General features: G+C 47.4%; 4 protein-coding genes and 2 pseudogenes across 20 annotated transcripts; 4 read left to right on the top strand and 2 right to left on the bottom strand.

Annotated features, from left to right (window-relative positions):
* The first annotated feature begins 22,239 nt into the window (after positions 1-22,239).
* Positions 22,240-49,179, top strand: LOC309332304 (sphingosine 1-phosphate receptor 1 pseudogene; annotated as a pseudogene). 2 transcript variants are annotated; one of them, XR_014161627.1, is made up of 2 exons: positions 22,240-22,439; positions 47,429-49,179. The product of XR_014161627.1 is annotated as a sphingosine 1-phosphate receptor 1 pseudogene (transcript). The 2 variants fall into 2 exon arrangements; XR_014161628.1 differs by lacking the exon at positions 22,240-22,439 and adding an exon at positions 28,882-29,497.
* A 2,652-nt stretch (positions 49,180-51,831) lies between these two features.
* Positions 51,832-70,185, top strand: ILVBL (ilvB acetolactate synthase like). 4 transcript variants are annotated; one of them, XM_081845152.1, is made up of 16 exons: positions 51,832-51,932; positions 58,548-58,708; positions 59,573-59,774; positions 59,857-59,984; positions 60,216-60,354; positions 61,270-61,381; positions 61,779-61,878; positions 62,505-62,602; positions 62,943-63,079; positions 63,235-63,369; positions 63,567-63,681; positions 63,799-63,968; positions 64,781-64,851; positions 65,978-66,049; positions 66,863-66,968; positions 68,934-70,185. In XM_081845152.1, exons 2-16 carry the CDS (start codon positions 58,571-58,573, stop codon positions 69,110-69,112), a joined length of 1,902 nt encoding a protein of 633 aa, XP_081701278.1. In that variant the 5' UTR covers positions 51,832-51,932; positions 58,548-58,570; the 3' UTR covers positions 69,113-70,185. The 4 variants fall into 4 exon arrangements, with proteins under 4 accessions (XP_081701278.1, XP_081701277.1, XP_081701279.1 ...); XM_081845151.1 differs by lacking the exon at positions 51,832-51,932 and adding an exon at positions 52,394-52,484; XM_081845153.1 differs by lacking the exon at positions 51,832-51,932 and adding an exon at positions 53,509-53,573.
* LOC309332518 (phosphoglycerate kinase-like) lies at positions 54,712-57,059 on the top strand (annotated as a pseudogene). Its single transcript has 2 exons — positions 54,712-56,245; positions 56,564-57,059. The product of its transcript is annotated as a phosphoglycerate kinase-like (transcript).
* Positions 70,186-76,431: 6,246 nt separating the features above from the next.
* On the top strand, positions 76,432-95,849 carry SYDE1 (synapse defective Rho GTPase homolog 1). Its single transcript, XM_081844853.1, has 8 exons — positions 76,432-76,897; positions 81,646-82,359; positions 85,920-86,633; positions 88,218-88,435; positions 89,462-89,588; positions 91,130-91,287; positions 93,564-93,792; positions 94,852-95,849. The coding sequence occupies exons 1-8, from the start codon at positions 76,807-76,809 to the stop codon at positions 95,286-95,288; spliced, it is 2,688 nt and encodes an 895-aa protein (XP_081700979.1). The 5' UTR covers positions 76,432-76,806; the 3' UTR covers positions 95,289-95,849.
* Positions 95,850-100,838: 4,989 nt separating this feature from the next.
* On the bottom strand, positions 100,839-115,340 carry LOC309332384 (uncharacterized protein). Of its 5 annotated transcripts, none has more exons than XM_081845558.1 (7): positions 113,552-115,337; positions 110,835-110,939; positions 109,005-109,154; positions 107,355-107,417; positions 103,681-104,070; positions 102,182-102,279; positions 100,839-101,167 (listed from the first exon to the last, which is right to left on the bottom strand). In XM_081845558.1, the coding sequence occupies exons 1-6, from the start codon at positions 113,631-113,633 to the stop codon at positions 102,194-102,196; spliced, it is 876 nt and encodes a 291-aa protein (XP_081701684.1). In that variant the 5' UTR covers positions 113,634-115,337; the 3' UTR covers positions 100,839-101,167; positions 102,182-102,193. The 5 variants fall into 5 exon arrangements, with proteins under 5 accessions (XP_081701684.1, XP_081701685.1, XP_081701686.1 ...); XM_081845559.1 differs by having other exon boundaries at positions 109,047-109,154; XM_081845560.1 differs by lacking the exon at positions 102,182-102,279 and having other exon boundaries at positions 113,552-115,340.
* A 1,789-nt stretch (positions 115,341-117,129) lies between these two features.
* Positions 117,130-203,284, bottom strand: PNPLA6 (patatin like domain 6, lysophospholipase). Of its 7 annotated transcripts, none has more exons than XM_081844796.1 (37): positions 203,220-203,284; positions 184,236-184,318; positions 183,083-183,151; positions 181,518-181,605; positions 181,305-181,387; positions 179,989-180,083; positions 178,605-178,745; positions 176,947-177,106; positions 175,898-175,978; positions 174,383-174,511; positions 171,924-172,004; positions 170,387-170,537; positions 167,574-167,657; positions 167,353-167,459; positions 165,519-165,710; positions 162,283-162,360; positions 159,967-160,172; positions 156,840-156,971; positions 155,670-155,793; positions 154,167-154,280; positions 152,568-152,643; positions 152,348-152,488; positions 152,172-152,235; positions 151,026-151,194; positions 150,091-150,273; positions 147,684-147,802; positions 145,958-146,114; positions 143,638-143,754; positions 135,438-135,507; positions 131,453-131,569; positions 129,943-130,059; positions 125,278-125,426; positions 123,325-123,477; positions 122,093-122,209; positions 120,035-120,131; positions 119,337-119,452; positions 117,130-118,038 (listed from the first exon to the last, which is right to left on the bottom strand). In XM_081844796.1, the coding sequence occupies exons 2-37, from the start codon at positions 184,272-184,274 to the stop codon at positions 117,961-117,963; spliced, it is 4,194 nt and encodes a 1,397-aa protein (XP_081700922.1). In that variant the 5' UTR covers positions 184,275-184,318; positions 203,220-203,284; the 3' UTR covers positions 117,130-117,960. The 7 variants fall into 7 exon arrangements, with proteins under 7 accessions (XP_081700922.1, XP_081700928.1, XP_081700924.1 ...); XM_081844802.1 differs by having other exon boundaries at positions 203,217-203,276; XM_081844798.1 differs by lacking the exon at positions 203,220-203,284 and adding an exon at positions 195,652-195,672 and having other exon boundaries at positions 184,236-184,317.
* Between the last annotated feature and the right edge of the window lie 5,344 nt (positions 203,285-208,628).

Here is a 208,628-nt window from a genome sequence, read left to right as displayed (position 1 = left end):
TCGAGGTACCACTGTACAGTCAAAATTGTGGAACTGAGGCACAAGTCCCCAGTAAGAATACCACAGCCATCGTGTTGCTGAAATACTGTGTTCTTATCTCAGAGAGAAGATGGGAATTTGAGAGTTGATTAACAATTCAGATTTAGAAGTGGGACCTGCAACAACAGGTTGCAGTATAGGATGCTCCTTGTCAGGGTTCTAGTAAGCCAACTATGCCTTTTTGGTAGCCAACCCACCCCATGGCTTATTTCATTCTTCCTTGTGTTTCTTTCTTCTTTGGCAATCACTTATAGCTGAGTAAGATTGTCTTCCATAAACACAGTTTTAACAATGAGTCCGTAAGTGACTGTGGAGGCCAATTCTGGATCCACACGCCCTTCCACAGTGAGGCATTGGTTTCCGGGCAGGAGCTGATCACAGTGTGGATTTGCCAAGCGTGCCTTCCTCCTAGCACATTTCTCCCTTGCGTCCTGAGTTTGAGTGTCTTCAAAGCCCATGACACCTTTGGTAACAGCTGTTCTCCAATTGGAGCACTCGCAGGCCAGTGTTTCCCAGTTGTCAGTGTTTATACTACATTTTTTTAGATTTGCCTTGAGACAGTCTTTAAACCTCTTTTGTTGACCACCAGCATTATGATTTCCATTTTTAAGTTTGGAATAGAGTAGTTGCTTTGGAAGACGATCATCAGGCATCCACACAACATAACCAGTCCATCGAAGTTGATGTTGAAGAATCATTGCTTCAAAACTGGTGATCTTTGCTTCTTCCAGTACACTGATATTAGTTTGCCTGTCTTCCCAAGTGATGTGTAAAATTTTCCGGAGACACCATTGATGGAATCTTTCGAGGAGTTGGAGATGGCGTTTATAAGTGGTCCATGTTTCACAAGCATACAGTAAGGTTGGTAGTACAATAGCTTTGTAAACAAGCATTTTGGTTTCCCTGCAAATTTCCCGGTCCTCAAACACTCTGCACTTCAATCAGGAAAAAGCTGCACTTGCAGAGCTCAGGCAATGCTGGATTTTGGCATCAATGTTGGCCCTTGTGGAGAGATACTTCCTAGGTAGGAGAAGTGATCAACATTTTCCAATGCTACACCATTGAGTTGGATTTGTGGCGCTGCAGAGGGGTTATTTTGTACTTGTTGGTGCAGCACTTTGGTTTTTTGGATGTTGAGTGATAGGCCAAGCTTTTTGTAAGCTTCTGCAAAGATATTTAGGATGGTTTGGAGGTCATCCTCTGAGCATGTGCACACTACGTTGTCATCAGCATACTGAAGCTCTAAGATGGAAGTTACGGCAACCTTACTCTTTGCTTTCAGCCTGCTCAGATTGAAGCGCTTTCCATCTGTTCGATATATGATTTCTACTCCAGTGGGGAGTTTCCCTTTGACAAAGTGTAGGATCATGGCAATGAAAATAATTAATAGAGCTGGGGCATACACATACTATAGGCTGTATAAAATAGGATAATTCTTGGTGCTTGAACAGGGGTAAACGGTAGTCATTTTAATAGTATAGTCCCATTGAGTTCGGTAGGATTTATCCTCGAGTAAATATGCATAGGATTGCTATAGCAGCCATTACCTTTTTTGCCCTCTTAGTGGTACACTGCTTGGGTTTTGCTTGCTAAGCCTGGGAAAGCTCTGCGTCACAGAAGGGTAGTGAACTCTCCTGAACAGGTTAGCCTGGAAGAGCTAACTATTAGTGCTGGATAAACAATTAAAACAGAGATATATATCAGTGGGGGGAAAGATCAAAGACATGTTATTTGTGTCCTAAATAGCTGTATATGGCTTGGTCCCAATTAGATAGCTTTATATAGATGTAATCTGCATCCTTAGCTGGTAGAGAGGAATTGAACACTACCCTGTTATCAGGATAACTTCCTGATAGCATCTGAGGGCAGCACAGACTTGTTCTCTGCTAAGCCCTTCCTTTGCTTCCTCCTCGACAGGCGGTTGTCATTACCTTTTCTAAATATCTGCTTGTTTTTCTTACTTGCACTTTCTTTGTATCAACACGTCTTAGAGACAGAAAAAGCTCTAAGGGCTTTCTAGTTAGACATCCGCTGACTTCAACATCAGCCAATAGCAACCCAAGTCAGTCCTTCCTGGTAAGGCACTTGGGTCCTGTTTCAAGGAATTTCAGCTTATTTCATTTCTGAGCGGGTCTGACAGTGTTCTTTCCGCCTGTGACCCTCTTTGTTTTTGTTAAGTTGTGAGTGAACATATCAGACGACACAGCGATTCTTCAAACAGCTCTTGTTTATTCACAGGCCAGAACAGAACTGGGCTGAAGGGTTCGGCCAACCTGCTTATATAGAGCTCAACTACAAAGCAACAGTAACAACTTTCTGTAACTATCCAATCACTGAATGTCACTTTCAATTCCTTATTTGCATATGTGGACCTGAGTGAAAACTATCTACAGTATCCCCCTGCTGGCCCAGGCTGAGAACTTCAGCACATAACAGTTTTCTCTCATCTTCATGCATGTAGCAGTCACTGCAAAGGACTGTCCTTCAGCTAAAGTCTGAATTGAGCCACAGCAGGGGCGCCAACTATAGGGGGCAGAAAGGGCTTCAGCTCCTTCAATATTTGTGGGTGGGGGGGTGAGCCCCCCCATTATTGAAGGGGCTGCCATCCCCCACAGCCCGCTGCCACTGGGCAGGGGTGGAACATGCAGAGGGGCGCATGACTTGTATGTGATGTCATGTGACCTCAGGTCCCCTCAGTGTGGGGGACTCGTTGTCGTCCCTGACCCAGAGACTTCCCACCCAGTATCCATTCTTTGAGGGTCCCAAAGTCCTAAAATGTCTGCGGTTATCTCTCAGGTTCTGAGTCATATGCAGTTGAAAGTGAGCCTCTCTGGAGGACTGAAATGATTCATTCCAAAACAAACCGGGTCATCTCATTCCAGCCAGGATTCAGAAATTGTTTTTCTATTGCTTTTAGAAATTGTTTGTTCCTTGTACTCTTATAGATATTATGCAGGCTATATTATTATGCTACATGCCTCTCTGAGTGCTTTTAGTAAAAGAGCACAATAATATATTGTTACTATTATTAGTAGTAGGAGGAGGAGGAGGGGTATTGTTAGTATTATTTCTTAGAGCAGTAAAACATGTTGCAACTCTAAATCAGTCCTGTTACCTAACGATCTGCTGAGGTCCTCTGATATTTTTCCTTCCCCATCCCTTGCTCTGGAAATGTTTATCTCCACAATCGTGTGGATCAAGTTTTGCCATAAAATTCTTTTTCTGCCCAGCATGTGGTTTGGTAGGGTAGAAGAGATGAAAAATGAGAGGGCTGAAATGCTTTCATACCATCATGGCTACAGCCAGATATTGAGCCCAGCAAAACAAACAGGATGACATCTGCCAGAAAGTAGGAGACTATAATTAAGCCCAGAGTTCTAGAAACAGCAAAGGCCCCAGGAATCTATCTGAGAATTTTTCGGAGCGAATGAACGAGAGAGGGACTCTGAAGCTGTGTTTCATGGAAGTCTGGGGGAATCTGCTTTTGTGAATGTGTATCATGTGTGTAGAATTTCTGCCTCTTAAAAGTACAGGAGAGTCAAGATCCATTCCTAGTTAAAGGGAATATGAAGGGATCTCAAAAGGAAGCAGGCTGGGATGCTTGAGGTCCACTTACACAGTTTGTACACTCTCTGATTTTGAGTCCCCAGGACTCAGCTAGACTGTCAATTATATTTTTAACAAAATTTTTAAAATCCTTCCAGTAGCACCTTAGAGACCAACCAAGTTAGTTATTGGTATGAGCTTTCGTGTGCATGCACACTTCTTCAGATATAGCAAACCAACATGGCTGTTGTTGTTGTTTAGTCGTTTAGTCATGTCCGACTCTTGGTGACCCCATGGACCAGAGCACGCCAGAGCACACCCATGGACCAGTAGCAAGAAGACCAACCAGACTGCTCCATTGCCTCCTGCAGTTTGGTCAAACTCATGTTGGTAGCTTCGAGAACACTATCCAACCATCTTGTCCTCTGTCGTCCCCTTCTCCTTGTGCCCTCCATCTTTCCCAACATCAGGGTCTTTTCAGGGAGTCTTCTCTTCTCATGAGGTGGCCAAAGTATTGGAGACTCAGCTTCAGGATCTGTCCTTCCAGTGAGCACTCAGGGCTGATTTCCTTAAGAATGGATAGGTTTGATCTTCTTACAGTCCATGGGACTCTCAAGAGTCTCCTCCAGCACCATAATTCAAAAGCATCAATTCTTCGGCGATCAGCCTTCTTTATGGTCCAGCTCTCACTCCCATACATCACTACTGGGAAAACCATAGCTTTTACTATACGGACCTTTGTTGGCAAGGTGATATCTCTGCTTTTTAAGATGCTGTCTAGGCCTGTCATTGCCCTTCTCCCAAGAAGCAGGCGTCTTTTAATTTTGTGGCTGCTGTCACCATCTGCAGTGATCATGGAGCCCAAGAAAGTAAAATCTCTCACTGCCTCCATTTCTTCCCCTTCTATTTGCCAGGAGGTGATGGGCCCAGTGGCCATGATCTTAGTTTTTTTGATGTTGAGCTTCAGACCATATTTTGCGCTCTTCTCTTTCACCCTCATTAAATGGTTCTTTAATTCCTCCTCACTTTCTGCCATCAAGGTTGTGTCATCTGCATATCTGAGGTTGTTGATATTTCTTCCGGCAATCTTAATTCCGAAAGAAATATCAACAACCAGCTACCTACCTGCAATTATATTTTTATAACTGTGTTATAAACATGTGGCAACAGGTGGCACCATAGAGCAGCCCAAATTGCCTCTGGGATTTTACATTATGAGCTTTGGAACGCATTTTCCTGTAATTTATTTTTTAATGTGCCTAGGGCTAGATCTAGGAAAGGATCTGCAAGTCTTGAAATGTGGGTTCATGAAGCAAAACATTTTGGGGGTGCCTTTGGTAGGGCTGCCATACGTCTGGGAATCAGCGTGCGAAACGGCTTCCGGGCGGATTTTTGCTGAATTGGCAAAATGTCCGAGGAGAAGCTCAACAACTTTGTCCAGATTTCCACATTTGGCAGCTCTTGTCTTTGGAGTCTTGTTCCTTGTTGTTTGAGGCCATTGCAGCAGTCCTGCATAAGTAGTGTTATCCACTTCTAGGTTTTTGGGAAGGCAGATACAAGAAAGAGGAGAGAGGGAATCCTTTCAACCACTGTAAAGGAAGAAAACTATAAGGCAATTGAATGGCCGGCCCTTCCAGTTCCCCTTTGCCTTCCATAATCCCTTTTTTTGCTTGCTATTTTTTGCTTTTCTAATTGGAATAGAAAGCGGTTTCTCTGTCCCCATCTTTCTGGTGGCAGCAGCTGTCGGGCTTCTGCCCTCCAAGTTGTGTCACAAGCCACCAGGTGTCTGTATAACACTGCTGCCTCCCATTCCCTTCAGACTTCCGGGCGGAGTGAAGTGGGATTGTCGGCTGAGGCTGATTCTCTTGCACCGAGGAAAAGCCTTTGTTCCCATTGCCCAGTCCAGAGCTTTTGGTTCTGTTCCATAAGCTTCATCCTGCTGGCTCACAGCCCTGTTTATTTTGGCACATCATGCAGTCTTGGAAAGGTCTTGTTGCACTAGCCTCTCTTAACTGTTCTGCCAAATAAGTAAAACTTGGGGAAAGAAATTAAGCAAAAACAAAAACAAACCCAAACCCTGAGAAATACTTTGGCTTCCAAATCCATCATTGAATACTGTAATTTAAGGAAGGGAGAGGGCAGTCATCTGAGATAGTTACAAAGGAAGCTGTCTTCTGCCAAAGGAGACCGCTGGGTTCCTCTCCCTCAATAGACTCTACACTGACTGTCCAGCGTTTCAGACAGGGAGTCTTTTCCAGGGGTATCTGGAGATACCAGGGATCAAACCAGGACCTTCTACAGCCAAACCAGATGTTCTGCCACTTGTTGTTGTTTAGTCGTTTAGTCGTGTCCGACTCTTCGTGACCCCATGGACCAGAGCACACCAGGCACTTCTGTCTTTCACTGCCTCCCACAGTTTGGTCAAACTCATGCTGGTAGCTTCGAGAACACTATCCAACCATCTCGTTCTCTGTCGTCCCCTTCTCTTTGTGCCCTCCATCTTTCCCAACATCAGGGTCTTTTCCGGGCAGTCTTCTTTTCTCATGAGGTGGCCAAAGTATTGGAGCCTCAGCTTCACGATCTGTCCTTCCAGTGAGCACTCAGGGATGATTTTCTTAAGAATGGATAGGTTTGATCTTCTTGCAGTCCATGGGACTCTCAAGAGTCTCCTCCAGCACCATAATTCAAAAGCATCAATTCTTTGGCGATCAGCCTTCTTTATGGTCCAGCTCCCACTTCCATACATCACTACTGGGAAAACCATAGCTTTTACTATACAGACCTTTGTTGGCAAGTTGATGTTTCTACTTTTTAAGATGCTGTCTAGGTTTGTCATTGCTTTTCTCCCAAGAAGCAGGAGTCTTTTAATTTCATGGCTGCTGTCACCATCTGCACTGAGTTAGGTCTATTCCCCATCTGGATCAGCTATGGGAGGTTCTCCAACTGTCCCTGCCTGTTCTGTTATTTCCCCTTGCTATCAATAGCATCTTCTTACCAATTCAAGCTATATGATGCATTTGGAGAGGGAGGTGCATGACAGCATATCCGCTTTATGTGCATCAACAGAAGGTTGAATTTCTGTAGAGAAATACCTTGGAGGAACAAGCAATCACACCGAGACTTTTAGTGGGAAAATAAGAAAGATGGTTTCGTTACTGGACATAGATATTTTGAATAGAGAAGATCCCTAGCCTAGCTAACTAACTTAGTTGGAGAAACAAAGGCACCCACACTTCCCCCTTTGTTCTCAGGAGAGCTAGATCCCAGATGACCTTGTGTTGAGGTCCAAAGAGAGGAGGGAGAGCGGAAGTGGGGGTGATGCAACCTGAGATTTCCATTCTGCACAGCACAAGATCAAATATACTGAGACAGTCTAGGAAGCTGGAGGTCTCCTACTCCAGGCTTCCTCAATCTCGGCCCTCCAGATGTTTTTGGCCTACAATTCCCATGATCCCTAGCTAGCAGGATCAGTGGTCAGGGATGATGGGAATTGTAGCCTCAAAACATCTGGAGGACCAAGGTTGAGGAAGCCTGTCCTATGCAGTCTGTCTTAACCTCTTACAAACCCTATATCTCAGCAAACTGAGCTGCACCCCACTTTCAACAGTTCATAGACAGAGAGATGTTCTTTGTGGCACCTCTTACTTGCCAAACATGACTCTGAGCCTTGTTTGGAAGTGTTGCAACAACTTCTTTTAAAGCTGAATCAGGAAAGCTAGGGATTAGTATGTTATCATTTTTGGGGGGGGGTTTAATGTGTCTTTAATGAGATATTTTGGAGCCATAGTTTAATAATTGCCTTCAGGTTTATCAAAAGGACAGATTACTATAAGCAATTAAGATTAGGTACCTCAAGAAGAGATCACAGAAAAACAAAGGAAATTATGAGAGCTGCTGGTTCTCATCACTATCACATCAGTTGAGGATACAAACATAGCAATTCAATGATTGGCAATCCATCCTTAAATGGGAGACTGGCAGGTCATCACTTGGCATCCAAAACTGAACCACCCAGTTACTGAAAATGGCACAAAGACTGAAAAAGGCACAGGTTCCCAATCAGCATTAGTCAAAATTCAGTTGTCACGTTCAGAATTTGAAATAGTTTGCTTCCATCTCAGGGCATTTTACTGCTTGACAGAAGCAGAACTCAAACAATAGTTCCACTGGGCATTATATTCCCCATAACAATCCTGCAAAGCCTAAGGGCAAGATCCACACACGCGTTTACTCAGAAGTCATGTTCAGCAAAAGTCTCAGTTCACTTAGCTTTGAGCCCTTTAATTAGTTGCTTGGTCTTTGTTCATTTGTTTTATTGTGATAATACAATTGCGATGATGATATTGTAGCTCCGGCTACAAAGAGAAAAGTACATACAGTGGTACCTCGGGTTACATACGCTTCAAGTTACATTCACTTCAGGTTACCCAGAAATAGTACCTCGGGTTAAGAACTTTGCTTCAGGATGAGAACAGAAATCGTGCTTCAGCGGCGCGGCAGCAGCAGGAGGCCCCATTAGCTAAAGTGGTGCTTCAGGTTAAGAACAGTTTCAGGTTAAGAACAGACCTCCAGAATGAATTAAGTTCTTAACCCGAGGTACCACTGTAATTAAAAAGCCCACCAGCAATGACAAGCCAAACCAGGAATCTCCAGGCCAAGACTGAATGGAAGCAACTAATCTGAGAATTAAGATGTGTACACTTTTAAACTAGCATCGTCCTTCCCTCAAATAATTTTGGGCACTGCAGTTTACCTCTTACAGAGTTGCAATTCCCAACAACCCTTAACAAACCATTGCATGAAGCAGCTGAGAAACAGATGCTGATTTTAGAAAGGGCAAGGATGGAATGCTGCATCAAAGGGCTTAAAAGCAGAGAGAAGCCTCCGTAGTGCTTTGCCAGTTCACACCAGTGATCCCGCTGAACCCTGTAATTGCTTAATCCAAAATACAAATATGACACATTTGTAAACTGCCCCAGTGTTATGAACTGGGCCTTCACCCTCAATGGAAGTTCTCTGGCACAGCTCACAATAGCAATCTTCCAAGAATGGGGGTTGGCAAGAGAGTGTGTGTGCTTTGTGACAAGAAAGTAGGTGAAAGGCGAAGGCAGATGATGAAAAGAGGAAGGAGCAAAGGGTTAGGGAAAGAACCTTCCTTCCTTCCTTCTCTCCCTGCCTGCCATTCCCATTACAGTGGTACCTCTAGTTACGAACTTAATTCGTTCCGGAAGTCCGTTCTTAACCTGAAACTGTTCTTAACTAGAGGCATGCTTTCGCTAATGGGGCCTCTTGCTGCCGCTGCACCACTGGCACATGATTTCCGTTCTCATCCTGAGGCAAAGTTCTCAACTCGAGGTAACTCTTCAAGGTTAGCAGAGTTTGTAACCTGAAGCATTTGTAACCTGAGGCGGTTGTAACTCAAGGTACCACTGTACTTGCAATGGAGGAGGAGCCAATGCCACAAAAGCAGCAGGCAAAGGGGATTGGTGCCTTACTTTGGGGTAGGAATTCAGAACCTGAAACACCACTGATGATGTCACCAGGGGCATAATAGGGTCTGAATTGTGCTGTTTCCTGATCGTTCAAGGGGCGCACAGTGTCTCCGATGTAGTGATGTGACAGGGCAAGAAGCAAACCTGGGCAGTCCCGAGAGAGGTCTGGAATGCCAGAATATGAGAGGAAGTATTCTTCCCATTTTTAGGGTTGCTATACGTCCAGATTTTCCCGGACATTACCAGGATTTCAAAGGCAGAATTGACGTCTGGGTGGAATTTCTGAAAGGCGGCACTTTGTCCTGGATTTTAGGCAAGTCAGTTGAAAAATCGCTTCTTCTTCTTTTGGGGGGCATTCTTGTAAAAAAAAGGGGGGGAAACACAACTGCTTTGAGGGTGTCCTGGTTTTTACTTATTGAAATACAACAACCCTAACCATTATCTCTATCCGGAATCCCAGAGAGAAACCATGGGAAGCACATATTCCCTCCTTTTCTGTAAAGGAGCGGTGCTTTGAGAAATGGGAAAGGACTCCTGGGTTTGACACCTATTTGCGTGGCACTGTGGGTTAAACCACAGAGCCTAGGACTTGCCAATCAGAAGGTCAGCGGTTCGAATCCCTGTGATGGGGTGAGCTCCCGTTGCTCTGTCCCAGCTCCTGCCAACCTAGCAGTTCGAAAGCACGTCAAAGTGCAAGTAGATAAATAGGTACTGCTCCGGTGGGAAGGTAAACAGCGTTTCCGTGCACTGCTCTGGTTCGCCAGAAGCGGCTTTGTCATGCTGGCCACATGACCCGGAAGCTGTACGTTGGCTCCCTCAGCCAATAAAGCAAGATGAGCGCCACAACCCCAGAGTTGCTCACGATGGACCTAATGGTTAGGGGTCCCTTTACCTTTTACTGCTTCTGCCTGTGAAGCATTCTGGGACTGCATCTGTGAGGCAATCTGGGATTTCATCTCGCACCATTATTTAATTTCTTCCACATGGGGCCAGAGATCCTCTAAGATGCCCCTAAAAGGACAACAACTGAGTGGGCAGCCAAAAATATGGTCTGTTACATCCACAGTAGGAGACTCTCTGTTTCCTGACCCAAGACCCACATGATGGCCTTCAATGTAGCACAGATGCAGCCTGGGAAGATTTCTCTCCCCGGTCCCAATAAATCCTGTTTCTCTGGATTTGATGTGAACTGATGGGGGTTTAGCGTGTCAGTTGCTCAAGCACTCATTTTTAGCCCTGTCGGCAGCAGTGATAAAAAGGCACGCAAAGTCCTGCTGTCGTCATCCTGAGTGCCGCAAACTATGTGCTATGGCATGCTCTCCCTTCTCCAAAATCACTCAAATAAAAAATAGAACACAAAGCAGACGCTCTCACTCCCCTCTGATACAAGTATGCAATAAATCTCTTTCTCAAACGCAAGCACACCTAGGAGTTGGCAACCCACCACACAAACCCCTGCCCTTAATGTACACAAAGGCAGCTCCGTAATGAAAATGCAGGCTGTTTGCTGACTGCTGCTGGACCTCTCTGCTGAACCAAGCTGTGCAATGGTCCCTCGAAAATATGAGGTCCACAGCAGTTATAGGGAGCTGTTGTCTCAGGTTCCAGGAAGGTAGCGGTGTCTTTTCTAGAAAACCCCCCAGCAAAGAATAATTCCTCACAGGAAAGTCCTTCAGTGGTTTGGGTAAACTGGTCAAAAGAATCCCAGCCTTTTCTCGTGCCTTTTAACATTAGCCAACCACAGACTGCGAAACTTTTGAAAATAAACGTGATCACCTACTAATGCCGGCACACATTTTGGCACCTGAGGTGAACCACAAAATGGCGCCCCCTCCCCACTAGGGAAGAAGGGGTGAGCGAAGATCCACACCAGGAGCAAGGATGGAATAAAGATCTTCATTGGGGTCTGCTACCCCTATGGATCCTGTCACAGCCTGAGGTGGTCACCTCACCTCTCTGTCTAATAATAATAATAATAATAATAATAATAATAATAATAGTAGTAGTAGTAGTAGTAGTATTTATACCCCATCTGTCTTGCTGAGTTTACCCAGCCACTCTGGGCGGCTTACAGCATATCTAGAAACATAATAAAAACATCAAGCATTAAAAACCTCCTGATACAGGGCTGCCTTCAGATGTCTTCTAAAAGTTGTGTACAGTGGTACCTCAGGTTACATATGCTTCAGGTTACATATGCTTCAGGTTACAGACTCCGCTAACCCAGAAATAGTGCTTCAGGTTAAGAACTTTGCTTCAGGATGAGAACAGAAATTGTGCTCTGGCGGCGCGGCGGCAGCAGGAGGCCCCATTAGCTAAAGTGGTGCTTCAGGTTAAGAACAGTTTCAGGTTAAGAACAGACCACTGGAACGAATTAAGTACTTAACCCGAGGTACCACTGTAATTCTTTATCTCCTTGACAACTGCTGGGAGGGCGTTCTACAGGGCGGGTGCCACTACCGAGAAGGCCCTCTGCCTGGTTCCCTGTAACTTTGCTTCTCACCAGCAGAAGACCCTCGGAGGGTGGGCCGGCCCTGTCCGCACATACTGCTAAAGGTGGTTGACTGAAAAAAATTGGCAAGCCTGTCCTTCAGGAAACTCACTGCTTGTGTGAAGTTTCAGAGAGTCAGACAGTGCTGAATTTAAACCTGATAATCCTGAGTTCAGACCTCAGAGAGCTCAAATAGGAAATATCTCAGAGCTGTTGCAAAGATGAAACGAGCTAAGAAAATATAGTTTCTCACTCTGGGACTCTAAGATGAGGTAGCGTCTAAGCAAAGAAAGTGATAAGATGTGGAGGTTACTCCTGAAGCTGCTTGCTGAGATTAACAAAACTGGACTAAGATGGTGTAACCACAAGGTGAGGCAATGCTGGAATGGGGAAATGCTGACACTCAGAATGCAGGCCACAAAATGTGTGGTGTCATTTAGGGACCTGAGAACTTTCAACTTTAAAAAAAAAATTAAAAATGGAGAGAGAGGGAATTAGAAACAAAAAGAGACACTGAAGAGTACCTTCTATCTGCTGTGCTGTAGCTGCCAAACTTGTCGAAATCTGGACGGACAAGAAAATCTTCATTCATAACCTGCATTCAGTTTCTGAAATTCAGCACCGAAAATTCATTACTGGCACCAAACGGTGACTCTCAATCCTTTCCCTGTTTCCTTCTTTTTTAAAAAAAAAGAAAAGAAAACTATTCCAGCCATTATGGTGCTGAAATGCACCTATGTGTCAAAAAAGAAAGAAAGAAAAAGTCTAAAGTTTTTGTTTTCTTTTTTAAATAGGTTGATATCACAAAATCTTGTGGCAGTGAGTTCCATAAGCTGATGTTGTGTTTGGGGAAAATTTTACCACTAGACAGTTTTACTATTCTCTCTTCCTACCATTTATGCTGCCTGGTATTGTGGAGGTTTAGACCTCATGAAGGTCATTCTGAGTCATGTACTTTTTATTCCAATGACCCCCAACAACAAGGAGTCATCCCCTTGGGGTCATTCCAAAGAATAAAGGGTCTCCGAGTTGTTAATCACTGTCCCCACTTATTTTGTGGGGACACCTTTCTAAAAATGTCAGTGATGGATTTGAGTTGCTGTTCTTTCAGACCTAAAATGTCTCGAAACTTTTAGCTGGTTTTGCTGCATGTTTCAAACTGCTCCCGTTTTAAACAAAGAGTTGTGGTTTTGTCATTGTCCTATACAAGAAAAAGAAGAATTTGCTTAAACACTGCTAGACTACAATGCAGATGTAGGACAATCAGAACTCTTACAATAAAGAAAACAATGAATCAGCCTGTTTGCTTTTCAATACTTTCAATAAATTTATTTTCCCCTTTCCTTATTCTTTAGTTATCTTTACCTATTTCTGCAATCTGATAGATCTTTCCCAGGCATCAGTTCAAAGATGGATGGTTCAGAATTGCTACTGTACACATTCTCCTGGCACCTAAAATGTTTTTAACAAGTTTCATATCCCACAAATGAAGCCAACACTACAAATATTTTAAATTCATCACTATTGGGTATCTTGGGAATTCATAACACCCTTTTTAAGACTGTAATCTTGCAGAATCACCATATATGCATGAAATCGGATGGATTCCTTTTTCATCTCTAAAAATTTGCAAGGTGCAAATTGCACATTTGCTGGTTTTGAATACACTGAAATTATATACATTCCTCTTTGGGGTTGTGAATACTTTCAGAGGGGATATTATGCCAAACTTGATCTGTACTGCACATCTTGTGGGAAAGGGAGATTTAGGTTCTTCACTCATTTAGGCTGCAGTCATAACATAATAGGAGTAACCTGCTCCATGCCCGCTAAACATTGTGGCACTTTACTTCTGAGTAAACATTGGAGGAAGTTAATGGTTGGATGTTTCCCATTCCTTCTCCCTCTGTACCAGTGGCATAGCGTGGGGGGTGCAGGGGGGCCCGGCTGCACCGGGTGCAACATCTGGGGTTAGGGTTAGGGGGCGCAAATCCATGGGTTAGGGGGCACAAATCCACGGGTTAGGGGGTACAAATTACTTGCCTTGCCCCGGGTGCTGACAACCCACGCTACGCCACTGCTCTGTACCCCCCTGAAAATCTTCTCCAGATGCTCTCTTCCCCCAAAGTCCCTGGCAACTCATCCCACATTGTTGAGGACACAGCAACTCTTCAGAGACACTTAGCTGGGTGCTCCAATTCATGGCAAAGTTGTAGAAAGCATGGATCCATTTACTCAGGGTAGGACTGCATCTCTCCTCCACTCATCACCCACAGGCAGATGGGCAGGTGGAGTGCATTCAGCAGAATCAGGAGCAGTACATAACTATCTCTTGCCCACTTTGCACCTCGCACTTATTTTAGTCTGTGTTTCTGGTTATTACATCCCATTTTCAACCATACTCCTTTATTGATTCTTGCTGACATGCAGATGCACCAGCCATGGAGCAAATTTTAGGAGAATTGCATGCAGTGCAAACAGAGCTCAGGGAATTGCTATGCTAAGCCAAGAAATCTTGTAAGGTTTCTTGGAAAGATAGCAAGAGGGTCTTGAATCATTAGCCTGACCCAGAGGCAAATGCTTGGGGAGAGAGAGAGAGAGAGAGAGAGAGAGAGAGAGAGAGAGAGAGAGAAAGAAAGAACTGTACATATTTTGCAAAATGCTAAGTGGCACTGCCTGTGTTTGTGTTTCTCAAAAAAACCCATAAAACCCCGAGCTTAGTGCAAATTCACACGTGGTTAGGAAATTGCCACCTAACATGCACTGTCACACCCAGAAGGTCCACAGCATTGATTGCTCTATCTGTAACCGGATGTGGGCTAATTTGCAAGCGCCTCGAAAGCAGAATATATTGGAGATGTAACAAAGGTGGGAAATGATTTCTCACGCTGCAGCAATCTATAAATGGAGGCTGGGACTTTACACGTGTTAACCTCAAACACTTTGCAATTTGCTATGACAGCATCAACTGTAGAGGGAATGGCATTGTGGCATGATTCTGTTGCGAGACTCCCAGCATTGATCAGAAGATACACAGAAGCCAAAAAACAAGTGAACCGCTGACCCTAGTGAGGTTCATGAATGGTCAATATTTGAAGGCAGGGGGGCGGGGGCGGTGAACTATTGAAGTGTTAGTTCTCTGTATAAAGAGAAGCAAGAGAGTTTGAACCAGTAGGCTGACCCAGGAGCAGTGCGTGGGGAAGAGAGAAACAAGATTACAATTCCTACACAGTGGCATAGCGTGGGGGGTGCAGGGGGGGCCGGCCGCACCGGGCGCAACATCTGGGGGTTAGGGGTAGGGGTAGGGTTAGGGGGCGCAAATCCACGGGTTAGGGGGCGCAAATTACTTGCCTTGCCCCGGGTGCTGACAACCCACGCTACGCCACTGCTCCTACATACATACATTTGATATATTATAATACTGGCTTACTTTACAGATTTGTTGTAAAGATTACAGAAATATTTATCACAGTAATCTTTACAAGGAATCTGTAAAGTAGGCCAGTATTATCATCCCCTTATTGCACATGACCTGGCCAATGTGTGCATGACACAATTGTCCAAGGCTCCTGAGATTGCAAAAGGGCACACAATAGGGTTGCCACCCTTGGTTGGGCAAAATATGGCGAACTAATACCAGTGTACTGGAAGAAGCAAAGATCACCAGTGTCGAAGCAATGATTCTTCAACATCAACCTTGTTGGACTGGTCATGTTCTGAGGGTCCCTGATTATCGTCTTCCAAAGCAACTACTCTATTCCGAACTTAAAAATGGAAAGCATAATGCTAGTGGTCAACAAAAGAGGTTCAAAGACTGTCTCAAGGCAAATTTTTAAAAATATAGTATAAACCCCCACAACTGGGAAACACTTGCCTGCGAGTGCTCCAGTTGGAGAACAGCCTTTACCAAAGGTGTCATGGGCTTTGAAGACACTCAAACTCAGGACGAAAGGGAGCAACGTGCTAAGAGGAAGGCACACTTGGCAAATCCACCCTGTGATCAACTCCTGCCCGGAAACCTATGTCCCCACTGTGGAAGGATGTGTGGATCCAGAATTGGCCTCCACAGTCATTTACAGACTCATTGTTAAAACCGTGTTTATGGAAGACAATCTTACTCGGTTACGAGTGATCGCCAAAGAAAGTCATTTGATGTATTATAATACTGGCTTAGCTTACAGTTTTGTTGTAGAGCAGGCATAGGCAAACTTGGCCCTCCAGATGTTTTGGGACTACAACTCCCATCATCCCTGACCACTGGTCCTGTTAGCTAGGGATGGTGGGAGTTGTAGTCCCAAAACATCTGGAGGGCCGAGTTTGCCTATGCCTGTTGTAGAGATTACAGAGATATTTATCTCAGTAATCTCTACACGGACTCTGTAAAGTAGGCCAGTATTATTATGCCCGTATTGCACATGACTTGGCCAATGTGTACATGGGACAATTGCCCAAACATTGCAAAAGGGCATCCAATAGGGTTGCCACCTTTGGTAGGGCAAAATATGGAACAAGTGGGGGGGGAGGACAGGTTGGGGTGGGTGGGGATGGGGGGCACACGCACTCTCATGACAACAAAACCTCCCCCGCCCATTTGTGGAGGGGGGCTCCCACATTCAGCCTTCTACCTCCCTCGCCACCCTGGCCCTGCTTTTCCCCTTGACTCACATAGGTGGGCAGGGGCTAGGGGTAGATGGCCAGCTCCCTTGGGAGACTTGAGCCATAGCGCCAGCCTCTCACCCATTTGGCATTGGAAGAGACTTGAGTGTATAGAAGGAGGAGAGAGGAGGGGGGAGGAGAGGTCAGATCAGGGTGGCAGAGGAGAATATTATTATTATTATTTATTATTTATGCCCCACCCATCTGGCTGGGCTTCCCCAGCCACTCTGGGCGGCTTTCAACAAAATATTAAAATACAATAATGCATCAAACATTAAAAGCTTCTCTAAACAGGGCTGCTTTCAGATGTCTTCTAAAAGTCTGGTAGTTGTTGTTCTCTTTGACATCTGGTGGGAGGGCGTTCCACAGGGCGGGTGCCACTACCAAGAAGGCCCTCTGCCTGGTTCCCTGAGGTGGAGCACTAGCGAGAGGGAAGGAAGGAGGGGATAAGGGAGAGAGAGGAGAAGATCGTTCTTGCCCCCTTCTCTCTATTGTTGCTCAGGCTAGGCCAGGCTCCATCTCAGCCGCACCAACAGTGACCATTTGGGGCTGGTTGAGCTTGAATATGGAAAAAAGGCATCCTGTCTGAAGTCCAAATGGGATAGGGGACACTTATGTTAAAAAACGGGGTGATCCTGTTTTCCTGGGGACGGGTGGCCAACCTAGCCCCCAATGATTTCCCGCGAAAACAAAGATTTGAATCAGGAACTTCAAGCAGTACAGTCTTAGAAAGCTTTACTCAGAAGCAATTGGCACCAAATTTAAAAGGGGCTTACTCCCCGGCAAACATGCTGAGTAATACCAGCTGATGATACAAATATCAGCCCATCTTCCTTCAGGTGCGAATTAAAATTGTGCATTCTCGTGCCTTCCAAACTTTGTGAAAGGCATAGTTATGTACCACAGAGGTGTGTTTGTGTGTCGGAACCTGCTTTTACAGTTTTCTGTGAAATCTAGGATTGCCATATTTTGAAGAGCAAAAAAGAGGACACATTTGCCAACTTCTACTTTTAACTAGGGACGCAGGGGATACTGTAGCCTAAACCACAGAGACTAGGGCTTGCCAATCGGAAGGTCAGCGGTTTGAATCCCCGCAATGGTGTGAGCTCCCATTGCTCAGTCCCAGCTCCTGCCAACCTAGCAGTTCAAAAGCACGTCAAAGTGCAATTACAGTGGTACCTCAGGTTACAGATGCTTCAGGTTACAGACACTTCAGGTTACAGATGCTTCAGGTTACAGACTCCGCTAACCCAGAAATAGTACCTCAGGTTAAGAACTTTGTTTCAGGCTGAGAACAGAAATTGGGTGGCAGTGGCGCGGCAGCAGCGAGAGGCCCCATTAGCTAAAGTGGTACCTCAGGTTAAGAACAGTTTCAGGTTAAGAATGGACCTCCAGAACAAATTAAGTTCTTAACCTGAGGTACCACTGTAGATAAATAGGTATCACTCTGGCAGGAAAGGAAGGTAAATGGCGTTTCCGTGAGCTGCTCTGGTTTCGCCAGAAGCGGCTTAGTCATGCTGGCCACATGACCCGGAAAAACTGTTTGCGGACAAACGTTGGCTCCCTCAGCCAGTAAAGCGAGATGAGAGCTGAAACCCCAGAGTTGTTCGCGACTGGACTTAACTGTCAGGGGTCCTTTACCTTTACCTTTTACTTTTATCTACTGATCGCTATGACAACTCTCATTTTAAATGCCCCTACTATATGTAGGCTAGAAAAGCTGTGTTATATTGCTAGTAGTAATGTTCTTAACTTTCAACAACAAAATAACAATAATAGATATTGCTCCCTGACTTGCCACATGAAAGTATTTGGGCTCATGGTCACATCTTTGTGAACATAATTGTGCACAGAACAATTTATTAAACTGTTTAACATGTACATATGGACTCTCCTTAAGGGCTGGGGCATGTTAACTCTTGCCCTCGCAGACTCCTTATCCAAGATATTGTAGCTGAGCCAGCATCCTTTTAGTTCAGCCACAAGAGAAGGGATTTATACAATATGTAGCTGGTTTAAGATGCTGCTTTGTTGTGATTCTATGCTGCAGACTAGCTTAGTCAGGTGCCTTAGATCTGTGTCTAATGCACCAGAAAAAAATTATTGGGTTACTGTAAACAAACAGAAACCCTGGACATTTTGCCAAATTTTAAAAATCTACCTGGACAGAAATTTTAATCCTGAAAAAGAGGGTGTAGCTGGGGAAAAATAGGACATATAGCAACCAGACCTGAAAAAGAGGATGTGTCCTGGAAAAAGAGGACATATGGCAAGCCTACCTTAGACCAGCCTTCACCAAGCTGGTGCCCTCCAGATTTTTTTGACTATAACTCTCATCAGCCCCAGGCAGCACGGTGAGGGATTATAGGAGTTGCACCAAGGGATTATGGGAGGTCACCATGTTGGGGAAAGCTGCCTTAAGCCTTCTGAGAGTGTTTTCATACAAAGAAAAACATTTTGACTAATAAGAGGGTGGAGAAACCTGCCTGCTGTATCCTGGGGCTCTGGACCTGCTCCCAAACACACCACCAAGCCTTCTCCAATGGGATGCACCACAGGAGCCAAGGCCGCTTCAGGGTGGGAACATCCCATTCCCAGGACATAATCAGTGCCAGACTGCATTCCCAGGAGAGAACAAAGCTCTTAGCCATTCTCCTTCTACTGTGATAAAATCGTCAGCATTCAAGGTAGCTGCAAATAAGCATTAATAAAATTACCAGATGACTTCATCAGGGCACTGGGAAGTCCTTTGTTCCTTGAAGTTGTCTCCCTGTGCTTTTTTGTTGTTGCCTTTTTCAGGGGTTGAAAATCTCTCTCTCTCTCTCTCTCTCTCTCTCTCTCTCTCTCTAACACACACACGTTCAAAATAGGAACAGGAAAGTAAGTCATGCCTCTCTCCCAGGGGTCAGCAAACTTTTTCAGCAAGGGGCCGGTCCACTGTCCCTCAGACCTTGTGGGGGGTGTCGGACTATATTTTGGAAAATAAATGAACGAATTCCTATGCCCCACAAATAACCCAGAGAGGCATTTTAAATAAAAGGACACATTCTACTCATGTAAAAACACGCTGATTCCTGGACCATCCGTGGGCCGGATTGAGAAGGCAATTGGGCTGGATCCGGCCCCCGGGCCTTAATTTACGGTACCTACCCATGCTCTCTCCATAGAGAGACTCAGTTGTAATTTTAGGAATAGAGCTTGAATCTGCAAGTGTAATTATCCCAGCTTTCAAAGCAGGTGGGAAGAAGGAAACATGTCTAGAGGAATCTGAAGCAGCCAAACATACTCACTTGGTGTACTGATAGAAAGCTCTCAGCCAAGCAGCCAGCCAACTACATTCATCATCCTTTAAAATCATATAATATGCTCTCCTCTTTGAGAGCTACATGACCTATGGGGGTCACCCTCATCGTCTTTTTTTCTCCTTTCCTTCTTCCTTCTCTTCCTCTTTTTGCCACTGTGTCAGCAACAATGAAGCCCTTCTACTTAACACTGAGGCAACTTTTATTTATACAGCCAAGCAGCTCAGCCCTTTGTTGAAGGGGTTGCCAATCTGTTGGCATCTACAAACACATGTGGTGGAGCTGCCCTCAAGTTGCAGACTTTAGGATTTAAGGAAATCACCTTAATAATGATACAGACAGTCATGGCTTCTCCATATTTAGCTCTTCTAGGTCTATTTTTGGAGTCACATGGACAGTGGCGGACCTTGGGGGTCTCAAATTTCAGCAGTGCCCTGTGTGGTGCCAAAATCAATGCCTTCCACCTCTTGGCTTCCCTTCTCTCTCATAGCTGCAGCACTCCCTGAGGCGCCCCCGAGACTCTGTGCCCAGTTGCGCTCCCATAAATCCACCTCTGAGTTAGAGAATTGGAAAAAGTAAGGAACTCACCTCGCCTTTTTTTGGGGGGGGGGGACAGCGTCAAGAGCATCTGTGGCAAAATTTCTGAAACCTTTGATCTGAATAATTTACATTATTAGTATTTGAAAGTCTGGCAGACAGCCTTGCTTGAGAAGAATTCCCATAAACTTAAGGGGGATATAGTAAGGAGGATACATTTATTGCAATGTGGGGCAATTTCATTTCAAATGTGAATGTGGAGGCTGATGATGGGAAGGTTCCTTCAGCATACACTATGGTGTGGAATGCATGAAAACAGAAAAGTTTTTGTTTTTTTAAATCCTCTTTCTTGGATAAAACGGAATCTTGTATATAAAACACAGGAGGCCTTTTTCTATTACTTTCCCCCCTTTTTTAATAGTAATTTGAGTAATCTGCCAAAAAGTATATTGTTATATATTTTTGCTCAGAAGGTTCTTCATCCAGTCTTTTCTTCTCTTTTCACTACAACTCCCATGGTGCCCTGATTTATTTCACACTGACAAAAGAAGCACACACAGAATACTGTAACAGTTAAGAGGTAGAACTAATCACCAGAAGCTTTTCTTTTGGGAATTGTAGGGGCAGAACTATACAGAAATTTATTCATGTATGCAACTACAGTGGCAAGAATGCTATTTGCCCAAAAATGGAAAGAAGAAGGAGTTCCGACGAAAGAAGAATGGATACAAAAACTTATGGAATATGCAGAAATGGCGAAACTTACCAGAAAAAATAAGAAATCAAGATAACAAACTTTTTATATAAAAAAGAATGGAAATAGTTTCTTGAAAATTTACAGAAACTGTAAACAGATAAGAACATGGGAAGAATTATTGTAATAACCTGCAGTTTTATTAAGAGCTACATTGAAAGAGTTACATTTAATGGAGATGAATAAATGGTTTAGTTAATTTGGAATATGCAGAAAATATAAAAAAATTAATTTAAGGAACCGTAGAAAGAGGGGGAAGGAAGTCGAGTTTCGAAATGTTAAAATGATTGCAAAATTAATGAAATGTATAAAATTGAAAACCATAAATAAAAATTTAAAAAGAAGAGGTATAACTGATCTGTGCTTGGTGTTCCTGAGGGCACACTATTGCTCAAAAACACAGCAATGTGTTTTGCCTGGTCCAAGTGTCACCTTGTCTCACATTCTTGCCATGGGTCCTAACAGCCAGCAGCTCCCTGAGACCATCCAGTGGTCCACCGACCTCCCTTCTCCTCATCCCAGTGCTAGACAGCAGTTTGAGCATCACCTGCTCCAGGAATCGTGTCTTCTAGCAGGCAAAGGGAAGGGGGTGGGGAATTGCTACGGGCCTGGACAGCTCACCTCTGCTGTGAATAGTGTGGGAACCTTCACCATCTCCTCTTGAAGTCTTCAATTGTTTAGGGAGGGCCCAGCTAATTAACGGAGCAATTTAAGTTCATTTTGTGGCCATTTCATTAAGAGGAAACTAGTTTGGTTGGACAGCCACATGTGATGTCCTTTTTAAATGGAGGCTGAGAAACTTCCCCTCTCCAGAGAGCAACAGCAGCAGCAGCAACAGCACCCAAAGATCCATTCCCCTTCTGTCTTCTCCTCCTCTCAACAGCCCATCGGGTGGTCCCTCAGTCCTGCTCTTCCTGGCATCTCCATCTGAGGTCCGTAACATGTCTACCCAGCAAGAAATTCCCAAAGCATCCCTATACGCCTCCAGTGGGCTGCAGAAGCACTGATACACTGAGAGATACACCATCAGAACAGGAGAAGGTGGGAAGCAAGCTCCATCGCAGACAAAGGTAATGCTAACACACATCCTTTCCTTAAGCTTGGCTAATTGTCTTGCAGGCTGCCAGCAGCCTTCTAGTTTGGCAGGCCCAGGAAGCCCAAATTTGCTGAAGCTAACATGACCTACCATGGAGTTAGGAGGCTCCCTCGGTGTGGGTGCTGCAAAGAGGGAGAGCAGAGGTAAGCTTAGGGGCAATGCCAAGCAAGGGTGTGGCTGGACCAAAGAGCTGGTCTGAACTTGCAGGCTAGGCTTGCATGAGAAAGCGGGTGAGGACCGAGCTGAGGAAGCTGCCCTGGGGATTGGGACAAGCAGAACCAGTTCAGCAACAGGCCAATCACAGCGTTTGGAGACTGTGGATAAGGAGCAGGGTCCTTGGCAGCGCCTGTAGGATGCAGAAAGCGGCAGCATTGCTCCTGACAGAAAGACCATTTTGAATCAGCAGCACCGCTTAGCCTTGTGGAATTCTGTCAGGGGCAAATCAAATGTCAAGGAAGGCAACTGCAACCCGGAAGCTGAAAACGGAAGCATGTATGCAAATGTCGGCAACATTCGCTCTGCAGCAGTGAGTAGACTGGTGAAGAGATGGAAATCCCATTCAGTATTATGGCTACTCTCCGTTGCAGACATTAAGCTGTGCAGCAGAAACCAGCAGCTTCCACAGCAAGCACTGGGGTGGTTTGGGGGATGATGATGATGATGATGATAATATTTTATACCCCACCCATCTGGGCAGCTCCCAACAGAATAATAATAATAATAATAATAATAATAATAATAATAACTGATAAAACATCAAACATTAAATCTTCCCTAAACAGAGCTGCCTTCAGATGTGTTCTAAAAGTCAGATAGCTGTTTATTTCCTTGACCTCTGATGGAAGGGCGGTCCACAGGGTGGGCACCACTACCAACAAGGCCCTGTGCCTGGTTCCCTGTAACATCACTTTTCACAGTGAGGGAACTGCCAGAAGCCCCTCAGAGGTGGACCTCGGTGTCCGAGCTGAACGATGGGGGTAGAGACGCTCCTTCAGGTATACTGAAGAGTCTGCTTTTCCTCGCCACACCCCGTCTTCTAGTGTCCCAATTGTGAGGACGACCAACAGGGTAGTCCATGAGGCAGAGTGAGGCAGCAGCCACAGGTGGCAAATTCTGTGGGGCAGAAGGTGGCTGGAAATGTGTACCAGGGCAGTTCCTAAGCTGGCTTGCTGCCCTAGGGTCTGGTGGAGGCCTCTGCTCCATCAACAACGCTGAAGTAAGATCCACCAGATTTTGTGCGCAGAGAATGGGAAACACGCCATCCTGTGCTTTGCCTCAGGCAGCAAAATGGCTTGGGCCTCTCCTGACTACCCAAGCCATACATCTTGGCTGGACCACCTCTGTTCTGGGTGTCTTGCAGTTCCCCTGTTGCTCTTATTAATCTGTCTGCAGTCAGTCAAGGGATTCATTTCTAAGAGCCATTCCAGGGAGTGATTATAACTGCATCATAAATGGACAATTATTGTGCCATTATTGCTGGGATCTAGAAAACCTTTCCTTTTCCCGCAAGGGAACACTGTTGATGCCTGAAGAAGAGGGGTGGAGGTTTGTTTTTCCAAGACTCACAGCATTTTAAGTACACACTCAGCAAGTGCCTTCTTGCAGAATCTGACTGCATGAGCGTTAAAACAGAAGTTTTGTGGAGCTGCTAGCCTTCCTTCGGCTGCAGGTTTTACAGTCTATTATGCTTACTGAATAAGGGACGTGGGTGGCGCTTTGGGTTAAACCACAAAGCCTAGGACTTGCTGATCAGAAGGTTGGTGGTTCGATTCCCCTTGACGGGGTGAGCTCCCGTTGCTCGGTCCCTGCTCCTGCTCCTGCCAATCCTGCCAATCTAGCAGTTCAAAAGCATGTCAAAGTGCAAGTAGATAAATAGGTACCACTCCGGCGGGAAGGTAAATGGCGTTTCCGTGCGCTGCTCTGGTTTGCCACATGACCTGAAGCTGTACACTGGCTCCCTCGGCCAGTAAAGCGAGATGAGCGCCACAACCCCAGAGTCGGCCACGACTGGACCTAATGGTCAGGGGTCCCTTTACCTTTATGGTTACTGAAGCACTTGCAAGCACTGAAGTCTTGCCAATGTAAAAGGGATTGCGAAAGAGAGACGGAATCTACGGCACCAGTTATTAGCCACTGGCAGATCGTCTCTGCCTTAAGGGCACTGGCTTTCTGGCTCTGAAATATTTGAAGTGTGAACAATTTGGCAGATGGTAAGAGGCTGTATCTGGAATCCCAGAGGGCCCTATACACTTCGTATAGTTGGTGCCTGCAAAAGGACTCAGAGCATCCTGGTGCTGCCAGGGTTTAGTCAAACCTCCTTCATGACTTTAGTCACACATCACCCCAAACATAGCCAGAGCTCTCTTCCTACCAAGATGCCCCGAATTCTGCAAAACCCCAAAGTATTGTTCAAAATAAACCATGAATATCGAGTGAGTTTTTCCAACACATCCTTGTATAACTGCATTGGTTGGCATAATTTGTGGGATGGTTTTTTGGGGGATCCAAACTATTTGACTTATAGGGTATGGAATGAAGTCCATGAGAGTTGATGTCATAATATGTGTTGTAGACTGTGCACACACTGTAGCACATTTGAAGCACATTTGAAGTATGTTCCTTCCTTCAAAGGACTCTGGGCACTGCTGTTTACTCCTCACAGATTCACAATTCCCAGCAACATTTAACAAACTCCAGTGTCCAGAATTTTTCAAGGGAAAGAATGTTCTTCAAATGCGCTCCAAAGGCACCCTGCGCTACAAAACACTATTTTGTTTTTGCCACAACGGGCTAACATGGCTGCTTGGAATTGATGAATATGTCGATTTTGGTTTCTCGTTTTCCCACTCTTAAGCACACTTTGTCACATTTCTGCAGCCATCTGCAAATTTTGCTATAAACAGTCATCAGAATAGTGGTGCCCATTTCTCCTGCGACACATGTTTATATGCTGTTCCCCCTGATATCCACATTCTTTGCAAGCCATTTCTCCTAATACAATGCACCTTTAAGGTGGTTTCACCAAGATATGCATTTTCACACGTTCTCCTAATGTACATTCAGTAGTACCTCGGGTTAAGAACTTAATTCGTTCTGGAGGTCTGTTCTTAACCTAGTTCCAGTTACAGATAGGTAGCCGTGTTGGTCTGCCATAGTCAAAACAAAATAAAAGAAAAAAATTTATTTCCAGTAGCACCTTAAAGACCAACTAAGTTAGTTCTAGGTATGAGCTTTCGTGTGCATGCACACTTCTTCAAATACACTTCTTCAGATGTGTATCTGAAGAAGTGTGCATGCACATGAAAGCTCATACCTAGAACTAACTTAGTTGGTCTTTAAGGTGCTACTGGAAAGAATTTTTTTTCTTTTCTTTTGTTTTGTTCTTAACCTGAAACTGTTCTTAACCTGAGGTACCACTTTAGCTAATGGGGCCTCCCACTGCCACCATGCGATTTCTGTTCTCATCCTGAAGCAAAGTTCTTAAACCGAGATTCTATTCCTGGGTTAGCGCAGTCTGTAACCTGAAGCGTCTGTAATCTGAAGCATCTGTAACCTGAGGTACCACTGTATTTTGTGCACATTTTGTGATTGGCGAGCTGCACTGCAAAGTTTGGACAGGTGTGAATTTCAAAGGATAACTGCTTTTTTTGTTTGTGTATTGCTTTGAGAAGTGCAAATTAGGTCAAACTGAATTTCTCTGCCCTGCCCCCAGTATCTCCCCTCTGGCAGATGCAGACTGTGGACAGAGACAACCAACACAGGGCAAATCTGTATATGTCTTAGGGGTGCCTCTAGCAAGCACCCAGCACATTGTTAGGCCTCTGGCTCAAGTCTTCTGCCTTCTCAAAGCCGCTAAGGAGCTGGGCCACAGGAGGAGCCCAGGGTGGCTCTCAGCCACGTCCTGCCATGTCCTCCAGCCCATGTTGCTTGTGGGTCCCAGCATTGGAGCTGGCCTTTTATTGTCTCCGCATTAGGCATGGCTGCTGGTCCCTCTGCCTGCCTCAATGGGGCATTGTTCGCCATGCCCAAGGGAAGCCAAGGGAATGCCTGTGTGGAAGCAGCAGACCATCCCTAAGCGCTGAGCTGGGAATGGGGACTGAAAGTCACCGACAAAACTGAGGACTGGCACAACTGCAGGGAACAAACCAAAAGCCCATCCAACCCCGGCTGAAACTGGGTTTAAGCAGAAGGGGGTTGCCAGGTGGGGCAGAGCTGATATGCGCTTGGAAACATAGGGACAGCACCTGAGGTTCACCTGCCATGCAGAGCAAATACCAGCTATCCAGTCGCTTATGATGCTTCCTTCCTAGAGAGGCTTGTCCAATAGCCTTTTTCAGTTTGACCCTGAAAATGATGAGGGTTATGTTGAATCATTATGAACATCCCAATGTAAATATGTTGCATTGTTTTTATGATGCTGTAAGCTGCCTTGGGTGGGCTATACTACCAAAAGGTGGCATATAATTATTTTTATATAGGTAAAGGTAAAGGGACCCCTGACCATTAGGTCCAGTCGTGACCGACTCTGGGGTTGTGGCGCTCATCTCGCTTTATGGGCCGAGGGAGCCAGCGTACAGCTTCCGGGTCATGTGGCCAGCATGACTAAGCCGCTTCTGGCGAACCACAGCAGCGCACGGAAACGCCGTTTACCTTCCCACCGGAGCGGTACCTATTTATCTACTTGCACTTTGACGTGCTTTCGAACTGCTAGGTTGGCAGGAGCAGGGACCAAGAAATGGGAGCTCACCCTGTCGCAGGGATTTGAATCGCCGACCTTCTAATCGGCAAGTCCTAGGCTCTGTGGTTTAACCCACAGATAAATAAATAAAGGGTCCTTCCCAGTGTTCGTTCTACTCAAAGCAGATCCACTGAAATTAATGGAAATTAAGCAGATCTGCTTCGAGGAGAAGTTGGTTGGATGCAACCTGAAACTAAACGAATAAACAGATCCAAGTCAGGGGTGTCCCTGCTTCCCTGTGTTCTCACATAAGTCAAAACGGGCCCGGGAGAGAACTTACAACTCCATGGTGAGGATCATAGAATCATAGAATCACAGAGTTGGAAGAGACCACAAGGGCCATCGAGTCCAACCCCCTGCCAAGCAGGAAACACCATCAGAGCACTCCTGACATATGGTTGTCAAGCCTCTGCTTAAAGACTTCCAAAGAAGGAGACTCCACCACACGCCTTGGCAGCAAATTCCACTGTCAAACAGCTCTTACTGTCAGGAAGTTCTTCCTAATGTTTAGGTGGAATCTTCTTTCTTGTAGGATGATAAATGGCAACAGGCATAATACGCTTCTTGCACAAAGTAATTGCTCCCTCGGATGGTATAATATTCCCAGTGCCTGTTAGTGTGAAGGCCATCAGCTTGGATGGCAAACCTGCTTTTGTTACCTGGATCAAAGAATTCTAAGCCCAGGTTCTCTTTAAAGGTTTCACATTTAACCAGAAGGAGTAAAACCCCTTGAAGTCAGCAGGGCTTACTTCTGAGTACATATGCATAGGTTTGCACTACATGTTTTTTTAAAAAAAGGATTTGAGGATGAACACCAAAAAGTCTCCTGCCCAGATCTGTTCTGTTGCATTAACATGATATCACAAAGTCAATCTCCCGTTCCAAATAATATTGCAGATCCTGCAGCAACTCAGCTCTGCTTTTACAACTAGTTCTTTCCTACGCTGAACAACATTTTGGAAATAGCATCATCCATGAGGCTTTTGACTAGTAATTCAGAGAGTGCCTCTAGCCAGGCACCACACCCTGAAGCTGAAGAGATCCTTGGATATCTGCCATAAATACTCACACGTGAAGGAATTAACATTTCATCAGCCTCTTGTGCTGCAAGGGTTTTTGCCTTTCTTCCCAACTTTCCATGTTTTTCCTTCTCTAGCGGTGGCCTTTTCTTCCCTTAACCGCTGAGTTGAGCAAGGCTTCCTCCAGACATATCATCAGCCTCCTGGGACTGATGACCCTCCTTGCTAGCCTATTAATAATTATTCCCAGCTCTTTAGGGGGAAGGGAGAGGACTTCTGCATTCCCCCATTGGCAGTTCCGGGAAAGGAGTGGGCTTTAGTGATTCAACCACAGGCAGCTGCCCACCAGGAATTCTGAATTCATTTGCTAAGCTGCCCTGAATTACACAAAACCACCTGGAGAAGCCAAGTTTCCAACCAGGGAAGCTACCATGTGCCTGCCCACGAAGCATTGCACCCCAAGAGATCTCTTGCACGGTGATGCAGGAAACCACCCACTGCAACAGTGCAAATGATCTCTTGACTCATACTGTACCCCTGAGAAGGAGGTGCAGGGTGAAGTGTCCTGGCCAGCACAGCTACTTCTGGGAAGAAGAGGGACTGAGCTTGGCGTCTGGCAGGGTAGAGGGGATTTGAGTGGGGAGTGGAGGCCCGGAGACCCAGAAAATGTGCGCCCTGCCTGAAACATTTAAGCTTTGCAGCGCAGGGATTTAATCCCAAAACATAAGAGCTAACTTCTAGGGGCCAATGTCCCTCCCTAAAATATTTGAGGGGGCCAGCTCCCCCCCCCCCAGTTGATGGGCATTGCCATTCAAATTATGTGCATGCACCGCGTCCTGTGATCGATTATGCAGGGCGGGGGTTACCTGCAACTCCCCCAATATTTTATCCAAGTTGGCACCCCTGTCCCAGAAGAGACAGACCCTTAAGCTGGCTCAGGCCAGAGCTCAGCCGTCTGTCTCTCAGAAACCAGCCCGCGAGCTGGGGTATAGCAAGAGCGCCCCTGAGAGCGCGCAGAGTGCCTGTCCCTCTCTGCAGCCGGTGGCATCAGGGGCCGGGATATCCGGGCGGCCTTGAACATGCCCCCCCCCCCAGCCCGGTCAGACCAAGCCCTCGAACCAGATCCTTGTCCCCGGCCTGCCCATTCCTGCGCGGCATCAGACGTGTCCCGGCTGGCCCCGGCCCGGCCCGCTGGGCTGGCAGCGGCTTCCCTCCCTGCAAGGGAGCGCCTCTCTCGAGCGCTAAGCCCGGGACAGACGACCCGACGGAGTGGGAGCGCTCGGCGGCTCACAGCCGGCTCTCTCTTCCCCACCCCGGATCGCGGAGGGTCTCGGCTCCACCCGCAGCTTGCTGGCTGCCCCGAGCTGTCGGTGCTCGGCTCCACGCCTAGACTTCGTGGGAGCGGGAGGTGCTGCCAGCGGCCGCCGCCCCCTCGAATCTCAGCAGGGACGGGGAACTCTTGCTGCGACCCGAAGTTTTCCGCAGCTCTTCTGGGTTGGGGGAGAAAACGCAAGGGAGCCCAGCCGGGGCCGCCTCTCCGGGGCGCGGTCAGGAGCCAAGACCCAGGGGGCGCGCCGACGGACAAGAGCAAGCTGCTGCTTCTACTCCCGAGGCTCCCCGTCCCGCCTCAAGAGCAACTCGGGTAGTAGCCGGCCATTTCTGGCGGTCACAGACCAGCAAGAAGAGCAACTCAAGTAGGACTTAGACGGGGCGGACGCGTTGCGCTCCCCGTGGGCAGGATCGCCAGCTAGAACTTGCACGGCGGTTCTGAGGGGCACAACCCAGGATTCGCATGCCTCCTTCTTGCGCTTCCCACAACCCCGCCAGGTAGGTCACGGAAAACCTTTCACAATCCAGGACTTGGGCTGGTTAGCATTCCGTGTTCTTCTAGATCCGTATGTGGGAGGGAAGGTTATTGGTTTTGATTTGCTCTTTCTTCATTAGGTACCCTGTATTCTTCAGATGAAAGGCTGTAACCAAATTTAATAAATAGCAGCGATAGCAAGAACATCGAAAGCCTTATCCGCCTTCATGCATTTGCCTAAACCTTTTCAAGCCACCCAAGCTTGCCTCCTCTTGTGGGAGTGAGTTCCACAGTTTAATTGAAAAGTATTTTCTTTTCTCTCTCCTGAACTTCACAACATTCTGCTTCAGGGTGGGGGGCTTATTATTTTTCTTTCTTACTAGGTTATGTTATGGTTACCAGATTTTTTTCAATGAATCCAGGGACACCTTTTTAAATTTTATATTTTTAAGCTGAGTAGCAACGGGAGTCAGTAGTAGGGATGGTGAGGCAAAAGACCCTGGACCCAAGCATATAGTGGTACCTCGGGTTAAGAACTTAGTTCATTCTGGAGGTCCGCTCTTAACCTGAAACTGTTCTTAACCTGAAGCACCACTTTAGCTAGTGGGGCCTCCTGCTGCCGTCATGCCGCCGCCACACAATTTCTGTTCTCATCCTGAAGCAAAGTTCTTAACCCGAGGTACTATTTCTGGGTTAGCAGAGTCTGTAACCCGAGGTACCACCGTACATGCACATTGTATAAGGTGCAAAGGCCTTCTTTTGCACCTTGTGAAACATAAATGCGCAGAGTTTTTTAAAAAATGGGCAATGGCTGTCCGTCCGCGACTCCCAAGCCTCCCCCATCAGTCAAAACAAAGGGGAGAAGGGGGTAGGAGATCCCACAAGACACATCATATGGGGACTTCTAGTGAGGAAAAATGTTGGGCACCATGGCAGCGAGCAGCTCCTGAAGCCAGCCAGAGCCAACTGTGCTACCAGGCTGGCTCCGGGCTGCTGAGGCTGCCGCTGCCACGTTTCCTGGGGACAGATTTGAAAATATGGGGACATTCTGGGGACGGAATTTGTCCGGGGACAGATTTGCAAATCTGGGGAGTGTCCCCAGGAACCGGGGACGTCTGGTAACCCTAGGTTATGTATTTTTCTGCTTTTATGTTTTAGAAACTGCTCTGTGATCCTCAGATGAAGGGTAGTATAGAAATATAATAATAATAATAATAATAATAATAATAATAATAATAATAATATCCCCTATTTTCTGGAAAACCAACAGAGAGCAATGGAGGCGTCTTCTCCACGGGTTGGGCACTTTAAATAATAATAATAATAATAATAATTTATTATTTATACCCCGCCCATCTGGCTGGGCCTCCCCAGCCACTCTGGGCGGCTTCCAAAAGAATATTAAAATACTATGATACATCAAACATTAAAAGCATCCCTAAACAGGGCTGCCTTCAGATGTCTTCTAAAAGTCTGGTAGTTGTTGTTCTCTTTGACATCTGGTGGGAGGGCATTCCACAGGGAGGGCGCCACTACCGAGAAGGCCCTCTGCCTGGTTCCCTGTAACTTAACTTCTCGCAGTGAGGGAACCGCCAGAAGGCCCTCGGTGCTGGACCTCAGTGTCCGGGTAGAACGATGGGGGTGGAGACGCTCCTTCAGGTATACTGGACCGAGGCCGTTTAGGGCTTTAAAGGTCAGCACCAACACTTTGAATTGTGCTCGGAAACGTACTGGGAGCCAATGTAGGTCTTTCAAGACCGGTGTTATATGGTCTCGGCGGCCGCTCCCTGTCACCAGTCTGGCTGCTGCGTTCTGGATTAGTTGTAGTTTCCGGGTCACCTTCAAAGGTAGCCCCACGTAGAGTGCATTGCAGTAGTCCAAGCGGGAGATAACCAGAGCATGCACCACTCTGGCGAGGCAGTCCACAGGCAGATAGGGTCTCAGCCTGCGTACCAGATGGAGCTGGTACACAGCTGCCCTGGACACGGATTTAACTTGTGCCTCCATGGACAGCTGTGAGTCCAAAATGACTCCCAGGCTGCACACCTGGTCCTTCAGGGGCACAGGTACCGCATTCAGGACCAGGGAGTCCTCCACACCTGCCCGCCTCCTGTCCCCCAGAAACAGTACTTCTGTCTTGTCAGGATTCAATCTCAATCTGTTAGCCGCCATCCATCCTCCAACCGCCTCCAGACACTCACACAGGACTGTCACCGCCTTCACTGGTTCTGATTTGAAAGAGAGGTAGAGCTGGGTATCATCCGCATACTGATGAACACCCAGCCCAAACCCCCTGATGATCTCTCCCAGCGGCTGCATGTAGATGTTGAAAAGCATGGGGGAGAGGACAGAACCCTGAGGCACCCCACAAGTGAGAGCCCAGGGGTCTGAACACTCATCCCCCACCACCACTTTCTGAACACGGCCCAGGAGGAAGGAGCGGAACCACTGTATGACAGTGCCCCCAGCTCCCAGCCCCTCAAGACGGTCCAGAAGGATGTTATGGTCGATGGTATCAAACGCCGCTGAGAGATCCAGCAGAACCAGGAAACAGCTCTCACCTTTGTCCCTGGCCCGCCGGAGATCATCAACCAGTGCGACCAAGGCAGTTTCAGTCCCATGATGAGGCCTGAATCCCGACTGGAAGGGATCCAAATGGTCCGCTTCTTCCAGGCGTGCCTGGAGTTGTTCAGCAACCACTCGCTCAATCACCTTGCCCAAGAATGGAAGATTTGAGACTGGGCGATAGTTGGCCATCGTGGCCGCATCTAAAGATGGTTTTTTAAGAAGCGGTTTGATAACCGCCTCTTTCAGTGGGTCTGGGAAGGCTCCCTCACGGAGGGAAGCATTCACCACCCCACGAAGCCCATCACCCAGTCCTTCCCGGCTAGCTTTTATAAGCCAGGATGGGCAAGGATCAAGGAGACAGGTGGTTGGTTTCACTCGTCCAAGCAGCCTGTCCACATCCTCGGTGGTAACAGATTGGAATTGATCCCATGCAATTTGACTAGACAGGACTCTAGCACTCTCCCGCCCCGGCCCTGCTCCCACGGTGGCGTCTACCTCTTCCCGAATCTGAGCGACTTTATCTGCAAAAAACTTTGCAAAATCATTGCAGGAGATCATGTGGCCCGTACTGGGCCCCGATGTAGCAGGTGGTTCCGCTAAATTGCGGACCACCTGAAAAAGTCTCCTGCTGCTGTTTTCTGCAGATGCAATAGAGGCGGCGAAGAAAGTTTTCTTCGCCGTCGCTACCGCCACTTGGTAGGCTCGACATTGAGCTCTAACCTGTGTCCGGTCAGCTTCAGAATGAGTTATCCGCCACCGGCGCTCTAGCCGTCTCAACGATTGTTTCATTGCCCTCAGATCCGTGGAAAACCACGGGGCTCTCCGGGCTCCATGCAATCGGAGAGGGCGCTTCGGAGCCAAACAGTCAATAGCCCTGGTTAACTCCACATTCCAGCGGGCCACTAGGGAATCAACTGAAAGGCCATCAACATGGGATAAAGCATCCCCTACCACTCTCTGGAAACCATTTGGATCCATTAAGTGGCGGGGGCGGACCATCCGAATCGGTCCCACCTCCCTGCAGAGGGGAAGGGTTGCGGAGAAGTCCAGTTGCACCAGGAAGTGATCTGACCATGGCACTTCTTTTGTTTCACTTTTAGTTAGTGTCAGATCACCAACATCCGTAGAGGTAAACACCAGGTCCAAGGCATGTCCGCGGCTATGGGTTGGGCCAAACTTATTCAGGGACAGCCCCATGGAGGCCATGCTTTCCACGAAGTCCCGAGCGGCCCCTTGTAAGGTCGTGTCGGCATGGATATTAAAATCCCCTAGGACAACCAAACTAGGCGTCTCCAGGAGAACATCCGCCACGACCTGAAGCAGCTCGGGCAGGGAATCCTTGGTGCAGCGGGGAGGTCGGTACACCAAAAGGAATCCTGTACTGCCCCTATTGCCCAACTTCCAGAACATGCACTCAGAAAACTGGGTCTTCCCAATAGGACGCCTGGTGCAAACTAATGACTTCCTAAAAATCACTGCAACCCCCCCTCCCCGCCCACAAGGCCTGGGTTGCTGTGCGTAAGAGAAACCTGGTGGACAAGCAGCGGCAAGAACAGGCCCATCTGCTTCATTCAACCAAGTCTCTGTTACACATGCCAGGTCAAATCCTCCATCCATGATCAGGTCATGGATGGCAGTGGTCTTATGAATCATTGACCTGGCATTGCACAGCAGCACCTTCAGGTCATGTGGGTATCCCTTGCTGATTCTAGTATCCATCTGGTCAGGACGTATCCATCCAGATGGATAGTATCCATCTTTAGTCGTTGTCCTCAGACAACGACTAAACCTGCCTTCTCTGTAATGACATGGTCTGGTCTTAGCGTAACTCCTCCTCCTACCCGAGATCACTGAGATCGGTTGTCCCAACGCATCCCCCCCTGTGGAACATGCCGCAGCCATTTTGTTGGCTGGGACCCACTCCCCGGCAGCCCTGACCCCTCCCCTTAAAAACAAAATAAGGCATTAAAACAATGAAAACAAAACAAAAAAGAAACCCCAAAAAACAATACAAATAAAAAACTGTAAAAATTACAATCCATCAAAATCAAACAAATTCCCAACTAAACATCCATCCCACCCCCACCCCACCCCTGCATATACAATAATAATAATCACAATAATAATAATAATAAAGAAATAAAAAGGAAAATTTTAAAACATTTTAAAAAGAACTCTGCACCCCTCCGGATCCCCCTGGGCCGCAGCAGCAGTGACAGCAATCGTCCCTGTGAGGCCTGTCAGGCCCCGCCCCGGGCCAGATGGTGAGTGGCAGGAGGAGCAGGGCCCTCAGACACCCAGCAGGAGAGTCCTCCTGGGCAGCAGAGCACAGCAGTCCTTATGGGCCTGTCAGGCCCCGCCCCGGGCCAGATGGTGAGTGGCAGGAGGAGCAGGGCCCTCAGACACCCAGCAGGAGAGTCCTCCTGGGCAGCAGAGCACAGCAGTCCTTATGGGCCTGTCAGGCCCCGCCCCGGGCCAGATGGTGAGTGGCAGGAGGAGCAGGGCCCTCAGACACCCAGCAGGAGAGTCCTCCTGGGCAGCAGAGTCCAGCAGTCCTTATGGGCCTTCAGGCCCCGCCCCGGGCCAGATGGTGAGTGGCAGGAGGAGCAGGGCCCTCAGACACCCAGCAGGAGAGTCCTCCTGGGCAGCAGAGTCCAGCAGTCCTTATGGGCCTTCAGGCCCCGCCCCGGGCCAGATGGTGAGTGGCAGGAGGAGCAGGGCCCTCAGACACCCAGCAGGAGAGTCCTCCTGGGCAGCAGAGTCCAGCAGTCCTTATGGGCCTGTCAGGCCCCGCCCCGGGCCAGATGGTGAGTGGCAGGAGGAGCAGGGCCCTCAGACACCCAGCAGGAGAGTCCTCCTGGGCAGCAGAGCACAGCAGTCCTTATGGGCCTTCAGGCCCCGCCCCGGGCCAGATGGTGAGTGGCAGGAGGAGCAGGGCCCTCAGACACCCAGCAGGAGAGTCCTCCTGGGCAGCAGAGCACAGCAGTCCTTATGGGCCTGTCAGGCCCCGCCCCGGGCCAGATGGTGAGTGGCAGGAGGAGCAGGGCCCTCAGACACCCAGCAGGAGAGTCCTCCTGGGCAGCAGAGCACAGCAGTCCTTATGGGCCTGTCAGGCCCCGCCCCGGGCCAGATGGTGAGTGGCAGGAGGAGCAGGGCCCTCAGACACCCAGCAGGAGAGTCCTCCTGGGCAGCAGAGTCCAGCAGTCCTTATGGGCCTTCAGGCCCCGCCCCGGGCCAGATGGTGAGTGGCAGGAGGAGCAGGGCCCTCAGACACCCAGCAGGAGAGTCCTCCTGGGCAGCAGAGTCCAGCAGTCCTTATGGGCCTGTCAGGCCCCGCCCCGGGCCAGATGGTGAGTGGCAGGAGGAGCAGGGCCCTCAGACACCCAGCAGGAGAGTCCTCCTGGGCAGCAGAGTCCAGCAGTCCTTATGGGCCTGTCAGGCCCCGCCCCGGGCCAGATGGTGAGTGGCAGGAGGAGCAGGGCCCTCAGACACCCAGCAGGAGAGTCCTCCTGGGCAGCAGAGTCCAGCAGTCCTTATGGGCCTGTCAGGCCCCGCCCCGGGCCAGATGGTGAGTGGCAGGAGGAGCAGGGCCCTCAGACACCCAGCAGGAGAGTCCTCCTGGGCAGCAGAGCACAGCAGTCCTTATGGGCCTTCAGGCCCCGCCCCGGGCCAGATGGTGAGTGGCAGGAGGAGCAGGGCCCTCAGACACCCAGCAGGAGAGTCCTCCTGGGCAGCAGAGCACAGCAGTCCTTATGGGCCTGTCAGGCCCCGCCCCGGGCCAGATGGTGAGTGGCAGGAGGAGCAGGGCCCTCAGACACCCAGCAGGAGAGTCCTCCTGGGCAGCAGAGCACAGCAGTCCTTATGGGCCTGTCAGGCCCCGCCCCGGGCCAGATGGTGAGTGGCAGGAGGAGCAGGGCCCTCAGACACCCAGCAGGAGAGTCCTCCTGGGCAGCAGAGTCCAGCAGTCCTTATGGGCCTTCAGGCCCCGCCCCGGGCCAGATGGTGAGTGGCAGGAGGAGCAGGGCCCTCAGACACCCAGCAGGAGAGTCCTCCTGGGCAGCAGAGTCCAGCAGTCCTTATGGGCCTTCAGGCCCCGCCCCGGGCCAGATGGTGAGTGGCAGGAGGAGCAGGGCCCTCAGACACCCAGCAGGAGAGTCCTCCTGGGCAGCAGAGTCCAGCAGTCCTTATGGGCCTGTCAGGCCCCGCCCCGGGCCAGATGGTGAGTGGCAGGAGGAGCAGGGCCCTCAGACACCCAGCAGGAGAGTCCTCCTGGGCAGCAGAGTCCAGCAGTCCTTATGGGCCTGTCAGGCCCCGCCCCGGGCCAGATGGTGAGTGGCAGGAGGAGCAGGGCCCTCAGACACCCAGCAGGAGAGTCCTCCTGGGCAGCAGAGCACAGCAGTCCTTATGGGCCTGTCAGGCCCCGCCCCGGGCCAGATGGTGAGTGGCAGGAGGAGCAGGGCCCTCAGACACCCAGCAGGAGAGTCCTCCTGGGCAGCAGAGTCCAGCAGTCCTTATGGGCCTGTCAGGCCCCGCCCCGGGCCAGATGGTGAGTGGCAGGAGGAGCAGGGCCCTCAGACACCCAGCAGGAGAGTCCTCCTGGGCAGCAGAGTCCAGCAGTCCTTATGGGCCTGTCAGGCCCCGCCCCGGGCCAGATGGTGAGTGGCAGGAGGAGCAGGGCCCTCAGACACCCAGCAGGAGAGTCCTCCTGGGCAGCAGAGTCCAGCAGTCCTTATGGGCCTGTCAGGCCCCGCCCCGGGCCAGATGGTGAGTGGCAGGAGGAGCAGGGCCCTCAGACACCCAGCAGGAGAGTCCTCCTGGGCAGCAGAGCACAGCAGTCCTTATGGGCCTGTCAGGCCCCGCCCCGGGCCAGATGGTGAGTGGCAGGAAGGAGCAGGGCCCTCAGACACCCAGCAGGAGAGTGGTCATCAGTGTAATAATATTACCTGCCTCCAAGGTAGCAATGCAGAATCTAGAATCATGAGTTCTGAACGGAAGTGCTCCATTTCTGTTCCAGGATGGCTTCTTTTAGAGTAGCCTCATCTTAAACACATCATAGGAAAAGTGTTTCTTTAAACTTCCCTGGTTATCTGGGAAAGGGTCCTCTGCAGTCTGGCAGTAAGACTGCAGTCCTATAAACGCTTATCTGGAAGTTAAAGCCAAAGGAACTCAATGCGGCTTTGTTTCCGTATAGATATACATAAGTCTGAGCAATAAATCTCCTGGTTGGGAGTGTGGGGCAATGGGTGGGGGTCAACCTTGAGGCACAGCTCATTTAACAGTTTGGAAAAAATGATAGTGGGGTGTCCTCTCCACACACACACCATTTCCCCCTCTTATAGGTTTAACGTTTGCTGGTAACTGATCACAACCCCCTGCAGCTATGCTTTACACAGCACAAGTGAAAGAAAAAGAAAAGGAGGGAGAAAGGAGGGAGATATTGGTCTCTGCTGCGTTGAGCTTACAGGCTATAAAGTTGGACAGTGTCAGGAATAAGCGGTTAGCTGGGGAAAGAAAGAATGTGTAGCATGGGAAGAATGGAAACAGATGCCGTTGGGAAGGGACTGGGAAATTCAGCAAATGGACTTCGTGGGAGAGGAGAGCTTTGAAGAGAGATTTGCAGGAATTGAGATCGAGAGGGAGTTGCAGCCAGCGGATGGGAAAGCAAAAGAAGTCGGTCCCCTTCTGCCTTCTCTCCTCCTAGCATACCTGCTTTCCTGCAGGGGCTCTTTTTTTTTTTCATTCTCTAAGAGAAAAGCAGCTTCAGGAGGGGGACAATGGAGAGCAGAGAGAAGAGGGTGAGGAGCAAGGGCCTTTAACCCTTCCCAATGCCTGCCTGCCTTTCCTGCTAAGCAGCCCTGCAAGCTCAGGAAATTCAGCCTTCTCTTTGCCCTGCCTTTGCATGTCCCATCCAGTTCAGGCTCCATTGTGGGCATGGCAACGTTGGCAACCAATGTTCAATGTATGTAGGGACAAATCGGAGAAGTTTGCCAAGCCAGGTGAATCAATCTGCCCGGGATTATGTCCCTGATTGCGAGGCTGGCATCGGCTTCTCTTGAATATCTTGGCCTTCATTGTACATGATTGACAATCCTCTGTGTGTGTGTGTGCATATCATATAGTGCAGGGGTCAGCCAACTTTTTCAGCAGGGGGCCGGTCCACTGTTCCTCAGACTTTGTGGGGGACCGGACTATATTTTGAAAAATAATAATAATAATGAACGAATTCCTATGCCCCACAAATAACCCAGAGGTGCATTTGAAAGAAAAGGGCACATTCTACTCATGTAAAAACATGCTGATTCCCGGACCGTCCGCAGGCTGGATTGAGAAGGCGATTGGGCCGGATCCGGCCCCCGGGCCTTAGTTTGCCTACCCATGATATAGTGTGATGCCCTGCTTCTGTTCTGCCAGGATCTGGGTCAGTTGTTCCTCACTGACCTTTGGGTGGAAAAGCTGTTGCACCTCCCTCTGATGGTGTGAAAAGGCTCAGCTAGCCTGGATCCCAGTTTTGAGCATGTTTCTTGGAAGTCAGTCCCACTTGGGCTTACATTATGAGTGCAGAAGAGTAGCAGCCATAGGTTGAATTTCCATGTCCAGCGTCTAAGGATATCAGGACATAGAGATATCCCCTTCTACTAGCCCAATGTAAGCTATGACTCTCCAAGGTTTTGCACAAAAGGCATTCCTGGCTATTTCCTGAGAGCCCAATGGGAGATGAACCTAGGATCCTAGACATGCAAAAGGGGTACTATGCTGCCGAATTAAGCTGCACACACTGTACAATTGATTTTTTTGGGGGGGGATCAATGGTAGGTCTGTGCCTCCCCATTTCAACTTTCAGTTTGTGATCACTAGTGGCACTTGGTGAGAGTCTGCCATAGTTCCATGCATTTAACTGCTGGGTGGTAGTTTTGTGTACCGATTGCGTTCCCTCCACCTCCCTCCCTCCCCCATTCAGCCGTTGTATATCAAATTGTGCAAAGTCAAGGGCAATTCCTCAAGGGCTTTTTTCCATAAGTCACTGCAAATGTTGATACTCTGTGGGGTATCTTCCCCGTAATTTTGAGCAGAGAGCTCCTGTTGATCTGTTTGAAGCCATCAGGCTTTGCAGGTTACAGTTCCCAGCCTGGGAATCTCTTCTTGTCGCTCCTCTCACACCCCTCTCTGAAACTTCTTTGTCTCTCATCCCTCAGAAATGACCCTATCCTGAACCCAGTTTCTGGGCTTATGAACAGGAGGATCACCCTCAGATTGATTACATTGCTGCCTCACCCCCTCCCTTCCATGAGGCCAATGTGGGGAGAGTTATTTCACAAACTCTGCTTCCTCTACATGGAGGAAGAAAGTCCCAGACCCTCACAATGCCCAATGATCACACACCCATGTCTGCTTTGCCTAGCATTGGGAAGCTGTGAGTGGCAAGCCACAATGTGTGTGTGTGTTTGGATAACCAGATAAAATGAAAGAAAGAATGCTTCATCTCCACGACCAACTTCCAAGATGTCTCTGATCATTCTGAAAACAAGTGGTTGATAGATTGGGGGTCAAAAAAAGCACATTGCAAATGTTGCATGGAACTTGTGGACTGCACTAGGAAAAGCCTTCTGACCTAGACCCACAATGACAGGGGCCCCTTGGGGAGGGAAAGCAGAGAGCAGAGGTGGATTTAGGGGGGAGCAACCAGTTTGGTCGTACTGGGTGCAGAGCCTTGGAGGCACCACAGTCCTTGGGGACGTGGGTGGCACTGTGGTCTAAACGACTGAGACTCTTGGGCTTGCCAATCAGAAGGTCGGCGGTTCAAATCCCCACAACGGGTGAGCTCCCGTTGCTCTGTCCCAGCTCCTGCCAACCTAGCAGTTTGAAAGCACACCAGTGCAAGTAGATAAATAGGTACCACTGCAAAAATGAATGGCAAGATCTTGTGTCGCTCTGGCAGAAGAGAATTGCCTTCTAGGTGAGAAACAGCACATTCTGTGCTGCTTTTGGCTTCGCCAGCACCATTCCTTGAGAAAGTTTTGCTGGAGAAGTGGTGTTGAGAAACAGCCTGCAATTCATAATCTATCGAGGATCAAAGACTTTGTCCGGTTAATCCAACTCCTTTCCCTGTCCAACCAGTATTATCTTGATCGTTGCTTTGTAGAAGCAGCCAAGAATGAGCTATTGGGAAGCACCATATGCATGCACAAACCCCTTCTTCTTCTTCTTCTTCTTCTTCCTCTTCTAATATATTTTGATTACAGATTTTTTAGAAAAATATGTGCATTGTCTCTTTTTTCAAGTTGTGTTTTCTACTGATCAGTTTCATTTGTTGTGAGACATTAGTGTTGCATGCAGTGTTAGGTTAGGAAGAAAAGAGGGGGAAAGAGGGGGGATAATGAGTGGGGTGGGGTGGCAATGCGTCTATTCTTATACTTAGTATATGTGTGGGGTTTTGTGTCAGTGTCACTCATGTGGGTTCTCTTACTATTCACTTGTTGTAATTCCTTGGTGGTGAAAGAGGTTGGGGGTGGCCTAGGGTGTGGTTGTCTGTCTTTGGTAGTCTGTAGTGAGATTTTGTTTTTGTGTCTGAGTAGGGGGTGTGTGTGTGTGTGTGTGTGTGTGTTTGGATTATGTTAGCCAGATTGATTCGTATGCTGTCAGTGGATTCTTATTATTGTTTTGTTGAGCTGTGTATGCGATAAAGGGGAACCATACCAGGGTGAAGGTGTCTTCTTCTATTTGTCCCTGTATCCGGTGGCGTAGCGTGGGGGGGTGCAGGGGGGGCCGGCCGCACCGGGCGCAACATCTGGGGGGGGCGCGCTCGCCGCTCCGGAGTCGTCGAAGAGCCTCGGGTGCAGGTTGTAGCAGAGCCCCATGTCTCGCGGAACTGACGAGCTGTGCGCGCGTCTGGGCTGAAGGCGTCCGGCAGGCAGCAGCTCTCAGCGCTCGTCGCGGTCCCCGCGCGTCAGGGCCACGGAGGGCGCGCCAGGCAGCCCCTCCTCACAGCCCCGCCGCTGCTGCTGCAGCTGCTGGACCATGTTGCATTTTCCTCGCCTCTCTGCCCTCCTCCTCCTCCGGGCAAGCGGCGTCGTTTGGGCGCCAGCGGCAACTCGCCTCAGATCACCTGACACGGACCCGCCGTCGCCGCCGTGGCTACCTTACCGTAAATACCCCAGCCCAGGCAGCAGCAAGAAGAAGCTGGCAGCGGCGGCAGGTTAGGGGTTAGGGGCGCAAATTACTTGCCTTGCCCTGGGTTAGGGGGCGCAAATTACTTGCCTTGCCCAGGGTGCTGACAACCCACGCTACACCGCTGCCTGTATCAGTTTCAGTTTATTGGTTAGTTTTGCTAATAAGGATGTTTTCCCATGCTATTTGATACCATCAGTCCATGCTCATTCCTGACACGTCTCTCCAGTGTCTGGCTAAGATGTTCCTGGCTGCTGAAAGTAGGTGGGTTATGAGCTCTTTATGCAGTGAGTGGGCATTATTATCACGAAAGATTGCACGAACCCCTTCTGAGTAGATTTTGCACCTCTTCTTCACATGTTGCTTTTGAAGCAGCCCACCTCCTCCCAGAGTGATGTGGGGAGCAGCTCTCGCCGGCTGAAAATCACTGTGCCTTGCTGCTTTCCCCCTCACCTGCAGTGAACCTTTTTCAAGGGAGAAATGTAGGAATTCAGAAGTCATTGCAATGGCCAGATCTATCACCAGTTCATGGTTTGATTGGGTGAGAAGCAGCTCGCAAGCTCCTTCAGTCTGGTGGGGGGTGATGATGCCATTATCTGAGGTTCTGCCCCCATAGCAGCTTGCAGAGGGAGGAAATCTAGACCCTCAGTGTTAAAACGTTGGCCGTCCCTGCACAAGACAACTGAGTCTACGGAGTAGATTCGCTATTCAAATTTGGAAGGCAGGGAAAGGGGTTGAGTATAGCTTTTCTGAATTGCTTTGAATCAGTTGCTTACTTTTGAGAGTCATGCTGTAGAGAGCTCTGCCGAGGCAGAGTGGAAACAAAAGCTTGCATGCTGCTGGGGGGTTTTTTTTTGGGGGGGGAGGGTTGCTGCACACAGCCTGGGAACTTATCTGCCTTTTATGTGGCAGGGAGGGGCAAAAGAAGTCTCTGCCAGCGGACTTTTTTTGCTCATTAGTGTAACAGTTGTGGAAGCTGTTGTGCCAATTAAGTTTCTTCCAGCTGAAATTCAAAGTGAGACGATTTCTGGCTGTGTGGGTGTAGGAATCCCCAGGACACCAGGGGTAGATGTTCCACTGATGGCATCAGAGCGAGCACTGTGAGAAACTAGCTGAGATAGTGTGCATGTGAGGCTTGCAAGAACTTGTCAAAAGGGAGGGTGAACTTTCCCCGATGCAGAACAATGTGTGCGAGCATGAAGGGTTCCGGATTTCAGAAACTAAGTACGGAGACAACAGCAGTTTGAAAGAAAAGGGCACCTTTCAACCCTGTCCTAACTGATACTGCTAATGGCGGGGCATTTGTGTGAGATTGTTGGTTCAGACAAGGCGGACAGATTTTTATTTTTGTTATTGAGACTGCTCCATGGCTTAGTGCCTAATTTCCAAAATGAGAAACCCTGGGGCTTGTTTTTTAGCTGACAGGCTCTCGCCAGAGGTATGCTAGAGCTACTTCTAAAAGGAACTCTACACATGCGCAAAGGTGCTCTAGCCATATGCTTCAGGGTCAAGTCCTGACAACTGATAAGATGTTCTGAGGCTGGATAATGGTGGGCTGTCTCTTTAATGAAGTCTTGGCTCAGGTTCAGATGATAGAGGTTCGGGTGTGACAGAGAGAGTGTGTGAATGCTTTGGGGATGATGCATCTTTTCTCTACAAAAGTTCTTCCAGGGCTGTTGTCCTTCATGGTCCCAGACAGCCCTGCTTTCCCTGCTTTTCTCCACCAGCTCGCTTTTAAACACCCCAGTCCTACCAGCAGGGCAGAGTTTCTTTTAGATACTGCCTGGTAGGCAACAAAGTCCCCTAAGTCCATGATCGGTCAGAGAAGGATGGATGGAGGCAGGATCCAGTGGAAAGCAAGGCAGATATTTATTTTTCTGTTGCAAAAGAGTTCCCTCCCCTCATTCTAAGGAGAAAGAGACCCTGAACAAAAGCGTGCAAGAACCTTTCAAGACTTTTGACATTGCCCAACCCCCTTAGCCAAAGACCACCCCCAAACCATCATAAATACATCATAGGAGGTGGTCTCCCGGGATACCTGATAATGGTCACTGATTACATTACTTAGGCTGCCTGGCCATTCTTTTGTGATGGTTGTTCCTGAATCCAGGTCACAGGCTCACCCTATTCTTGCACAAACATGCCCTTAAGAGAGGATTTATAAGCGGAAAGACATGGGAAGGCTTTCGCCATTTGCCTCTCTTACCACAGAGGAATATTTGAGGCCATCGGGGAGTCAAAATGACTTCAGGATTGCTCTTCTGTACTGTTTCAGACACATGGATTATATATTTAGATATGTGTGCATTTACGAATATTTATTCTGTATTTGAGACCTTAAAATTCTTATAACACTACGTTAAAGGCAATGAAGTGTCTGTGTGCGTATGTGTGCATGCAATACATTCTCCGGAGTGTGAGAGGTCATTTGGGGGCCTGTCTGGAATGTTTTGTGTGCTCAGCAGAAGACTATTGTTGTATGTGTGAGAGAGAGGCGGGGAGCGGGGGGCAAGATATTGAACAGAGCAGAGCAGAATTCTTAGGAATGCAGGGGAAGGGGGGGGGGAAATTGGGCAGATGGACAGGACTTTATTACAAAAAGTTTCTTGATTGCAATTATTTTATCTCATTGCTGTACTCTTGACTTTCAGAGGTCTTTTAAGTTGCAAAAGCAGCAGCAACAAACCTTTCCAAACTGGCTCTATATGACCCTTTCATCAGAGTGCTCTCCCAGTTCTTTTCGCTTTACAGACTGGTGATGTCTGTAGCTGTATTGGGAGGGTGGAGTGTGAATTGCGTCCACATAACATTTTCAAGATTCTTTCCCACCTCCATTCCGCAGGGATTAAACTGGGAACACCTTGGAACTGGATGCTCGGGTTCTGAGTATCCTGCACTGCATCGGTATAAAATGGCAAGTCCCGTAAATGGCAGGATATCTTGACGATATGACTGATATTGTGCTAAGTGGTTCCCTGGTCATGTCTCACCCCTCTGCTAAATTGGTGAGACCCTCATTCAGCCTTTAAAAGGGACATCTGTAACTTGCATACAAGACGGATGCTCACGTTTGTGTCAAATTAATGTATTAATTTAAACCATTTCCAGTTTGAAAAGGCTCCCGGATCAATTAAAAAGAAGACAATTCCTGCTCTCAGGCTTACAATATAAAGAACATAATACAAAAGGCAGCTGGCCTTTCACCAGAGCTGCTTCCCTTCTCTTGCTCTTTTTCTCTCCTACAACCTAGTTCTACAATCTTGGCTCCCCAAATTGTCCCTGGTCTTGTAAACAGCCACCTGCCGATTGCCTGTGGTGAATAAGGATATCCTCTATGCAGGGAAACACTGGGATACCAGTGTTTTTAGACCATTGACATGCTACAAATGACAAATTTCTTTAGGTGTGAGCAGGTGGGCTAGTAACTCGTGGGCCAATAACGGCAGCCTTGCTTGAGACATTTGGAGCTCTGTTGTATTTGCAAAGATGTACTGCTCTCCTAGGACTGCGCATAAGAGTGTGAGAATGTAAGAAAAGCTTGCTGGATCAGAGCAGTGGCTCATGTAGTCTGACATCCTATTCTGTGTGGCCAACTAGCTGCTTATGGGGAAACCAGCAAGCAGGATTCTTGCAAAACACCAACGTTCTGATAGCCATCAGGGAAACAGCAGTAGCAAAGACAGCCTTCCCTACCTCCAAACTGAGAAGGGAAATGTAAACTCAGGTCACCAGGACAATGGGGCAAAATGAGATGTGCCTTCGAGGCAGGAGGAGCGAGTGACTCAGTCATTCCTAAAACAAAAAGATACTGACTACCAAAGTGAATGTCAAAGGGCACATTCGTAAAAAGAGAGCTGAAAAGCCTGTGGTTAGGGAGATGCAATGGTTAGAAGAGGGCAAGTTAGAGTTTTAATAGGATTAAAGTGTGAAGAAAGGAATTGGCGGGGGCAGCGGAATAAGCCAAAGGTGTTTGGACACAGATGATAGGAGCTGGGACATTATTTGTACCCCGCCCATCCGACTGGGTTGCCTCAGCCACTCTGGGTGCCTTCCAACAAATATAAAAGCATAATAAAATATCAAACATTGAAACCTCCTTTATATGGGGCCAGTAGTGGAGCAAGCCGTTTGGGTGCCTGGGGCAGCGCCCAGGGCCAGGTGCCCACGGGGGGTGGAACCAGCTGCCCATGGGGTGGGGTGAACTGGGGCAGGATGCTGTGGGGGGCCTCTGAGGAGTCTGACTGCTTCCTCCCACTCAGCCGCCCTACAACTGAAGGGTAGGCGGTGGGTGGAATGTTTGGGGCAGCGTGGAGCCTGTGGGCACCCAAGCCACCACGTCACTCCCAGGAGAGATGCATGGCTCGGGCACACTGCAGCCCCCGCGGTGAGTGCTGCCTGCCATTTTGTCACCCCCCCTCAGTAGTGACACCTGAGGCGTATCGCCCCCACCACACACCCCTTCCTCCGCCCCTGTACAGGGCTGCCTTCAGATGTCTGCTAAAGGTTGTTTAGTTACTTATCTCCTTGACATCTGATGGGAGGGCATTCCACAGGATGGGGGCCACTAGCAAGAAGGCCCTCCGCCTGTTTCCTTATAACTTTGCTTCTTGCAGTGAGGGAACTGCCAGAAGGCCCTTGGCACTGGATTTCAGTGTCCAGGCTGACCAATGGTATACTGGGTCGAGGTCGTATAGGACTTTCAATGCCAGCAACAACACTTTGAATTGTGCTCGGAAATGTACCGGGAGATAGGAAGATTGGCAAGCAATAGCTAATGTGAGACAGAGTGAGAGCTGAGATAAGGATTTTTAGTAGGTTTAATAGATTTTAAAAGCTGAACTTAAGAAACATTGTAGGGAGAGAACCAACAAACCTTAGCTGGAGCAGTAACATAAGCCAAGAAGGAAAGAAATGGTTAGCTTGCGGAAGAGTTTCCATATGAAGGAGAAGGCAAAAGTAGACTGAAATATACTTTGCTTTGCTAGCTTTTGGAGGCAGGAATCGCTTGGAGGAATTTGCTTCAGCTGGGCAAGAGCAGGAACCTCTTAATGGAGGAAGAGCCTCCTTGACCAGACCATAGGCTTCTCATGGCTTGTGCTTCCTTCCTACATCAGGCAAAGGACTACGAGAATGAGTCACGTCTTCAGTGGTCCTCAAACATTTTCCTCTACTTGAAAATTGCTGAGGATCTTGGCAGGCCACATAATGATTTTTCTGCCTGCTGTAGCAACTGTTGTGCTAGAATGGGTTTTTTATGGTGCTTTTACAGAAATGTCATGGGCCACCTAAATGAAGTTTGCGGATCAGTGGTGGCCCATAGGCTACAGTTCTGGAACCCCCCAGGGGCGGAGGAAGGGTGTGTGTGGTGGATGCGGGTTGTCCCAGGTGTCACCACTAAGGGGAGAGGTTACAAAATGCTGTGCAGCACTCCCCACGGGGCCTGCAGCGCACCCGAGCCACGTGTCTCTCCTGGGAGTGACGTGGTGGCTTAAGCGTGCGTAGGCTCCATGCTGCCCAAACTGTCCACCTGCTGCCTCCCCCCCCCCCCAGCTGTAGGGCGGCCGAGTGGGAGGAGGCAGGCAGACTCCTCAGAGACTCCGCGGAGTGTCTTGCCCCGGCTCGCCCTGCCCCATGCGCCCGAGCGGCTTCCTTCACTGCTGGAACCCCTGATATAGCTCATAAACCTTGTGCTGTGTGTACAAAAGGCTCTGGCAGAAAATCCTGGAGATCTGTGATCAGTAGGGGGGCAAGATGGACTTTGATTAAGAAAACTCCTATTGCCCAGCTTCTGTTATGATAGACTCTTTTCAATTCACTGGGCATCAACTGGAAACAGTGGCGCGGCATCATCCGCTGGTGCTCAGGCTGTGCATGTGCATACACACGTGTATCAGGCAGGACAAGGAGCTGGGCATGGAGGGTAAACGAAACCTGCCATGCCAGCCCAACCCTTGCCACTGCTGCCTCTGGGTAGGCATGGGGCACAGAGGGTTCATGGGGCTACACAGGGAGGAGCCTGGCTAGACGTGGCCCATGGCGGGTGCATCCCCCAACTGTGACATTCAGCAAGGGGGCCAGGGGCATGGCCGCAAGGTCCCTAGTGGCAGGTAGGATGGGGATCCCTGCCTGGTCCCCCCCACACTATGCTTCTACCTGGAAAGCTGGGTTGGTTTCATGCTTTTCAAGCATTCCACTCACAAGTCTTTCTCTTGAATTTCTAGGCTCCCACTTGGTTGGTCAGAATGGAAAGAGTCTGCTAATGCTGTGATGGCTTCTCCAAAATGGCCACCGGTGGACGTGTTAACTACTGACGAAAATTAATCTCATTTGTGAAATGCCAACTTCTCCGGCGTGGGACATGCGCAAGACTGGCACAGCATGATGGAAAGGACTATGCCGTGCTATGCGAACCAATGAAACTGAAGGTGGAGTGGTGTCCGTGGGATGGAATTTGCCAGCATGGAGATCCCACGCTCTCTGGGCCAGATCTACCGAGAGTACCACAACAACAATGTGATTTCTTTGCACTACAACTACACAGGCAAGCTCCATGGCAGCAAATACAAGGGCAGTCTCAAGGCGGACGCCATTCTGTTCCTGGTGGTGTGCGCCTTCATTGTGGTGGAGAACCTCGTGGTCCTGCTGGCTATCTGGAGGAACAAGAAGTTTCACTTGCCCATGTACTACCTGATTGGGAACTTGACCCTGTCGGACCTGCTTGCTGGCGTGGCCTACACTGCCAATATTGTCATGTCCGGGCCCAACACACTTAAGCTCACCCCTGTGCAGTGGTTTCTGCGGGAAGGCGGGGTCTTTGTCACGCTGGCTGCCTCTGTCCTCAGCCTCCTTGCAATTGCCATCGAGCGCCATGTCACGATGGTCCGCATGAGACTCTACCACGGGGACAAGAAAGGGCGGATGTTCCTTCTCGTGGGGGCCAGCTGGCTGGCCTCCATCTTGCTCGGGGTGCTGCCGATCCTGGGCTGGAACTGCATCGAAAACCTCCCCGAGTGTTCCACAGTGTTGCCCCTCTATTCTAAGCATTATGTCCTCTTCTGCATCACCGTTTTCCTGGCCATCCTGGTCTCCATTGTGGTGCTCTATGCCCGCATCTACCGCATGGTCAAGTTCAACGGGCAGCGGCTGGGCAGCCTCCGCAAAGGCATGCTCAAGAAGTCCCAGAAGTATATGGCCCTGCTGAAGACGGTGACCATTGTGGTGGGCACTTTCATCGCCTGCTGGCTACCCCTCTTCCTCCTCCTGTTGTTGGACGTTGCCTGCCAGGCCCAGGCCTGCAGCGTGCTCTACAAAGCAGACTATTTCCTGGGCCTGGCGATGATTAACTCCCTCCTGAATCCCATCATTTACACCCTGACCAGTAAGGACATGAGACGGGCCATTCTCAAGTTGCTATGCTGCCTGCTGGTGGTCACTCCTGGCACGGAAGAGAGCCGTGCCAAGCGCTTTGGTCTGCCCATACTGGAGGGCAGCACCAGCAAATCGGAGCGCTCATCGCACCAGCACGAGGGGCCTAATGTTAGCATGTCACTTGGGAACAGCACCCCCAAAGCCATCAAGGCAATGGTGCTGAAGGCCGTCTACTGAAGACCTTTGGTTATCTTGCCCCAGGGGCCAGTAGTGCGGTATGAGCAGCCAGGGGTCAAGAAGGGGGCTGAGGGGCCAAGTCCCAGCAGAGTGGGACTAGGTCCTGAAGGAAAATGCTGTGGCAGATCTTGGGAGGAAACCTAGGCAGGGCTAGCAGGTAAACCAGGAGACTTGAGGAGCAGACAAGGAAGGAGGGGGGGCCTAGTACTTGGCACCCGAGCCGAATCTGGTTCTTGCCCAGGCAAAGACTGATTTGGAAACCTGGTGGCTAGGCCAAGCTGCCTGAGTGGCTGGATCTTCTTGAGCACCTAGAATGATAACAAAGTCCAGTTACTTCTACCCTGTAGCCTAAAGTAGTTCATCACAAGATCAGGAGGCCCACCCTTCTAGTCCTTGTTGCTCCTGTGCAAAACCAAGGGCCCCAAACCCATAGAAACAACCCTTCCCTCCACCAAGGTCTTGCTAGAACTAGACTGAGTGCCCTGGAGAGATATGAAGATAGAGATAGGCAAGAGCTCTTTTGGAGAACGTCAGTGGCTTCTTTTTGAAGGAAAACACCACCTTTGTGCTGTTTTATCTCTCTGCAGTGCTCACTCCAACCTGCCCATTTCTATGTCCCAGCCTCCACCCCCAGGGGCTGGTCCTCCTAATACCTTCATACTGACCACTTAGTCCTTCATGATGCTGATAAAAAGTGGTGGAAAGACAGATCTAATTCATTATAGTGCTATTGAGGGCAGAGACTAACCTAGCCTGGAATCCAGCCCCCATGAAATGGAGGTCTACATGTACATGTATAAAGTTCAGTGTCTTTAGATAGACGTACAAGTGCACTGTATATCCTTGTATGTGAGCTTATGTTGATGATGCCATTAAATTATGTCTCTTTGGGCCAAAAACCGATCCCCCCCCCCCTCAAAATAAAGCTGTTTAATAAAAAAAGTTGTCTTGCTGGTTTGGGCCACGTTAAGTGACTATGGAATGGTTGTAAGTTGCCCTGTTGTTGTCTTGGCTGTTCTATCTCCTACCCCAAAGAACTAAGGAAGAAATAGCCCATTCTTCTTCCACCTCCATTTGCTTAAGGGGCACACAGAATGCAGCAAAAAGGAAGGAAGGAAACCTCCAAGTCTGGTATCCTAACCTTGTATATAAAACTACAACCCACTATTAAAGAGATAAATGTCAGAAAGCATTCGCTGGACTCTCTGAAATATGCAAAAAAAAAGCAGCACTTCTCTTTTGCCTAAATCCTTAGTGATGCTAAGGTACTCTGCCAGGATGGCAAGTTTGTTTGTTTGTAACAGAAATCACCTAGCCACCCCCACTCCCACCCCAGCACTCTGTTACTGCTTGCAAAATGGCACCTGCCATTATGCAGCTGTACGGCTGTTGCACAAAATCTAGCTACCGTAGATTCCGGCGTATTAGGCGATTGGGCATATTAGACGACCCCCCCAAATCGGCAGCTGCAATTTGGGGGTTCATCTTATAAGCCCCCAGTTGCCTAATATGCTGGGCAGCTCTGCGCCGGGAGAAAGCCTCCCAACGCGGAGTGGAGCCCGCCGCCCCTGATGCTGCTTCTGAAGCAGCGCGAGGGGCAGGCTCCGCACCAGGCGGCTTTCTTCCGGCATGGAGTGGAGCTAGCCGCCCAGCTGCTTCCGAAGCAGCAGCGGGAGGGGGGGCCTCTGCACTGGGAGAAAGCCACCTGGAGTGGAGCGGAGCCTGCCGCCACCTCTGCTGCTTCCGAGCCACCAGGTGCTGCAGCAGGGAGCGGATACCCGGAGTATAAGACGACCCCCGACTTTTTAACCTCTTTTCCCGGGTTAAAAAGTTGTCTTATACGCCGGAATTTACGGTACATTTCTAGTGACATACGAATTCTAGTCGGACAAGAGGTGATTTAAATAGTATTCCTCCGTCCTCCCTGGCACTTTTTGTACAAGCTGGGTTATGGGAGAGGCTCTGGAATAAAATAAGCAAGACTCTCCTGGCTTCAGTGAAAGGAACCCAAAGCCTTTGGAGCGCAGCACGAGTTCCCGCTGCACTCCAAAGGCTTCAGGTGGCTATCCCTGAAGCCTTTGGAGCGCAGCGGGACCTCGCGTTGCGCTCCAAAGGCTTCGGGTTTCTTTTGCTGAAGCCGGGAGAGCAAGACTCTCCTGGCTTCAGCAGAGAGGGAGAGCTGCGCAGCGCCCCTTCAGCGAAGCAGGAGGAGAAATGGAAGGGGCTCCGTTTCTCCTGCCACTTCCCTGAAGGGGCGCTGAGCAGAGAGGGGGAGAATTCCCCCCCCCTTGTTCTCCCCCTCCTATGGTTCGATACGTCCTATGGTCCGGTGCGTCCTATAGAGCGAAAAATACAGTATATTTGCAAACAGTATGCATAATAACATAACTCTGGAATTAGGCATCATAAAACTTCAAACGGCAAACTTGGACAACAGCCCAGACTGGAAGATAACAGTAAAAGAAAAGCTGCGCTAGCAAACAGACAAGGGAACATACACACACACACACACACACACACAAAGCTGTGCTCATCAGATGAAAGGATACATGATTGAGAACTGATTAGGATCGGAATGTGGAAATTATGAGATCAACAAGGAGGCAGAAATATAATTATGTGAGATGATTCTTCAGAGGTCTAGAATATGGAAAGTCCGTTTGAAATTTAATAATAATTTGGATTGTAATTTGGGGTTTTTTTCTTGAATTATGATTTGCTTTGATATTATTTGGATGTTCTTAATGAAAAATTGTTTTTTTTTAAAAAAAAAAGATGAATACATGAATAGATGAATATACAATAACTTGAATATAACAGTAAATGCTTGTGCAACCAGTTAAGCAATAAAGAAGCTCATATAAATATATATAATACAAATACATCTCACTTCTTCAGAGGGAATTAAAAAAATGCGAACCCGGAAGATCTCTACCAAAACATTACTCTATTTCCCTCCCTTTCAACCTCCGTGGATTACCAGACTGCGTTTTGCTACGAGTCGCGACTTGGGACAAGCAACCTGGCGGCTTTCGCCACCCGCTGCCCTCTCGAGGAATCGTTCGCTCGCCGCGTGACGTCACGCCGTCGCGCCCCCAGTGACACGGCGCGGGTTGCTAGGTAACAGCCGGCGGGGCCTGTATGTGTATATGTGTGTGGGGGGGGGGAAGGGAGTGGGGGAATTTTTTTGGGGGGGGGGAGCGCTCGTCTGCACGCGCAGTCCCGTGTCTGTGCGGAAGAGCCAGCCCGTTTTCTGCTTCCTCGAAGCAAGGCTTCGAGCCCGTGAGGAGGGGTGGGGGGATGCGCGCGCACAGAGCCCTCTTCTTCCCCCTCCCTCTCTGGCGGCCTTCACCGGCCCGGGGGGCGCCTGAGGCGGGTTGCGTGTTACGTGTTCGTGTGAATGCGGCCTCTGCCCCAGTGCCCCGCCCTGGACCTGAGGCAGAATTTGCCGGAGCCACTCCGTCCCGTCGCCTGCAGAGAGAAGCGGCTGGCGCTCCCTCAGCAGCCCTTCCCTGGCGGGAGGCGGGCCCGACGGCGGAGGCGGGGCCGCTTCCAGCCAGCCAGCCAGCCAGCCAGCCTGCCTGCCTGCCTGCCTTGCCTCTCCCCCTTCCATCCTGGCCCTACTCTCATCCTGGCTTCCCGACGGTGGCGGTGACGTTTCGCTCTGGTTTTGTAAGTTTGGGGGGTCGCTTTGGCAAACTTTGGTGGCGGCCAGGGATGGGAAGCGGTGGTGCGGCGCAGTGGTTAGAGATCTGGGCTAGGACCAGGGTTCGAATCCTCACCGCTCAGGAGCCGCAGGGAAGCTTGCTGGGCGCGTGAGCTCGTGCAACGGGGGGTGGGTGGGGGTGGGATCGAGCAGTCGTCGCCTCTCTCAGCCCTGCCTACCCACCACCTTCTTCTTTGGCGATCACTCTTAGCCGGGGAAGATTGTCTTCTGTGAACACGGTCTCAATAGTGAGTCCGTAAATGGCTGTGGAGGCCAATTCTGGAGCCACACGTCCTTCCATAGTGGGGACATAGGTATCCGGGTGGAAGTTGATCACGATGAGGGTTTGCCAGACGTGCCTTCCTCTTTGCACGTTAAGAGGAGGAGTAAAGGTGGATTGGAGACAAAGAAGGGGGGGTTGGGGGTAGGGAGGGGGAGGATCTTCCTCTCCAGGGAAAGAAAGTGAGATAAAAGGTTAATATTTGTATATTAATAACAATCTATAAATGGGGACTAGAAGGACAGGGAATGCCATTTCCATAGTCATATGTATTAGACAGGGGTTTCATTCATCCATTTAGTGTGTTGTGATAAAATGAAGCTATGGTCTGTAGCTGATGCTGAGACAGCTCATAGGGGACTCTCTCGTGGTAAGTGGAGTGCAGAATTTGGGTTGCCCAAAGCTTTTTTTAGGGTGCAAAGGTGTACATGGAAAACAGAGGTCTGTGGGCGTATATTGAGAGTGAAGTAAGAATCTGTTTGGAATGATACTAATTTAAATTCGTTCCAAGGTTAAACCACATTAAGCAATAATCGATTGAGTATTGCCGCTAGGATTTGTTCCAGATCCTTTCAGGGAGAAAGTTCCCTGAGTGTACTCTGGACTCACCATTATGATTACAGATACAACTGCTTTGGTTATGTTGCTTCACCTTCTGGTAAGATCCTCCTAGTTCTTTTCTTTGCCTTATTCTTTAGAAACTGAATCACGAATTTTTGGCACCAACATTTTGGACAAGTATGAGGATGCTGTAGGGTTCTAATGTGGTAGAAAGGTAAATCTGTATAAAACCAGCTTACCTAGTACGTAATACAGAATTTCAGGAATAAAAGTGCAAAACTCAATTAAGACAAAAATAGGGTGGAAAAACGGGGGCTCTTATACCACTTGTGTGGTAGACATATTGAGCAAATGGCACTGCTGAAGTAACAGAAGGACTCTCTCTTCCACAGCAGTACAATTCTATGCAAGTCTACTTAAGCACATTTTAGTTCAACAGGACTTACTCCCCATTTAGTATATGATTCAGCCTCCATGTTTTTAACAAATCTACAATATTTAATATATCTGATGCGGGGATTTCATTATTTCTGGTTTCTTCCGACACAGTTCCACAATTGAGCAGCAGTGTGCATATGTGGTGATGGAGTGAAAATGGGATGGGATAAACCTGCTGCTCAACAGGTGGGGAGGAAGGATCAAGGAAGGGGATGGTGGAGTGGATGCTGTCTATCAGCAATGACTTATAATTTTCATTTATAGCAAAGGTGTAGGCATGCCCAGTAGGGCTGGGCGATATCTGGTTTTCAGTATCACAATATATCATCAGCTAAACATTGATATATACAGTACTGATATATCATGATATCTGAAATAAGATGGAGCTACGTAGAGGCGAACATGGTAATGTCTTGGCAATTGCTACTAAGTTGCGGGTCTGAATCACCACACACTGATGAAATCATCACTTTCATCAGCAGGCAAGCCAAAATGCATCCAAACAGGACTTTGGTTTGGGGCTTGGATACCAAATGGTGGTATTCAGGTCCAGGACAATCCAAAATACAGTGGTGCCCCGCAAGACGAATGCCTTGCAAGACGGAAAACTCGCTAGACGAAAGAGTTTTCCGTTTTGGAGGTGCTTCACAAAACGAATTTCCTATGGGCTTGCTTCGCAAGACGAAAATGTCTTGCGAGTTCCTGCAGGTTTTTTCCCCCTCCCCCCCTTTTTCTAAGCCGCTTATCCGCTAGAAGCCGCTAAACCGCTAATAGCGCTAATCCGCTAAAACATCAATGGGCTTGCTTCGCAAGACGAAAAAACCGCTAGACGAAGAGACTCGCGGAATGGATTCTTTTCGTCTTGCGAGGCACCACTGTACAGTAATGAGTCATAGTGAACACAAATAATCTGGGAAAATACTGGGGCGGGGGGGGGATTCTAAACTTGATGCATATAATTACATGAAAATTAACTCAATGATAGCATGCTTCAACTAAACCATTAAATATTTCTGGAGAATATATTAATATTCTATGCAGTTTTGGGGGCAAATTTACAAAAGTAGTAGATTTAGTAAAAATATTAATTAAACTTGCATATGATTAATAATTTATTCTGTTTTCTTCTAATTTACGAGTAGTTTATGTAATTTGCTAGTGTCAAGTGCATCTCCTTCCCCACTCAGAGGGCCAGCTCCCATTCTATGCATGAGTAAGCCCCACTCAGTTCAACTAAACTTACTTATGCTCTTGCTGCCGGTGAACAAGGAAGAGGTTGCAGTCCATTTGCTCTTGCTGTGAAATGTCTGTCTCCACCAAGCTTACTCTGTCCAGATGTGAAGTGGATGTGAAGGGCAAGCGCGTGGTCATGCGGGTTGACTTCAACGTTTCAATGAAGGACAACAAAATAACCAGCAACCAAAGAATCAAGGCAGCTGTCCTAAGCATTAAGCATTGCTTGGACGATGGAGCCAAGTCTGTGGTGCTGATGAGCCACCTGGATCGGCCTGGTGGGGTTCCTATGCCTGACAAATACTCCCTGAAACCAGTAGCAGCAGAGCTCAGAGCTTTGCTAAGCAGGGATGTCACATTCCTGAATGAGTGTGTGGGTATAGATGTGGAAGCTGCTTGCGCAACTGGCTCAGTCTTTCTTCTGGAAAACTTCCGATTCCACATGGAAGAGGAAGGCAAGGGAAAGGGAAAGGACGCTTCAAGAACAAGATCAAGGCCAATTCTGCAAAGGTGGATGCTTTCAGAGTGTTGCTTTCTAAACTTGGAGATGTTTATATCTATGATGCATTTGAAACTGCACACAGAGCTCACAGTGTCAATCTGCCTCACAAAGCTGCTGGTTTCCTCGTGAAGAAAAAACTGGAGTATTTTGCAAAAGCTCTAGAGAACCCAGAGCAGCCCTTCCCAACAATCCTGGGAGGCGCTAAAGTTCAGGATAAGATTCAGCTGTTCAAAAACGTGCTGGATCAAGTCAATGAGATGGATATCTATTGTGGGACGGCTTTTACCTTCCTTAAAGTGCTCAAAAACATGAAAATTGGCAACTCTTTGTATGATGAGGAAGGATAAAAAATAGTCAAGGACCTGATGGCAAAAGCAGAGAATAATTGTGTACGCATCACTTTGCCTGTTGACCTCATCACTGCAGGTAAATTTTATGAGAATGCTAACACTGGAGAAGCCACTGTGGACTCTGGGGTCCCTGATAGATTGGACGGGTTTGGATTGTGGTTCTGAAAGCATTAAGCTGTTGGTGAAAGCTGTGGGCTGATTGTGTGGAACGACCCAGTCAGTGTCTTTGAGTGGGACAAGTTTTCCAAAGGAACCAAAGTTTTGATGGATAAAGCTGTGGAAGTTACATCCAAAGGTACCATCATTGGAGGTGAAGACACTGCTACATGCTGTGCCAAATGGGGCACCGAGGAGAAAGTTACAGTGGTGCCTCGCAAGACGAAATTAATCCGTTCCGTGAGGCTCTTCGTATAGCGGTTTTTTCGTCTTGCAAAGCAAGCCCATTGACAGCTTAGCGGATTAGCGTTATTAGCGGTTTATCAGCGGATCAGCTGATAAGCGTCTTAGGGCTTAGGAAAAGGGGGGGGGGGAGGAAAAAAACCCCGCAGGAACTCGCAAGACATTTTCGAAGCAAGCCCATAGGGAAATTCGTTTTGCGAAGCGCCCCCAATACAGAAAACCCTTTCGTCTAGCGGGTTTTCCGTCTTGCGAGGCGTTCGTCTTGCGGGGCACCACTGTAGTCATGTTAGTACTGGAGGTTGGTGCCAGCTTGGAATTCCTGGAAGGTAAAGTTCTTCCTGGTGTGGCTGCTCTGAGCAATGTTTAACAGTAGATCATGGGATGAATAAGAGCGCCTCCCAGACATGTTCCTGTGCACAGCCTTTAAAGTAACCACTTCTATATTTGTACTGGCAGCAGGGTCAGATAAAGTAACCTGCAAGATTTACAGCAATGTTAAAATGGCTTTTGTCTTATAGAGTCTGCAGTTTATCTGATGTTGACTGGTCCCCTGTTGCCCCACCTGAGCTACTGTAGTGTTAAATGGTTTTTGTGATATTTAGAGTGGATATATTTATATTTTTTTGCCTTTTGACCGAGGCCAAGTTCCCCTACTCGTAGTCAGTACCTCAAAGCAAATTCCTTCATTCAATCTCAACAGCGTGTTTAGCTACTGCTACTTCTCACCTTTGCACAGTACCACAAGGTGGAGCGAAAATTCAGGTGTCAACTGCAATGTTAGCTTCTAAATAAATGTTTTCAGCAGGGCTTATTTCTGACTTGACACGCATTTGCTTGCTCTGCTTAACAACAAGCACTCACCCTCCCCATCATTCTCACCTCACAACAACCACCCAATCTCCCATTTAATCATAAAGCAGCAACAGTTAAATCTCCCCCCTTCATTTCCTCATATTGTGACACAGAGGGGCCCCCCAAAGCCCCTATCCTACCAATCTCTCCCTTTTTATCAAAGGAAAGGAGGAAGGGGAGACGGGAATAAACGGAGCCATCAGGGCAACTTGTTTTTTTTTGTTCTTATTTTAAAAGGGGAATGGTGCTCCCCGTTCCACCCTCAGATGGGTAGTAAAGACACCAGAGAGGTTAAAGAAAGGCTTCTTGCATGTGCACACAAACACAGGCAGAAGAGGAGGTGGGAGTAAAGAAAAAGAGTTTAAAAACAGGGCAACGTTTTTTGTTCTTACTCTGAAGAAAACAACCTGTTTCTTTTTTCATGGCGGTAAGGAAGGGGAAATAGGGCTCCCAGCAAGAAGCCCTGAGCCAGGCCAGACCAGCACCTACCAACTTGTTCCACCAGCTAGTAGACTGCTGAACCGGGGCTTTCTGCAAAATCAAAAGAAGTATAAGGGCTGATAAGCTGGCTGGCTGCTGCTTTCCCAGCTTTTTTCATAATCGTCACTTGTGTTTGTAGAGGCAGTTGCACAATCAAAAGAATCGTAGTGACTTCGGCTATGCCTGCTCTTGTGTGTCAGTCTCTCACTGCTCCTGCAGGAGGCAGCGGAAGCCCTAAGAAGTACATACTAGCCGGCTACACAGTTTTCTCAAAATCGCGATGCTTGACGGACAACATTTTATGAAACTCATATTGTGCTGTGGACTTCATAACCAGTTTTGAACGATATGTTGAAAAATTGTCCAGGTCTAGTGCCCAGTAAGACATCAGTAAATAGAAGTACACATCTCGTTTCTGGGCTTTGGCTAGATAGCAAGGAAGCTCCCTGCACACTAATCATGCTGCAAAGTTACAGAACTGATGGCTGCGGTCAAAGATTGGGTAGGTTATTCAAAGCAACATGTGAACGTGTTTCTCTTATCTCTGAAGCTCCTGGCTTTCTATATTTTCTCTTCCAATTTTCATTTTTATTAAAAACAACTCCACCTGGCTTTCTCTTTCTGTGGACACTAAGCCGCTGCCTCCTGGCCTAGGCCATTTCCTTCATCCGTCTCTGCTGCCTTGCCAGAGACTGAACTGCTACAAATTCTTGGTGCATAACTATGTATGTTAGATAAAACTGAATCACAGTTTGAGAGAATTTGCCCTGCATTTTTTAGATTTAAAAAATCCCTTGTCTGTCACCTCAAGAAAACTAGAAATAAACTAAGTATTTGTGTTACAGAATAGAACTGCTACAGCATTGCTGGCGTGCAGCTGAGGCAAACAAGTTACAGAATGGTACTTCTGTGTTTTGTCTTCCTTTCGGGACAGGAGTGCATCTGTAGCTGACACAAATGAATCCTGACGTGCCTGCTGCCGCCTCGGCTCTAGAAGGCTCCTCGACATGGCTGTTGGTGCTGCTGGGAAGCCTTACAGTGACTCTTCTTGGGGTAGCTCACAAACTGGGGCTCATCTATCACCTGTGGCATCAGGTAAAACATAAATCAGTGACTGCCTTTAGATGTGGCTTCTTTATCTGTAGGGCAGTGATGGGAAACCCACAACCCTCTGGATGCTGCTGGATTACAAATTCCATCCTTCAATATTCACCGTGCTGGCTGGGGCTGGTGGGGGTTGGAGTCCAACAACATTTGAAGGGCTACAGGTTCTCCATCTCTGTTATAGGGGAGCCAAAGGCCTTAAGAGAGAGTAGGCAGGGTATGAACAGCTTAGGTCCAACCCTCCCCTTGCAGGGATGTATACTGTATTGCTTTTGGGGCCCAGTATTAATCGGATTTCTGTTCAGACGATCTTGGTGGTGAAACGTTCGTTGCAGGTGTATTTCACCAGACATCTGGATGTTAAACAACAGTTAGTCCTGTCGATGCCCTTTGCTTTCCTGCGCCTCAGTCCCATTGGCTCTGTATCAAAGGCACAGTAAGAAGTAGTAGAGGAAGGACTGTAGTTAACCAGTAGAGCGTATGCTTTGCATGGAAAAAAGTCGCAGGTTCAAACCCTGGCATTTTCAGGGAGGGTTGAGGCAAAAACCCTATCAAAAATCCTGGACTAGCGGTCTGACTCTGCATCAAGCAGTTTCCTGTGCACAAAACTTAGGATGAGAGTGGATTTTGCATTTGAGCACCTCAGCTTCTCATCTTGAAAAGAGTATTGTTTCTGGGAGAAGAATTCATTGGTTGTGGACACCGAATGCTAAATATTTATGCATCAGAAGCAGTTTCAGTAGGACTGGGTACTGGGAGCTGAGGGCCTAGCATCATCCTTGTTTCTAAGCCCCTGACCTTTTATTGCATTGTTCATGGGAAGCCAGGACCAAAAGACAGGCTTGTCTGTTCCAGGTGGACACCAAGAGCACTCGGCATGGCGGAGAAACTGTGGCAGAAGTGCTGAAAGCCCATGGTGTGCGCTTTGTGTTCACGCTGCCGGGTGGACATATCTCTCCCATTTTGGTGGCTTGCGAGAAGCTGGGCATTCGTGTTGTGGACACGAGGCATGAGGCAACGGCTGTATTTGCAGCAGATGCAGTGGCCAGGCTATCAGGTACCACATTTCTCCCCGTTTGTTGCTTGCTGAAGAGGGAGGAGCACAAAGTGACACTTGCCTCTGCATTTTTCTGTTGCAGGAACAGTGGGAGTTGCTGTAACGACAGCAGGACCAGGAGTGACTAACACTGTGACAGCTATGAAAAATGCCCAGATGGCAGAGTCTCCCGTGTTGTTGATTGGAGGGTCAGCAGCCAGGCTGCAGAAGGTAGGCTGCTCAGTCCGATGGCCCTAGAATCAAAGGACAGTGACAGAGTAGCTAGAACTTGATGCTGCTCCTGTTTGATTTAAGTAGGGCTTTGGCCTTTATGTGTTCACGGACACTGACTCTCTCTAGCAGCAGCTTAGCAGGCAATTTTTCTGCATGTGTATTTTTGAGGGCAATTGAGCTGCAGCTGTCTGGGATTGTGAACGAGCTTTCTCCTTTCTCCATCCCCAGGGCAGAGGAGCTCTCCAAGACATTGATCAGTTGTCCCTCTTTAAACCACTCTGCAAATTCTGTGCTTCCGTGACGTCTGTCCGAGAGATTGCCCCTGTGTTGCGAAAGGCCATTGCCATTGCCCAGTGTGACACTCCAGGTATGCTGCCGTGCCATTGGCTTGCAACAAGTATCTTCCACCCACACAGGATTGTGGCTGTTAGGTTCTGGCTGTTTTTGTACTTAAGCCAAGGAAGTAATAAAAGTTCAAGGGCTCAGTGTGGGCTATAGATATATTTCTTTTATTGTCCAATAAGCCTTGAAAGGTTGTTTAGGTTTGAGTAAAAAATGTCAGGCTTTTCTTTCTTTTTTTACTATTTACAGTATTTTTTACTGTGAATGGAAGACTAAAAAGTTCTCTCTGAATTTTCTCAACACCCAGTAGGCTATTTGCCTGCAACAAAATGCTTTCACCACAGTAGAACAGTATTTTGTCATGGAGGCATCTCTTCCAGCCTCACCCCCTGAAGTCAAATGCCCATGTGCAAGATCTCAGGGCTCGGAGTGTGGGAATAACAGCTTATTCTTCGAATATCTTATTGGCTCTTACCTGTCCACCTGGCTCTGATGCTGGACTTGTAGAACTTGTCAACCTATCTCCTCACATGTAGCCAATTTTGACCCATTGGAGCTCACTGATAGGCCACTATCAGCTTCGGCAGCCGTATGTCTGAGTTTCAAAGGCTCCTAGGCTGACTTTAGAGAAGCACTGTGGCTCTCTTCTGAGCATGCTAGGACACTTATTTTTTGATGGATGAGGAATGGTGGATACAGGAATCCAGGGCCCACACTTCTGATATGGGAGATCCTTCTAATTGGGTGCTGCCACGTGGGAGGTAGAGCTCAAGATGTTCGCGGTTTTGTGCCAAAAACGGTTGCAAGGTCCATGAGTGAGCAAGTGGGTTGGTCTCGGTGCATGCTTCTAACTAGATTTTTTTTCTTTGGACAGTTCCTTGCCAACAGGGATTTTCTTTACAGAGTGAGGTGGTTATGGAACTTCCTGTTTGTCTTGTAGGGCCTGTGTTTGTAGAGTTCCCCTTGGATATCCTGTATCCCTATCATCTAGTAGAGAGAGAGATTTTCAAGAACTTCACTTCTAAAAGCCTTTTGGGAAAGATTGTTAACTGGTGAGTGAGCTGCCTTCCACCCTCCCATATCAGCAAAGGTATTAACTGGTGAGTGGTTCTGTGGAGGGCCTAGTGATGGAGCCCTGGAGAATTTTATAGGTCTCTCTCTTACCCTCCCCCCTCTTTTTAAACTGATTCACCTGCTCCTTAATTACAAGATGCCCCAATTCTTCGATCTAGTCCTCTATATCAGGGAGGAAGATTTCTCTTGCTCTTCTGCTGTATTTGACAGGTTGCCACCATGAAGACCTTGAGCTTATTGGTAGCTGGTTGGTGCTCATATTTTGGGTAGCAAACTGACACCTTGCCTTCTGTGGTATAGGCTACAGCCGCCTCCTCATCACTACCATGGCAAGATCTTGGCCTTCAAGACCACATTCTTTTTGTTGTCACCCAGGTATCTGCGCTGCTACATAGGGAACCTCTTTGCCGGGGCATGGAAGATGCAGGACCTTTCACCTCTGCCAGTGAACTTGCCAAAGGCTTCAAGGGCACAGGTGAGAATCCATAGAGTCCCAGCTCCAACTGAACTAGCAAAATTAATGTGTGGAGCTGGGAGCATCTTACTTCTCAATTATAATTAAGTACTACATTTCAGACAAATATTACCTTCCTTTTATGGCCAAATTCTGTGCGATTGCCATAAAACATAGGGAACAAGCTTTGATATCATCATGATTAAGGTTTTAAATGACAACTTCAGGTTATATTTTAGTGAGTAAGATCTAATTTAAATATTTTAATTGCTGCTATATCTGTACTGTCCCTGTTATACTGAACTGCAAATTTAGATGTATCCCTATTGTGTTTCATGACTTCCTATACCTTCTGACTTCCTCTGGCCTTTACTGTCTTCTGTAAAGAGGGCAACTCACTATTCCTCTGGAAAGGGGGGGCAAATTGAGACTGAATGACGTAGCTTTCATCCTCTTACCTGTAAAGTCCTAGATTTACTGCCTTTTCACAGTCACCGTCCCCCCCCCCACCCCAATGAGGAGCTGCCGTTTTCCTCCTTTGAAGCTATTCTCTCTCCTCGCCCCCCCCCAGTAATAGCTGTGTTGTTGCTTTGAAAACTTGGTCATTTTTCTCAGACTGACCCTCACCTGGGCATGCCTCTGTGCAGGTGCAACAGTGTGTGGAGCTCATCAGCCGAGCTAAGAAGCCAGTCATCATCCTTGGGAGTCAGGTGACCCTACCACCAACACCAGTAAAGATACTCAGGTGAGGGGTGGTACCTTGCAATTTTGACTCCCCTCAGATCCCATTTACATTTGTCTGTGGCACACTAATCAGTATCGGTCATTAGCGAGGCTACCCCTAAAGCTGAGGAGTGCCATCGTTTCTTAGGTGAAGTAGTCTGGGATGGGGTAGCCAAACCAGTAAGAACATGAGAACTGGGGTTGGGGTTGGGGTTGGGCAGGAGTCTGGTGTAATGGGTAAAGCTGGGGCTCTGGAGGGGACTGAGGCTATGGGCCACAGCGGGATAAAGCTGTGCTGTTGCTGGCCGATAATGGAACATTGTTGCTGAAGTCTCTGCAGTGAGATTCTCCTATCCTTTCAGAGATACCTTAGAAGAACTGGGGATCCCGTGTTTTCTTGGAGGCATGGCTCGCGGCATGCTGGGGAAAAATAGCCCACTGCACATCCGTCAAAACCGGCGTGACGCACTCAAGGAGGCAGATGTGGTCATTCTAGCAGGTAGATATGCTCATTGTAGTTGCCAGTGCTAACCTGTTGCTAAAGGGGGGCTGCCTGGAAGTAGGTGGCCTATTTGGGTGTGTGATGGGTGCAAGCAAGCAAGCAAGCAAGCAAGCAGTTTGTCTCATTCCCATAATTTCTGTTCCGCTCTCTAGGCACAGTCTGTGATTTTCGTCTGTCATTCGGGGGGATCCTAAGTAAACACAGCAAAATCATTGCTGTCAACAGGAACCGGGAGCAGCTGCTGAAGAACGCACATGTGTTGTGGAAACCCACCGTGGCCATTCAGGGTGAGGGGCCTGCCAGGATCTGCAATATGGGGGTTGTGAGGGGGTGGCCCTATTGCTGGAGGGAGAGAGGATGTGCTTCGTGGCGTGGCTTGGTGAAGTCAGTGACCCTGAGGAAGGGGATACATTGGCTGCATTGTGCATCCCTTCCTGGTCAGAGCCTTGCGCTTTTCAGGCCTCCTGCAACTCCTTTCCTACAGGGGATGCTGCCTGCTTCCTGGTGTCCTTGTGCCAAGCGTTGAAGGGCTATTCGTGTCCCCAGGACTGGGTAACAGGCCTGAAGGAGGTTGATCGCATAAAGGAGAAGGCAAACAGGTGAGAAACACATATGTGCGCTGTTCCTTTTTCTCGTCCTTGTATAACTGATATTCAGAGAGTAATGCTGGCTTTGGGCGTGTCTTGAATTAGTCTGTGGGCCATGTTCCTCCCCAGGGAGAAGGCAGAAAAACCGACAGAGCAGCACCTCAACCCACTGAAGCTGCTGCACCATTTGGATACTTTGCTTCCTGAAGACAGCTTGTTGATTGCTGACGGGGGTGACTTTGTTGCAAGTGCCGCCTACATTGTAAAGCCCAGGGGGCCACTGACCTGGTTGGATCCAGGTAACATGACATTAGCGAGATGTTGGGAAGTGTAATGTATTCTGGGGGTAGGGGGGGTTGATTTTGCTGATTCTGGTATCTACTTGTCTTATACAGCTTCTGAACTGCTGTTCTGCTGCGATATGAAGCAGCAAAAATGTCTCCTTCCTTTGAGCAGATACCTGTCGTTTTGCTAAACACACATCCAATTTCACAATTCCATAGAAATGAGCCTTGTGGAATAGACACTCCACCCCATTTTCATAGAGGCTGTGGGATGGATACGTCTAAGGAAGGCTGTGCTGTTTTGCTTTCCTGTATTAACCATGGTAGAAGGCACCATCTGGAGAACATAATTTTAAAAAGGTTTTGGAAAGAGCAATTTCCTCCAGAAATTAAAATTGAGGAAAATACCAGAAGGAGTTTCCTAACTTCAAGAATTGTTTTGCATTGACCTAAGATGCCTTTAAGAGTTCTGCTTGCCTCCTTTAGGAGGCTCTCCCTTTTTAAAAAAAAAAAAAAAAGCTGGAACAAGTTCTTATCATCAGGACTGCTTGGATTTTGTGTTTCTTTTCTTGGCACACAGCTCCTTGTCTTTGTTTATGAAAAATATTAACGTTCAGCCTTTCTGTCTCATGTCTGAGATGCCCAAGGTGACTAATCCCAGCAAAGTTTAATAACAACCATATAATAAAAAACGAACCAACAAATTCTGCTTTTGAAAAAGCTAGAGGATATCAATGCAGGAACGGGTCAGACTGTGGGCTGCTGGGATAGCAAGGCAACCTACTGGCTTCCTTCAATCACTGTTCTTCTACTTCTTCTCGTTTTAGGAGCCTTTGGGACCTTAGGGGTTGGTGGAGGCTTCGCGCTGGGAGCCAAGCTCTGCAGGCCAGACTCAGAGGTTAGTGCACAGTATTGGGAAGCCAAGGATAGAAGCTGTGGTTAAACAACTCCTGTTGCCCCAAAGAGGTCGTTGGGCTGATTGCCTGAGTCCCCATTGGGTTATTGCAAAGTGGGTTTTGTTCCTTTTATTACTGCCCCAATCGATTTAAATTTTTTCAACTGCTTTTTTATTTGTGTGTTTTTAAATTTGGGTTGTTGTTGTTTTTAATTGAAAGGTGTGCCTGGGAAGAGAGGAACTGGGGAGAACAAGGGGAGCCCAAATCACAGTGGTTCAGGGGAGGGGGGCAGGCCAGGTAAGGGTCACACGACACAGGCAGTTAGTGACTGTGCCGTGTGCCAGCCCCTCCTCCAACTTGGGGAATTGCGGTTGTCCTATCAGCCAGCCCTCAAGGACTGCCTCTCATATAAACCGATATGGATCCTATGATCATCATCTGAGGCCCTTCAGTGTGTGCTTCCTCCATGAGAGGTCCAGAGGGAGGCAACACAAGAATGGGCCTTTCTGCTGTGGCACCCCATTTGCAGAATGCTCTCCCTAGGGGGGCTCGTCTGGCGCCTTCATTACATATATTTAGGCGCCAGGTGAAAACGTTTCTCTGTAGCCAAGCCTTTAAAATGTGGCCTTTTAAATGTGTTTGTGGAAGGGGTTTTTGGTTTGCTTTTGTTTTAATATGTATTTTGTGTTCTCATTTTGTATTTTTATGTTGTGAGCTGCTGTAAGGTCTTCATTTGAAGGGTGGTATGCAAATGTAATAAATAACCATAATTAATAATTTTTGCTTATATGACCCTCCTTCAGATTGATAAGCCCTCCTTCTCTTTTTTAAAAAAATCATTTTTATTAAATTTTCCACTTTAACAATCCAATCAAATCACATTAAATATTCCAAATTATACATATACATATCAAATAATCTGAATATTCTGCCAAATTATAAGTTTTTTTAATAGGAATTCCTATGCTTCAAATTCGGAGGGTTCTGATCGATAAGCCCTCCTTCTCAGTGATGGTTGCTTACTTGTAGGAAAATCAATAGGGTGATGAGAACATGTGATGTTGCATTTGACCTCACTGGCTGCTGCATCTACCCTCATTCACTCTTTAATAAAAAAATCCTTGGCAGGTCTGGATCATATATGGAGATGGCTCCCTTGGGTTCAGCATCATGGAATTTGACACCTTCGTGCGACACAAGGTAACCCTAGCTCTGTCCAATTTGTGTTCTCTCTGCATCTGTGGGTGGGGTTATTGAAAGCAGCTGGAGATGGTCAGGGTTGGAAAGCTGTGGCTGCTGGCAGCTTTCCCAAGAGATCACTTCACTGGTCAGAATCACCTTGTTTAACTAGATTTTGTCTGGCAGCCAGTTTTGGGGGTGAGCTGCTTTGAGAGGCAACAGTAGAGTCAAAGCGTCTTCTTCCGTTACCTATCGTAGCCTGCCAGCAAATCCAGCCAGGCACATTTTCTACCCAACTTCCCCCTCCCAAGTCACAGGAGAGGTTAACCTGTGCATTTCCTAAAACCTGTCTGGGAGGCTGCTGGAGCAAGACTGAGTGATAAGTGACTGCCTCCTTGCTTTTTGGCAGAGATATTTCCCCCCTTCTGTCCTCCCACCCCACCCCCAATATGTCTCAGGAATAGGATAGATAGACAGGTCTTCCTTTCCTCTTGCTTCTGTTTCTTCATCCTTCTCAGCTCTCCTGTTTTAGGTAGTGTGGAGAGATGAGGATAACAGGCTGAATAGGGCCTGTGAGCCACATGGCAGAGAATTCCCTCTCTTTACATATTTGGGCAACAGGTGGAGAGGGCTTAGTTCTGACATCCAAGATTGCAGTATAGTCTCTCTTCCTTCTCTCTCATAGTAGGGGCTCTCGATAATGGCCTCATCCATAATTTCTTACTGTCCTTTTGTCACTGTTCATCCTAATATATAAAAAGGTAGGGTAGAAGACTGTGAGTACCCTTTCTTAATTCCTGTTTAGGTCTATAACATTTTGTTCTGCTCTGTCAGACACCTGTCATCGCCCTGGTGGGGAACGATGCTTGCTGGAGCCAGATTTCCCGGGAGCAAGTTCCCATGCTTGGCAGCAATGTAGCCTGCGGCCTGGATTATCTAGGTGAGTTAACAGCCTTATTAGTGCCGGATATGGCAGCCTATACACAAATTCATAAGTGGATCTTGGCAAAGTTGAAGCAAAGAAGCTTGGCTTGGCTGTTCTTTAAAGCAGGGTCAGGAAGATAGTGTCTTGCCTGGCCTCTGGACAGAGCAAATTCTGCTTGTAGGGCAATTCCCCCTCATGCTCTGTGTCAGAGAGATGCAATTGCTCCGCTCTTGTGAGCACACCCAATTGGAATTTAAACAGATCATAATCCGATTAGACTTTCACACTTGCACCTCAGATCCACAGGCTGCCCCCACTATCTCCCTTTTCAAAACTGGGTTGAAGCTCCTCCAAACAAGTGACAAACATGGCTCATTTGAACAGAACACAGTATAATGTGGTTCATTGTACTTAAAGTGCATGTATGTGCTTTTCTGCTGAACAGCTGCGTATTGCAAGTGTAAATTAGTTTGCAAATCATCCATGTGATACACTTTCTCATAGCCTACATTAGGGTTGTCATTAGGGTTACTTGTGAGTAAATTTGCACAGGTGCATCCTTAGGGTAAAAGATCAATCATACAGGGGGAATATTAATCAAACATATCTGTTCCTAAACCTCTTTGCTGTGCAAGCTAGACAGAACACATCATTGTTTGTTTACAATGGCATATGAGATGTCTATGAAGACATCACCTTCAAATGTCAGCATAACTGGTTTCATCTGTCAACAATTCTTATGCTGCAAATTGATTATTTTTTTAATACTGTATTTTCCATTTCTGTATGTGAGCTGCCCAGAGAACATTTTATATAAAATGCCATAAATAAATAGTTAACCTCTAGACGAACTTTATTCCTATACTGTACTGAAAGTCAGAATGCATGCATTGGTCCAAAAATATGCATATTTGAACCATTGCGTATTTGGACCAGTAGAAAGTATTGACACATGCATTAGTTTTAACTTGGTATATCCCTTTCCCAGAAGCTGAATTTGGAGACATCCACATCAACAGTTAGCCTTTTAATATAAAACTCACTAAATTTACTCACAAGTAATTTTACTGATTTCTGGCTTAGCTGCTTCATCTGTGTCCAGCAGATGATTTATTGGGATGCGGGTGTCGCTGTAGTGTAAACCACGAGTCTCGGTGGTAAAGTTTGAATGCCCATGATGGGGTGAGCTCCCGTTGCTTTGTTCCAGCTCTTGCCAACCTAGCAGTTCGAAAGCATACCATTGCAAGTTGATAAATAGGTACGCTGTGGCAGGAAGGTAAATGGCATTTCCATGCGCACTGGCTTCCATCACGGTGTCCCGTTGTGGTTTAGTCATGCTGGCCGCATGACCTGGAAAAGCTGTCTGTGGTCAAACGCCGGCTCCTTTGGCCTGAAAGCAAAGATGAGCACTGCATCCCATAGTCAAATTTGACTGGACTTAACCGTCCTGGGGTCCTTTACCTTTACTTTTTTTACCCGCATGATTTGCAAACTATTTACACCTGTAATACGCATTTGCTAGCCTGCATAACGCAGTTACTACAATAAAAAGGGGATGTATGAAAAGCGAAAGCCTTTAGAAAACCAGTGGAAAATATCACAGGCCTAATTTATATTTTCTGTAATGATAAGAGATAAGAAAAGGAGACACACATTTTGTTAGCATTCAGGAATTTTGAGTCCAACTGAAGGAGCAGGCAAGGAGGTCAGCTGCCACAAGCCCATGAAGCTCAGGGTAGGTAACTTAGCTTATTAATTTGAGTGAACCATTGCCTGACCTTGGAAGTGTTCTGTCACATACTCTGGAATATAAAAAGTAGAAGAGAGCTTTTGTATACTCCTTGTTGAAGGGTAAATCCGAAGGGTTTCTAGGGACAGCAGCAGCAGCCTTGAGCTCCAGCCCCTTTCATTTTAGGAAGAAAGTCCATCTCCCCTTCCGTATGTTTTTCCTCCTTGCTCATGTGCTGCTTTTCTTTGCAGATTACCATGTGGTGGCAAAAGGCTTAGGAGGGAAAGGCTTCCTGCTCAACCGCGAGAATGAGGATCAAACGGAGGAACTTATCAGGACAGCACAGTCTGAATGCAGGCAAGGGCACCCTGTCCTTCTCAACGTCCTCATTGGGAAAACAGACTTCCGTGAAGGCTCCATCGCCGTGTAGGGGTTAGCTTGCAGATACAAGTATGTGGGATTTGGCTGGACAGCAAAGTGACTGCTTTGTATGGAAGATATGGTTCATCTGAATTGATCTCAAGCAAAGGGGTGGGGCCTTGGCATTCCTGAGGTCTCATGCCCTCCCTCATTGGGCTTCCTTGGGGTAGTTCTTCAGATAGCTGGTTTCCTCCACTTTTCAACTCTTGTTTTGCTGCTGAAGCACTAGCTCGTGTTCCACCTCCACCCATCACACCATGGCTGTTGTCTGAAGTGGGAGCAGCACAGCAGTTCTTCGTGAATCACTTTGACTTGTTCCTTTTGGTTATTATGTCTAACAGGTTGGCTTCACTAATTGACACAGCTAATACATTAATAACCATAGTTGGGACGAAAGAACACACGCCTCTCTAGTTTGCCATTCCTTCATCTGAGGATTTAGGTGCACCCTTTTTCTTTTCTTTTTTAAATAATTTTTATTAAGTTTTGCATTTAACAATCCAATCATATTACATTAATTAATCAGTGCACCCTTTTTCAAGGGTAGATACTTACCATTCCCAAAGGAAGTGCAAAAGTGAATCTATACTATTTGGTTTGAAACAGAAACTATACCTTTCTGTCGTCCCCCTACCCCACCACAGATGAGGACCTCGATTTCCACCTTGGACTTCAGAAGGGTCCTTTTCCTCATGCATCTTTGGTGCATGTGACCATCTAGCCATGCTAATTCATCTGATAATACAGGTTTCTAAGTCCCAACCTTACATTCCACAGGGCCGTATAGGCCTGTAATCTGAGTCCCATCCTCACAACTACTTTAATGCCTCAGCAGTTGCTCATGTTCTGTTATAGGGCAGTGTTAGTCCTGTGGTCAATTTTCTCTTAGACTGTACCCCCAAATCTATTTAAGTCTAATTTTCCCTGCCACTTTGGCAAACATTCTCAGGGGAGGGGGCAGCAGGCAACACATGAGTGAGTGTCCAGTAATACTTTGTGGACTGCTATATTTGCCTCTGTCCCTGCAGAAGCTACAATGCAGCGTTTTGCAGTGCATACAATAAAGGGATATAATTCTTGCTACCTTTGGAGTGTTGTCTGTTCCAGCTTTGCATCAACGCTAGGGAGCTGTTCTTCCATCAGTGAATTCACAAGTGCTCACCATCTCTCTGGAACATGTGGCAGGCCTGATGCCTGCATGTCCTTGGGAAAGGACTGAAACTGCCTTGGTCGCACTGGTCAATGATCTCTGGTGGGCTAGGGACAAAGGTGAGAGCTGTTTCCTAGTTCTGCTGGATCTCTCAGCGGCTTTTGACACCATCGACCATAACATCCTTCTGGACCGTGTAGAGGGGCTGGGGGCACTGTTATACAGTGGTTCCGCTCCTTCCTCCTGGGCAGTGTTCAGAAAGTGTTCAGACCCCTGATCTCTCACTTGTGGGGTGCCTCAGGGTTCTGTCCTCTCCCCCATGCAACATCTACATGCAGCCCCTGGGAGAGATCATCAGGGAGTTTGGGCTGGGTGTTCATCAGTATGCAGATGATACCCAGCTCTACCTCTCTTTCAGATCAGAACCAGTGAAGGCGGTGAAGGTCCTGTGTGAGTGTCTGGAGGTGGGTTGGAGGATGGATGGTGGCTAACAGATTGAGGTTGAATCCTGACAAGATAGAAGTACTGTTTTGGGGGGACAGGAGGTGGGCAGGTGTGGAGGACTCCCTAGTCCTGAATGGGGTAACTGTGCCCCTAAAGGACCTGGTGCACAGCCTGGGAGTCATTTTGGACTCCCAGCTGTCCATGGAGGCGCAGGTCAATTCTGTGTCCAGGGCAGCTGTTTATCAGCTCCATCTGGTACGCAGGTTGAGACCCTACCTGCCCATAGACTGTCTCACAAGAGTGGTGCATGCTCTAGTTATCTCTCGCTTGGACTACTGCAATGCGATCTACGTGGGGCTACCTTTGCAGGTGACCTGGAAACTACAACTAATCCAGAATGCGGCTGCTAGACTGGTGACTGGGAGTGGCCGCCAAGACCACATAGCACCGGTCCTGAAAGACCTACACTGGCTCCTAGTATGTTTCCGAGCACAATTCACAGTGTTGGTGCTGACATTTAAAGCCCTAAACGGCCTCGGTCCAGTATACCTGAAAGAGCGTCTCCACCCCCATCGTTCTGCCCAGACATTGATGTTGAGTGCCGAGGGCCTTCTGGTGGTTCCCTCACTGCGAGAAGCCAAGTTACAGGGAACCAGGCAGAGGGCCTTCTCATTACTGGCACCCACCCTGTGGAATGCCCTCCCATTAGAGGTCAATAAACTATAGACTATTGTATTTTAATATTTTGTTGGAAGCCACCCAGAGTGGCTGGGGAAACCCAGCCAGATGGGCGGGGTATAAATAATAAATAATAAATAATAATTATTATTATTAAGGATTTGTCTTACAGCAATGATCTTGTGTATGCTTACTCAGAAGCAAACCGTGTCAAACTCAGTAGAACTTAATTCCAAATAGGTCCTCTTACTGGGATAAGGAGAGAGCAAGAACAACCTATAACAACCCTAGATTCTTCCCGCCAATGACTTAGTTGCAGGGGAATTGAATCCTGTAACTTGCTTAGTGTTCTTCCAAATCAATGGAATAAATATGAAAATATGATGCTGGGGTTTCTGATCTAGTATTTACTGAGGCAGAGTGCTGGGGCTTAGTGTATTTGTCTCCTCTCTCCCCCCACCCCCTGCTTCCTTCCCCCTGAACAGCTGTTTGGTACAATTGTTGAATTTTTTTACAGCGCTAATGCACATGCAGCAGCTGGGTAGAGGCCAAAACGTACTATTAAAATACCTCTCTGAGGCAGTCACAAACCAGACACACTGAAGCCAGGAGAATGTAATGGAAATGTGCCAGGAGAGTCTATAATCCTCTGAATGCTATGAGGTTGGTTTCCATGCAAATACAGTCTTTGAGGAGGATGAAGAGGCAATTCTCAGCTGCTGCTATACCAGCTAGTTCTCCGTGGAGAGCATTTGGTTGAAATGTAGGAAGCACTTATGTTTTCTTCTGGCCTCTGGCTGGTTTCTCATAATTGTGAGATTACAGCATGCACAAACAGCTACTTACCTTTTAATGTCCAGAGAGGGAGATTCCGTTGAAATGTGAAAAGCAAATGTAAACTGTCTCAGAGGCTCGAATTCAGGGAAATGCATGAAAGATCATGCCCTACTAATGGGCAGGGAAGCTTGCCACAGGGGTGTTTATGTGATTAAAAAACACACTGAGAGTTCAGGAGATAGTGTTTTCTGAAAAACATCTATCCCATATGAAAAGTAAAATGTGTCAGTCGCAAGTGTCTTCCCAGCAAAGAGCAAAACATTTTTTCAGCGGTAGGCAACTTAGCCCACAAGCAACATGAGCTAAGGTTCATCTGGTGGCTAGTCTATACAGGTTCAAATATATTTATTGTGGCACAATCCTAGCCTTGTTAGCATTTGGCTCTCTGTGTATGCATGTACAACTGCATAGCTATAAGATGTGGGAGACATAGCTTGGCAGTCATACGTGTGAAGAGGATATCTAGATTGTAGTTGATGAAAAGTCGAACAGAAGCCAGCAGTGTGATGCAGCTGCAAATATGCTAATGTGTATTAATAGTACAAATCGTGGAAAGGAATTCTTCTGCTTAATTCTTGCAGTCTGTCAGCTTCACCTTGTGGAGTGGGTGCAGAAAGGCTGGCAGGAGGCGAGGTGGGCTTTATCCAATTCCTACCATCGGTCCCAAACAACCTGTCTAGCCCTGCATTCTGTTTCCTTTAGTCGTTAAGCCGATGCTTCCAAGAGAGCGTGTAGGAACACAACTTGTCCTGCAACTGGGAGTAGCTTGCTGCCTTTGATATTGGAGGTAATATATAAGCATCATGACTAGTAGCCATTTATCAGATCTCTCCTACATGTATTTATCCAGTTCCCCTTTAATTTAAACTAGTGACAGTCACCATCTCGTAGCTGTGAATTTCATTACAGGCGTACCAAAATGAAGGTCTAGCAGGCTTGCATGCTGAACATGCTGCTTTCCTGTAGCGAGACATGCACAACCTATCTCTCACTTGGACTACTGCAATGCGCTCTATGTGGGGCTACCTTTGAAGGTGACCTGGAAACTACAACTAATCCAGAATGTGGCAGCTAGACTGGTGATTGGGAGTGGCCACCGAGACCACATAACACCGGTCTTGAAAGACCTACACTGGCTCCTAGTACATTTCTGAGCACAGTTCACAGTGTTGGTGCTGACCTTAAAAACCCTAAACGGCCTCGGTCCAGTATACCTGAAGGAGCGTCTCCACCCCCATCATTCTGCCCGGACACTGAGGTCCAGTGCCGAGGGCCTTCTGGTGGTTTCCTCACTGCGAGAAGCCAAGTTACAGGGAACCAGGCAGAGGGCCTTCTCGGTAGTGGCACCCGCCCTGTGGAATGCCCTTCCACCAGATGTCAAAGAGCAAAACAACTACCAGACTTTTAGAAGACCTCTGAAGGCAGCCCTGTTTAGGGAAGCTTTTAATGTTTAATACATTATTGTATTTTAATATTCTCTTGGAAGCCGCCCAGAGTGGCTGGGGAAACCCAGCCAGATGGGCAGGGTATAAATAAATTTATTATTATTATTATTATTATTATTATTATTATTATTATTATTATCTGCCAGGAGTGATGCCACGTGCACTGCGTCAGGAAGATTTTGGGCATCACATGCAAGCCAGAGTCTCAAAGTTGTGCTCGCCCAAGCCCACATTCCCGCCTTGTTTGCACTCCTTAGTAGCGTCAAGGTTGGCTTGGGTCATGTCCACAGTATGGAAGATGTCAGGACCCCCAAGGATGTGCTCTATGGGGACCAGACCTGTTGGCAGACCAACTCTGCATTACAAAGATGTCTGCAGATGTGACACGAAGGCTGGCAACATTAACCCTGCCAGCTGGGGATCCCTTGCAGATGAACACAGCACCTGGTTGTGTATCTGCAGCAGTGAGCAGTGGAAGAATGGCCACTGGGAGGAGTGCAGAGAGAATGCATCTGCATCAGCACAACCAGATACCTTCAACTGCCTCTTCTGCAACAAAACATGTCTCTCCCATATCGGTCTCTACAGCCACAGCAGGCGCTGTAACTCTGCAAAGGTCTGACTTCAGCCCTGAAGGCACACTCTTCCATTGTCTCCTGAGACAGATGCCAGCCAGAAGCCTATCATTTTGACTCTCCTGCCTGTCAGCAGTCCTTGGAGGACGCTCTGCTTGAAAACTGAGAGGGAGAACAACTTTCTACAGTATCTCCTTTCTCCACACTGTGCATAATTTTTTTTATAAACTTCCATTATGTCCCCCAAACACAGCCTCATCAGTTGCTGCATGCCAAATCTGGGCATCATTCCTGCAAAAATTCTCATGACTGCTGAGTGGAGTGCTGATAATATGGCTGTGGTGTGTGCAATGTTTGGCCACATCCCAGAGCAGCTAAGTGGGCCAGAGTGCATATCAGTGGGTCTTTGTGTAGGTTCGTTTACTTGCTTTTTATTACAGAAGGAACCATGTGGCCCAGTTCACGTTTACCAGAACAGTGGTGGTGGTCGCTTTCCTATGACTGGATCCCAGTTAGTATCGATGCCATCTGAATTATGTGTAATGGGTTCACTTTTCATATCAGCCGAGCTTTTTTGGGGGAGCATCAGTGGAAAGCATGGACTTTCCATAACGTCCATCCCAGGAAAGAAGTTTGTGTGCTGTAGGGTTTTGCCATGGAAAAGAGTTAACTCTGTCACACCAGTGGTATGACTGAAGCTTGTGCAATGGCACGGAGATACAGAGTTTTCTCCATGCTGCCACAAATTGCCCATTTGTGTGCCCCGGGTGGCGCTGTGGGTTAAACCACAGAGCCTAGGACTTGCCGATCAGAAGGTCGGCAGTTTGAATCCCCGCGACGGGGGTGAGCTCCTGTTGCTTGGTCCCTGCTCCTGCCAACCTAGCAGTTTGAAAGCACGTCAAAGTGCAAGTAGATAAATAGGTATCGCTGCAGCGGGAGGGTAAACAGTGTTTCCGTGTGCTGCTCTGGTTCGCCAGAAGCGGCTTAGTCATGCTGGCCACATGACCCGGAAGCTGTACGCCGGCTCCCTCGGCCAATAAAGCGAGATGAGCGCCGCAACCCCAGAGTCGGTCACGACTGGACCTAATGGTAAGGGGTCCCTTTACCTTTACCTGGAGGCAAAAAAAGCTTGGGTACATAGGCGGAGTCCATAACATGAATTTCCTACACCAGAATTGTGCCTCTGAACAACCGGCAGAGAAAGACACCACATTGTGGGCTCCTTCAATGCTGATGTGTTCATCCATTGCACTTTGGGTAATGTTTGTGGTAGGTAAGTCCCCACACCACCCAGGTGTTCTGCGAGGGGTGTTGCTGGCATGAAAATGATCCACTAAGTATATATGAACTGAGACAAGTGTGGATTTGCCCTGCAGATTTTCTGTGGCCGAGTGGAAATTATACAGTCGCACTTGGAGATACCTGGGGTCGCTTGCAAAAGTAAAGGAAAAAGTGTTGTGCCTGTTTGAACAAGTCCTCTTATTTTTAATAATAATAATAATAATAATAATAATAATAATAATAATAATAATATCAACAACTAATTAATTATATGCCACCTTTTTAGGTGGCAGGGCTCAGAGCCAGTTACAGATTAAAATATGAACTAAAAATATAGGGGGGAAACGTAAAATAAGTAAACATTGATAGTTTTATTTCTATCTGTTGATCTATTAAAACCATACAAATTACTTCTCCGCCCAGTTGCTTCTGTGTGTCTCCTTCCAGTCTGCAGGGTGGGTTTTCTCCGCTTCCCCGTCTGCCCCCCCCCCAGCATTGCCCCCTCCCCACACTTTTCTCTGCGGATTCCCTGCCCCACCCGGATCTAGCCTGCAGATCTACCCTTGCGGGCGGCCGCATCGCACCAGCCCCTCGGGAAGAAACCCACAAGCGCCAGCCCAAGCAGCAAGCGGACGGGGAGGCCGGGGGTGAGCCCGCGGATGGGCCGCCGGCGCGACAGCCCCTTCGAGCTGCACGGTCGGAGGTGATGCCAGCTGGGCACGCTTTGCCCCGGGCGGGCCCGTCCGTCCCGCTTGGGCTCCGGGCATGCGGTGCGACTGCGATCGCCGCCGTTCTCCGAGGGCAGCTTGGATCCGCCCACTGGGCGCTGCTGCCTCTGCAACTGTGGGTGGGCTGCAGCGGGGCTGGCGGAGGGATGGTCCTGAGTCCTGCGACCGCCCTCCTCTCCTCCTCCTCCTCCTCCTCCCCGGCCCAGGACGGCGGGCCACCCTCCCGCCTCGCATGGAGCCTGGGAAGGAACCGGGCGCCCCTCGGGACGCCAGCGGAAGTGGCTTCCCCTCGCCCGCTCCTCGGGGCGGCTAGAAGCCCGAAAAAGAGGCCTGGCCGACCCTCCAGGCTGGGCGGGCTCCGGGCTGAGTCCGACGGGGCGGGCGGGCGGGCGGCCCTCCTCCCTCCTCTCCGCCTCCCCCGAGTCGCGGCCGCCGGAGCAGCTCAGGGCTCGGCAGGCATCCGAGGAATTCGCTCCCGCCGAGCGCGGCGCGGGGTCCGGGCGAGGCGGGGCGACGGGGCCGGAGGAAGAGGGGGGAGGACGCCGCCGCCGCCGCCCCGTCGAGTGATGGCCCAGCCTCTGCTGCGGAAAACTTTCTCCCGCCTGCGGGGCAAGGAGCGCCTGGGGCGCAAAAAGGCGGCGCAGCGCAAAGAGCCAGGTAACGGCGCCCCGGGGGGACGGGGGTGGGGTGGGGTGGGGTGGGTGCGCCCCCCGCCAGGGAGCCCACCCCACCCCACCCTGCGCCAGCGAGCGAGAGGCGGGGGGTCCGCTGGAGGGCTGGGGCCAAAAGGCATCTCCGGCATTTCCTCTGCCGTTGCTGCTAAAATAGGCAAAAGGAAGCGAGGGGAAGGAGCTGCCAAGGATGGATGGGCGGCGGGTGCCGTCTTTCCTTGTCGGGGGGCTCTTTCCTCTCCAGGTGGAGGGGCACTTCTGCCGGGATATCCCCCACCTACCCAAAAAACAGGTCACAGATCCCTCCAGATCCCACCTTGACAGGCCCTGGTCAGAGTCCCCCCCCCCATGTCACAAACTCGCCCGCCAACTTCTCAGTCGCCTGGCAGTGCCAGAGCCAGCCCAAGGCATTTTGCAGCCTGAGGCTAAGGGCAAGAGGGTCCCCAGGAGAGGGTGCGGGGAAACCAGGAATTATGTTCACATGTGGTGGGGATGTAAATATATATATATTGGCAAAGGGTGTTTAACGAGGTAACAGAAATCGCTGGGTTAAAGCTGACCAAAAGTCCAGAGGTAGCATTATTCTCAATTTATGATGGGGTGGACCTCGGAAATTTATTGACAGCTGCAGGAGTTCTTTTAGCTAGGAAGTGGAAGGGGCAAGGTGAATATAAAATGGATTAATGCTATAAAGAGGTGTGAGATATAGCTGTTAATGATAAATTAAGCTGCGCTATTAAGGTAAGACAGGGAATATGCCGGAGAAATGATTTTGAGGAAGGTGTTTGTTGTAGAATTTGTACCGTTAAAATGGAAAGGGGCCAAACCATCCCAAGAGGAGTTGAAACAGTGGCGTAGCGTGGGGGGTGCAGGGGGGGCCAGCCGCACCAGGCGCAACATCTGGGGGTTAGGGTTAGGGGGCGCAAATCCACGGGTTAGGGGGCGCAAATCCACGGGTTAGGGGCGCAAATTACTTGCCTTGCCCCGGGTGCTGACAACCCACGCTACGCCACTGAGTTGAAATTTTGGGAGGTTGGATAGTTACCATGGAATGGTCTTGGGAGTGGGGTGCACATTCATATTTATTTATGATTATTACTTTGTCAAAATAAAAATGAAATTATATGGGGGAAAAGATGGTCCCCTCCTTGGTTCCATGTTCTGAAGGTGACTGGGCTGAGAGATGATTCCATCTTCAGCACAGGCATTAGGATGGCAGCAGTACCCCTGGCACACCCCGAGGGCTGCTGGCTGGTTTAGTGAGTGCAGGACAGGCCGCCTGGCACACCCGCTGGTGTGCCCTCCAGCAGAAGAGGCAGAGCTGCCCCTCAGCAACTGCTGCCTGAGGTGCTTGGCTCCCTCTACCCAGTGGTCCTGCTGGCCTTGTGTAGCACATTCCATGAGCAAAGTGGAGGGGCTGGCCCAAGGTGGCAGCTTAGAGGGCAGGGGCTGGGGAGGCAGAAAATGGGCAGGCGGGCGAGTCAGGCAAGGGCCAGGCAGCCTGGGGGATACAACAAGTGCTTTGTCCCTGAACTATCGTGTCTTTAGCCCAAGGACAGAGTTGTGCAGCCCCAATCCAGGTGAGCATCTGGCAGACAGGGAGCAGATGGTGCATGCAACTGCTGGTCACCTGATGGACACAAAAGCACCACATGATGCCAATCTAGCTGGGCCATGGTGTAGTTTTGTCACCACAAATGCATTTTTTTCCACACACTCACTTTTTTTGTGGCTGCCTGGCAGAAGCAGAATCCTGCACATGGCAGTTGATGTGCCCACGGCTGTATGAAATGTACCATTCAGGTATTCAAGCCCCGGAGATGTCAGCTGCTGTTTCCTTTAATTGGCTTTCTAGGCAAACAATTGAGAACAACCTTCATTCGGTATCCCTGCAACATTCAGTCCCACGGGCTCAAAATTCTGGGAGATCTGAGTTCATCTCGTTTCTTTCTGGAAAAGCCCGTGGGGGAAGCCGCACTTTCTCAGCCTCAGTACTCCTCCTGTAAAATGAGAACAACAATCAAACTTGCAGGGCTGAGATGCAAAGGCATTTTCAGCGGTGGCACTCTCCTTGCAGAACTCTGCTTGGTCCTGGGTCTGCTAGCCTTTCAGTGCCAGGCAAAGATCTGACCCAGGCACTGGGAATCTCTTTCTGAAGTAATAGAATAAGTAATTTTCTTGTAATAGTTGCCGATTTCTCCCTTCCCCTTTAAGTAAATTGCTGTTTCTAACTTTGTACTGTAGTTTTATGTTTTTATTTTTTTATTTTATGACTGTAAACCTCCCTGAAAATTCTAATGGAACTGAGGGGCTGAATAATAACTGTTTTTTTTTTAAAAAAAAAAAAACACCAACACCCTATAATAATCATTTTTAATTTTTTTTTATTAAAAAAGTAGGTTTCCTGGAATCTTTCCCTTGGGTTGTTGATTATGTGGCATAATATAGCGCCTCCTTCTTACTCCCAGTTGTGCATCTGAGTTTGTCTTTCAGTGGCAGGTAAAAACTCTGGGGGGGAATAAGTATTCAGATATAAGGTTATATGAAATGAAATAAGGTTCTCTAATGCATCTCCTGGGAGCAACGCATCCCAAAACAGCACCAGGGTAGCTCATTTGGTCAGAGCACGATGCTAATAATGCCAGGGTTGCAGGTTCGATCCCCGTGTGGGTCAGCTTCATATCCCTGGATTGCAGGGGTTGGACGAGGTGAGCCTCAGAGTCCCTTCTAACTCTATGAGTCTTGTGTTCTGTGATCGTTTGCTGCTCCTTCCACGTCCCCTTTTGCTCCTCAGCTGCCTTCTCTGTGGCTTGTATGTTGGTTCTTGGGCTGCTCCCTGATCAATGGAGCTCTTCGTGTGCCGAGTTACTCGTGGACCTACAAAGGGAGCTCTGTGTCTTGGCCGGGGAGGGGACTGCGCAGTAAACAACAGGAAATCCAACTTGGCACTGGGTCTGAGCAGCTGGGAGATGGGAGGGACCTCCTGGCCTCAGCTGCATTGCAGGCCTTAGCTGCATGTCTTCAGGCCAAGCCTGGGTAGGAGTGGGCTTGAACCCCTCCAGGACCCTTTCCCCCACCACCTTTCCTCTGCCCCCCTCCCCAATTGGTCCTCACCCAAGGTTTCTGTGAATTGCTTCTATCCAGAGCATGGATGCAGTACTCCGAAATCTGCTTGTGCCTGCTGCTTTCTTCTGCTGGGGGTTCCTTTGCTGTCTGGATGGTTTCAGAAGTTTCCTCCAGAGTTTAAACAGAAGCACTCAAGTCTCAGTGAGCTCATCCCTAGGAACATTCATGCATATTAGCCAGGTCGCCTCAGCAGCCCTGAATCCCTTAACAGTATCAGTCTGTGGAGAAAGGCTGAGTGCTGGAAGGGAGCAGAGTACAGTCGTACCTTGGTTCTCAATCCGTTCCGGAAGTGCGTTCCAAAACCAAAGTGTTCCAAAACCAAGGCACGCTTTCCCATAGAAAGTCATGCAAAACGGATTAATCCGTTCCAGACTTTTAAAAACTACCCCCAAAACAGCAATTTAACAATAATTTTACTATCTAACGAGACCATGGATCCATAAAATGAAAGCAATAATCAATGGACTGTACTATAAAATAAATAAGGCAGTATTGTAGATGTTTAATTAAAAAAATCTTCCCTGCATTAATGATAGTCATTGTTTGGATGGAGGGCTTTAACACATTTCTGCAGTCACTCAGTAGCTGAACTGGTTTCCACACAGTCACAAAAACAAATTAACTGAAAAACCCTCAAAAACAAAAATGCAGAATAAATAGCAAAAGCAAAGGAGCCAAACTTAATCTGTTCCGGAAGTCCATTTGACTTCCGAAATGTTTGAAAACCAAGGCACAGATTCTGATTGGTGCAGGCACCCTGGAAACAATAGCTGACAGCCACATCGGACGTTCGGCTTCTGAAAAATGTTCAAAAACCAAGTTTGGGAACCAAGGCGTTTGAGTACCAAGACACTTGAGAACCAAGGTACCACTATAGTGGACTTTGAAGAGAGACCCAGAGTTCAGTTGGCACAACCCTTTCTTGTTGGGTAGCTCCAATGTGAGGCTGTTTTCAAGCCTAATTCCTATGTGTCTGTGTATGCAGAGGGGGTCACAGTGCATGGGGACATCTGTTTCAGCGCCCTGAAAATGCCCCCATGTGGCAGATAGGCTTCAAAACAGTCAGCCCTGTGTCTGCGTGGGGGGTAGCCTGAAAAGGGGAGATGAGGAGACCCCATCTGTTGCACCTGGTCCACGGGCCAGCTGTTCTGCTCCATCCCAAACAGGATAGCTGGCACCTAGAGCTTCCCTAAGAGCTTCCTGTGCCAAGTCTCTGCTCCTTTCCAGTTGCAAACCACCGTATTGTTCAACAAGGCCTTGCCTAATGTTTAGCCAGTGTGGTGTAGTGGTTAAGAGCGGTGGACTCGTAATCTAGTGAACCGGGTTTGCTTCCCCGCTCCTCCACATGCAGCTGCTGGGTGACCTTGGGCCAGTCACACTTCTCTCTGAAGTCTCTCAGCCCCACTCACCTCACAGAGTGTTTGTTGTGGGGGAGGAAGGGAAAGGAGAATGTTAGCCGCTTTGAGACTCCTTCGGGTAGTGATAAAGCGGGATATCAAATCCAAACTCTTCTCTTCTCCTAATGCAACAAATTCAGTGTGTTCTGAACTTGGGTGGTACAACCAGACACACACACAAACACAGCATGCTTATTTCTGTTCCCCACAGATTCTCCTTCCGAGGCTCCATCAGCTTTGGAGTCCCCCACGGAGTGTGGGCTTCTCCCACCGGGTGATGGACATGCCAAAGGGCCCACCGTCACCGTGTCGAGGAAGCATACCTGGGCCAAGTTTGCTTGGAGCAGCCAGGAAGACCCTCGCAGCAGGAAGCTGAGCTCTCCAAATGCTGCACAGATACCTGCTGACCTCGGCGAAACGCTGTCCCCAGAGAGCCATCCCCACATTGGCTCAGCGGCAACTGGACCCAAGGACGCCGCTGAACCATTGGTCGGCCCAGCAGAGACCCGCACCTCTGGCATTGGTGCCAAGTGCAGCAGCCAGGGGGCCTACCTGCAGAGCCTGGAGAGGAGCAGTCGCCACTGGGTGCTCTCGGGGAAGACCCAGGGGGCAGAAGAACCTGCGGCCAGCTCCAGTACGGAGCAGGAGCCCAGCACGCTCTGCAGCAGCGAAGGGGATATCTGGTACAATCCCATCCCGGAGGATGAAGATCTTCAGCTCCCTAACCTTGACAAGAGGTGGGGCAGTGGTGCTGAGAACAGCAGCAGGAAGGGGAAGCCAAGGGAGGCCAAGGCTACAGGTGAAGGTCTCCACCTGGCTGACTCGCAGCAGGCAGGTGGCGATGGTGTGCGGACTTCGCCGAGCCATGCAAGGCCAGCGAAGCAAGTGGAGGAGCCGAGCAGCAGCCACCAGTCCCGGGCCTTTGGTGAGAGATCATTTTTCTAAAACGATCCCCACGTTTTTACCATGGGGGTGGGAGAGCTGTGGCCAGATGTTGTCAGATTCCAGCCCCCGTCGGAGCCTGCAAGCATTGGCCAATGGTCAGGGATGATGGGAGTTCTAGTCTAGCAACCTGTGGAAGGGGACGCGGGTGGTGCTGTGGGTTAAACCACAGAGCCTAGGACTTGCCGATCAGAAGGTCGGGGGTTCGAATGCCCGCGACGGGGTGAGCTCCCGTTGCTCGGTCCCTGCTCCTGCCAACCTAGCAGTTCGAAAGCACATCAAAGTACAAGTAGATAAATAGGTACCGCTCCGGCGGGAAGGTAAACGGCGTTTCTGTGCGCTGCTCTGGTTCGCCAGAAGTGGCTTAGTTATGCTGGCCACAACCCGGAAGCTGTACACTGGCTCCCTCGGCCAATAAAGCGAGATGAGTGCCTCAACCCCAGAGTCGGCCATGACTGGACCTAATGGTCAGGGATCCCTTTACTTTTACCTTTAACCTGTGGAAGACCACAAGTTCCCCCTCCTTGGTTTATAGCATCACTTCTCCATATTTCCCCCTTTCCCCTGCCTCCTTACAGGTGCTCCACCAGGATGGATTTGGTTTAAATCCAATTGATTTAAATCACGAGTCAGTAAAGACTTGATTGATTTTTTTTTTATTATTTTTTTACAGAAAGTCTTATTCTTGCTGGTATAATCTTAATATTTACAACCAGATGAAGGTTTCATTTTTGGAATAATAAATTTTCAGAGTAGTTTTTACAGTTACATCAAAAACTACTGATTTGGTTATACTATTAGAAATACATAGAGAGATCATTATGAAATTATTGTGAGGTTTAATAAGCTAACTGTTTATATTTAGACAACTGCACTTTATTGGAAGGAGGAAAACAATCATTTGGCGCTGTGGTTTAAACCACTGAGCCTCTTGCCGATCAGAAGGTTGGCGGTTTGAATCCACACAACGGGGTGAGCTCTCGTTGCTCTGTCCCAGCTCCTGCCAACCTAGCAGTTTGAAAGCACGCCTGCGCAAATAGATAAATAGGTACCGCTGTGGCGGGAAGGTAAATGGTGTTTCCATGCGCTCTGATTTCGGTCACGGTGTGCCATTGCACCAGAAGTGGTTTAGTCATGCTGGCCACATGATCTGGAAAGCTGTCTGTGGACAAACGCTGGCTCCCTCGGCCTGCAAGCCGCAACCCCATAGTCGCCTTTGACTGGACTTAACCATCCAGGGGTCCTATACCTTTTACCTTTTTCGTTAACTGATGTGGTTAAACAATTATTTAAAAAAGAAACTCAGACTGAGTTTTAGCACACATGGAAAACTTAAATCCTTGTTTCCTGATGGAATATAATGTAACTTAAATAGAAAACTATCTTTAGAAATATTTTTTCCTCCAAAAGCATTTCATTTTAAAAATCCTATTTAAATAAAAAAAACATTTAAAAAATAAATAAATCATTGATTTTTATCCACCCTGGGCTTCACCCATCGCCTCTCCCCCCCATCCCCTCTCCTGGCTCCATGGCCTCCCAGCCCCATTCTTATGGCATTTCTCCTTTCTCATCATCAGGACCAAGTTAATGACACAAAACCCCACATATCTTATCTATATCTATAATAGAAACATTGCCACCCAACCCCCCCATCTCCCCCCTTTCCCCCTTCTTCTTTCTAATGTCTCAACAAATGACACTGATCTGTAAAAAATAAGAGAGAGAGAGGGAGGGAGACATTGCATGTACTTTTGTAAACGAATCTTTAATAAAAATACATTAAAATAATAATAATAATATCAGGGCCAAATTAACTGCCCCTCTGGCACAGGTGTCCCAGGGCAGCAAGCCAGGTTGCCTTGGGGCGTCATGTGAGTTTTATTCCTCTGACGTTGCGCGTATCCACATCAGGGTTTTGACGTGGAACTGCTCTTGGATGAACCACTTGCCCTGGTTTAACAGGGAGGCTTTGCTGCTCAGCCCCTCTGGCCCTTCCCCAGCCTTCCTTTCGGCTTGATGTCTCATTGCCCTTCTGCCCTCGTCTTCCCCACAGTCCCAGCCTGGCAGCTGCCCGTTCGCATCTTACAGCACCCATTGCACTACAGGCCAACTCAGTCTAAAGCAGATTTTAATAGGCTGCTTTATTGCCCATTTAGATCAGTGGCTCATTGAGTGACTGGCACTGCCTCCTGCGGGGAGGGGGGGGGTTAATTGGGGGGGCACTAAGAAGCAAGGGGATTGCTGGGGGGCACTGGAGGTGTAAATGACTATCAGACTTCGAAAAGCTGGTACCACTGGGTCAGGTTCCTTCAGTTCTGCTGAATTAATTTGTTTTGATCGTATTTTGAACAAATGTGCAATTTGTTGTTGCTGTTGTATTGCGTTGCTTTATTCCATAGTGGATTGTGCATGCAGACCTCTTTTCTGAATAATGTTTCTTGTGGGTAGCAGAGGTGGCCCTGGGGATGAGTTTATGGAACCAAGGGGGCGGTGGCTCAAAAAGTTTTGGGAGTCTCTGGTTTGGATTACAGTGGTACCTTGGTTTGCAAACTTAATCCGTTCCGGAAGTCCGTTCCAAAACCAAAGCGTTCCAAAACCAAGGCGCGCTTTTCCATAGAAAGTCATGCAAAATGGATTAATCCATTCCAGACTTTTAAAAACAACCCCTAAAATAGCAATTTAACATGAATATTATTATCTAATGAGACCATTGATCCATAAAATGAAAGCAATAAGCAATGTACTGTACTGTAGAAGAAATAAGACTGTATTGTAGATGATAAAAATTAAAATTATTATTTTTCCCTTACCTGCACTGATGATAGTCATTGTTTGGATGGGGGGCTTCTATCTATCTATCTATCTATCTATCTATCTATCTATCATCTATCTATCTATCTATCTATCTATCTATCTATCTGTAGCTGAACTGGGTTCCACACAGTCACAAAAACAAATTAACTGAAAAAGCCTCAAAAGCAAAAATGCAAAATAAATAGCAAAAACAAAAGTGCCAAACTTAATCCATTTCGGAAGTCCGTTTGACTTCCGAAATGTTTGAAAACCAAGGCGCAGCTTCTGGTTGGTGCAGGTGCCCCGGAAACAATAGCCGACAGCCGCACTGGACATTCAGCTTCCGAAAAACATTCAAAAACCGGAACACTTCTGGGTTTTTGGCGTTTGGGAACCAAGGCGTTTGAGTACCAAGGCACCACTGCAGCTGATACACCTGTCAATAATAACCAGCTGATACACCTGTCAATAATAACCATTGCCCGTGAAAATGGTCTTGCGATGCTGAATTGTGGGTTCTCTAGTGTGCGTTTTGTTTGGCTTTGGCGTATTCTTCTTTGCAGTGTCGTTGTAACGGAGACTTGGCCCGCGTTGTGCCCTCCAGGGGTCTTGGTCTACGGCTTCCACCAGCCCCAGTCGGAACAGAACCCCAGAGCCCAGCTGCCACTCTTTCCCCCGCCGCGGGGGTGATACCCACTGGGTGAGTGGCACTTGGCTTGACCTATCTTATACAGTTTCTCTCTGCAGGGAAAGCGGCAGTCGCTAGTGTGGAGCCTGAGGAGAGGGCTGCGGGCGCCGTGTCAGCGGCCCAGAGCCCCAGTGCCCCCAAGAAGGGCCACTCCAAGGCCAAGTCCCCGGGCCCTGTGCGCAGCCTCTCGATGAAGATGAAGAAGCTTCCGGAATTGAGGCGGAAGCTGAGCCTGCGCAGCTCCCGGACCAGAGAGCCGGACGGAGGCTCCTCTCCCAAGGAGTCGGGCAACGTCATCAGCCGCTACCACCTCGACAGCAGCGTGGCTTCCCGGCAGACCCTGGCGCGGGCCAAGGCCACCAGCAAAGGGGGCTACCTGAGCGATGGCGACTCCCCAGACCTCCTGGCGAAGCCTGAGGCCTGCCTGGGTCTCGAAGGGGGGTCCTTCCGACCGTACAGCTTTGCCGAGCAGCCCGGCTGCCTGCAGCACCTGTCCGGCCTGGTCAGCATCCACCTTCTGGGGGTGCAGGACTTCAGGCCCCCCAAGGCTGAAGCGAAGGAGGTCTTTTGTGTCCTACAGGTGGACTCGGTCAACAAGGCCCGCACGGCCCTGCTGCCTTGCCAAGCAGCCTTCCTCAGTCTCAACCATTCCTTCCAGCTGGAGCTTGAGGACGCCCAGCTCCTCAAAGTCGTGGTCTTCTCGTGTGACCCTGCGGTGGGCAAGAACCGAGTCTGCTGCCATGGCTCCATCCTTCTGCCCCATATTTTCCAAGGTGATTTATTATCTTCTCCCACCCCTCACCATTGAAAACCCAGCCTTTTTTCTCCAAGGAGCTCAAAGTGGCTTGTGTGGTTCTTCCGTCTCCTTATTTAACTCCCACAACTGTGAGGTAGGTCAGGCAGAGAGGCAGCAACTGGTCCAGGTTCACCCAGTGAGTTTCACGGCTGAGTGGGGGTCCAACCCTCCCTGGTCTTCCATGTCTAGCATTTTAACCACCACATCACAATGGTTCTTTCTGTTTAGGGAAATCTTTAATGTTTGATGTTTTATCATGTTTTTAATATTCTGTTGGGAGCAGCCCAGAGTGGCTGAGGAAACCTGGCCTGATGGGCGGGTATAAATAAATAAATTATTATTATTATTATTAAGTAGCAGGTGGATAAGTCTGTTTCTAGGGGGGGCAAGCAGAGAGGTTTGAGTGGTGGTGGTGCTTCAGGTTAAGAACAGTTTCAGGTTAAGAACAGACCTCTGGAACGAATTAAGTACTTAACCCGAGGTACCACTGTTTTATTACTTGCACCTCCCTGGGCATTGATATACTGCAGAGCAGAATCCTCAACAAAGGCCAGCGAAATAATTCCTGCAAATAACTATCCATTGTATTTTCAACAGTGACAGCATACCTCCCCCCCCCCAAAAAAGGACAATAAGAAAATAACAAAACAGAAAAAGAAAATTCAGGGCTAGATTGAAGAGGAATGGTGGGGACTGCATCCCTTTCTCCTGAACCTTCCTGAGAACAGGAGGACAGTATAGATTGGGAACCGTGGTTTGCAGAAGGGCATAGTTCAAAGGCTGCAGAGGGGAGAAGCTGGGAAATATTGGAAGAGGAACAGCAGGAAGAAGAAGCACCACCAGGGGAGAGACAGCTGACAGACTCTGTCTTTGGAAAGCCTTCCTGACCCCTCTTCTCCCAGGACCTGGCGCGCATTGAGAGTGGTAGAACAGAAAGCTCAGAGGCTGAAAGCACAGATCAGCCGGAGCAGGGATGACATAGGATAAGGGAGACTGAGGGGGTGAGACTTACTCAGAGCAACACATTATCTAAGAGAGACTGCATTCCTTCGCCTCTCTCTGTGAATATTGAATAATGTACTTGGTAAGAACTCTTCTTGTTTATCTGCTTCTTGGCTGCCACCGTGGGAGGGATAGGATTCCCCGAAGCCTGACATCTTGGCTCTGGGGCTTGGGGAAGAGTGGATTTGAACTGGTGAAGCCAGACCAGGTAATGTGTTGCCCCTGTATGTGGGCTGAGATCCCCTTGCTGGCCGGAGGGAATGAATAGCTTGGGTCACAGAAGCTCCACGTTTGGGCCGAACATGACCAGGTGGGGAGTGGTGGAAGATTCTGTGGCAGGAGGGGGGGTGAAGACAGATCCAGATGTGAGCACAGACCCTGTTTTCTGTCCAAGGTGCTGAAGTACCCGGACAGGCCTCTTCCATGGTTGTCACTTGACAAAGACAGATGTCACCGGAGCTGACCTGATAGTGTGGCTTTGCCAAGGGGAAGGGTGTGGGGTGGAGTTGAGGGACCAGGCCATCCTCACAGCATCTCTCTCGGCTGCCCCTCCTTCCAGGTTGCAGGAGCCAACAGCTTGCCATGCAGCTGGAGCCACAGGGCCTCCTCTACATCAAACTCACCTTGGTAGACCAGTGGGATCCAGCCAGCAGCCAACAGGAGCCCCAAGTCTTTGGAGTGAAGCTGAGCCAGCTGGTGGAGAGGGAAGGGGCTGCCATCAAAGTGCCATTGCTGATCCAGAAGTGTGTTGCCCAGATTGAGAAGCGGGGATTAAAGGTAAATGCACTCTCTCTATCTCTCTTTCTCTCCATCCACCCATCTCCACTCGACCTAGGCTCTTCCCAGAAGGCATGGCATGGCTATTAAGGGGGTGAAACCTAATCTTTGCAATTTTTTGTCAGTGAGGAGTCTTAAAAATACATTTTTGGGTGTAAGGAAATCAAATCTGCTATTATTTTTGTGATTGGACAACATTTAGCTTGGTAGGTCTACATTTGATTAAGAAGCAGATAAATTGCTCTTGGAAAACCGAAGGATTTTGATTTTACCTTCTGAAAGTGCCAGGTAATGTAAAATACAGTATGATTTATAAATAATATTAATACTAATATAAAATATAACTCCAAGTATTGGGCAATTTTAATGATTTCTGTGTACAGTTGTACCTTGGGAGTGGGGGTGTATAAGATTGTGCTTAGAGAAAATGGACAGGGAGGGTTTTTTTCTCCCTCTTTTGTAACACAGTCATACCTTGGAAGTCAAACGGAATCCATTTCAGAAGTCCGTTCAACTTCCAAAACGTTCGGAAACCAAAGCGTGGTTTTTGACTGGCTGCAGGAGCTTCCTGTAGCCATTCGGAAGCTGCGGAAGCCCTGTCTGACGTTCGGCTTCCAAAAATAATTTGCAAACCAGAACAGTCACTTCCGGGTTTGCAGCGTTCAGGAGCCAAAACATTTGGGAACTAAGCTTTTCAAAATCCAAGGTACGATTGTACTTCGATACACATTTTTTTGACCAAATGAAACTAAATTGATTTAACCAAAATATCTTTTGGATTCCCAAGTCACGTTACAACTTTTTAGCACCGCTCACATTTGGAATTTGAAAGATGAAAAACTGAGCATGCCCTAATGCACTACTGAACCTACCAGGGAAATGCCTTAAGCCAATGGGCCTCAGGTTTCGGGCCAGACCTCCTCCCTCTCTCCCAGGTTTTCCTGCAGCCAGGTCACCTGGCCTATGGAACAGCCCTCTGGAGAGGGGGCCCTTTTGCCCAAGTGACTGGCTGTGTCCTGCTTGTAGGTTGTGGGCCTGTATCGCTTGTGCGGCTCGGCGGCGGTGAAAAAGGAGTTGCGCGATGCTTTTGAGCGGGACAGCACTGCCGTGGTTCTCTCTGAGGACCTCTATCCAGACATCAATGTTGTTACAGGTCAGTGTCCTTGACCCCCAGCTTCGTATTCTTCCCTGTGGGCCCTCCAGAAACCAAACCCTGGCTGCTTTGCGGAGTCTTTGGGGACAAGTAGAGACACATCTATGCAGCTGTGCTTCCTGCCTGCTCTTGGCTGGAAATGCTGGCAGGCACTCCTGGTTTTATACTGCTTCCAAAGTCAATAGTGGTCCTTTAGGAATTGCCTTGCCCCCTATTTGCATGCATTTTGACTTCTGAGGGGCAGGTGTTTTTGAAGGGACAATGAGGGAGTCCTCCAGGGTATCGCAGTCCTCTGCAGCCCTTAATACTTCTGACCGAACCTCAAGTGCTGAGGGCTGTGCACATGTGATGTCAGAGAAGTGGCCTGTTGGCAGGCCTGGAGTATGGCGGGGCTTTTCTGAGAAGGCAGAATCTGCCAATTGTTCGGATCATGGGAAGGGGAAGGGGGAGGCAAGCTCCAAATCATAGCCATTGGAAAGGAACTCAGAGGTCATCCAGCCCAGCCCCGAAGTGCAGGATGCAACTACGTCATCCCTGACCGGTGGCCATCCAGGCTTTACTTAAATGCCTCAAGCAAAGGGGAGCCCATCCACCTCCTGCGGCCGTCTGCCCCCCTGTGTCAAGCAACCCTGCCCGTTTTGGACGGTTTCTATGTTTCTCCGACAGTTTTGCTACCTTGCCATTTCCACCCGCTGGTTCTCCTTCCACTCTCTGGAGCTCCAGAGATGGTGAGGTGAGAGGTGGGGCAAAAATCTCCCCAGCACAGGGGGAGAGGGAGAGATTGAGAGATTATGAGCAGAGGGCCAGGAACTTTAAAGATGAATGGGAACCCTTTACAAAGTATTTGAAGACACAACAAAGTGAACTGGACTCCTTGGCAGGTTTTGAATAAACATTCACAAACTTTTTATTGATAATAATCAGCTAAATAGTTTGAGGATCTATACAACTTTGTAACATGCAGAAAACAGCAGTCTCAGAGAAACCAAGACTGGAACTGAGGGAAGTCAGGGGGTGGGTGGGGGGGGGTGTTTGTGTGGGAGGGTGGGGGGAGGGAGGAAAAATGGGGGGAAAACAAGGATGATATGTTTTTGGATAATGTGTCTTGTTTTAATTTTGAATAAAAAACTTTTTTAAAAAAGAAACTCAGTGAAATGCATATATAAAAATAGTTTTAATAAAAATAAATCAAAACCATATCGTCCATCTGTTTCCGTCTGGAAGAGCAGCTGTGTAGGCCTGTAGCAATAAAGGGGTCTGGCCTGGCCCCTTTCCAGCCCTCCTGCCTCCCCCCACCTGGCCCTGTGCCTCAGTCTTTGCATCCGGCACCCTCACAGTCCTCCCTCTGTGAAGGAAGCTTTTGCCTGAAAATGTCCCTTATGATGGGATAGGGCAGCTTAAGGTGTGGCAAGAACTACTCAGTACCATGATGACAGGAGCCCTCTCTAGTAAGGACTGAGTATGGGAGGGGACCCGTGGTGATGGTTAAATGGACTGAGGTATTTTCTCCTTTCCTCCTCCCCACTTGTCCCCCCCCCCAGGAATCCTGAAAGATTACTTGCGTGAGCTCCCCACACCTCTCATCACTGACCCACTGTACCAAGTGGTCCTGGAAGCCATGTCCAATCGGGCGGCTGGGCAGGAGGCGAAAGAGGCGACCACGACAGCTCTCCTGGATTGCCTGCCAGAGGCCGAGAAGGTGAGGACCCCCCAGAATGGCAGCTCTTCTGAGCCCAGGCCTCTCTGTTTATGCCAAGGGTGACACACCCAGTACTAAAAAAAAAAAAAAGTGAAGGTAAAGGAGCCCTGGATGTTTAAGTCCAGTCAAAGGCGACTGTGGGGTTGTGGCGCTCATCTCGTTTTCAGGCCGAGGGAGCTGGTGTTTGTCCACAGACAGCTTTCCGGGTCATGTGGCCAGCAGGACTAAACCGCTTCTGGCGCAACGGGACACTGTGACAGAAACCAGAGTGCATAGAAACGCTGTTTACCTTCCCGCCACAGCGGTACCTATTTATCTACTTGCACTTTTGAGGTGCTTTCAAACTGCTAGGTTGGCAGGAGCTGGGACCGAGCAACGGGAGCTCACCCTGTTGCGGGGATTCAAACCGCCGACCTTCCGATCGGCAAGCCCAAGAGGCTCAGTGGTTTAGACCACAGCGCCACCTGCATCCCATTATACCCAGTAGTGTAGTAGCCTCAACAGGCTGACCACAATGTGGCCCTTGAAGGAGTTTTGGACCCCCCATTGGAGGAAACGGACTTTCCTTCCCATCAGAACCAGGCCCATCAAATTCCCCCCAGGTTGTTGTCACTGTTGTTGTTTTGAAAAAAGCATCATCATCATCATCATTATTGTCATCGTCATTTTTTATACAGAATAGTTATTGACATAAGTACATGCAAAATGTAGTAAGAGTAATGAATGTAAAAGAATGCAAATAGAAAAATAAAATGAGAATACAGAGGGGAGGGGAAAACATGGAGACCACTGAGAGTGCAGTGCTGCATAGGCTTGTCACATATAAGAAGGAAAAGGTGAGCCAAATTAGTTCTCACTAAAGCCTCGCCACATATTTATTGTGGAGCAGGGGGTTTAGTGGGCTATGCAGATAAGTTAACACTGTAGAAAAATGTATACCTAGTCAAATAAAAGTGGTCTATTAAGGACTCTCCGTTTTTGTGTCAAGTGTCCTGACAGTGCCACATGCCCTACTTTTGGGAAGGAGGTGAGTTGGAATTGCAGTAGGAAGCCACTGGCATTCTGGCTAAGCAAGTAGCATGAACTCAAAAGATTTGTGCATGATGGGCAAATGGGTACCAGGCTCCGAGGGTCGGAGTGCCAGGACTGGGTCCTTGTTGTTCGTTTAATAAATGCACGAACCATTCCATTCAAAACAGTTATCTTCCTGCAGCAGCTAGTGCCATTTTGACGAACATCAAATATTGGAGGTCTTTCTATATATAGTGGTACCTTGTTTCGCAAACTTAATCCATTCCCGAAGTCCGTTCCAAAACCAAAGTGTTCCAAAACCAAGGCATGCTTTCCCATAGAAAGTCATGCAAAACAGATTAATCTGTTCCAGACTTTTAAAAAACAACCCTTAAAACAACAATTTAACATGAATTCTACTATCTAACGACACCATGGATCCATAAAATGAAAGCCATAATCAATGTACTGTACTATAAAATAGGTAAGACAGTATTGTAGGTGATAAAATTTAAAATTACATTTTTTTCTTACCTGCACTGATGATAGTCATTGTTTGGATGCGGGGCTTTTATCCATTTCTGCAGTCATACAATGAGAAATTCATAAAACCAAATCTCACCCCCCCCTTGACTTCCCCCAACCTCCTCTTCTGGTTCTTTAAATATTTGCTACTTCTGCTAATTTTGTTTACCTTGATTTTAAAATCTTTCTACTAATTGTTCTTATAGTCTTATCATTTTTATACCATATCTTTCCCAATTGCATCTTACGATTTGTTGTTTTCCCAACTATTGCTCCTTATACACTTTTTTCCTTAATTGTAAATGTTTACTCAAAGCCTGCTAGTGAGTCATAAATGGTTCCCATTCTTTTTTAAAGTCTTTATTGTCCTTGCCTCTGAGTTTTCCCGTAAGCTTCGCCATTTCAGCGTAGTCTATAAGTTTTGCTTGCCATTCTTCTTTCCTATCATCCTTTCATTTTTTGGCTAGTGAAATCCTAGCCGCTGTTCTGGCATACATGAATAGCTTATTCCGTTCTTTTGGCAAGGCCGGTCCTGTAATGCCTAACAAAAAAGCTTCTGGTTTTTTTTAAACAAATGTTATTTTAAACATCTTTTTCATTTTGTTGCAAACCATTTCCCAGTAGTTCTTGATTACTTTACAGTTCCACCACATATGGTAAAACTTTCTCTTTGCACTTCCAGCACTTATTAGAACTTTTTTCTATACATTTTGGCAATTTTCTCTTCTTCCATTTTCTAGGCCACCCTGACAATGCTGTTGGATCACCTCAGCCAGGTTGCTGCTTTCCATGCCTTCAACCGCATGAACGCCCAGAATCTGGCTGTGTGTTTTGGTCCTGTGTTGCTGAGCCAGGGAGCAGCAGGGCCGGGCCCCTGTGGCCCCGGCCACCACCACCGCACCATTGCCAGCACCATGGACTTCAAGCACCACATCGAAGTGTTGCATTACCTGCTGCAGGCCTGGCCAGGTGAGTGCCAAGTGGGGAGGCCAGTGGGCAAGAGAGGGCAGGTGCCCAGGAAGGGGTTGGCTGGAGGCATGCGGTGCTCTGGGTTTCAGTGACATGGGGGGGCCGGCACCTGCCAGCGTTCACGCTGCAGTAATAATAATTTGATAATAACAGTACAGTCGTACCTCGGATCTCAAACACCTTGGCTCCCGAACAAATCGGCTCCTGAACAAATCGGTTCCCGAACAATCGAAACCCAGAAGTGAGTGTTCCGGTTTTCGAACAAATTTCAGAAGCCGAACGTCCAGCACGGCTTCCGTGGCTTCCAATTGGCTGCAGGAGCTTCCGAATGTTTTGGAAGTTGAACAGACTTCCCAAACGGGTTCCGTTTGACTTCCAAGGTATGACTGTAATGTTATTGTTTATGTGTCGCCCATCTGACTGGGTTGCCCCAGCCACTCTGAAACATTAGCAGGATTTTAATCTCCCTTGTAATGTAACCAGAACTATGGACAATATGGATAGATACAAAATATAGATTACTAAATAATATGCAGTTGAAAATGTTGACAATAGGACCCATGGGGGGGGGTGGGGGGTCTTGAGATTCAGAGTAATCTCTTTATATGGATGTGTATTTGGTATGGTTATAAATTTATATTTGTGAAATCAAAGAGAAATGATTAATAATAATAATAAGGGTTTGGATTTGATATCCCACTTTATCACTACCCTAAGGAGTCTCAAAGCGGCTAACAATCTCCTTTCCCTTCTTGCCCCACAACAAACACTCTGTGAGGTGAGTGAGGCTGAGAGACTTCAGAGAAGTGTGACTAGCCCAAGGTCACCCACCAGCTGCATGTGGAGGAGCGGAGACGCAAACCCGCTTCCCCAGATTACGAGACTACCACTCTTAACCACTACACCACTGCTGGCTCTCCGAAAATAAAATAAACTGTAATGGCTTCTATAAATCCAAGACTGTCCCTGGAAAACAGGGACACTTGGAGGGTCTGTGCCTCAGGCCTTAGTGAACCAGGTGCATTTGGTTTTCATAACTTGCTTTCCCTTCCCCTTCAGCCCCACGCAGGGTAACCGAAGAAGAAGGCGAGTGCCCCCTGCCCATCAAGCCACCCCAGCGCCACTGCCGCCCTCCCTTGGACCTGCCGCTGTTGCAGACCACCGTCGTGGCTCGGAGCCGCCCTCGAGGCCTGGAAAGCCCTCCCAGCAACCGCTACGCTGGGGACTGGAGTGTGTGTGAACAGCAGTTTTCGGCGGGGCCCAGGCCGGGTGGCGACACAGACTACGACGAGGTGGCTGGCAGCGAGAGTGAGAACGAAGAGGACAATAGAGAGGTGACTCTGCCGCACCACAACGGAGCCGTCTTCGTAGGGGACTTCGCCTTGGTGGAAGATTCCGAGGCTCCCTTCAGCACGAGGCTCAACCTGAAGGACTTTGACGCCCTCATCTTGGACCTGGAGCGAGAGATTTCCAAGCAAATCAATGTCTGCCTGTGAGCCGTTCTCTCGGGGCAGAACATTGCGAGGCCTAAGGAAGGGCCGAGTGCGCCTCTGCCGGGCCCTTCGGACAGCCAGGCTGTGACCAAGCCAAGCTCAGGCGGTTGATCCTGCCTTCTTATCAGTATTCTTTCGGATCACGGTACTTCGAACCAAGTGGTCCGTCTTTCGTTGTTTTCGTATGTCTTTTCCCAAAGGGAGGTGCTTTCGCTGTGACTCTGGCTACCAGAGTGCAGTTTGTAGAGCACTTTCAACCTCCTAAATTCCCACCGTGAAATTTATTGTGCGGGGACAGGAAGGAAGCGTTTCTTGTTCCTGCGTGTCGGCGGTTTCGAGGAAGAGAGGAGCTGACCAAGATTTTGTTTTCTTTGCTTGATAATGTTGAACCGGTAGTATTTAAGTAGCACGTTTCTCCTCATCACCCAGAGCACTTCCAACAAACCCTCGAAAGTGGGTCAGTATTATTACCCTCCCTTTATTATAGATGGGAGCCAAGTTTGTGAAGCTGTCGCTTGCCAAAGGCAAACTCCTCTGCGAGTTTGTGCCTGAGCTCAGGTTTGAGGGATGTGTTGGTTTGCAAGCCCCCTCCATGAAGGCTGGCCCCTCTCACTGTCCTCGGAGCTTGCTTACCGGTAACCTCCTCTGGCTGATATCCAGACAGACCAGGGAGATTTTGATAGGCGACATTTGTCCCAAGCGTGGGTAAAATGCACAACCCCTCTCTCCTGCTTCCGCAGGGGAAAGAAAAATAAGAAAAATAAGTCAGAAATCTATTTACATGATGTTTATTTCTGACATTACAACACTAGAGAAAAACACGTCCTTTCAGTTCAGTTCTTCCAGCAAGTCTTATTGTAGCAACCATTGGGCTCTGCTACCATTGTTTATAGTCAAGTTCAGGCTTTCTAGATACACAGTTCTGATCCCGGTCGCTTCCATTTCCTGACCATTGACCAGTTTCACAGTGAAGCATTGCTTCTCAAACGTTGAAAACAGTTCCCAACGTGATGTCATGTGTTGGGTCGCTCCCGTGTCTACAATAAATGAGTTCTCCATGGATGATGTGGCTTTTAGGGACATCAAAGCCATATCTGGTTTTGTCTGGATATCAGCCAGAGGAGGTTACCGGTAAGCAAGCTCCGAGGACAGTGAGAGGGGCCAGCCTCTATGGAGGGGGCTTACAAACCAACAGGATGCCCTTGGCAAAGTGTCCTCCAGGCCCTCTCTGGGTGGGCTTATCTGTCAGAGGCAGTGGTCTGGGCAGCCAAGAACTTCCATTTCAATTTCCCACAATGCCCCTGAAGGAGCATCAAACTGGAGCTTTCTGGGAAATTAAAACAAGAACTCCAAGTCACCTGGTGCTGATTGGAGCATGGAAAATATGTTTGGGGTGGGGGGCAAAGGCAGACATCAATGCAGGGGAGAACAGGGGCATAGTATGGAAGGGGGGGCTGCCAGGGCGATGGCCCTGGGTGCATTTTTTAAGAGGGTGATGCACATTTGGCTTGTCATAGCCCCCTGGAGGTCCCAAGATGGCCCCAGGGCTGCGTTGGCTGGCCAGGCTCCCCACTGCGCAGGAGGGCAGGCAGGGGGGCACTCTGGCAGTGTTGGTGGCAAGGGCTAGGCTGGCGCAGCAGGCTCCATTCACCCTCCATGCCTCACCCCCCCCCGGTGCACCCCAGCCTGCTTCAGGTACCAGCAAACCACGCTATGCTGCTGGGTGAGAAGGCTGACCAGTTGGTTCAAGGGGTCTGCATGCTGAGGCCAGGCCTAGCCATGTTCCCCTAATTCTAATTTACGGTTTTTAAAATGGTGCAGCTTTTGTTTTGACTGTGGAACTGGGTGAGCAGTTCATTTTCACTTTCTTCCTGCCTGAAAGTGGGGTTGCCATATTTCAAAAAGTGAAAATCCAGACAAAAAAAAGTTATTGAGCTTTTTTCTTTGCAAAATTGGACGCTTTTGAGCTATTTCTGAGCAAAAACGACACTGCCGACATCAGCTGATGTACATCCAGATTTTCCAAGACATTTAGCCGATTTTCACCCGGACATTGCTTTGCGGCTACAGTATTCCGGGTAATTCTGTATTTATGGCAACCCTACCTGAAAGTGAAAGGCTAAACTCTATGAAATGCCCAAGTCTTGGGGGGAGGGGCAAGGCAGGAAACCCCAAACCCAGTTTGTTCCTCTGCCCTGGAAGACACTAAAAGTGCAAGGGCTGGGATCCCAGTTCCTTCTCTGAAAATTCTCGCAGCCCCGTCTGTGACAGGGGCTTCAGTGTGATCCTCCCTCTCGTTCTGCATTGCTGTGCTGCTGAGATTCCCCCTCTGGTGCCAAAGGCCAGGGCCCAGACCTTTCTACGGCACTATTAGCGGCCCCTGACTCTGCTAAATTTCTGCTAAAATGCAGAAATAGCCTACTGCTAAGTGGGATGGGAGAAAAGGAGAATGGTGCCACCTTGCCAGAAAAACAAATAACCTTGCTCCCATTTGCATCAGAACATGCCCTTGCAGGATCAGCCCACTATCCCATTTAGGTCAGCATCCTGCCCTCACAGTGACCAAAGAGGACCTGAGTTACAACATCTCTCTCCCTGGCTGTGATTCCCAGCGACTGGCCTGTTGCCTCTGGCGATGGAGCCAGAATGTAGCCATGGATATAGAAGCCATTGATAGCCTCATGTTGCATTAATTTGTCTAATATCCTTTGAAAGCCACCAAGGTGGGTGGGCATCACTACCTCCTATGGCAACAAGCTCCACACGATTAGCTGTTCACTAGACTTACTTTGGTCTGTCCCGAATCTTTCAACAGTCAGCTTCGTTGGGTAGCCCCAGCTCCTAGTGCAGTCGTACCTTGGATCCCAAACGCCTTGCAAGTCGAACATTTTGGCTCCCGAACGCCACAAACCCAGAAGTGATTGTTCCAGTTGGCGAACGTTCTTTTGGAACCCGAACATCTGACGGGGCTTCCGTGGCTTCTGATTGGCTGCAGGTGCTTCCTGCAGCCAATCAGAAACCGCGCTTCGATTTCCGAAAGTTTTGGAAGGCGAACGGACTTCTGGAACAGATTCCGTTTGACTTCCAAGGTACGACTGTCTTACAGGAGAGGGAGAAAAACCCCTCCCTGTCCATTTTCTGCATGCATAATCCTATGCACCCCCCTCCCAAGTTGCAGCCTCGTGGAGGCTTTGCTCATTCTGGTTGCCCTTTTCCTGAACTTTCCCCCAGCTCTACAATATCTTTTCTGAAGCACAGCAACCAGGACTTTTTACACAGTGTTTCAAGTGTGGCTGCACCTTAGGCCTTCTGTAATGGCACGGCGATATTGGCAGTATTATATTCAAGTCCTTTTCCAATACAGTGGTGCTGCGCAAGACGAACGCCTCGCAAGACGGAAAACCTGCTAGACGAAAGGGTTTTCTGTTTTGGAGGCGCTTCGTAAAACGAATTTCCCTACGGGCTTGCTTCGCAAGACAAAACTGTCTTGCGAGTTCCTGTGGTTTTTTCCCGCCTTTTCCCCCCTTTTCCTAAGTCGCTTATCAGCTGATCTGCTGATAAGCCGCTTAACAGCTGCTCGCTAAAAGCCGCTAAACTGCTAATAGCGCTAATCCGCTAAGCTATCAATGGGCTTGCTTCGCAAGACGAAAAAACCGCTATACGAAGAGCCTCACGGAACGGATTAATTTCGTCTTGCGAGGCACCACTGTAATTCTGCCCCCTCAACATGGGATGTGCCCCTGTGTGACAGGAAGTGTGAGTCTGACTCTACCTGAGCACACCTTTTTCGGAAGCATCTCACCTTCCGGCGGTCCTTTGCGGCACCGGCTGGTTGGCCAACTCCTCCCTTTCATAGCAGGAAGAAGTTCTCCAGTGGAGATTGGCCGCCACTCGCTTCATCTTAGTCCGCCATATTGGGCTAGGCCAAGATGCTCTCCCCATAGGCCTGGTTAAACCTTTTATCATTCAAGTGGGGCAAGCATGCCATGGGGCAAGGTGTGTCTCAGAGGGCCTAACTACATGTGACTGAGGCAGCCCCAGCCTGTGCCTGCCTCCCCACTTGCTGGGATGCCAATACACTTGGCACCTCCCTTGCCAGCAGCTGCCACAGAATTGCAGAGGGGTGTGAGAGCAGCTCATGTGCTCCTTTGACCAAATAACACCAGAAGATATGTGCCAGCAGTATATGTCCCCTGCAATAGATTTTTAGACCCTTAGGGTGCCAGGCCATAATCGAGCTGAGAAATCTGAACTCCATTTCAAAATCCCCAGAATGCTGAGTGCGTGTGTTGGTTATTTGCACATCCTTTTCGGTTTCCATCATTTCCCCTTAATGCTGCCTTTGCGATGCAGTTTTCAGCTGATAAGAGACCACTCGGGAGCGCAAAGCCATAGCCAGCCTAATGAAGAAATGCGGTACGGAAGATGTGGGCGTTTTAAAAAAAATATTTGTATGTCCTTATGGACAATTAAATATCTGTGAATGTACGAGTCTGGCTGTTTTTGTTTACGTCCGTGTGGGAGAAGGCATATGGTATTCATGTGCGTATGACGTGTCTTGGGGCCTCGATCCTGTTTGGCGCAACAGTCGTTTTCCACCATTCCAGCACTTGGCTGAACTAAATATAAAACCACCCAACCTCCACAAAACCCTTAATTCTCTAATAGGGAAGTCCAGTGTTCTTTCTTAACCCAATTAAAAAGTAAACACACACACAAAAAAACATACACCGTGATGTTGTAGAATACACATCGCTACCACTTCATTGTGCGGATGGTCAAAACATGAAAAAAAACTGTACTTGCCTTCACAAAATAATGACTTATCCTTTATATTAGATGTCATGGAAGTGGAATTTACACGCATATAAAAAACGCTGTGAAAATGCTTTTACAAAAAAACATTTTGAAAAATACATTGAATTTTGCATAGCTCACCATCGCCATCTAGTGTCACATTTGTAAATTGCCCTTTACAGCACATTTAAAACGATTTATTTGCAGCTGTGTAGCTGAGTCGGGGGACAGGATCTTTCCTAAAGCACAATTTCCACAGATGATGGTGACATGCAAATAAGCAAAATGAAACATTTTACAAATCCCTAGATTCAGAAATTTCTGAAGCATCATATCAATAAAATAAAGCTGTGCTATGTGCAGATTGTAGAAGAAGAACAAACAGGACAATAACAGCACACCGAGCATGTTTCAATGAAATAAGCAAGTTCACATTCATTTCCCAGACTGCTTCAGAACTTGTTTTGCCTGAAAACTTTCGTTTTCTTTGCATTCCGTTTTGACTGAGAGAATAGGGTGTGTCATTTTTTTTGGGGGGGGGTGAAATTTAATTTTAGCAGATTTCTTCATTGAGGAATCCTAAAAATATGTTCTTGGGTGTAAGGAATTCCAATCTTATTTTTGTGACTGGACAACATTTAGCTTGGTAAAGTCTACAGCTGGCGAAGAAGCACATAAACTGTTTTGGAAAACCAAAGAATTTACCTTCTGAAAGTGTCCTGTAATGCTAAATAAGAAGAAACAATAAAAACAATATATAATATATAGAAATAATATTAATTTAATTGCAAGTACTGGGCAATCGTTTTCAAAGATTTCTATGCAATTTTACGCACAATAAAAAATATTAATTTTACCCAAATATATTTTGAATTCCCAAGTCATGTTACAACTTTTTAGCACCCCCCATTCAGGAGATGGAAGTGAGCCGGGAAGTGCTTTTGGTGGTGCCGAAAAAGCTGAGGGCAGGATGGCAATGTTGGCGACTGCACCTCATTGAACAGAAGCTGTCACAGATCCAGATGTTTCCCATCAGGCCACAATTCTTCATATCTCCATGACTGGACTTGTTTTGTTGCCAAGAGCTACAAAAACCCAAGCAAAACAGCATCACATACCAGATACCCCAACGATTCCTCAAAACTATTAAGGTTTCAGTAAAGCAACAAGTCAAATAGTTTAATCAAGTGAAATCATTGTGTGTGGGTTTTTTTGGGGGGGGGGGATAGCCTGAGAACTCGTTTTTCTGCCCATGACCAAGCACCATATCACTTTGCCCATGTAGGGAGTACACCAGGCCACTTAAAGTCCCAAACGTTACAGGACTGTTTGCTTAAGGAGCCAGAAATATCTACTTGGTGGCAGGACCAGGGCTGGATTTAGGTTTGATGAGGCCCTAAGCTACTGAAGGTAATGGGGCCCTTTATATGTCCAGCTGCCCTTTGTCAACAACAAATGGTCGCTGTTTTTTGTGTTGAATATATGCTATATGGTCATTTAGGGAGCTAATAGGTATCTAAAGCCATTTGCACATAACAAAATATGTATTTTATCAAAGTAGGTAATTTTTGAACTGAAATACAATTAAGAAATATATTAATAGTGAAATACAATTAAGAAGAAGTATATTAATAGTGAAATAATGATTAAGCTCTAACTTAAAATGATTTTGGCAATAACAAAAGTCCCTTTAGAAACACAGTTTACAAAGACTCATAATCTAGTCTCTAGAAACTTACTATAACATGAACTAATAATAGGTGTAAATATATGGTGCAAACTATATTATAAATAGCAGAATGTAGGCACCCTATATATAGAAATGAGCAAACCACTGATGTTTTAGGGAGCAGGCGGGGCCCATGACTTACATCATAGGAGCCTACACAACACAAAACACTGTTGCTGTATATAGGTTTTATTTATTTGTTTCTTATCTTATATTTTGGAAATGTACGTCCAGTTTTTTTCCTTTAAATTTTTTTTGGGTCCCAATAGAGTGGGGCCCTAAGCTAGAGCTTGTTTAGCTTATATGTACCGGTAAATCCGGCACTGGGAAGCTGGGAAGAAGAAAGACTCGGTTTGACTAGGTTGCCTACCTTTCTTCCCTCTCATGCTACAGGGTGCCCTCCATGCCCAGTGGTGCTTACGGCTCTTTGGACTGGTGGGGCAGAAGGCAGGGAAACCAAGGGTGGATCTACACACAGGGGAAAAAACAAGTCATAAATTAAATTGTTATAATAAAGGGGGGAAATACTATGTAAAATCGCATAGAAAAGTTTTGTGCTCTACAGCGCCATCTGGTGGTGCATGTTTATAACACATTCATAACACAGACCCAGTTCTACCTCTCTTTTAAATCAGAACCAGTGAAGACGGCGAATGTCTGGAGGCGGTTGGAGGATGGATGGCGGCTAACAGACTGAGATTGAATTCTGAAAAGATAGAAGTACTGTTTTGGGGGGACAGGGGGCAGGCAGGTGTGGGGAACTCTCTGGTCCTGAATGGGGTAACTGTGCCCCTAAAGGACCAGGTGCGCAGCCTGGGAGTCATTTTGGACTCATAGCTGTCCATGGAGGTGCAGGTCAGTTCTGTGTCCAGGGCAGCTGTTTATCTGAGCCGTGCCAACCCCAAAACAGATGCTGATGAGTTTTAGCATCCTTCTTTGCTGAGCTTTTTGAGAGCCAGAGTGTCTGCAGACAGAAATGGTTGCAGTACAACAGGAACATGTCTCGGGATGGGAAGGACACAAATAGCATGTTTAGCTGTCGGTTCTTAGCATCCCATAGCCATCCCTTTGACACGGGCTTTCACCCCCAACACACCCACCCCAGACTCTCCCAGTGTCCCTATTTTCCAGGGACGGTCCCGGAATTACAGATGCTACCCCAGTTTCTGATTTGATCCCGGAAAGTCCCGCTTTCCCTTCGGATGTCCCAATTTTCATCAGAGAAATATTGGAGGGTATAGAGTTATGCGACCACCGAGCCAAAGAGATAAGTAACTACATGGCCTTCAGAAGACATCTGAAGGCAGCCCAGTATTGGGAAGTTTTTTTTCATGTTTCATGTTTTATTGTGCTTTTATATATGTTGGAAGCCACCCAGAGTGGCTGGGGCAACCCAGGTAGAAGGGTTATTATTATTATTAATTATTATTATTATTATTATTATTATTGAATAAAAAGGTAAAGGACCCCTGACAGTTAGGTCCAGTCGAGACCGACTCTGGGGTTGCGGCGCTCATCTCGCTTTATTGGCCGAGGGAGCCGGCGTACAGCTTCCGGGTCATGTGGCCAGCATGACTAAGCCGCTTCTGGCAAACCAGAGCAGCGCACGGAAACGCCGTTTACCTTCCCGCCTGAGTGGTACCTATTTATCTACTTGCACTTTGACGTGCTTTCAAACTGCTAGGTGGGCAGGAGCAGGGACCGAGCAACAGGAGCTCACCCCGTCGCAGGGATTCGAACCGCCGACCTTCTGATCGGCAAGTCCTAGGCTCTGTAGTTTAACCACCACTTATTTTCATTGGAGAAATGTTGGAGGGCATGCCGTCCTCCTTGGGTGCTGAAAGGGGGAAGTACCCTGTCAGGACTCACTGCTGCAGATGTTTTGGCGGGTGCCGTAGGTGACCCAGCGACTCCAGGGCCCGTTGCCGTCAAACAGCATCACCACCCGGTCAAGACTGTTGCCGTAGTTGAAATACAGATCCTTGCCCTCCAGGGCCAGCAGATCGTGATCGCGGCATTCCCACCGCTGGAGCGGGTTCGTCCCATTGCAGGGTTCCAGACGGACGGTCTCCCTTCTTTTGGCCCTGGGTGCTGCCACGCAGAGCAGTGAATCCATGTGAAGGAGGACGCCTCTGGAGAACCAGCGAAAATGCTGCAGCCAATTCGTAGGGTCACAGGGCGCTTGTGTGAGAGAGCTGGGCTCCTTCTTCGTCACACAGTGACTGCGGTTCTCATTGTACAGCAAGAAGGAGCTGGGGACTGGCAAGGGGAACAGAGTTAGCATGGAGGAACAATGGCAGCCAGAGGCAGGCAGGGAGTGAATGGACAAGAGGAGGAAAGGGACTGAGAACGAGAGAACAAATGGAGTCAGGTCTCTGCAGCTTCTTACCAGAGAACAGGACTGAGACAGTAAAGTACAGTCATACCTCAGGTCACAGCCGCTTCAGGTTGAGTTTTTCGGGTTGCAGACTGCCGAAACCCAGAAGTACCGGAACAGGTTACTTCTGGGTTTTGGCGGTCGTGCGTACACAGAAGCGCTAAATCAAGCTTTGCACATGCGCAGAAGCGCCAAGTCACAACCCACGCATGCGCAGACACGGGTTGCGAACATGCATCCCGCACGGATCACGTTCGCAACCTGAGCGTCCACTGCATATCAAGTGCAAGACAAAGCAACAGTCCAGGCTAGGCATTGATAGCCAGTAAAAAGGTAAAGGTAAAAAGGACCCCCGGATGGTTGAGTCCAGTCCAAGGCAACTATGGGATTGCGGCGCTCATCTCGCTTTCAGGCCGAGGGAGCAGGCATTTGTCCACAAACAGCTTTCCAGGTCATGTGGCCAGCAGGACTAAACTGCTTCTGGCACAACAGGACACATTGACGGAAGCCAGAGCGCACGGAAAAGCCGTTTACTTTCCCGCCACAGCAGTACCTATTTATCTACTTGCACTGGCGTGCTTTCGAACTGCTAGGTTGGCAGGAGCTGGGACAGCAACGGGAGCTCACCCCGTCATGGGGATTCGAACTGCTGACCTTCTTATCGGCAGGCCCAAGAGGCTCAGTGGTTTAGACCACAGCACCACCCACGTCCCTGTAGCCAGTGAAGACTATTTAGAACAGCATCTGCCAATGTTCAGAATTCACTCAACATTTCAATTTCAATATAGCCATTTTAAATTAGCATTAAACATATGTTTTTTAAGTACGGCAAGGCTTAAAATATAGACATTTTGACAAAAATAATGACTGGCCCTGACAATATATTATAATATTTTTAGTAGGCAGAGAGTAACGATGAGAAACAAATACGGGGCTTAATTTTATCTTCAAAATGTGTTCCAAAAATGGATTAAGGGAGCCCCTTTTCCCGTATATGTATTGGTTTGAGGAGGGCATGACAAAATGTGTTAATTTTGTGGGAAGCTATCTTCCAGACTATTCAAACCCAGTCTATGATTCTTGGAGATTTTGTGGATTTCCAGTGAGATGTTACTGGCGCTATTAATCTTGCACCTAACTAATAAGTTTGGGACTAATTTCCAGCTCAGATGTTGCTATATTCCTTAGCAATATTCTGAGTTAGGGCTTGGGGCTGGATGATGTCTTGGGGTCCTTACCATACCTGTGATTCTGTGATTGTAAGGGTGGGTTTTGCTGAGCTGGTCGCTCCATTTTTTATAGGACTGCTGGAAATTATCCTATCCTAGCCCGGGGAAGCAGGGCATTTCAAACTTGTCAACTTTCCAATTCCAAAAAATGAGGGGTGATAAAAAGTTGTAAAATGACTCAGGAATCTAAAAGATATTTTGGTTAAACTGATATAACTTAGTTCTGTTTGGTAAATAAAATGTGTGTAAAATCACACAGAAATCATTAAAAATGATTGCCAAGTACTTGCAGTTATGTTATATATTTATATTAGTTTGATTTATATGTTATACATATTTTATATTACCTGACACTTTCAGAAGGTAAAAATTTAGATTATTTGGTTTTCTCAAAGCAGTTTATTTGCTTCTTATTCAGATGTAGACTTGGTAAGCTAAATGTTGTCCAGTCACAAAAATAATAGCAGATTTGATTTCCTCACACCCAAAAATATGTTTTTAACATCCCCTCGCTGACAAAATTTGCAAAAATTAAGTTTCACCCCCTAAAATGACATGCCCTGTTGGGATATTCTCTCTTTTGCAGGCAAATGGTCCCCAGTGACTAGGGAATGTCCAAGGTGGCTTTGCAAAGGGAGCTGCCTCTTCCCCTACTCCCAGCTGGGGAAAATGAATGGAAGCATGGAGTCCTTCGGAAGAACAATAGATCTGCAGAGTGAGAAGGATGAGATAGATGGGGAGGCTGTAAGGAAACGTACAATTCCTTGTCAACTACTCTAGCGGCGTTTGGTTCTAGCAAAATAGCCACGTGCTTGCCACTAAAACAATATTTAGTGAGTACTATTATCTTCACTGCAACTATGTGGAATAGAAACCTACTTTCATAATAGAGCTTAGACTCTTGTCCATGTTTGTACTGAGCATCTAGTGTAGAATTTGAATAAAGCAGTCCCAGATACATCTATGGATAATCTGGTCAAGCTGTCGGGGTGTTTGAACTGCTCCAAAACTGAGCTGGAGGTCATCATAGTTTGGTTTGACGGAGCTCATGAGATCTGAAGCTCTCACCAGCAGGCGGAAGGAAAAGTCCTGCTAACATCTAGAAACACGGAACAACCCCGAGAGGCGTTTTTGGAACATGGAGCTTCTGACAGAGACAGTAAAAAGCAGCTCTGTTGGACTGAAGAGACTAATTTCTGTTTAATATTAACTGAGACAACTGGTCATTTAATTGAGAAACACAATGATTTGTGATTGGGGTAAATAGGGCTGGCCCAAAACATTTTGCCGACTGAGGCAAATGACAAAATGGCACCCTTCCCTTTCCAGAAGCTGACTGGGCTGACGGATGACTCTTACTTCAGCATACAAGATGGGATAGACTTCCCCGCTGCACCTAAGAATTGCAGAGATAATTCTTTACAGAATTATTTGGTCCTCCCTGGAGTCTTTAATTTCCCACCCATTTTGACACTTTAAACATCTGCATACTTCTGGATTCTCCTCAGCAAGCCCATCTTTTCCCCTCTTGTTTATTAGTGGTCCCCTCTTGGTTCCAGTCAGGAGCAGCCTAGCCCATTTTGCCACCCAAGGTGCCTTCTGCCGGCCTGCCTGCATCACCACTTCTGCCGCCTGAGGCAGCTGCTTCACCCTGCCTCATGGGTGGGCTGGCTCTGGTTCCAGTCAGCCACCTAGGCTGGCTGTCAGCAGGTATATCGTTTTCAAACGAGAAGTAAAAGATATTTCACAGCCAAGCGCATCACTGTTCTGCAGAGCTTTCCAGAAGTACCAAGATAGAACTTTTATTCTGCTCTCCAGAAAACCTCCACTCATGCTCCTAGCCTGAAATGTGGAGCTGAGCACCACCTTCCAGCCTTGGGGCAGTGAGGGCAATGAGCTCCTCCACAAGCTCCACCACAACTCCCATAGACACTCACCTGCCTCTTGGAGCTTCCTGTTCTCAGCACGCGCTTGCTCCAAAGCAGCAGACATCTTAGAATCTGTGCAGGGAGCCAACAAGAAGAAGTTGGTGCTGACCTTTAAAGCCCTAAACGGCCTCGGCCCAGTATACCTGAAGGAGTATCTCAACCCCCTGAGGTCCAGCACTGAGGGCCTTTTGACGGTTCCCTCACTGTGAAAAGTGAGATTACAGGGAACCAGGCAGAGGGCCTTCTCGGTAGTGGCACCTGCCCTGTGGAATGCCCTCCCATCAGATGTCAAGGAAATAAACAACTATCTGACTTTTAGAAGGCATCTGAAGGCAGCCCTGTTTAGGGAAGTTTTTAATGTTTGGTGTTTTATTGTGTTTTTAACACAGTGGTACCTCGGGTTACAAACACTTCGGGTTACACCTCCGCTAACCTGGAAGTAGTACCTCAGGTTAAGAATTTTACCTCAGGATGAGAACAGAAATTGTGTGGCCGCGGCGTAGTGGCAGCAGCGGGAGGCCCCATATGCTAAAGTGGTACCTCAGGTTAAGAATGGTTTCAGGTTAAGAATGGACCTTCAGAATGAATTAAGTACGTAACCAGAGGTACCACTGTATTCTCTTGGGAGCTGCCCAGAGTGGGTGATGAAACACAGCCAGATGGGTGGAGTATTAATTAATTAATTATTATTATTATTATTATTATTATTATTATTATCATCATCATCATCATCATCATCATCATTATAGGCTGGCTGAAGGATCAGTCCCAGAGGCTACCTTCACAGTAGCAACTGGTGAAAAAGAAACTTTGAAGGGTGCATGTGTCACAGTCTTAGCATCGTTACCTAAAAGTGATATCCTACCACTGGCTTGAAAAGGGAGTGTGGTACTCACCAAGCCTCATTGACCAAGTGACCATATGGAATTAACATCTGAAAGTGTCAACCATCACTTTTTGTACCATTTTAGTGCCCCCTTTCTTGGTTGCTGGTCTTTTTTTAATCAGTGTATGCCAGGAAAATTGTTGCATAGAGTTAACTCTCCCTAAACTCTTCCTCACTCTCTCTCACACACACTGCTTCAATGCACTTCAATGTTGTACAATTGACTATAATGCACTTTGAATGAAGCTCCACCTTGGGGAGCAGAGGAACCTGCTGTATACTGAGCTTAGACCCATGGTTCCCACATGCCCCACAGGAGGGCAATTTGATTTTTAAGGGGGGCAATTTGGAAGCTGGTTTAGACCAAGTTAATGGCCTTTTCGGCTTCCTCCCATGAAAAGGAGTTCACTTTTTGAATAATAAGAATTATATGTCACGGTGGTGGGGGCATCAGGATTTTAGAGATGCTTAGGTGGGGCATGGCCAAAAAAAAAGGTTGGGAACCACTGGCTTAGACCACTGACAGCCTACCTTGGTATTATCTACACTAGCTGCCAGCAGCTTTTTGGGGTTTCAGACAGGGGTCTTTGTCAGCCCCACATGGAGGTGGTGTGAGGGGCGAAACCTGGGAGGAGCCTATGACATGCAAAGCATGCGCCCGACCACTAAACTATGCCTTTTCCCCAGCTGAGAATCCAGGCAGACACCCAGAGACCCATGCATGTCTTCTGAATGATACAGGAAAAAAGTATATCAGTCTGGCAAACCCCTACCTGGCACCCCAGCAGCCTTTAGAGACCCAGCAGACCAGTTACAGCGCATAATTCCCACCGCAAGCAGCAGCACGTTCAGGAACACCGAGGTAGCCAGCAGAGCCGCAACAGCTACTAAAACCACCTTGCGTGTCCAAGATGGCTTCCCGGCTGAGAAAAGGGGTGGGGGTGGAGAGAGAGAGAGAGGGAGGGAGAGAGAGAGTCATTCTGCCTGTTCTCCACCTCCGCTCTGCCACCACCTTCCCCTCACCTGCCGCACCAATCCCTGTGGTATCACATAATTCTTTCTTCTTCATCATCATCAACATCACTCATAGCCAAGTAAGATTGTCTTCCATAAACAAGGTTTTAACAGTGAGTCCGTAAGTGACTGTGAAGGCCAATTCTGGATCCACACAACCTTCCACATAGGTTCCCGGGCAGGAGTTGATCACAGTGAGGGTTTGCCAAGCATGCCTTCCTCTTAGCACGTTTGTCCCTTGTGTCCTGAGTTCGAGTGTCTTCAAAGGCCATGACACCTTTTGTAAAGGCTGTTCTCCAATTGGAGCGCTCGCAGGCCAGTGTTTCCCAGTTGTCGGGGTTTATACTACATTTTTAAAGATTTGCCTCGAGAGAGTATTTCAACCTGTTTTGTTGACCACCAGCATTACACTTTCCATTTTTAGGTTCGGAAGAGAGTAGTTGCTTTGGAAGACGATAATCAGGCATCTGCACAACATGACCAGTCCAACGAAGTTGATGTTGAAGAATCATCGCTTCGAAACTGGTGATCTTTGCTTCTTCCAGTATACTGGCATTAGTTCGCCTGCCTCCCAAGTGACGTGTAAAATATTTCGGAGAAACTGTTGATGGAATCTTTCGAGGAGCTGGAAATGGCTTTTACAAGTGGTCCATGTTTCACAAGCATACAGTAAGGTTAGTAGTACAATAGCTTTGTAAACAAGCATTTTGGTTTCCCTGCGAATGTCCTGGTCCTTAAACACTCTGCACTTCAATCGCGAGAAAGCTGCACTCACAGAGCTCAGGCGATGCTAGATTTCAGCATCAATGTCTTGTACAGCTTTTTGGGGTTTCAGGCAGTAGAGCTGGAATGGACTCAAAGGGTCCTTGAGCCCAACCCTCTGCAATGCAGTCTTAACTCTATAAGTTTATTGCTTTGGGGCCATTTGCTATTTATTTGTTTCATCATCATCATCATCATCATCATCATCATCATCATCATCATCAGATTTTACGACACAAAAAAGGCAGTAGTAAGCAAACTAAAAAGGAAGCAACCCCCAAAATACAATTTAACAATGGGGGGAGTCTAGAACATGGGGGTTCATTGTAAAATACAAACCACAAGACCCTTGAGCCCCTGCAAGGCGGGGTTGGGGGACAAATGGAGGGAAATGAACACCAGGTTCAAGAAATCATCTCCCTACACCAGTGATGGCCAAACTTGGTCCTCCAGCTGTTTTGGGACTACAACTCCCATCATCCCTAGCTAACAGGACCAGTGGTCAGGGATGATGGGAATTTTGTCCCAAAACAGCTGGACGGCCAAGTTTGGCCGTCACTGCCCTGCACAATATGGAAGGCTTCCCATATCCTACTTTACATAAATCACTCTCCATTTTCTTATCTTTTCTTCCCCAGGCTGGAATAAAGATGGAGGTCCTTTGCATGGCCTTCTTAGTGACAAGGCTCCAATATTCTCCACTGCCAGTGGGACTTTCCCCCCATGGTCCACTGCCTAAAGAACAGCCCCAGGGCAATACACGGTGACTTGTGGGTGAACTCCAGACCCCCCCCACAGGATCCCACTGAAGCTCAGACCAAATATACCTGGGCTCCATGGCGCAGCCACCTGTCCTGCTTGCTTGCCCTCCAAACTGGCCACAGCATCAAAGGGCTCATAGACACTCTCTTCCTCGGGGTACTCCTTGGTGCCTGCATGGAGGAAAGGACGAGCCAAGTTACGGCATTTCCAGACTGTCACTATTTTGGGGTGTCATCCGGCTACATACAGGCCAAGCCAGGTTGCGCACGTATCGTGGGTGGTGTGCTTGACAAACTCACCTCCCTGCCAGAACCAATCTTTTCGTGATAAGGAAAAGGACAAGGAAATGCATCGGTAAGTGTGGTCCCTATGACCTCCATAGCATACCCTCCAACATTTCTCCAATGAAAAATGGGACACCCTATTCCTTAATAATAATAATAATAATAATAATTTTACTATTTATACCCCACCCATCTGACTGGGTTGCCCCAGCCACTCTGGGCAGCTCCCAACATATAAAAAAAAATAATAAAACATTAAAAAACCCTTCCCTGTACAGGGCTGCCTTCAGATGGCTCTGGGGTCAGATAACTCAGTTCACCAATGAAAATACGGATGTCCTAAGGAAAAGTGGGACATTCCAGGATCAAATGAGAAACCGGGGCAGATTCTGTAAATCCGGAACTGTCCATGGAAAATAGGGATGTTTGGAGGGTCTGACAGTGAACTTTATCGTGGTCTGTACAAAAAACTAACTAACTGAAAAAAGCACTCTGCACCAAGTTAACCTAACATTTGTGTGAAGAGGGAAGCTGAAATTCCATGGGAGGGGGGACGACAAATTATGCAAACCAAGCAAAAACCGTGTATTGTTTAATCTGTTTAATTTTTTGTGCTTTTGCTACACGTTAAGTTAAAACCCCTCTCACTCCCATACCCTGCCCCGTGTCTGCTTTGCAGCTATTTCAGCCAAACAGCCTCATTCAAATGTAGAGCAGTCAAGAGACATCTCTGCCATGGAAAATGGAGTGTGGGTTCCGTGTTTCGCCAGCTGTGCTTCAGCTGCCTGTCCAACTCCTTCAAGGCTTTGGGCTTCTCTGGAAACCTGGAAACCTGGGAGCATTTTGCTTTTGGTGTGGAAGCAGACGATGCCTATTGATACCCGAATCCCAAAACTAACCCATTGGGCAAGAGTGGTTGTTGGCTTTCATGGACAAAGAAACATTTTTTAATCCAACTGGAGCCATAAACCTTTTGAGGCAAAGCTTTCCAAACTGTGTGTCGCTCGTGTAGGTGTGTTGTGCGAATGCTCCCTGCAATCCTCCCAGGGCTGGAAAGGGGTTAGATTAACTTCTTGTTTGCCAACAAGACTGAATTGCCATATTTTCCTGTGTATAACACACCCCCGTGTATAAGACTCCAAACTGAGAAAATGGGGGGAGAGTGCCCAGAGTTGTTGAGCTTTTTTGGGGGGAGGGTTTGCGGAATATCACTCACCCACAGGACCGCCACAACCACATCAACGAAACCACCAATCATCAGCACCCCCCCCAACAAAAGCAAGTGCCAATCACCCCGCCCATTTGCTGCAGCAGTCAATAGCCAGTGGACTTTGCCACACCCACCAATCACCCACAAAAACGCCGCTTACAATCTCCTGCTACCGGCAGCCACCAAACGCCAGTCTCACCTCTCCACTATCCATGTATAAGACGACCCTCCCAATTTTTAGCATAATTTTTAAATAAAATAACTTCATCTTATACACAGAAAAATACGGTCCCGTGTCATGAAACGGTGCATGTCCAGAAAGTGTGCCATCGATATGAAAAACTTTGGAAAGCTCTGCTTTAGGACTAGACCATTATCAGGGGTCTGCCACGCCTACAGAAGTTGTGTGCCATTGGGAGAAAATAAGTGGGCACAATTAGGGATGGGTGGGTGGGTGGGTGGGTAGAGAGATAAAAACACAACAGCCTTGGTTGAAGCTGCATCCTGTAGGGAGCTAGGAATGGAGGCAGGAATATGATCACCAACTCTGGAATTGCTCCACCAGGACCTTGCCATCTCCTAATAATCCTCAGCAATGGACCCTTTTCCTATGCGCCTCATTCTGTTTATTTATTAAAGATATTCTTGATTTACAAAAGTGTGTGCAATGCCTCTCTCTCTCGTATTTCCCCCCTCCCCCATGTAACATTTTTACAAATCAGTTTCATTTGTTGCGACATTAGAAAGAAAAGGGGGAAAGAGGTGGGGGGGAGATGGGGGTGGCGGCGATGTTTCTATTTTACTTTAGGGTTTGGTGTCAGCATTGCTTCTGTGGGTTCTTTGCTGTTCACTTGTGTTCCTTTGGTGGTGAGAGAGGTCAGGGTTGGCCTAGGGTTGGCTGTGGTGGTCTTTGTTTTCATGTCTGAGTAGGGTGGAAATTACCCCAGAATTGGCCTTACTAAACATCTTCCAAGACAGCAATGCCCATTTACACCACAAAGAACTCATAACCCACCTACTTTCAGCAGCCAGAAACACCATAACCAGACACTGGAGAGACCTGTCAGGAGTAAGCATGGACCAATGGTAACAAATAGTATGGGAAACAGCCCTACTAGAAAAATTACCCAATAAACTGAAACTGACACGGGGACAAATAGAAGACACCTTCATCCCGGTATGGCTCCCCTTTATCACATACACAGCTCAACAAGACAATGACCAAAATCCACCAACGGCATACAAATAAATATGGCTAACCTAATGTACCTCACTCTGTGCCACATACCTGATTGGCTCCTCTGCTCAGGGGCCTTTGGGTCTTCTAGCTCAAGGTCAACATTTCTGTAGAGTCCCTTCCACGATGCCATCACAGCAGAAGGCTCCTCGGAAAGCGCAACAGAGGATGCTTGCAGGCTGATAAACAGAGAACTGCGGGGCCAAAAGGCAAGGAGCAGGAGGGTGCCACAAAGACCATGGCTGGCTTCCAGGAAGGAAATGATGCATTCAAAGGATGGCTCTCAGGTCCTCGCTGCAAAGTGCAACCAATGAGACCTCTCCCATGGTGCCCTAAACTAGACAGTGGCTGTTTGGTGGGCAAATGCTGGGTGCCACCATCTGATGGGCGAAAGCTGAGGTCTTGAGAGAGGAAACCCAGACAGAGCTTCAAATTTAATTAAAAATTAAAGGGTGTTGTGTGTGTATGTACGCAAAGAACAAAAAACCAAAAAAACCAAACGAACACTTTTGGTAATGTATTATCAACCAGCCAATAACCACATATCATCATTTCACAGAATGGTTTTTAGCTCACACAGCAAAAGTCCATTTCTTCACATCAGCCCAGTTTATTCATGGGCCTGCCTAATCTGCATTCAACCCTGAGTGAATCTGCTTCCTTCCTCCCAAATGACTCCATCCTATGGCACTATCTCTGTTTGCAAGGGATATATTTGCATGCAGCAGCCTTGCAGTTCACTGCTGCAAACAAGGCTCTCTGGGTGAGGGTGGATGTTTTCTGTGAAATTTAAAGCTAAAGGCTTTCTCTGAAAGTGTTAAACCATCATGAACACGGGCTTGCTTTTAAGCTGGGACTGGAACTGTTAGGCGTCTTCCGGACAACGCGTTTCTTGAGCGTTCATCCCGATTTGCTTGCACAAAGTTTGCAGGGAGGGTTCACAATGTCAGATGCTTATTGAAATTATTTCCGGTTTGGTTAAAAGACGTTGTGTCAAGCAACTGTTAGACCAATGCATTTTCCAGTCACTTTTCTTACGGGTAGAAGTCTGTTGTTGTTCTTTTCCAACAGCAGCACCAGGTTCATTGCACAAGAATGCCAAACCTGAAATTGCTGGTGTGTGGATGAATCCTACCTGCATAACAGCAGCAATCTGCACAGATTTCTGCCTTTGTGAGATATATATGGCAGCTGAGTGCATTACCATTTTACGATATTCATTGCCATTTTTAAGTGCAGCTTAGGCTAGAAATGTAAACAGTTAAATGCCCAGGTGCATATAATAGTTCTAGGCAATCTCTTTTATGGGTGGAGAACCATCCTTTCCTGGTTGGAAGCCATGCAGTGCCAGCAGCTGTAGAGGTCCGGGCAGAGGATTAGTTCGGCGGTTAAGTCTTGCTATGTTTTTAACCTTCTGGCAAAGAGGAACACACTCAGGCAGCAAAACAGTTTTCTTTGGATTAAACGTTTGCCTATCAAGTTGCTGCTGTGCTGATCACATTGGACAAAGTGTTTGTGCTGACCTTTAAAGCCCTAAACCAGGGGTCAGAAAACTTTTTCAGCAGGGGGCCGGTCCACTGTCCCTCAGACCTTGTGGGGGGCCTGACTATATTTTGAAAAAAAGAAAAAAAGAACGAATTCCTATGCCCCACAAATAACCCAGAGATGCAGTTTAAATAAAAGCACACATTCTACAAATATAAAAACACGCTGATTCCCAGACCGTCCGCAGGCTCGATTTAGAAGGAGATTGGACCGGATCCAGCCCCTGGGCCTTAGTTTGCCTACCCATGCCCTAAATGGCCTCGGCCCAGTATACCCGAAGGAGCGCCTCCACCCCCATTGTTCAGCCCGGACACTGAGGTCCAGCACTGAGGGCCTTCTGGCAGTTCTCTCACTGCAAGAAGTGAGGTTACAGAGGGCCTTCTCAGTAGTGGCACCTGCCCTGTGAAACACCCAGATGAGCCCTGTAGGATATCGACAAAAAAGCTGTGCCAAGGAGAGGAGGCAAGGTGCGGCAAGATCTCACCTGCCACCCCGAGAAACCACAGACTCACCTGGGTCACTCATCTGCGTCAATACAGCACACATCCAACATGAATGGATTTTAAAAAAATCAGTCCATGTTGCTTCCTGGGTAGTGGTGGCTCATATGAGCCCCCTCGTTTCCACCCCAGGAGCCCTGGCCTGCATGGTCAATGGTCAGGGACAATGGAAATGGTAGTTCAGGGACATCTGGAAAGACAAAGGTTAGATACCCACCCCCTGCACTAGAGGTTGGGGGTCAGCAAAAGGGGGAGAGGCTGCTAAGTGTTTATTTGAGTGCCAGGCCGGAAGGGAAGATCCTGGGTGCACAAGATGGGCAGGAAAAGCACATTGCACACCCTGTCTTGGGCCTGCACAGGAAGCTGCCTCTGTCTAATCAGCAGCCTGGTTCTTGCCCGATGCCAAGAAGTCAAGCCCAGAATCAGAAGAGGTGGCGGAAACAGCCAGCTGCCCCGGTGGCCGTGTGCCTCTTATCACTTCTCCAGCCCTGTGTCCTGTCCCCCTTTCCACCCAGCTGGCTGCACTGCTGACAATCAGTCACACACAGGCATACATACACAAAGTGCCATCCAAGCACAGAATCCCAGAGGCTGGAGCCAAGCTTCGACATCCAACCTTTTCAGGCTCTATTCCTGCCACCTGGCAGCCTGATCTTTATCTCCACTGCCCACTGCTATTGCTTTTCTAGTATGCATTTCTATTTATTGCATTTCTAAGCAGCTCGGGACTGCAATATCTCAAGGACCGCCTCTTTCCATATGAACCTACCCGGACTCTGAGATCATCTTCCGAGGCCCTCCTTCATGTGCCTCCTCCTTGAGAGGTCGGCAACACGAGAACAGGGTCTTCTCTGCAGTGGCTCCCCGTCTGTGGAATGCTCTCCCCAGGGAAGTTCGCCTGGCGCCTTCATTAGACACCAGGCAAAAACGTTCCTTTTTAAGCAGGCCTTTGGTTGATCCAATTTACATCCTACGTCCTTTAAAAATGTGGTTTGGGTTGTTGTTTTTATTAGGTATTTTGTGGTTTTATATCTTGATTTTATTCTGTGAACCACCCTGAGACCCTCAGGTATAGGGCGGTATATAAATTCTAATTCTAATAATGATGATGATGATGTCAGCAGCATAAGAAATCAATTGCCCTTTCTATTGCCCTCCCTGTCAGCTGCCTACCTTGAAAGCTCCTTTTTTGCAGAATGCTTTTGCATGATCTTCGAAGGGTGGCTTTGAAGGCGATAATCGCTGTGCTTCCCCCCTCCCCCCCCCACAGAGTTTTCCTTGCAGGCATGCCAAATCTAGGGGAGCCATTCACGCTAGGCCCCCTCAATCTTGGGGGCAACTTGGCGCCTCTGTTTTCTTGTAATACTTTATGGTCCCAGGATATGTATGGTTTGAATGCAGATGAGCAGACCTGGGTCTGGCCAAGGCCTGGATGGGGGTCTGCCAGACAACCACATGGGCAGCACTTTTGCATCCCAAGGGGAAAGGGAATGAATAAATACAGTGCATGATAAACACCCCCCTCCCCGCCAAACATAAACTCTGTATTTCTTCCCTGTAAATCCAAAGCAAAGGAAAAGTGGGTTTTTCATTCATTTCTTTTTTTCCCTTTTTAAATATAAAATAAAGAACAGTCTGTGCGGCCACAGCCTGAAACCTCAGGCAGGCTAGGAACATAAATGCCAAGGAGTGTCAGGGCTCAGCTCAAAGCAGGATTAAGTTAAGTCAACATAGGAACAAGGTATGTTTCTGTACCCTATTCACGGCGGTGCTTCTTCCATAACTGTTAATGCTTTGACTAAGAACGCTCAGCATCGGAGAGAGCCTCCTTTTGTCAGGTCACTGTGCAAGATCCCTCCCTAAGCTGGTTGGCCTAAAAGGGCACTGCCTGGGGACGGGCAGGATTCGAAACCGGTCCCTTGTGGTACTAGGCCAATGCAGGAGGAATCTGCAACGTCTTTTCCCTGGCCCCTTCCTAAAAATGGAGTGTAGTGTAAGTAAAATGCTGCCCTCTCCTCCCCTTCCCCACTCTCCGGCCCACTTCAGGGCTGTTTTAAGTAGGGGAAAGCTGGAGGAGAAAGGCAGCGGTCCAGCCAAGGAACCCTGAATGCACCCGGGCGCCAGAGTGGCCGGCTCCATCCCCACACCTGGGCAGGTAACTGTGATCAACATCTGCTTGGCAGCATCCTTCGGTTTGTGCTGGGAGGTCTACAGTTCCGTCCAGCGGGTCACCTTCTGGCGTGGCGCAAGAGGATCAAGGAGCACACCAGGGCCCTGCAGGGATGCCAGTGTGGCTGCCAGCCAGGCGGCAAAAGTTACAAACGGTGTGATCTGGAGGGCTCCTTGCTGCAACTTCCAGGAGGGCAAGTGCAAGGTTTGGTCTCAGTTTCTCTAGCTCAAGTAGCAGCACCCCTCTCAGGGGGTGGGGGTAGTCGGAAGGGCAGCGGCTTCCTGATGAGTTCCACGGCGATATCGTAGGCTCTTTTCCTCATCCTGAAAGAAGGGGGAAATGCTGCTGTGAAACCAGCGTTTATGGAAGAGAACCGCAGAGAGGCATTGACTTGATGTGACATTCAGGACACGATCAGGTATCGAAGGCATGGCAACTGCGGGGCCATCTGGCAGGAGAACAGAAACCTTGCCATCATGGCAGAGGCACCAGTGGGATGCTGTCAGGCTTCAAGGGAATCTGATCCCTCCCACAGTGGGCAGCCAAGGAGTAGACAACAAGAAGAGTTCTTAAAGGGTAAATGGACCCCTGACCATTAGGTCCAGTCGTGGCCGACTCTGGGGTTGTGGTGCTCATCTCGCTTTATTGGCCAAGGGAGCCGACATACAGCTTCCGGGTCATGTGGCCAGCATGACCAAGCCGCTTCTGGCGAACCAGAGCAGCACACAGAAACGCTGTTTACCTTCCCGCCGGAGTGGTACCTATTTCTCTACTTGCACTTTGACGTGCTTTTGAACTGCTAGGTTGGCAGGAGCAGGGGCCGAGCAACGGGAGCTCACCCCGTCATGGGGATTCGAACCGCTGACCACAGAACCGCAAGTCCTAGGCTCTGTGGTTTAACCCACAGCGCCACCCACGTCCCTCTAGAAGAGTTCTTACCAAGTCCTTTATTCAATAAACACAGAGAGAGGCTTGGAAAGTGTCTCTATATTGCAGTAATGGCGTTGCTCGGAGTAAAGCCCCACCCCTCTGTCTCTCCTATTCTACGTCATCCCTGTGCCGGTTGATCTGTGCTTTCTGCCTCTGAGCTTTCTGTTCCACTATTCTCAATGCATGCTGGGTCCTTGCGGGCGGAGGGGGTCTGGCATGCTTTCTGAAGACACTGAGTCTGTCAGCTGTCTCTCCCCTGGTCTGCTTCTTCTTCCTGCTGTTCCTCTCCCAATATTTCCCAGCTTCTCCCCACTGCAGCCTCTGAACTATGCGCTTCTGCAAACCGCTGTTCTAAATCTATACTGTCCTCCTCTTCTCGGGAAGGTTCAGGAAGAGGAGGGGTCAGTCCCCACCATTCCTCCTCCATCCAGGCCCTGAAAGATGCTCTGCACCAGCAGGACAGTTTTGCTGGTGAAGATGCCCCAAGCAAGAAATGAGCAGTTGGGCAGCCTTGGATGCCCCTGACCCAGGAAAAAGAAGGCCATGTCCCCCTCTAGCATTCAAGGCTAGAATTTGGCTCCCCTGCACAGGCTGGCCCTTACAGTCGGAGGAAACCTATTTCGTTTATCTATAGCTACAGACGAACATTTTCATAGTACTTTCACATACTCAGAGTACTTTGGCAACTTACTGTTTCAAAGACAGCATTCGGCTCTGCTGGGGCAAAGAGCAGCTCCTGCCCTTCTTCTTCTCGCACGGTGTCCATTCCTTCGTCCTCGTACTCAGTCAAGTAGTCTGACTCTTCCCCTGGTTTGCAGGCACACAGAAGAAGCTTCATTGCTGTGGTTTTGGTTGCTGTACAAAAAGCAGTACCCTTCCCTCAGCCAAACCTCCCACTGCTGCCACCGCAGCTCCTAATCCCCTAGTGTGGGATTTTTGTAAATTTCCAGGTGTGCTCACACATCCTATTTGTGTGTGTGTGTGTGTGTGCTTGTGTGCACGAAAGAGCGAGATAAAACAAACACCAGCAAACCTTGCTAAGTCTTGCCACTGGTTACTTGATGTACATAGAGATAATAATAATAAATAATAATAATAATAATAATTTATTTATAGCCCGCCCATTTGGCTGGGCTTCCCCAGCCACTTTGGGCGGATTCCAACAAAATATTAAAATACAGTAATGCATCCAACATTAAAAGCTTCCCTAAACAGGGCTGCCTTCAGATGTCTTCTAAAAGATATACTTGCTAACTTGATGTACATGGGAACTGTGGTGCCAGGCATGCCACATTCTGCTCACAAATACCTCCAGCTGGAAGCATCCCGAGTCCATTGCTAAAAGCGGGACCTGAACTAAGTTGAACCTGCTAAGCGATAAGTACTCACCATCGGCATAGCTGTCTGACAGGTAGCTCTTGGCTGGCTCGATACGGGACACAATCTCAGCCAGGTCTGTGAATCCTGCGCTGGGACACATCAGTACCTGAGGAAAGGAAAGGAAGTTGCCAGAGCAGCTGAGACTGTCTTCGCACAACACAGAGGTGGTGGAGAAGTTGTGTGTGCCAGTACAGCCGTACCTTGGAAGTGGAACGGAATCCGTTCCAGAAGTCCGTTCCACTTCCAAAAATTCGGAAACCAAAGCACGGCGTCCGATTGGTTGCAGGAAGCTCCTGCAGCCAATTGGAAGCCACGGAAGTCCCGTCAGATGTTTGGCTTCCAAAATTAGTTCACAAACCGCAAGACACTTCCAGGGGTGTGGTATTCGGGAGACAAAACATTCAAGAACTAAGCTGTTTGACTTCCAAAGTACAACTGTAATTAGCAGATACAACATGAGGGTGGTTGGTGTTCTGCCTGCAAAACGTTCCCTAGTTTGGAAGCAAATCATTCCAGTAGGGAATATTTGTTTATTTACATATTTGGATTTATTTTCTGCCCTGTCACAAAAGGTCCTACGTCCAATATTTTGAGTGACACTTTCTTATTTTGCATAAAGTGGGGCCTGGAGCTAAGAACTTAAGTCTATAGGAAGAGCCTGTCGGATCAGGCCGACAGCCTATCGAGTCCAGCATCCTATACTCACAGTGGCTTGTGGGAAACCCACAGGCAGGGCCTGAGCACAAGAATACACTGAATACACTGGTATTCAGAAGCATTTATTGCCTCCAACTGTGGAGAGCAGACCATAGCCACCCTGGCAAGTAGCCACTGACAGCCCTCTCCTCCACGAATCGGCCTAATCCTCTTTTAAAGCCATCTATGTTGGGGGCCATTAGTGACTCCTGTGGGAATCATTTCCATAATTTAACTAAATGCTGCATGAAGAACTCCTTTCTTTTATCCGTCCTGGATCTTCCAACGTTTGGCTTCGTTTGACGTCCACGAGTTTGAGCATTAATTATGAGAGAAATTTTTCTCTATCTGCCTTCTCCATACAGTGGTACCTCTGGATGCGAACGGGATCCATTCCGGAGCCCTGTCCTCACCCAGAAGCGAATGCAACCCGCGTTCGCGTGGGTTGCGATTCACTGCTTCTGTGCATGCGTGTGATTAATTGTCAGATGGTTGAGTTTGAACATATAATGTTCAACTGTCCCTTACATAGCATAGCCAGGACTAAATTCCTGGGTCCTGCTTTACTGCGCTTGGTTGGCAGGCCTGTTGAGTCACATGCCGCACTGCTCTTGCAGGATACAGATCCTTCTGTAACTCTGCAGGTGGCGAGATTCCTGAATGCGGTTATCTCACACACAAAAACCACCAAAAAACAATAACAACAACAAAAACTAATCGGACAGTTATGATGAGAGTGCATGACGGATCTCGTCTCCAGTTCTCCTTTTTCTGTGAACCGTCCCTTGGATCTTTTTGGGCCCCAAGCTGTTATTTGTCACTGCTCAATGACCCACCCTTGCATCATGTTGTTCCCCTTCTGTTGTTAGATGTATTGGTTTTTATGCTTCTGTGCTTTTATGTTTGTACATATTTCATGGGCTAATAGCCGTAAATAAATTATACAATGTGCATGCATGTGACGTCATTTTGACTGTCTGCGCGTGCATGAGTGCATGCACAGCACACAACCCGAAAATACTTATCCCGAAGCTACTTCAACCCAAGGTATGACTGTACTGTGTATCATTTTGCAAACTTATATTGTGTAATCGCTGACTCGTCTTTTCCCTAAACTGAAAAATCCCAAACGCTGCAACCTTCCTTCACGGGGCTTCTGTTCCAGCTGCTCTGGGCGGCTCCCAACAGAATATTAAAAACATGATAAAACATCAAACATTAAAAACTTCTCAGCTGCCCTTTCCTGAATTTTCCAGCTCTTCCGTACCCTTTTTGAGTCGAGGCAACCAGAACTGGGCCCAGCAGAAAGGGCCCCAGGTGAGGGCTGTTTTGGCTCCTTCCGAATCCCCAATCCCCCATCCCCACACTTACATCCATGCGTTTACTCTCATAGAAGTCTGCCGAATGCCGATCCTTGACCATTTTTTCGATGATGTCGCCACGGCACCAGCCGTCAAACACCACCTTCCCATGCTGGTACCCTACGTCCTATGGGAGAAGGGCAGAGGAAAGTCAATTCAGAGTTTCCTGGGTTTATAGGGAAGTTTCAAGAGGGTTCCTTCTGGGGGTTTTGCAGCAGACCCCAAGACCTTTTGACTGGAGATTACAGTTGCCATAGAAATGACACATCACACAGAATTTGAAACAAACGTGTGGGTGGGGTGGGGGTCCCTTGTCATACAAAACAGTGAAGAAACTTTAAAGAGCATCCAAGGACTCGGAGGTTATTGGCCCAGAGGTGGAAAGAAGATAAAGTCCCAAATAGAGAAGAATGGAAGATTAAATCGATGGATTATGCCGAAATGGCTTAAATGACCGGAAGAATCAGAAACCAGGAAGACCAAAATTTTAATAAAGAATGGGAAAATTTATAACTTAACTTAGATTTTTAAATAAAGAATGGGGAAAATTTATAATTTATCTTAAAAACCATTGTAAACACTTAAATATGTTAGCAGGATTGGAACAACACTTGTAGTTTAATGGTGAATTTTGGATATAATGGAGATGTAAAAGATGTGGAGTATTATAAAAGATGCAGGAGGAAATGACTAGCAATAGGACCCACAAAGGGGAGGAGGGAAGTCCAGGAGATTCCGAGGAATCTTGTTTGGTGTATGTTGGCTATGTGATTGTAAGACTGTAATTCGAAAAACCAAATAAATAAATGAAAGGACTCCAAAAGAGTTTCAAGGAGATGAGCACAATTTCCGGGGCTGGCGATTAATTTGCACCCCACCCGGCAACTGGAGATGCTGCCAATCTTTCGTCAGCGGCCAGGAGGCCTGACATCTTTCTTTCAAGAATTTGAGCACTGTGAAAACACAGCTTACAACAGGTTTAGATTGAACCTTCCAAGGCTCAACTGCTCTCCTAAGGAGGTATGCGTGGTCTGGAGAGGTTTAGCCTTCCGAAAAGGAAGAACAGATTTCTCGCCAGGAACACTGTAACTATCCCTCTCTCCTGATCAGAGAGTTGGCCCCTTCCAGCTCTGTGGGTCAGCAGGACGAGGCTGTCCTCCTGCCCTTGGCAGCCATTATGATTGGACGACCCTCCTGATATCTAAGGATGTTTACAGGCCCAGCTGGGGTCCCAGGACTCACATAGATTTCATCAAACTTGCCGAAGTCCATGGTTTTGAAGCGATCGATGGGAGGGCGGATGTACTCACAGTACGAACTGCTCTTCACCACCTCCAGCTGCCTCACGCAAGAGACATAGGCCAGGCGAGACTGGATTTCGGCCATGTCGGGCACCTGGAAGGAAAGGGCAAAGGCACTCTGTGGCCACAAAGAGACAAGGTGCCTGTGTGTGTGTGTGTTTTCCCTCTGGCCATTTCCCAATTCCCTGTTTCCCCCAAAACCTTGTGTAGTGCAAGGAATAATAATAATAGTAACAACAATAATAATTTATTTATACCCCACCCATCTGGCTGGGTTTCCCCAGCCACTCTGGGCACAGAATATTAAAAACACAATAAAACACCAAACATTAAAAACTTCCCTAAACAGGGCTGCCTTCAGATGTTTCCTAAGTCAGGTAGTTGTTTATTTATTTGACATCTGATGGGAGGGCGTTCCACAGGGCGGGCACCACTACCGAGAAGGCCCTCTGCCTGGTTCCCTGTAACTTCACTTCTCAAAGTGAGGGAACCGCCAGAAGGCCATCAGCGCTGGACCTTAGTGTCTGGGCTGAACGATGGGGATATCCTTCAGGTATACTGGGCCGAGGCTGTTTAGAGCTTTAAAGGTCAGCACCAACACTTTGATTTGTGCTTGGAAATGTACTGGGAGCCAATGTAGGTTTTTTAGGACTGGTGTTATGTGGTCTTGAAGGAATGGGTTTCCCAAAACCCAAAAACTGACTGTGCAGGCAGTTTTAAACTGCACCAAAATCCCTATTTTTCCTTAGCTAAAATGCATAAACTTGAGCCGTTGAGCAAATCCATAACAAGAACAAAGCTCTCTCCCTTATCAGTCCGTGGCGGCAATGAGTGACCTTGCCAAGCTCCAGTACAGCAGGGATGATGTGTGTGTGCCTTATCTTATGGGCTGACCACAAAGATGCGCAGACCTAATGCCAGAGTGTGTTCTCGGAAATGGTGACCTCTGCCTCCAAGATAAGAGTAGGAACAGGAATATCCTTTTATGGTCAGGAGTTCAGGAAGGAAATCCTTTTTATGGTTAAGAGTGCCGGAGCAGGAACATCTGTGATGTCAACCTGCGTGTACAAGCTGACGTGGCTGGGGAAGGGGGAGAGGTGCCTGGAGGATATATATACTGCATGAAACTTGTCATTTCTTCGGACTTGCTGTGGACTTGATCACGCAAGTGCCTTCTGCTATCCGGAGAGCAGAATAAACTCTTTCTTTGAACCAACTTGGTGTCATTCGACTTCCTTCCTCCTGTCCCGGAGCAACGCAGACCCAATCGGTGGCCACTCCCAGTCACCAGTCTAGCTGCCACATTCTGTCACACCGTGACGGAAACCAGAGCGCACGGAAACACTGTTTACTTTCCTGTCACAGCAGTACCTATTTATCTACTTGCACTGGTGTGCTTTCGAACTGCTAGGTTGACAGGAGCTGGGACAGAGCAACGGGAGCTCACCCGTGGTGGGGATTTGAACCGCCAACCTTCTGATCCACAGGCCCAAGAGGCTCAGTGGTTTAGACCACAGCGCCACCCGCGTCCCTAATCATCTAGTTCTATATCGCCACATATAAAAGCAGTAATGTGAGTTATTAATGTTTTGCTATTTACATTGGCATTCCTGCGCAAAAAAGTCACTGGATTCCTCACAAAGAAAAGATCTATGCATTTAGAGGACCACCCCTCCAACAATATTTGAAAAGGTCCTAAAATGCATTATTAGAGTTATTATCTTGGAAGCGATGCTAAGGGGGAGGACTTCTTCTTGATTTGTGCTTTCTAGACAACAAACAAGAGATTCAACAACTTTTGAAAGCCTAGGAAGAAGAATGTTGTGACAGATTGGTAACTTATGAGCCCCACCCAGACAGGAATCTTCACCAGGAAGTTGTGGGGTGGCCTTACCTTGACCTTTTCAGCCCAGGGGTTGAGGCGCTTCCAAAGCAGCCACCAACCGGACAGGCAGTCTCCGTAGTTGCACAGGTCTGTTTCATCCTGACTACCCACATCGATGGCAATCACCGTCTTGGCTCCCATGTTGCGGGCAATGTCAGCTGCATCAAGAGGAGAAAGAGAGAGAGATGCCTCAGGGAGATGGAAGCAACCTGGATTTCGGAAGGGATGGGCCAGAGGAGATGCCTAAGGGCATCACAACAATATCAGAGAGCTGCGGTGGGAGAGGGCAGAGCGTTGCCGGTACCCCGAGTTGCAGAAGGGGAATCTCTCTCATCTCAAACCTCTCTGTGAGTGGATGGAAGAGTCGCTGGAGTCACCTGCGGAATCTCCTTTTTGCCACACAGCTATTAAAGATGCCGAAAATTTGGGCCACTAGCTAAGCAGCCTCACAAGACAGCTCCATCTCTTTTCTCCATTGGTTTTTGGAGAAGGGAAAAGCGAGCCAGAAAACAAGGCCAACGTCTCCCTCGGCTTCGCTTAGCAAGACAGCTTAAGCTTACCGGCCTGCCTGAATTGGAGGGACGGCAGCATAGCTTGCAGAGGGGCAGTTAAGGTAGCCGAGCCAAGCCAGACTCCCTTCCTATAAGCTCTAGGAAATGAAAGAACATGAAATTTAACATCCAGGGATGCTAAATCATTATTTAATCAGGTTTGCAAAATGGTTTTCAACCATTTCTTTTAAAAAAATTCCTGATTCGGATTCAACATCTTGCTCACATGTGGTTTGAAGAAAAGTCTAAACTGGCATCCACTGAGTTTAATGTCTAGTATAGAATTGGATTCAGCATTCTGAACTTTCTTTAAAATGTTTCTAGCCCATATGGTGTTGAATACATTTAGAAAAACAACCACATGGGCAGTGAATGGTGACATCTCTGAAGGTGCTGAGTGGCTAAGGAGAGGGAAATGTTTTAGAGGGGGAGATTCTTTGCAACTCCTGTGTAATCATCAGAAGCAGAATATATTGAAATAACGCATAATCTGTTCTGGTATCAGAACATGGCTTTTATTGCTCAGCCATCAGAAGAGCTCTGGTTGCAGCTGAGCACCAGTCAATCAGGCCAATCGGGTGCTGCAAGCACAGAAAACTAAGGCTGCAAGGACAGAAGCATCGGACAATACCAAGGCAGCTTGGGGGAAGCATCCGCACTGAGATGACCTCGTCCGGGAGGTTGCAACCAGAGCTCGTTATCACAAATCTGGAGGGAAGCTGAGAATGGGGGAACAGGGCAGGGGGAAGATCAGACAAAGGCTACACAGATAAAAGAAGACCCGGAACACATCAACAGCCCTTCCTGAGATACGAAAGGAAGAAAATACGAGTGTGCGTCAGCTCCACTGATCAGAGGAAGAAAAACCACGAGTCTGAATTTTACAAAGGCTGGGAAAGGATAAGTGTTAAGAGAGAGTTCAGCAATAGACCAGAAGCAGAAACACACATGTCCAGCAACATGCAGTAGCCTACGGGAAATGACTTTTGAAAGGGCTGCCTTGCGGCCCAGCCGTTGCTCCGGAGTGGGCATTGCTGCACAAGATCTTGAGAACAAAAGGACGCCCACATTTTCCTTCTACCGTGTTACATACCTGCCTCTTGCAGTGCAGGCATTGGGCTTAATAGGAAGTAACCCGTCATAAGTCCACCTGCAGTGCAAACCTGGGAGGAAATCTGGGAATTATAGTTTGGTGAATGCTCAGAGCCAAACTAAGTGCAGTGCGGAAGAGTCACCATCCCATCTTCTAGCGTCGTCTTCCTTTTGCTAAAAGTAGTCACGCTTTCGGACAGGGCTGATATGAACTGAGACTGAGGCGGAAAGGTTCTTTTAACCCTTTCCCAACTGAAAATCCTGCCCACCTGGGCTCCCATCAGTGACAGAGGGGAAAACATAAAGGCATATATATATATATATAATCTTGTGCCCTATGTTTTTTGCTCTGTGATCAACAACAGTTCCAGAGTGATTGGGGAGAATTTGCATCAGATAATTGGCACAGGGGAACGAGGGACCATAATCAGGCAGCCTCTTTGTTCTGAACTGTGTGACAGCTTTTGAGGAAGACCCATGTTTTGTTCTGGGTTTTATTCCTCCATTATTACAGCCAAGGATTGTGATTGGTTTTTTTTTTTTTTTAAGCAATGGGCAATGCCTAGCAATTCAGGATAGGGCCCTCCTGGTTGAGGTGTCCCAAATCTGAGATGTGCAAAGGCTCCAAAGGGATTTTTCTGTGGCGTGACTATTAGTTCCTAAGAGACATCCAACGCTTTTTAAAAAGAAATCCTGATTGGCGTAGGGGCATCATTTTCCTGGAACACCGAATGGGACTTGAACAGGAGATGCTCATAGGTGGATGGTGTACAAAAATGTTAGTCCTAATTAGCTGCAGAGATAAAATGAAAACATTGTATTGGAAATGTAAAATGAACAATCTGGCACAAGGCTTTCTTGGTTATGGTGCCCCAGATTTAGAATGTGCTCCCCTGGGAGACTCTGCTGGTGCCAATGCTGTTCTGCTTGGAGTTTTTTTGTGTGTGAGTGAAACCCCCTTGTATTTTCTCAGCCCTTTCAGCCCTTTTGGTTGTATGCTGGCTGGAAGTTTCTCCTGTTGTTGATGTGACATGATTTTTTAAACAAAAACAAACTGTTGTTATTCATTCAGAGAAGCAAACCACCTGAAGCAGTGGGACAAGATGAGAAAAGAGGAAACTGAGAGCTAATAGCTATCTTCAAATATCTCAAGGGCTGTCCCGTGGAAGATGGAGAAAGCTGGTTTTCTCCTGCTCCGGAGGGTAGTACTTGAGCCAATGGCTTCAGTGATGGCTCCGACCTGGTGCTCTGTCCCACGGGACTAGGGCCCTGCAGGACTTGATCTCCTTCCGCAGGGCCTGTAAGACAGAGCTATTCCGCCTGGCCTTCAATTTGAATTAGCCTGATCCTCTATTCCCTTTTCCCTTTCCTTTTCTACGAAGAAACCCTTTCTGGGATCCCACATTTAAATTCTTCCCTGGTCTCCTTGCTGGCCCTAATAGGACAAACTTGGCCAGTTAGCCCTGGTGATCATTTGATGTCTACTGACTGGGCACCCCCCCCCCTCCCCAAAAAAATCACCCCTGAATTTTTGAATTTTATTGATATTGATGCTGCATTTTATGTTGTATTTTATGCTGTTTCTAAGTCTCATTTTAATCAATGTTTTATATTTGCTGTTAGCCGCCCTGAGCCCGGTTTTTAAACTGGGCAGGGCGGGGTATAAATAAAAAATTATTATTATTATTATTATTACAGTGGTACCTCGGGTTAAGAACTTAATTCGTTCTGGAGGTCCGTTCTTAACCTGAAACTGTTCTTAACCTGAGGTACCACTTTAGCTAATGGGGCCTCCTGCTGCCGCCACGCGATTTCTGTTCTCATCCTGAAGCAAAGTTCTTAACCCAAGGTACTATTTCTGGGTTAGCGGAGTCTGTAACCTGAAGCATCTGTAACCCGAGGTACCACAGTAGTAGTAGTATTATTATTATTATTATTATTATTATTATTATTATTATTATTATTATTATTAAAGTCGCAATAAAGGAGATTCTGACTAAACTTCAGGAAGAAGTTTCTGAGGGTAAGAGCTGCTTGACAGTGGAACACTCTCCCTCCGGAGAGAGGTTTTTAAGCAGACGTTGGCTGGCCATCTGTCAAGGATGCTTTAGCAGAGATTCCTGCATTACAGGGGCTTGGATTGGATGATGCTTGAGGTCCCTTCTAACTCAACAATTCCTCTCCTCTCTCTCTCTCTCTCTCTCTGAATGAATAGAAATGAGCATGTGGGCCTTAGTCCACAGGGGCTCAAACTGGAAATCCCCCACAGGTTTCTCCCCTCACTGACACTGAGGAGCGACGGGGCAGGCAGGAGACCTGCGGGAGATGAAGTCACAAGCAGGTATGAACTGTGACCATACGATGCCTTCCTCTTCTTATGACTGCGCTATAAAAAGGGCCTCCTGGATGACCAGCTCAGTCCAGCCTCCTGCTCTCAAAATGGCCACAGGGGCCTGTTAGAAACCTGCAAGCAGGATTCAAGCGTGAGAGAACTCTGCTCGTGATTCCAAGCAAATGGAATTCAGATGTACGGCTGCCTCCGACCACAGAGGCACAGCATACCCATTATTCTGTGAACCGCCCTTTATTCTCTGAATCGCCCTGGGACTCCCCCCCACCCCCCAGGTATAGGGCAGTATTTAATTTCAATAAGTAAATAAATAACGGCAAGCAGTCCTGGGCAGCCTCATCCTGCCCTCCCTCAGCTCAGGGGATGTGGAATTCAGCGCCGAATTTTTCTGCATACTCTTCCCAACAGCAGATGTTAGTTTATTAGGGTGAATCCCTTTGTGTGAGCGGAAGCCATCATAAGGCACACAGAGAGTTCCCAGGCCATTACGGTTTGTTCACTTCCATAACTTATGGCAAGGCGAGGCTTTAGTTGGTTCCCCACTTCCAGCCCGTGTCCTCCTCGTGAGGGCTGCTAAAGGTGTGTGCCCGCTGCTGAAAATGAGATGTTTCATGGAGTCGGGAGGCAAGGCGGGGTTTCCGCAACCCTGCTCCTTTTCCTCCGTGACCGGCCGATACTTGCCTGGGAGGTTGTTGATGTAGCCGCCGTCCATCAGCAAATTGCCGTCCTTGGGGTCGCAGAGTGGCGGTAGGTACCCGGAAAGGGTCATGCTAGCTCGCACGTACCGCCACAGCGAGCCTAACCAATGTGGGAACAAATGCAATCAGTAGAAGAGAGAGAAACCCAGAGCAGCAACGAGCCCTTCGGAAGAGGGATGGAGAAAGAGGCCCACAGCACGGCTCCCAAGGCCACCTTTCCCCTGGCGGGAGAATTCTGCATGGCTATCTTAGGGCAAACTCTTCCAGCCCCAAACCTACCGTATTTTTCACTCTATAGGATGCACCAGACCATAGGAGGGGGAGAACAGGAAAAAATAATTCTCCCCCTCTCTGCTAAGCGCCCCTTCAGCGAAGCAGCAGGAGAAACAGAGCCCCTTCCATTTCTCCTCCCGCTTCGCTGAAGGGGTGCTGCGCAGAGAGGGAAAACTGTGCAGTGCCTCTCCAGCGAAGCGAAGCCTGGAGAGCAAGAGGGATCGGTGTGACCAACCCCTCTCACTCTCCAGGCGGCTATCCGCAAGCCTTCGGAGCGCAGTGGGAACTCCTGCTGCGCTCCAAAGGCTTGTAGATAGCTGCCTGAAGCCCCCCGGAGTGCAGTGGGAGTTCAGGCAGCTTCAGCGAAAGTAACACCAAGCCTCCGGAGCATGGGGGGAACTCTCCCTCTGCGCTTCGGAGGCTGCGCATTGATATCGCTGAAGCCAAGGAGCCTGCATGCGCTCCATAGGACGTACACACATTTCCCCTTCATTTTTGGAGGGGGAAAAGTGCATCCTAGGTAAAGGTAAAGGTACCCCCCCCCCCGCCCGTACAGGCCAGTCGTGTCCAACTCTAGGGTTGTGCGCCCATCTCACTTAAGAGGCCAGGGGCCAGCGCTGTCCGGAGACACTTCTGGGTCACGTGGCCAGCGTGACGAAGCTGCAGCTGGCGAGCCAGCACCAGCGCAGCACACGGAACGCCGTTTACCTTCCCGCTATAAAGCGGTACCTATTTATCTACTTGCACTTTTAAGGGTGCTTTCGAACTGCTAGGTGGGCAGGAGCTGGGACCAAAGGATGGGAGCTCACCCCGCCACAGGGATTCGAACCGCCGACCATACGATTGGCAAGTCCTAGGCACTGAGGTTTTACCCACAGCACGACCCGTGTCCCAAAGTGCGTCCTATAGAGCGAAAAATATGGTACCAATTTGCCTCCCCTTCTAAGCCCAGCAGCAGCAGTAGGGAAGAACTGTTCCCTTTCCATCTTGGCCTGTCTTCCCATATTGGGAACTGTCCTCCACGGTGCACCAGCTTCCCTTGCCATGCAGAACCGCCAGCCCGGGGAAAGGGTGCCCGTGGGCAGGAGACAGGCTTGTCGTAGCAGACGAAGGGCGGCGGCAGCGGTTCAGAAGGGTGAAAAGCGTGTCCCAAGTCAACTGACTGTCTCCATCCCCACTGCGCCCAGCAGCCAAGGTAGCGAGGCGAACGCGATGCTGACCTGGGACATTGTTAACATAGCAGCCATCCACAAGCAAGTGACTGTCCTTGGGGTCGCAGAGAGGAGGCAAATAAGGGGTGTAAGATGCACTGGCTCGGACGTAGCGCCACACGCTCCCTGCCGGATGGAAGACGGGAGATTCAATCAAAGGGAGAGAGGGGAGGGGAGGGGAAGGGAGAGGGGAAGGAGCACAGGACAGGAAATGACATCATGACAGAAGCTTCAGAAATACAACGTGCACGTGGTGGGGGAGTGAGGGTGGAGAAAAGGATTCTGGGAAGGCTTTCTTCACTGGAGGAGGACCAGGGTGTGCATCCATCAATCCATTCGATGTGAGAGGCCACGAAACAGAGCAGGCTTCTTGCTGAAATCCTGCCCTCTGGGAATGCGGCTGTGCTTCCTATCTCCTGTACAACTCTGCCACCTACCCACTGCTGTGCCATGTCACTGAATTTGTTCCCTGGCCTCTCCTCCTGTTTAAGCTCCAAGTAGCATCTGAAGGGACACGGGTGGCGCTGTGGTCTAAACCACTGAGCCTAGGGCTTGCCGATCAAAAGGTCGGCGGTCTGAATCCCTGCAACGGGGTGAGCTCCTGTTGATCGGTCCCTGCTCCTGCCAATCTAGCAGTTCAAAAGCATGTCAAAGTGGAAGTAGATGAATAGGTAAACAGCGGGAAGGTAAACAGCATTTCTGTGTGCTGCTCTGGTTTGGAACCGCCGACCTTCTGATTGGCAAGTCCTAGGCTCTGTGGTTTAACCCACAACGCCACCCACGTCCCAACCTCTACGGTACAGCAGGCCAAATTAGGCCTGAGGGCCAGAAGCTCTCCATCGCTGGAGTAAAGGATATGGCAGAGTCTTCAGGGCAGCCATCATGGCCAAGAGATGGCAGAGTTCCAAAACAGGGAGGCTGGTTCTGAATCCCAAATCACTGGGAAACCAGAGAGCCCCTGCCTATGGAGCAGCAACCATAGTTACCTGGAACTTACGTTGCATGGAATGGGGGTTGCAATGAGATTGATTTGTTTCTTGAGGTTAACAGTCAGCCCTAACCAGGGTTCTCTGGGTGACAAACCATCTAAACAGTTCAAGAAAACACAAGGCCACTAAACCAACAACACAACAACCAGAGAGAGGTGGGACATCCCCTTCAGTGGGGTGGGGTGGGGGGGTCCAGTAGGAGACTCTCCCAGGGGACTTTGCAAAGAGAAGTGTTGGAGTCCTTTGGCAGCTGACATGATGCAGACAGATTGCCACCACCATTGCTGGCAAGTCTAAGGCAGCAGCAGATAACTTGCCCTGCCTTGGTTGGCTCCCCACTCCCAGACTAGAACAAAGAGAGCAGGTTGCTACCAGGAGCAGCACTTCATAGGAAACACTGGAATTTTCAGCCCCCCAAAGAAGAGAACATAGCACACTCGAGGTTTCCTCTGCAGGGTTTCCCAAACTTGGGTCTCCTCTCCAGCTATTTTTTTTTTTACCACAATTCCCATCATCCCTGACCACTGACCCTGCTAGCTAGGGATGATGGGAGTTGTGGTCTAAAAACAGCTGGAGTTTGGGAAACGCTGCTCTATAGCCAATCTCTCGCAGATGGCAGGATCTGCAATGAAGCCCCTTCCTCCACCTTAGTTTGGAAGATCCGACTCCCTAGGTATGAAAAGATATATACAGTGGTACTTTGGGTTAAGAACTTAATTTGTTCTGGAGGTCCGTTCTTAACCTGAAACTGTTCTTAACCTGAAGCACCACTTTAGCTAATGGGGCCTCCCACTGCCGCTGCGCCATCAGAGCACGATTTCTGTTCTCATCCTGAAGCAAAGTTCTTAACCTGAGGTACTATTTCTGGGTTAGCGGAGACTGTAACCTGAAGCGTCTGTAACCTGAGAGCATGCACACACACACACACACAGCCTGACTACCTGGGGATGGGGAAGAAGGTGTTAGCTGTGTTAGGAAGGACAGAAAAGTGGGCAGAGAATGAAGAAAGCCAGGCAGTTATAGCCTCCCGGTACCCCTGCCCTGCAGACGGGCACGGCTGCTGTGACAATGTCCCAGGTGAGATCTGATGTTTGCAACAGTGGGGCCCGGAGGGGAAACGGCAACACCCCCCCCCGCCTCCCTTCTCTGCCCCAGACACGATCCATCCCCCTTCTGGAGCAGGTTACAAAGCTCATTCATTCATTGCAGTTCACGGCGTTAAGACCGCTTGCCCACCCTTCTCTGCCCCGGCAGGACGCAGCTTGCAGGCACCCACTACCTCTCCCCCCTTGGGAAGGCTGGGAGAGGAGAGCTCTAGCCCCTGCTTGCCTTCTGGGATCCCCCAAGACATGGGAATCCGGTGCAAATATGGCAACAGTTAGTGAGTTTAGTGCAGAGCAGAAGGGTTACAAGGAAAAGCAGGCCGCAAGGCTGGGCTGGAGAGTGAGGAGGCCGTGGTGAAACAGATCACAGAGTGCTCTCTTCACTCTGCCAGCGCTGCCATTGGAGATGGAGGAATGGGACCCAATGAATGCCAGGACTCAACAAACCCCTGTCTCCCCGCCCCCCAAAACACCCCCTTTTGCAATCCAAGGGAAGTAGGTGCAACCTTAGTTCTTTCTGGCCTTCTCTAGTTGCCTCCAGAGCAGCGGTTCTCAACCTGTAGGTCCCCAGATGTTGTTGGACTACAACTCCCATCATCCCTGAGCTCTGGCTTGCTAGCTAGGGGTGATGGGAGTTGTAGTTCAACAACATCTGGGGACTCTCAGGTTGAGAAAGACTGCTCTAGAGAAAGGCAGGATGCAAAGGACTCATCTCCGGCCAAGTCTTCTATATTAAGGAAAGGCTAGCCACCCTGAGGGGCCACCCCAGATTTGGGTGGCGACTTAGGTCTTCTCAGCTTCTCCTGGCCTGCCTTTCAGCAAGCTGAAGACCTAACCTCACCAGATTGTGCTGCTAGGAGAGAAAGAAACTTGGGCCTTGCTCTAATGTGGGAGCTCTTTGACCAGAGACAAGTGTGAGGCCATAAAGGCCTGGGCCAGGATCTTTGGAAAGAAGAAACTTCTCTCTAAAGCAGGAAAGTTAACTGGGGGCCTGTGGGCCACATCTGCCTCCTCCAATTTTGTGTGTGGCCCTCTCAAGGACCCTCCCCCCCAAATTATCATTGTTTTATAGATCTATTTCTCTCTCTATCTCATTCACCCCATGGGCCCTTCCTGCCATGGTGTCATGATGTCAAGATGTTTTATTGTGGCTTCGCAAGGTTTCCCTCCTCCCCAAAATGTTGTCCATTAAACGAGGCTTTGTTCTGAAGGGCGCCTTGTCTTGGCTGTTGAGTGGCGTCTCCTTCTTTGGAGGTCTTTAAGCAGAGGCTTGACAACCATATGTCAGGAGTGCTCTGATGGTGTTTCCTGCTTGGCAGGGGGTTGGACTCGATGGCCCTTGTGGTCTCTTCCAACTCTATGATTCTATGATTCTATTCTATGATTCTATGAGAACTGAAGGGAAGCATCTGCCACAGAAAATTGTGCGTATTCAGGGGCAGGGTGACACAGTCGGCTCTCGCTTGGGCAAGCAACAGGCCCTCACATCTGTACCCCCCAACCTGAGGGGCCTGGGATTTTGCAGGAGACTCTACAAGTACATCAGTAGGACCACCACACCTCTTCCTGTGCCAGGAATTGAGTGTTACGATCCTCAAATGGGGATGCGGGCAAGAACCAAAACTGAGGCCTGGAACAACAACAGCAGTGCAACAGACCTATTTTCAGCAGGAAACCAGGGTTCTCTGGAGACACCCGTTTCCCCTTCAGTCTCATTACCTCCAACACCCCAGGGGCCTCTCTCTAGGGCATTCCCGAAACCACATTTCCTTCCAATTGGGGGGTTCAAGGCCAGAAGTGTTTGGACCTCATGGACCGTCGCTGAACTTCAGGGGCCTGGTGAGTGAGTGTGTGTGTTTCGAACCCAAGCCCCCTGGGCCAGAAGAGGAAATGCACACTTACCATCTTTGTGGACTCGCATGGCGGAAGCTGTGATGTCTGTCGTCACGTTAAAATACGGGAGCCACAAATCCTGCATTGGACACAGCAGAGTGGGACAGTGATCACATACACAGGAATCCCATCTTCAAGGGCTCTGAGGAGGGGGTGGCGAGGAAAGCCGCCAAGAGGACACATCTGACCTGCACATGTGAACTCACTTGCTCTCGCCCGAGTTCTATACCAGTCAAATTCTGCAGCTGGTACAATTTAGGCATATTGCTGTCTCTACTTGATTTGCTCTGTTCCTGGTAGCCTTAAGGGAAACATGCAGAGCCTTGCAGAGAAGGGATGGCTAACCTTTCTTCAGCCAGACAGCTGCTTTGATGGTCAGCCAGCCCTACAAGGGGTGCAGCAAGGGATGCGGTCAGCATACTGATACACTCACATGCCACACATGCACTGGGTATTTTAACACACACTCACTTGCAGTGCATACCCACCAGACATAGAATATCTTGCTCTTTTACCCACACACATATGCGTACACACTCATACTCACGCTCACTGGGGAAGACACGCAAACTAATACCAGTGTACTGGAAGAAGCAAAGATCACCAGTGTCGAAGCAATGATTCTTCAACATCAACTTGGTTGGACTGGTCATGTTTTGCAGATGCCCGATTATCGTCTTGCAAAGCAACTACTCTATTTCCGAACTTAAAAATGGGAAGTGTAATGCTGGTGGTCAACAAAAGAGGTTTAAAGACTCTCTCGAGGCAAATCTAAAAAAGTGTAGTATAAACCCCAACAACTGGGAAACACTGGCCTGCGAGCGCTCCAGTTGGAGAACAGCCTTTACCAAAGGTGTTATGGGCTTTGAAGACACTTGAACTTGGACTTCCGGTCGGCGCCAGCGCTTAATGGCGGTCCTCCTTTCGATCTCCGGAGGACTGCTTCACGAGTTCGGGTCTGACCGCTACGGCGAAGCGGGGACCCCTAAAATCACAGGCACGGAAGCCTGTGAACAAGGAGACTCGGTGGGCACCATTTGCGCCCCCCCTTTACTGTAAAAGAGCCTTTTTAAAGGCTCCGGAGCGGCATCAGGGGTGCGTGCGGTGCTGAGAGTCGCTACCCAGCCCGTGAAGTGAAGCCGCGTCGCCATAGGCGGAGAGCGCCGATTCCTTCCTGAAAATCTGGACTTAAATTGAACACCCGTAAGTAAGATTGGGAAACTTACTGGGACTTTTAAAAATTGCTTGAAATTTGGCTGAAAACGGGGACGGTAAATAAAGGAAGTCTGCCTCCCCCGGACTGCATGACATTTAAAGCAACGGAACTAGAAAGCTGCAATTGGAGGAGAAGTAATTTTGAAGTGTTTGAACTGTTTAACTCTGACATTGAAATTGAACTTCCCCCCCAGCAAGCAGGAGCAAGGGGGGAAGAAAAGGGAATTTGGCTTAACCTGCATGAAAGGAAATAAAAGGAGAAAATTTTCTGCTGTCTCTGACTCTGGGAACAGACTGCCTGGGTGAAACACTTTGACGGGGACTGTCAGATAAGATTTGCTGCAAAGCTGAGACTTTATTTGATACATCGGGACTCTACTGAAACAACAAATTGACAGTCTGTTGCAGTTAGAAGACTTGAAGATTGTTGTTAAAAACTTTCTCTCTCTGGGGGATTTCTTTCTTTGTTTCTCCTGCTTACTGGATACATTGAATTGCTCCCTCTAGAGGGTTGAAAGGTAACAGTTGCAACACAGACTGTAAAAAACAAGTCACTGGATTTTTCCATTCAAAAGCTGCTCCTGTGGGAACGACCTTGGGACATGAGCGGCTCAGCAGAAGAGATAGCAACAAGGTCTAAAGCTAAAGCCGCCCAAAAGAAAAGGGGTTCAACATCAGGCATAACAGGAGCAGCTGGGCAGGAAAAAGGGATAGATATATTCATGGATTCAGTGACTCAAGCATTACTTAAAATAAATGAATCCTTAGAAAACTTGACAAAGCAGAGCACGGAAAATACCAAACAGCTGGCAGAACTTACAACAAAATTAGATTTGAACACCAAAAGCATTACATCCAACACAGAAACTATAGACAAACTGATTCAAGAAAATGCTATAATTCGAAAAATTGCTGAAGAAGCTAAATCCACTGCAGATACTACACAGGAAAAATTAGCACCAGTCTGTAAGAAGTTGGACGAGCATGAGGCCGCCTTGTCTTTGTGGGAGATGCAGAGGAAGGAGAGGAACTTAAGGCTAAGACTGGTCCCTGAAAGTGAAGGGGACAACCTAGTGGACTTTCTCACAAAAGAATTTTCAGAATTTTGGCAGGTAAACACAGAGGAAGAAGAATTTAAGATAACAGCTGCCTTCAGACTGGGTAGAAGGCAAAACAGAAAAATTCCAAGGGATTGTCTGATAACTTTGAGATCTAAAGAGGAAAGAGATAAAATATTAAATCTACATTACCAGAGAACTCTTGAGATTCTTTTGTGCAAATTTACAAGGACATCCCAAAATACATTCTGGAGGCAAGAACCCATTATAAGAACCTGGTTCACCTGCTGAAAAGGAACAGCGTACCTTTCAGGTGGGAATTTCCACAAGGTTTGTCCTTTAGTTACAAAGGAAAGAAAGTTAAAATAAGAACAGTACAAGATAAAGAGCAATTCCTGGATAGAAACGAGGAGGACCTGCAGAAAGGAGTGGTAGAATTGCCCTCTGAAACAGACCTTGGAAACCTGACATTTGGACTTAAATCACCAACGGAAGAAGAACAGCTGCTGGGAGCAGCAGGAGGCAACTAATTAAATAACAATGTCTCTGCGATTTATAAGTTGGAACTGTAATGGACTGAACCTTCCCAGAAAAAGGCGTGAGGTTTTTCACATTTTGAAAAAAGAACAATTGGACTTGATTTGTTTACAAGAGACCCACGTGACAAGGGCTCACAGAAAATTGCTTATAAATAAAAGATTAGGACAGGAATTTATTTCATCGGACAAAGTCAAGAAAAGAGGTGCGGTGATCTATGCAAAGGAGAAATTGGCCCCAAAATTGATTTTTAAAGATGAACAAGGAAGATTTTTGGCAATTGAGATACAAATCCAAGGAGAAAATTTTTTGACAGTTGGTATTTATGCACCAAATGAAGGGAAGGCAGAATTCTTCAAGAAGTTGCACGAGACATTAATGGACTATCTGGACTACAATGTAATTTTATTAGGAGATATGAACGGCGTGGTTTCCACCAATATGGACAAAGCACAAAGACAGGTGGTCTCCAAGGATGGGAGATTACCTAAGACTTTTTTTGAAATGACCGAAAATATGGACCTGATCGATATTTGGAGAACAAGAAACCCTCTTGAGAGAGAGGGAACGTTTTTCTCTGAGGCACAAATGACATGGACAAGAATAGACCAAATATGGATTACTAGTGGAATGGCTCCAAAGATAAAAAATGTGGAAATCTGCCCAAAGACATGCTCCGACCATAATGCTGTAAAGATGGAAATGAAATTAACAACAGCTGGTTCCTTCAGATGGAGAATGAATGACACCCTATTTAGAGATGATGAGATTTACAAAAAGGCCCAAAAAACTTTGAAGGACTATTTTGAGATAAATCTGAGGACAGACGTTGAAAAAAGAGTGATTTGGGACGCAAGTAAGGCCGTGATGCGAGGTTTCCTAATACAACAGAATTCTTTAAAAAGGAAGAAACAAAATGAGAAGAAAGATAAGATCCTGGAAAAAATAAAAGAAGGAGAAAAGAAATTGAGATCGAAACCAAAGTCTCATGAGATTTTGAGAGAAATTAAGTTTTATCAGATGCAGTATATGGAATGAACCAAGAGATAGAACGGAAAATCAAGCAAATGAGACAAAGGACATTTGAATCAGCAGATAAATGTGGGAAACTTCTTGCATGGCAACTGAAGAAGAGACAAAAATTGAATACAGTCACAAGTTTGGAGGTGGAAGGAAAGAACATTTCTAAACCAAATGAGATTAGCAACTGCTTTCAGAGTTATTTCAGAAGACTATATGCACAAGGGCCGGAGAACGAAGGAGATATAGAAGATTTTCTTAAGAAATATGGATTACAAAAAATTTCGCAACAAAGTATGTTGGTTTTGAATGAGAAAATAACAGATCAAGAAATAGAGGGTGCCATTCAAAATATGCAATTAGGTAAATCTCCAGGACCAGATGGATTAACCTCCAGATACTATAAAGCCTTGAAGGAATGGTTAATACAACCGTTGAAGGAGGTCTGCAATGAAATACTAGAGGGGAAAAAGGCACCTGAATCGTGGAAAGAAGCTTTTATTACACTTATACCAAAGACTGAAACTGAAAAAAATCAGATCAAGAACTACCGCCCTATATCATTACTTAATGTGGATTACAAAATATTTGCTGACATTTTAGCAAAAAGATTGAAGAGGGTGTTGGTGGAGGAGATTCATAAGGACCAGGCAGGCTTTCTCCCAGGAAGACATTTATCAGATAATGTAAGGAATATAATTGACATTATGGAACTGTTGACAGTAAATATTAATACAAAGGCAGTTTTAATATTTGTGGACGCGGAGAAAGCTTTTGACAATATTTCTTGGAATTTTATGAAGAAGAATCTCCATGGGATGGGGGTAGGCCAAAGGTTTGAAAATGGTATAGGTGCAATATATTCTGAACAAAAGGCAAAGTTAATTGTAAATAATGTGATTACTGATGAGCTTCCTATTGAAAAAGGGACACGACAGGGGTGCCCAATATCCCCATTACTTTTTATATCAGTCCTGGAGGTTTTGTTGAATATGATTAGGGGGGACCAGCTGGTAAAAGGAATTCAGGTCGGAGCCAAACAATATAAATTGAAGGCATTTGCAGATGATTTAGTATTGACTTTACAAGAGCCAGACACTAGTACAAAAAGAGTTTTAGAACTAATTCAAGTTTTTGGTCAGGTAGCAGGATTTAAGTTGAACAAACAAAAAACTAAAGTCTTGGAAAAAAATCTAACAAATGTTGAAAGAGAGAGGTTCCAAAGTGAAACTGGGTTAATGGTGGCAAAGAAAGTGAAATATTTGGGGATTAATATGACATCTAAAAATGTGAACTTATTTAAAGACAATTATGACAAATGTTGGACAGAGGTAAAGAAGGATCTAGAAATATGGTCGAATTTGAAGCTTTCCTTGTTAGGTCGAATTGCTGTCATCAAAATGAATGTACTGCCTAGAATGTTATTTTTGTTTCAGACATTACAAATTGTGGACAAACTAGACTGTTTCAAGAAGTGGCAGAAAGATATATCTAGATTTGTCTGGCAGGGCAAAAAGCCCAGAATAAAATTTAAGATATTAACTGATACAAAAGATAGAGGGGGGTTTGCCCTGCCGGACTTAAGACTGTACTATGAATCGGCAGCTTTTTGCTGGTTGAAAGACTGGCTACTTCTTGAAAACACAGATATTTTGGACTTGGAAGGATTTGACAATAGATTTGGTTGGCATGCATATATATATGGTATGACAAGGTTAAAGTTCATAAAGGTTTTAAAAACCATATTGTTAGGAAAGCATTATACAATGTTTGGATTCGATATAAGGATTTGTTGGAAAATAAAACTCCTAGGTGGTTATCACCAATGGAAGCCATGGAGGTGAAGAAACTTAATATGGAATCTAAATGGCCAAAATATTTTGAAATCTTAGAGCAGGAAAGCGGTAAATTTAAACTACAGAGTTTTGAGAAAATAAAGTCCAAGGTACGAGATTGGCTCCATTATTATCAAATAATGGAGACCTTTAAACAAGACAGGAAAATTGGTTTCCAGGTGGAGAAATCGAAATTAGAAACAGAATTGTTAGAACCCAATACTAAGAATTTATCAAGAATGTATAACTTGTTGCTGAAGTGGAATACAATAGATGAGACAGTTAAATCAGCCATGATTAAATGGGCACAGGACATTGGTCATGACATTATGTTTGCTGACTGGGAACAGTTATGGACCACCGGCATTAAATTTACGGCATGTAATGCCTTAAGAGAAAATATTATGAAAATGATTTACAGGTGGTACATGACCCCAGTCAAGCTTGCGAAGATCTATCATTTGCCCAATAATAAATGCTGGAAATGTAATGAGACTGAAGGCACTTTCTTTCACCTTTGGTGGACCTGCCCAAAGATTAAAGCCTTTTGGGAAATGATTTATAATGAAATTAAGAAGGTACTTAAATGTACTTTTCATAAGAAACCAGAGGCATTTCTTTTGGGCATGGTCGGCCAATTGGTGTCAAGAAAGGATAAGACTTTTTTATGTACGCTACTACAGCAGCAAGGATTCTTCTAGCAAAGTATTGGAAGACACAAGAATTACCTACACTGGAAGAATGGCAGACGAAAGTGATTGACTTTATGGGATTGGCAGAAATGACTGGCAGAATCCGTGACCAAGAGAAAGAGACGGTGGAGGAAGACTGGAAGAAATTTAAAGCTTATCTTAAGAACTGTTTTAAAATTGATGAGTGCTAAAATGTCAAGGGAAAGGAAGATGCAGAATTACAGCTGAAATTGTTTGATGAATTAAGATGAAATTGAGAATGAAAATAAGTTACAATTTAATTGGAGTAAAGGGTTGCTGAAAAACTGTTAAATAAGGATGCAGAAAGGGTGAGGTATGGGGAAGTCCGAGAAAGAAGGCTTATGAAAATGAGGTTATGAAATTATACTTGTTCGTATGTTTTTGTTTGTTGATGTATGTTTGTTATTTTGTTTTAAAACTGGAAAATCAATAAAAAAAATTTTTTAAAAAAATGAAGACACTTGAACTCAGGTCAAAATGTGCTAAGAGGAAGGGACACTTGGCAAACCCTCACTGTGATCAACTTCTGCCTGGAAATCTATGTCCCCACTGTGGAAGGACGTGTGGATCCAGAATTGGCCTCCATTGTCACTTACGGACTCACTGTTAAGACTGTGTTCATGGAAAACAATCTTACTCGGCTACAAGCGATCGCTAAAGAAGACAGACTCATACATACATTTTCACAGACAAACACACACACACACAAACAAACAAACAAACCATGTACTGAGCATTCCCAGTGCTCCTCCCTCCAGGACTGGGGCGGAATTGCAGGAAAACCTCGCCTTTTACTTTGCATAGAAGGATTTGTGAAAAGCAAACAGCAGCATTTCCACACATGCTGAAGTCCATTCTCGGTGCTGGCAGAAGGAAATGCTACCTTAAAGCCTCCTGCCTGCTCTTTGAGGTTAATCTCCAGACCGAGTGTTGCGGTGCTTAGTGCTAAAACCAGGGATAACAGATCCTTCTGACTGCTATTTATAGATTCTCTCGAAAAGGGCAGCCAGAGGGATTTGTAAACTCCCAATAAAGAGGGCTGATTGCCCTTTAGAAGTTGCTCTTTAAAGAACAGAAAAGCTTTATCTCCTGCTCAGATCAGCCGGGGGCTGGGGGGTTAGAGCGCTGCCAGGGTTGGTGAGCTCCTTCCTGTGGTCTGACAGGCCACATCTAGCCCACAGGTTTATCCTCACTGATGTAAACCAATGAATCTCTACTGCATGTGGCTCCAGACATTTAACACGGCAGCTTCCATACAATATCTTTATTGTCATTGTCCCATACAGAACAATGAAATTGAAAATCTACATAAAACATTCAAAAACCCCTAAAAACTCTGAAACCCCATTTTAAAATAAATATACTATAGAGACATCTTATGTTGCATCTAGAACCAGAATTCCACATGTGGTAATTAGGAGAACGAGCCACAAAGCAGGCACCACCAAAATTATGGATTCTGCAATCCCCAGATCTCAACATCCTGCATTTTGGCAGTAAAAGTGTTAGCACAGGATGTTTCGGTGCTGGGGGCAAAACACACCACACCGCAGATCCGAACCCTGCCGATATGTTTTCAAGGAAAAGCGCTTGCAGAACCTCGCCATCAGGAAAGGGTAGGCCAAGACACCAGCGGGCATTTTGTTCCTTGGAGGCCAGATCTGCTGCTTCTGTGGATGCTGCTGCCCAAGGCAGCCGCCTCACCTGGCCTCACGCACAAGCCGGCCCTGACCCAGCCCCTTTGCCAGACACAAAGCTGCCATGATACAGATCAAAATGGCAGTGGAAGAGACATGCGCAGGCATCCCTCATGGTGGCCCTGGGAGCATACCTCAATCTGCTTGTCCTGGAACACCTTGTGAATGCTGGTGTTGAAGGCAGAGCCCGAGAACATGGAAGTTATGGGATAGGTGAGGTCCAGCACTGTGGCAAACACCGAATTCATGATCTGCAGAAGCGACAGAAAAGTGTCTTGATGTTAGACAGAAACGGGTGAAAAAATTAAAAAGGATTCAGCCTCACCGAATCTAGAACAATGGGCTTACTTCCTCACTCATACTGCCTCTTATAGCTTTATCAAATTTCATTTACGTGTTCTCATTTCTCAACTTATTTCATCTTCTGCATTCATGCTAACTTTTTGGGAAGAAAGTGTTGTTGCGTATACAGATTAAAAAGCATGAGGGAGACAGAACCCACCTCATCTAAAACTCTGAATATGTCCTTCCAGTAAACATTCAAGAATTCAGTTGGCCCTCCCCCATTTTATTTACTACCTTCTAAGGCTGGGCGATACTTGGTTTTCAACATTGTGAGGTTTTCCCGGCTAACCATCGTGACACAGCGACAGATCACGATGTCTGAAATAACACTGGAAAAGGCTGGAAAAGTGGCTGGGCTGGGGAGATAGGGAACAACCAGGAGAAAGGGAAGGAGATTGCCTGCTTGCTTGGGCGAAGGAGGTCCTGCTTGCTCCCTCCCTCTCTAGCTCAGTCCTGGCCTTGGCAGAGGGAGCCTGAGAAGCTCCTCCATCTGCCTGCCTGCTGGTCTGTTGCTTTGCCTTTGCAAAGCAAGCAGGGCTGGCTCTTTCCTCCCGGTGGGTTGCAGGAGGAGTGAACATAGAAAAGATGTAGCCCACTTGCTTGGGAGAATCAAACGTGTAGGCAGATGTGCGATCAGGCAATTTAAGCTGCCAGTACATTGCAGCTCCCCGGCCGCCACCAGCACCATGCCTTTCCCTCCTGCCTGCTTGTGCTGGGGAGCCGTGATGTATCGCCAGCTCAAGAAATCTGAAGTAGGCATTGCGATCTGAACTTCGAACCTGTTTCAGACAATGCATTGCAATAGCTCTACTGCCTTCTGCCCACTTAGGGCTAAAAAAGGTTAAAGGATCCCTGGACAGTTAAGTTCAGTCAAAGGTGACTATGGGGTTGCAACGCTCATCTCGCTTTCAGGCCAAGAGAGCCGGCGTTTATCCATAGACAGCTTTCCAGGTCATGTGGCCAGCATGACTAAACCACTTCTGGCACAACGGGACACTCGGATGAGTGCCAGCGTGCACAGAAACACCGTTTACCTTCCCGCCGTTGTGGTACCTATTTATCTACTTGCACTGGCATGCTTTCGAACTGGGAGATGCCAGTGGCTCTGTGCTCTAAACCACTGAGCCTCTAGGGCTTGCTGATGAGAAGGTCGGCTGTTCGAATCCCTGCGACGGGATGAGCTCCCGTTGCTCTGTCCCAGCTCCACCTAGGAGCCCTCAGTCAAGAACCTGGGATGCAAGAGAGAAGCGGATGTACCCGGCGTGCAGGACTCCAAGTGGAAACTCCCGCAAGGCACACTGGAATGCCTCTCTTAGCTTGGGGGAGCGCCGTAGCTCTGTGGAAGTGCAGCTGCTTGCATGCAGAAGGCCAACATCAACAATGTCTAGGCAACACGATGACCATATACATACGTAATAGACAATCTTTATGGAATTCCCTCAAACCATAAAAAGTTCAAGATGAAATCTTTAGTCTCAAAGCCTCTGAAAATCTTTAAATGAAGCGAGGTGCCAAACTTTGTACGATGAAAGACAAGCTGTGAAGCTTTGTGTATTCAACAAATATGATGTCCAACACTGAACAGTGATTCTGGATATTGACTACTGTTTCGTAGAATTCTTCGTCAGCGTGGTGGGTGGATATAGAATGCTTCATAAACCCATCTTATTTCGAATGAATGCAGCGACTACATTATTACACAAGCACTGTTCCACAGCATTTGATATTTTCATTTACATACATTCATTCTTTGAGACTAAAGATTTCATTTTCAACTTTTTATGGTTTGAATGAATTCTATAAAGATTGTCTATTATGTATGTATATGCTCATGGTGTTGCCTAGACACTGCTGACGTTCTCTTGGCAACACAGGGGTTTGTTTGGATACTTACTGCATGCAGAACGCCCCAGGTCCAATCTCTGGGATCTTTGGTTCGGACTGGGAATGCCACCCGTTTGAAACCTTGGCGAGCCACGGCCAGGCAGTGAAGGCAATACTGGTCGGGACAGCCTCCTAGGTCCTTATGTTTCCCGAAATTTGGCAGGCTCAAATCAGCTGGAGTTTCCCCTCCCATTCCAAACCCTGCCGCTTCCAATACGTGCTCACTTTGGCCCACTCCCTGGCTCGCTGCTTCGTGCGCACGGCGCTCCTCTCCTCCGCGTACAAGGCGCCGATGAAGGAGCCGATCGAGGTGCCGCCAATCAGGTCGATGGGGAGACCGGCTTCCTCCATAGCCTTGATCACACCGATGTGAGAACAGCCCCTGCGGCGAAGGGAAGAGCCACACCTGAAGCAGGCCAGAGCGCAAAGACCGAGGGCAGCCGCGATGTCCCAGCCCTGGGCTGCTCCAACAGTGTCTGGGCCCCTCCTTCGCTCCTCCCTAGGCCAAGGGAACCGGGACGGCTCTCCTCTTCTTCCAGAGGCGGGGAACGGTCAAAGGAAGGTCTGCCATGCTGCTCAAAGGCATCCCACCTCCCATTTCGTGAGTGGAAGAAAGGTGGGCTCCAGAGGCTTGGTGGGGAAAAAGCTAGGCTCCTCTTCGGGGCAGGGGTGCTGGGCAAATAGCTGCCTTCCCAGGACCCAGGCAAGCTGCATTCGGGCACCCTCCGGACCTCCCTTTCAGCCCACCCCGATTATGTTTTATTAAGTTTCAATATTTTAAACTTATTCAATCAAAACACAATTTCTCCTTTTCTCTTATTTTTGTCAACTTCCTACCCTCATTTTCCATGGAGTTGTTGTTTCTCCCCTTCTGCTGTACCCTAACCATACAATTATAATCTAATTGCTTCAGTTGCTCATAGTTCAAATCCTGTGATAATATTTCTTCAAGTACAGTGGTACCTCAGGTTACAGACGCTTCAAGTTACAGACTCCGCTAACCCAGAAATAGTGCTTCAGGTTAAGAACTTTGCTTCAGGATGAGAACAGAAATTGTGCTCTGGCGGTGCTGCAGCAGCGGGAGGCCCCATTAGCTAAAGTGGTGCTTCAGGTTAAGAACAGTTTCAGGTTAAGAACGGACCTCCGGAACGAATTAAGTACTTAACCTGAGGTACCACTGTAGTCCAAAAAAAGATATCCATTCTTCTATAAAACATTCATCATTAGGTTCTCTTAATTTTGCTGTTAATTTTGCCAGTTCTGCACAGCCCACTATCTTACTTATCCATTCTTCTTTGGTGGGAAATTCTTCTGCTGACCAGAGACAAATGGCTGATGAAGATGATGGACTATGCCGAAATGGCAAAAATGACCGGGAAAATCAGAAACCAGGAAGAGAGGAACTTTAATAAGGAATGGGAAAATTTTACAGTGTACTTAAGAGAACACCGTAAACATCTAAAAACTTGGGCAGCATTTGAGTAACGTTTGTAATGTACTAAAAACTAAGGTAAAAATGGATTATTTAAGAAAAATAGAGAAAATATGTGAGGCAGTTGAAAAAGGTTGAAAATGGAAACCATGGAAGGGTGGAGGGGAGTCAAAGGATTAGGGAATCCTAAATGCTGCTGATGGTGTCTAATGTTTGAATTTAAATGTTTAGTGTAAAACTGAATAAAAAAGATTGTACAAAGGAACTTCTTCCTTCTTTCCTTTTCTGTGCATAAAGAATCCTAGCTGCTGCTGTTACATACATAAACACCTTTAACATTTTCAGGGGGATTTCTGCCCCTATAACACCTAACAAAAACGCTTCAGGCTTTTTAATATATATACTCATTTTAAACAATTAAAAAAAAACTCATCACGTATAATTTCCCAAAATACCCTCGCTACTCCTCAAATCGTATAAATTTTTCAGACCTTCCCCAAGTGCTTGAGGGCAAATTACCTGGCTCCACCGCCCCCCAGCACTAAAGCGATGGTGTTCCCCGTGAGGACTCTCGCCAGGCGGGAGAAGTCGCTGTGGCGATCAGCGTTCTTCTCAAAGACCTTCTCGTACATCTCCCTCTGCAGCGGGGGAAGCAGAAAAAGAGGGGAAGGGGGTTACTTCCACCAGCCTCCCAAGAAGCAGGAGACTGTGAAGGGGAGTCCTCGAGAGTTTGCCTGCTTCAAGGCATCAACTTTTCCCATCCAGAGAAAGGCACTCACTCAAAATACCATATTTTTCACTCTATAAGATGCACCAGACCACAAGACGCACCTAGTTTTTGGAGGAGGAAAACAAGGGGAAAAAAATTCTGAATCTCAGAAGCCAGAACAGCAAGAGGGATCGCTGCGCAGTGAAAGCAGCGATCCCTCTTGCTGTTTTGGCTTCTGGGATAGCTGTGCAGCCTGCATTCACTCCATAAGACGCACACACATTTCCCCTTACTTTTTAGGAGGGAAAAAGGGAGTCTTATAGAGCAAAAAATACAGTAGGCACCCGGTGGGGAGGGAGGTCCACTCACCTAGCAGCAGAGCCCAAACAACAAAGCACACTTTCCCATTTAAGCAGCTGAGAGGTAGGGCTGTGCATGGTTAGAGCGTCAGCCTAGGAGACTAGGGTTCAAACCTGCACTTGGCCATGAAGCTCAATGGCAGGGGTGGACTTTGGTAAACTTTGAGCAAGACTAAAATTTGGCACCCCCCCCCAAAAAATGCGTTATACGTAGGGCTGCCTCTGGAGACGGTTCGGAAACTTCAGCTAGTGCAGAATTCACTTGCTCATCAAAGCAAGACAGTTTGAGCATCTTACACCGATCCTGGTCTGACTGCCCTGGCCACCAATTAGTATCTGGGCCCAACTCGAAGTGCCGGTTTTGACCTATAAAGCTTTAAACGACTCAGGGTCACAATACCTCAAGGACTGCCTCTTTCCATATGAACCTACCCAGACCCTGATATCATCTTATGAGGCCCTTCGTCGTGCGCCTCCTCCTTGAGAGGTTTGGAGGGTGGCAACATGAGAACAGGGCCTTCTCTGCAGTGGCCTCCCTGTCTGTGGAATGCTCTCCCCAGGGAGGTTCGCCTGGTGCTTTCATTATACACCTTTAGGCGCAAGGCCAAAATTTTCCTTTTTAACCTAGCCTTTGGTTGACCCGATCAACAATCTACACTCTTTTAAAATGTGGCTCTTTTTTAGGGGGGTGTTATTAGGTTATTGTTTTTATTTTATATAGTGTGATCTTTTCTGTGAACCGCCCTGAGACCTCCAGATATAGGACAGTATATAAACTCAATAAATAAATAAATAAAATAAATAAAATAAAATAAAATAAATAAAACAAAACAAAACAAAACAAAACAAAACAAAACAAAACAAAACAAAACAAAACAAAACAAAACAAAACAAAACAAAACAAAACAAAACAAAACAAAACAAATCTCTATTATGGCTCCTCTCAGTTTTGGGCCCTTTAGCTTGGCGCCGGGTGCAGTGGAACTGCCCGCAGCATCCTAAATCTGATGTCGTCACTGCCTTGGGACAGTCACTGCCTCTCGCACCCCAACAACAGGGTTGTCGCGAGGATTAAATGGGAGAGCCACATAAGCCACCTTGAGCTCCTTGGAGGGAAGAAGACAGGGTACAAATGCGACAACCAACAAATACCGTATTTTTTCCTCTATAAGATGCACCAGACCATCAGACGCACCTAATTTTTGGAAGAGGAAAACAAGGGGGGGGGGGGGGAATTCTGAATCCCAGAAGCCAGGAGAGCAAGCAGGATCGCTGCGCAGCGATCCCGCTTGCTGTCCTGGCTTATGGGATAGCCGCGTGCAGCCTCTCCTGGGCAGAGGATGAAGGCTCCCCTTGCCCAGGAGAGGCTGCGCGCGGCTAAGCAAGAAGCCAGGACAGCCAGCGGGATCGCAGCACAGCAGTGTGTCCAGCTCTTGGGGGCTTTTCCCCGAGGAGGGAGAACCGCACACACGCTCCACGCGGCTCTTTAAAGGGAGCGCTAAGCAGAGCCTCCAGCCTGCATTCGCTCCGTAAGACGCACACACATTTCCCCTTACTTTTTAGGAGGGGAAAAGTGTGTCTTATAGAGTGAAAAATACGGTAAATAACCAGGGGAGGGGGTAGGTGTGGGAGGGAAGGAGGCTTGGAGTGAAGGGAAACACTATGCAAAGGCGACTGGGGTTCTAGCGAGGAAGGAGACATGGAGATCCAGGGTGCTAAGCTCAAACAAAATGGGTTCAGGGCAGGCAGTAGCATCTTCCTAAGAACGGGCAACTAAGCCTTGCCAGGGAGAGCAGTGGGATGGAGGGACAGGCTTTTGGGTGGGGAACACACATGGGAAAGTGGAATTGGCTGGTACCAGCTTGTTTGGGCTGCGTCTGGAGAAGACCCGACGCGGGCATTTGATGTGCAGGTGCCCCGAGCACCAGCTGCGCATGTTGAGCCACTCCACGGTGCGGGCAGGGCTGGGGCCGTCCTCCCGGTGCAAGAGGATAAGCTGCTTCAAGGCTCGGACGGCCGTGCTCTCCAGCATCTGCTCCAGCTGGGGAAAAGCAGAGAGAAGAAGGACATGGTGGGCAGGTCCTCTTTTTATCAAGTAATAATCATGAATAAATAAAAATAAAAATGTGCACCCCACCTCCCGAGGCCATTCCATTGTAACTATCCAACCTCCCAATATTTCAATGCCTCTTGCGATGGTTAGACCCCTTTCTATTTTAACAGTACAGAGTCTACAAACTCCCTCCATATCTCCTCAAAATTGTTTCTCCTGCATATTCCCCACCTTTATCATTAATAGCTATATCCCACACCTCTTTATACCACTCTTCCATTTTATATTCTGCTTGCCCCTTCCTAGCTACGGTAATCCATGCAGCCATCAATAAATTTGTGAGCAAGTCCTTCATAGCCCGCGAACCTTCCACCCCATCGTAAATTGATAACAATGCTACCTCTGGACTTTCGCTCAGCTTTAACCAAGTGATTTCTGTTATCTCCTTAAACACCCTTTGCCAAAAAAAAAAATTGTACAGATTTACAACCCCACCAGATGTGAACGTAATTCCCTGTTTCCTGGCATCCCCTCCAACATAACACTGAATATTCCTTGTTTATTTGATTTAATCTGACTGGTGTTAAATACCATCTCCAAACTAATTTATAGTAATTTTCTTTGATTCTTATAGACATTTTCAACGTACATCCTCTTGTCTCTACCAAGGGCTCCCTGATCCCTCCCTCCCGGGTCTCCGATCCCAGCAGAGCACACCTCGCTTCCCAGACCCTGCTCACCTCGCCCAGGGTGGGCTCCTGGTCCCCGAGGCCCACAATGAGGATGCAGTCGGCTTGGCGGATGCAGCGCACAGTCCACGGGGTCAGGGTGCAGTCAGTCTGGTACAGCACAATGCGATGGATGTCCTCTTGCTGGGCCAGCCAGCCAGACAGGCGGTATTCATGGATGCTGGAGGGTGTTTGGGGACATGTGAAATTTATTTTTATTTACTGCCATTTTTTATAGCCCACCTTTCAGGATGTGAACCCTACCAAGGTGGTTGACAAGCAGTATTCAACTATGTGTTTTAAAAGCTACAACGACGATATTAAAAATAAAAGGCAAGCTTTCAGACTTGCACAAACAAGACTTCTCTAACATTGAAAGCTTGAATTCTATTTCAACCAAAAGAAAAATGTTTAATTATAATTGGGGAGAAAAGGACAGCCGTTCATGTTCTCACTGTACCCTCCTCACTAGGTGGTACTCAAGGTGAGGAACGGAGGTGGGAGAGCAAATTTAGGGAAGTCAACCTTTTGCCTCTCTCCTTCCTATCCCCTCTTGACCCCGCAACGCAGCTGAAGAAGAGTTTGGATTTGATATCCCGCTTTATCACTACCCTAATGAGTCTCAAAGCGGCTAACAATCTCCTTTCCCTTCCTCTCCCACAACAAACACTCTGTGAGGTGAGTGAGGCTGAGAGACTTCAGAGAAGTGCGACTAGCCCAAGGTCACCCAGCAGCTGCATGTGGAGGAGCAGGGAATCAAACCCGGTTTACCAGATTACGAGACTACGGCTCTTACCCACTACACCACCACTGCTGAGCTTCTAGAAAACCTAATATATGGGAAATAACTGTGTACAGCTGAAAACGCTGGCAGCATTAAGATAAATTCAACAGTGTAAACAAGTTTTGATGGATGCAATAATGGAATACTGAATGGTATAGTTTTTGTAAAATATGCAGGGATTTGTGATATGCAAAATGAACCGTGGAAAGAGAAGAAGGGAAATCACTGATATCTTAAGGAAGTAAAATAAGTTTTTGAAATTGTAAAACAGGAAATGTAATAAAACCTCTAAACCCCTGGAAGAATCTGGCAATCACGACAATTCTACCTTCGGACCCTGTGCAGGGGCACACAGGAGCACACAGATAACTTACCTGTCCAGGGCGGAGGCCCCAAGACGGGCCCGGATGATGTCACTGGTGAGAAGCAAGGTTGGGCCTGAAAAAGCCAGAAGAAAAGTGGTCATGACTGGTGGAGCCAGGGCCAAGGAACGGGAGACAGAGAGAGTGAGCGTGAGAGCGAGAGAGGAGAGCGCTGTAGTTGGGCTCACCAATGGCGTTCAGGGCGTGCTTGAGTTCCAGGGTGAAAGCTGCCATGGGAACGTCGTCACACACCGGGAGGACGGCCACCGTGGAGAGGTTGCTGGCTGGATTGGTCAACTCTGAGCTGGAGGTCATGCCCAGTCCAGAACCTAGAGGACGAGACCCAGTGAGCATGTGGCTGGCCCAAGCATTCTATGAATGAAAATGGGACTCTCTACACACTCCTACCTGGGAAAGGGCCACGCAGCTGCTGCAAGTTCCCCAAGATCTTCTGGCTCAGTAGGTGTATAAGGCGAGTGACAACCTGTTTAAGGCAGAGGAAGTCAAGAAAACACAGAAACCAGCGAGTATCTCTGGCATGCTCAGCCTGGTTAAGCAGAAAGCCGGATGAGCTGTTGTTGCCAGCTCCTGAGCAACACACACATTCATCTGATGTGGGGCTCTGAGCCAGGTATTGGATATACTATGAGCAAGGGGCTGGCTGGGCCACTTCCTTGCTTGAAGCTCACAGGACAGCCCTTCCTCTAGTCTTCCCTAAACAAAAAAGGTAAAGGTAAAGGACCCCTGGACGGTTAAGTCCAGTCAAAGGCGACTATGGGTTGTGGTACTCATCTCGCTTTCAGGCTGAGGGAGCCAGCGTTTGTCCACAGAAAGCTTTCCAGGTCATGTGGCCAGCATGACTAAACCGCTTCTGACAACGGGACACTCTGACGGAAACCAGAGCGCACAGAAATGCTGTTTACCTTCCCACCACAGTGGTGCCTATTTATCTACTTGCACTGGTGTGCTTTCAAACTGCTAGGTGGCAGAAGCTGGGACAGAGCAATGGGAGCTCACACTGTTTGTGGGGATTCGAACTGCCAACCTTCTGACCCACAAGCCCAAGAGGCTCAGTGGTTTAGACCACAGCACCACCCGCATCAAGGTCCTAAATAAAACAACAATAACTTCCTGCACACATTTTTAAAAATAGCTCCCTGAATGTCATCACTTCTGGCTACAGCTTCACTCAGGCACTAAAGAGCAATTCCAAAGTGTACTCCTTGGTAGGATTCTCTCCAGCTACCCTTTATGGGGCAATGGACTCTAGCCTGATAATAATATTTGTAGGAGGCATCATGTTAAGTGTGAAGTAGCAACTTCTTGTTGCTGCTCTCACTCACCAAGGCGATGCAATATGCGTGTGTTTCAGAGGGTCTTTCTGCTACATGGCACAGCAAGTTCACGGCAGTCCAGGAGAAACTGCAATATGAGGATTTGCCTGCCTTCATCAATCAGATGTGTGGGTCTCAGCAACATCTCTGGGCATATTCAACAAACTTGGGATTAAGTTCATTTTGAAACAAGCAGAGGGCCCAGCACCCAATTAAAAACTGTCCAGAGAGTTTGCAGGCAGAAAAAGAAATTGCTAATTTGTTTTATAATCACCAGGAAAGTCAACTCTCTTTTTTCTGTGCGTTGTGCATTTATTCTCGTGGAATTTTAATACATATTTTGGGCAGTAACTGCTTACAATGGTGTGGTAGATGTTAGAAAAGTGCTTTGTTACGGCTCCAAGCTTTGCTCTCCTGCGCTTTTACCACTACTCTCTTTACTTTGAGTGTTTATAAAGCTACTTTGCCTGGGTACATCTTCTGTCCCAAACACTTATCCCATATGTTTACTATGCCAGGAGTTTCATATTACAAATGATGCTGAAATAAACCCTCAAACCAGTTGCACAAATTAAAGTATGCGAGTTCGGGACCTGTTTGTGAACCGGCATGCATAACTTACTTTGAAGGCAGAATCTGGTATTTCTTAAGCACAGAATTCCTCGCTACCCACCTGAGGATACCGTCGCTTGATGTTGTTGAGGGTCCCTTCTGGGAGCTTGGCCAGCTCTGTGTCCCTTACAGCGTGGACAGTGGTGGCTCGGACTTGGTGAGTCAGGGCTTCTACCTGAAGGGGAAAGAGGGGCAGGGGTGTCAGGAGTTCAGCCTACACTCAAGTAGGACCCTGGCAGAGACACATGCCCGACTGACATGTTCCCTCCCTCCTGGTCGATCATTTGGGAGCTTCATAAGCTTTCTTCAGCCTGAACATCACAGCGACTGATGCCAACCGACACTGGCACACTTAGGGATCCACAGAGTTTGTGCATCATGTGTGACAAACCTCAGCAACTCAGCATTTTGGCTAATCTACTTTATTTACATATAAATACACACAGAGCACTGCAACATGGCTCCCTCTCTCTCTAGCATCGGTCAGCAAAGAGAAAAAGAACAAAGGACAATAGTCCCACTTCACGGAACACAGTAACACAAACATCCTGTCTCCGTCACTTCCCACTCTGTGGAGCCAAAACATATACCGTCATGTGAAAGACAAAAATCCCATGACTGCAATCATGGAGCAGGAATTCTAACATCGGGGGTCACATTAAGCAGAATTCCTAGCATGAAACGGATGATGTCAGAGCTGTGCCTGACAAATAATATGTTGGCATTAAATGATTTATGTTCCAGCCACAGAAGGATGGATATCTAGGAGGAGCCATGACTGGGCAAAAGCAGAGGTGCCCACTGTGTGTGTTCAAGACTAGGCTAGAGCAAGGGTCTGATACTGATGCTTGTAAGTCCAGCTTAAAGGAAGAAAGGGGCCACTGTACCCCTTCTTCCAAGAACAACCTTTGGGACCAAATTGGGTGGGCAGGTCTCTTTGTCACAATTACAAGGAAATAGGCCTCTGTTCCAGGAAGACCTCCCCTGAGCAGGTCCCAAGGTTGCTGCAGATAGTTCACCAACTACACGGATCTGCTCAGAGGAGGATCTGTATCTGCAAGGAATCTAACATTAGCTGCAAGTCCCAATGTTCTGCTGGAACAGAGGTCACGCTGATAGAGAGCGCAGTTTGGTGGTGCTGTGAAATTCTCCGTCGGCAATTAATGAGGTCTCTCCAACCCTACTTGTAGAATCACTCTGTTTTCCAGTCTGTCTCCCTGAGCCTTTCACCCTTGGACAACTTCCCACCTTGAACTTGTATTTTCTGCTCACTATCTGCCCAACCAAACCACAACACTTTGCAAGGAGGGAGGAGCAAGTGGGCACAGATGGGTCTCAGTTATGGCTTGTAAACCCTAGAAGTTACCAATGCCTTTGATTTGATAGGGGAAGTTGGAGGAGAGGGAGAGGGAGGGAGAGACTGTACCCGGGAGCAGAAGCATCCATTCAGTGACTTAGAATTGCAGAGTTGGAGGGGACTTAGCCAGACACACAGAGCAGGCAAGCTGCCCAGCATTCCTCTCCAAGACCCCCTTCTGCAACCCTCCGCTTAATAGCGACTCACCACTCCAATGAGGTCTCCACGGCCATATTCCCCAACCAGCTCCTTCTTGCCGTTGCCCTTCTGGATGACGGAGCGCAGCCGGCCATTCAGCACAATGTAGGTGCAGTCGGACCTGTCGCCTTGCCTGGGAAAAATGGAAAGAGGAGGAAACCCTGGTCAAATTGCCCTCCCCCTCTCTGCAGGGCATCTCTTTTGACGGCTGGCTATAGGGGACAGCAGAGGCCATCACCAAAGAGAGAAATAATAATAATAATAATAATAATAATAATAATAATAATAATAATATAATATGATTTATACTCTGTCCATCTGGTTGGGTTTCCTCAGCCACTCTGGGCAGCTCCCAACAGAATAATAATAATAATAATAATAATAATAATAATAATGCGATAAAACTTCAAACATTAAGAAATTCCCTAAACAGGGCTGCCTTCAGATGTCTTCTAAAAGTCAGAAAGTTGTTTATTTCATTGACATCTGATGGGAGGGTGTTCCACAGGGTGGGCCCTACTACCGGGAAGGCCCTCTATCTGGTTCCCTGTAACCTCACTTCTGGCAGGGAGGGAACCGCTAGAAGGTCCTTGGAGCTGGACTTCAGTGTCCGGGCAGAACAATGGGGGTGGAGACGCTCCTTCAGGTATACTGGACCGAGGCTGTTTAGGGCTTTAAAGGTCAGCACTAATACTTTGAATTGTGCTTGGAAACTTACTGGGAGCCAATTTAGGTCTTTCAAGACCGGTGTTATGTGGTCTTGGCGGCCGCTCCCAGTCTTCAGTCTAGCTGCCGCATTCTGGATTAGCTTCTAGTTTCCAGGTCACCTTCAAAGGTAGCCCCATGTAGAGCGCCTCAGGGCTGAGCAATGGGGGTGGAGGTGCAACTTCAGGTATACTGGGCTGAGGCTGTTTGGAGAGTGGTTTGGAGAGAGGTTTGGATGGGAACATGGTGACATGGGGCGCGTGGGGAGGGGGGAGGACCCACTAGGGCTTCCTAGCAAGAGGGTCCTCCTTCAGTGATGTCCTGGAAGCTCCTGATCCACTCCCCACACTGAAGCAGCAGGAAAGGACGAGAAACTGCCCCGTGGGGAGGATAACTTCAGAGTCCTGCGCCAAGGAGAAATGGGGGGTTCTGGGCACAGGCTGGGCATGGGTGGCAACAGTGCTTGCCCCTTACCTGTAAAGCGCCCGGCCAGCCTCCACAGCCATCCAGTCAATAGCAAAGTCCATCTGGCGCACAAAGGGAGACATTCGAGCTGCTACCGTGTGAGCCACACTCAGGACCACACTGGGCTGTTCCCGCATAATCCTGGGGGTGGGGGGAAGAATCGCAGGTTAGTGGTAGAGGAAGTTGCCCCAGTTTGTTTCCCCCCACAGCCCAGCCCAGCATGTCCAGGGCCAGCCCCCAGGAAGCACTTCTGACTGAGACCCAGGAAAGACCAGCCAGTGCTCACTGTACAAGGCTAGCTGGAAAAGTGCCTGGGCTCAGTGCAAGGGCCAATTCACATACCAGCACTGAGTCACGACTAACAGCAGAACAGCCCTCCCCAAAAACGGGGAGCAGGACTCTTTTGAAGATGTGTTTTTTTCCTCAGGCTTTTAGACGTGTGTTTTTTTCTCAGGCTTTTACTGACCGCTAAAGGTGGGCCCTGCCCTTTTAAACACAAAGATCTTAATTACGATTGTAAGGATAATAATTTTATGATCGTGCTTTAAGATCTGTCCTTTTGAACTTTTATCACCTTAAAGATCATGATTTTATGATCGCACACTTTGATCTGCCCTTTTGAACTTTTATTTCCCCCCTCAATTTTTAAAAAATCGATTTTACATGTGCAAAATTCCAGTCATACCACAACACTTTCCAAAAATACAAGATTCCCACAAATCTCTGGACTTCCCTCTTCCCCCTCTGTGGGTCTCGTTATTAATCCTTTTCTCCAGCATCATTTACAATAATCCAAATTTTAATATCTCCATTGTTTCCATAATTCTTGCTACATTGCAAGTGTTATTACAATCCGGCTAACAATTTTAACTCTTTGAATGGTCTCTAAGGTAAGTTATAAATTTTCCCTTTTGAACTTCATGACGTTGTGCTCATCTTTACCTTTTGTACTTCATGATCATCAGGTCTATTTATTTATTTTTAATTAACTGGTGTGGCTTTTACTGGCTTAAGCGGATGGTTTTACTGTACGCTTGAGTTTTGCAGAACAACATTTGGTTATTTTTTTTAAAAAAATATAGTAACCAGTTTACTCCATTGCCCTAAATAAAGTAAATGAATAACAAATATTAAAATAAAAAGATGGGGACTGTCATAGTACCAGTTTCAACCATCCCAGCCAATCCTTTTGTTTTCAAAGAGATTAGCCAGCACACTGAAAAAGTGAAAGATTTCCAGTGGCTGCTTTGCTACTCAAGAAAGGAATGAATAATCCTTAGTGGTGGAGGATAGGAAAGCCCCTCTCCTCCCCCTGTCCCCGGACTGTAGCCACATTACCAGAATGAAGAAATGAATGGAATCTGGGCTTTTAATTCTGCCCACCTGACCCTCCCTGGATCACATAGCAGAGGAGGAAGGATGGCAAAGGCGAAGAGAGCGGAAGTAACTAGGCAAGACTTGAGGAACAATATCAAGAGTCCAGGAGTGAGGAATGACAGGTGGGGAAAAAACAGGTACCGCATGGCAAGGCGTGGGTGGAGATGTGTTTCTCAGTTTGCATTTCTTAGTGCAGAAAGTATTGATCGGATGTGTGTGATCTTTCCTATTCTACTTAATTCAAGAGGGTTCTGGAAGCTTCTCTGTGTGAAAGAAACAAGCAGAAGGTTCCTCATGTCTGGGTTATTCCTTCAGAGAAGCTGAGTACAGCTGGCTTAAACTGGTCCTGTTATCTCTTTCTGTCAAGGTCATGCTGACTGTAATAAGAGTTTACAACAAAGAAAATCCCCTGTGTTGCAAAACAGAAAACTCTGAACAACCACAAGCAACATGCAGCTAATAATGTATTAACAATAAATTTGTAACATTATATTGTTCCACAATTGATAAACAACAAACATGTAAACATGCATAAAGTCACAAATTATAGGAGTCGAGTTCCATCAGCTTACTACACTTTTAAGTGATTGTTGATCCATTGCTATTAGATGTACCTGAATGGACAATCTATTTGCTGATAAAGAATCATCTTTGAAACAGTTCATCTATCCAGGAAAAACTGTTCTGTTTGCTGCTGCCTTTTGCTGCGCTCGGTATACCGTATTTCTACATTTGGAGCACTTACCACCGCATATTTGCAGGATAGACTGTTGAAAGGCTTTTTGCCTCCATCTCAGTATTCTCTGATAGTCACTGACTACGCCAAATATTTCTGTTCATGGAACATTTATTGGACTCCTATCATTTGTGACTTTATGCATGTTTACATGTTTGTTGTTTATGAACTGAGAAACAATATAATGTTATAAATTTATTGTTAATACATTATTAGGTGCGCGTTGCTTGTGGTTGTTCAGACTATAATAAGAGGCCAGAAGGCGTCTGCGTTTCACTTTCTCTTTCTATCTCTTTTCCTTCTGGTGTGGTGTTCTGCAGATAGTGTTAAGGCTTAGTCTTATTATAAGTTACTGTAAGTTAAGTCTACTGCAGGTGGATTCCTTATGGACAGTGCCAACCCTGAATGTATTGGATTTGTGACCATTATGCTCATTTGCCTTCAGTAGCAGTAAAGCTCTGCTGGATGCAATACAATTGCCTCTGGTCTATTTTGGGGGGAATCTTGCAATGTGTTTAAGTTTGTACTCTGCTAACTACTGTATTTTTCGCTCTATAAGACGCACTTTTCCCCTCCTAAAAAGTAAGGGGAAATATGTGTGCATCTTATGGAGCGAATGTAGGCGGGAAGCTCTGCTCAGCGCTCCCTTTAAAGAACCGCGTGGAGCGTGTGTGTGCTTCTCCCTCCTCGGGGGAAAAGCCCCCAAGAGCCACACACACACTCCACACGCTCTTTAAAGGGAGCACGGCTCTTGGGGGAGCTTTAGCCGCGCGCAGCCTCTCCCGGACAACAGGAGCCTTCAGGAAAACAAGAAAAAAATATTCTGAATCCCATAAGCCAGGACAGCAAGCGGGATCGCTGCGCTGTGATCCCTCTTGCTGTCCTGGCTTCTGGGATTCAGAATATTTTTTTTCTTGTTTTCCTCTTCCAAAAACTAGGTGCGTCTTATGGTCTGGTGCATCTTATAGAGCGAAAAATACGGTATACACTGGAGTTCCATGACCGCATTCACGTGCCACTCACTCGTAAAAGTCGGACTTGGAGATCTTGAGGAAAGTGCAGTCGCGGTTGGCCTTGATGGTGAAGATGAGCGGCTCCCCAGTAAGCACGGCCAGCTGGCCCACCATCTCTCCGGGCTGTGTCAGGAAGAGGCACACGTCTTCGGCCTTGTCAATCATCCTCTGGTAAACGTGCAGGCAGCCCCAAAGCACAAAGTGCAGACTGACATCCTAAAAGAGAGATCAGCATGAGCAGTGTCTCCCCAGGGAACAGGCTCACTTTGGAGCATGAAACCCAACAGCAGAGCTCTAGAAAAAGCACAGTATTATTTTTTTAACAAAATATTTTATTAAAGTTTTCTTGGTTTACAAAGGTATGCACAATGTCTCTTTTTTCAAGTTACATTTTCCACAGGTCAGTTTAATTTTTGAGACATTAGGGTTACATTAGGTAGAAAAGAGGTGGAGGGGGCCTTGGTGGGTGGGAATGGGGTCGGGAGGCGATATTTCTATTTTGCTTAATGTATGTGTGGATTTTTGTGTCAGCACGTTCTCTTAGCTATTCGCTTGTGTTCCTTTGGTGGTGAGAGAAATTGTGGTTGGCCTAAGGTGCGGTTAAAAGCACAGTATTTTATACATTTTTAAAAGCCGCATTCTGCTCCTTACAATCTGAAATCACATTTGCAGTTTCTGCTGAAGATTTCAAAATTCCAGAGCAGGCATTCTGACGGTGGCAACAAATACTTCTTGGAGCCAGCCTGGCATTCCGCTCCTTTTCTCTTGCTCCAGTTCTCATGCCCTCTCCTGATAGATTTATTCCCCTCCTTTTCTAGTCCATGACAAAAAATGTAAAAAAAAAAAAAGGTCTGTGCTTTAAATTCCACAGAGCAGCAGCAAAACACAGAATTAGAAATGTAAGGCAGAGAGGAACCTCCAGCAAGATGAAAAACAAGTAACTCATGCAACTCACTATCTGTAAACACTCGTTCTATTTGCTTGTTGCTGTGTTTGGGTTTGCTGGTGCTAAGAGCCTGAGGCCATCCCCTCCTTTTCTAGTCCATGACAAAAAATGTAAAAAAAAAAAAAAGTCTGTGCTTTAAATTCCACAGAGCAGCAGCAAAACACAGAATTAGAAATTAGAAATCTCCCTAGGATCTTCCATAGCTGGTTTGCTTGTTAAGTGCTAATCATGGACCCTGAGGCTCTGGGTTCAATCCTTTCACCTCCCAATAAACTTAGACCACTATGATGTGCAAGGATTTGTTAATTTGTACACAAGTGCCCATCTCATTGTGTTAATTGCTAACTGTGAGTCAATTTAGTTCAATGGGTTGCAAATGAGTCCATCCCAGCATTAGAAAAATAATGATGATAATAATGATAATATTTATATCCACCCATCTGGGTGGCTTACAGCATACATAAAAATATAATAATAATGAGCAGTTTTATTTATACCCCGCCCTCCCCAGCCAAAGCCAGGCTCAGGGCGGCTAACAACCAATAATAAAAACTAGTTGAATGAATACAACTTAAAAACAAGATTAAAATGCAACATTAAAACATTAAAATGCAGCCTCATCACAGGAGGAGAAAGGAAAAAAGAAAGAAGGGGAGGGAATCAAACTGACTCCAAGCCTAAGGCCAGGTGGAACAACTCTGTCTTACAGGCCCTGCGGAAAGAAATCAGATCCTGCAGGGCCCTGGTCTCATGAAGCAGAGCGTTCCACCAGGCTGGAGCCAGTGTTGAAAAGGCTCTGGCTCTGGTTGAGGCTAATCTAACTTCCTTAGGGCCCGGGACCACTAGGGTGTTGCTATTTATGGACCTTGAGGCTCTCCGTGGGGCATACCGGGTGAGGTGGTCCCGTAGGTATGAGGGTCCTAGGCCGTGAAGGGCTTTAAAGGTCAAAAGCAGCACCTTAAATCTGACCCTGTACTCCACCGGGGGTCAGTGCAGCTGGAAAAGCACTGGGTGAATATGCTCCCATGGCAGAGACCCCATGAGGAGCCTCGCTGCAGCATTCTGCACCCGCTGGAGTTTCTGGGACAGCTTCAAGGGCAGCCCCGCATAGAGGGCAGACTCAGCTGGTGCCTGCATCTGAGGATCCAGCACAGGTGAGGACCCTTCGGGCTCAAGCCACAGCCCCGGCTCAGCTGGTTCTGGAGGCAGGGAATCCAGCGCAGGCTGGGATCCCTCAGGTTCAGCATCTGAGTCCGAATCCCAGGCCATCACAGTGTGTGTGTGTGTGTGTGTGTGTGTGTGTGTGTGTGTATTTAACACTGCACCCCATCCTCCCTCCTCTGGGCAGACGACTTTGCGGGTGCCACCCATAAAACTTACTTGATCTCCTTGGCGGGCGATGACTGTCCCAGCCTTGGCATGGTGCAGCAACACCCGGTTATTGAGCAAAGAGGAATCCTGTGGAAAGAGAAGAAGGGTGAGGGCATTCTGGGACGAGGTTGTGCTATCAGGGCTGTAGTCCAAGCCCTGCAAGAGGAGCCAGGGTCTCCAACACCTGGTGGAGCAAAATAATAATAATCATAATATTTTTTATTTATACACCGCCCTCCCCAGCCAAGGCCGGGCTCAGGGTGGCTAACAAGCAATAATAAAAACACGTTGAATGAATACAACATAAAAACAAGATTAAAATACAACATTAAAATATTGAAACATCAAAATATTAAAATGCAGCCTCATCACAGGAGGAGAAAGGAAAAAGAAAGAGGGGGAGGGAATCAAATTGGCTCCAAGCCAAAGGCCAGGCAGAACAACTCTGTCTTGCAGGCCCTGCGGAAAGAAATCAGACCCTGCAGGGCCCTGGTCTCATGAGGCAGAGCGTTCCACCAGGCCGGAGCCAGTGTTGAAAAGACCCTGGCTCTGGTTGAAGCCAATCTAACTTCCTTAGGACCCGGGACCACTAGGGTGTTGCTGTTTATGGACCTTAAGGTCCTCCGTGGGGCACACCAGGAGAGGCGGTCCTGTAGGTATGAGGGTCCTAGGCCGCGGAGGGCTTTAAAGGTCAAAAGCAGCACCTTAAATCTGACCCTGTACTCCATGGGAAAGTGCAGCTGGAAAAGCACTGGGTGAATATGCTCCCATGGCAGAGACCCCATGAGGAGCCTCGCTGCAGCATTCTGCACCCGCTGGAGTTTCTGGGACAGCTTCAAGGGCAGCCCAGCGTAGAGCGAATTACAGTAGTCAAGCCTGGAGGTGACCATCGCATGGATCACTGTGGCCAGGTCGGGGTGGGAAAGGTAAAAGGAGCCAGGCCAGTGACCGATCCTGCAGCAAAGAAGCCAGGTCCTCAGCATGTCAAGGCCCATGTAGAGCCCAGCTCCTGCAGCGGCAGACGTGGGGTAGCTGAGCTCCCAGAAGGGAAACAACCTGCTGGGCCAGGTGAGGAAATCAGCACTCTTGAAAATTCCCTGGCCTGATTGTGACAGGTGAACATTGCACTGGCTCTCAACCCAAGCATAGTAAAAGAAACATCAACCCAAGAAATGAAACTAATTCGGAACCGGTCTAGCTATCATGGCTCGCCTCAAAGACCCTGGGAACCGCAGTTGTCTCAAGGCACCAAAACTCACCTCCTTTCCAGGCCTCAAGAGGCTCTGAACCTTAAAGCAGTTGGATGTAAGCCCTGACCCCAATTGTTTATGTAATTTACAGGGCATTTAATTTCTGTTAATTTCAATGCAAATTGACCTGATCGGCACCTCCCAGACTAATGTGTAGATCAGAACGTGATTATTCTTTTACGCAATCAGGCTTTTATGAGTTTTGCAGTCACAGTTCTTGAGTGACTCCAGGCTGTCGGTATTTTGTGGGAGTGATTCAACCGCATGTCAGAAATTTAGGTTTCCGCAATTAAGGAGGATTAAATGGGCCTTGCCGCCAACAAATCCACGACCAAATTCTTACAGGTAGGAAGAAGACAGTGTGGGATTAACAACTGATTGATGGAAAGATGCCTAGTCTTTGAAACCTTAAGTTCTTTTTCCTAACCAGTTTTTAAAATTGATTTTTAAAAATTCCTTTTAATGTAATTTTGTATGTTGTATAACACCTTGCTGCATCCCCCCCCCAAAAAAAACCCCTCAGTCTATGAACATTGAAATATATATGAAATATATATTTAAAAGCCTCTGCACAAACAAGTAGAGAGAGCTCACTACTTGTGATCCCCAGCAACTGGAAATCAGGGACGTAACGGCACAAAACTAGCCACTGATGATCAGAAGCCTCTTATGTGGCCTTGAAAACAGAGCAATCGAGAATTTCTGAAACAACAATGAGATATTAGCTCTGCCCAAGGCGTGATGGAGTACAGCAACAACCGGGAAAAGATAGACATAATATTTTACAAGGACAGGAAGAAACATCACGGACAGAATAATAGCCACACACAGGAAAAACAAGGATACAGTTTGAGTGCCTCACCTGTAGCTTTATAAATCATTTAATGCATGGGTAGGCAAACTAAGGCCAGATCCAGCCCAAATGCCTTCTAAATCCGGCCCACAATGGTCCAGGAATCAGCATGTTTTTACATGAATAGAATGTGTCTTTTTATTTAAAACACATCTCCAGGTTATTTGTGTGGCCTGCCTGGTGTTTTTACATGAGTAGAATGTGTGCTTTTATTTAATGTGCATATCTGTGTTATTTGTGGGGCATAGGAATTTGTTCATCCCCCCCCCCTAAAAAAAAAATATAGTCCGGCCGCCCACAAGGTCTGAGTGGACTGGCCTCGTGCTGAAAAATTTGCTGCCCCCTGATTTAATTTGTCAATACAAATGTAAGTCGTTAATATTTCAGTTGTTGTATAAGGGATTGTCATTTTGACCGGAGTGTAATTGAAATTAATAAGATTTTGGAACGCAGAAATAAAGTAAATCATCCAACCATCAATTCTAGCATGCGCGGGGGGTGGGGGGGTGGGGTGGTAAATGATGTAATTTGGCATCTGAAAGATTGGTACAGTGGTGCCCTGCAAGACGAAGGCCTCGCAAGACGAAAAACTCGCTAGACGAAAGAGTTTTCCGTTTTTTGAGGTGCTTCGCAAGACGAATTTCCCTATGGGCTTGTTTCGCAAGACGAAACGTCTTGCGAGTTCTTGCGAGTTTGTTTCCTTTTTCTTAAAGCCGCTAAGCCGCTAATAGCCATGCTTCGCAAGACAAAAAAACCGCAAGACGAAGAGATTAATTTCATCTTGCGAGGCACCACTGTATTAGGAACTGTATTATAATTTGGCATTGTTAAAATGAGGCTATTATTGGTTTACAGTGGTACCTTGGGTTACAAACACCTTGGGTTACACTTAGGGTTACAGACTAACCCGTAAGTAGTACCTCAGGTTAAGAACTTTACCTCAGGATAAGAACAAAAATTGTGTGGCAGCGGCGTGGCAGGCCCCTTTAGCTAAAGTGGTACCTCAGGTTAAGAACGGTTTCAGGTTAAGAACGGACCTCCGGAACAAATTAAGTTCATAACCAGAGGTATGTATTGTATTGTACAGTGAAACAACCAATTCCCATGCAGAATGAGAGCAAGGGATCCCAGACGGCACCTACCTCAATCTTCATGAGCTTGACCAGCTCCCGCTTGGCAGCCTCAAAGATGGCGCTCGTCTGGCATCCTTGGTAGGGGCCGAAGGGGCAGTCGCCTGTTGCAGAGTCATCCTCACAGTAGTTGTAGTGGTAGATCCCAGACGGCTGCTCCTCCACCGTCACAGACTTCCGCTCCCGGGGCTCATGGGATGTCGACTGCCAAGGATGGTGACAAGGTAAGCTCGGGGTGGGGGGCAGAGGGGGCAACAGGCTTGTTGGGTTGGAATAAACGACAGACGAGTAGTGGGTGTCATCTGGGAGGCATCCTCTCAAGCATGTCTCGGGGAGTCCCTTTTATTGAATAATACAGCATTGCCACATATGTGCTTGTTGCTGATTGGTTAACACAAGTACAAAGCAAAGGTTACATATAGGTATTAATCACTGATAGATTAAAGGCTGAGAAAGGGAGCACAGAACTAGACAGGCATGAAAACCTCCTAATTAAATTATAATTAGTGATTAATAGAACAAGACCTAAAACAATTACTTAATGATTGATAATGTAAGACTTAAAAGGACATATCAATCACGTTCCATAGATGTGATCAACTATGCATTAAGAACAGGTCAGAATGCCATCTTTATGTGAACTAACTGTGAACTGAACATCCTAGGAATATTTCAGCTTGGAGCGGTTTGTGCAGAAACATGTGCTTTCCTTCAGAAGCTACTGGAGAGGAAGGCTCCCATGAGAGGGCAAGGAAAAAAACCCACCATCTCCACCAGGCACAACCCGTTTTTTTATATACTGTATAAATACACTGGAACCTTGATTTTGGTTTTTTTTTACTTTTTCAATTTAAAGTTTTACAATCAATTATCCAACAACCAAATAAAAACAAGATTACAAAGATTCTCCTGAACTTCCCTCCTCCCCTCTGTGGGTTCTTTCATTAACCATTTCCTCCTGCATCTTTTAGAATAATCCAAATCTTTTACATCTCCATTATATCCAAAAATAAACTACAAGTGTCATTCCAATCCTGCTAATGATTTTAGCTGTTTACAATGGCTTTTAAGATAATTTCCCCCCATTCCTTGTTAAAAATTTGGTCTTCCCGATTTCTCCTTTTGCCCTTCTAGGCTCTGACGCTTTCTGGTTTAAATTTCTGATTCTTTGCTTCTTTTTGTCATATGCTTGCACTTTGGTTGTTGCTATTGAATCAATAAGAAAAACAAATCAATGCAAGAGTTTCTACAAAAGCAGGGTAGCTCTAATTCCCTCTCACCTGAAGTCATCTGACTGAGAGACTACAACCACACATCACCACCTGACAGGCTCCATCTTGGGGAAACCCAGCCAGATGGGTGTGGTATGTATGTATGTATGTACAGTGGTGCCCCGCAAGACGAACGCCTCGCAAGATGGAAAACCCGCTAGACGAAAGGGTTTTCCGTTTTGGAGGCGCTTCGTAAAACGAATTTCCCTATGGGCTTGCTTCGCAAGACGAAAATGTCTTGCGAGTTCCTGCGGGGTTTTTCCCTCCCCCCCCCCTTTTCCTAAGCCCTAAGCCGCTTATCAGCTGATCCGCTGATAAGCCGCTTAACAGCTGATCGCTAAAAGCCGCTAAACCGCTAATAGCGCTAATCCGCTAAGCTGTCAATGGGCTTGCTTCGCAAGACGAAAAAACCGCTATACGAAGAGCCTGACGGAACGGATTAATTTCGTCTTGCGAGGCACCACTGTATGTATGTATGTATGAATAAATAAATTATTATTATTATTATTCCCTCCCTTGCTGTGTATCTATCTAGGGCAGCAGCAGCAGCAGCATCCCAATGGCCAGAGACTCACCCGGGCGAAGCCAGCCAGTGAGACGGAGCTGTCTTCCTGAAGGGACACTGAGATGCGGCCTCGTTCGTAGGCCATGTCGAAGTCTGAGCGGGGCCCCCTCTGGATCCCTGGGTGAGGAAAGAACACCAGAGAAATGGAGCAGACCGAGTCCAAGGCCCTTGGATGCTGCATCTCCGCAGGAAGGCAGAAGGTGGTCAAGGCAGAGAGAGAGAGACACATACCTGAGATGTCAACTGGCATGGAGATGCAGCGACTCAGCAGCGGGGCAGCAGGAGGTTCCAGCAGACCTGCTTTCAACGGGTCACCTGGCAGTATAAAAGACTGTCACTCACCAGGCCCAGGAGAAACGTGGGCACCTCATGTTGTAAGTAAATAAATAAATAAATAAATAAATAAATAAATAAACAAATAAATAAATAAAATTTATTTATTTATACCCCGCCCATCTGGCTGGCTTTCCCAAGCCACTCTGGGCGGCTCCCAACAGAACACGAAAAACAGAATAAAACTTCAAACGTTAAAAACTTCCCTAAACAGGGCTGCTTTCAGATGTCTTCTAAAAGTCAGATAGTTGTTTATTTCCTTGACATCTGATAGGAGGGCGTTCCACAGGGTGGGCAGCATTACTGAGAAGGCCCTCTGCCTGGTTCACTGTACATTTCTCGCTGTGAGTGAACGGCCAGAAGGCCCTTGGAGCTGGACATCAGTGTCCGGGCTGAACGATGGGGATATCCTTCAGGTATACTGGGCCGAGGCCATTTAGGGCTTGAAAGGTCAGCACCAATACTTTGATTTGTGCTTGGAAACGTACTGGAAGCCAATGTAGGTCTTTCAGGACCAGTTTTGTATGGTCTCAGCGACCACTCCTAGTCACCAGTCTAGCTACCGCATTCTGGATTAATTGTAGTTTCCGGGTCACCTTCAGAGAAAGCATGGCAGTAGTCCAAGCAGGATGCTCACATCCATGAGAGGGACACCCAGACCCCCCCCCAAACTCACACGTGCCACAAAATCATTCCCGGGGACATTTCTGCCCAGGGATAACCATCTCAGATACTGTCAGGGACTGGCTGGATGAAGGGAACACCCAGAGGAAGAAGGCTCAGAGCCAGGGGATTGGTGGCAGGACACTGAGAAGCAGCCAGAGGGAGAAGTTTGGTGGGAGGTGGTGTTAGAAGCCGAAGGGGCAATAGGCTTTAGTGAGCAGGAAGAACCTGTGACAGAGAGCAGTTCAGACCAGTGGCGTAGCGTGGGGGGTGCCAGGGGTGCCGGCCGCACCGGGCGCAACTTGGGCGGGGGCGCACTCGCACTAGCAGCTCTCTGCCCCTACTAAAATCCACGGGTTAGGGAGCCCGCGCTCGCTCGGCTTGGCGAGGAGGTCGCAGAAGGGGGAGAGCAAAGCCTTCTGCCACGGGCAAAAAAAGGAGAGGAAGCCGGGCTGGCTGGCTGGCTGGCTGGCTGGCTGGCTGGCTGGCGGGGGTCTGGCTGCGCCTGCTGCTGCCGTTGCCGCTGCTGCCGGGCTTTGACAGCTTGGCGAAGCGGAGGGAGAGGAGCTTTATGGTAATTGCGGCTCTCTCTCCACTGGCCTGCCTTCTGGGTAGCGAGCCGAGCCGAGCAGGGAGTCTGGCAAGGGGGCGGGAAGAGACTTTCCCCCCTTTTTTCCACCTCGCCTGGTCAAAAAGGAGAGCGGAGTCTCCTCAGGGCGCCCTCAGGCAGGGCAGGGCAAGGCAAGCAGAGCGAGGAGGAGAGAGAGGGGAAGGGGGGGGGAAGCAGCCAGGAAACGCCGCGGTGTGGAGGGGGAATCATTTAAGGAGAGAAAGCGAAAAGCCTTGGAGAAAGGGAAAAAAGGAAACAAAAGAGGCAGCTCCGGGAGAGCGCGGGGGAAAGAGAAGCCTCACTGCTGCTGCTTGGGAGAGTAAATTACTGTACTTGCCTTGCCCCGGGTTAGGGGGCGCAAATTACTTGCCTTGCCCCGGGTTAGGGGGCGCAAATTACTAGCCTTGCCCCGGGTGCTGATAACCCACGCTACGCCGCTGGTTCAGACTTCGAGGCTGAAGCAGAGGAGGGCAGTCAAGAGGCTGCTGAAGACTCCAGGGAGTCTCCCCTCTCCTGCTGCGACAAGCTCCCCTCTCCACTGGTCTCCAAGAATGCGCAGGATAATGATGGCAACGGAGCAGAGGCCAGAGGTGCGCAGAAGCATTTTGAGACTGCTTGGGAAGCACCCAGAAGAGGAGGAGCCTTAAGGTTGGCAGATACCTTCAGTCCTGGCAACTGCTCCATAGGGGCAAGAGCTACTGGGAGGTGTTGCTGAGACCACTAGGCTGAGTGTATGTTCATTTCCTTGAGAAAAGAGTTCACTGAAAACAGAGAGCTGCTTCTTTTAGCGCTGACCTTCATCTGGCTCCAGCCTTGACAGATACGTACACCTGCCAAGGCCAAGGCTATGCAGGGAAAAGAGGAAGGACAGCGAAGAGGGGAGAATCAGCCGAGACAATGTGGGGTGCTGCTCTCCCAGCTGCTATGTAACTCGGACAGAGTCCTGCAGAGGCCGCCAGTAGCATCACAGCCTCCCTCCCAGCTCCTGTGGTGCCATATTGAGGGGAAGCCACTGGAGGCAGAAGCCAAGCTTCTTTGCTGCCCCAAACATTGGTGCACCCAAGAGAAGCGGCTTAAATTTCTGCCTGCTCGGAAGGAGTCAAATACAGCTGTCTGGGGCACAGTAGACAAGAGGGCAGGCTCAGACTGCTCAGAAAACTGACAACCCACGCTTGTCTCCCCTGAGCTCCAGTTTTGATTCCAAGAACAGCCCTTATTTCCTTCCCCCGGAACGGACAGCTAAATCCACGTCTGAGGCGGCATCCTTTGTTTTTACCTCCCTCGCCTCATCTGCGTTGGAGAAGTTGAAGATCAAGCTGGGGATGAGCTAAATGTTGAGGAGCTGGGGCCTGCAGAGCACCAGGCTCTCTGGAAACAGAGGACCCACCCACAGCCTCCCCATGGATAAGTCAGATGTACGCGGGTTAAATTCCCTTACCTTGGTCCCTGGAGGAAGCTTCCCCCTGCCTTCCAGAGCTATCCTTGGCATCCTCGATGGAGGAGGCGCTAATGACACGCTTGCTGTGTCGGACGGGGCTGGTACGAGAGGTGTGGCCCGACTGGGGGAATAGCCGGAGTGGTTGCATCTCCTGGAGATGGAGAACACAGTCATGTTTGTCCGAGTACGTTTCCGAGTACAATTCAAAGTGTTGGTGTTGACCTTTGAAGCCCTAAATGGGCCTCGGTCCAGTATATCTGAAGGAGCGTCTCCACCCACATCAATCAATCAAAATGTTTATTCGGCTTTACGCCCATCATGAAACACAACACAACAAAACAAATCAAATCAAATAAAACAGCGGACTCGTACAAGCCACAAGCAATACAACACAGTTCACAACTCACAAGGACAGACATTAGCCATTTACAAGAAAAGCTCAAGATTAAGACTAAGATTCTGGCACCACACCAAAATCAACAACAACATCTGCTGTCACCACAGAAAACCCTTACAACTATCAATAATCAGCCAACATTCCATTCCGTCTCTTGTACGAGAGGACGGCTGTTAGGAATTTAGCAACCTGTAGGGTAATATAAGGATCCACATCTTGAAGAACCCAGGCAAGCTGTAGGTCTACTGGTTTGTATGCCATAGGCTGGATGATGGGGTTTAGTATACTAGCATGGGCTGAACTGTACAAAGGGCAGATAAACATAACATGATGTAGAGATTCCGATGTTTTCATTTCACACGCACACATTGAAGGGACTTGGCCCTTAGTGAATCTATGTCTCAGCACATTTGTTGGAAAGACATTGAACCTAGCTCTAATGAAGGCATATCGGTGAGACGCGGCCATAAGCGATGTTAAGTAGCACGGAGCGCGGTAGATAGGGGTTATGCCGAAATTTAACGGCGAGCAGGCTCCACCACCAGCTACGAAATTTTGGTATAGCTCCAGGCCACCCACATCGTTCTGCCTGGATGCTGAGGTCCAGCGCCGAGGGCCTTCTGGCGGTTCCCTCACTGCGAGAAGCAAAGCTACAGGGAACCAGGCAGAGGGCCTTCTCGGTAGTGGCGCCCGCCCTGTGGAACGCCCTCCCATCAGATTTCAAAGAGATAAACAATTACCTGACATTTAGAAGACATCTGAAGGCAGCCCTGTTCTGGGAATTTTTTAATGTGTGACATTTTAATGTATTTTTAATCTTTGTTGGAAGCTGCCCAGAGTGGCTGGGGAGACCCAGCCAAATGGGCGGGGTACAAATAACATATAATTATTATTGTTGTTGTTGTTGTCATTGTTACATAAGCGGGGGGGGGGAAGGGGGGTGGTAGTGGAGGAGAGATGCTGCCCGCCAAAGCCTTTTGCTTAGCTTAGAAGCCCTAACCCCTAACACAGCAGAGGGAAGGTGGGATGCGTTCTGCACATGCTCAAGGGAAAGGTAAGGTTGCTTCCCACTCTGAAAGCAGATTCCAGCCAGACAAGGGTGGGGGAGAGAAGGTGGAATGGGGTAGGACAGGAACTCACGTGGCTGAAAAGCTCATTGGTCAGGCCAAGGTAGTTGTGCAAAGCCAAGAAGGTGACTCTCTGAAGGCGCACCATGATGATCTGAAAGGGAAAGAGGCAGAAGGGCAGGTCAGTTGTACAATTTCCTTGCAAAGGGAGCTTTTCAATTCTCTCAGTCCGAGGGTTCCTTCAGTCTGATCATAGCTTGTGGGGTTCTCTATAGCAGGGACTGGCGAGGAGGTTTCAGAAACCTCTCTTCACCACCACCGCATCTTTAAAGGACTTGGAAGCTGCTTGGTTTATCAAAAAGACTGAGCCCCACAATTCTGCCTTGGATTGGCTAAATCCAAATGGCATTTGCATGCCTAGAAGACGAAACCCCTCCCAAAAAGGATAAAAGCCTCCAGCAGCTGTTAAGTTCCTGGGCATGCCTTGGCTGAACACTTTCAGAGATGCGGTGTTCTGAAGATTGTGACAAGTGGGAGATAAGCCCTCTTTTTCCATCATCATCATCATCTCGTGGCCTGCTTCTGCCAATCATGGGGAGAGTCAATGACTTACACAAACACACACAAACATCCCAGAAACCCCTGCTCAACCCTCACCCATGGCAAGTATGTGAAATATGCTCAACAACATGATCTGGAGGTCAATCGTTGTGCATGTAAGCCAGGCCAAACGCATGAACCAGTGTCAGTCTGCTGCCAGCAACTCCTGGCTGGTTGCCCAGGAACGTACAAAGACAAGGGAATGTTTCTTACCGTCCGTTTTTTATTAGTATTTACAGAGAGAAGCTATAGAACCCAGCCTCTGGGATAATGGCCTTGTCCCGAGTGAATATCCACCCCGTCTCTCCCACTTCCTCATTCATCATTCTCATAGTCTCCTCTACATTCCCTCTGTCCTTGAGCTCTTTGCTCTCCTACTTTCAAGGCTCGTCAGGTTCTGGGATCTGGAGGATCTGGAATGCTTTCTAAAGACACTGTGTCTGTTGGCTGTCACCCCCTTGGTGCCTCTTCCTCCTCCTCCTCCTCTTCCATTATTTCTCAGCTTTTCTCCTCATCTGCCTCTGAGCTGCAACCTCCCGCAAACCCGTGTTGTAAATCTAAATGGTCTTCCTTTTCCTCCTCCCTGCTCAATCTGGGGAGGTGGTCTCCACCATACCTCCTCTGCCCAGTCCCTGACAACCAGAAAATAGAGAACAGAGATGGTGGAGGCGCAGAAGTAAGGGGAGACAGAGACAGAGGGAGAGAGAGAGAGAAAGAGGGGGGGGGCGAGAGAGAGAGAGAGAGAGAGAGAGAGAAGGGAGGGAAGGACAGGGGACAGAGAGGAAAAACCAGAAAAATAAAAACCAGAAAATAGAGAACAGAGAAAAAACCAGAAAATAGAGAACAGAGATGGTGGAGGCGCAGAAGTAAGGGGAGACAGAGACAGAGAGAGAGGGAGAGAGAGAGAGAAAGAGAGGGGGGGGAGAGAGAGAGAGAGAGAGAAGGGAGGGAAGGACAGGGGACTCAAGGGCATCCTGATCAAATTTGCAGATGACACCAAACTGGGAGGGGTGGCTAACACCCCAGAGGACAGGATCACACTTCAAAACGACCTTGACAGATTAGAGAACTGGGCCAAAACAAACAAGATGAATTTTAATAGGGAGAAATGTGAAGTATTGCACTTGGGCAAAAAAAATGAGAGGCACAAATACAAGATGGGTGACACTGGCTTGAGAGCAGTACATGTGAAAAGGATCTAGGAGTCTTGGTTGACCACAAACTTGACATGAGCCAACAGTGTGACGCGGCAGCTAAAAAAAGCCAATGCAATTCTGGGCTGCATCAATAGGAGTATTGCATCTAGATCAAGGGAAGTAATAGTGCCACTGTATTCTGCTCTGGTCAGACCTCACCTGGAGTACTGTGTCCAGTTCTGGGCACCACAGTTCAAGAAGGACACGGACAAACTGGAACGTGTCCAGAGGAGGGCAACCAAAATGGTCAAAGGCCTGGAAACGATGCCGTATGAAGAACGGCTAAGGGAGCTGGGCATGTTTAGCCTGGAGAAGAGGAGGTTAAGGGGTGATATGATAGCCATGTTCAAATATATAAAAGGATGTCACATAGAGGAGGGAGAAAGGTTGTTTTCTGCTGCTCCAGAGAAGCGGACACGGAGCAATGGTTCCAAACTACAAGAAAGAAGATTCCACCTAAACATTAGGAAGAACTTCCTGACAGTAAGAGCTGTTCGACAGTGGAATTTGCTGCCAAGGAGTGTGGTGGAGTCTCCTTCTTTGGAGGTCTTTAAGCAGAGGCTTGACAACCATATGTCAGGAGTGCTCTGATGGTGTTTCCTGCTTGGCAGGGGGTTGGACTCGATGGCCCTTGTGGTCTCTTCCAACTCTATGATTCTATGATTCTATGATTCTATTCTATGATTCTAGGGAGAGACCACTCTGGAGACAGTGAAGCAATGGGCAAGGCACTCACCTGCACCACCCGGACCAGGCTCTCAGGGTACTTCTCAAAGACAGCCGAGAAGGCCTCCACTGGCAGACGCAGGACTGTGGAGTCCTCAGCTACCCGTGCAGAGACTGTCCGGTACGGGCGTTGGTGACCCTGTTGGGAAGCCAATCTTAGAACAACAGGAGGCTGGTCCCTGATTCGACCCACACCCGCCACTCCAAAGAGCCCATCTTCCTAGACAACTATGCCTTTTTTGTCAGAAGGCAGTGTCAGTACGCCTTTCAACCGATGTCAGTGACTGGGCTCAATAACAGGTTCTGCCCTGACTGGGCTAGGCGACTGGAGCACTTTCAGAGACCCTCCAATCCTGGAAAGCAGGTCTCAGTGCACTGGACTCACAACTGTGTATTGTGAGCACCAGACTCAGCAGAGTATAAATAACATGGAAGCTAGCTGTGAAGAATAACTGCTTTTATTTCTAATAGCTACTACAAATTAAAGAACTACTGGCTTGCATGAGTGTTACAGCTCCCACTCAGCCATCTAGTCACTACATAGATAACACACAGACTCCCCACAGAGTCAGGCAGGAGCAGAAGAAGAGAAGAGTAGTTTCTGCCCCCTCCTTTCTCAAAACATCAGATCAGGAGATTCTTGGAATGGGAGGGGTGAAAATATCAACAGGCAGACGCTTAAAACGGGGAAGTGGCGGGGGGGAGAGGAACCTGCGGGGCCCCACCAAGCATTGTTGGACTCCAAATCCAACCCTAGCCAGCACGGCCAATGGTCATGGATGATGGGAGGTGGAGCCTAGCAACAGCTGCAGCACCATGGGTCAGCACCCCTGGGGTTAAACGGATCTGGATCCTTCTGCTCCACCAATTCCATTACACAGAAGAGATCATGGTGCCTTGGCTGCTGCTAGCCTAGGGATCGGTCCCTACCTTTAGCTCATTCCGTGGGACAAGCCAGGGGAGGGAGTGGCATGGGTGGGAGAAGGAGCAATGAGGCTGGAGCCCACAAGAAGAATTAGAGTTTGGATTTGATATCCCGCTTTATCACTACCTGAAGGAGTCTCAAAGCGGCTAACATTCTCCTTTCCCTTCCTCCCCCACAACAAACACTCTGTGAGGTGAGTGGGGCTGAGAGACTTCAGAGAAGCGTGACTAGCCCAAGGTCACCCAGCAACTGCATGTGGAGGAGCGGAGATGCGAACCCAGTTCCCCAGATTACAAATCTACCGCTCTTAACCACTGCACCATACTGGCTCTCAACTAGAAGAATGTGGAGCCTTGAGCCACATGGTGGAAATGGCAAGGAAGCAGATTTAGGCTGACGACGAGGCGAAACTTCGTAACCACAAGAGTTGTCTGACAGGAGAACAGACTTGCCTCAGGAAGGGGTGGGCTCTCCTCCCCTGGAGGCTTAGGATGCTGTGGTTGCATCCTGCACTGCAGTCCCTGCGTGGAGGAAGGGGCCAGACTAGATGGCTTCGCAGGCCCCTTCCGTATCTAGGATTGAGGAGGACAAGGATCCTACCGTGATGACGTCCAGGATGCTGAGGAGGCTGTGCACGCTGTCGCCCGGAAAGACCTCCTTCACAAGGGTCTCTTTCCCATCCTGAATCAAACAAAGAGATTTAATTTTTTTAAAACAATTGTTTATTTGGTTCTCAAATCAAAGTTTTACAATCACATATCCAATATATAACAAGACAATATATAACAATATATATCCTGGACTTCCCTCCTCTCCTCTGTGGGTCCTATTGTTAATCATTTCCTCCTGCATCTCTTATAATAATCCAAATCTTTTACATCTCCATTCTGTCCAAAATTCAACATTAAACTACAGTCGTACCTCAGCTCCTGAATGCCTTGGGAGTCAAACATGCCGGCTCCCAAAAGATCAAAAACCAAAAGTGAGTGTTCTGGTTTTCAGATGTTTTTTGGGAAGCCGAATGTCCAGTGCGGCTTCCACTATTGTTTTCAGTGCGCCTGCGCAATTAGAAACCAAACGGAAGCCACACCTTGGTTTCTGAACATTTCGGAAGTCGAACGGACTTCTGGAACAGATTCTGTTCGACTTCCGAGGTACGACTGTACAAGTGTTATTCCAGTCACGCTAACAAATTAAAACTATTTACAAGGGTTTTTAAGATAAATTATAAATGTTCCCCATTCCTTATTGAAATGTAGGTCTTCCCGAGTTCGTGGTCATTTTTGACAATTCGGCATTTTCCATCAACTTAATGTGCCATTCTTTTCTGGCAGGGACTCTGTCTTCTTCAACCAAACAAAGAGATTTGCAATTGGCTAGCCATGCTCCGAGCCAACCAGGAGACCACTCCCCACGTCATCCTTTGCAGGAACCACAATCAAGGTTTCCTACACAACCCCCACTGAAAGAAATGAGAGCTGCATGCAACTGTGCCAATGGGTGTTGTGCAGCTCTGTTCGTTCCTTGCCGCGACGAACGCCAGGCCATGCCCAACTCTTGCCCTCTGAGCCGCATAGCCATGCACGGCTATGGAATCGTCCCCATGGAGTTTCCTGGTGTTGCCCGACTGAGCTCCCCGCTGCCCTCACCTGCTCAGACAGGAAGAGCTCCAGCTTTCCATCTTGGACCACGTAGATGCTGGTGTCAGGCTGACCTGGGCGAAAAACGTACTCGCCTTGCTGGTACTGCTGGAAGGTCATGTGCTTGCACAGCTCCAGGAACAAAGGCTTCTCAAAGTGGCCTAGCACCCTGCGAGGAAGGAAAAGGGCACCATCACCACAACACTCTCCTTGCACCATGCCATGCCCCTGAAGAGGGTTCAGAAACATCAGCTAGTTCAGAAACATCAGGATTCAGTTGCTCATCGGAGCAAGACGGTTTGAGCATATTACACGGATCCCGGTCTGACTGCCCTGGCCACCGATTAGTTTCCGGGCCCAATTCAAAGTGCCGGTTTTGACCTATAAAGCCTTAAATGGCTCAGGGTCACAATACCTCAAGGACCGCCTCTTTCCATATGAACCTACCGGGACCCTGAGATCAACTTCTGAGGCCCTTCGTCGTGCGCCTCCTTCACGAGAGGTCCAGAGGGTGGCAACACGAGAACGGGCCTTCTCTGCAGTGGCTCCCGTCTGTGGAATGCTCTCCCCAGGGAAGTTTGCCTGGCGCCTTCATTACACACCTTTAGACACCAGGCAAAAACATGCCTCTTCAACTAGGCCTCTGGCTGATTTGAAATTTGTTTTAAAATTTGTTGTGGACAAGGAGAATTATTGGGTTGTTTTTATTACATATTTTGTGTTTTTATACTGTGATTTTGCATTAAGAACCACCTTGAGATCTGCAGGTATAGGGTGATATACTACTACTACTACTAATACTAATAACAATGTTGGCTATTTGCCTTGGGCTGGCTGCAGAACCCATAAGGACAGCAGCAGCAGCAAAGCTAAGGAGCTGGGGAGAGGATTTAGCAACCTGTTCCCCAGGCACAATTTCCTCTTCACAGTGAGGCTATATGCACATCCTCTATGAGGTGTGGTGAATGTGCACAAAGGCCACTTGTTCGGAACATTAATTCTTGTTATTCCCCACGCACAGCAATCCAATTTGCTTGAATTCCCTTCCTTCCCCGACAGGCATTTCTGTGTACTGTTCTAAAAACCAGTTCGTTGGATTCTCTTGAGAGTAGCAGAAGCAGCAAGAAGAAGAATGGCAGAAGCTAGTAAACGGCCGCCCCAAATGTTGTGTGGAACCGACACTGCTCAAATCTACACCAAGGGAAACAATGCAGGGGAACGTGAAAGCTGGAGATGTAGCTGTTACTTCAGGGATAGCCAAGATGGTGGCCTCCAGATGTTTCGGACTACAACTCCCATAATCCCTTGCTGGCTGAGGCCGATGGGAGTTGTCCACAATATGAGGAGGGCACCAAGTTGCCTGTTCAGCAGCCTCAAATTGGGAAGCGTTTTGGCAAAAGCTGAAAAACGGCCTCTTTCCCGCTTGAAGCATGCATGCAAAGGCATCACCTTCCCCACCGCCATCATATTCTTATTAATTTTGTTAACTGTATCATCATCTGGCTTCCTACGTTCTGGTGAAGGGTTGTGGCCTGGCAACAGGATCCTGACTCTGTGGCAAAGCAGAGGCACGCTCTGTTCAATGGCAGTGCCAGCTGCCCAGGTACTTTCTGCGGCTTCCGCCTTGACCTCCCATCCAGGTCACAACCTGAAACCCCAGCACGTACCGCACATTCTTCAGCATGTAGAGCACTTCGGAGGGCAGGTGGGAGTTGGCCACGTCAAACTCTGTGAGATCCGCCTCCAGGACAGAGGGGGGCGGCTCCTTCAGCTGAAGGGTGGGCAGCTCCTTCTTGATACGCAGGATCCTGTGCGGAGGGAGGAAAAGGTGGAGGTTCCTCAGAGGGATGGAAGGAAGCCAACCAGCCAACCAACCAGCTTTTTGTTCTTGCAAATAAAGACAGAGACTCCCTCCTTCCCTCTACAGTGGATGCTCGGGTTGCGAATGTGATCCACGCAGGAGGCACATTTGCAACCCGCAGTGTTCGCAACCCGCAGCGCCACATCTGCGCACGTGCGGGTCGCGTTTTGGCACTTCTGCACATGCACCAAAATCCGGAAGTAACCCGTTCTGGTACTCCCGGGTTTGGCGTAAAATAAATAAATAAATAAATAAATAAATAAATAAATAAATAATTTTTTTTTTATTTATACCTTGCCCATCTGGCTGAGTTTCCCCAGCCACTCTGGGCAGCTCCAAATTGAGTGTTAAAAACAATACAACATTAAATATTAAAAACTTCCCTAAACAGGGCCGCCTTCAGATGTCTTTTAAAAATAGGATAGCTGCTTATTTCCTTGACATCTGATGGGAGGGCGTTCCACAGTTTTAAAGGCCTGAAAGAGGCACTGATTGACTCCCTCCCTCACACCGGGTCCTCTGTTTCATTTCTATATCGCTATTCTGCCCCGAGTTCACTGTGCCCACTTAGGAATAAACAACTTTGCAAGTTTCAAGGCTCATGATGCATGCTCTCTCTAGCTCTCTTCAAGTTTCTAGTCCTCACAGGAGAAGGGAGCAAAGATGCAGAACTTGAAGGGATACAGAGGCATGTCCGAAGAAGGACCCAATTTGTGCCTTTGTACAGGTTACCTACCTGCTTGCAGACTGTCTCACCAGAGTGGTGCATGCTCTAGTTATCTCCCGCTTGGACTACTGCAATGCGCTCTATGTTGGGCTACCTTTGAAGGTGACCCAGAAACTACACATAATCCAGAATGCAGCAGCTAGACCAGGCATAGGCAAACTCGGCCCTCCAGATGTTTTTGGCTGCCATGACCCCTAGCTAGCAGGGCCAGTGGTCAGGGATGGTGGGAACTGTAGTCCCAAAACATCTGGAAGGCCAGGTTTGCCTATGCCTCTTTCCCTGACATGTGCATGCTTTCTGCTCTAGCTCAGTGTTCCCCAACCTTGGGCCTCCAGCTGTTTTTGGACTACAACTCCCACCATCCCTCGCTAGCAAGACCAGTGGTCAAGGATGATGGGAATTGTAGTCCAAAAACAGCTGGAGGCCCAAGGTTGGGGAACGCTACTCTAGCTGACCGACTCACTTTTTGGCAATGTTCAACATCTTGAGCTTCTTCTTCATGCGCGGACGGGAAGCAGACATGGTGGTGTCGACCAGAGAGGAAGTGGATTGAGAAACCTAGCAAGAAAGGAAATGTGGTTAAGTGGAAGGAGGAACCCTGCAGCCACCCAGCCCTATATACCTGCTGCTGGTCTTTTGTTACGCACATTTACTAGCCAGGATCAAGGCACCTCAACAAAGGCTGCAGGTTACCCTCCCAAGAGCCATGCATTACATATCAGCTTCTCCCCTTGGGAACCACATGACAAATATCAACAGGAAGGGAATATTTTGGCCCAGCCACACAAACACCCTCAACAGTCCCTGCTTCCACACCTGCCAAAGCCTTGACTGTCCAAGATATTTTCCTGAATAAGCAGACCGAAATTCCCAGGTGTCGAAAAGGGTCATTTATATAAGCCACTACTGTGGCACGAGTTTCGTTAGCCCCAAAATGGAAAATGAGTGAGGTCACAACCAAAGAAGAGTGGCAACTTTAGTTGACAGAGTACGAGCAGCTTGCAGACTTAACATATAGAATAAGAGAACAAGAAGAACAGGCGTTTAGAGAAGATTGGAAAATGTTTATTGAATAGATGGGAAATAACCGTGTACAGCTGAAAACGCTGACAGCGGTAAGATAAATTCAGCAGTGTAAATAAGTTATGATAGATGTAATAATGGAATAATGAATTGTATCGTTTCTGTAAAATATGAAGGAATTTATGATATGTAATATCAACCATGGAAAGAGAAGAAGGGAAGTCACTGATATTTTAAGGATGTAAAAATGAGTACAGTCATAGCTCGGAAGTCAAACAGAATCCGTTCCTGAAGTCCATTCGAATTCCAAAACATTCGGAAACCAAGGCATGGCTTCTGATTGGCCGCAGGAAGCTCCTGCAGCCATATCGGAAGCCCCGTTTGATGTATGGGTTCCAAAGAACGTTTGCAAACCGGAACACTCTCTTCCAGGTTGGCAGCGTTTGAGAGCCAAAACGTTTGACTCGCAAGGTGTTCAGGATCCAAGGTGGGACTATACTTTAAATTGGAAAACAGAAAATTTAATAAAAATTATAAGCAATAGCAGAAGGGCCAGAGTCACGGTGACCGACCCAGACAGACCGACCCCAAGTGAGCTTTGGGATGCATAAAAGTCATTCGCTGAGACGCCGCATAATTCCCCATTCCCAAGTCAACCAATTCATCTCAAAGAAGTCGTTCTACCACTCCAGCACAACCATTCCATGCCACACACACACACACACACAGTGGGTCCTGTCCCTTTCCTCCAATTACCTTGCGCATTATCTTCCTCCCGTAGAACAACACTTTGTCCCGCTTGCGAAACCGATATTTGGGTTGTTCCTGGGCCTGGACCTCTGCAGGGAAGGGAGGAAGGAGGAGACCAAAGATCAGGTCAGGTCAGCAGGCCCGGCCCGGCCCCACCTTGGCAAAAAAGCTGCCCACTGGCACGGTGCGCCCACTTCCCACAGCCCCATAGGAACTTACTCTGAAGGCGGAACCGGCGGATCAGCACCAGGATCAAGGCGGCAACAAGCAGCACAGAGAGACTGACTCCTATCATGACACCCAGCACCTGTGGGGAAGGGTTAGCGCCCAATTGACGTGTGGGTTATGGCCTGCTGGAAAAGTGGCAGGCTGGCATTCTGTGCCCGGCCATTGATTCACTTTACTGTGGGAGTCACTCAGGACAGCCCCGTCCCTTTGTGCAGAAACATAGCCCAAGAGGCTCTACTGTTCTAGGTCGATGCATAGAAGATTCCAACCTTGAACAGACAGCTGTCAATTATCTGTCGTGGGCGTGGCCCCAGGGGTTTGCCCATCACTGGAATTTATAGGTAAAGTGGATTTGGGTGTGTGAGATAATTGCTTTTAACATCCACCTGCCCTGGAGAGCCAGAATGCGACTAGCCTTAGGAAGCCACATGGACCGCGAAGCTCACCAGTCCAAACCTCTTTACTGCCTTTAAAATGCAATAGCAGGATAATAATTTTGTGACTAAACGGGCATAATTTTAGCCTCCAATGAGCCGAGTCTGTTTTCTTGACGCTGCTGGTAAATGCAATGAAACAAGCCTCTGGCGCCCGTCTCGGCACACAGAATCTAGCTGCTGTGTGTATAGCAAGCCAACACTGTGGGACAAACCCCCCCCCCATTCAGAGATCTTCTTCTCTTCCTGCTTATAGGAAGGTACCCGAGACTCTACTGCTTTGACAGGCTTTGAATTCTCAGCGATAGATGTTGCTGATTGAAGTGTGTTTAAATCTGGCTTATTCCTTATCTTGGAGACCATTGTAAGCAGATGAAAACACTAGCAGGGTTGCAATAACACTTGTAATGTAGTAAGAACTATGGAGACAATTGAGTTTTACCAAAGATGGACTATTGAAAAAGATGTAGTAGAGAAGGTTTGATAATGGGATCCATGGAGGGGGAAGGTGGGAAGTCCAGAGATTCAGAGGAATCTCTCAACCGTTGATGTGTATGGTTGTATTGCTATAATTTTATATGTGTAAAATCAAATAAAAAATATTTCAATAAATAAATAAATCTGTCTTATTCCAGGGCTGTTTTCTGAGGTGCTTCAAGTGGCTTACTCTGAGATTACGGTATTTTTATTGGCTGCTTTTATATTGGACTTCGATTAGGCGTTAATGGTTGGGTCACCAACTTGCTCAGAGAAGATAAAACAAGCAAACAAAGGCATGGCACTTTGCTTTTATCGTGCAAGAGCAAATATGGTGACAGTTCCCACATCCACCTTATAAGGTGGGGAGGTGAAGCCCGGAATCTGCTTTCCGAAGGACTGAAGAAACAGATCCCTTTCCTCAGAATTACACAACCCATCCTCTAGCAGTGTGTGTCCTTCCCCACTTAGTTTGACACCCATGCAAAGAGGTGTCTGTCCCTGGCAGCAGGAAACACAGACCTAGCTTTCCTGGTGTCTCTGCTAGGAGGTGGTTTTGTACAGGTGTGCCACAGGTGGCAGCACCCATCGCATATCTCCCTGAGGCAGACCCCCAAAAGTGGTCTCTGTCCCCTTTCTACTCACCATGCTGGCCTGCAGCTGATCTGCCACAAAGAGCTTGACGTTGGAAAGTACAGCGGTCAGGGTTGCATCCTGCAGTGGGAGAGAACACAGCAGACACTGAAGGGCAGGATCAAGGATGGAGGACTCCAACGCAGAGGAGGGGGAAAGAGATTAGAGGGCTTCCTGGGGCAGTGGGTATAGGCCAGGTTGTGGCGGGTGTTTCAAGGATATAGTTAAGAGTGCCTCACTTGTAGCTTCATAAATCATTTAATGTGTGAACACAAATATGTTATTAATATTGCAGCTGCTGTATATGGAATTATTATTTTGACTGGAATGTAACAGAAATTTTCTAAGATTTTGGAACGCAGAAATAAAGAAAATCATCACACCATCAGTTCTAGCACGTGGGGGGCCATCTAAATTATATAATTTGGTATTTGAATGATTGGTATTAGTAACTGTATTATAATTTGGCATTGTTATAATGAGGCTATTATTGGACTATAATTGAAAACTAATAAAAATTATTATATAAAAAAGATTATGTTTCAAGCAGTCATGCCCAAGTTTCCATTCAGCTCACACAAGAAATGTTCCTTTGACAGCAACTAAAAGGTAAAGGGACCCCTGACGGTTAGGTCCAGATACGGACGACTCTGGGGTTGCGGCACTCATCTCGCTTTACTGGCCGAGGGAGCTGGCGTACAGCTTCTGGGTCATGTGGCCAGCATGACTAAGCCACTTCTGGTGAACGACAGCAGCGCACAGAAATGCTGTTTACCTTCCTGCCGGAGCGGTACCTATTTATCTACTTGCACTGGTGTGCTTTTGAACTGCTAGGTTGGCAGGAGCAGGGACCAAGCAACGGGAGCTCACCCTGTCGCAGGGATTCGAACCACCAACCTTCTGATCAGCAAGCCCTAGGCTCTGTGGTTTAACACACAGTGCCAACCGCATCCCATTAATTAATTAACTAGGGTCCCATTAATTCCCAAGGCCTTCAAAGAACAGAGCCAACCAACAAGCAAAAATAACGTCTCCGTCTAGAAGCAAAGCTGTTTCTCTGTACGGCAACAGAAACTTAACAGGGATAAAGGAAAGCTGCAAAAAGGATGGATGGGCTAATTGCAGGTGGGAAAGCAGAACAGCTCTAGCCCGTTCTTGGCGTTACCTCTTGCTCCTCCTGTGGCTCTGATTCACTCTGCCCCATGACGGCTATCGATGTCGCTTCCAGGCCCAGTGCATTAAGGACCCTGCATACAAGAGAGAAATTTTATATAGCACCCAGGACAATATAAAATGTGTGTTTTTCATGTAACTGGGCTTGAAGTCGTGTACGGTTAGTGGGAGAGGAATCGAGGTGGGCCTGTCAATAGTGGTGGTTCTACGGCAGACACCACTATGGTTTTCCAGGGAGTAAGAGCCTCTGTACACCCTCATTCATCCAAGACATTATTTTACAAACCTCTAGGCTGGGATCTTTCAAGAGAAGGATATGGCTTGATTTTAGGTTGCCAATATTCTGTCTAGCCTGTGGGACATGATGGGCGACACATATGTAAAAAAATTGGTTTCATGACCTCCAACTTTTCACGAGAAAAAGATGAGTCGTTTTTCTACGTTAAGAGAAGAATGGTTTCATAGGGAGCATGATGAACCTCTGAATGATCTGCAAGCATGCCTTGCCAAAGAAGTATTGAAATATCATTTACAAAAATATTTGTTCTTTATGGAACATTGGGCTGTGTTCAACATAGCACCAAGAAGCATTTGCACAAGTGGAAAAACTGCTTGTACTATGAGACTTTCCCCTGATCCTCCCATCTCCTGTGCTCCCCCAAATCTCTCTGGAGAAGATTTGAGCACATAACAGAGGGGCAGGGTTTGGAGTGAGAGTCCTGTGGCACGGGTGGAAGTTCTTCCGCTCACACATTTATATTTTTTAAAAAAGGTTTTTTATTTATATTTTTCAAATTTATACATTTCATTAGTTTTACAATCAAGTTAACATTTCAAAATTTGACTTCCTTCCCCCTCTCTTCTGCAGTTCCTTAAATTTATTTTTTCAATATCTTCTGCTTATTTATCTATTGCAAATATATACTCATATAAAACTGCAGGTTATTACATTAATCCTGCCAATGTTCTTATCTGTTTGCAATTGATCTGTAGATATTCAATAAACCATTTCCATTCTTTTACAAAAGGTTTGTTGTCTGGATTTCTTACTCTTCTGGTAAGTTTCGCCATTTCTGCATATTCCACAAGTTTTCATATCCATTCTTCCTTTGCTGGGACTTCTGCTTCTTTCCACTTTTGGGCAAGTAGCATTCTTGTCGCTGCAGTAGTATACATAAATAAATTTCTATACAGTCGTACCTCGTTTTGCGGCCAGGATCCATTCCGGAGCCCCGGCCGCTAGCTGAAAAGGATGCAGGGCAAAGCGCCATGCCTGCGCACGTGCACGTAGCGCGATTTAGCGCTTCTACACATGCGGCAAACCTGGAAGTAACCCATTCCAGTACTTCCGGGTTTGCTGCGGACGTTCGCCGGAATGGACGTTAGATAAGGCGGATGTTAGCGGAGGTAAAAGGTAAAAGGTAAAGGTACTCCTGACCATTAGGTCCAGTCGTGACCGACTCTGGAGTTGCGGCGCTCATCTCGCTTTATTGGCCGAGGGAGCCAGCGTACAGCTTCTGGGTCATGTGGCCAGCATGACTAAGCTGCTTCTGGCAAACCAGCAGCGCACGGAAATGCCGTTTACCTTCCCTCCGGAGCAGTACCTATTTATCTACTTGCACTTTGATTTGCTTTCGAACTGCTAGGTTGGCAGGAGCAGGGACCGAGCAAAGGGAGCTCACCCCGTCAAGGGGAATCGAACTGCCAACCTTCTGATCGGCAAGTCCTAGGCTCTGTGGTTTAACCCACAGCGCCACCCGCGGCCCGTTCGCGGAGGTATTACTGTACAATTTAGATAGTTCTGTCTCCATAATTCCCAAATTCTTTGGGGCACATTTATTTAATTATCACCCACTGCCTGGGATCCTCCACCCTCAAACCAGCCAGCAGGTGTGTGAGTAAAGAACAGCCAAACTTTGCCACAGGACCATTTGCAGTGCTAGCTGGGCCAGTGCTAGAGGGAGCAGGAAGAGCTCTCCAAATGACAGGGATGGAGCAGCTGGAAAGGGGAGCTCCAGATGCCTCAAAATTAATAACAAAGCAAGAGAGGTGGAGGGAGAACTGCCTGTCAGGCATTATTCAGACAGGGAAGGTCTGGCCTGGGGAGAATCAGGTCCATCGCTCAGGAGAGGAGAGGAGTGTGGGCAGCAGGTGAAGGAAGTCAGAGTGTCTGGAGGCGGTTGGAGGATGGATGGCAGCTAACAGATTGAGGTTGAATCCTGACAAGACAGAAGTACTGTTTTTGAGGGAACAGGAAGTGGGCGGGTGTGGAGGACTCCCTGGTCCTGAATGGGGTAACTGTGCCCCTGAAGGACCAGAGGCGCAGCCTGGGAGTCATTTTGGACTCACAGCTGTCCATGGAGGTGCAGGTCAGTTCTGTATCCAGGGCAGCTGTCTACCAGCTCCACCTGGTACGCAGGCTGAGACCCTACCTGCCTGAAGACTGTCTCACCGGAGTGGTGCATGCTCTGGTTATCTCCCGCTTGGACTATTGCCAAGCGCTCTACGTGGGGCTACGTTTGGCAATAAATTTTTATTGATTTTCATTAAACATACATTCATTATACAAATAAATTTCACATATATCTTTGGCTCTGCCGAGCTTCAGACTTCCCTCCACCCCTTCGGTAAGTATCATACATTTTCTTACACCGCGTATTCTGTTTGTTTATCTGGTTGACTTTTACAATTGTCTCTTATATACACCAAATATTTACTCCAACTTTCATAAAACTTCTGTTCATCCTGATCTCGTATTTTCCCTGATAATCTGACCAGTTCTGCGAAATTCATCATTTTAACCTGCCATTCCATAATACAGTGGTGCCTCGCAAGACGAAATTAATCCGTTCCGTGAGGCTCTTCGTATAGCGGTTTTTTCGTCTTGCGAAGCAAGCCCATTGACAGCTTAGCAGATTAGCGCTATTAGCGGTTTAGCGGCTTTTAGCGGATCAGCTGATAAGCGGCTTATCAGCGGATCAGCTGATAAGCGGCTTAGGGCTTAGGAAAAGGGGGGAAAAGGGAAAAAACCCCGCAGGAACTCGCAAGACATTTTCGTCTTGCGAAACAAGCCCATAGGGAAATTCGTTTTGTGAAGCGCCTCCAAAACGGAAAACCCTTTCGTCTAGCGGGTTTTCCGTCTTGCGAGGCGTTCGTCTTACGGGGCACCACTGTAGTAGGTATTACATATGTTTTCCAATTCTGGGCCGGCATAGTTCTTGCTGCCGTCGTGGCATACAGAAAAAGGTTTTTATCTTTCTTTTTGATTTCCTTCCCTATCAATTCCAATAGAAAGGCTTCGGGGGGTTATGGGAAAGTGTACTTGAAAACTTTTTTAAGTTCATTGTAAATTAATTCCAGAAGCCCTTCACTTTACCACAGGTCCACCACATGTGGTAGAGGTCTCACGCGGGGCTACGTTTGAAGGTGACCCAGAAACTACAACTAATCCAGAATGTGATGTCCAGCGCTGAGGGCCTTCTTGCGGTTCCCCCACTGCGAGAAGCTAAGTTACAGGGAACCAGGCAGAGGGCCTTCTCGGTAGTGGCGCCCGCCCTGTGGAACGCCCTCCCACCAGATGTCAAAGAGAACAACAACTACCAGACTTTAAAAAGACATCTGAAGGCAGTCCTGTTTAGGGAAGCTTTTAATGTTTGATGCATTACTGTATTTTAATATTTTGTTGGAAGCTTTCCAGAGTGGCTGGGGAAGCCCAGCCAGATGGGCGGGGTATAAATAATAAATTATTATTATATTATTATGAAAGACAGTTCCCTTCCTTCCCATTCTGAGGCTACTGAGGAGGAAGAACCGGGAAGAGAGGCCTCTCAAAGCTGAAACACCATTTCACATTTTTAAAATTTCAATTGTCACCAGCATCTCATTCCTTTCACACTAGCAACATGACCAAACAGAGTCCTTGCCACTCAATTTCCCATTTCCTGGGAAATGATATACAATGAATTGAAAAGGATAAGTTTTATTTAAACCCCCAAAAAACCCAGAAATCTTTCTTTTGGTATTTTTATGGACAAAGCTACCTAAATTGTACAGTGGTCTGTTGAATTCTGCATGCAGAATGCAATTAAAAACAGGAATAGAGAGAAAAATAAAGAGGAAATTCTAAAACAGATAATGGTAAACGAACAAAAACTATCTCAAAAACCTAATTGCCAAAAGGCAAAAGAAAGTATAAAAATGCTACAAACTCAGTTTGCTACTATAATAAACAGAGAGGTGGAGTGGAACATCAAAAAATTGAGACAAAAAAATTTTGAATTTTCAAACAAACCAGGTAAATGGCTCGCCTGGCAAATCAAAAAAAGGAAGGAACAAGGTACAATAAACAAAATAATAGTGGGGGGGGGGGGAGAAAGAACAGATCCCAAAGGAATTAGGAGTGAGTTTGTCAACTATTATAGAAGTCTGTATAAGGATAAAGAGAGAGTTGGTTTAAGGAGAATAGAAAGATTTTTGAAGGATAAAAAGGTGCAGAAAATCTCAACAGAGGATAAACAAAGATTGAATATACCAATTGTAAATGAGGAGATAGAGGAAATAATTAAAGATTTAAAGAGGGGCAAAGCACCAGGTCCTGATGGATTCACTGCTGGTTATTATAAAGAGATGAAATCTATCTTAGTGGGACCCCTGAAGGAGACTATGAATAACATCTTAAAGAAAGGAGAAATCCCTGAGACTTGGAAGGAGGCATATATTACGCTTATCCCCAAACAAGATGCAGATTCAACTCAAGTCAAAAATTATAGACCAATTTCACTGTTAAATACAGACTATAAAATATTTGCAGGAATCCTTGCAAGAAGGTTGAAGAATTTGTTATCAGAAATTATTCATAAGGACCAGGCGGGATTCCTGCCAGGTCGGCAGATGAGAGACAACACAAGAAGCATAATTAATATGTTAGAATATCTATCTGTTAGGATTGACAAACAAGTTATTATGATGTTCGTGGATGCTGAGAAGGCATTCGATAATGTGATATGGGACTTTATGCTGAAAAACCTGGAGCATATGGATGTGGGCAATGATTTCTTCAATGGGGTAAAAGCAATATACACAGAGCAGAAGGCCAAACTGATTATAAATAGTACGGTGACAGAAGAGATAAAGATACAGAAAGGCACAAGACAGGGTTGCCCACTTTCCCCGCTACTATTTATAATAGTTTTAGAAGTACTCTTGAATTCAATAAGACAAAATGGAAAAATAAATGGAGTATCATTAGGACAGAATGTGTATAAGACCAAAGCCTTTGCTGACGATGTAGTAATAATGACAGAAGAACCAACAACTGCAATAGAAGAAATATTAAAGGAAATAGAAGACTTTGGAGAAGTAGCAGGCTTTAAATTAAATAAGACAAAAACGAAAATGATACGTAAAAATGTGGACCCAAAAACAATAGAAATAATCCAACAGCAATCACAGATAGAGATAGTCAAAAAAGTCAAATATCTTGGTATTTGGCTAACACCTAAAAATATAGACTTATATAAAAACAACTATGAGCCGATGTGGAAGGAAATAAGGAAAGATTTGGAAAAATGGGGAGGGCTGAAACTGTCATTCTGGGGAAGGATTAATACAATCAAGATGAATGTTTTATCAAGACTAATGTTCCTATTCCAGACCATCCCTATAATTAAGGGGAGCCGAATCTTTAAAGATTGGCAAAGAATACTTTCAAGATACATATGGCAGGGCAAAAAACCTAGAATTCAGTTCAAATTGTTGACAGATATAAAGGAAAGGGGGGCTTTGCCCTGCCAGATTTAAAACTATATTACGAGGCTTCATGCCTCTGCTGGATAAAAGAATGGGTAAAGTTGGCGAACACGGAGCTACTCGATTTAGAGGGCTTCGACAATAGATTCGGCTGGCATGCCTATTTATGGAAGAACAAAAGGAAAGTACATAAAGGATTTGAAAATCATATTTTTAGAGGCCCGCTAATTGAAATATGGGAAAAATACAAAAATCTGTTAGAGCCGAAAACACCACATTGGCTATCACCTCTTGAAGTAATGAGCATAAAGGCTATTAATATGAGAAGCAACTGGGCAACATATAGCCAGTTGCTAACTAAGGTTGATGGGAAATGGAAGCTAAAACCGTATGAGCAAGTAAAGGAGTATGTCTATGACTGGCTACACCATCTCCAGGTGAATCAGATGTTTAGTAAAGATATTAAAGAAAGAGGTTATGCAGAAAGAGATTCCAAATTCCAGACGGAGATAATAAATAATGAAGTGAAAATTATATCTAAGATGTATAGGATGCTGCTAGACTGGAACCTAGGCGATGAGGAAGTCAAATCAGTGATGATCCGCTGGGCAAGGGATGTAGGTCATAGCATACAATTTGAAGATTGGGAAAAACTTTGGAAGGATGGGCTAAATTTTACGGCGTGTATAACGATAAAGGAAAATGTCATGAAGATGTTTTATAGGTGGTATTTAACGCCTATGAAATTATCAAAAATGTACAAGGTGGACAAAAAGTGTTGGAAATGTAAAGATGAGGAGGGCTCCTTCTACCATGTGTGGTGGGAGTGTGGAAGGGTGAAACAGTTCTGGGAGAAAATATATATTGAATTAAAGAAGATCTTAAAATATATGTTCAGAAAGAAATCAGAAATTTTCCTGTTAGGGATATTAGGGCAAGAGATAAAAAAGGAAGATCGTAGAATAGTATATTATGCAGTAACAGCAGCAAGGGTAGTATTAGCCCAAAAGTGGAAACAGCAGGAAATACCAATGGTGGAGGAGTGGAGATCTAAGCTGTTGGACTACGCAGAGCTGGACAAATTAACAGGAAAAATTAGGTATATAAGAGACCAAGTGTTCATCAAGGATTGGGGAAAGTATGTAGATTATCTGGAATGTATTAGTGAGGGACAAACAACGCTAAAGGGATTCAGAGACGCACTGTGAAAGACTATGAGTTATTGTGCAAAGCAAATAGGAGACAGGGATAGGTACAATGACAATATAAGCAGAGAAACGCGTGATCTTAATTATCGCTTCGAATGATTTATGGACAAGCTGAAGGAAGTCTCGAAAGGGATGGCTATGTAACAATATTGATGGGAAAATTATAAGTTTGTGTATCTCTTATTTTCCTTTTTTCTGTATTTCTTCTCTTTTTATTTTTTATATTTTGACTTTCTTGTATGTGTGTTAGTTTTCATTTTCCTTTATGGAATTAATCAATAAAAAGAATGATGAAAAAAATAAAAATAAATTGTACAGTGGTACCTCGCAAGACGAAAAGAATCCGTTCCGCGATTCTCTTCGTCTAGCGGCTTGTTCGTCTTGCGAAGCAAGCCCATTGACGGCTTAGCGGATTAGCGCTATTAGCGGTTTAGCGGCTTTTAGCGGCTTAGCGGATAAGCGGCTTAGAAAAAGGGGGGGAAAGGGGGGGGGAAACCCGCAGGAACTCACAAGACATTTTCGTCTTGCGAAGCAAGCCCATAGGAAATTCGTTTTGCGAAGCACCTCCAAAACGGAAAACTCTTTTGTCTAGCGAGTTTTCCGTCTTGCGAGGCATTCGTCTTGCGGGGCACCACTGTACAGAAATTTATTTACGTATGCTACTACAGCAGCAAGAATGCTACTTGCCCCAAAGTGGAAAGAAGCAGAAGTCCCAGTAAAGGAAGAATGGATACAGAAACTTAGGCAATATGTGGAAATGATGAAACTTACTGGAACAATAAGAAATCAAGATAACAAGCTTCTTATAAAAGAATGGAAATGGTTTATTGAATATTTACAGATAAATTGTAAACAGATAAGAACATTGGCAGGATTATTGTAACAACCTGCAGTTTTATAAGAGTATATATTTAAAATAGATGAATAAATGAGCAAATTAAATGAATTTGGATATGCAGAAGATATTAAAAAATAATTTAAGGAACTGCAGAAAGAGGGGGAAGGAAGTCAAACTTTGAAATGTTAAATTGATTGTAAAACTAATGAAATTGTATAAAACTGAAAAGTATAAATAAAAACTTGCCACTCAAAATGCAATGACAAAACAGGCCATGTGCAGATAATACGCAAAAAGCAGGATACTCCTGGACCGCTTGGTGGCTTTTGATCCCAATGACCTCAGGTATGGGGCTGGAGTCTACCATTTTGAAGTGGCTCCGAAGGTACCCAGTGTAGATTCCAGAAGCTGATGCCGAAAGGCTGCTGCTCTGCTCCATAGCTGTTGGGTTAGAGGGAGCCACAAGATTTCATCTCAGGTCCTGTGCTTTTCAATCCCTATGTCGGGATGAAGAACCTGCGGGCTTGAACCTCCACCATCCTTAGCCATTGACCATGCTGGCTGGGGCTGATGTCAGGTGGCAACTCATGGCATCGGGAATGCCAGTGTTCCCGGCCCCTGGTCTACGTTAAAATTCTGGGACCCAGAATGTGGCTGGAAAGGCAACTCCCATCCCCCCCAGGACGATGCGTATGACTGACACCGAGCACCGAGCACCCACCCTCTTGCTTCCAACTTCTGAACTCCAAGAGGCAGGAGAAGTTTTGAACTGGTTGGCGGTAGGCCTGGACCAGACGGAGATGAACAAGATGAAACCTAATAAAAAAATTCCTTCCAGTAGCACCTTAGAGACCAACTAAGTTTGTTATTGGTATGAGCTTTCGTATGCACGCACACTTCTTCAGATACCTAATCCCTTCCAAATGTATTAAAGCCCTTCTCAGTGAAGGTGAGGATTTGCCATTTGCAGAGTTCTCCTGCACCTGAATGCTCAGGTAACACCAGTGGCCACATATATATGTAGATCGTCTTCCAAAGCAACTACTCTATTCCGAACTTAAAAGTGGAAAGCGTAATGCTGGTGGTCAACAAAAGAGGTTTAAAGACTCTCTCTAGGCAAAGCTAAAAAACATGTAGTATAGACACCGACAACTGGCCTGCGAAACACTGGCCTGCGAGGGCTCCAACTGGAAAACAGCCTTTACCAAAGGTGTCATGGGCTTTGAAGACACTCAAACTCGGGACGAAAGGGAGAAATGTGCCACACTTGGCAAACCCTCACTGTGATCAACTCCTGCCCAGAAACCTATGTCCCCACTGTGAAAGGACATGTGGATCCAGAACTGGCCTCCACAGTCACTTATAGACTCACTGTTAAAACCGTGTTTATGGAAGACACTCTTACTAGGCTACGAGGGATCGCCAAAGAAGAAGACGACTCCACATAAGACAATGCCCAGAGCCACAAAGACAAGACAAGGTGGCGAGGGCTGCACAGTGGGAGCCAACACCATGTGTCTACTGACCCACAGGAATCTGGAGATCAATAGTCACCAAGTGTGCCTTCCTCAGCAGTCACACAGGAACCCTGCTCTCCCACTCTGGGGGAACATGATGCGCACATGCGGTGCACACACACAAAGCACTTACCTGTCCTGTGGCGTGGAGGCAAACAAACAACAAATGCTGGTATTCGACAAGGCAGCCAGCCTACAAGAGAACCTCCTCAGGCAGTTCCCCTGACCACAACTTGTGGGGAACTTGCCTCCCCCCCAGTAGATTTTGCATTAAAGCTGAGCTTTCAGGAATGGTCCATTCTTGCTCCTCTTCCCTGATCAACCGGCCAACCAGCAGAAGTCGCGCACTGTGTCTTTAGCCGGCTTCCCGGCGCAAGAGCAGGGTCATGTTCTCCTTCTGGCATGTTTCACAATAGCGAGAGCCTGAGGTGCAGTTGCTTCATGCCCAGGGATTGCAGCATCGGCAGACTGCTCCTGCTCCAAGACACACAGAAACCTCTTTTCTCCTCTGGAGCCAGCCTCAAAAAGAGACAGAGGAGGTGGACAGAAGCTCCAAGGAGTGTAGCTGCGCTAGCCTCAGGCAGCAGAAAGACACAGGAATAGCCAAGGGTTAAACCACATTGCTCAGATGAGGCAACAGGAAAACAACATCCTCAGCTGGCAGGGCTAAACAGGGGTTTCATACAGAGCCCAGCTTCTGCCGGAAGGTCAAAGCATGAATATGCAGCTTCCATAGACCACGTCACCAAGTGGGAGACAATTACTATTGTAGTGCAGGAACCACCCACAATCGTATTATAGGAAGAATAACCATTAAGGAATGGGGAATCCTCAAACTTGCCTTCAGGTGTTTGTTGGGACTTGCTCAGCGCAGGCACGGAGGGCCAGACAAGAAGCAGCAGCTCATTTTTTCAGAAATCTCGATGACGCCCCACCCACATAGTAAAAGCAACACAAATCTAACTCAGCATGGATGTGGCCACTGCTATTTAGACTGCAAGCCTATGAACGCTTGGCTAGGGGGAAGCCATACTGAAAACAGTGGGGGCTCATACAATGCAGAGGACTGAGGCTACTGCTGACTGGTAGTATAAAGTAATATTGCAGGATTAAACAGGCAATGGGCAAAAAACACAAGTGGTGTAAAACAGGATGCAATAAGTTCTTTCTGGACAGCGGACACACACCTATGCTAATGAGTGCAGAGAGGTTGTCTCCCTATTCCCATGTGTCAAAAAAGCTTGTTTATGTATGCCATTACTGTGGCCCGTGTTTCATTAGCCCAAAAATGGAAAACGAGCAAGGTCCCAACTAAAGAAAAATGGCAACTTAAACTGATGGAATATGTGCAGCTTGCGGACTTAAACATATAGAATAAGAGAACAAGAAGAACATACATTTAAAGAAGACTGGAAAATGTTTATTGAATAAATGGGGAGGGAATTGTGTACACTTGAAAATGTTGGCAGCATTAAGATAAATTCAACAGTGTAAATAAGTTTTGATGGATGTAACAATGGAATACTGAATGGTTTCGTTTATGTAAAACATGCAGGGATTTATGTTATGCAAAATGAACCATGGAAAGAAATGAAGGGAAATCATCGATATTTTAAGGTTGCTTAAATGAATATTCTAAATTGTAAAACAGAAAATTTAATTAAAAATTATATTAATAAAAGAGAAGTTGCCTCCCTAAGATCGTGGCAGACTTCCACACATGGCTTGTGGTCAGTTTAGAGACGCAGTGCATGAACTCAATTTGAAGTGAAATAAGAAAGCATTCACCCTGCCATTTGAACTCTATTTGTTCTGGCCAGGAAGCAGCAGAGTACACCCCTCCCTCCTTTTTCTCCCGATCACAGATTCAGGTGGGACAACACAAAGATATACCCGTTCCCACCCTCTCTCTAGGGGAAAGTGAAGATGTGGAGAAGGCTGGGAGAAGCAACTTGGTTCTCCAGCAGCACCCAAGTCTGACAGTTAGCAGGAGGCAAAATAAGCCCGGATAAGGTATGGGGGAACCTGGTGAGAAATAACCAGGATTAAACAAAGCCGGGGGGGGGGGGGACAGGCAACTCCACTGGCAGCGCTTACCTCTCCTTCCAGTTCAGGGGACAGTCATGCTAAGAGATAAAGAATAAACCAAAGACTCAGACAAACTGCTTCAAGGACTAGTTGGGGGGATACTAAAAGGCTGCGGAGCCTTACTGTGGCTTAGAACGTTACAAATCCTGCTCACTTCAATGGGGCAGGCACAGGACACACCCCTGGCAGAAGGACCCACATCTGGCAAGACGCTGGAAACCCATTTTGGAAAACAATGGAGCAAACACACCAGCTGCCCTGTAGCCACAAACAAGAGGAAGCCTGGAACCGACAAGAACTGATGGATTGCAGTGAGCGTGTTAATGTCTGACTTGGCAGAGGGCCAGGCAGAGAGGCAGCTAAGAGGTCCTGGGAGGAAGCCAAACACAACCATTTATCCAGTCATCCTCTTTTCATCTGGGATGGGCGAGGGTGGAGCTCGTCCAATCAGTTCTGCTAAAGGCAAAAGTTCACTGAGAGGGAGACCCAGGAACAATCGAGCTCTGCTGTTTTGTTTTCTTTGCCCGGCGATTGACTGCAGATTAGAAGCCCATAGCCTAAGACTGGAAAATGTTTATTGAATATATGGGGGGAAAATTGTGCACACTTGAAAACGTTGGCAGCATGAAGATAAACTCAACAGCGTAAATAAGTTTGGGTGGATGTCAAAATGGAGTACTGAACGGTTTGGTTTATGTACAATATGCAGGGTTTTATAGTATACAAAATGGAAAGCGAAGAGGGGAAGTCATTGATATTTTAAGGATGTTTCAATAAACCACTGAGACTAGGGCTTGCTGATCGGAAGGTCGGCGGTTCGAATCCCCGCGATGGGGTGAGCTCCCGTTGTTCGGTCCCAGCTCCTGCCAACCTAGCAGTTTGAAAGCATGTCAAAGTGCAAGTAGATAAATAGGTACTGCTCCGGCGGGAAGGTAAACGGCGTTTCCGTGCGCTGATCTGGTTTTGCAAGAAGTGGCTTAGTCATGCTGGCCACATGACCCGGAAAAACTGTCTACAGACAAACATTGGCTCCCTTGGCCAGTAAAGCAAGATGAGCGCTGCAACCCCAGAGTCATCCGCAACACACACACACACACACACACACACACACACACACACACAAATCCCATACCCAGACAGCAAAAAGCCAAAAGATGCACAGGGATCTCCATGGCCATGGCTTTGCTTTCTCAAGCATTCAGTGGCTTGCCATGCTCCTGAAGCAGGGCGGGGAGCAAGAAGGAAGATGAGGAAATGGGAGCCTCAGGGGTTGTTGACACAATTCAGGAAGTTATCCTTCCAGAGAACTCCTGGCTGCGTCAACCTGGCCTCTTCAGGGACATCGCCAACAGTGCATGTTTACTCAGAAGTCAGTCCTACAGTGTTCAGTGGCGCTTACTCTCTAGTAAGTGCGTTTGGGAGTGCAGCCAACACACACCTCTCTCTCTCTCTCCGGCGGGAACAAGCAAACCCTGCTACTGCTGGGTTGTGTGTTGGAAGATGAAAGATGGTGTGTGTTGGAAGACAAAGAACCTTGTTTGTTGACTCTGCCGCACAGCCTGCTGAATATGCAAAACAAAGCAGAGGCGAAGTGAGTTCACAAGCGCTTAGCTCGGGGTTACTCGTTCTGTAAGTTCTTGCCTGGAACAGCAGCTCTCATGTCCTAACATCCTCATGTGCACCTGCCAGAGCCTTTCACTTGGCTTCTGTGGGTCACCACGCCCTATACCTGGAACATTTTTGCCGGGCGCCTGAAGGTCTATAATGATTTGTTTGTTTGTTTGTTTGTTTATTGATTGAATTTATATACTGCCCTATACCCGGAGGTCTCAGGGTGGTTCACAGAAAAGATCACACTATATAAAATAAAAACAATAACTCAATAACACCCCCCTAAAAAAAGAGCCGCATTTTAAAAGAGTGTAGGATGTTGATCAGGTCAACCAAAGGCCTGATTAAAAAGGAATGTTTTTGCCTGGTGCCTAAAGGTGTATAATGAAGGTGCCAGGCAAACTTCACTGAGGAGAGCATTTCACAGACGGGGAGCCACTGCAGAGAAGGCCCTGTTCTCATTTTGCCACCCTCCGGACCTCTTGTGGAGGAGGCACAGAAAGGAGGGCCTCAGAAGTTGATCTCAGGGTCCGGGTAGGTTCCTAGGGAAAGAGGTGGTCCTTGAGGTATTGCAGTCCTGAGCCATTTAAGGCTTCATAGGCCAAAACCAGCACTTTGAATGTGAGGAGGCTTAGGGAAACATCTTCCGGCCTAAGGGCTGCCTTCCCTCCTGAGGCAATACTCTGGATGGAACTCTCACCAGTGAAGGAAGAGCTGCATTCTAGCCATACGAAAGTCAGAGGTTTCTCTGCTCATCACACTGGCCTCTGTCCTGCCCTTCTCCATACAGGAAACTAGAAGCACAATCACAGTTACAAGAACACACTCCAGCCAGGCAAAAGCACCCAAGCAAGGCTGGTGCTGACTGGCCTGAAAAGCCCTAACGCAGGACTGGACACAAAGCCTGAGGGTCTTGACCCCTGGGCTAGAGAAAGGAATTTCCCTTGCACAGCCATACACTGACACCGGGATGAAGTCATAAAGCTATTTTTCTCCTTTTTTTGTGCAAAAGCAGAAGGAATCCTAAATACCCTCTGGCAAAGAAATCCAATCACTGTGGACGCCAATTCCTGCTTATCAAACGGCACTTGCTGATCAGAGGAACTTGAGAACACCAACCTTGGGCTAAAGCTGGTGAGCTGGAATCAGTGCAAACTTGCCAGCTTTTAAAATCCCAAAGCACAGAGAGGATTGAGGGCCCCAGCTTTACAGATTTTGGTTTATTCTTTCGGGTCCGTCTCTTGGCTCTTGTAATGTATGAAGGGGCCTGGAAATTCTGAGCCTGCAAAAGGGCCCACTGGAAAGGGGAGAATTGGGACCAGAGGATGCACAGTCTGCAATGACCCCATCTCTCGCACTCCTTTGAGTGTCAAAGCTGTTAGGCAACAATGCACCAGCAGGAGCACGGGCAGCTAGGACAGACTTCCTGAAACTCGGCCCTCCAGATGTTTGGAGACTACAGTTCCCATCATCCCTGACCACTGGTCCTGCTAGCTAAGGATCATGGGAGTTGTAGGCCAAAAACAGCTGGAGGGACGAGTTTGAGGAAGCCTGAGCTAGAAGGTTGCCACCACATCTTAAGAGCTCCTGGGATAGGAAGGCCCCAGGAGATCCCTGCCAACAAACATCATCTCAACCCCAGGTTACTTCGTGCAGAAAGTTCACATGAGAGGAGGGAGGCCACTTTTGTAGGTGGTGGCAACCGTCTGTCTCGAGAGACAATGGAGTGTGCCTCTGGGGGTGAAGCCAAACCGCTGTGTTAAAAGCACTGAAGTGACCTCCAAGGGGTGCAAGTCTGGGCAGTGTGTTTGGAGGTCTTGGGCTGCCCAGACAAGACCGCCGCCCCCAGTCCAAAGGAAAGCAGAGCAATACATTTGGCACCAGTCTGGCTGCAGGAGTTGCCAGGAGGAGGTGTACAAGGCACTATCCAACCGTCTCCAGAATTTTTTTGTAGTAGTAGTAGTAATAATAATAATAATAATAATAATAATAATAATAATAATAATAATAATTTATTTATACTCCGCCCAACTGGCTGGGTTTCCCTAGCCACTCTGGACGGCTTCCAACAAAACACTAAAATACAATAACCTATTAAACATTAAAAGCTTCCCTAAACAGGGCTGCCTTCAGATGTCTTCTAAAAGTTTGGTAGTTATTTTTCTCTTTAACATCTGGTGGGAGGGCGTTCCACAGGGCAGGTGCCACTACTGAGAAGGCCCTCTGCCTGGTTCCCTGTAACTTGGCTTCTCGCAGCGAGGGAGCCGCCAGAAGGCCCTCGGTGCTGGACCTCTGTGTCCCGGCAGAACGATGGAGGTGGAGACGCTCCTTCAGGTATACTGGACCGAGGCCGTTTAGGAATTTACTCCTTTTCTTTTCCCGAAGATATCCCACAAAGCAGCAGAAGTTTAGAGTCAGAGTTTTCCTTCTCCTAGATGGGCTACCCTTCCCAAGCAGAAGAACTCCATTTGCCCCTCATTGAAGTATAGGCAACATTTTCTGCATTCCCTCCTGGGCAACTCCCTGCAGAGGCTGTACATACCACTAGTACAGGCATCCCCAACCTTCGGCCCTCCAGATGTTTTGGACTACAATTCCCATCACCCCTGACCACTGGTCCTGTTAGCTAGGGATCATGGGAGTTGTACGCTAAAACATCTGGAGGGCCGAAGGTTGGGGATGCCTGCACTAGTAGGTGGACCCCAAACTGGCAGTGAATGTGGCAAGGTCCAAAAGTTGGCAAGACTGCAAAGGAAGAGATATAATGCTCAGGAACTGATTGCTCACAAGGTGCTTTTGACCTTAATCTGAGGGCTTCATTAAATTAGTTGGAGAGCTGCCAGGGTCCCTGTCCTGAATTTGGATTAGATGACCCTTAGGGTCCCTTCCAGCTCTACAACTCTATAATCAGGAGCGTAAACATCTATCATATAATGTAGTGTCAGGCATGGAAATAAGGATTCTAGAAATCTCAGCTTTCTTTAAAGAAAGAAAAAACACCCTTTTGTCCTTATAATGGCAGAGCCCATTTCAAAGTGTACAGTCCATGTTGGTAAACTCTTGAACACCAAAAGGCTTTATTGCCACTGCCCCTCACTGGGACTCGTGGAAGAGGAACAAATTGTGGAAAACGAGCAAATGCATGCCAGTGCAATTTGTGCAAATGTTTCGGATCAACCCTAGGAATAAACAACTGTCAGATAATGAACCAGCGCCGCAACAATTTCACCACAGTATGCAGAAGGAGGCATGGAATCCCTGAAAAAGATTCCCCAAGGCAGCCTTCTAGATCTCATTCACAAAGAAGGAAACCTTGATAAGTGTGGGGACAGTTTGTGCACATAGCCCCTGGGTCCCCCTGCAAGGAAGTTCTCCTCATTCAGCACAGGTACCCAGTTCCTGCCTTTCTGTCTTGTAATAAAGTTGTATAAATAAATATAAATATAAATATAAATATAAATATAAATATAAATATAAATACCCACACACACACACACCCTGCCCTGTGATCCTTGGGTGAAAGGTGTTATAGAAATTTAATTAATAAATAATAATATACCCCCTGATCATCAACAAATAACTACAGTGGTACCTCGGGCTAAGTACTTAATTCGTTCCGGAGGTCTGTTCTTAACCTGAAACTGTTCTTAACCTGAAGCACCACTTTAGCTAATGGGGCCTACTGCTGCCGCCACACCTGCCGGAGCACGATTTCTGTTCTCATCCTGAAGCAAAGTTCTTAACCCGAGGTACTATTTCTGAGTTAGCAGAGTCTGGAACCTGAAGCGTATGTAACCTGAAGCGTATGTAACCCGAGGTACCACTGTATTATTATTGTTGTTGTTGTTGTTGTTGTTGTTGTTGTTATATCACCTTTTATCTGAAGATCACAGGGCAGTTCACAACATGAAAATACAAAGCGAGAACAAAAAATACCTAATAAAAAAGAACCAAAACAAAGACCAACCGGTAACCCCTCCCCCATCACGCAAACACATTTAAAAAGCCGTGGAATGTTAATGAGCCCAAGGCATGATTAAAGAGAAACCGTTTTTTTTGCTTGGCAAGTCCTCCAAGACTGATAGCAGGATGGCCCTCGGAGGAGCGAAAGGCTGAGCCACAGTGTCCTCAGGGTAAAGTTTAATTGCCAGCTCCATGAGTTTTCAATCTGAACCAGCCTCCCCTGCAAGCGCATGTTAATTTTCCTACCAATGAAAACAAGACACTGAGTATATATTTACTTACTGCATTTATATCACTCCTACTCCCTGGCTGTGGGGTCCAGCCTTTCTCTCTGCAGCTTCATGCCAGGCAATCCCCCTGCCCACCCACCCCCATTTCTGCCTAGGCAATGGCTCTTCCATACCTTCCCTCCTTCCTCTGCTTCTGTTTTGCTGGGGTTTTAAAAATTACTGACTTACTGCATACATACCACCCTCTCACGGCCTGTTTGGACAGTCTGATTTCATCACGCTCTGCCCCTTTTGTGCCCCCAACAAAAGCCAATTCGTGCCCATCTGATGATAAACAGATGACCTTGAGCCTAGGCTGGGCACGTGTTGCTGGAAGGGGTCCAGGTTGCCAGGCAATGCGGCCTGCTTGAAATATTGGCTCCTGTGCAGGGCCCCACTGAACACCCCCTGCCTTCATTGGATGGCACCAACCCAACTGGGCAGGACCACCAGCAGGCTGGGATTGGTCAGCTGGACCCCTCCCCGGGTCACTTAATGGGGGGGGTGAAGGGAGCAGCTGTCCTGGCCCTCATCTGGACAGTCAGCCGGCCCCGCTCTCTGCCATCAGACCCCCCAGCCCAGCAGGAGTCTTACTGACTCTTTGGCACCGTCTTTCCTGACACACCTTTTTTGCCTTCAGCTACGCCCCCCTGCCCACCTGATAGCTCCAGAAGGGCATGTGCCACCTTTGTGCTCCAGGCAGCACCTGGTCCACCCGGGGAACAGCAGCCAAGCCAGGCCGTGGAGGGGGCCGGCTGGCCTTAGCCTCACCCAGAGCGGGTCTCAATCTCTTAGCAACGCTCCATTGGCATGACCCAGGCCTGGGGAAGGTTTTGACCCCAGAGCCCAAGTTTCTCTTAGGGAGACTATGCTCTGTGACCACAAACGAGGGCAGCAAAATGAACCAGGATTCCAGGTACACGGCAGTCTCCATCCCAGTGCCTGAATGTCTGCAGCACAACTCCTGCTCCCAGCCTTTCTCTCTGCGGCTCCATGCCAGGCAATGCCCCTGCCCACCCGTCCACCCACCCATTTCTGCCCAAGCGACGGCTCGTCCATGCCTTCCCTCAACCCCCTGCTGCTGCCTGGCTGGGGTTTTAAAAATTCCCAAATGGAGAGGGACCAAGGCTCAAAGTCTCTCCCCCTTTCGGCGCAAGATATAAGGGCCAGCGTGGCCTCAGGGTTACAGTTTCGGGCTAGGACCCTGGGAGAGACCCGGGTTCAAATCCCCACTACTTGGCCAGGAAGTTCCCTGGGGTGACCTTGGCCCAGGCACTGACTGCCTCATCTCTCGGCCTAACCTACCTCCCAGGGCTGTAGCGGGGATTCAATCTGGAGGGGGTGGGTAGCTCAGTCCGTAGAGCACGAGACTATGGATCTGAGTCATGGGTTCCAGCGATGGGGCGAAAGGGGGTTGGACTAGATGACCCTGGGGGTCCCTTCAACTTCTAAGAACGTTTGTGGGCGGGGGGGGGGTATGTACACCGAGAAAAAGCTGGGCTACAAGTGCAATAAACACGCGAATAAATATTTGACGTGGTGTTTCTGGCTGAAGGAAGAGCGGGTGGCGGGGAATACGCGCGCGCACTCTGTGCATGCTCAGAGGCTCCACTGCCGCCTCTTCATGTCTTCGCACGTTACCGAGCGGGACCCCAGCGCTGGGCTCCAGCCTTTCTTTTCCTTCCCCCGCCCTCTCGCATTGCTGTTACCCGCTCAAGACTCACCCGCCGCCGCCGCCGCCGCCGCCGGCTCCGATCTGCAGGGCGGCCCTTTGAAGCCCATGCCTCTCTCTCTGCCTCCGGCTCGTAGCGGCGCCCTGGCCAATGACATCATCGCGCCGCGCCGCCGAGCTGGCAGCCGGCCGCCATGTTGCGAGGGGCAGAGAGGCAGCGCCCTTGCGGGAAAGACGCCAGGGGAGGCTAGGAAGCGGATTTTGTAGGGTTGTGGGAAAGGGTTAGAAAAGGGTCTAGAAAGGGGTGGTGGTGGAGGAGCCACACCCCTAGGAAGGAAGGTTGCAGTGCTTAGGGCTTGTTGTCTATATAATAATAATAATAATTTTTATTTGGCCGCCCTCCCCAGCCAAGACCCGGCTCAGGGCGGCTAACAAGCAATAATTAAAAAAAAATTGAATGAATACAACTTAAAAACAAGATTAAAATACAACATTAAAATATTGAAACAGTAAAATATTAAAATGTTAAAATGCAGCCTCATCACAGGAGAGAGGAAAAAGAAAAGGGGGGAGGGAATCAAATTGGCATTATTATCTAATAATAATAATAATAATAATAATAATAATAATAATAATTCATTTATACCCCGCCCATCTACTTTTTCCTCTGGCCTAAAGTTGAGATTAAGATAATTGTAAAGTTGGAAGGGACCCTGAGGCTCATCTAGTCCAACCCCCTGTGTAATAAACAAAAATCTGCCCTTATTCCTTTATGGGGGACACAAGAACCCTTATACTGTAGAGTCCTTTGTAGGTTTCCATTGGTAGGAGAAAAGAACAGAGGCCAACCAGAGAATATTGAGAAGCAAAGCAGCTCCTAAGCCTGAACTTTATTGATCTGTTGCAACAGGGTGCTCCCATCACATGCAGGAAAAGAGGAGAACCCAGAGTCAAGGGTTCACCCTTATATAGACATTTTAAATTCCCTTCCCTGGAGTTCAAGATTACCCCTCCATACATCATACCAACATCACAGAAAAGGTGGTCTACAACAGAAATTTGAATGTTGTTGTTTTTCCTGTCTGTCAGGTTATCTGAGAATGCCTTATCTGATTGCCTTTCCTGGTAGTCTGGCCATTCCTGAGATGGTGATTACCCAATTCCTGAGACAATGGGAAGGTTCCCTCACCCCCTCCCTCCTTGCAGAGAAAATACTTGGTCAGTTTGGGAGTCAAAATGGTTTCAGGACTCTTTTCCTGTGCTGCTTCAGACATGTATATTTATGTACGTGCTTTGTTGGTACATTTATAAACACACACACACACACACACACACACACATATATATATATATATATGACCTTCAATTTTTTATTTCATCTGCAATGCAGGAAGATGTAGTCGAACAAACTGGGAAACTTGGCATTATCAGCCCCATGCTCTAACCAGCTGAGCTCTCTAGAAAGGAAAAAGAAAAGGCACTTACTATATGAGGATTACAACACTGTGACACCAGATGGCGCTGCAGAGTTCTGTTTTTGCCAGCACGATTTCTCATATAAAGTTTACAACGGGATTCCCTTTTTTATTTATGCTTTTAAGATTTATATATGTCACTAATTTTACAATCATTTTAACATTTCAAAGTCTGACTTCCTCCTCTTTCTGCGGTTCCTTAAATTTATTTTTAACATCTTCTGCATATCCAGATTAACTTAAATTTGCTCATTTGTTCATCTACAGTCGTACCTTGGTTCTTGAACGGAATCCGTTCCAGAAGCCTGTTCGACTTCCGAAAACGTTTGAAAACAAAGGCGTGACTTCCGATTGGCTGCAGGAGCTTCCTGCACTCAATCGGAATCCATAGAAGCCACATCAGATGTTCGGGTTTCAAAGAACGTTCACAAACCAGAACACTCACTTCCGGGTTTGCTGTGTTCCAGAACCAAGGTATGACTGTACTTTAAATATACACTCGTATGAAACTGCAGGTTATTACAATAATTCTGCCAATGTTCTTATCTGTTTGCAATTTATTCATAAATATTCAATAAACCATTTCCTTTCCTTTTTAAAGTTTGTTGTTATAACCCCCCAGCAAGTTTCACCATTTCTGCATATTCCATAAGTTTTTGTATCCAGTCTTCCTTTGCTGGGACTTCTGCTTCTTTCCATTTTACAACGCATTTTCCGGAAACACTTCTTCGATGTGTCTAGATCCAGCATTGTGAAGTTTCTAAGGTGGGTGTCAAATGGTCCTCAGGGGAGGATCACTGTTATATGATATCAATTAAACAATCGTTCGGTAGCTGGGACAGAGAAGTGACCCCTTCTGCTGCTGTGCAATTCACCAAAAGGAAGGTACTTCTGGAACATCTCCATATTGGACATATGGGATTTTTGGGGGGTGGGGGGTGAAACAAGCATTATCTTGAAGGGGGCAAAACTGTTGTCTGCAATGCAGTTGGTCATTTAGTTAAATATTTTTATTTTCTTGATGGGGGGTTGCCCCCCCCCACCTACAGTCATGACTGGATATCACATTTTTTTGAGTTAGTCCGTTCTGTCTACACCAGTCTTTCTCAACCTATGGGTCCCCAGATGTTGTTGAACTACAACTCCCATCACCCCTAGCTAGCAAGGCCAGAGCTCAGAGATGATGGAAGTTGTAGTTCAACAACATCTGGGGACCCACAGGTTGAGAACCACTGGTCTACACCATGGGTAGGCAAACTAAGGCTCGGGGGCCGGATCCAGCCCAATCGCCTTCTCAGTCCGGCCCATAGATGGTCTGGGAATCAGCGTATTTTTACATGAGTAGAATGTGTCCTTTTATTTAAAATGCATCTCTGGGTTATTTGTGGGGCCTGCCTGGTGTTTTTACATGAGTAGAATGTGTCCTTTTATTGAAAATGCATCTCTGGGTTATTTGTGGGGCGTAGGAATTTGTTCATATTATTTTTCAAAATATAGTCCGGCCCCCCACAAGGTCTGAAGGACAGTGGACCGGCCCCCTGCTGAAAAACTTTGCTGACCCCTGGGTCCACACCACACCATGACAGCAGCATGACAGCAGCTGGTTGCAGTTAAGTTACAGTGTGTGAAATGTTCTTATGCTGCTATGCCTTTGACCCACGCTGGCCCAGGGTATTTGGCCACCTGAGGCAAACCACAAAATAACTCCCGGCCCCCCTGCCAGGAAAGAAGGGTGAAGATCTGTGTCGGGAACAAGAGGAGGAATCAAATCAACCTCACCCGACAGTTGACGTGGGAATCAAAGGCTGCCATGGGGCAGGGAGCAAGGGGCTCACTCTGAATCATGCTGGGTGAGTGCAGGAGAGCAGCTCCTGCAATTTCCTCCTCTTGAGAGACCACTGTAGAGGTGGCAATGGAGGGCTGAAGCCAAGGAGGCCTCCAAGGAAGAAGTCCAAACCGTTGCCACTGTGGCAGCGGGCGATGCATTCCTTGCAGGACAGATCTGCTGGCCCTGTGGATCCTGCCGCCTGACGCAGTCGCCTCACCGCTAATAATAATAATTATTATTACTATTATTTATACCCCGCCCATCTGGCTGGGTTTCCCCAGCCACTCTGGGCGGCTTCCAACAGAATATCAAAATACAATCATCTATTAAACATTAAAAGCTTCCCTAAACAAGGCTGCCTTCAGATGTCTTCTAAAAGTCTGGTAGTTGTTTTTCTCTTAGACATCTGGTGGGAGGGCGTTCCACAGGGCAGATGCCACTACTGAGAAGGCCCTCTGCCTGGTTCCCTGTAACTTGGCTTCTCGCAGCGAGGGAACCGCCAGAAGGCCCTCGGCACTGGACCTCAGTGTCCGGGCAGAACAACAGGAGTGGAGACACTCCTTCAGGTATACTGGACCGAGGCTGTTTAGGGTTTTAAACGTCAGCACCAACACTTTGAATTGTGCTCGGAAACGTACTGGGAACCAGTGTAGGTCTTTCAAGACTGGTGTTATATGGTCTCAGCAGCCGCTCCTAGTCACTAGTCTAGCTGCCGTCACTGGCTGTGGCGTTCATACAGAGCCCCCAGTCGTTTCACGGACTATTGACCTATACACCACTGCTTTATTCTTCCGCTGCCACCAACCAGGTTTCTTCTGGTGAAATACTGAGTCTCTGTCAGGTTGTAAAGTCAATAACGAAGATTAAAGTTTATTGAAGAACAAACAAGTTTTAAATATGTTTAGAACGGTTTCTCAAATGTGCGCCCTTAACTAGATGTGGCACTATCTCACATTGTCACATTGTTCTCTCTCAGTTCCATCGCTGTCTCTCACTCTGTCACAACCGCTATATTCGTCTTTTACTCGCTCTGTCCGACTCTGACTCTCCTATCTCCCCATGGCAAAACCCCTGGGCTGGGCTGAGCCTCAAAGCCAGGTAGGTTCCGCCTCTGAGCTTTCTCACTGGTCAATCTACATTAAACATCCCCATCCCCCTGTACAAACATAATCACAAGGAATGGGCAAACGCCACACTGGCCAAATTGGTAATTACTGGACAAAAGGTAGGGGGATGAGACAGCATTGTCTGGCTAAATTATAGCATCAAGAATAATAGTTTCTCAGCTGTTCCTGGCATTGAAACAATTGGCTGCTGAGAACTTTCCCCTCAGAGAGGTCTTGTCTTAGCTGGGAAGTTCAAATGATGTACAAATGTTTATGCAGAATGACTATGCATCTATTACAACCATGAAGGACATTCCCCTATTTTTTTTTAAGAATATGGAACAGGCCGAGAGGGTTACTTACTGAGAACTGGCAAGTTCTGTTGGAGAAAGGAACTTTCTTGCTATGTTCCAGTTGATGCCTTCTTACAGCTCTTGAAAGCACTGCAGCCAGGATGCTACCTCGCCACTGAGGTTGAGATGTGGCTAAGAATCTTCCCCATTATCTATTCAATTAATCACTGACACAAGTTGTTACAGTGATGTACCTTGCCGATACGTTAATCTCGCAAATATGTGTCGCAAGCAGAACATTCTGCCTTTTAAGGATATTAAGATACCAAGAAGAACAGTCACATTTCAAAAGAACTAGTCAAATTTCACAAGGTAGACACACAAGATAACACTGAAGAAGCTGGAGTGTTTACATGGTTTCATTTTTATTTTTGTTTCATTATGGCTAATGGCTACCAATAATCTTAAGATTAAGAATTGGTATGATGGAAACTCAAGCCTAGGTAAATTACTGGCTGAGCTGGGTTTGGTCATTTTGGGTCAACTCCCAGATTTTACTAAGTCGCTTTTTATTGATTTCATTACATTTTTCGCACCATATCAACCCACCCATTTTATTTTATAATGACTTTGGTTGCATTCATTCCTGTTTTAGTTTAGATTGTGATAGGCTATGGTTCAAGGCAATGTGTTTGAACAGATTGACTGAACTTCAGCACAAACAGTGACAGGTAGAGGAACACATTTAATAATTCCTGCTTGCTCTTAG

This window comes from Podarcis erhardii (assembly GCF_964252035.2).
Source record: "Podarcis erhardii genome assembly, chromosome: 17".
Taxonomy (NCBI): domain Eukaryota; kingdom Metazoa; phylum Chordata; class Lepidosauria; order Squamata; family Lacertidae; genus Podarcis; species Podarcis erhardii.
The sequence above is the reverse complement of the archived record's forward strand: the minus strand, read 5'-3'. Positions and strand labels throughout refer to the sequence as shown.

Bases quoted from the DNA above. Each gene is read 5' to 3' on its own strand.
- ILVBL (XM_081845152.1), top strand. From the start codon at position 58,571: ATGAATCCTGACGTGCCTGCTGCCGCCTCGGCTCTAGAAGGCTCCTCG. The intron at 64,852-65,977 runs GTTAGTGCACAG...AATCCTTGGCAG, and splicing joins TCTGCAGGCCAGACTCAGAG to GTCTGGATCATATATGGAGA. The intron at 66,969-68,933 runs GTGAGTTAACAG...TTTTCTTTGCAG, and splicing joins CTGCGGCCTGGATTATCTAG to ATTACCATGTGGTGGCAAAA.
- SYDE1 (XM_081844853.1), top strand. From the start codon at position 76,807: ATGGCCCAGCCTCTGCTGCGGAAAACTTTCTCCCGCCTGCGGGGCAAG. The intron at 88,436-89,461 runs GTAAATGCACTC...TCCTGCTTGTAG, and splicing joins TTGAGAAGCGGGGATTAAAG to GTTGTGGGCCTGTATCGCTT. The intron at 89,589-91,129 runs GTCAGTGTCCTT...CCCCCCCCCCAG, and splicing joins AGACATCAATGTTGTTACAG to GAATCCTGAAAGATTACTTG.
- LOC309332384 (XM_081845558.1), bottom strand. From the start codon at position 113,633: ATGGCATCGTGGAAGGGACTCTACAGAAATGTTGACCTTGAGCTAGAA. The intron at 110,940-113,551 runs GTATGTGGCACA...TCCTCCATGCAG, and splicing joins TGAGCAGAGGAGCCAATCAG to GCACCAAGGAGTACCCCGAG. The intron at 109,155-110,834 runs GTATATTTGGTC...CCCTTTTCTCAG, and splicing joins GGCTGCGCCATGGAGCCCAG to CCGGGAAGCCATCTTGGACA.
- PNPLA6 (XM_081844796.1), bottom strand. From the start codon at position 184,274: ATGGGGCAGAGTGAATCAGAGCCACAGGAGGAGCAAGAG. The intron at 130,060-131,452 runs GTCAGCATCGCG...CACATTGGTTAG, and splicing joins CTATGTTAACAATGTCCCAG to GCTCGCTGTGGCGGTACGTG. The intron at 118,039-119,336 runs GTAAGTTGCCAA...CCCTTCTTTCAG, and splicing joins CGAATGCTGTCTTTGAAACA to GATGAGGAAAAGAGCCTACG.